This window comes from Podarcis filfolensis (genome assembly GCF_964270895.1).
Source record: "Podarcis filfolensis genome assembly, chromosome: 1".
Classification (NCBI taxonomy): Eukaryota; Metazoa; Chordata; class Lepidosauria; order Squamata; family Lacertidae; genus Podarcis; species Podarcis filfolensis.
Window position 1 is genome coordinate 34,973,045 of NC_139604.1, and position 288,358 is coordinate 35,261,402.

The 288,358-nt window shown below is 41.3% G+C and overlaps 4 protein-coding genes across 16 annotated transcripts in view; all 4 read right to left on the reverse strand.

The window, feature by feature from the left end:
* Positions 1-31,106: 31,106 nt before the first annotated feature.
* LYPD6B (LY6/PLAUR domain containing 6B) lies at positions 31,107-92,450 on the reverse strand. 8 transcript variants are annotated; one of them, XM_083579857.1, is made up of 7 exons: positions 91,786-92,170; positions 42,413-42,490; positions 38,926-39,022; positions 38,157-38,308; positions 36,815-36,913; positions 35,759-35,889; positions 31,107-33,374 (listed from the first exon to the last, which is right to left on the reverse strand). In XM_083579857.1, the coding sequence occupies exons 4-7, from the start codon at positions 38,269-38,271 to the stop codon at positions 33,210-33,212; spliced, it is 510 nt and encodes a 169-aa protein (XP_083435983.1). In that variant the 5' UTR covers positions 38,272-38,308; positions 38,926-39,022; positions 42,413-42,490; positions 91,786-92,170; the 3' UTR covers positions 31,107-33,209. The 8 variants fall into 8 exon arrangements, with proteins under 8 accessions (XP_083435983.1, XP_083435978.1, XP_083435977.1 ...); XM_083579852.1 differs by having other exon boundaries at positions 38,922-39,022; positions 91,786-92,168; XM_083579851.1 differs by lacking the exon at positions 42,413-42,490 and adding an exon at positions 61,810-61,893 and having other exon boundaries at positions 38,922-39,022; positions 91,786-92,168.
* A 4,671-nt stretch (positions 92,451-97,121) lies between these two features.
* KIF5C (kinesin family member 5C) lies at positions 97,122-170,201 on the reverse strand. 2 transcript variants are annotated; one of them, XM_083578892.1, is made up of 26 exons: positions 169,492-170,201; positions 153,352-153,442; positions 147,417-147,490; positions 139,274-139,378; positions 135,021-135,069; positions 132,741-132,796; positions 130,692-130,779; positions 128,220-128,344; positions 127,619-127,723; positions 127,098-127,246; positions 125,657-125,805; positions 121,068-121,243; positions 120,070-120,138; positions 117,689-117,895; positions 115,591-115,737; positions 114,039-114,227; positions 113,797-113,914; positions 111,715-111,791; positions 110,169-110,278; positions 107,768-107,869; positions 106,699-106,759; positions 104,968-105,039; positions 103,836-103,940; positions 102,708-102,924; positions 102,129-102,230; positions 97,122-98,879 (listed from the first exon to the last, which is right to left on the reverse strand). In XM_083578892.1, the coding sequence occupies exons 1-25, from the start codon at positions 169,615-169,617 to the stop codon at positions 102,136-102,138; spliced, it is 2,862 nt and encodes a 953-aa protein (XP_083435018.1). In that variant the 5' UTR covers positions 169,618-170,201; the 3' UTR covers positions 97,122-98,879; positions 102,129-102,135. The 2 variants fall into 2 exon arrangements, with proteins under 2 accessions (XP_083435018.1, XP_083435019.1); XM_083578893.1 differs by having other exon boundaries at positions 102,118-102,230.
* Positions 170,202-176,954: 6,753 nt separating this feature from the next.
* On the reverse strand, positions 176,955-229,213 carry EPC2 (enhancer of polycomb homolog 2). 2 transcript variants are annotated; one of them, XM_083578925.1, is made up of 14 exons: positions 228,582-229,213; positions 197,385-197,544; positions 195,198-195,343; positions 190,187-190,393; positions 188,846-188,994; positions 188,409-188,541; positions 187,138-187,329; positions 186,565-186,654; positions 185,413-185,558; positions 184,957-185,300; positions 181,111-181,241; positions 179,828-179,984; positions 179,015-179,348; positions 176,955-178,210 (listed from the first exon to the last, which is right to left on the reverse strand). In XM_083578925.1, exons 1-14 carry the CDS (start codon positions 228,732-228,734, stop codon positions 178,138-178,140), a joined length of 2,415 nt encoding a protein of 804 aa, XP_083435051.1. In that variant the 5' UTR covers positions 228,735-229,213; the 3' UTR covers positions 176,955-178,137. The 2 variants fall into 2 exon arrangements, with proteins under 2 accessions (XP_083435051.1, XP_083435050.1); XM_083578924.1 differs by having other exon boundaries at positions 181,111-181,247.
* Positions 229,214-257,731: 28,518 nt separating this feature from the next.
* Positions 257,732-288,358, reverse strand: part of MBD5 (methyl-CpG binding domain protein 5) — a 106,456-nt gene continuing 75,829 nt past the window's right edge. For 2 of the 4 annotated variants that reach the window (XM_083578510.1, XM_083578511.1), the window contains 7 exons: positions 287,975-288,358; positions 276,713-277,039; positions 274,022-274,230; positions 269,908-271,116; positions 265,509-265,582; positions 262,206-262,281; positions 257,732-261,135 (listed from right to left, as the gene is read on the reverse strand). The exon at positions 287,975-288,358 is cut by the window's right edge and continues 1,761 nt beyond it. In XM_083578510.1, coding sequence (XP_083434636.1) covers positions 261,064-261,135; positions 262,206-262,281; positions 265,509-265,582; positions 269,908-271,116; positions 274,022-274,230; positions 276,713-277,039; positions 287,975-288,358 — 2,351 coding nt within the window. In that variant the 3' untranslated portion in view covers positions 257,732-261,063. Of the gene's footprint in view, positions 261,136-262,205; positions 262,282-265,508; positions 265,583-269,907; positions 271,117-274,021; positions 274,231-276,007; positions 277,040-287,974 lie in introns of all 4 variants that reach the window. The other 2 variants (XM_083578508.1, XM_083578509.1) reach the window with 1 other exon arrangement.

A 288,358-nucleotide genomic window follows, 5' to 3' on the forward strand; every position in this document is an offset into this window, starting at 1 on the left:
ACGAGCAAAATGAAACAACACTGTTGTTTTTAGAGCTAGTAAAACAGGGTAAAAATTCCTATTTTATGAGCTCTTAACCATTATATCATAATTATTATTAACATCATGCAGGACCTGTAACACAAGGTTGGAGTATATATTCAGGGATCCAATCAACGCAGAACAGCAGCTTTATAGTGCTATTTAAGGGAGAAGAAGAAGAGGAGTTTGGATTTGATATCCCGCTTTATCACTACCCTAAGGAGTCTCAAAGCGGCTAACCGTCTCCTTTCCCTTCCTCCCCCACAGCAAACACTCTGTGAGGTGAGTGGGGCTGAGAGACTTCAGAGAAGTTTGACTAGCCCAAGGTCACCCAGCAGCTGCATGTGGAGGAGCGGAGACACGAACCCGGTTCCCCAGATTACGAGTCTACCGCTCTTAACCACTACACCACACTGGCACACTGGAGAAGCGTAAGAAGGAGTGAAAATAATGAGGTTGCCGATAGGATGTAGTGGCTGGTGTTGAACTCGGGCCTGGATTCAAATCCCCACCCAGAAAGACACTCGCTTAGTAGCCTTGGGTTAGTCACTGTCACTTAACCAAATGCACTTCACAGGGTTGTTGCAAGGATAAAAATAATGTAGGCCACCTTGAGCTCTTTGGAGCCAAGATATAAACACAATAATAAAATTAAAAATAAACTACGCTTCCAACCACTACCGCTGAGACCTTCTCCTGATGTGCTATGTATTGTAAGAGGGCTGCTGACCCCAAACCTGATAATTTTATAGCTGCATAATGGCAGATGGAAGATGAAATTCTAAGCAACAAGCTACTCCCTCTTTTTGACAGACCTCCATTCTCCTTCTCCCACCTGACACTGTTCCCTGGTGTGAAAATTAACCGTTTCAATGTATGCGGTTTTGACTAATATATTCACTTTTATGCACCCTGTCCCCTAATATATGTCATGCTTCAATTTGCTTGATGTTTCAGAAAGTGTGCATCTGATAGATTTGCCTTTAAATGACAACAAAATCAAATTTCTCCCCCATCCCTATAGCCAATAGGCATGGATGAGAAGAGTTGTAGTCGAGCAATATCTGGACGGTTCTAGACCTTCCAGTCATTTTCTAGACCTTCCAGTCATTTTCATGACAGTTGACCATGGTTCCAGCTTGTCACTTGGGTTGAGGACAACTACATTAGTAAAGGAACAGTGGTTTGAATGCGCTATAAACATGCAACAACAGATGGCGCCAGAGAGCAGGAAATTTTAAAACACTATTTCCCATAGAGAATTTTTTTCTTTGGTTATAAAGATCTAATTTCTGACTTATTTGTAGCGGGGGTTTTTTCCTGTGTCTAGATCCACCCTGAGAGTGATTCTGCTATTTTGTAGAGGTTGGGTAGCTTGTTCATTTTGTTTAAATATTCCTTTCTGACCTAAATCCACCCTGGACAATTAATATACAGTTGTACCTTGGATCCCAAACGCCTTGGTATTCGGATGTTTTGGCTCCTGAATGCTGCAAACCTGGAAGTGAGTGTTCCAGTTTGTGAACGTTCTTTGGAACCCGAAAGTCCGATGGGGCTTCCACGGCTTCCGATTGGCTGAAGGAGCTTCCTGGTTTCTGAACGTTTTGGAAGTCAAATGGACTTCCGGAATAGATTCTGTTCGACTTCCAAGGTACAACTGTATAGCATAAAAATGCAATACAAATACAACACAATGTCATAAGGGAACTTGAACATTACGGGGGCGGGGGCGGGACATAATGAACCAATTTGATTCTATGTCAGGCTCTAGCAGATACCCTCAGGGGATAGGATCTCAGTCCCAGGAGTTCTAAGCCTCTGATCCAGATCACTTACGAAGGAAAGCAAGGGCAACCGGTCAGCTTACTTCAAGCAAGCCAAATTCAAACACTGGGAATCAGCCTAGGTCCAGAACATACAAGGCAAAGTGGCTATCACACAACAGCCAGATAAGGCTGTACAGTGGTACCTTGGGTTACAGACGCTTCAGGTTACAGACGTTTCAAGTTACAGACTCCACTAACCCAGAAATATTACCTCGGGTCAAGAACTTTGCTTCAGGATGAGAACAGAAATCGCATGGCGGCGGCGCAGTGGCAGCGGGAGGCTCCATTAACTAAAGTAGTACCTCAGGTTAACAACAGACCTCTGGAACAAATTAAGTTCTTAACCCGAGGTACCACTGTTTATTTACACCTATATATATCATTTATATATATCACCTACTGTAGATTCTGGCGTATTAGGCGACTGGGTGTATAAGACGACCTCCCAAATTGGCAGCTGCCAATTTGGGGGGGTCAACTTATATGCCCAGTCTTATACGCGGCAGCTTTGCTGGGCAGTGGCAGTGGGCAGCAGGCTCCGCGCCGGGAGGAAGCTGCCCAGCGATGCTAAGCCGGCTTCACTGGGCGGCTTCCTCCCAGCGCGGAGCAGAGCCCGCCGCCCACTGTCGCTGCCCAGCGAACCCATACCCGGTGTATAAGACGACCCCCGACTTTTTAGAGGATTTTCCGGGGTTAAAAAGTCATCTTATATGCCGGAATCTACGGTATATATTTTCCCACAAACTAAAAGACTCCCAAGGGAAGCCTTATATACTCTGCCCCCCTAGATCACAGCTACAGCTGCTGGTGATGAAGGTGTCTCAGGGATTGCTTGCTCTCAAGGAGACCACTTACTCTCAGGTTGGGTATGTAGAAGTCATTGCTCTTTGGTCTGGAGCCAGTCTTTCTGGCAGCAGCATTCTTGCGGGCTGGAGGGTGGCTTGGCCTCCTCCTCTGAAAGCACTAAGGGTTTTTCAGCGAGTCTCTTCATAGAAAGCCCCTCTGTGCCAGTTCCAGGGGGGCCTTACTGCTCTCCTAGGTGCTTAGCCTGCAGGGACTTGGGTTCGTCCTCTAAGGCCTCTGAATCCAGTACCAGGTCAGGACTAGGTATGACATTCAAGCAGAATGAACCAAAAGAAAAACCCAGTCCTTCTCACTTTCTCCCAAAGCAAGTATAGTACCAGAGCACTCAGAACAGGTTCCTTCACCAAACCAGGCCAGAAGCTGGATTCAGACTGCATACACACTATACCAGGCACAGGCAAACTCAGCCCTCTGTGTATTTTGAGACTACAATTCCCATCACCCCTGACCACTGGTCCTGTTAGCTAGGGATGATGGGAGTTGTAATCCCAAAGCATCTGGAGGGCCGAGTTTGCCTATGCCTGTACTATACCTTTAAAACACATCTGAGGTGCACACTCCCCTGAAAGAACTCTGGGTTTACACCTCACAGAATTATAATTCCCAGCAGCTCACAACAAACTACAGTGCCCATAGTGATTTGAGGGAAGAAATGTGCTTCGAATGTGCTTTGAAGTTCTGGCATGTATGCAGCCTGAGATGGATTCATAAAGTGCCATATTTTTCGCACCATAGGACGCACCGGACGATAGGACGCACCTTGTTTTAGAGCGGGGAGAACAAGAAAAAAAAAATCTCCCCCTCTCTGCCCAGCGCCCCTTCAGCGAAGCGGCAGGAGGCGCTGCGCAGAGAGGGGGAGAATTTTCCCCCTCTTGTTTTCCCGCTCTAAAAGAAAGGTGCCGTTTAAGGTGCGTTCAGGCAGCTACCTTGAAAGCCTGGAGAGCGAGAGGGGTCGGTGTGCACCGACCCCTCTCGCTCTCCAGGCTTCAGGTTCCTTTCGACCTGCTCTTTGGGGCTGGCGGGGGGAAGCCCACCACCAGCCCCAAAGAGCAGGTCAGGGAGCAGCAGAAAGGCGCAGCGGAGAGGCTGCTGCCATAGTCGCGCGTCACTTCTCCAGCTGGGAGAGGGTCGCGGGGGGCTGCTTTAGCCCTGCGTGCACTCTCCCGGCTGGAGAGGTGACGCGCGGCTATACAGTGGCGTAGTGTGGGGGTGCAGGGGGTGCCGGCCGCACCGGGCGCAACATCTGGGGGTTAGGGTTAGGGGGCGCAAATCCACGGGTTAGGGGGCGCAAATTACTTGTCTTGCCCCGGGTGCTGACAACCCACGCTACGCCACTGCGGCTATAGAGGCTCCTGCCATAGCCGCGCGTCACCTCTCCAGCCGGGAGAGGGTCTCGGGGGGCTGCTTTAGCCCCGCGCGTGCTCTCCCGGCTGGAGAGGTGACGCGCGGCTATAGAGGCTCCTGCCATAGCCGCGCGTCACCTCTCCAGCCGGGAGAGGGTCTCGGGGGGCTGCTTTAGCCCCGTGCGTGCTCTCCCGGCTGGAGAGGTGACGCGCGGCTATAGAGGCTCCTGCCATAGGCGCGCGTCACCTCTCCAGCCGGGAGAGGGTCGCGGGGGTCTGCTTTAGCCCCCCGCGCGCTCTCCCGGCTGGAGAGGTGACGTGCGGCTATAGAGGCTCCTGCCATAGCCGCGCATCACCTCTCCAGCCGGGAGAGGGTCGCGGGGCTATGGCGTCTTCGCTCCATAGGACGCACACACATTTCCCCTTCATTTTTGAAGGGGGAAAAGTGCGTCCTATAGAGTGAAAAATACAGTACATCACACTTCCAGAGGAGCAATAGTCAAATTTCTGCTAAAGAAGGGATCAGTTAAAATGGATGAGGAGGAAGGGAAGTTTACAAACGTGTTAAAAGTATGTCACACTTTATAAACGGTATTTCAGTTTTGAATGCAAAGGACGAGGCGTAGCAATTCAAGGAATGTTTAAGGTCATGGTAATATTTATCAACTCCAGAGAGCTTCGGAAGAAAGCGCGCCGTAACAGTAAATCACATTATGACTCCAGTATCCATGAGTGACAGCTCAACATCCTATGCTACCTATCAGACCCAAATCACTATTTATTCCCATCTTGGAAGAGTGCATGTATGTGCAAACAAACTCAGGAAATAGCACAGGGAGCCAAGGCTGCTAGATATTGCTAAGCACATTCTATTAATTAATTTCCTAATTATTGTTCGTGATATGCTTCCGCAAAACCTGGGATGAATGGTTTTATAATTATGGGTGCAAAACATTAATTGTGATTAATAGGTTTTGGCTCTAAGAACTACAGGAAGAAATAATAAAGCAACATATTATCTCATCAAAAAAATGGAAAGATTTATTACTGTTGAGCAGAAAAAGAACAACTCAAGTTTCTTTTCAGTCATCGTTCTAGTGTTTTTTCTAGCCTTTACATCAGGTATCACAAGAAGTAAATAGTTTCTTTGTTGGCACAGAATCAAAGAGTTGGAACGGGCCCTGAGAGTCATTTCATCCAACCTTATGCAGTTGGCCCATATGGGATCAAACCCACAACCTTGGCATTATCAGCACCACGCTCTAACCAACTGAGCTAACTAGTATTCATAATGCAGTTGACAGCAGACAGTCATTTCTTTTAACTTTGGCTCACTTGCCACCTGAAAATGCCAAGCAGTTATTCCCTTTCAGCACAACATAATGAAGGATCTGGTTATACTAATGGGGGGGGGGTGTTGGTCTGACTGATTCCTCAAGGATTCGACTGTAAAAGATCCAGGTTTAGCAAGGTGTAGCCAATATGGTGCCCTCCAGATGTTGGGCTCCAACTTCCATCGCCCTCAGCCACCATGGCCAATAGCCAGGGAAATAGTAGTTTAGCAACATCTGGATGGAATCACATTTACTGCCCCTGAGCAAAGTTATCTGCTCAGATGATACCTTTGTTTAATGGGTAAAAAAAAAAAAGAAGGAGGAGGGGAATGGTTTGTCCTTTTCTCCTTTGAGGACACAGTAAGCTAAGCTGGCATCCAGGTTGCCTCCAGACTGCCAGTATTTCACGTGAAAGATTCAAGTGCATATGGGAACTTTAGATCTGCACAATTAAATTTGATTAACACTCTCTCTCAAGCTACCACAACAAACACAGTTTTTAAAAGAATTGGACTTTTGGCTGTTCGGAAAGTGACCTGGAAATGCATGGGAAAATGTGGGATGAATAAATGATCAATGGGAAAGATGACAACGTATAAACACTGTGCAAGCAAATCTGGAAGGAGGCTTCTAACTGCCCCACAAATAAATCAGAACAAACGCCCAATAAGAATCTGACATCGTCTAACCTCCCTGTGAGCTTTGTGCAAGCATGAATGCTCCATAAACAGGTCATCTAGAGGAGCCCTCAGAATACCAGTGAAGAAGTGGTGCTGATATTGGCCCAAATTGGCAGCGGTGGCAGGGCGGGTGGAGAAGCAGTGGCAGCAGCAGCAGATATGGCAGTGGCGGTAGCAAGGGCAGGGCAGGGCAAGGCGGCACTTTCTCCTCAAGCAGCGAAACAGGACATGCTGTCTCTGCCCCCTGAAAATCTAATAGGATATATTGGAGTGTTAATGCTCTGAACCTTTCACTTAGTCATATCCTTTAGGGACCCCTGACCATTAGGTCCAGTCGTGGCCGACTCTGGGGTTGCGGCACTCATCTCGCTTTATTGGCTGAGGGAGCCAGTGTACAGCTTCTGGGTCATTTGGCCAGCATGACTAAGCCGCTTCTGGCGAACCAGAGCAGAGCACGGAAACGCCATTTACCTTCCCGCCGGAGCGATACCTATTTATCTACTTGCACTTTGAGGTGCTTTCGAACTGCTAGGTTGGCATGAGCAGGGACCGAGCAACAGGAGCTCACCCTATCACAGGGAATCGAACCACCGACCTTCTGATCGGCAAGTCCTAGACTCTGTGGTTTAACCCACAGCGCCTCCCGCGTCCCGTCATATCATTTACTTGCATGTAAATAGACCATAAACCGCCAACATAACGCAAGCCTCCAAAGGAACCTGGCTACACACTGGGTCTCTGGAGTTCTCACCACACACTGAATTGGCATCAGCATAACAATACATCTAAGGGATATTGATAGTAAGGCAAACTAATGGAACCTAAGGTTTTTCTGCAAACGCCCTGCTAGGGATGGGGAATAATGTACATTAAATTAGGACAGGGGCTAGCAAACTTGTGTCTCTCTTCAACCAGATATTGCACATTTAGCCATGCACAATAACAAAAACTGCATCTCAATTTCTGCATGGAATCCCTGGTTTACTCATATGCTTAAATGTATTCACATGCGTACCTGGACTGGGACCCAGATTGCTTGTCTGGCAGAATATGTGGCCTCATTAACTGCTTTTGTGCAGTACTAGCAACTAGAAGGACACAGAAATTGCAGTGGGATAATGTGCTTACACAGGGAATGCTGGATGGAGGCCACGCAAGTTAGAGATGTGTCACTGCAAGGTCAGAAGGTATGGAATATTCACAGCATCAAGAAAGCATTGTGTAAACTCTGTTTACTGTTAAAGTGGGGAATTGGCAGTGTGTGCGAATCTCATTTAATATACTGGGGGTTGTTGTTGTTGTTGTTGTTGTTGTTAAAAAAGGAAAGCCATAGTTTTTCTCCATAAAACCGTGAGCACAGCAGGGTTTGTAGATTCCCTGTCATCTTCCTGAACAGATTATGGAAAGAAGAATGCAACATTTGTGCGAGACTGTTCTCCTTCCTCTGCAGCCTCCCATGTGTCCCCTAAATCTGCTCTGGAGGGTCCCCATACCCCGTGGAGCAGATTCTTAGGGTGCACAGGATGTGCAGGGACTACAGGGGTGTACTAAGATGACGTCCCATTACAGAAGCTGAAGTCACACATAGACCCACAGAAATCATAAGAAGCCAGGGTAGAGAAGACCAGGATTCTGCATCAGGAATGGAAAACTTCTGACACTTCAGATGTAGTTAGAACGTAAGAGCTGTTCAACAGTGGAATAGCCTCCCTTGAGAGGGTATGGACTCTCCTTCCTTGGAGGTTTTTAAGCAGAGGTTAGATGGCCATCGGTCACGGATGCTGTAGCTGAGATTCCAGCACTGGAGAGGGTTGGACTAGATGACCCATGAGCCCCTTTCTACTCTAGGATTCTATGAAAAGTTACAGGATTTCAGCAGGAAGCTATGAAACTTGCTCTAATCTGAAACAAAGCAGTATGTCCTCCTCAAAACCTTTTCAGGTACAAACAGTATTTAAAGAGAAATCACACATAATGATACCTGATACCACATATACCTGATAGCACGTATAACCATGAATGCACGACAAAAATGGACCTCTGGGGAAGCCCTCATGCATTCCACAGAGGTTGGGAAGGCTACAGAAGCACTATTTTATTTTAATTTAGAATTGCCATGCAATCACACATCTCTGGGACAGAGGGTATAATTTTGGGAAGTAATCATTCCATTATTCATGACACAGGATTATATCTTTCATTTGTCATGGCCAGATGCAAAGTTGTATCATATCTCCATGGCTTTGGGTTTTGTTTTGTTTTTTTTTAAAAAAATGCCGTCTTCCATTTGTATTATCTCCCTGCATTTACCAGCAAAACCGTAACAATGGGAATATTGAAGACATGCAAAAGGCAGAACACAGAGCTATTGAGCTGTCTGGTGTATCACAGATGCTATCGACTGCAGTGTCTACTGCTACCTTCCTCTTCGCTTCCACTTCAAAGGCTATTGGCAGAGCCAAGCAAATGTAATGTAATTGCGATGCACTTAAAGGTTCCAGAAGAAGAAATGACATTTCAACGTCCTTATTGTACAAAACATGAAGCAAGCATGCAATGAACCTTCCATTAATCATCTAGCAAAGAGACCTCAGCTCATTAGTTATTTCTCTCTTTTTTTAAATGGTCAGTCAACAAAAGAAACTACAAAAAAAGGGAAGGTTAGGTGCAGTCATTTAATGCATCTAAGTTCATATGCATAACTTGTGGAACCTTCCTATCTATACCACAGATGAGAAAAAGATGTAAGAACTTCTGAGTGGTCCCTGCACTGTTTTTATATTTAGCTTTTGGTTTTAGTTAGTTCATTTCCTTTCGTTAAAAATATGTTTGCTTTCGGTACAGAAATAAACAGGAACCATGGAGTAACACTGAAATAACAGAACCCACATTTTTCTCCCCATCGCTTACGTAAATTAAAATCAGTGTTGACTATTGGATGCATGCAACCTCACCTGTATGAATTGAGGGCCCAAGGAAGTGTTTTAGCATATTGGAATCTCAGGTGGCAAGAAATGTTCAGGTGTTGTTTGCATCCCACTTGGCAGTCGTTAGCTGCTGGTAGGTTATTCTGGTCTCTGGTTTTGGATGGTGTTGCTGATTGTGTGTGATTTATTACTCTGTTTTAATGTGAATTTGTACTTTGTACTTGGAACCCATGCCCTGGGATCAGGGAGATGCAGGCTATCCATATTCTTAATTAATTAATTAATTAATAGGGGTATTCATTCATTCATTCATTCATTCACTCACTCATATTAATGAATATGAGTATTTACCTACTCCCTAGGGATGGGCAAATTTGTCAATTTTTGTTTTCTTCTCAATTTCTCATTTCTGCAATCTTAAGGTCAGTTCTCCACATTTCCACATCAGCTTGCAAATTACTACTTTTTACAGTAGAAGTCCTTGTGAAAATGTGTGTTTTGTGCAATTTTCTCATAATAGCATGCAAGCTATGCATTTCCAGTACACTCCCCTCACACAGGAGAAACCAATCCCATAGAAGACTGGCTTTAGAGTTATTATTGTAAACCAGGGTTTCCCAAACTTGGGTCCCAGCTGTTTTTGGACTACAATTCCCATCATCCCTGACCACTGATCCTGCCAGTTAGGGATGATGGGAGTTGTAGTCCTAAAACAGCTGAAGACCCAAGTTTGGGAAACCTTGGTTTAAACATTTGGGGAATACACTCAGTGGCAGCAGCTGTCCAGAGTTTCAGGCAGAGTTCTCTCTCAATTTGATGATGCCGGCGATTGAACATGGGAACTTCTGCATGCAAGGCAGATGTTCTACCACAGAGCTATGACCCTTGGGTATCCACAAACAAACCTGATCCATCAACCTGTTTGCACTTCTGCAGCTAAAACAGAGCTCTGGGCCTGGCAGCTAATGCACATTCCTATTTGCCAGCACATGATTAGGCCAGTGCAGGATTTCATTGGGACCTTACAGCTCTGAAGGATCCATAAATCTGGAAAGGGATTGTGGATGAGGGTCCCTTGCTTTTTCATTGATAAAACTATTACCTCATCTCCATGATTAATGATGGTTTTTTTACGAGAGATCTCATGGCTTCCCTAACTTCAGACAATCTGTAATTTGACTATCTTTGGTCCTGGTGAAAATTATCCATGCGTGTTATATTCAAACAAAATGCACTTCCAATCGCAGAGCGGCAGACAAAGGTTAAAGGTCAATTAAGGGAGCTCAAAGATAGCCCGCCTAAGGCTAGAAAAATTCCAAAGATGCTTCACTAGAATACAGGCATAATGATGGGTTTGAATATACCGATGGCAGACAGAAACACACAGACAGTCATGTTGCTCTCTGTGGAAGTTACAGTTTTTCAATTGCAATAAAACAGATTTAATACAAATCATGCTTAAGGTTGGAATCCTAAGCACATTTACTTGAAACATGTCTCAATAAAATCTATGAAACTTATCTATGAATAAGCTAGGTGACAGATTATAATTCTCATCTGTGATCTGCCCAAATGTTGAGATCGTCTTCAGGGACCCTGTCCCAGGTAACTACACCTTTGGAGATAAGGCTGTTGGCAACTGGGGACAGAGCCTTCTTTGTGGTGGTACCTCAGTCCTGAATTACCTTCCCAGAGAGAATAAAAAAAATCTTTCCAGTAGCACCCTAGAGACCAACTAACTTTTTTATTTTGTTTCGACTACAGCAGACCAACATGGCTACCTACCTGTAACTTCCCAGAGAGGTTCACCAGGCACAAAATATTACTCCTTTTCAGTACCAGGTGAATTTTAAAATTATTATTATCTGTTTTACAATACGTTGAATGCTGCTGACCTTTTCAGACTATGCTGCTGCCTTAACCATTGCCAAAAGGTAATACGACAATAATAAAACAATCTATTCCATAGTCGCCTGGCAGTGTTGGCTTGTTTATAGTAAAAAGGAGGTGGCTAAAATATTATAAATAAATAAAAGTCCTTTGTAGGAGTTGCTGCACAATACTTTCTCGTTTCTGTCTGAATTTTATGGGCTGGGTTCAGAGATCTCCATTAGGGATGTGTGTGCATGTATGAAGTACTATAGATATGCATTTTGAGGACATCAGCCCATTTCATAAGTGGGAAGGAGATATAGCTCAGTGATAACATAAATACTTTGCACATGATGGTCTCAGGTTCAATCTCTAATTGAGAAAAACCAGTCAAAAGGTGATAGACTTCTGACTGAAATCTAGGCGAGCCACTGCCGTTCAGATAGGAGGATTCAGTGGATCTGCATTCTGAAGTGGATTAAAATGTGGACAGGAATATGATCCTATTTTGAATCTACACTCTAAAAAAAAATCTAGAGCTGCCTTTTAAGCATTTTCCTTTCTTTTCTTTTACAGGTAACAGCCATTTGGAACTGCTAGAAAGCACTACAGGTCCATTGGGGCAGCCATTTTTCTTCTGTAAAATGTCCCTGGATGGGATAACAAGTGATCCTGCCTCATTTCTCCCTGGGTAATTCTGGCCCTGGGGATGTGGGTGGCACTGTGGTCTAAACCACAGAGCCTAGAACTTGCCAATCAGAAGGTCAGCGGTTCAAATCCCTGTGATGGGGTGAGCTCCCATTGCTCAGTCCCTGCTCCTGCCAACCTAGCAGTTCGAAAGCACATCAAAGTGCAAGTAGATAAACAGGTACCGCTCCAGCGGGAAGGTAAACAGCATTTCCATGCACTGCTCTAGTTCGCCAGAAGCGGCTTAGTCATGCTGGCCACAGGACCCAGAAGCTGTCTGCAGACAAACGCCGGCTTCCTCAGCCAATAAAGCGAGATGAGCGCCGCAACCCCAGAGTCTTCCGCGGCTGGACTTAATGGTCAGGGATCCCTTTACCTTAATCGTGGCCCTATTTTCAGCCCAAGCAGAAGTAGCCATGCTTGTTAGCCCTCCAAGCTTCTATTATCTGCTTTTTAAAAAAATAAAAATTCAAAGGTAGTCCACGCATCACATCGTAAGCATATTTTTAAGAGTTTTGGGCACATTTTTTTAAAAAAGAAGGATCATAGAATAATGTAGAAACAGGATGGAATGGACTTAAAAAGGAAGTAAAATTGGCACATACTGAATTTAGAGTTATCAGCTTATTCCTACAATCAGATTGGTCAATACTGATCATCTGACCTGGTGTAAGGTAGCTTCCTCTGTTTTTAAAAAGCGAATGTGCCTGGAGAAGGGTGCAGATCAAGGAAGGCAAATCCCAGAGTTCCTTCATAGGCATGGCACTAATTGACGGCTTCTTGTGTATCCTGCATGGATATCCAATATCTCTTCCTACTTTTATGCATCCCATTAGACATCAGAACTGCCCTGGAGTTCAAATATCTTACCATGAAGTGTCTCTCCTTATTGTACACTGTCTGTCAAGTTTCGTTTCAAATTGGCTTTTAACCCTGCTGAAATGTAAAACCTTCCTAGACTGGATCCTGTGCTGCTTGAACAGTCTGAGCCATTACTTCATACCGCCCGATACTATAATTATCTTGTCATCGTCTTCAGTTGGGCATTGGCCTCCCAAAAGTTATTTCCTTCATAATATATATTTCTTGAATGTGCATCTCCTATGTCCTTCCCCCCCCCCCAAAAAAAAACTACCTATCTTGTCTTTCTCACTGTGGTCCACCAGTTAGAAAGAATGGCACGTGTAGGAAGAATAATTGTTTTAAGCAACAGAAACGTCTTTCATATTCCATAGGGGCAACAAAACCCAGAATACTGCGAGATCATCAGCCACCATCCATTTGCTCATTTGTTTAACTTTGTCCTTACCTATAGGGCTGTAGGACAGCATCTTAAAAAGCAGAGACATCACCTTGCCGGCAAAGGTCCCTACAGTTAAAGCTATGGTTTTCCCAGTAGTGATGTATGGAAGTGAGAGCTGGACCATAAAGAAGACTGATCGCCGAAGAATTGATGCTTTTGAATTATGGTGCTGGAGGAGACTCTTGAGAGTCCCATGGACTGCAAGAAGATCAAACCTATCCATTCTTAAGGACAGATCGTGAAGCTGAGGCTCCAATACTTTGGCCACCTCATGAGAAGAGAAGACTCCCTGGAAAAGACCCTGATGTTGGGAAAGATGGAGGGCACAAGGAGAAGGGGACGACAGAGGACGAGATGGTTGGATTGGATAGTGTTCTCGAAGCTACCAGCATGAGTTTGACCAAACTGCGGGAGGCAGTGGAAGACAGGAGTGCCTGGCGTGCTCTGGTCCATGGGGTTACGAAGAGTCGGACACGACTAAATGACTAAACAACAACAACAGCTGCCTGAAGTCTCTCGGTGGTGGAACACCACCTCTGGAATTCTCTCCCAAGTGAAGCTTGCCAGGTGACTACTCAATGCTTTTCTTCTAGAAAAAGAAGTGCCAGAACTCACCACGAATGCCTCCCTTTTTCTCTTATAATGGCAATGGTGCCCCTCTGAGAGGTGCCAGTTCCAGTGAGTTCTGGCTGGGGAAAAAGCCCTACTGACATTGTTATATTGTTGGTTGAATACCACCCATAATCTCACATATTATTCTGCAGGTGCTCTTGTAGAGCAGAGTGAGAGGAGAGCAGTATTGAACACTGGGAGAAAAATGACTTAAGTGTATTTTGATGAAGTAATGACAGTGGCAGCCAGAGAAGGTAGGAAAGACTTGGAACAGTATCATGAGCTGCAAGATTGTCCTTAGAAATGAAGAAGATGTAATATTTGTACATAGAAGCATAATAAAGTGGGACGGAGTCTCTAGTAAACTAAGGTTTGGTTGCCCTGCTGGAACAGAGATGGTAAAACAGCTTGCGGTACATAATGACATGTATTTGTATATGCAACAGTTAGAAGTCTGAGTTCTCTGTATGAATAAACATTGGAAAAGTAAAACCAGTCCATAGAAAGCTTCGGAGGTTTATAACATAAATGGAAAAGTCATTTACAAGTTAAATTTGTTCTATCTGTCCAGCATATACTGGAAATATATACCGTATTTTTCGCTCTATAAGACTCACTTTTCCCCTCCTAAAAAGTAAGGCGAAATGTGTGTGCGTCTTATGGAGCGAATGCAGGCTGCGCAGCTATCCCAGAAGCCAGAACAGCAAAAGGGATTGCTGCTTTCACTGCGCAGCGATCCCTCTTGCTGTTCTGGCTTCTGAGATTCAGAATATTTTTTTTCTTGTTTTCCTCCTCCAAAAACTAGGTGCATCTTGTGGTCTGGTGTGTCTTATAGAGCGAAAAATACGGTATATATATATATATATTTAAATGCCCAGTAAGGGATGGGCAATTTGAGCAATTACTACAGGAACACTGTGTGAGCCAGATGGCTGGAAATCATTTGCATTTTTTCTGAAGCACAGACAGTGTGAGGCACATAATATCTGCAAGGAAAGTGGTGGATAAGTGACCAGGGGCTAAGTAGAAGCACTGTACTTTTGCAAATGCATGATTTCTTTATTTTTTGATTTATTTATTTTTTGCCATTTCCAGGAGGCAACCCAAGTCTCTTTCACAAAAGGCACAAACTTAATTTCTTTGCCACATGCGCTCCATGACATCACACTGATTTTTCATAACACTACTTTAAATATTCATGCTTAAATGAGCGTGCTTTGAAATGCCAGGCCCTCTGTTTTATTGCAGGAGATGATGTCCCTCCTGCAGGCAAGTTCAAACTGGCGAGGAAAACGACTGACTGACGGATAGAAAGATAGAAGAATGGAAGAGAATGCTCCCAGGGAAGGCAATACATCTGTTGACGGGTGGAGGATAATGCATGGACACCAGCTCACTTCAAATTAAGCACCCACTATACTGGTGGGGAATCTCCTTCAAATGAGAAATGGTGTTTCTGCTCCTGCATGGTCCTTTGGAAAGAAATGCAGCTCATTGGTGGAGCATCTGCCTTTGAATGCAGAAGGTCCCAAGTTCAACCCCTGACATCTCCAAGTAGGACCAGGAAAGACTTCCTGCCCGGAACCCATCAATGTAGACCATGGGTAGGCAAACTAAGGCCCAGGGGCTGGATCCGGCCCAATCACCTTCTAAATCCGGCCCACGGAAGTCCGGCAATCTGCGTGTTTTTACATGAGTAGAATGTGTCCTTTTATTTAAAATGCATCTCTGGGTTATTTGTGGGGCATAGGAATTCGTTCATTTTTTTTTCAAAATCTAGTCCAGCCCCCCACAAGGTCTGAGGAACAGTGGACCAGCCCCCTGCTGAAAAAGTTTGCTGATCCCTGGTGTAGACAGTACTGAGTGAGACTTAACAAAGGTCCCGCTCAATATAGGACAGCTTCCCATGTTAATTGATTTTCCTATCTATTTTCTAAAAAGGAGTGCCACAGCCAAAATGTCACTAGCTGCAAGAGATATCTCAGAGCCAAACTAGATGCAATGTTAACCCCATAAATGCAATTAATGTGTGTGTTTATTTAAAAAGTTAATAGCAGCTGCAAGGGGGGGGGAGTAGTGGCACCACAGAAGAAGGAGAAGGAGAGTTTAACTCTCTCTCCACCCCTACCCCACTGTGATCCTGATGAAAGTCATCTCCCTGAAGCTGGCTTCTACACTGGCATCAATGGAGGGCTTCCCTTCCTGTGCAAATACCAGCTTCACTGAGATTATTTTCATCAGAACCACAGTAGGGAAGGAAAGGTTAAATTTTTACTCCTTTACTACTGCGATTGCTCCAGCCCTGCTGCAAATGCAATAAAATAAAAAAAGAGCAAATTAATTGCATTCATTCTGGAGTGAGCCCAAGGACTGATGGGTCAAAGTTACCACAAAGGAGGCACTTCTCTATAGAAAAATATCATATGTCCCACATGTAGATTATCACTTGGCAATTGCATATGCTGACATACATCTTTACATATGCACTGTCTAGCTAGGGTCACTACACAAAGTTGATGTCTGTGTGGCAGAACCACACACATTCAATGCCCCTTTTTAATGAGTTCAAAGAATTCCACCTATTGGCTGTCACATGCCAAACCACTGATAGGTGGGATTTTAGCTTTTATTGAAGAGTTGTGTGTGTGCACAGTTCCAGGGGGTCTGTAAGAACCCAAATGGATCAGGACAAGGAGGTACATGGCACTGGGAAGCTACGGGCAATCAAGACTTCACAGCATCTACAATATCATCATTGCAGGGTAACCTTTTTACAGATGGTTACTCAGGAAACTTTAATGAAGGTTATTGTGCGGCTTCTGTTGATTTCCATAAAAACCTCTTGGTGATTTTCATTGTTCACAGCAGTATTTTTAAAGAAATAAAAAACAAGCAATGAACAAACAAAAATAGGATGGCAAGTCATGTCTAAATTTGTTCAATCCCTACACAGAAGTGCTTTTGTGCTGAAATGTTGTCAAGTCTGAAGTGGCTCTCAGAATAGAGCATTTTATGATGGGCACCATGGAAAGTTTGCTTTCAACTCAGCAATTAAAAATGTTTATTCGCAACCCCATTGCCAAAAGGCCCACGTTAGTTTTATCTCAAGCTCAGTCAAGATAATCTATTTCATCTGGCCCATCACTCCATGGGGCTGCATAAGCCAGAAGAGCCAGGGGACAAGATGCTGGCTTGAAATCAGTGAGTCGTGAGCCACATGGAAGTCTCTAACCATCTGCTGCTGACAATTTTATTTTTAAAGACTTTCACATGACTTAGAATTATTTATTTTATTCAGTCACATTTCTCTGGCCCAGAAGAATCATGCTGGATGCCTATTTTTCAGGTACTTACTTTTCCATCAGCCAAACAGTATCTTTTTCAGTTTTATAGCTAATCCGCTTTTCAGCATAAGTGAGGCTGTGAAATGCTAGCAAAGCAATGAACAGCAAAGCATGTCTTGCAATAGGAGGATGGGGACAAGAGCCCACTCCAGAGACCCTTTTTATTGTGGATTTGTGACCATTTGTGCTCCCCATGGCACTGCGGGGTTTATAGGCAATTCCACTTTCAATGCATACTTGTTTGCACCTGCAAAAGTTTCGGCGCAGACATACTGCTTCATTCCTGTGTCTCTCCCAGTAACTTCCTGCTGAAATCATGTCTTTTTCCATACCACAAATATTCCAGATGTTTCGCCTTGGTTCTGTTGCTCCATGGTGCAAAGAGCACCCCTGTAGATGACAATAAGGCCATGACAACGGAGAAGCATCTCAGAACCACTAATAAATTGGAATGATGTGTAAATGGTCCACCACTAACATTGCAAGGCAGCAAAAGAAGACACACCAGTCCGGAGGGACCCACTGTGTTTTGGGAACCTATGAGGCAACAACATGAGGAAAGAGTAATACTGAACACTCCTGTAATATTGGCACTCCTGGCTAGTTGGCTGATTGCCACCCAAAAAGGAATGCTCCCGTTAGGATGTGAAGATCCACAGCAAGAAAAATGTCTCCTGTGTAATGCACATGCTTTCAACCTGAACGCTTTGCTTTTATTGATGAGTGGCATTGAAACGCTTGTTCTGGTAGAGTTGCTTTAATTTGGATAAAGCATTAGGATTTTTTACTCTCCTAGGCTGTCTGGAGAACAAAATTCATTACCAATGCATTCCTGAAGAAGAGCTTCATTCAATTCAGAGCATAAATCGCCTGCTGAAGATTTGGCATGCCTTTCATTATTTCCATGGCAGTATTTTTGCACTTTGCCTTCACTACTTGGCCATCTTTAGCCCTAATATGAAGAAATCTGTAGATGTGTCAGATAGCAAAGACAGAAAACTGGCTCCTACTCTGTGCCTGATGAAATCATTTGTCCTGTAAAAGACAAAAATGGATGACCTTACTGAAATCCAGACCTGGGCCTCCTACAGCTAGGCAGTGCTGAAAGATGGTTTGTGTCTTTTCCAGATAGTGGGGACATGGTCAAGCAGAGGAAGAAAAGAAAGGTTATAAATACTGGTGTACAATGAAGTGTGGAAAATATATTACCAATTAAGGGGTATGTTTATAGACGTTGGTACTTCTCTCTTTAACAATCTATGTAAGACCATACCCCCATTAATAAATGCTACTATCCCACAAACAAAGCAGCCCTATTGGCTGAAGTCACCTGGGAAAAGTATCATATTGGCTGCAGTCATGTGGGACTGCATACGGGCCAATAGGACAATGCAACAACTAGCCATGAACACAGCGGGTGTCGCAATTTATTACCGGGTTTTGATTGTGTCAATTATAGCCAGGATGCACTGTGGTGGCCCCATAAATGTATCTATCAAAGCCAAATCAAGTTATGTGTATTACATTTTTTCTTTCTAGCCAAGTCGTAAACAGAGCCTCCATGTCCCTTCCTCTTTAAGATCCAGAAAGCAATGGACTGGCACCATAGGAACATTTTCTTTCAACAGCCAGAGGCAAAATCTAACACAATCCTCCACTTCAGGTAAAGTTTCATCTTAGAATTAAAAACGCCGTCCTGTTTTTAAAATTACTATTGCAGAAGCAGCAACTTTTTGATATATCATTCTTAAGGCCTTGTGGAATACAGTGGTTTTCCTGTGGTGTTAAAATAATTAGAGGGTAAAATATCTCAAAATAGCTATGGGTGTGTACAATCTACATACCTGCAGAATTCTGCTTTCTTCCATCTTTTTTCTCTAATGACACATGTGCCAGGCTCTGAATCTAATGTGTGTGTTTGCTTTTCTTGCTGGACTTGTTGATCCAGCTATGTTTTCACCTCAGAACTTTTTGTTTTAAAGGCAATCTTTCTTTCTCTTACAATTTTGCAAGGATATTGTGTGTGTGTGTGTGTGTGTGTGTGTGTGTGTGATTGCCACAAGCGCCAATCAATCAGCACTCTCCATTGGCAGCTTATGCGGGAAACAGGAAGAACTTGAGTTCGATTCTGACTTGCAAGAAACGGCCAAGTAGAGAAGGCAAAGTGCAGAAAGACTGCCACGGAAATAATGAAAGACGAACAAAATCTGCAGCATGCAATTTATGTTCTAAACTTAGTGAGGCTCTTCTTCAGGAATGCACTGATCATTAATTTTGTTCTCTAGACAGCTTTGGAGAATAAAAATCCAAATGTTTTATCCCAATTAAAGTAACTCCTGCAGAACAAGTATTTCAAAGCCGCTCATCAAGAAAAGCAAAGCTTTCAGGTTGAAGCTCTGCATATTACACATGGGACATTTTTCTTGCAGTGTATCATCACATCCTAAAGGAGTGCTCCTTTCCCACCAGCTAGCTAAATTCTAATCCAGAATACAGTACTACATTCCATTCCCCTTTACCAGTTGTCCATTCTTTCTTTTCCACCTGACATTTAACACTATATAGCTATATCTTCAGTCTTCACTGAATGTTGCCCCCATGGCATGGTAACCAATGCATTCAATGAAAATGACCATCACTCTGAATTATTGAAGGTCAAGGACTGTTGAGAATCTGAGTGCTAACTTTGTTTCAAAACTTAGTTCCTTTTTAAGTTCACAGACAAAGTGGGTTACTCATGCTTTATTACCGCCACAAGGAGAGGTTCAGTTGATGCTGGCTGCTGACAGAGTTTCATGGACCATTTTTTCCACACAATAGAAACCATCCCAGGAGACAAATGCTCATTAGTAGAATACATTTTGGATGAGAAATATTTTTATGAACTTGAGCTTCTGCCAATGTGAACTCATTAACCAAGTGCAAAAATATTCCTTCTTTTGCCAAATTACAGTAGCTGTGTATGGCATAGCCAAAACTAATTATGATAAACTTTCTGCTTTCAAGAGTCTAGGAATGACCTCTTGTTCTGCTTCATAGACATCTTTGGAAATTATCACCACTTCCATTACTGGTTTATGATCGAGCTAGACAGGGCAAGCTTCCTATTTATGAGACGTCAGCAGGCATTCTGGAACTTTAAAGCCACACAGAGTTATAAAACAATATTCCACAATGCCGAGCTTGGCAGTGTTTATTTAAAATAAATACACTGCAAATGCATGTGCATTGTTTATCTGTATCAAAATTACTACCAGTAGGGATGTTTTTTTAAAAAAACCAAACTCTTAAAACATTTTCATTACCATCACTAAAGACCAGAAGGCAAAATTACAAGCTCAACATTCACAAGACAAAAATAGGAAACCATATTACAATGACTTAGACCATTGGCCCATCCAGCTCAGTACTGCCAACACTGACTGGCCCCATCCCTCCAGGATATCCGATCCTACCTAGAGATGCCAGGGATGGAAGCAAGGACCTTCTGCATACCAAGAAGTTGCTCTATGGCTGGATAATGACCCTTCCCCTTACTTTACTTCCTGAAACAAAAGGCAAGATTGTGGTTCTCCTCGCATTCCTTATTCAGGAGGAGCCATCTAGCTGGTAATCAATTCCAGTTCAACACTGCTAATGGAATAGCATGCTCACTCACAGGCTACTTCAGGGGACATGGACAGACCCAGCTCTGTCCTCTAACTGAGGGGAATGGCCAGTGGGGGCCAAGACAAAAGGCTGGAGGCTGCCATCACTGCCTCCACACCATCAATGATCTGCTGCCTCAGGTGACTGCTTCACTCTGCCTGCAGGGCCCTGAACATTGTGAAATCAGAGGCCAGGCTTCATACAACATGCTTGTACATGCACTGGGACTTTTAAAGGCCTCCATTCTTCCTGCAGTCTTTTCTACTAAACACACACAAACATAAATGTCAGGGGACCTTTGTGAGAAGCATTCTGCATGGAGGCCAGTAGCTGGAAAGGAAAGTTGCTCTTGGCTTCCAGGTGGAAAAATCGAAATTGGAAACAGAACTGTTAGATCCCAAAACTAAGACTCTGTCAAAGATGTATAACTTGCTGTTGAAATGGAATACTCAGGATAAAACGGTGAAATCTGCTATGATTTTATGGGCACAAGATGTTGGACATAACATTATGATGGCTGACTGGGAACAGTTATGGACCACAGGTATGAAGTTCACGGCATGTAATGCCTTAAGAGAGAATATTATGAAAATGATATACAGGTGGTACATGACACCAGTCAAGCTTGCAAAAATCTATCATTTGCCCGATAATAAATGTTGGAAATGTAAAGAAACTGAAGGTACATTCTTTCACCTTTGGTGGACGTGCCCAAGGATTAAGGCTTTCTGGGAGATGATCTATAATGAAATGAAAAAGGTATTTAAATATACCTTCCTGAAGAAACCAGAGGCCTTTCTCCTGGGCATGGTTGGCCAATTGGTGCCAAAGAAGGATAGAACTTTCTTTATGTATGCTACAACAGCAGCAAGAATACTTATTGCAAAGTATTGGAAGACACAAGATCTACCCACCCTGGAAGAATGGCAGATGAAGGTGATGGACTATATGGAACTGGCGGAAATGACTGGCAGAATCCGAGACCAGGGAGAAGAGTCGGTGGAAGAAGATTGGAAGAAATTTAAAGACTATTTACAGAAATATTGCAAAATTAATGAATGTTAGAATGATGTCGGAATGAAGTCAAGTGGTTTTAGCAGCAATGTTACAAAGGAGTATGTAAAAATGGATTGTTAACAGGTGAGAATGTAAAATTATAATATATTAAGATAAAGGATTAAGATAAAAACAAAGAGGGAAAGGATTTGCTGAATTAACTAACTGAACTGGAATACAAAAAAGGGAGGTGTGAGGTGGTCAGGGAAACAAGTAAATGAAAGACAAGACATGGAAAGATTGATTTGTTTTTATTTGTTTTTAATTGTTTTTATTTTTCTGTATTTTGTATTTTTTCTCTTTTTTTCTTTCTTTTTCTTATTTTTGTAACCTTTTCTGAAACTTTAATAAATATCATTTTTTTTTAAAAAAAGGAAAGTTGTTCTTCCCCATCCTGTGTTTATGCACACATCTTTAAGTCATGCAGGGGGCTCACTTGCATATGTCATGATCATGCTACATGAATAAAACACACTGATCATGATTCATGCTACATGAATAAAACACACTGATCATGCTACATGAATAAAACAACCTAAAAATTAAAACCATGAAATCAAGGGGTTGGATCCAATGGCTGGCTCCAACAAACATCAGGTGCTTGCTTCTCTTTTTGAAAAAGGAGTTCAGATCATGGAGATCTCTCCATGGAAGCCTCTTGCTCCTGAAACAGAAGCTGAATCTGTACATGGAATGGACTCCTTTGGATTTAGCCTCTGGTGTCTGTTTTTGTAAGCTAAGGTTACTTGTCAATAGCTCCCCCCCCCCATTTTTTAAAATGTATTTCTTTCTAATTAATTTTGGAAATGGAAACATTTTGGACTGCTTCCAAAGTTTTACACCTCCTTTTCACACTGTCCTTTTCTTACAAGGCAGAAGGGCACAAGCATATTTTGTCTGGGAATAAGGGAGAGATGATATGGCAATGCACTGCAGCAACATTTCAAATTGATGAATGCTTTTTTCATTGATTATATCCATAAACAGTGCTAATAATATTTGCCCTCTGTAGAGGATGGATGTCAGGCTTCATCTGGCATTAGGAGGCACTGTTCGTAAGGAATATATATATATATCTCAGTGGTAAAGTGCATTGCCTTTTCGTCGTCGTTAATAGTGCCATAGCTTCTCTCTTTTCCTCCGCACACATTAATTGGAAGATTTCCTGTGGCTTTATAGCTAGACTTCCTTCTGAATTTAAAATGCCTCCGAAATGCACAAAGGGATCTCTAATTATCTATATCGCAGTGTCCAATCTGAGAATCAAAGGGCATGGGGCAAGCTTTTGAGAAAAGGCTATTATATTTTCTGGCACTTAATTTAATATAGTGTAAAAATAGTCTGAATAAAACATTTTAGTGGGAGAGACTAAAGCGATTGATGAGGATAATGATGAACTCATTGAAACTACAGTGACACTTAGCCTGATGCCACTAATGCAGCCTCATGCATAATTCTTTTTGGAAATTTTATAGTACGGGAAATGGCATCTCACATGCCGACATTGAAATAATTTCCATTGAGGCCAATAGAAATAAAGCCTACAGATGCCTGGAGGGAGGAAGCAGGCTGATAAAGAATTAATACACCCTTTATGTAAAGCAGTATTGGTTTTGTCCTCTGTTTTCACATGCATGGATGGTTTCCATTGCAGTGATAACCCAACAAATCCAACTGGAGTACTTCCGAAGTCTCATATTACTATACATTCAAACAATAAGGGCTTTTTCAAATCTGATGCAAAGAAAAAAATACCAATGTAGAGGTGCTCCTGGAATTAAAATCAGTACAGTGGTACCTCGGGTTACATACACTTCAGGTTACAGACTCCGCTAACCCAGAAATATTACCTCGGGTTAAGAACTTTGCTTCAGGATGAGAACAGAAATCGCGCGGCAGCGGGAGGTCCCATTAGCTAAAGTGGTGCTTCAGGTTAAGAACAGTTTCAGGTTAAGAACAGACCTCCAGAACGAATTAAGTACTTAACCTGAGGTACCATTGTATGTGTATATGAATGCATTTATGGACACAAATGCTGATCCCAGAAATCGGTAGAACAAGCAGATTCATTAACAAGCCTGATTTAAAGGGTACATGATACTAGCATTAATGCTTTAATACTTATTAGTACAAAGAGCAATGTACTATAATGCATGGGGTGCTTTTGCCGCACACAGGTGGATGGGAATTATTTCTAACTTGCTCCTTCTCCTCCAGGGCTCCTGGTACACACATTTTCTCTCCGTTACCTGGGACACTGAAATCCTCTCCTTGACCTCCCCAGTCCTCTGCCTTTTCTACACAGCTCTCTTGGCTGACCATTCCCTTGCTTCCTAGTGAGTAGGCCCCAATTCATACGCAGGTCATTGAGGCCTCCTGGTGTCATGATGGAAGAAGCTGACTACCCAGTCTTTCCACGGCAGGGATGCTACTCAGTGTTACAGCACATGCTTTGCAAGATACCTTGGCCTCTCAAGATAGGGCTGAGAAACCTCCCATCTGAAACCCTGGTGTTGTAGTCTCCTTGCTGAGCAACAGCGTGCAGAGCTCAGTGGAGTGGGAGGCCAGCTAACCAGAAGAGTCTCTGAGGTGTACTTGCCTGGAGGCAGAGTCAGCTTCCAAAGTCAGGACCAATCCTAGGGTTGGGCAAACAGTCATCCGCAGGGTCAGATGGTCCAGAAATCCAATGATCAGGAGTTCAAGGGTCAAGCTGAGCAGGAAGCAGCAAGGTAAAGCCAGGAACTACAAGCATTACTACCTGATTGCTGCTGGAAGCCCTGCTTAAAAAGGCTGAAGCCAGCTGGTTCTCATCAGTGCCTTCTCCTCTGTCTCCTTGAAAGCTGATCAGCTGCAGGTGGAGTCAGTCCAGCTTCTCCCCCTTCAGGCTGCTGTTCAGCAGGTGCAGCTGACACCTAGAAAACCACCACCTGTCAGTGTAGCGAGAGCACTGAGCCAGGTGGACTAATGGCATGTGTTCCTTTGCTCCTTCTGTGCTTAACTTTTCCAGCTTTTTCCATCCCTCTTCTCCCTCATTTCTGTATCTGGGGGCACTGGCAAAGAGGGGATTGCCCTTCAGGTCTTTGTATACATTCATTCTCTCTCTCCGGGATCTTCAGAACTTTGAGGGAGTAGCTACAAATCTCGTAAGACAGGGTTGAGGAACTTGTAGCCTTCCAGGTATTTTTTGGACTCAACTCCCATCAGACCCAGCCAATGTTCAGGAATGATGGGAATCAAGGAGCCAGTGGTTAGTAACTCCTGATTTAGTGCACTACAATCTGCTCATGCCAAGGTACCTTACTTGAGTGACAACTATACTGTTTCAGTGACTGGACATCAATAGCAGGTATGTATTACTGAGTGTAAGATGACAGTGGAGCACAGCTGGGCACCCCGTCCCTGTTCGTTCTTTAAACAAATAAAAGTGTGATCATGCAATGGCCTTGCCTTAAGGCTGCTGGGTGGCAGCTTCAAATCTAGTGTATGAGAGCTGATGTTGTTTTTTTACCTCTTAAGTAGATCAGAAAATAGAACAGGTTTTTCTTAAGTCACTTTTTATAAAAGATGAAATAACTTCACACTCTCAAATTCTGTGATTCTTCCATATGATTTTTAAAAACCTCACATCCCTTTTAAGCCCTGTCCCTGTTATATCTTCCTCGCCGTCAAATTCAGATGTCGAAAAGAGCCGGGAATGTGTTTCACATTCCGTAAATCATGTCCATGTTCAGTCTCAGATGTGCATTAACACTTTATGCCAAGCCCATAAATTTCCATTCCGAGAACTCCCACACCGCATGAAGTCATCTCCAATGACCTTTGAAGCAGCCTCCAGCTGATAGCAAACCTCAAGATCAAACCTTCAGTGAAAACATTTGCAAAGCCCGAGCACTTGTAAAAGCTAATAGCTTACTCCTTGTCGTGGAGATACTGCCTTTCGATGTCTTTCAACTGTCCAGGTTTGTTTACATTGCGCCATCCTATCTCCTTAACCTTTGCTATAGACAGTCTTCAGCTTCTGGGCATGTTCCACAGCTGCAGATGTGCTATGAATGAATCACAAAGCAAAACATGTGATTGTTCTCTCTGGCTTTTACATAGCACAGTGGCTAAGAGATGGAAGTCTCATCCTCACCATGCAGTCCAGTCATGGCTTTCCCCAAAGAATCTTGGGAAATGTTGTTTACACCTCACAGAACTACGGTTCCCAGTACCCTCAACAAACTACAATTCCCAGGATTCTTAAGGGAAAGCTAAGTATGGATGTTACCTGAGCTATGATTCAACAAATCCTATTAATCTTGCCTCTGCTATTAATAGGCAAGATGTTCCATCTATGCAGAGGTAGTATGAGGAGGAAAATTGAATGCTCCAGACTGAGTCTTAGACCAGAAGTTGTACTCCCTTGAAGGACTATGTCCATGGTTTGGAAATTCTCAGGGATTTGACCCTGAGTCTCCCAGTCCTAGCCTGACACTGTTTACTGCTACCCCCACTAGTTGGGAATTCAATGCTACATATAATTCAATACTGCTTCTTTTCACTCACACTGAAGGTTTGCTATCCTTCGGTTGTGTTGTCACTTTAGAACTGCATTACCATCTTCTCTCTTCTGTTTATGGTGGAACAAAACTACAGGGTGGTGATCTGAAATACCAGCGATAAGAACAAAAAAGAGCTGTGCAATGAAAAACAAAGGAACACTGCGCTGCGACCTTTTAAACCACATCCTGAAATGACACCGGTTATATCCTTTGCACAAATATATCCCAACCCTCACAGCACTGAGGAGCTTCCAAAAAAACTTTCACTTGCTGGTTTAAACGGGGAGTTTTTCACACACAAAAAATCACTTCCTGCTGATACTTAAGTTTGAAGCAAACAAGCTAGTTCAATGTGGGAAATAGAGCATACCTTAATATAAGGGTTAGCAGACAGCATACCATAGTCCATCAGGGGCAAATTGACTAACTTATAGTCAAACCATCATCTTATTATTACCATCTTTGCTGGGTCATAAACGGAAGAGAGAAACCCTTTTTCTTCTTCCTTTTTGGGGAAATAATTGGGGGGGTGTTTTTAAAAACTGTGTTAAAAAAATTGTTGTCAGGTTTTTTTAAAGGTTTTGTCAAATAACAACTTTTATGGCTAAAAAATAAATACAGTGGTACCTCGGGTTACAGACGCTTCAGGTTACAGACTCTGCTAACCCAGAAATAGTACCTCGGGTTATAAACTTTGCTTCAGGATGAGAACAGAAAATCGTGCGGCGGCAGCAGGAAGTCCCATTAGCTAAAGTGGTACCTCAGGTTAAGAACAGTTTCAGGTTAAGAATGGACCTCCAGAATGAATTAAGTTCTTAACCCGAGGTACCACTGTATTGTCATTGAAGAAAAATTACCACTGTTGGAGAAAAACATACAATTTCAGACAAACCAAAACCCAAAACCTGTGCAAAGCACTATGCAAGCCCTGCATAACAGACTTACGTAGAAGGCTTTGGGATAGCTCAGTTGGTAGTGCAACAGACTCTTAATCTCAGGGCTATGGGTTCAAGCCCCACGTTGGGCAAAGGATTCCTAAATTGCAGAGGGTTCAACTAATGACCCTTGTGTTCCCTTCCAACTCTACAATTCTATGATTCTAAGGTGGCTTTGGCTCAACTGTCCACCAGCTGATGGCCAGTAGAGTCAAAGGCATCATTTTGCAGGCACTGGCTGTGTGAGTTCCCCAGATCTCTTGCAGCCAATCCAGCAGGCAGGTTTCTGCTCTTCCAGCTGATGGAAGTAAAGCCCAAGTCTGTTTTCCCTTGCCAATACACCAGTGGGAATGCACTTTCAAGGCTCCCAATGGTACATTGGTGGCTGTGTCTGTACCTGCCTCTCACCTGAAGTCACGTAAGATGTCAGACATTGGGCTTATGGGCGTGGTTTGTGGAAATCAGCTTTACAGGCCAAATTTGAAACCCAAGTTTGGTCCCCAGGCTAGGGATATCCCTTCTGTGCTCTAGAACAAATTATCAAAGTAGCCCCCCACAGCTTGGGATAAAAGGTTCCCTCTCCATACATATCTGCACTATTTTTGTATGTGCATGTTTTACTTCAAATCTTGAAAACTCTTACCTGCCACCACTGGTAGATTTACAGTTATGCACAAAGGCTTATGGAAGCAACTTCTTTTTTTAAAAAAAAAAAAACACATTCCCCCACCTCCCAAAAAGTTCAGATCTTTGGTGCACTCTTCTTTTTAAATTGCTGGAAATACTTGTGGCTTACATTTTTGGCAAATGTCTCTCCTGTATTTAATTATATCCCCCAAATCTTTCCCCTTCATTAAGCTCCCTTTTCACCTTTAAGTGCTGCATTTAGCCACAAAAAAGGGGGTGGCGTCCTACACAATGCCTTTACTAATCTGTTATATCAATCTCATCACACTTATCTGGCTTCAGGGTATTAAAGCTCACTCCCCGACCCCAATGAATATCATCCAAATCTTTGTCTTCTTAATCTCCTTAAGGGTTCAATTATGCTGCTCCTCGCAACATGGGGCAATGAGGAGGAGTGGCACAGGTGGGGATGGAAGCTGCACGTCTTAAAAAAAAAACCCTAATCCTTGCAAAGGTGCTGGAGAAGCATAAAGAGAGGCACAGTGAGTGTGTGCTTTCTCAAAGAGCATGCATATAAAATACATGAGTGCCCTCGTGTTTCTTGCGCTTCTTTCTTGGCCAACGATGTTGTTGTTGTTTAGTCGTTTAGTCGTGTCCGACTCTTTGTGACCCCATGGACCAGAGCACGCCAGGCACTCCTGTCTTCCACTGCCTCCTGCAGTTTGGTCAAACTCATGTTGGTAGCTTTGAGAACACTGTCCAACCATCTCGTCTTCTGTCATCCCCTTCTCCTTGTGCCCTCAATCTTTCCCAACTTCAGGGTCTTCCAGGGAGTCTTCTCTTCTCATAAGGAGCCTCAGCTTCAGGATCTGTCCTTCCAGTGAGCACTCAGGGCTGATTTCCTTCAGAATGGATAGGTTTGATCTTCTTGCAGTCCATGGGACTCTCAAGAGTCTCCTCCAGCACCATAATTCAAAAGCATCAATTCTTTGGCGATCAGCCTTCTTGATGGTCCAGCTCTCACTTCCATACATCACTACTGGGAAAACCATAGCTTTAACTATATGTACCTTTGTTGGCAAGGTGGCCAACGATACAGAAAGTCAAATACCAGGGCAATATGGAGTGCTTGTGTATGCGTGGCTGTGCAATTATTTATGGAACACTTTGTTTTGGATGTTTGTATGTGATGCCAATAAAAGGTTTGATGATGATGATTTATGGAACACCAATGGACAAGAATTAATGATGCCAAAACAGATGTGCTACACACAGAGACTTTTCCTAGATGCAGTCCGTTTTTCCTTCCTTGAGTTCCACACACCCCTCCCCAATGAAGACTATTTGCATGAGGAAACGGCTCCACCAGTGCAGTTTCCCCACTCAAAACTAGCTTTCTGGAGTCTTAATTTAACTGAAGCTGCATTTACATGCACATGCAAATCAGGACATATTCCTCTACCTCCCATAAATTGGTCTTAAAACTTGTATGTGAATGTGCCTGGCGCAAAGAAAGAACAAAGGCTGCCTCAAGTTGTAGCCAACATTTCTCACAAACACCTTTGTCATCTCTTCTCGCTAGGCAACAGTCTTCAATTTCAGCCACTATATGAATTGAGAACCTGTGCAAAACATGTCCAGCAGTGGAGTCACAATTTATAGAGCTATGATACCCAAAATAAAATACGATGAGTTAGTACAGGAATCTGTATTTGCTGCATTCCAGTCTCTCACTTTGCTGCGCCTCTCATATAAGAACCTGCCTTCCCAATCATTCATTCTGCCCAGCAATTTCTGCTCACGATGCAGTGGTATCAAAGCAACATTGCAATCTGAGATCCTGGGTGGGAAACCTTTGGCTTCCCAGATGTTGTTGGGCTGCAAGTCCCATCAGATCCAACCAGCACTGCCAATGGTAAAGGATGATGGGAGCTGGAGTCCAACAAAATCTAGAGAGCCACCGTTTCCCATCGCAGCTCTAAATGCTGAGGATTGAACTAGAACCTTTTACATGCAGAGTGCATGCTTGGCCACTGAGCTTTGTGCTCATGGTTTGTTTCTAGCTGTGGTGTGCATTTGATCTGAATATCTGCTCCTACTAAACATAGGGTATTTCTTGTTTGAATGGAAGCTCAGTATAAGGTTTATCCTCATTTGTGTCGCAAACTCTAGACAGTTCACACTCTAGAATTTGTGAATTTTCACTCATTAACCGAAGTATCCTAAATGAAATTTTACCCATTATTTCTTCCAAAGTGATATAGTAAAGGTAAAGGTAAAGGGACTCCTGACCATTAGGTCCAGTCGTGACCGACTCTGGGCTTGCGGTGCTCATCTCGCTTTATTGGCTGAGGGAGCCGGCATACGGGTTCCGGGTCATGTGGCCAGCATGACTAAACCGCTTCTGGTGAACCAGAGCAGCTCACGGAAACGCTGTTTACCCTCCCGCCGGAGCGGTACCTATTTATCTACTTGCACTTTGAGGTGCTTTTGAACTGCTAGGTTGGCAGGAGCAGGGACCGAGCAACGGGAGCTCACCCCGTCGCAGGGGTTCAAACCGCCGACCTTCTGATCGGCAAGTCCTAGGCTCTGTGGTTTAACCCACAGCACCACCCACGTCCCCCCCCAAAAAAAGTGATATAGTACAATGCTCTTAATTAAAGCACCAATTAAATGTCATCTAGCTATTGCTTTGTGAGGCCATTTACAACTTGCAAAATTTCAAATTTCAGCCTTTTGTGTGCCTCACACACGCATGCATAGTAACCAAAAAGGCTTTTAATAAAATAGCACCACACGTTAATCCTGTTCCCAGATGATCTTGGCTTCTCTCCAAAAGACTAGCCATCACCCATATTGGGCAGCGACCTTTTCTTTACAGCGTAAACAAAATCAAACCATTACCTTGTCTACAAGTAACAACAAGAAACAATTTTTAAAAACAAAGGACTTTTTTTTGCAAACAAATGTCACAAAAATCAGGACCCCCCCCCAAAAAAAACCCCAACAACTAATGAGCAATGCTCATGGAAGAATTCAGGTTTGAGTGACGCATAATTCAGAAGAGGCTGATCTTCTTACTTTCATGCAATTCAAATTTAGTTAAATAAAATTAGAGCCAGAGCGTGCAAAACCTTAGTTCAAAAGCAGAATGATTTAAGACACCCATGAGCATGGTAAAACAGAGCGATAATTAAGGAGAGTTCTGCAGTTTAAACTGCAGATGTTACTCTGTAAAAAGACTATAATAGTAAAAAAAATAATATTACGTTTCCTAGGCAACTGTTTTATCTAGACATGATCGTTCCAAGTTGCAGTATTTTGTCATCATATGTACAATACATTTAATACCCGGGGGTGCCCCTCCCAGAGAACAGCAAGGTATATATGCAGACCTGCACATCTGTGCAGTTTTTGGTACATGGGAGGGAAGAATCCCCTTGTACATGCAAAGATCTCCACGTGCAAAAGAATTCATTCTGAGAAGGACCAAATCATGTCTTTATTTTTCTCATCCTCACAACAACCCTGTGAGGTAGGATGTATTTGTTATGTAGGGAAAGGATGTTCCCACAAACTGACCTGCCTGCAAGTCAGTAGCTGAGCAGGGATTTGAAGGTTGGATTCCTAACTGCAACATTTCATCTGCCTATAGATATTGGATGGCCGCTAAGAACACATTCAAAATCCACAGGGTGACTGGATAAAGCTGCCCCCTCCAAAAGGAGGAGGGGGAGGAACCATGAAGGCAAATTTTACAAGAGGAAAGTATTGTGCACTGATGAGGAATGACCTACAGGACCTCGGGGTTTTGTTTGGTTTCCACTGTATAATATTGCTAATTATTTTCTGTAAGGTCATGATGAACAAGATCCAGACAAGTTACACACATTGAAAACAATTGGGGGTGGGGGGAAGAGCACAATAGGTTTTGCTAAGCTACCAAATTTCAGGTGTATGAAACGCTTTCTCACTAGCTGTATAGGTTTCCAAGTAATTCATATGCTGTTTGTAATGCTAATGGATACTGGTGGCCTCCATCCAGTGTGGGTTCATTGGCCACATGCAAACTGTTTCTGTGCATACACTAGAGTTTCCCCTTTGTCTTCTTCTTGACTATTATGCTGAACTAGTGGCAGGATCTAAACTAAAGGCTTTAGGTGCTTTTTTCTGGGCTGTGAAGTGGTCCAGAATTTCCACACACTGCCTTAGACTCAGGCACCGGTCCCCACCCAAAAAACACCCCACTTTATACTTGGAATTAATGCAGGCATCATGGTGAAAGACACTGATCCATGACAGAAAAGTAGAGATGCCATGGGTTGTAATTAGTTAGCAAACTATAATTAGAAATAGGCTTGCAAAACCAAGGTTTGTGCTGACTATAATATCTGAATTTCCAAACCATAGTTGCAAGAAGAAACCTAGTAAACTAAGTCAGACCTTGGTCCATCTAGCTCAGTAACTGTCTACACTGATCAGCAACTGCTCTCTGAGATTTTGGACAACAGTCTTTTCCAGCCTCACGTAGAGACATTTGTATTGAGCACTGATAAAGGTAAAGGGACCCCTGACCACTAGGTCCAGTCATGGCCGACTCTGGGGTTGCGGCGCTCATCTCGCTTTATTGACCAAGGGAGCCGGCGTACAGCTTCCAGGTCATGTGGCCAGCATGACTAAGCCACTTCTGGCGAACCAGAGCAGCGCACGGAAACGCCGTTTACCTTCCCGCAGGAGCGGTACCTATTTATCTACTTGCACTTTGAGGTGCTTTGAAACTGCTAGGTTGGCAGGAGTTGGGACCGAGCAATGGGAGCTCACCCCATCGCGGGGATTCGAACCGCCAACCTTCTGATCAGCAAGCTCTAGGCTCTGTGGTTTAACCCACAGCGCCACCCCATCTGTAATTACATAGATTCCTCCATGAATTTTCCATAGTTTATTATTGAAGAACTGATGTAGCAAGAGAAAAACCATGTAATTCACATTTTATTGCTGTGGTATGGCTTGATGTCCCAATAAATAGGATGTTTTAGCTGATGCCACACTGTTTCATCCGTTTTAAAGACTCATCTTCATCAACTTGACTATTTATTCTTAAAAACGATATTAGGGGGGGAAATAGACATGAGGGTTCAATGCTTAACCTCCATATCAGAGGAAAAAAAGAACAATTCCTTATTAAGATAATATGCAAAATGTACAAATTCTCCTATCAACCAGAAACTCTTCCACTGACTAGAATTCCAGTAACTAGCCAATACAACATTTGCTCATCATGTTTGGTCTTTTTAATACTTTGAACAAGCATCTGCTGGTGTCTTCACCGTAAAAGCAGCACTCTTCAAAAACAACAGAACACAGCACCATCCTATATCTTTTCTTTGTTTAGTAGATGTCAGAGGACTCTTCTTCTGTGTTACCATCTCATGTGGGTGCCATTGCCCTTCTAAGAGGACGAGGGAGGCATTCAAGGTGAGTTCTGGCACCCCTTTTTCTAGAAAAGTAGCACTGGTCACCATCTGAGAGACGATCTTCATATACCTCCAAGTGACAAATTAAGTCTGCTTGACAGAAAGAGTCATGTCACAAAACAAAAATGGCGGTGACTGAAACCAGCAACAGGATACTAGCAGCCTGTCTGCTGCTGCCCGACGTCCTCCGAGCATGGACAACTGCAAATACCGCATTAGTATGATTTGTTGGTATGTCTACATTGCAGATCATCCCTTCACAGCAAGAGATGCATTCCTGTAAGTTTTAAAAGACAACATATGATTTTTTAATTTAATTAATCAATGAATTAAATCGGCAAAAAGTTGCAAGGGAAGAAAAATAAACATTCTGAAGGAGGATTTTTTGTTTTGCTATAGTAGGCTCAACTTAAGAAAAGGCATTCCATCAATACACCATGGCAGAGGGATGCCTCTTTTATGGTGGTACCTGGCATCTGTGGGTTGGTGTTTTGTTTCACAAGTACCTGCATTATAAATAAGCAAGCGATCTGTTTCCTGATTTATTGGAAGGATTTATTTAAAATTAAAAGTTTTTTAAATCATTCATTTGATAACAATTAAAGTTGCTTCCACACCAAGTTCCTTACACTTAACTGGAAAGGCAGTTCCACAGAGCAGTAATATGGCACTATGTTACCCAAATGTACTGTCTCTGCCTCTGTGTCAAGGAGGCAGAAAGGAACCCACTGCTCTTGAACAGAACAGGAGCTAAATGGCAGTTCATTATTATCCATCAACTGAACTGAAAGCGGAGAAACAGCAGCCGCAATGTTTCTACAGAAGTAAAAGTTGCCATCCCCAGCAATGCTTTGCCTGTCTACATTGCATTTGTGTCGTGCAGCAAGAAATAGAAAACATATGCCACAAATCGAGCCCGGCGGGGAGGGACGGGGACTCCTGGGATATAACAATTTGGCAATGGCACTGTCTGGATCCTCTGTAAGAAATGAGTGAACAAACGACAGTAATTCCTGAGAAAAGAGCTAATTACAGTGGAAGCAACCTAAATGTCACAGCCTCATATGGCAGCAGTTTCTTTACCATAATTAATTAACGGAAACTTGACATTTTAATGTAACTGTTAAATGCATAATAAAGGGCTGAATCCCTGCTAAACGTGTGCTTTTAAACGGAAGGTTAATAATTTATGTAATGCTCTTGACATGCGATGTGCAACCTAGAAGAATGTACACTTGCAGATTCCCATTGCCAGCAACAGAATGGTAAACCATGTGAGTGCAAAGGAAACATCCTTCATCTGTGGCCAGCATTGTGGAATGTTCTGGCTTCCCCCTGTTTCATAATTATCATGGTTTTTCTCCTCTACATCAGCTCTGTGAGAATAATGCCCATTGTCCCCATTTTATGGTTGTGAGACCAGTGGCGTAGCGTGGGGGGTGCAGGGGGGGCCGGCCGCACCGGGCGCAACATCTGGGGGTTAGGGTTAAGGGGCGCAAATCCACGGGTTAGGGGGCGCAAATCCATGGGTTAGGGGTGCAAATTACTTGCCTTGCCCCGGGTTCTGACAACCCACGCTACGCCACTGTGTGAGACTGAGATTCAGCCTGAATGAGATGCCAAAAGCACCCAGTGAGTTCTGTAACTGAGCTGATACTTCGGCCAATGTCCTTGCATGGCACTTCTGTCAATAGGCCACACAAATTCCCAACAGTGAAGACCTCAGTCAGTGATTCAGCTACATATAAACACCCATCATTTTGTCTACTACATACTTGCAATATCTAGGTCAAAATGTATTAACCCACATACAAGATATTCCCTTAGCAGCCTGATCACAGATGTCTGACAGTCTGGGACCTCAGCTGTCAGCAAGAACACAAGGGCCAAGGAAAGCTTGCTTTTTCCAGCCTCTAGGACAGGATTGTGTCCTTTAAAAATAAATTAAAAAATCAAAATTCTAGGTAAAGTTGACTGATGTTTTGCAACCTACATAAACAAATGCGAACCAAGCAAAAATTATTTGTATGTTCTATGCAATGTAATCAGCTTCTTCTGGAACGCTAATATGTGCATAATAAGCTGCTCCTGGTGAGTGACTAAAATAAATTTAATGATTAATAATATACACTATGGCCTTTTAAACTGGGGGGGTGTACTCTTTTTGTTTGTTACTATGTTGTGTGTTTTTGTGTTGTAAACTGCCCTATGATCCTTGGACGAAGGGCGGTATAGAAACTTAATACAGTCATACCTCGGGTTGCAGTCGCTTCAGCTTAAGCCTTTTGGGTTGTGCTCCGCAGTGACACGGAAGTAACGGAGCGTGTTACTTCCGGGTTTTGCTGCTCGCACATGCGCAGACGCTCAAAATGACATCACGCGCATGCGTGGAAGCGGCGAATCGTGACCCACGCATGTGCAGACGCGGGTTGCGTTCACTTCAGGATGCAAATGGGGCTCCAGAACGGATCCCATTTGCATCCAGAGGTACCACTGTACATCATCACCATCATCACCAATGCAGGCAACAACTATACTTGGGATGGGGATTACTGTTGTCTTCTGAGTGTAATGATTGCCTAATTTATGCCTTGGGTATGGAGGACAGAGAGGGCACCATGTTCTAAAGTACTTTCCTGTACACAAAAAGGCAATGCTCACAGTGTGACTAGTTTCCCTGTGGTGGCGACATCCAACAAAACGGCACTCTTCTCTGGTAGCACATTTTTTAGTGACAGAGGTGCTCCTTCCATGACTGGTGAAGTGATGGACCGTCAAGCAGTACTCTGTGTCTAAGCAACCAAAAGGAAGAAGAGAAAATCAGTAATAGAGTTGATGCAGTGAGATTCAAATCAGAGACTGGACTTTCTGACCAGAACTCAAGATGTCTGGAGTTTTTCATAAATAAGGCATTCTTTTTCTGCCCCCACTACCCTCCATCACCTGGTTTGACCACAGACACATCTCTCCTTGCTTCAGAATATTTTAAAAGTCTGTTCTATTGGCTCTGAAATTGGGGCATACACTTTCTGGTCCTGTTCTTCCTTAGATGGGAAATCCCTACATATTAACATACGCTCCTGCATTCCACTGGGTGCAGGTTTTCCCAAGGTACTGGAGGAGGTGGCCAGGGTACTAGCACAACCCACCCTGCACCCATTCCTTTGACCAGCACATTTTCCCACACAAAAGGCAAGACAGCACTGCTTGCATCTAAATGCAATCTGCAGCACACATAGAGATTGGGGGTGTGGGTGTTACCTAGACAAAAACTAAAGGAGTGACCACCACCTTTCCACTACCAAGTCACCATTTTGTTTTCCAATTACATGTTCCAAAGGTGCCCTTCATATATTACAGAGGAACTGCTGATTTGTGACATGTTAAAGTCTTGGCATCCTATTGGTGGGTTCGGCCTTGTGGGTGATTTCTGTGCAGTGGATGACAGGCTGGGAATGGAAACAGTCCTCTGGGAAAGAGCCTTACAGCAACAACATAAAATGAAGTTACTGATAAGCTGTATGAAGGACACCAAAGTCAGATATACATGTGATTGGCTCTGTGACAAATAAGGAGCATGGCAAGGAAGGCAGTGTACTCTAAAGCCAATAGTGTTAAATACCTTCTTAGCCACTTTGATATCTAAAATATGGTGTGGTCAGACGCAAAAGCCAGAACAAAAAGCATTAAATATCTTACTGTTCCCCATGTACTTACTCTGAGGACACCATTTGTCTTCAGCCCATCTGTTACAGTTGTAATTGTCAACCACATTGTCACATGTAAAACACTTGAAGCTGCTTGGAAATGGAGTAGCTTTGAAATTAAAAAAATAAAAATAAAGAAATGAAAAGAAGTAAATCGTCTCAGAATCCCAAATGTCCAAATGTCATAACCCCAAATTCAGTTCTTCCCCAGTTAGGTACCGGAGAGAGGGGAACCAAACAGCAACGAGCCTTGTTGAATTGCATCACAATCCTAGGTATACTCACTATGGGCCTACTGATTTAAGAGTGGGTTTCAGGTGTGTGCAGGGGGCTGCCATGAGGGGAGGAGCTAGGAAAGCCCCATTGCATCAGTGGAGTTTTGCTCAGTTTTCTCTGTATGCAACCGCTAATCATTTATATCTTGTCTCTCACACCCAACCAAGATACACAAAATGGATTTTGTCTTTTGGATGCTTTCTTGATTTTATTCTTCATCTCAAGAGCCCTCGGTGGCAGCATAGCCCATTGTGGGGTACCCACTGTAACAGGTTAAATAAAACAGATCAGCACTAACTACAATACAGTGGCGCAGACAGACTTTAAACGAGGAGCCCACCCAGCCCCTGGTTTCTTGTGATACAACATGCAAAGAGCAAGGCAACACATGGAAAACCACTATGTTCAATTACAGATGCAAAATCTCAGCAGGATGTGTCCTAAACAACAGTATGAGAAAGATGTAGCAAAAGTAAAAAAAAGAGGAACATGCAGGTGTGCTTTAATCAAGGGTTCAACCAAAAAATTAACAACTACCAGAGACAATGGGACGTGGGTGGCGCTGTGGGTAAAACCTCAGCGCCTAGGATTTGCCGATCGCATGGTCGGCGGTTCGAATCCCCGCGGCGGGGTGCGCTCCCGTCGTTCGGTCCCAGCGCCTGCCGACCTAGCAGTTCGAAAGCACGTCAAAGTGCAAGTAGATAAATAGGTACCGCTCTGGCGGGAAGGTAAACGGCGTTCCGTGTTCTGCGCTGGCTCGCCAGATGCAGCTTGTCACGCTGGCCACGTGACCCGGAAGTGTCTGCGGACAGCGCTGGCTCCCGGCCTATAGAGTGAGATGAGCGCACAACCCTAGAGTCTGGCAAGACTGGCCCGTACGGGCAGGGGTACCTTTACCTTTACCAGAGACAATCAAGTTGATGTTTAGCTTTTAGATCTATTAGAAATGCATTGTGAATTCATGATGATGATGATGATACTACAAGGCATTTCAAACAGAAAATGCCCAAAGAGTTGAAAACATATGTACTGGCATAGCCAATAAAACTGTAACAGAACTGTAACTGGCTACTTACGGTCTACTGGAAGTCTCACATTATGGAAGTTGATGTTCTTGGCTAGAATCCAACTATTGGAGACTATGAAGAGCTGAACAAAAGCTGCAGCCAACATTTGACAGAGGAACGGCATGCTGTTTGTTGCACATCAAAGCATAAGGTTCTTATAACTGAGAGGAAGAAGGGGAGAAAGAATGTATCATTACCAAAAAAAGCCTGAGAACTGATTTTATGTCTGGCACACTCTGTACAATATGTTACTCACATCCACCTCTGCCAGCACTGTTAGTCCCAGCAATGGCCTAGGGGGCATACATGAATTAAAGGTGACATCAGCTCCACAAAGCTAAGCTGGCACTGCCTTCTGCTGGCCTGGTTGTAATGTACATCACAGCACTGCTACATATTACAGCAAAAGGCCATTCATAAGTGCAGCGGTTGTGATAGAGCAGAGGAGGTTAGGGGGGGAAATCCATTAACAAGCTTGAATGGATAAAATTAAGCTTTTTTAGAAAGAAAGATGAGTGCAGGTTGCAGTGGCCACTGGGAATCTGAACTGCAGAAGCATACAGGCCTCGGGTTTATTTTTTAAAGAGGGCTTTCAAGACTCTGGTCAGAATCTACAACACTATGATTTCTAGGCTGTCCTTTTTCTGCTGAATGCAAAACAAGTTCACACATCGTCATTACTGCATGCATTTTAAATTTCTTAATTAATGCCTATCTATCTTTAACAGGTAGCATGCATATTCAAAAAGTAGTTGCTCCAATAGAATTACCCACTTGCCTATTTTGCATCTCTCATCTTGCACAATGCCATCAAATCAGCAAGTATCAATGCTCAGTTTGAAGGTATCAGAATTCCACACGCAGATCTGCGGATGCTAATGAGAAATAAAAAGGCATTCAGTGTGACCCTCTAAAGGTCACATTTAAAGAAAATGTCTTCATGGATAAACATTAAAGAATTTTTCCAAGTCACAAAGACTCATTTACCAAAATGGGAGGGGGGATTTGATACTGGTTACATAAAGGACAAAAGAACTTAATAAGTGCAGTCATCCACTCAAATCGAGGATGGATTTAATCCAAAGGTTTGGTGAAAAGATGAATATGGGACATAGAAGAAGAAGAAGAAGAAGAGTTTGGATTTGATATCCCGCTTTATCACTACCCGAGGGAGTCTCAAAGCGGCTAACATTCTCCTTTCCCTTCCTCCCCCACAACAAACACTCTGTGAGGTGAGTGGGGCTGAGAGACTTCAGAGAAGTGTGACTAGTCCAAGGTCACCCAGCAGCTGCATGTGGAGGAGCAGAGACGCGAACCCGGTTCCCCAGATTACGAGTCTATTGCTCTTAACCACTACACCACACTGGCTGTGGGTCAGGCCACTGGTGTATTGAACTCAGTAACACTGCCTGACAGAGGCTGTCCTGAATTTCAGACAGGACTCTTGTCCATCTCTCCCTGGAAATGCTGGAAGTTGAACTACAGTCCTTCCACAAAATGTATCATCAATATCACAAAGTATTTTGCCATGAATGACACGATTTACAACAGAATGCACATGTGTCAAAGCTTACAAGCATGCACACGGTTAATGTTGTCATGCAGGAACATTGTTGGCACTTCTGAATATTGCCCAAACACAACATGGACGTGTCAGATATTAGTGGACTGTATACGACTGCTATTCAGAATCACCACTAGATGGCATAAGATAAGATGAGATCTGCAGAGTTTCCAAACCCCTTTTTGGACACTGGGATCTGAACTGCAGCCAGTTAAAGTGCTGGGAACCAGCCTGTGCTTCTTCTCTCACTCAACGTGCACAAGTTAAGTCAAGTTTCATTGGCTAAAAACCAATGGCCATTGCAAACATGTGAAGGTGACTGGGTATTACAGTTTATCATAGATTATTTCCAGAAGAATGTTCCATGTTTAGCAGGCCAAATTAATCCCCAATTCTTCCTAGGACACACACATTCTTGTGTATGATATGTTTATCTCCATCTGGTCACCAAATGAATGAAACAATACCCATACAAACATCCCAACACACCAGGCCATGTCCATACTTCAGGGTTTCTAACTTACCGTGGTTTATTGGAAACTAGCTGTGTGCTGATTAATTGCTCCTGCTGAGCTCCTCCTTCCCTGGTGCACATGAGAGAAACAAATCAGGAAATTGATACTAAACTTGGCTTTTTTCAGATGTGCTGGATTGTGCACTGTTGCTCCCTGGCAAACCAGAATTACTAGCCATAAAAGCATGGTTTGTTGACTAAAGATTCCTGGCTACTTAAGAGGAAGCAAACAATGAACTTGGGTCTGAACATCTTGCTTTGGATTTCCCTGTGCATGACAAGAGCACAGTAGAATATATCAGCTTATTCCTGATAAATCATGAGAGGAATTCAATGTTGCACTAATCATTCTATCAGTGCAAGCATTTTGGCTTGCCACACAGAATGATGCCTCCTCTTCTCCCCACCACGTGCTTTTCCATGGGTTCTTCTGATCTACCCCCAAGCCAATGTCGGTGGGCACAGGGGGAGGAGATGGGGGAAAGCCCCATTGCACAAGAAAAAGTCATTGCACAGGGCTTCTGCTGACAGGACGTATTAGTTGAATCCTGCCCCATGGAAGCAATGCTGACTTACTGTGACGTGCAAACATGCCCAGAGAATATACTGTCACACAAAAACAAGTCCAATTTGTTAGCAAAGTTATTATGTTATAGCTCTAGAATAATTCCAGCCACCAATACCAAGTAGAAAGTGCTCCCCCCCCCAAAGGACGCTGATTTTCCTTGCTGCCAGGGGTGCCAACTTGAATAAAATATTGTGGGGGCCCAAGGTAAGCCCTGCCACACATAGTCGATCACATGATGCAGTGCGCACACACCACTTTAAGAGGACTGCCCATCAACTTTGTGGGGGCCCAGCCCCCTCAAATATTTTATTGTGGGGGCCGAAGACCCCATGGCCCCTAGGAGTTGGTTCCTATGTTTGCTGCGGACCAGTATAAGGAGGCACACACCGTTCTTTAAAAATATTATCTTTGATCTTGTCTGCTTAGAACCATGCATTATTTTTGCTTTATTTCCATTCAAGTTGACAACTATTTATCCCTGATGCACAACTGAAGAGTGGTAACAGGAGTAGACTCACCCTTGAAATACAGTGGTACCCCCATTTACGAACTTAATTCGTTCCAGAAGTCCATTCTTACACTGAAAGCGTTCTTAAACTGAGGTGCGCTTTCCCCAATGAGGCTTCCCATTGCCAGTGCTGGTTTGTCTTCCGTTCATCTTCCAGGGCAAAGCTCACTAACCGGGACACCTACTTCCAGTTTTGCAGAGTGCGTTGCCAGAATCATTCGTTAACAGGACTGTTCTTAGACCGAGGTATGATTGTACAGTGGACCCTCCGGATATGAATTAAATTCATTCCGGGGGTCCGTCTGCAATCCGAAAAGTTCGTAGGCAGAGGCACGCAGCAAAATTCAGAACTATACACTTCCGGGTTTGCTGCGTTCGTAATCCAAAAGTTACGTATCCAGAGCGGTACGTAACTAGAGGGTCCACTGTATTCTAAAGCTTTGCATAGCTTTGGCCGTACATAGTGTTGCAACACAGAGAACTTTGTTTCTCCCAGTCCTTGAAACTATTGTTTCTGTTCTCTCTTTAAGTATCTCGTTTTGTACTCTTCAAACACCAAACTAGCCAAAGAATCTTGGGCCATAATATAGGGTATGTACACATTAGCAGCTTGGAGCCCAGCAAAGTCGTTTTCCTCTGCTGCATTTTAAGTCACATCACCAATGCCATTACCTTATTTGTTTCAGTGCACCAAACTCCAGTTCACTGAAGCTGTAATCTGCACATGCGCTGTAATCTCCACATGCACAATGACTGCCTGAACTGATTTCCTATGGATTGTGGCTAGTGTCATGTGCACTCAGCTTCCACCACCAGTGGTGCAAGTGTGCTGGAGCTGAATTAAGTGGTAATATAGACAAAGCTTTATTTCTGAATAGCTCACTTAATGTTTGCTCTGTGAGGGTGGGGCACTGATACCCTTCAATGCAGGGCTTATCTGTCGCAGAAAAGCAACCAGCTTTTATGGGAGCAAGGCATGACATAGAGCTTCTGACAGCCAACACTCACCTTAAAACACAAAACTGCACCTGCACCACCAAACAAACATTTCCCTCTAGACCTTCAGTATGAGGAAAGCAAACAATGCAAGCTAAAACCAGCCTTCGCCTACCTGCTGCCCACAAGGTGTTTTGAATAGTAATTCTCAACAGCCCCAGCCAGCATAGATTTTCTCCACTTTGAAACATCCCTGTACATTTTTTAAACAAAACAAAACAAAACAAAACAACTCATGGCATGTTTTTCTGCAATCCCAATCCCTCATCTAGGATGCTTACTATAAGGTGTCACTGGCCTGAACAAGCCCATTCTCTCTTCTCTGCCTCCATCCTGTTATCTCCTTCCCTCCTTCTCAGACTAATGTCTTAACATTTTGTATATCCTGGAATCCCATGGGTCCTTGCTTGGTTGCTTAGAGTTTCTTAATATATATTTTTTCTGTTGATTTACAAACTTGCATACAACAACACACTTGGGGTGTCCCCTGAGTATGTGGAAACCACTGACATATTTTTGAGTGAGCCCATTTAGTTTCCAGACTGACTACTGCTTGACTGTCTGGGTTTACTATCAGAGAAGTGATTCTCAAAACTCTCCTCAACCCCTCATATGGACCACTTGAAAAATGCTGGGAGCCTTGGTGGGACCACTAAATGATTTTTCTGCCTGTTGCAGCCACAGTTTGAGAACCCCTCTGAAAGGGAATTGCCTAAATTTGACCATACTTTGGATGTAATATTCTTTCCCTTCTTCATTTTTAAAAATAAAACAAAAATTAGGCACAGAAATCTGGAGAGCTCAATGATTTAAACCCCACCCCCCCGGGTGTGTACACTCAGGTGATGTTGTGATTACTCAGTTTTGGAATTGTTTATTTTTACCAGAAATTTTCTGCCCTCCAACCTAAATACTCTAATGTGGAATGTATAGCTATTTTTCCTCTATACACAGAGTTCTTAATTTAAATCTGCCCACCCCAGGTTACATATTAAAAGCCAGCCGAGTTAATAAATCCTTCGGTCAATAAAGTCTCTGTATCTCAAACATTTACACTGCCACTACCCCAAAAGGAACCAGCCTGGATATTTCCAGAGATTTCTGCCCACCATCCACGACTTCATTAATCAAATTGTTTTTGCACGGCAAATGGTGTGCAGCAGCCTGTGAAAGTATCTGCTACTACAATGCAAACTGAACAAATGCACTGTTTAGGGTTTGTTTTTTACCAGTTGTTCCTGGAAGCTATCAGGTTTTTTTTTGCAACTGAAAATTGTAACAATCCAAGCCATTTCAGCTGCTACTTGTAATTAAAAACCTAAATGGAGTCACCAACTGTGAAAAACTACAGTCTTGTTTAAGTCTTGTAAAAGACTGATAAGACCATAAAGCAGAAGCAACTGGTGTTAATGTGTTGGAATGTAGTACCGTATTTCAACATGTGCTTTTTGTTTTTAATGAAGTGCAATCTCTTTATCATTACCTAATGCAATATATATCCCACCTTTTTTTCTTTAAAGGGGAAGATAAATAGTAGTGTGGTACCTTAGAGATTAATTTATTTATTCTGGCACGAAACTTTACGAGTGACGTCCTGCTCCATTAAATATAAATAATATAAACTGAACAGAAGTGGAACCCATGTACAGTTTCATTACACTGAGATTACCCAAAATCAAGCCATTCTATTGCTGTATGTTTTGTTTCTATGTACTGTTTCAGCAAGGACGTGGGTGGCACTGTGGGTTAAACCACAGAGCCTAGGACTTGCCGATCACAAGGTCAGTGGTTCGAATCCCCGCGATGGGGTGAACTCCCGTTGCTCGGTCCCTGCTCCTGCCAACCTAGCAGTTCGAAAGCACGTCAAAGTACAAGTAGATAAATAGGTACCGCTCCAGCGGGAAGGTAAATGGCATTTCCGTGCGCTGCTCTGGTTCGCCAGAAACAGCTTAGTCATGCTGGCCACACGACCCGGAAGCTGTATGCTGGCTCCCTCGGCCAATAAAGCGAGATGAGCGCTGCAACCCCAGAGTTGGTCACGACTGGACCTAATGGTCAGGGGTCCCTTTACCTTTACCTTACTGTTTCAGCACCAGAACATTTATGTCATGGGTGGAGAACTTGGGTTCCTCTAGATGTTGCCTGAACAATGGTCAAGGATGATGGGAGTTGGGGATCCAACAATATCTGGAGGGCCACAAATTTTCCATCCTTCCTACATCCTTATCTCCCACACCCCAGTTGTGTAAGCCCCACCAATCAGCTGATTGTTGGCACTGGCAAAGTGCTGGACACAGGGCTTTGCAATTGCTGCCAACCAGCTGGTTGACAGTGTCTACAAAGCCCCTTTGTCGCAGCCACATCTTTCATTCCCCATACCTGACGTCAGATGTAGGGTGTGGTGGGTGTGGTCAAATGAGGGTGCTGTCCCTATGAGCTGGACATTTCTCATCCCTGGTATATGCCAAATTAGATCCCATACATTACACACCTTATGTATGACTGAGAGAGCAAGGGGGAATGCAAGTACTTGAACCAAGATTTTGAAATTTTGGTTCATATTAAACCAGATTAAAATTTAAATGAAGGGTTGAATGATTGACAGGGGATTTTGTTTTCCTAAGTACGATAAAACCACCTTATGTGTGGATAACAAGCGGATGCAAGTCTTCTCCCCTGCTTTCTTTACCATTTTAGGTGGCACACCTGTGCTTCAGAAAGGCGTCTTTGTTCTCTCTCATTCCACTGCTGTCCTCTCTCCCTTGCTTTTCTTTCTTCAAGCTTGTTCCCTTTTTTACTGCCTCTGGTTTCTCCTTTTGCAACGAAACAATCCTTCAGGGTTGTGGGGGAGGTGTCTAATATGTGACAACCGTGGTTATGTCCAATAAAATATGGCAATCTTCCTCTCTATAACCAACATGCCATGCATCTCTGAATTGAACTGAACCCTGACGTTTCATTAACAGCTCATTCTTCAGACATTGGTGACTCAAAGGGGGAGGGGGGAAATGTGTGTAAACAGCTGCAGTTCAAGTTCACTTCTTTTTAAAGTATCACTCCCTTGTCTGCACTACAGCAGAGCCTCGTTTGGGTTAGGCATGTTTGTACTTACACTTAACTGAAAGTCCAGTCTGATCCCCAGCTTCAAAGGAACACAAACTGCTGGTAAAGGACTGCAGGGCAGCATTTGCAATAAGCTCACTATACCTCCCAGGACTTCAGAACTGCAACCCACAGAGGCAGCATTCCCCTGCATGTGTCTGAATGTTCCCTTTCTGGCTGCACACTTTCCCACTGGGAGAGCCACTGAACATGTCCTTACCAGAACACTCTCCTGCTCTCTGCTATCAGAAGACCAGTTCAACACCGATGGTAAAGAAAGAGTAAATCTTAACATGGTGTTGTAAAGCATGATTACAATTGTAAAGCAACCTGTGGTCTCTTGATGAAGGGCAGTATGTAAATTTAATAAATGACGACGACGATGCTTTGTGAAATAACAGGGACCAAGGGCTAAGAAGGGTTCCCAAAATGAGGGGTTCAGCATCCTGCATCTCTTGACTAGCAACAGGATTATGTAAAAAAGGCAGTGACCTGCTTAAAAAAGCAGGTAATGACAGAGAAGTCCCTCCCTTCTCCCTTGCTAAGTGCAATGTCTTCTCCCCTACCTGCACCTTCCAAGGAGCAGATCAATGGAAGAAGAGGCTCTGGCCTGGCACTGAAGACAGAAGGCTGAGATGCAACCTCCTTCTCTCTCTCTCTCTCTCTCTCTCTCTCTCTCTCTCTCTCCCTATATTGGTAAGGAGATTTAAGTGGGGGAGCATTGGTATTGCCCCAACTGCAGTTTGAAGCGATATAGGCCATTCTGCCACCTCAGGACTTTACACCTCCCTCATCTCATATACTGTGGTGGACAGGCAGAGGGAAAAAGATACAGATGGTTTGGGTTCAGGGAAAGAGAGTCAGAGGTGGCGACAGAAAATGTGCTGAAGGAGGGGGGAGGCAAAGTACGTTTCTGGGGCGGGCAAGCACTATCCACCACGTTAAGTTTTCTGAAAAAGAAACAACAGTGTATTTCACATTGGCACTCCCATCCATTCAGGTCCCGTTAACTTTGATGGAATTACCTAGTAGGTATGCTTAAGACTTCAGGCTTGTTTAATTTTATTATTAAACTGCAACTTGTATGGGAAGAGTGCCTTTCCTTCAAGCAATCACATACGTTGAGTGATTGGGAGATGGGAAGGGGCAAGACACTTGTCTACTGGGGGATGCTTGGGTTTAGCTCCAAGAACAGTGTGGCAGATTGTGTACTTCCTCTGAAGCTGATCCAATCCAACTACAAATAAAGCAACTCACACCCAGGCATCAACCCATGTGTATCAACGCTTCCTGCAGACCAACCTTTCCCCAACCTTGGGTCTCCATATGCTGGGTCCCCGTCATTCCAAGCCACCACAGCTAATGATCATGGATGATGCAGGTTGTAGTCCATCAATATTTGACGACCTTGAGTTAGAGGAGGCTGCTAGAGAATGTGGGATTTTGTAGAAAGTTTTATGGGATGTGTATGAAGGGCAGGTCATCTGAACATCACACTATTTTCTGCAAGGGTTGTCTGCACAATCCTGTCCTTGGTAGTTCACATGCAGTGTTGCACCCCCTAGTACCCCTACAAGCACTCATTTTTCTTGCTCTGTCACAATTCCACTGTATGGCCTCATTCAGCCCTGCTGTCTCCAGAGGCTTCATTAAGATTGATCTGATTAAAGGGAAACTAAACTAAACCAACAGATCAACTGAAGTAGGTTAATAAGAACTTCCTAAAAAGAGGGCAACATGCTTCACTTACTTCATGCCTGAAAACAAGGTAATAAAGTAGAGATGCCTCAAGGTAATATGTGTGTGTGTGTGTGTGTGTGTGTGTGTGTGTGTGTAGGTGGGTGTTCCCTCCAGTGTGGTATGCTGCACACTCATGTTAATAAAATGTACCTGGAGTTTTTACCCGCAACCTGCATACCTTTCACTCAGATATAAATCAGGAGCATGAAAAGGAAAGGAAGAGAAAAGCAGGTGGGGACACTATAGTGTCTCAAAATGATTAAAATTCCAGCTCTGTGTGGTTCTGCACACAGTAATTCAGCACTGGTATTTGAAAAACTGATCCCTGATTTCAGCAAAAGCAACCTTAAATTAGGACGGTTTCAACAAGGTAATGCTTAGTGACGAAAAGGTAAGATAGATGAATAACCAGGAACAATCTTGATTAACCTACCTCTTGTCCACCCTGATAGCATATGAGTAGGAATGGGCAAATCTTGCAATTTCAGTTTCTCATTTTTCCAATCTCAAGTTCAGTTCCCCACATTTTCACGAGAGTCTGAATTTTTTTTTTTTAATCCTCACAAGAATTTATCAGGATTTTAGGTCACATTTCTCATATGCATATTTTTGCAAGCACTTTCCTGTAATATATATGTTTTGGTATGCTATTTCCAGCAATATAGGCATGGGTTTCTTCTTATTATTCTTTTAAGAAAACCCTTTTTATTTACCTTTCATATGCTGTATATAGGTAACTAATATCCAGTGCAGATAAGTAATGCAATGAATATACAGAGTTATATGACGCAACAAGGATAAACTAACATCTATAAGCAGAAAATAACAACAGCAACAAACATTCCCTCCCCCACTGCGTTTCTATACACGTGCTCCCCTAATATACACACACTGAACACGTTATTTGGTTGGAGAGCCACACTGCAAAATTCAGAGTAGTGCACATTTTGAAGAATAGCTATGTTTCAGGGTTGCACATTGTTTTGGGACATGCAAATTTGCATTAAAACGGAACCCCATCCCTTTATATAAGATATGAGTTTTGCAGTCATCATTAGGTTTTTGTATTTCTGTTATGTCCTGTGGCCAATATGAAAATAAAGCTAGGCAGGCAATATATCATGGTGGTGTCAAGACCTGCTAATCTTAAACTTGAGGAGATATTGAGTGTCTTTGCTGAGTAAAGGTTTCCTTAGTGTTCTATACCAGGCTTCCTCAACATCGGCCCTCCAGATGTTTTTGGCCAACAACTCCCATGATTCCTAGCTAGCAGGCCTAGTGGTCAGGGATGATGGGAATTGTAGTCTCAAAACATCTGGAGGGCTGAGGTTGAGGAAGCCTGTTCTATACAGTAAAATGGACTAAATTCCTTGGGCCTTTGAGGCATCCCATGAAACTACTCCAGCACTATGATGTTGATTTGAGACAATACTTCAATAGCCTTAGTTGCCAATTACCCAGATGTTTATATTACACTTCAACAAGTCCAGATTTGCTTCAGAGTACAAAATTGTGCCGTGTCAGATAAGAAGACTGTGCAGGTTTATTTTATTTTTTGCAGATATTATACATCACATCTGACATGGCATGGCACTTGTGTTGAACGCAAAATGTAAAGTAAGAATTATCTCATTGAAATGAGTCAGCTCCTCTCATAAGTGAGAAGTGGCCTTTTTAAAGCACACTTTTTAAAAACAGGGGCACTGAAGCTAAGGTTAGCATTCCACCATTGCAAAAATTTCTTTTTGCAAAACAGACTGTTCTTCCTCCCCTCCCTCCATCCCCCCTCTCCAGATGTGGGGATGGTGCAAAGCCACACAAGGGGGGGGATCCGCTTCCACTGGCACAAGAAGTTAGCTGAATACCACCTAAGAATGCTTAACATGTTTTTAAGGCTGCAAATTTATGCACATTTAATCCCACTGAACAGCAGGACAGAAGTATAACATACATGGATTTGTGCTAAGATAATTAGACTCTACAAATAGTGTTTTGTCTCTAGTTTTGCTAGTTTGTTCTAAAGTCTATGCCAGGGCTGGCCCACCCATGAGGCAAGGTCAGGCAAATGCCACAGGTGGCAGGATCTACAGAAGTAGCAGATCCCAATGCAGCTCTTTATTTTCCCACCCCCTTGTTCCTAATGCAGATCCTCACTCCTTCTTCCCCGGAGGGAAAGAGAGGTGCCATTTTGTAGTTAGCCTCAGGTGCCCAAATGTCTTGGTCCAGCCCCAGGGTCTATCCTTTTACTAATTTAAACCCCAGTCTGCAACCATGAGTAAAGACTCCCAAAGCTGCACATCTGGTGAAATTGGGGTGTGCTTTATACAAAAGATGACACAACAGAGCTGCACAGCAGCTGTGTTGAAAGAGTGTATATAATCCATTCACAAAATTCTCCTGTGCTCCTAAAATCTTTTCTGCCAACTGTCAGCCTGAGGCAAATTTTTACAGGTGAGTTATAGCTTTCACTCTTGAAAACTGGGAGGGGTATATAATGGAGCTACTGACAAACCATCTTAATTACTACTGCTTTGAAAAATATGTTAGAAAGAAAGTCATAAAAAGCCCCACATCCAAACCCCCAAAAGAGATTAAATCAGTAAGAATTCCTTTGCTATGAAACTACCATATGGGTATACAAAGGGAAATCTACATTATGCCCATAAATCAATAGATCCCTTTGATCTCTGTGTAACCTGATGAATTCTGTGCCCCTGATTTACACACCAGGTGGTAGCAGGCAATTGTCAATTGGCAACTAAAAAGCAAAAAGAGAGAAAAAGAAAAGAAAACAGCAGCCAGCAAGTTTATTGGAGACCAAATTGTTCACAATAGCCTTTGGAAATCAGGACGTCATTCTTCTTTTCTTGATGTGCACATATTGATCATGAACTGAATCATGGCGTTCAAATGCCACCGATAAAAAGCAACATTCTAATCTAGTTCAGGGCTTATATGGAGTCACATATACTGTGGCAAGAGTGAAAATTCAAGATTCATAAGCGTTTGTCAAGGACAGAATACAGGCATAGAGCAAGTTTTGTTTGTTTTTTATGTCCATGTAAACCCCAGTCACAATTTGGCACCCCTTTTATTGAAGTGAGAGAAATTTATGTGCATGCTTTATCCTTCCAGTAAAATCAAGGAGACAGGAAAGTGTCAGACTCTGGGAGGCGTGTGATCCTATTGTTTCAACCCCCCCCCCCCAACATGGGCAACTGTTAGAAGACTAAAACGATTGTACAAGCCCCTGTCATATACTAAACCCCTGCTGGCTTGCACAAAAAGAGCAGAGTAAAATTTTTAGCACTTAAAGCAGGCTGAACATTTAATTCTTGGTTATTAGGCACGTATAATTTCCTGCAATTTAGACACTGCTGCTGGATGCTTCTTTGATGTTCCATGGTTTTAAGGTTGAGGAAAGACCACCACTAGCAGTACCATCTCAGAAAACGTGGCTCCTTGTTCTTTCATTTGTACTTGTTTGCTCATAGCACTGTGGGTGGAGGGGGAGAGGAAATCTCTTTTCTTTACATATTAAAATTGCTCTCAAGTATGCAGTTAGCAAAGCTTGTCCTAACAAATCAGTGGCCACACACATAAAGCAATCTCCTGGCTCCCAGGTACTCTGCACTCTGCAGCGTTAATGCTACCAACATATATTCCGTTGTGCTAAGGAAGAATATCCAGCTGATGTTGTTCTGCATAATGACTGTGCCCTTATGGTCTATTTACACTGTGATGCTGTCAGACAAGTCTTATTGGCTTCAGTCTGGCCAAGGTTAGTCCCACTGAGAACCATAGGACTTGAGTTAGTTGCAACTAGATTATTTATTTAATTTGCATACCACACTTCATCCAAAGAGCACAAGGCAGTTCACAACGTGCAAAAATACAAAATGAGAACACAAAATACATAACACAAAAACAAACTAATAACTCCCCTCCCACAAAAACATTTTAAAGGCCATAGAATGTTAATCAGCCAAAGGTCTGATTATGGAGAAATGTTCTGTTTGTATCATTGGTCAAGACGCAATGGGGCCACTGAATTTAACCACTTAGCTACCCAAGAGTATGTCATTTTGGGAATAACAGAAACCAGGGTGGAAATTGAACCTGGAAGCTTTCCAGAGGGTTAGCTATGCTAATCTCTGGCAGCAAAAGCAACGAAGAGTCTGGTGCCACCTTAAATAATAACAAATTTAGTGTGGCATATGCTTTTATGGACTAGACTCCACTTCCTCTGGTAAAGTACAGTGGTACCTTGATTCTCGAACTTAACTCATTCCGGAAGTCCGTTCCAAAACCAAAGCATTCCAAAACCAAGGCGCGCTTTCCCACAGAAAGTAATGCAAAATGAATTAATCCGTTCCAGACTTTTAAAAACAACCTCTAAAACAGCAATTTAACATGAATTTTACTACCTAAGGAGACCAGTGATCCATAAAATGAAAGCAATAAACAATGTACTGCAGTCACACAACTGAACTGCGTTCCACAGTCACAAAAGCAAAACAAAAAGAGCCACAAAAACGCAAAATAAATAGCAAAATCAGACAGTTCAGAATGGAGCATGTTCAGCTTCCGAAAAAAGTTCGCAAACCGGAACACTTACTTCCGGATTTGCAGTGTTTGGGTTCCAAGTTGTTTTGAGTGCCAAGGCATTTGAGAACCAAGGTACCACTGTATTTATTTTCATTGTTACTTATTCAAAGATATACAAAGTTTATACCCAGTACAATGTTATCTTTTGATAATACTCCACTTCATCCAAGGTAGTAAAAACAAAACAAAGAAAACCTATGCCACATTCAATTTGTTAAATCCTTAAGGTGCACCCATGAACTCTTAGTTGAGATTTCCAGTTTTAGCTTGTAAATGTAAAGCAAAAGCAAAAGCATTTCAGGCCTCATGCTTGCTGTGTCATCTCCCTGCCTGAAACCCTGGAGAACCACTGCCAGCCAATGGAGACAATTCTTCTTCTTCTCCTTCTCCTTCTTCTTTGGCGATCACTCGTAGCCAAGTAAGATTGTCTTCCATAAACACGGTTTTAACAATGAGTCCATAAGTGACTGTGGAGGCCAATTCTGGATCCACATGTCCTTCCACAGTGGGGACATTGTTTTCCAGGCAGGAGTTGATCATGGTGTGGATTTACCAAGTGTGCCTTCCTCTTAGCACACTTCTCCCTTGTGTCCTGAGTTTGAGTGTCTTCAAAGTTCATGACACCTTTGGTAAAGGCTGTTCTCCAACTGGAGCACTCGCAGGCCAGTGTTTCCCAGTTGTCAGTGTTTATACTACATTTTTTTATATTTGTCTTGAGACAGTCTTTAAGCCTCTTTTGTTGACCACTGGCATTACGCTCTCCATTTTTAAGTTCGGAATAGAGTAGTTGCTTTGGAAGACGATCATCAGGCATCCGCACAACATGACCAGTCCAACGAATCATTGCTTCAACACTGGTGATCTTTGCTTCTTCCAGTACACTGATATTATGGAGACAATACTGGCTACACTTATTCTGCATCTGCGCCAATCCTGTATGTTCATCTAGGGTTACCCGGGCAGGTATTATTTATGCCTAAAGCACATTCCAAGTGAGTTCCGTAACTCACTTTTCTCTACAGGCAACCATAAAAGGATAGGTTGCTCACTCCCCCAGAGTATGGTTATCACAGTATCAGGTCAGAGGTTAAATGCCCTAAATCATGTCGGTTCAGGTGAAGAACACAGCACTGCTTTGTAATGATTTTGCAAGAAGGGCTTGCAATTTTGCTTCTTAAGAGCAGAGGTGTTTGCTTGCTTTAGCCACTGCACGAAAGATAACAAGAGATAAGCATAAAGCTAGGAGCATAATAAAGCCGTGCAGATAACAGTCCATACTCTCAAAACAAACTCAACAATTAATAACCAGTGGCAGGAACACTAATGTGATGGTGACAATGTAAATGCTAAGCTTGCTTTACTGCTGTTCTACTGCTTTTGTAACATGTACTTGAAAACCGAGACCTGACAGGATAGGCAATGAAGTCAGATAGTAGCTGGGTATGCAAGTTTTTCTGACCCAAACTGTGCAGGTCTACAAGACATTTTTGGTAATAAAAGCAGCTTGGAAGATTGGGAGGAGTGTCAAGCATTGGTTTCAATGTAACCAACTACCCAAAGTTGTTAAAGAAATATATTTCATCTGTTGAGTAGTTGTAACCTCTTGGAAAACTTTGACTTTGACTAAAATGGAAAATTTATTGAAATTTGCTGCTATTGTTTAATGAATTAGTTAGCTGCCCTTCACCATAAGGTCCAAGAGTGGATTAAAAAATTGAAAAGTGCACTGTTTTAAAAAGTTTAACACAAATTACAGTTGCAAGACTGGAGGTGGATCATAAAAATATAGATCTTAAGTGTCGAGGTAAGAAGACTGATAGAATTTCAGGGATTCACCTCATTATACCTGTCACACAGAATTCATGAGATGTCTTCTACTGAAAAAAAATAAGCTTTAGTATACGTATTTATTTATTTATATGTGTGTGTGTGTGTGTGTGTGTGTGTGTGTGTGTCAGCATTCTACCTCCCTTTGCTGTCAGAGGCAATTGTTTAGAATCTAAGATCCCTCCCCCACCTCAGTTCAAACTCTTATCCACACCTGGACCCCCTTTTTTCTTACTACCAAATGTCTAGATTCCAGAGACTTCCATATGTGTTCATGTATTATGTATAAGCACTTCTTGTAATGGAGGAGAGGGGAATAGTCTTTGCAGTTCCTCTTGGCATGACTGACCCAAGTTTTTGCAATCAGTTCTAGCTTCTGGTAACTTCCGGTCAAGATAGCAGCAGGCCAGGCAGTCAGCTCCAGAGCTCCACAGATTTTAATTGAGTTTTAACTCTAGCCCTAATATGCCCGATATGTATTTTACAGACAGGCATAAAACTGTTTGCAGCATATACTCCTTCTAATGCCTTCTTTCACCATTCAAGGCTAAGCAGAAGCTACTTGGGAAGCCAACCGAATGCCACAGTGGAAGCATGTCAGCACAAAGTAGCTGAGAAAGGCATGCCACGGGACTGACCCCACGAGGTCTTTCTGGGAAAGAAAAGTGATAAAATGTATTCCCACCTTATTCACAAGTAGCTCTCCCATTAGTAAGCAAAGATTCAAGCCCTTGGCTTGCAACATACAGCTCCAGGGCAGCAAAGATGCCAAAAGTGGAACATTCTGGAAGACCACAGTAGCAAGATTTATTTCAAATTGTTAAATCACGATGAGCAAAAGGGTGATTTTCCAAACCAGGAAATGAGATAACAACTAGTTTGATAATAAGTTAAGTTCATTAAGTTCAACATAGAATATTCATCCATATTTTCTTTTCTTTGTTGCCTCAGGTTAGCTAATATCACAATGCTTCCTGGATGTTTAATTCACCCTGTCAGCCCTCCCTGTCAATACTCAAAGGTCTGCAATATGGCCATTTCAGTTTCAACCAATGTTTCTTGTTTAACTTTGCACATAGTACAGAAGATTTACCACCTGCCAAATTATATCTACTGAAAACAAAGCAAAGGTAAATTTGTCAAGCTGAGTTAGATAGACATTGTTTGAATTTCCATTTATTACTCCTCTTAGCTCATGGTAGAAATTACCGTATTTTTCGCACCATAGGACGCACTTTTCCCCTCCTAAAAAGCAAGGGAAAATGTGTGTGCGTCCTATGGAGCGAATGCAGGGGGGGAGGCAGGCAGGAAAAGCCCCCAAGAGCTGCACACAAGCTCCGTGCGCTCTTGCGGGCTTTTCCACAGGAGGGAGAAGGGACTGACTGGCCGCATCAGTCCCTTCTCCTACCTCCCAGAAAAGCCAGGAGAAGCCGCGATCTCTTTAAAGGAGTTGCGCGGCTTCTGGCAGTTTTGCGGGAGGTGGGTGAATCCCCCCACCTCACAGTAAAGCCAGGAAAGCCCTGCGCAGCGTCTCCCCGCAAGGAGAGGCTGCACGGGGCTATGGAGTCTTTAGCCCCACGCAGCCTTTCCTGGCAAGGAGAGGCTGCGCGGGGCTAAAGGGGAAGGCAAAACAGCGAGCGGGATCCATCCCGCTTGCTGCTTTAGCTTGCTCCATAGCTGTGCGCAACCCCTCCAGCAAGGAGAGGCTGCACGGGGCTATGGAGTCTTTAGCCCCACGCAGCCTCTCCCGGGAGGGAGAGGCTGCGCGGGGCTAAAGGGGAAGCCAAAACAGCGAGCGGGATCCATCCCGCTTGCTGCTTTGGCTTGCTCCATAGCTGCGCGCAACCCCTCCGGCAAGGAGAGGCTGCACGGGGCTATGGAGTCTTTAGCCCCACGCAGCCTTTCCTGGCAAGGAGAGGCTGCGCGGGGCTAAAGGGGAAGGCAAAACAGCGAGCGGGATCCATCCCGCTTGCTGCTTTGGCTTGCTCCATAGCTGCGCGCAACCCCTCCGGCAAGGAGAGGCTGCACGGGGCTATGGAGTCTTTAGCCCCACGCAGCCTTTCCTGGCAAGGAGAGGCTGCGCGGGGCTAAAGGGGAAGCCAAAACAGCCAGCGGGATCCATCCCGCTTGCTGCTTTGGCTTGCTCCATAGCTGCGCGCAACCCCTCCGGCAAGGAGAGGCTGCACGGGGCTATGGAGTCTTTAGCCCCACGCAGCCTCTCCCGGGAGGGAGAGGCTGCGCGGGGCTAAAGGGGAAGCCAAAACAGCGAGTGGGATCCATCCCGCTTGCTGCTTTGGCTTGCTCCATAGCTGCGCGCAACCCCTCTGGCAAGGAGAGGCTGCACGGGGCTATGGAGTCTTTAGCCCCACGCAGCCTTTCCTGGCAAGGAGAGGCTGCACGGGGCTAAAGGGGAAGCCAAAACAGCGAGCGGGATCCATCCTGCTGGCTGCCTTGGCTTGTGCCATAGCCGTGCGCAACCGCTCCGGCAGGGAGAGGTTGTGCGCAGCCTGTACGCTGCTCTTTGGGGCTGGGGGGGAAATTTTTTTTCTTGATTTCCCCCCCTAAAAACTGCGTGTGCCCTATGGTGCGAAAAATACGGTAGTTCAAATATCCCTCATAGGATTAGCAACAGTGGGTACCATAGGGAGCACAGAATTAACATGAGGAGTCCAAATGTGTGCACTAGGTTGGCTGCACACAGCTCAAGGTTTAGAATTTTATGGAAATACTTGATCATGAGACTTCAAAGAATAATGTAGAAAATACCTGATGGGTTGGTCACAAAATGTGGATTTGCACACTGCCTGTCAGGCCCTCAGGCTACTCAAGCCACTACCTTCTCCATAAGCTACAGCCCTCAATAGCCCTGCTTTGTACTCCTCAAGTATTTTTGGTTGGTTGGAATGTGTCACTGAACTCTGATAATGCCTCTTATTTGTCCAGATGTAAGTGTATGTAGAAACTAGCTGACTATACAAAGGCACATCTTCACATGATTTTCAGTTTCACTGCTGGAAAAGCTGCCATCCTGGCTTGCACAATGCTCTGTTGTGTTCAGTGCAAATTCTCTCTAGGAGCTGCATCTAATAGTGTCTTTGCCTTAGTGGAAATTGCTTCCACTTGTCAAAGAAAGTTTTATAAGAGTAGAAAACTGAATTCGCTGTAGTTTTACTGAAGACAGGAAGGGGTAAAAATAATCCATGTAGATTAACAGCCTTGGTTTAGTGAGAAGCGTATTAAGATAGCCAAGTAACAGATAACCTTTGACACATAGCCACATAGCCAAAATAATTATAAGGACAAGAATTTTGGGAACTGTTTGCTATACTTCCACACTATCCCTCCCACACTCCGAAGCACCTTAATCACCCTGCAGTCTTCATCCCATATCTCCCTTTGATAAGAGAGAGGGAGAAGAATGTCTAGGAGGCATACCTTCTGTACCAGTGATGGGCCACTTGGAAGAGACAAGAGAATGCTACAGCAGCAACTTTCCTCGTGTTATTAGAAAGCACCACAGGAGAAACCGCTGCTGCACAAGAGACTGCTGCTGAACAACCGCCATTCATTCCATTGAGACAAGGAGTTTGTAAACTATCTTCATAACCATGCCAAAGAAAACTTAGAGAAGAGACATGGGGGGCTTCAACTCCCCCCCTTAAACCAGGCATAGGCAAACTCCGGCCCTCCAGATGTTTGGGACTACAATTCCCATCATCCCTGACCACTGGTCCTGTTAGCTAGGGATGATGGGAATTGTAGTCCCAAACATCTGGAGGGCCAGAGTTTGCCTATGCCTGCAACTGTCATATAGCATTACAAGGCATAAAGACTGATACATACTTGGCTCCTGTGCACATTATGCCTCTCCTCATGTGTACTGCAGCATCTCTTTGGCTTTGTGTTTTCTACTCAGACGTTCCACTGCACTGGGTGTGTTTAGGATTGCAAACTTCCTTGCTCTTTGAACACCTCTTAAACATGAGGTGTTTAAATGCCTAGATGAGTAGGTCCCATTTGTGTGATCCATCTATTATAGAAAAGGGGTGCAGATCACACAGAAATTGCTTGCTTAGGCACTTAACATGTGTAGTCCCTGGGTTCACATTACAAGGGTCCATGCACAATAGTGTAATGCTCCCACGCCTGCTCTGTGTATACAAAACAAGGCCTTACGTGACCCATACATCAGTCTGGTTCCACCATGAAAACTATTGTTGACATTTATCAATATCATTAATTGGGAGCCCCTTTTGGACTTTGTGAAAAGGAAGATGAACACACAATATTTGGGTTTAAAGATTGGGAAAACACTGGATTATGAAAAGTGGAACAAGTTGGATGTTACTGTGGAATGAATGTTTGAATAATTATTTTTATGTAACTGACAGATGAAGAATCATAAGTCCTTTCTTTCTTTCTTTGGACTTTGTATCATAGAAAAGCTTCAATAAAAAAATTATGGGAAAAATCTGGTTCTACTGTGGAGTGTATGTGGGAGAGGTGCCTTTTAAAAAATGTTAATGACTTCATTTAGATCACCTGGAGCTACTCTGATTTATGTACAAGAGACTGCTCAGTAGATTGGTTAACCAAACTAATCAATATACCTAAGCAAAGTAAAAATTAATTATGTTGCCCTTTGCTCATTTCCACACACAATTATCTCCCAGGATGAAAAATGAGTCCTTATCTGGCTTAGCATTACATGTGAACCAGTGCTCACGGTTTGCTTCTCCCAAACTAACAAGCGGCAAGCCAAGAACAAACCTTGGCTTCCATTTATTGGAATATTAGAGAGAAACATATACAGTGGTGCCTCGCAAGACGAATGCCTCGCAAGACAAAAAACGCGCAAGACGAAAGGGTTTTTCGGTTTTTGCGTTGCTTCGCAAGACGATTTCCCCTATGGGCTTGCTTCGCAAGACGAAAACGTCTTGCGAGTTTGTTTGCTTTTTTCTTAAAGCCGCTTGAAGAGGCGCAGTTGCGACGGACCGTGCTTCGCAAGACGAAAAACATCGCAAGACGAAAAGACTCGCGGAACGAATTAATTTCGTCTTGCGAGGCACCACTGTACTGAGCCCTGGTTCTCACACTCAATGCTAAGCCAAGGCTTGTGGCTTACTGCTCCTAGCAGAGCAGAGCAGCACTAGCACACTGCTTTTTTTTTTACAGGAAGCTATAAATCACGGCACACCATGATGTGCAAACCAGCCCCGTATACAGGGAAGTGAAAGGATGCATTGAATATATATCAGGCTTTTAAGAAAAGTCTTGTAGACCTTTGAGTAAATGATCCTTAGGAGTGACCAAACAGGTACCATTCCTTGTTATTAGTTTAATTTGAGGGACTGCTGCTATAACCCAGTTTCTAGCTTACCCTTGTCTTTAGTTTCCTGAACACAGATGGTGATGATGTCCACTGAATCAGAACATGAACATAATAGCTATACTCTTCCTATACACCCCCCAAAAAAGATCAGCATCTCAAGTAATAAATAATCAGTTGGAAGTTTGCCCAGTGCCTTAATTTTTTTAATATGCAAGAGTGATCCTTTTTATTTTAATTAACTGCCTCATATTTCCATGTGCTCCTTCTGAAACATCCTCTTGAAACACTGTTCTGAAAGGTTTGCCTAACAGGGAGCATTTAATAAAAAAAAAGGTCCACGTGGTGTTTCAGGGTTTGCTAGATAATAGAAAACTCAACTGTGTGTGTTTTTAGTCCTATCTTTATTGACAAAGGCATGCCTGCTGGCAGGATGGTCCACTTAAGAGTGTAGTACTTTGCTCTGAAAAATGCTGAACACAAGTTTCAAGGGCTTTGCTATCTTGACAAATTCCACCCCTGCTAGGAAACAGCCAAGCAGCAATGGCCATGTTGTACGACTGGGGCACAATTCCTCATTATTCTACAATTCCCCAAGAGGCCCAACCCTTTCTTTCTCCACATGACAGCACTCCGGCACAATTATCCTTTCTTGTACCTTTCCCATTCATCATAAAGTGAACTTGCTATGTGCCAGACCAGTGATACACTTTAATACAGCCTTTAAAGAATCCCAGGGTCAATAAAGTATATACCCTGCCACTCTCACACATTGGCCACTGCTTTATTTTCAACTGGGGACTAATGGCTGCTTAGGTCCCATTACTCTTCGATTTCCCATTAATTCCCAGGTTTCTTATGTTGTATTTCCAGACTTCCAGAACACCTTAATAGCTGCTTTCCTTGGGTCTGTGTTCCCCACAGCAGACTCTCGGTCAAATGTTCAGCAGTCAGCAAGTTGGCTTGCATCATTAGAGGTGAATTCAGTATTGGGCTATTACCTGCAGAATTTCTATCTCTGTCATGGCTGATGTTCAGCAAAGAGAGAAATGCACTCTGGGACTGAGCATCCCAGACCCTCCAAGTGTCCCTATTTTCCAGGGACAGTCTCAGATTTACAGAAGCTGTCCCGGTTTCTGATTTGATCCCAGAATGCCCCGCTTTTCCTTAGGACGTCCCTATTTCATCGGGGAAATGCTGGAGGGTATGGTGGGATGTTCCTATTTTCAACGGAGATGTTGGCATTATGTGAGCTGTTTAACCTTTAATGTTTTATTATGTTTCTATATATGTTAGAAGCTGCCCAGAGGAGCCGGGACAGCCAGTCAGATGGGTGAGGTATAAATAATAAAATTTGTTGTTGTTGTTATTATTATTATTGAATAGGATGTCTCTGTTTTCATTGGAGAAATGTTGGAGGCTATGGGATCTGGTCACCAACATCAGGGTTCACCCAGATCAGCTGTTCTACATGTCTCTGGCAGCACATGTCACGTTCATTTGGTTCCCTGGAGCAGGACAGAAACCTGGAAAGTCAATAGAATCTCTCCCCTCTCCCTCTCTCTCATATATATATAAACAGTTTATTTGAAAATGCTGCATTAATGGGCTCATGCTGAATAAGGGAATGGAAGGGTGGAAGGGAGAAGGGGACATGCTAGCACACCCATACATGCAATAGCACCTGTCACCACTTAACCCAGAGTTCTCTTGACAGCGCTTTAAGAGTATGTTTGCATAAAATCTCTAAACACTACTGTAACATTATTACAAGGAAAGGTAGGAACTGGGTCAACCGTAATGAGATGGCAGATTTCTTCTTCTGGTCCCTGGAAGTTAGCAAAGCCGGGCCAAGTTTCTAGCTCAGCCCCTCCAACAACAAACGGTCTTTGTGCACACCTGACAGAAAATGAGACGCCTGCATTCTAGTGTTAATAGGTCCAACAGAAATGATAAAGGTATCAGTGCCTGCATTCCCTGAGAAATCCTGGGCTTTGTTCACTCATGGTGGCAGCCATCCAGAGGCACAGTGACTGTAGCACTGTTCTCCAGTCATTTCTAAGTCTCTCTGCTAGCATTAGGAAAACTGTTGAGGGCAGGAGCAGGAAGAGAGAAAGTTTCCAAGTTAGAAAAGAAATTGTCTGGGGGGGGAGATAATAATAATAATAATAATAATAATAATGATGATGATGATGATGATGCAATATTTATAATACCAGGGACACTGAACTAATTAAGCTGAGGCTGGCTTAATTATGTCAAATTATAGACATCGCAGAGGGTTGCAGCTGTGCTGGTTTCCCAAAATGACACACCACCCAGCACTATTTGTTGACATAATTGTGCCTCTAAACACTAAGGCAGGATAAACACTGATTTATATTTAAATTATATCCAGGTTTGCTGCTTTCTGTCATCCCTCTTTCACCTCAAATGTGGCACAAACTTGCCACGCACACAGTGCTTAACCCCCATTCTTCTACACTCCCCCCAGAAACAATGACAGCAGAAGCAGAGAGAACTGCAAACCAGTCATCTGCTGCAAGTTTATGAAAATTCCAAGAACTCAAAACCATATTTGTCTAGCGGCGCCTGTTGAATGCTACCAGTGCCACCTAGCCTAAGAGAACCATGCATTACAAACAGCAAACTCACACTGCAACCCCATGCAATGCGCTCAGAGGTCTGAACTGGTTGTCGATTTGCAACTGGGCTGAGTTCAAGGTGTTGCTATTAGTAGATAAAGCCCATTAACAACTTGGGGCCAATATTGCCTATGAGATCGCCTTACCCCATTATATGTGTCCACTTGACCACTTCGATAGGCAGAAGTGGAACTTTTACAGGTGCCACTTAATACCCACACCCAGCTCTATTTTTCTAGAAAAAGAGGTGCCGGAACTCACCATGAACGCCTCCTTTGTTCTCTTATAATGGCAATGGTGCACACCTGAGAGGTGCCAAACAGGATTGCAGTCAAAATGAGACCACTGAGAAAGAAAACCAGGGTGTCAGCATGCTTAGGGTAACCCAAGGGTTTGCAGAATCTCACATTAAAACTTTGGGAACAAAATCCTATGCCACAATCCCCTAAAAATAGCTCAATGAGGCTGAGCTTTCTCATTGGCAATGTAGTGGTGAAGGTGGGGGGTAGAAAACTATAAATGGAATGGAGTGAAATTGTATCATAATTGACATTAGTTTCTTCTTCAAATGAGCCCTTTTATTGTCTGGCTGATACATATTTATCAATTCCTAAATGTTCTCAGTTCTACCAAATAGTTAACCAATGCATGCAAAAAGTATATGGTATTAAAACAGCTGTTTTCAGCAAATGCTAAAAGTCATCAGAATGAAAAGGCAGTTACTAGATGGATTTATAATAAAAGAGATGAAGAGATAAAGATAAAGAGATAAAGAGGACAGGTCATCAAACCAGGCTCAGCAGCCTTTATCCGGGGCTGTCATGCAGCTCAAAATTCTGCAAAGCATATATGAAGAGCTGGTAGACAGTGAGAGGCAAAGAATGTTAACGTTTTGAGTAAAACCCTGTAGCTAGTTTCGAGACAAACCTGCCTTTGAAACTCCAAACAGTTCTACAATTCAAGCTCAGAACATCTGCAAAGGAGCTGAATGTTGCATTTCAAATATGTATGAATTATTCATCAAGTAAAAGATGCACTTCCAAAAGGTGAGAGAGATCATTTGCAAACATAGGCACAGGTTTATATGGCAGGTGGCCAGCACTGAAGTCGTTTTCACACAGAGCACACTGATGCATGACCTAGTGATGGAGCAGAGCATGAAGAAGCCGAGTTAAGGAGGGTGATGGAATTTTAGAAATGGAAAGCTTGTGCTGAGAGGTTCACGTTAGAAGCACTTAAACAGAAAGCAACTCCCTCCAAGGATCTTACCTGCCCAATGTCACCTGTTAACAATCAAGAGGTAGCAGAGGACCCTCTCTGATTCACTCAGGATGAGTACTCCATGCTTGTTTATCTCCTCATCGCATTAAAAAGGCAAGGCAAGAGGGTAGGCTAATCTGATTTCATTATACTGCCTCTGACATGAATTCTCAGAGTCGGCTTTGAAAATATGAAAACATTCCTCTTCTGTGCACCCCAGTCTAACTTGGTGGCTTATAATCATCTATCCAAACTTCTTGGACTGAGAAGCTTCTTTCCCCCTGTATCTTCTTTCGACAGCGGTGCCAACCTTTGCTGCCACAAAGCATTTTTTTTAAATATGTTCTCAACATTACTGCTACTTACATATATGCTTTTCATCTCAAATCCAATAGGTTTCTGTTCCCTGCTGTTGCTGGACTCTATACCTGGTCCCTCTTTTGCTCAGCTACCTGCATCTCTCTGCTGTCTGTTAGCACGAGAGTATTTGGTAACTTTCCATGGATGTAGAGAAATGTTGCAGCAGCAGAAGGCAGAACCAGTGTAACATCTTTAACAGCCTGCCTTCCAAAATAAAGTTGGGAGGCCGATATATATAGATGTTCACATCTCAGTGAAGGTTTTGGGGAATTTGGTAACTAGAAGCCTCTCCCATCAAAGGAGCAGTTTAGCAGCAGGCATAATAGAGACTACAGAGAGCAAGATCTAGTTACAGAAATCAAGCTACAAAAGGCAACAAAAACAGTATTCATGTTTCTTTGTGGGGGGAGGGAGAAGCACAGAGGATTGGTATTCACAGGCAGAAGAAAATCAACACAAAGACACGCAAGGCATGGCTTCTGCTTGTTTGTTAAGGGTGGAAGTAGCATGCTAAAAGAACTGTAGGGTCCAGATCCATGGTAAAAACTCTGGAGCACCAAGGGCATTGCCCTGACAGCACACACAATTTACTATTCAGTATAAAAAAAAAATGCAATGATGTGATTCATAGCTTTCCATACAGGAATGAATGTGAAACTCAACTCATATGAAAGAGCAGGGCCGGTCCAAGACATTTAGGCACCTGAGGCAAACCACAAAATGGCACCCCATTCTCCGCCAGGGGAGAAGGGGTGAGGGAAGATATTCATCAGGTGAATAAAGATGTACATTGGGGTCTTCTGCCCCTGTGGATCCCGCTGCCTCAACTTGCCTCCTGGGTGGGCCAGTTCTGTGAAAGACACGGAGTGCAATGATCTTTTATGAAGATATCCTGCTGTGTGCACACAGCAACGGATGTGTTTGCAGCAATCCAATAATCAATTGTTACTATTGACAAGAGATTGCTAAAAAGCCTTACAGAGACCCAATGACACATTTTAGCTAACTAGGGTATTTGTTAACAGTTGAAACATTTTTGTACTTTCAACTTTTTTTACTGTAATTTTAACTCCTAACGTGTTTTCTGTATTTTGTGAACTTTTTTTGGAAGCTAATTTGACTTTATTGTAGAAATAACATCGGGTTGAATTCAACACTGTGCTCTTCCAGTTGTTCCATCTGTGCAAACGTTTCAGGTTGCCAGGTAGAATGACTCCCCACCACTCTACCTACTGCACACTGTTCTGGGAGCCCTCCCAACCTCCATAGGGCCAATTTTGGGGGCATGCCTCTCTAATAATACTCAACATGACTCTTTCCTCACAACAGGTTCTCCCTCCCTAGACCTACCATTGCCTTCCCCACCATGTTGTTCACCTCAAGTGGGGACTCCTATTTGCCTTCCTCCTCTGGTCAGATCCTTGCTATTTTCCCCTTCAGTTATGACCTCTAATGCAGCAGGACACAAACTCACGAGAAACATCTCTCATACAATTCTAGGTCCCTTCACTTTTCTTAAACATCCAAGTTCTATCACAGGCCGCAGTTTGGCCTTGCTCATCTACCCAATTGCTTGAGTACCATAAGTAAGATAACCTGGTGGCCTTGAGATTTTTCATCTTTGCCAGCAACTACCTTCCCCGGCCTGGTGCCTTCCAGATGCTACCAGATTGCAACTCCCATGGTCAAGAATGATCAGAATTGTAATCTGGAGGTGGCCAGTCTGAGGAACACGGGCCTCCAGGATGTCATGCATGTATGAGTCGTACCAGGGTAAAGCACACATCCAACACCACTTAACTTGGATGACCTTCAAATCACCACAAGCCCTGCAATTTTATAATTCCAGTTTTTGAGCTTCTGTGATTAGGGTGGCAGTGATGAAAGAAGAATGAGAAGGTAATGACTATCCATCTAACTTTTATTTAATTGAAGTGAAGGTTATTGTGCCTAGCCTTGACTGGTGGCAGAGAGCCAAAACCTTGGTAACAAAGCTAGTGGTTCATCTTTCATTCTGAAGCTTAGTCAATGTGTTAACCACACACAAAGGGGTATAGGGGTGGGGAACCACAGGAGATTAGCTCAAGATAGTGCTCCAAGGTTCGTACACATTCATGCCAAAAAAGATAGCTGTGATGGACTCTCAAAATGTCCTGGAGTTTCTGCCTTGCAGGTTCTTGACTTTGTCTCTTGCTGTGTGTCTTCAGCTATGGAGTAATATTGTAAATATGTCCATTATTTAATATCACCCTTTTGAACCTGCCTTCACTGGTAGGTAATGTGCTGAGCAATAGGGACCTTCCCTAGAGCAGTGCCAAGGGATGGACAGACTAGTCCATGTTACTTTCACATGTGTTCATTCATAATTTTGTTCAATCTCAATTCCACATTAAAATTACAAATTAAAAAAAATCCCCCCAAAATTGCATTTAAATAATATTTGTTTTACTGTATTTTATCCCTAAATATGCATTTCTAAATGCATTTTGGCACTTTTACAAGCTGAGAACAGCATACCAAAATCCGGAGAAGAGCAAAATCTGATAAGGATAATGGACTGCACATTACTGTGGGAACTGCAAATCAGGTAAGTTAAAATCAGAAACCACCAAGATCAAATTACTCAAAAAAAACCATAGTGATGCCTTGATTAGGACATTCCTTTCCAGACATATATACATATATATATTTCTGCATCACCTTTATTTTGTAGAAGCCAGGTTATAATATACGTTCCCAGTCCCCACCCTGGCCCAGGCTTTTAGTGGATGGTGGGTTTTGTTCTCTCCGATGCTCTTCTTTACACTGGCTTTTCAGTGGTTTTTCTCGTTTTTTTATGCAGCTTTTTGTGACTTTCCTAAACCAAAGTTCCTCCCAAAGCAGTAGACACCCCCCTCCCACTGTACCAGTTCAGCTAGCAGCTTGGGCCTCATATTTTGGGAACGGACTAATCCTGATTTATTTATTTTTAAGTCCTGCAAGTAGAAAGCTGAGCTGCACCACCTTATTCTGCTGCATGTGCACACCAGTCCTTAGGACTTACTATCTACACTATGAATCTGAAATGGTCATTCTCCCAGGAACCCTGCAGAGCTGGGAGGCAGGGGAAGGAGCACCTACTGTAGAATATGCCCTGTGATTGTAAGCAAAAAGGTTAGTGTCTTATCAAGGTACACAAAGATGTGTTTATGGAGGTTAGGTTGCTATGGATGGCTGGACTGGAAGAAATAAAACAGAAAGCAGGGAAATAAGCATGAAATAGTACGAAACATGATCAGATGATTTGCTTTTGTCTGAGCTGTTGCATGCTGAGGAGATCAAAACGCAGGAAACCCACATTAATAGATGGCATGCCACATACATCTCAGGCAAAGAGAAAGATTTATTTGCTCAGCGAGACTGTTTAGAATGCCATTATAACTGCGGCCTCAAGGAACTGCCCTTGCATGTCAGATACATAGTTGGTCTTTGTGCTGCAGGAAATGAACACCCGCAGGAAATGAATACGCTGCCAAAGCCACTTCAGTTAAAACCTATTTGGGAAATCCAGGAGGTTCTCTAAGCCACTGATCACAGTACCATGACAGGTTAACCGGTGCAGCACAAGAGACCAGGATGAGTCACAGTGCAACAAATGTGTTAGAGCTTTAATAAAAATCAGAATACTTCACCGAACGTATGCATTTGCAGAATTTATTGACACTCCCAGAACCCCACAACTCCAATATAAGCCCTTGCTTAGATACGAAATACAGTGATGCCCCGCAAGACGAATGCCTCGCAAGACGGAAAACTCGCTAGACGAAAGGGTTTTCCGTTTGTTGAGCTGCTTCGCATGACGAATTTCCCTATGGGCTTGCTTCGCAAGACGAAAACGTCTTGCAAGTTTGTTTCCTTTCTCTTAACACCGTTAATACAGTTGCGACTTGACTTCGAAGAGCAACTCATAGAACGCAGTGTACATAGTAGCCTTTTTTGAGGTTTTTAAAGACTTTGGTGATTTTTGAAGCTTTTCCAAAACTTCTTTTGCAGCCATTTGGTAAGTTAAGCTTTTAAAACTTTTGGGGGGGGTTGGATTTTGGGTTGGGGTGTTTGGAATTCAAGGACTTGGTGTTGGGGAGGGGTTTGCAAGAATCTGGAAGCTTGTGTGTTTTTTTCTGCATTTTTATGATTTTTTGTGACCATTGGGGCACTCTGCTGTTTTTTAAAAAAAAATCTGGATTTGAATTTCTGTGTGCTGGGTGGCTGGGGGAACAGTTGGGGAGGGGTTTGCAAGAATCTGGAAGCTTGTGGTTTTTTTCTGCATTTTTATGATTTTCTGTGACCATTGGAGACTCTGCTGTTTTTTTAAAAAAATTCTGGATTTGAATTTCTGTGTGCTGGGTGGCTGGGGGAACAGTTGGGGAGGGGTTTGCAAGAATCTGGAAGCTTGTGTTTTTTTTCTGCATTTTTATGATTTTTTGTGACCATTGGGGCACTCTGCTGTTTTAAAAAAAAAATTCTGGGTTTGAATTTTGAAATGCTCTTTACAGTATGTGTGACTTTAAAGAGCACTTAATAAACTCTTGTTGTACCAAATTTGGCTTTGTTTGGACTTTTTTTGACCATAGGAACGCATTAATTGATTTTCAATGCATTCCTATGGGATTTCGTGCTTCGCAAGACGAAAAATTCGCTAGACGGAAAAATTTGCAGAACGAATTAATTTCGTCTTGCGAGGCACCACTGTATTGATCATGACGGAATTGCAGAATATTTGTTGCATTACGAAACATTGATCATGATGGAATGACATAACATTTGTTGTGGCAGGATAAGCTGTCGCCTTCCACGCAGCATTGGCTGCATCCACCTGAGCCTCATACCTTTCCATAACAACTCTCTTATAAAAAGACCTACTGTAGATGATGATTTCCACATTTGAGATTAAGGAATCATTGGCTACTGGAACAGGAAACTTGACATTTACCCCTGTCAAAATAATCAAGCAGGTTCACCACCTGGGACACAGAATGTTCAGGTTCAGGTAGCGCCAGCAACTCCCGTCTCACATCTTCAGAAACATGTGAATGGAGTATGAGATTGCACCTTCTAGTTATAGCCACCAGTCTGTTAGCTGTGGCTTTTGCATCGGTCTGAATGAGATGTATGTGCGTAAGGCTCTTCCATGCAAAGGAGAATCCTGATTGTCCCAGGATCCCACACCTGTGTTGATTTCCTTTCAATCTGACACCATTGTTTGGTCAGCAGATGACAAAGCCAGGGCCAGTGTGGGGTGTTTTTTTTAACCAAAATAATAATAACAATGAGGTGTTTATAGTCATATATTGATAGAAGTGTCATAGGTGCCAGCACAAAATAGGCAGCAAAAAAGGGGGGTACTGGTACTCTTTACTGCCACACATACAAAAAGTCCTGGCCCAAGAAACAGGTCAACTTACAAAATATATGGCCAGCAGTCACCATCTCTCACTTTTCCCCCCACCCATTATAACATGAATCCCTCAATGTAAAAAAAAAAGCACCTTAATCTAAAGCTTAGAGCTGAGGGCTCCCCAACATGAACCAAAGGCTTCAGAAATGCTATCAAATCCAAACCATATGTAATTAAGCTGCACAAGAACTTCCATATCTGTCTACTGGAGGTCTTTTCTGCATCTTACACAGTCACACTTAGATTTACATATAAATATTTATCCTGGTACATAAATTTAGTTGTGTGTTCTTTGAGCTATTTTTGCTGTAGGCATATTCACACAAATTACAGATATTACAAACATTTCTGAAAGGATTTCCTCAAAACCACTTTGAAGATGCGGCTGTCTCTACACCCAATAAATACATATTACACTGAGAACATATGACCTGGCTTTTTCTTGAGTGATAAATTAACTCAGGTAGACATTATGGTTTTACAGGCACTGCAGTGCTTGTTTGGTAGGGGTTTTCCCGCCTCTTTGTGTGTCAGATCCTAGCTCTTTGACTAGCTGCCATTTTGAGAGGCAATCCTTGCTTTCATCCTCTTGTTGCTACTGTTGTTACTCTCTGCCACACCCACCATCATGCTGAGTACTAAAATCTCTTCTGTTGTGATTTGGACAGACAAGGCCCATTCACGGTAATGCTGGTTACATGCCAAATTTCCCCTGTATGAAAATGAATGATTTTCCCCCTGGAGCATACTTGAGTTGGCACGAAGCCAAAGGATACGAACCCAAACACACAGAGAAACACACTAACAATGAGATTCACAAACAAAAAGTCAGCTTCCAAACGAGTAGTCACGCAAGTCTGTTTTAGCAAAAACAACAAAGTTCTGTACCACTTAAAAGACTAACAAATGCACTGAACGAATATTGCTGATAATGTTTTGTTAGGTGGCAGTTTGCCCATCTTCATTCTGTACTTTTGTTATACTTAATAAACATTTGTTATTTTCCTGTCAAAACAGAACAAGAGACTGGCATAATTATGACATAAACTACGTCTAAACACTGCAGTTGTTCAGTTCTATTCTCAGGACAGTTGACAAAAGGAAGAAAACCAGTGCTTTTTCTGGGGGGGACGCAGGGGTACATGTACCCCTAAACATTTTGTGAATCTAATGGAAGAGGATTTTAAAATTTTTAGTTTCTTCTCTAGCACGGTGAATTGTCAGTTTCGTTGCTACCCCCAATGGCGGCCTCATTTCCTGTCACAGTGTTTCCTGAGTCTCAGACAGAAGCGAGGGTTTAATGTGTGAAGTAGGAATTGGTGTATGTAAATTCATGGTTTTTGAAAGGACAACATCTGACGATGAACACCAACAGCAAGCAGAGGAATCGGGAAGATGCTAGTGCATACAACCTCATGCCAATGTGGAAGTTACTGTGATGGTCAGCTGTGTAATATGAGGTAATGCATGTTATTTGTACTTTTGTCCATTTACTGCATTTATTTTTCCTGATTTGAACTATAAAATGGTGATTTTCTTGAGCCAAAATGAGAGTACCCCTAAACATTTTTTTAGAAAAAAGCACTGAATAAAACAATTGAAATGGAAGCTGAAAGGATGAAAGATAAGATACGTGAAAAGGTAAACAGGCGGAAAATAAATCAAGATCCATACCCAGATCCCTAACACTGGTGGGCCAACTTAGTTAAACAGACATCTTATAACAGAAAGCCTCTTAAATTAAATCAACGAGTACTGAAGAGGTAGGAGAAGCTGACAAACGGGTGCCTTCTGGTGAAGCCAAAAAGGTGACTCCTTTTTGTGGACTTGAGTCCAGTTGATTAGATGCGTGAGGTGTTGCCATCAGCTGGCAGGAATATATACCGGTATATACCTGTGGGTGTAAAACTATTCACAAAATGCAATAGTAAAGATATACACAGCACAGTCAGCTAAACTGTGTCTTTATATACTAGCCACTTAATTTTTGTATACAAATTCCTGTCAACTTGGAATTTGGCCCATCAAAATCCTTACCAGCCCTAGGGCCACGCTGCCATAGCATATATTTTCACACTTTTTTTTTATTGTGGCAGCATGGCCTTTGCGTAATGTAGTGCCATCCAGCTCTCATTGACATCACGGAATCACAGGGGACAGCAGGAGCTGTATGTTGAAAACAGAGGCAGCAAATGACCACACAACAAGTACAGCAGCAGGAAGCAACCGTATAATACATACAGAGATAGCTATTTCAGGAATGTCGAAGGCCTTGTGCGTGCCTGGTAGCTTTTGAGTTCTGCTCTCTGAACATCAACGTGCACATGCATGCATGTACAGGCATGCATTTGAAGGAGCATTGCAAATTAGTTTTCAAAGAGCTCGTAATTTCAGAAGTAGTTAGCCATAACAGTACTCATGTGGGGAGTGCAGAATTATCAAAAGGTACATGTGACAGCAGTTGAGCCACGTCTGCAAACCCAGGTCACTGAAGAACAGCAGTGGGCTGGATAAGCAAGTTCTAGTGGAAAACCAGACAATAGGTCGAGGCTCCTGAACCCATCACTTCTCTTCTGAAAAACCATCCTTCCCCTGCTGTTAGGTACAACTGCAGGGTCAAAGACATAACTCTGCCCCAATTAATGTGAAATTCTTATTTGTGTATTAAATTTATATTCCACACTTCCTCCCAAAGGAGCCCAGGGCAGCAAACACACCAGTCATGAAATAATGCAATTAAAAACATACAAAAACAATTAAAAGGTTATAAAAAAACAAAAATTATCTCAGCAGCATGGTTTTTCAGAATGCGGCTAACCTATGCATGCATCTGGCACCACAAGAATACAACAGTACAAACAACAAAACATAATTATTGTGGCATAAGCTTTTGTGGACTAGACTGAAGTGTACTTCATCAGATGCAAGAGGTGTTATCCTTCAGCTGACCTGGTCTAAGGTGCTACAAGACATTTAGTAGTTTTTGCTCCAACAACCCTACGATGGAAAACAGATCATCACAGTGGGCCACAGCTGCCCACATGATTTATGACCAAATGGGAAGTCCTAAAAATGTGAGATTGGAATAGATGATCTTTCATGTAAATATACAAGCAACAACAGTGCTTCAATGCATTCTATTTTTAAAGCAGAATGGCAAAATATAGCAGGAGGAATTCAACATATCACACTGTGGCAATCTTTCAATCAGTGCAAGCTTTTCGGCTTGCCAGATGGAACAATCCCTCCTCCTCTTCATCTCTTGTGCCCTGTTCTGGGTTTTCCCTCAACCTCCACCCAATTCTGAGGGGCTTGGGTTAAGGAGAGGGAAGGAAGTCCCAATGCACTAGCAGAAATCCTCCCACAGGCTTATGCCAGCAGGACAAAGAGTTGAATCCCAACCAGTTCTTTATTTGGACAAGGAATTGTTATTTGGACAAGGAATTAAGAAAGATGTGTTACCATCACAATCTGTTTGTTTTGAACAGTAACTCTCAAGATACATTAAATATTTTGCAGGAATCCAGACATACCATTTACTTCAGCTCGTTCTATCCCTCCTGCAGTAATAGCAAGAGGGCTTCACATAGCTGAATGATAGTGAGCCAAGAGCCCATTTATATAAGACAAGATTACAGCATATCAGTTGCTGAATATATCTTGCTATCTGCTTTTCAGCCGCAACAAGCTGTAAATCCTAATAAAAAATTCACCACAGACATGTAAGAGAGGGAAGAAAAGGACAACACAAACAAAGCACAGAAATAGGATCTAATTAAAATGAGATTGGGATCTTATCTTTTAAAAGTGGTTAACCACATCAAGCGCTGGATATGAATGTGCTTAGAATTTAAAACTAAATTTTTGCAGATAAAGTCATTTCCAGAGATATTGAGGCAAATGCTGTTGTTAAAAGCAAAGTAATAGATATGCAAAGACTGGAAGTGTTGTGCACCCGTACTAATAGAAACCTATCTAAGAAAAAGAACCACATTACACCTGCTTTGAGTGACTGTTCCAATGGGTAAGCACCAAGACAAACTAAGCATCAGATAAAAATAATTCATCATGCAGCTGAATCATATTTATTTATCTGGAGCATTTTTATGCTGCTCTGTGGCCAAATAAGGCTCCCAGAGCTGTTTACAAATCTCAGTGGATAAGAGAGTTCCTTCCCTCAAGTTTACAATTTAAAATTACACGACATAAAAGGAAAAATGATTGGGAGGGAGGAGGGGAAAAATAAAACATGGCAACCCTGAAATTTGTCTAATCCTCTTTCAAAGACATCCAATTTGGTGGCCATCACTACAGTACTCACTGTTTGAAACATTCAAACGCATTCAGGTAGCTGAGCAATGCCTAAGCGCTTTTTCTTTTCTTTTCTTTTTTAGAAAGCAAACAAGCACAGTTCCCACTGGTCCCCAACAGACACATAGATTAAAAGGATACAGCCCAGTGCAAGGGTGGGGAACCTGCTAGATATAGTTGGATTAAAACTCCCATCAGCCCCCGCCAGCATTGCCAATGAGATTATGAGAGGTCTGTTCACCCTTGTGGGGTGGGCAGCTTTGAGGATGGGCCCCGAGCTGCTCTTGTGAACAGTGACAGGCCGGATCATCTCCCTATCGCCAAACTGACCAAATTGACCAATGGCGGCAAGGCCTTTGGGACGTTCCCTTGGGTGTGGCATCAAGTGCCCAATGGCGGCACTTGGCTCCAGGCCCAGGACAAGGATAAAAAGCAGCCTGCCAGGCCATTTGGCTGTCCATAGCATCTGGAGAGACAGAATTTCACCACTCCTGGTATAGTGTGTCACAGGTAAAGAGCAGGTATACCATCTAAACATTCCATGATGAGAATGAAAACCACTCCATTCTCCTCTCATCAGATGATCAATCTAAAAAAACACAGGGCAATGTGGCAATGTTTTATCTCTCTGTGTGCTGTATGCCCATGTGATGTGTGCATTTATCCTGGTGTTTTTGCAATATGTGTGGTATCTGCCTGCACCTGCCAGGGATGGGTTGGCCACATCCACTTTCTGAGCACACTGGCTTGCAGCCCACAAACCTGGTGGAGATGCAACCCTCAGGGCCATAAATATAGGCCACCCCTGTTAGAGCCAATTGCCAGACAGGGCAAGATACAAGCAAGTAGAAGGATGCTTTGATTTGATTGTTTTGTCTCATTCAACAGATTTAATTTTTGTGGAACATCTCGAAAGTTAGCAAGGAGACTATTTTCATGCTCCCTCTTATAAGTATCACAGGCAAGACTCATTCTGGTTTGCCTATGCAAGTTGAAGCAGGAATACATGCAATGTGACAATCAAAGGGCTCGCCTACCCTTCAAGTAGTTCTTAATGGTTTCATATGCCCAACTGTAGACAGCTTTTGTTTGAAGTGCTGCGAACCCTACTGCTCCTGCAAGGCAAGGCCAAAGCTAGGCATTATTTCACCCAGGTCAAAGATCTGGTTTGGCACACACACACACCACACACAGGCTGGGAGCCTCAATGGCACTGCTCTGGAGGCTTCACTAGTGGCAAAAAATCTGGTTAGCCCACCCCCAACCCTGTAGCTATGGCTCTGCTGCAAAGGACCTAACCAAAGTCAAATTACCAGGATGTTGCTAACATTGGTGTCAAATATGAGTCCTGGATGCAGCAGCACAACTGACATAAATATCCTCATTGCTTAGAGTTTAAAATTTAAGGAAATAAGAAATGCAGTTTGAGAAACACACACACTGCCACAGTTGCACAGAAAAAGACTCAACAAGCATTTGCTTAATAATTATAATAATACTAATAACAATAATAATTTTAGATTATGCCTTGTTTTCTTTGTGTGTCTCATTCTTTTTTTATTAATTTTATTATGGCAAGGGAGTCTCAAAAACTTGAACCAGTCCAGGGCTCTCTGGACCTCTGAGAGGGCCTGAACTAAGCAGTGGATCCTGCAACTGTTTTCATACACAGCTGAATGTCAGAGACGTACACAGTCTGCAAGGATGCAGTTGCTCCATGAGCCACATTTTCTTTTTGGAGTAGTAGGAGCAGGTGCCACCTTCTATGACAGAAGCACCACTCACAGTCCAGGAACGAGTCTTACTATGCTCCCCTCTGTGGCAAAATTGAGGCTTCTCTGTAGTAACCTCCTCACTCCGTTTACAGTCACACATCTCCCAGGGTCTTCCCTCGCCCCTTTAGCAGATTGGGGGCTGCATTTATTGCCTTTTGACTTCTGCACGACTGTTTTGACATTTGTAACTATGGTGACAGCAGGCTTTGCTTAAAATGGCTTACCAGGAGCTGCATGTTTCTTTTACCTCAGAGGAATTTATAATCAAACATGAAATTACCCGTTACAGGAGCTGGCGAGGTAAACTGGAAAGCATCCATTGTATGGCCCGATCAAATTTCTGCCCCAACCTTGCTCCCAGTTTTGGCCAACGAGTCACGTCTCTCACCTCGACATACCAGCTCATTCATTTTGTCAAACTAATGAAGTAGAAAACCTGGCTCACTTGACACTTCCCCCACCCCCCAGTATCCGGCTGCACAATAATTATTAGCCACCCAACCTGGTTCTTTCATAGAGGAACTGGAAGGTCATGTCACCTCCACCTCAAGGGTATGAGATGTCAAGCTCATGCCATTCTAAATTCCCCATGTTCTCAAGCGATGGGGGGGGGGAATCTATTTGTCTTTGCCAGTATTTAGAAAATCGTAAGGGTAGATAGTCATATTTGGAGTTTAGAAATTTCAGTCATCTTATTCAAGAAAGAACAGTGTTTACTATTTCTTTATTTATTATCAAAGATTTATAAGCCACCTTTTTCAGAGCAAAACCCTCATGGGGCAGCTTACATCAACACCAAAACAGACAATGGGTCACTGCAGTCCATAGGGAGCATCACACCTTATATCTTCTTTCCACATGAACTTAGCTTGACTAAAGCATTGCCCAGCCTTCTGTGTCTTGTGTTCCAGCAAGGGCCCAGGCAGACAAGAGACATTTCTGTCTTTAAAGCCAACATTCAGGCCAACTCAAACCATAACCTCAAGTTTTCTTGACCAGAACTTGTTTTCATACCATTTCACTGCTTCTGGGATTATCAGCTTCACCATGAAGATTAGATTTGCACCTCCTCTCCCCAAAAATGGACTGAGGGGGAAAAATGAAACCTACACCAGGAGCTTCAATGCAACATGATGTTTGGTCCTTAACGCCTACAGCAGGCTTCCTCAACCTCGGCCCTGCAGATGTTTTGAGACTACAGTTCCCAGCATCCCTGACTACTGGTCCTGCTAGCTAGGGATCATGGGAGTTGTAGGCCAAAAACATCTGAAAGGCTGAGGTTGAGGAAGCTTGGTCTACAGTAACATTTACAGGATCAGGCTTCTAATTTAGGATATTGTCTCTGCTAAAGCTGTTCTCCATACCAGCAAAATAATAATTAACCTAAATACATGCTCCATGGAATGCCACATGGATAAGTTTTCCTTAATTCAGTGGGTGGAGATGAAAAGGTGGTTTCATCAGTACCAGCAGATACTCCTCCCTCCAAGTTGTCCCTGCCCCAAGCAAGTTATTACAAATAGGAATGGTATTCTTCTGTAGGTAGACAGGGCAACTAATCCAAATGATGATTAGGATTTCCTGGGAACAGAAAACAAGTGGGACATATGAGTCATCTAGAAAGGGCAGTTTGGGAATCTTCACTGAAATATACAGAAGTTTTATTCTAGCCTACAAGATTAAAAACTATTGTGTTGGGCCTTGAATCACTGCATAGGACCACGCTCTCTACCCCAGATATATACTTCTAGGAATTATTGTGAGACTTCTCGCAAGCAGTTCTGAGACATCACAATGCCTTTGCATTTTCCTGCTTCTCCTTTGAAAATACTTCACCTCAACAGCACAGGAACAGCCATGGCAATTTCAGCAATTTAGAATAATCAATATGATACGATACGATAATCTTTATTGTCATTGTCCCATACAGAACAATGAAATTGAAAAAATCTACATCACAATACTGCATTCTTTATTATAAAGCTTTATATACATTTTGCCAAATAAATATAAAATGATTGAGATGGGGGTTGAGGCCAGCAATCAGCAAAATGTTACCGGATCCAGCATAAAATCAAAACCACGCAGTGCTCTGCCTGAAATTACTACATTTCCATGCACTGGTAAAAACCCTAAATCAGACGCAAAGAACAGCAAACCCAAAGGCCTGGATTAGCCTGCCAAATTTTACCAAGTGGCCTGCTATCTCCCAACCTAGCGGTGCCTTCACTGAAATAAAATGCATGCAGGCCCAAGTGAGGAAGGAGTGATTTCATCCCTATCATGGTGATGGGTTGGATGGAGAGGTTTAGTGGGCATGTAAGAATGTGGGTGGCCCCACTCACAGTGGGCCATGCCCATCATGGGCTTGTAGCCCCTAGAAAACTGTTCATGGGTGAATATGGTCCTCAGGGAAAAAATACAGATATTCCTCACCCTGTGCTAAATGAAAAAAATTTGCTGCTATTATCCCACTCTGATGAAAAGCAGGGTGAGCTTCAGGCTAGATGTAAAAACAAGAAAGAGTCTATGCAGGCTGCATTGTTCAGACTGGATGCAAGGTTCCAGCTTAGCTCTAAAACCACAGAACTCTTTGCAAAAAACAAACTTAAATGGAGCCCTATATAGTAGCAGCAGTTGATTTCCAATTGTTAGCCCCATCTGCACTGGAAGGCATTTATTTGATTAAAGGGTCCCAGCCCTCTCCAGCACTTCCACTAGATGAGCCTAATGAGACCTGCCCATTTATGTTGTGAACTGCCCTGAGATCTAAGGATATAGTGCGGTATACAAATTTTATTCATCATCCTACCATGAAGGAGTAGGACAGCCTCTAGTTTCACACTAGGTCTTCTACAATGAAGTCATATGGTAGAAGTGCTTCTGCAGCTAGCCTTGTGTGTGCTTCCTCTTCACCTGAAAAAGGGGCTCAGACTCCTGGTCCCTGGTCTCGGATACCAGAGCACACAGAACCCACTACCCATAATGAAGATTGCACATTGGCCCTCAATGGACAATCTATGCAGCAAACAAAGCTGCAGAGACTGGGTAGGCAGAAGTGGAGAGTCCACTTCCAACCAAAGCACTATCAGAAATTCTGATAAAAACAGGCTAATAGAACGGCTGGGAGGTCTCATGGGTCCAACTTAATTAGCAAGTTTCACATCATGCTTTCAGACCCACAGTTCAGAAGGACACACCCTCCTTCTGGAATTCCGGAATTCCAGAAAACATTACAGGTGGATGCAACATTGCAGACACACTCATGGAAGAAGAAAAAGAGGAGGTAATTACCCAAAATCAGAACAAATCTGCACCCAGTTGTCGCTTGAGAAACTTTCCCACATATCCACTGTTATACCAGTACAAACAACACTGGGGCATCTCTGCAAATCGGTACAGAGTTACATGGCTTGCACTTCATGATCTTCCAAAGAACATGGGGTACTAAACAGCAAGTGAGCTACGTCTTAAGCTATGTCTATAACTGAGCTGAGAAAAACTTTAGGCATGTTAGGAAATGTTAGCATCAGACAAACAACCAGACTCTTTTGAGCTTTAGAATAATGTACTCTCAGATCCTTTGTAAGGCTTTTCAGGCATGGCTGTAAATGGTTGCAAAGTCTTTCTTAGGGTTTACCATAATGGTAACTTTCACCATCACCTTTGAAGTTGGGAAGCAATTAAGGGAAAGGTTCAGTGGGAGAGCAGAGCATACACTTTGCATGAGGAAAGTTCAATCTTTGGCATCTCCAGGTATGCCTGGGAGAGTATCGTATCTGAAACCCTGCAGAGCAGCTTCTCTACAGTCAGTATGGACAACACTAAGCTATATGGACCAATGGCCTGACTCTTATATAGAGATATATGACAGTTTTCTATGTTCCCAACAGTAACTTTTGTCATCTGCTTGATTCCAGACTGCAATAAATCTGCAAAGGAGTAGAAAAGCATTCAAATTTCTGCACCTGTTCTAAGTAAGCCCTTCATTCTTTCCAGTGAAGCTCTGTGGCTCATGCTTTACCAACATTGCCTGGGGAAGTTATTGCTACAGATTTTTTTTTATTATCTTTTAGCACGAACCTTTTAGTCCCTGACAGCAGAATTTAGGCATCCTCCAGAAAGATTATACTTTGCATTCAGGCATACAGTTAACAAATACTTTAGTTGTGAACTTCCAGTAGCTTATTGCTAGGTTACCTTAAGAACTGCTTGTCAGTTGGCAGATGAATTCAGATAACACCCATTTGTCTAAAAGGGAGTAATTGTTCACTCAGGTGTTGGGTGGCTCTGTCCTCCTCATTTATCCTTTTCTCCTTCACAATAAGCATTCGCTTCTTGGTTCCCAATCTAGACTTCCTTTTAAAGGAAACTCTTTTAAGGTGCATTCAGATATGGAGAATATTACATTAGTTTTCTTGATTATAATTCAAGTGCTTCTGTGCTGTTTTCTAATGTTCTTTTTGCACTGCAGTACCTGTTACATTGGGCCGCAGGTGGCACTGTGGTTTAAACCACTGTGCCGCTTGGATTTGCCAATCGGAAGGTCAGCGGTTTGAGACCCCGCGATGGGGTGAACTGCCGTTGTTCGGTCCCAGCTCCTGCCAACCTAGCAGTTCGAAAGCACGCAGTGCAAGTAGATAAATAGGTAGCACTCCAATGGGAAGGTAAACAGCGTTTCCGTACGCTGCTCTGGTTTCGCCAGAAGCGGCTTAGTCATGCTGGCCACATGACCCAGAAAAACTGTCTGCAGAAGCGGATAAACACCAGCTCCCTCGGCCTGTAAAGCGAGATGAGCGCCGCAACCCCAGAGTCGTTCGCAACTGGAATTAATTGTCAGGGGTCCTTTAACCTTTACCTTTACTTGTTGCATTATGGTACTGTGACTTTTTTACTGATCAAGTCATGCAAAATTTCATTCACATTAATGGAATGTGTGCGTGTTTTACACAAAAATGAATGTCATTGGACATTCTCCAACCTTCCTGCACATGCATGCTTCCTGCACATGCATATTCCCCCATGAAAACTGCATGTCAGTATAATACCCCAAATTTTATCTCTTTACTCTAGTGGTTTTCTAGGTTAACAGCACTGAGAATGGGGTTCCCCATACCCCACCCCACCCCACCCCAGAAGCAATTAACATTGAAATGAGCACTAAATTTCCACTAGATTCCACATGACCTTATGTTATGTGAAAGCTCAAATATATAATGTGGAAACAAACAGGGAAACTGCCATGCAAATGCAGCCTTAGTTTATGCAAAGAAAGCATTAATCTCTATGTGTTGATGCTCTGTTTAAGAAGCTCTTAAAGCTTTTGGAATTACTAGTTTTTCTGTGTACATACTAAGATGAGCTTGGTGGACAAACCACAGGAGCATGCCCTGCAGGAATTGCTTTAGTAACTCCTGCATTAGTTGCCACTGCAGATGTATTTTTGTGTTTTTATATTGTAAAGTGAGTGCCCTGTGATCTTCGAGTGGTATAGAAATTTAATAAATGAATGCAACAAATTTTAAAATTGAAGCTGTCAAATCAAAAACTACAACAGCAGTTGCATTAAAAGAGCTAGGTATCTGGATAATTTGCCCTTCATAAAGTTTATATCTGATCATCGTACTCTTTACTACATTTCAGAACATACTTCTATGTCCATGAGACTGATAAAGGTATTCATATCCTTCATCTATACTGGTTGGTGTAGAATTAGCAGTCTGCTCTGAAACCTCAACTAGCTACTTCCCAAGGCAGGTTCAAGACCAAAGTCCTCTGTGTGGTCTGCTACAGGAAAAATGTCGCAACATTTCCAAAATGCCACACATTTTCAGAATAAACATTACAGTTCCTTGCCTCCAAAGTAAGCTTTCAGGGGACTTAAAGGTAAGACAAACACACAGAACTTCACTGATTACTCTTGGCATGACACTATTAACCGAATCCAGGCTCTCAACTAATGTCAATCACTGTTAATCCACCACAAAAGAACTGAACAACATTAATCCTAATTTACAGAGGCACTCTCTAGTATGTTTTTATGACAGGCTTACCAATTACAGCAATTGTAGGTAAACCATTATATTAAAACCCTGGATAAAAGGAAAGGTGTATTGCTCCTACAATGGGTTTCACTTTTCAGACTAATTTAGAAGCGAACCAAATATGTTATGTATATGTGTGCACACAGGGAGTACACGGAAGGCTTTAAAGAGAATTTTCTTGCATCCAATTATTTTCATGTTTATTTTTAAAATGAGGAACATTTCACATCTTACCCAGAGGCAAACCAGAGTTTGCCACCAAGCAAGCATCCAGTAAGAAATGACAGCCCATCACAACGCCTTGAGCCATATGGTAGACATTTGCAAACCTGGGTCTGTACTTTTCACACAGCATTTTAAGGTGTAAGACAAGACATGTACAATTTTAAAATATAATTTAAGTGTCAGGCCCTTAGAATCACCGAGGACTTAAAAAGAATGGTGCAGAGGGCTGCAGCCTTAGAATATCATTTGATTAAAAATATAAACTTTTTCATTCTTATTCCAAGTTGTACAGGCCAAAAACACTTTCAGGCAATAATATTTTTTTTCAGAGTAAGTTTCATGAAGAGGATAACTTTGGTTATAATGATTTCTTTAAAAAAAATGATGTGGCCACCTCTTTATATCACGGTTTCTTCTACACAACACAATGAAGCTGGAAGTATAACACAGAGAGCATGAGTATCGCAGTCATGACCATATGGCTCCACCATAGCCAAGCCTATTAAAATCCAAGTTACTTCACACAGTCACTATTTACCTTCTATATATTACTTGGCTATTTTATATGAATGATCAGACTTTAATAGTTTTGGCTAAGCCAAGCATCATCTTCATAGGCAATTTTGTCCAGAGATGCTGCCAAGCAGAAATCATGAGCCATCACTGCCTCTACACACCCAGAGGGGCTGCTTAAAATGGTGGCCGCTCGAATGCTGCTGCTGCTGGCACCAATAAAGCCCAGCCCCCTTCCTCCTCTAGGCAGGGCAGGGAGAAGCCAGGAGGAGGGAGGGAGGAGCTGCCTCCGCTGCCGTGGGAGGGAGAGAGAAAGAATGCGAACACTGGCGATCTATGTGGTGATTCCCGGACCATCCGTGGGCCAGATCCAAAAGGCAATTGGGGCTGATCTGGCCTTAGTTTGCCTACCCATGCTTTAAACATTGACAATATTTGAGTGTTTCAGTTGGCCTCTTGTAATTGTGGCATCGAATAACATGCACATGGCATCTTGCCTGATTTTTAAATGTACCTTGATAAACAGTAGTCATCAGAAATACACAGAAAGGAAGAAGCAGTCCCATGCACTGCCTGCACAGCAAGTATGGGGAACGTCTGTGCCTCCAGAACTACAACTCCCATCATCCCTCGCCATGCTTGCTAGGGCTGACAGGAGCTGTAGTTCGGCAACATCTGGAACACCAAAGGTTCCCCACTTCTGCTCTGGAGTGTAGACCTTCTGGGATGCTTACTTCAAAAACCACCAACAAGTCCCAGAGGAAAACCAGGACATGTGTCTTTCAGGACTGTGGAAGTCATGTGACTTACTCATCCAAAAGAACTAAGGCAGTGGCTATTTTCAAGCCTGCACAAGTCAATCATTCACATATTACTGAAGAATGGAAGCAGTAATGCTTTTGAACACCTGTTGCAGGAAACCACAGAAGGGGAGAGTGGTGGGCTAGATGAACGACTGGCCTAATCCAGCAGGCTTTTCAAATGTCCTTAATATTTTCTCCCAGTTCATAAAGTGCCTTGCACTCTTTTAACACAGCTTTCTTTTACAAATTCCTGAAAGCAACAATAGCAATAACCTTTATGGCATCTGGTCCCTTGGCGGAGGATTGAAATAATCAGAAGCGGTCCAAGGATCAGCACACTAGGCAGGGCTCATCTGACATAAGCTGATCACCAGATTTACTTCACTCTAGTTGTTAACATGACATGGATATAGCACAACACAGCCATTATTGGAGATACAGCTCTAGCAAAGCTGTGCTAATGAGTACCATCTGGGAAACCTCCATCATCCTGGCAACTCCAAGGGGAATGCCACCGAAACTAGGTGCAAAAGAAAAACCTGCATAGAGTTGGGATGCATGGAAATATCACCAGCATTATAATTCAAGAAGCAAAAGGATGGAAATAGAACACAAAAGGGGAAAGTGGTCCCTCTCATTCTCTCTAACGCAGAAGATAACAATGTCCCTAAATTGTAGAGGTGTCTGTGTGCAAGACACAGATCTGAATGATTCACAGTGCAATCCATGTGTAATGCCTCACTGTGTTAATAAGGCTACTTACAAGTAAATGGGTATAGGACTGTAGTCTCTTTAGGCTTCTCAACACAGACAAGGAACAAGACTCCTTTTAACAGGTATCTTGCAATTTCACCTCAACATCTTTCATTTTCCTAGCACAGTGGCCCGTTTCCTACTCTGTCCTAAGTACATACATGGTTGCAAGGTATACATTAGATTCAAAGAATCTCTCTTTCATCCTTTGTTATTTGTCATATGATTAAATATTTGCTTTTACACAGCATGCAAGGGCTTTTAAAAAAAGATCCTTACCAGTGAATAACACATTCTGATCAAGTCTTACATCTAGCTGACAGGGAAATACCTCCAATTGCACAAATATGTCTGCTTTTTTATACAATGTAAACAGGCAGGATCTTACAGGTCTGAACAGTATGAGGGGAACAAGGAGTAAGAGTTGGATGCAACCAGAGGGTAATTTTTAAAAAATAAAATGAAAGGGTGTGTAAATTCCCCCAGATTATGACTTTTTGGATATAAATGTCCAGAATAACTTATTTTGCATAGCATAGATATGGCAATTAAAGGAATTCCAGGATTTTTTTCAGTCTAGTAAAGCTTGCATCCCTATATTCACGTATAGGTAGTAAGATTTACCAAAGTCAACAGAAGTTAGTTTTGAGTAGATTTGTATAGAATTGCACCGCAAGTTACACAATTACAGTGGTACCTCTGGATATGGACGGGATCCATTCCAGAGCCCCGTTCGCATCCAGAAGCGAACGCAACCCGCGTCTGCGCGTGCGCAGGTCACGGTTCGCCGCTTCCGCGAAAGCGTGTGATGTCATTTTGCCCGTCTGCGCATGTGCGAGTGACGAAACCCAGAAGTAACGTGTTCCGTTACTTCTGGGTCACTGCGGAGCGCAACCCGAAAGCACTCAACCTGAAGCAACTTCAACCCAAGGTATGACTGTACTGGGATGTATCAGGGAACTGAAAGGGTTCATCAAAGATAGAGAGGAGTGATAAAGGAGCAACTGAAGTAGATGTACTGCTTGAAAGGGATATTTTATACACACACACACACACATCTGGATGTGATTGCATATGCAATTTGCAATGGATTATATGCAACACATTTATTTTCGATTGAACATTTCAATGCGTAAACAGAAGCTACTTATTAGATAATAATGGTAATATTCCCTCCCTCCCAATTATCTCTAAAGATACAGAAAACCTTGGGGAAACTGGTGCAAAATGCTTGATTTTACATAGAACCCATGTGGATAAGAATGAAATATCATGGGCTCAGTTACACCATTGATGGTATGCCCCTTTCTCCCCTCTCTCCTGCTTTGGTATGCACCCATGGGCATGTACACAGACACTAGAGGCTTCTTTCGTGAATGGGAGGTACACATAGGCCTCACTCCTAATTCCCGTAGGGGCCTGGCATTGTGAGTGCCTTGAGTATACATGCTGTGGAGAGAGGAAGAGGAGGAAACAGAGCCCTATGGAGATTCATTTGGGTGCTGCACTCGTAGAAGACTGGATAAAACTCAAGAGTCCTTGTCTATAACTAAGTCCCCAATGCACAAGTATTTTTACTACCAATGTGAAAATTCCTTTGACTTATTATCCTAGGGCATATGCAAATAAAATGTGCAAAAAAATGTTCAAATAGGAATCTGTTAGGGTAAGCTATAGGACACACTGACTTAAATCTGCAAGAAGTGAAGAGTTAACAGTAGTCAATCACCTATGCCTATTACTTACTCCCAGTGGCGTAGCGTGGGTTGTCAGAACCCGGGGCAAGGCAAGTAATTTGCACCCCTAACCCGTGGATTTGCGCCCCCTAACCCGTGGATTTGGCACCCTAACCCTAACCCCCAGATGTTGCGCCCGGTGCGGCCGGGCCCCCCTGCACCCCCCACGCTACGCCACTGCTTACTCCTACTCTTTTTTTGAACAATAGTGTGCTATTTTCTTGATGGACAGCATAATGTTCGAATAACCCCCTCACGCTGCAAACAATACTAGAGAAAGTGTGAGTTACTTGAATGCATGTGAAAATTTCAGCATATATCTGGCTTCATTTTTGAGCAAATTAGTCTCCATAAAAAAAATGTATAGGGCCAGACATACTATTCACCAAATGTCTAGGAACCATATCTCCATATCTATATATTTTTACTTTAAAAATTTCACGCCTGAATCTGATACCCAATTAAGAAACCCAACACAACGAGAAGCTCAAATTCAAAGTATAAAACTGTCCTGCAGCCCCAGAAAAATCTTCCAAAAACGTGTAGCTTGAATATGATAAAACAAAAAGTTGGGTTTTTTAACTACATATGTGTACGTTAATAATATTTTCATACTACCTTACATATTGCTGGTTTTATTATGCAGTTGCTTTATTTTAGTTTTAGTCTATCTTACTGTTGTACTATATTAAACTTGTGGATTATTTTTATTAATAAAAAATGGGGTATACATTTCTTAGAATTAAATAAATCAAACAAATAGAAGATACTCTTTACCTTGCTGTATCCTGAAAATCCCAGAAGAAAATAGTCCTTTTCCATCCATCACTTATCAAAATGGATGTGGAAGTATTCACCCTAAAGACCAACCCTGGAGATGGTTTAATAATATGGCAGGTGCCATAGGCAAGGGGTGGTCAGAAGGTAGATTGGGATCTACAGGTAGACAGATCTCTGGGTGATTTGCAAGTGTTTCTGGTTTCCAGTTGTTTTAGCAACAGAAACAACAAAACAACTTTTTAAATTAGGCTGCTGAAATGAGGAAAGCTAATCTGCAATAGATTTTTACCTGAAAAGAATAAGTTCATTTCATTTATTTATTTAACAAGATAGTTATATACCACTGCATCATAAAAATGTATAACAGCAGTTTACAACAATATAAAAACATAAAACCAGACAGTAAAATCCTAAAAAGTTTTTTTTAAGTTAAAAGCAAAACAAAAACAAACATCAGCAGACATGGTGTGTACTATTATTAGACTGGCAGAAGAGGAAAGTTTTCAGCAGGTGTTTAACAGCTGGCGCTGAAGTCACCCACTGAATCTCTATTGGCAGGGTGTTCCAGAGGACCAAGCCAATAACACTAAAGTCTCAGTTTCCTGTTGTTGTCAAATTAGCCTCATCAACTTGGGGAATGACCAGAGATGCTCTTGCAGATGATCTCAGTGACTGAGCTGGGATATAAGGATTCAAGCAATCCCTGAGGTGTCCTGGACCCAAGTTCTTCAGAGCTTTGGAGATCAATGCAAGGACCTTGAACATGGCTTGGTGGCAGATGGGCAGCCAGTGAAGCTGTTTTGATGTCACACGTTTTCAACCAGAAGCTTCCATCAGCAACCTAGTCGCAACATTCTGCACCAGCTGGATCTTCTAAACCAGACCCAGAGCGCATTACAGTAATCTAGTCTCAAGGTTACCAATGCAAGGGCTACAGTGGTCAAGCTAGGAACAGCCATAGCTGGCAAAGCAGACAAAGCTGGTAAAAGGCACTCCTAGCATAGAGGGCACTTGGGCTTCTATTGACAGAGATGTATCGCACCTGCTCCTTCAGACAGAGTGCAACCCCATCCAGAACAGGTAAATTGCTAATTTCCTGAACATGGGAACCACAGACTCAAAGAGCCTTGGTCTTCCCAGGATTCAAACACAGCTTATTGGCCCTCATCCAGTCTACAACTACATCCAGACACTGAACCAAAAAGCTTTTGAAGCTTCTCCTGATTCGGATGTTATGGAACAATAGTTCTGATACTGATAACAAATTCCTGGGCTGAGAATGTGCTCTGAGGCACATTGTTCTTAAATTCTAACCATATGCCTTTTGCACAGGGCTCTGGCTGATAGATCTTGGGGGGTTCTAGCAAAAACCAAACACCAACATTGTAGAGCTCCCAAGCCTGAAATCTCCCCGCCCCTTCCATAGGCCGCACCAGGATCTCATTAAAGAGTGTGATAAGCTCCCCCCAGGGTCTTTTTGTTTGACAGCCTTGTCAAAAACAGAGCTATACATTTATAAATAGTCCTATCTAAATTATCATTAATAATAATTACAAACCTCAGTAGCAGGGATACACCCGAATGTTAAATCATACTGTAAGCAAAGACTTGGGAGTCCAGACAGCTACTTCTGGCGCACCTAAAGGCTTGTGTGTGCCTTGGGGAAAATTTTAATCATTTTTTATTTGAACAGCTGACATCACACACACGCCATGCCATGTCACAATTTATTTCTGAAATCCCCCTCCATTTCAAAAGCAGATTTCCCTGTGTCACAGGCAGAAAGGTGGCTATTGTCTGAGCAACAGCTAAGGCATGTAGAAACATAGTACTTTGAACATCTACCCCAACCCCAAAATCTTTCTCTTAAAGAACACGCACACCAGTTTGGGTGATCCTGTTTTCTCATGCAAATAAGAAGGCTGTTCTCAGAATGAATGACATAGAGATAATATTTTTTCCTGTAAGCAGATGCTTGAAATGCTTCCCCAAAACCCAGATGCTACCTTGTCTTTTCATCATATCTGATGAACAGCATGCCCTGAGGTCTCTGTTTCAAAATACAGCGATCCTGTTAACGATCACAAGTCTCTATCAAATGCAGACAGTTGTTCCCTACTGCAAGCCTAAACTGACAAGGCTCAAGTTCAGATTTCATGAGTTCAATCCTGAACACGGATGAAGCCAGTCCCTTGCGGGTTTTCATTCTCCCTCTCCCAAAAGGAATGTTAACATTTCCTTTTCATCAAGCAGGAAGATTTACATCTAATCTGTCACTTTGAAGTAACTCCTGCCTTGATTTATGCACAGCAGATGCTACTGTGGAGCCTATTTATTTAAAATGCAGCACTGAAGTTGAGAGACTAATGGATCGACATCTGTAAAGGATTATACCACAAACACATATGCCTTAAAACATAATGAAGAAAAGGAGGTCAAAAGCCAAATAATTCCAGGAATTCTAGTAGTTAGGGCACACAACAAATCAGTACTGATCCTCAATGTTTTTACCTCTTGTTATGGTGTATGTTACAAGCTGATAAGGAAAGACATGAGCGATGAGCCAGGTCTTTGAAGGTTTGGTAGTATTGCCAAATTTTCCAGTGATTCAGCAGAATTCTGTTACAGGGGTAACTACAATGCAGTGCTTGTGCGAGGGCAATTTCTTTCTCCTCTTCCCCATTACAGCCCTGAAAAGCTGTAAGGTTTTCCTGATTGTCAGTGGAGGCTTTTAGGTGGGCCTCCAGTAGGGAAGAAATGGCAGAGATTGTCCCTTCTGCACTCTTGCAGAAGCACTGCATTAGCTATTCTTTATGCTGTTTTTCAGTAAGGCTCAAAGTGCTAACCAAACGGAGAATTGCCAAGGAAATAACAGGTGGATCAGCTCCAGGTGAACCAATACCTGACCAAGAGCCTGGAAATATTCGTGGAAAACATTACAGGGTCAGGCTATGACACGCTTCTTCAGCGAAAATGTTCCACAACTTTGTCATGACTACTCTGCTTCTGACTGTTACCAAAACCAGCTCACAATCAGATCTCTCAAGGTGGAGTGTTTGATGGGATAGAGGTATTCCCAAGGAATACCAAGCTTAGCAACTTTAGGACTTTGTAGGCAATGGCCATCACTCGGTAACTAAGCAGTGCTCTTGGGGGTAGCACAGGTAACCTATAAAGCCTACACTGCTGAATATCTCATGGTACCCCCACGCTGAACTCGCTGCAGTAGTCACTATGTGCAGTTACAAAGCCATGAGCTACAGCTGCCAAGATCCCTCGTTTGTTGGTAAGAGTGTGGCTGCCGATGAAGTGTCACAGACAGAAAGCACTGCAGATCAGAAATATCACCTACTGTCTCTGAACAGCCCTGTTGGCAAACCACTCCATCAGGAGGAGTGTGACCCCCATCAAGCCACCAACTCCCATATCACAAAATTTGGGGTCGTTATGACTTCAGATAAATTCGTAAAATAGATGCTGCAGCCCAACTCCAGCGTTTCCTTCCATGCAAGATCCGGTTCATGCCATGCTGTCAGCCTTCAAAAATTTAAAAACCAAGCTGTGTAATGTGGTTGGGAGCAGCATGTGCACAAGCACTGAATTCAGCCAAAGTTAGCCGTGGGCACAGCACCACAAATGTTGGAAAGCTGTGCATGCCTAAAGTCCATCTCAGCTGAGTTCAACAGATGGTAGGGGCAAGGATATAATTTCCTCACCAAGGGCTTTTGCAAGTGGAAGTTGGCCATGGTACCTTCCTCAAAACAACCCGTTTCTTTGTGCAAAACACACTACAAAGCAAAGGGGTAGACTTTGGAGTCTATTCCCTCATAAAACAAAGTCACCCAGTATTCTGTCCATATGAAAGAGAGTCCATACGAAATATAAATAAAAACTGCCGACTGAATAGCTCAGGTGTGCAATTATTGACATTTGCAGGTCTGCACTCTCAGAGAGAGTCACCACAATTGTTGGTCCAGCAAAGCTTTATGGAAACAAATATAGTATAACCTACCAATTATAAGAGAAAAATGCGGCTCCATAGTTGGAGAGCAGAGGAAAATGACAAGAAAAGAAAACAAAGTTAATAGCAAGCTGGAACCAAACAGGACTCATGTTTGTGAATCACAGTCTAGCTTGTTTGTTCAAGTAAAACTGAGATTTGAATTTACAGCCCCAATTGTAATTATAGCTGCTTGACTCAAATACAAGCCAGTGTGTAATGTGCATTCGTTTGTATTCAATTTATTTTTAGACCACACACCCAAACACAGCTGATCTAAGTATTTTTTATTTCTCGGTTTACTTGATGAATGGTACTGATAAGGAAGACTAGTCATGTTTAACGTAACTTAAGGCATACAAAATTTGGCCAAATAAAAAGCAAATAACTCCCTTGTAGTTCAAATTATATATTTGGTGCAGGTCCCTATATCTATGCATTTAGGTGAACACCAGAAGGCCCCAGAATACATGGACAAACTGAAACACAGCTATATTTGTCTTTAAAAGCCCATAGGAAATATACTAGTGTGAATAAAACAAATAAAACAAATAAGATTTTTTTCCCCTATAAAAAGAAGTTGTTGCAACCCAGCTGGAAAAAAAGAAATAGATGAGTTCTGAACTTGAACCCAACCTGTTCAAAGGGGACACTCTTTGAACAAGGGTTGCCAGGTCCCCTCCTCCTCTTCTTCACAAGGTTCCTCTATTTCTAACACTTGCATGACGGGCATACTTCAACAGCTTAGCCTTTCAGCCCCAACGAAGCCACAGTCATGGGAACCGTTCTCCCTACTGAATTCCTGCCCACTCTGCAAAGTGTTAAATGCACAGGCAAACCTTGCTCTGAATAGTCATAGTAAGGGCTATTCGCCATGAGCAAGAAACAGCACTCCTGGGGAACAAACAGAGCAACCTTCCCCAACCCAGTGTCCTCAAGAGGTTGTCAGACTACACCTCCCATCATCCCTGACTGTGCTGGCTTGGGCTCATGGGAATTGTAATCCACATTATCTGAGGTGGTCCCCAGGTTGTCAAATGGCCTTCCAAGTGTGTCCTGTGCCATCATTGTATGCTTCTTGGTGATTGGCTAATACACACCTCTTTACCTGAGCCTTTGGTTGTTCTGTGCTGTGGTTTTGTTATTCTGATATTGGCCCTTTATTTTTATTTTAAAGACCTGTATATTGCATTTCTTTGAACTGTGATGGTTTTGTAACGGCCCAGGACCATTTGGTGAGGGGATGACCTATAAACAAAAATAAAATAAAACTAAAATTGGGGGGGTGCTTTTGCTTGTGAACTTCTGGAGGTGTCTGGCTGGCAGCGCAATGCTGGACTAGGTGGACATCGATCAGAATCTGCACGGCAATACTTGCAGCCTTCTAGAGATGGACTTCACCTATCTCTAGTGGCTGCGGGCTAGATCTAACCTAGCACAGAGCAGGAGTCAGAGAGACCAAGGGGTGAGGACACACAGGCTAGCAGAGTGCAACACAAACTGTTCTGACACATTCTTCAGCCTGAAAAAATACAAATCCCTCAGAATCCAAGGAGTGTGTGTTCAAAGCCACTTCTTTATCGCACGCCTCGACACGTGTGCAGAAGCCACACTTTGCATGCAAAAGTTTCCATGTTTGATCTTTGGCACCTCCCTGCAGGGCCTCCTGTCTGAAACCCTGGAGTGCCATGGCCAGTCCCCAAAGACCACCTTCCCTGCCCCCTCGCATCCCAGGGTAGCCAAACAGTAGCTGTGGACAAACTTTTCAGCTTAACGCCTGGCCACTAGTCATGCTGGGAGTCATGGGTGTAGCCAGGATTTATTTTAGGAGGGGCAGTCCTTATGTGGTGGTGGTGGGAACAACCAAATTATCTGTGACGCATTTGGTCAGTTAAATATACTTATTTCCTTGCCCCCTCTGGCTACGCCCATGGTGGGAGTTGTTGCCCATCATTTCTGGCTTCCTGCTTACACCCCACTGGCTTGCCCCTGCCCTCTAACCGATCCCCTCTAGGTGGGGCTGAACACACCCAAACACCCCCCAACTCCCACCAGGCCTAGCAGAGAGGGCGGGAGCTGGCAGGCCCAAACATCTGGAGGGCATCAGCTGGAGGCTAGGCTGGGGCAGACCATCCCGGATGGACCAGTCGCCTGACTCGCTATATGAGGCAGTTCCCGAGGAGGAGGAGGAGGCGCCGCTTCGCCCAGAGCCCGCGCACCCGCTGCCACCCTCACCCACTCACCCCGCGCTCGAGTGGCCGTCTCTCTCTTCCTCCCCCGAAGAAGGTGCGCGGAGCCGAGGCGAGACTTGGTTCAGGGCAGAGCGAGCGCCGGGAGCCCGAGGAAGAAGAAGAAGAGGAGCGCCGTCGCCACTTGCCTGCCGTCGCCTCACACACCCGAGGGGCGGGGCTTTACCTGCTGCCGGGGTGGGGCTGCCAGGTGGGCGCCCGCCCGCTCGCCAGGGGGTCGGCTCGCGCCCCTCATTCTGAGAGGCGGGGGGCGAGAGGAGGAAAGGCTGAGGCTTGGAAAAGGGCTGGAGGAGGCGCTCCAGAAGACACCTCACACTCACTCAATAACTCTCTCTCTCTCTCTCTCTCTCTCTCTCTCTCTCTCTCACACACACACACACACACACACACACAGTCTCTCTCTCTCTCTCTCTCTCTCTCTCACACACACACAGTCTCTCTCTCTCTCTCTCTCTCTCTCTCTCACACACACACACACACACACACACCTCCCTCCCGCGCGACGGGCAAGAGCCACGCCTCGCGCTCCGGGACTCCCAGTTTGCTCAGGGAACGAGGAGCTCCTCGGAAAGTTGTTCCCTCGGCGCCACTCTCTCCCGCCGCCTCAAAGAAGTTGCTTTCGGGAGGCGGGACGTGGAGGATGCGGAGTTGTGCAACACCTGCAAGCTCGGCGGGGGCCGAGGGAAAGTGTGGCCCCACGACGGCCGGTAGGCGGCGCTGTGGAGACGCGCAGGTGGGATGAGCGACCGAAGCGCCGGCGCGGATTGGGAAGCGGCTCTTCTTCCCCAGCAACTGCTGGGGTGCCTGGCAGGCTCCTCCTCCGTTTGGACCTGTTGCCTCTTGGGGAACGTCGGACTTCGCAGGAGGAGGCTTTTGGGTGGCCACTTGTCAGGGATTCTTTAGCGGCGCTCGCAGGGGGTTGGACTAGATGCCCCTTGGGGGTCCCTTCCAACCCTAGAATTCTAGGAGTCCAGCGTTGGCAGCTCTCGCACGCTTCCCACCTGCGCGCGTGCGCACGGGGAGCAGCCAAGCGACTTAATGACCCCAGTCATTAACCCCTTGTCACCCGAGGCAGCAATGAACTCGGGCACAGCCCCTGCTCCTTCAAACTGATTGCCGATATAGAGGGGGGGAAACAATAACCTATATCCTGCAATGTTACATATTTATATGCAATTGCATAAAAGGAAAATGAATGCAGGAAAGCAATAAAAGATGGGCCAATTTCATTTTAGTTCCCATTTAACATAGCTAGGAAGATGGTTGTATATACAAATGGAAGCCGGATGTATGCATGTTGTAAAACGTTCTCGCATTTCTCTCTTCCCCCAGCCCACTCCCTCAAGCTCTTAACAATAATTTTCAGGTCATCACTGCAAATACCTCTTTAAAAATGACAGTGACAAGACACCAATTTATAATCAGCAACCTCATTAGAGCCACAGTGATTTATATTGACTTCTTTCTCCCACTCTCTTTTTACCCAAGTTGATCTTTTGCCTATCAGAAAGTTAAATACAGTACTGTACAAGATTGTCTGCAAACACTGCCACCTAGTGGAACTTAAGTGGCCTTGCGTAAGTAGCGAAGTACTATGCCAATAGTAATAACAATTCATAAATCAATAAATCAATAGGAGGGCTCCTCTGCAAGGGAGAAGCACGGAAGTTTTCCAGAGGAAACACAGGCTATCTGAGTTTGTATAGAAAAGGCCTCCCTCCACCTGAAAGCTTAGAGGCTTGCTTCCAGTCATGGTAGAAAGAACTGGGCTGGGTGGACCAATGGTTGACTCCTTATAAAGGGGAGCTTCATAAAGGGGAAGGGGATTGTGGTTGAGTCTGCAACTTGTCGAACACAGGTCTCTAACATCTTTATAAACCCCAACCCTTTGTGCAAACACAGTTTAGTACTCTGTTCTGATCAAAAGAGAAGGACTGGAAGGGAACTGTGTGTGCCTTGCTGACTGAGAAGTCACCATGCTACGAGCGACGACAAATAATTATAATAATAAATACCAAACGTATTTGCTCAAACCAAATGGGCTGCATTCAATTATCTCCTCTTGGGGAGACAGATCTCATCTGGTTAGTTCCCCCCCCCCACAACACGAAGGGCTTTTGCTGAAAATAGGGGCTCTGTGAGGGGCCAAACTCTCTCTCTCTCTCCAGCGGGTTGTCTTCAGAGTTGAAGTGTGGTTGGTCCTAACAAGCATGAAATCTGCAATGCACACCCAAAACCTTCAAGTTACATGCTGGGCTGGGCTTATCAACCAGTAGGCTTGCAGCTTGGACTGGTGAACAGGTTTGCTCCCACAGCAAGCAACAAGAACCCTGCGTTTGATATGTTTATTAATTTAATTATATTATAATTATATCTTTATATAATAAATATAATTATAATTATAAAATTGATTAATATACATTAATTAATTAATGTAGCAAAAAGATCTAACCTCGGAAAAACCGTCTGTAAACACAGAACAGGGTGAAATCGCAACCACAGATAAATATAGGCCACAAATGCTACTTGCAAGATAAAGTTTACTTCGATTTTATTTCCACTTTTAAACAGTTTTTGGATGATACATCATGCAGTCTGCCAGTGTATCCATACATTTTAATAGATAGTATTTTTAGAACCAAGATCAAAAGACTTATCTATGGGAATGGTTGAGGAGATTCAGGTCTGCTGTTACAGAGCTTGAGTCATTACAGCATATTTTATAATAGTGGCAATCCCCCCCCCCCGGATTGTAATCAGAAAAGTATCCACATTTCACTTTTTCCCCCTAAAACAAGCTACTGTACAGATACATAGATCCCAGAGAATACACATCTGGAGTACACATTACACACTTTACAAACTAGACATGTATGCTTCTACAGAATGCCTGGATCCCTATTGTTCTTTCACATCTTCCACTATTTAAAGTGTTTCAGAAATGAGAGAGACAGAAGTATTTAGGAGTAAGACACGAACTTGGAAGCTGACAATCCTTTTGTATGGGTGTTTAAAACAGACATTTGTCCAATGTGTTTTGAACTTCATAAAGGCATTAAATAAAGCTCTAATTGCCAACACAACGGAGCAAATTAATCATCCTTCTAAGTGTAGATGCACAATTCTGATGAGAATGGTTTACTGAATAAAAAAAAAACATTTTTGTATTCTGCTTGCCTCCAAAGTGTACAATGACATAGTGTTCAATCTATCGGCAACAGATCGCACACAGTTGCTGTATAATCTCTTATTCAACATGGTTTGCATGGGCAACACACACAGATAGAACCTTCAGAAATGGGAACAGTCATGGGTGATACATTCCCAAGACCAAGGCCTGGGGAAACCCAGCCAGATGGCCAGGGTATAAATAAATTTTAGTAGTAGTATGGTCCATTTCATATACAACATTCTATGGTTGAGTTTTCACGTGTGTGTTTCTTTTTTTTTTTTTAAGTGTGTGTTTCTAGAGATCAAGTTGTTGTTTTACATTTTAAAGTAGTTTTTCCACTCACTGAGGTATGTATACAGAAATGTTTCCAAAAACTCAGCTGCATTTAAGATAGTAGTATAGCTTAAATGCTTCTGATTTCTACTATATTCAGAATAATCCACTCTCACCTTTGCTTGGCAAAATACACACTTAGCAAATATCATCACGAGCTTTCTTATTTGTCTCAGCGAGGTTAAAAAGGTTAGAACTAAATAAAATACAAAGTGCATCTGAAAATAACTGCTCAGGAAAATGAGAAATTTGACAGTAGAAAAAGGTACAATTGAAATCAGTAACAAAGAAATTCCATATAAGCTGAAAGAAATGATTTTGAATCTGAAAACAAAAAAGCAAACACAAATGACCATCAGTTATGAAATGTTGGTGTTGCTGCCCAAAAATATGGTAAAAATTATTCTATATCACCTACTAATAGGTACCAAAACTAGATCTATTAACTCTTCAGCAAAAAAGTAACTCTAGCAGCAAAATAAAATTGCAGTGCCACAGAAACAAGATGAAAATTTGTGGACACTTTAAGAAGTCAACTCTAAGATGTGCCTTTTTAGCATTTCAGAGGGTAATCTGCCATCTCTGAATCAGAATGGAATAGTTAGTTCTGATGCCTCCATTAAGGGGTTTATGCTAGATGAACTGACTGGCTGATCAGCAACTAGCTGTTCCTAAAATATATCAGGAACACTGTCCTTACAAAGGCATCAAAAGTTACTTTTCCATGGTGCTCAAGATAGACACACACTTGTGCAGAACAGCTAAAGCCCTCTGTTATGAAAGTGCTTGGGTACACACTGCACACAATTCTCATTAATTCTAATGGTGATTGCACAGGTATAATGCTCAATGGATTACATTCATGATAAGCACAAACTTTTACTTACACAAAACTATATGTTAACAATCAAAGGGGGGGACAGTTCAGCTACACATAAGCTACACATTAAAAAAAAAAACTTCGTAAATGATGTACATGTAGAACTGATCTATATGATATGATAGCCCACACACTGCTTGAGAAAGTATCTGAATGGCAGATGCTACTCGTGTTATTTTGAGCCATTTCCCATGTGGATCATTCCCATTGCATACAGCAGGGATGGGGACCCTATGGCTAGAAGAAGAAGAAGAAGAAGAGTTTGGATTTGATATCCCGCCTTTCACTCCCCTTCAGGAGTCTCAAAGCGGCTAACATTCTCCTTTCCCTTCCTCCCCCACAACAAACACTCTGTGAGGTGAGTGGGGCTGAGAGACTTCAAAGAAGTGTGACTGGCCCAAGGTCACCCAGCAGCTGCATGTGGAGGAGCGGAGACACAAACCCGGTTCACCAGATTACGAGACTACCGCTCTTAACCACTACACCACACTGGCTCTCTAGAGTATCTCTCTAGACTATCATCCAGAGGGCCACAAATAAACCTGATTCCCCAGGTAAAACCTTAGTAAATATTATGACCACCTTCTGGAGTAGTTGCCATTCAGAAACTGCTTCAAGCATCCTTGTTGGAGTTATGGCATATGGACTGGCAGTAAGTTTAAACAACAGAAATAGCAGTAGACTTCTTGGTACCTTTATTTGGAATACAGAGTTCAACTATATATAAACATCTTGGCCACATTACTCCCAGAAATAGGGTTCGGATATGGCAACTTGTACCTTTCAGTTTGTTGGCAGTGCTTAATGCGTGTGTATTTGGAAATAAAAAGGGTTTTTTATATTTTTAAAAAATGTAACGAAATAAATTAAACAAATGCAAAAGATTCAATATTTCATTAAATATGTTACAAAAAGTCTCTCCCACACAAATAGTGCAACCCTTAATAAATTAAGCAAAACCTGAATATATTTGCTAAGTTTGAGAGCTTCTAAAGCAACATCAGGACAAAACGTCTTTCCAAAGGCTTTAGGGTTTTAATGAGTTAGCTTTTTAAAATATGTCTATAAGCCAAAAACATTCAGAAGCCCCCAAACTTACCCTTAATTAAAAAAATAAATAAATAATGCCACAGCAGCAGACAGGACTGAATGAATGTAAACTCCTAATTCAGTCATTTTGAAATAGTCTTTCAGGACAATACATTTTAATGTGCATGGTTGTAGATGTATTTTTGTGTGTGTGTATATACACACATACTACATGAAGGAAACACAACAGACATATTAAGCTACAGATTTAACACCTGTCTGCCTATCTAACATTTCCTATGGCTATGTTTGATTTCCACTAGAAATAAAATCTGACGTCCTACATATGTCATTAAGAAAGAATTGAAAAAAGAAGTCTATCTCACTAATGGTGAGTAAGCTATAAAACTATACTATCCCTAGGCAGACTTGCATATTGTTCATTTCCAGCATATACTGTTATCTCATTTCATCTTATTTCATTTTAAACAAAAAGATCATCTTCCATCATTTTTCTTTTTTGCTGCACTGCACACTAAGCATGCAAACCTATTCTCCCTCAACACCCTGAAGAGAACCTTCCTTTCAGTACAGCAGATAATTTATCTCTTATTTCTGCCTTCTCAAAATCATGAAGAAATTGAGTTAGGAGGAGGATGGCAATGGTTTCAGCTGCTTTTGTAAATGCATCTTTCAATTTCATTATAACCAGAACCATGCTTTCACATGGCTGTCAGAAAATCTGATCTATGTGTTATTACAAGGCAGATCTAATGCGACATTTTGAGGGTATGATGTGCCCATGTGACCACTGAATTTCAAGAGATTCTAGAGCTACACTAACACATATCTCTACATCAGGCATAGGCAAACTCCGGCCCTCCAGATATTTGGGGCTACAATTCTCATCATCCCTAGCTAACAGGACCAGTGGTCAGGGATGACGGGAATTGTAGTCCCAAACATCTGGAGGGCCGGAGTTTGCCTATGTCTACTCTACATCCTCAGAGTTTGATCTCTACCAAATAAGTGTACTAATGATTCTGTGTTCTCTCCCATTTTAAATACAAGTTTAAAGATTTCACCAGGATATTAAAAATGCTAAATTGCAGAGCTGTACTTTTTGAAAGCATGTTAGGTTAGAAAGAAAAAAACCAAACCATATAACTGCACACTGTCATCTTCTAAAAATATAAAATAATATGCATATTTTACAGGAAATCAGAAAGATGGAGCACAATCACCTGCTTTTGATGGCACTTGGTTGTTGAATTGTTAATTCTTTGATGCCAGGTACCAGCATTTTAGTGATGCACCAAAGTACTTGAAACAGAACAAAAAAAGCATCAGTGCCAGCATGAAAGCCCCAAAGTAACTGGCACAACAGGGTCAGAAATGCAGTCAGTCAGTGAAAGAGATTGAGCAGCAAACTCCTACCGTTAGCTTAAGTGCGTGTGTTAGATACACTGTACATGGTTTCAGAAGAAAAGCCAGGTTGGTCACACTTCTGTACACATGGAGATTCTACAAAGCAGAAAAATATTTGAAACCGGTGCGCTGCAGAAGGCTATAGAATGTGTACAATGAACAGAAGTACAGATCCAGTCCAAAAGGGAAAGGAACTAGTGAACTGCTGATGATTTTTCACGTGCGAAGTGGAGCCTGCAATTTTATCTGCAAGAGAAACATGCCGACATTTGTTAGTCCTATATCCTAACAAAAGCAACATCACATGATGAACTTTCATTAGGAACACTTAAAATAATATACAGGATACACATCTCAATGGTGCAATGCTGCATAACATAAACAGTGCTTAGGTTAATCTGAAATCAGAAACACCAGATAGAGTCAAAAGTGAGGTAGTGAATGAATTGCCTTTTCATAGTTCTCTACTATTATTTTTTATTAAAAAACACACACCCAAAAACCTCCTCTTCTTCCATGCACTATTCCAGGGGTTCTCCCAACCCCCCTCTGTCAATTTCAGAGTTGTTGAGGGGCATGCAAGGGGAGGAGAATGGGGAAAACTTGTTTGCACAGGACTCCACTGATGGGACTCTTTAGCTGAACCCTGCTCTATGGATAGAACCCAACTGGTTCCTTTGTGGTCACGGAAGGGCTTTTGATCCAATGGACACTTCCACTAATGGAAGAGAGGGAAATCAGCAAATATCATATATCCAGTTCTGCTATTTGCAGAGACATCACCCTTCCATGAACATCAAATGGATGCCTTATCCTTATCATCATCATCATCATCATCATCATCATCATCTTATACCCCACCCATCTGAGTGGGTTGCCCCAGCCACTCTGGGTGCCTTCCAACATAATAAAAACACAGCAAAACACCACACACACACACACACACACACACACACAACTTCCTGATACAAGACTGCCTTCAGATGCCTTCGGAAAGTTATGTAGTTGTCTATCTGTTTTGACATCTGATGAGAGGGCATTCCACAGGGCAGGCGCCACACTATCAGACAAAGGCTGGGCAGAACAAGTGCACTTTTATTACTTTTAGGAGAAATTCCATAGACTACATCTGGCTGAACTTTTTGAAGAGAGGATTTCACAAAAGTTATGGCACCATGGTGAAGACAACGCGTGGAGCAAGGTTTACTTAAGGCTTTATGGGAGAAAGCAACAGCTTAAGCATCTACTGGATCCTAAACTACTTCACACTGTGAAGGTACGGTATTTGGGATTGTGCTCAGAAACCGACAGGCACACTAGTGTGGTCAAGAGTCTATTAGACTCTTGGAACTGGTACAAGTTTAGGTACAAATCCACTACTCAGTAAAGATGCTCATTGGTAGCCTTGGAGAAATAATTGTCTTTGCCTTGCTACCTGGAAGGTGAGAATACAGATGTAAAAGATCACTACCAGTCCCTCCTCCTACCAGTGCTATTTGAACAAGGCTCTTTTGTGGCTTTTTGGGTGTTCCAAGAAGCAGAGCACCAATTGTTCACATCAGCTTGTTTGTTTGGATCATCTTTCTCTTCCATATTATGGAATATCCTTCAGCATGCATACTTCATGTGCATTGATTTCAAAGAGGATTTAGAAGCAAGCCTTTATTATTAATCAAAGAGTGCTAAAGGCTACTGTCCAAGTATCTTTGTAGCTTGTCACACGTAAAACATCTGCATTTGTTTTGTGTCTTTTACTATTATTGTTGGCTACTGTGTGGTTTTCTTCTATGTCTTTCAGCTTTAATTCAATGCAGTCAGGACTATCATTATTATTATTTGCTTTGAGGATTCTGTTCTTGCTCTGAAGATATGCCTTTGAGTTCTTACTTCCAAACACAATGTCTCTTTAAAGGTGTACAAAACACACATACGTTCATTTTCTTTCACCTTGAAAGGCTCTAGCAGTGATTCTTCTTGGACTGCTTGCAAAGCTTTTATTGCAGATTCTATTGTATATGCTTCTTTTTGTTTCTTAGAGTGCAGAACAAGTTCAGGTTAAATTATTGGTGAGACAAAAAAAACAACCCCACAATCCTATCCTTAGACCACATAAAAAACCGCTGCATTATTTGTCCATGGAAGGGAAAAGACCTCCACTTCTATCAAAGGAAACACCAGCACAAAAAAAGGGGGGGCCATGGGGAATAAAGCCAAAATTTGATATAGCAGATGGTTTGCAAACAGGTATGACATACAATGTGCTCAACAAAAGTGGCACTTTATCCATGAATATTTGATGCCAAAAGAAACAAAGCCATTAAATATACCCACATACAGCTGGTCTTCAGCCAGAGTCCCTTTCAGACTATGTGATAGAACCATGCAGCTGTTCACAAGGAAGCTTCAGAAAATAAACACATGGGGGGGGGGAAATGGTTGGAAAAAGCTGGCAAGTTGCCATTACTTTCCAGAATCCTTTTATATTTAGCTGTTTACCTAAGGAAATGTTAAAAACATCAAGGAATGAAATGTGATATAACTGATATTTAGGAACTTCATCCTGTGTTTTTTTTTTAAAAATCATAGCATGCAGGGAGAGGGGTTAAACTGTTTAGAAAAAATATGACCATGCTATCAAGGAGAATATATAGATGTTAGAAGGAAAATCCTGTTGCTTCAAGTATGTTTACTTTAATAATAATAATAATAATAATAATAATAATAATAATAATAATTATTATTATTATTATTATTATTATTATTATTATTATTTATTTATACCCCGTCCATCTGGCTGGGTTTCCCCAGCCACTCTGGGCGGCTTCCAACCGAATATGAAAATACAATAATCTATTAAACATTAAAAGCTTCCCTAAACTTGAATTGCTAGATTCCTGTTACTACGGGTAGGGGGCTGAATCTAATAGTAAAATTATTAGAGAACAGCAGCCAAAAAGAAAAATGGTCAGGCATGATGCACTACATCCATTATCAGTTATAATACCAGCTAACGTGAAACAGCACCCATATATGTTTTCCTATAGGCATTATCACAGAAACACTACATGCAAATTAAACCAAAGGAAAGCTTCTGAGTTAGGAGAAGAATCAGCCCTGACCATTGATCATCATCGTCATCATCATTATTACTACTATTATTTATTATTAGAGATATATTGTCCTTCATCATAAGATCTCAGGGCAGACCACAAATCATGAGATTTGTAGTGCAATATCTGGAAGGTTAAAGGTTTCCCCTTCCTGCATCTCAGGACTTACACTGTTGATTTACTGATCTTTCTTCATACAACAGAAACCACCATGCTTTTAAAATCCAAGCATTTTCAATATGGTGACATCAGATACCAACCTACACAAAAGACCCAACCTGGCCCACCTCAATTTTCTGCAGGTGAGAATTTGGAAACCGGTAAAGTGAGCACCTCACAAATAATCACATGTTGAAAACTTACAAGCCGATCACCATGAGCTCACCTGGTGTTTATTTCATGTTCTGGTAATACCCTCCTCCTCCTCGGATGGCGTGGATGGCTGTTGGAGAAGATGCTGGATAATGGCCAGGGCGTATAGGCTTGGCTGCAAAGAGGCAAATCAAAGCCAGGGGGGTGAAAAACAGTCTTTATACAAGCTTTGTATGTTTTTGTGTTCTGTGGAAAGCCCAAATGGCTAACACAGAGAGAGCAATATCTAAAACAGCAATACAGTGGTACCTGGGTTTAAGAACAGCCCTGTTTACGAACGATTCGGTTTACGAACTCCGCTAAACCAGAAGTAGTGTCCCGGTTTGCGAACTTTACCTCAGTCTAAGAACGGAATCCGAACGGTGGAAGGGCACTGGTGGTGGGAGGCCTCATCAGGGAAAGCGCGCCTCAGTTTAAGAACAGTTTTGGTTTAAGAACGGACTTCTGGAATGGATTAAGTTCGTAAACCGAGGTACCACTGTACACACAGTTCTAAAAATGGGGGAGAAGACAAGAAATCCAGAACCTCCACTAGAGGCACTGCAATATTCAAATAACCCTTTATCTCTAATTATTGAGCCAGAATACATACCAATCTGAGCAGAGTGTGCTCTCCTCGCCATGTTCTTGGCTCTTACAGCCTCTTTAATGCGGTCTACTTCCTGCTGGTATCGTTTCCGGTCTCGCATGGCATTCTCCTTTGCTTCCTTCAGAGCACTCTCCAAGGCCTTAACTCTCTCTGCCGTAGCTCGGAGTCGTTTTTCCAGCTTAGGAAGCTCGCAACGAAGATCTGCATTATCCCGTACCAGCTGTGAAAGATTAACACAGAGATCTGATTATGGATAGTATGCAGTAGAAAATAGTCACTGATATTTTTAAATTAAAAGAAATAGAGAAAGTCACAGAGCCTGTACAGATGGTACTTTCTGGGGAGAAATCTTTGCCATATACCACCTTCTGCCACAGCTTCTCATCCGCATGAGAAAGGTAAGGGTGTGAACTGCTGCATACTATGTTTAACTAAAGGCAAAATCTCCCTGCCCCCCCCCCATTAAAGCCCTTTTTGAACTGAGATGTTGAGGGTTAGGAAGTTCCCATGTTCAAGTAAACTCAGTACAACACAGTTTAGTGGTTATTTTTTCCATGCAAAAGAGTGCAATAGTCCAACCCCCATGCTTATTTACATGATAGCAAGTCCTTGTGCATTCAGTAGGGCTTACTCCTAGTAAGTCTACATGGTACTCCAAAAGCCAAGGTCTCTTACCAAGTTGGGATTTTTTCCAGGAAAAAAAACATGGCTCCAAACAAACCATGACCTGCAGCTAAGGTCTGTTCTTGGCTTACTGATCACAATTTGGAGTTTGGATGTAACACTAAGCCATGGGTTGTGGTTTCTCCCCACCACTACCATGCTAGCAGGGAGGGAGGAAGTGGGAACAGCTGGTGCATTTTCAGTAAACGATTAACTGTGGTTTACCATGATGCATGGATATTGTCAGTCACTATGTGATCTTTCATAAATTAGGTTTCAAAGTTCACTTTTTAATACATAATCATCATATGGTTTTTTGTTTTATCAGTCAGAGGAGCTGTATTCTGTGGTCAAACAAGACCACAGGAAGCCCGCAAAGTTGACTGGGTTATGTTTTCCTCTCCCCCCCGCACCCAGGCTTGGAGGTTGGGGTAAGAATGGTAATGAACAACACCACAATTATCTCACCTGCTTGTGAACCTTTGTAAGTTGTTCCAGGTTGTTTTCCAGAAAGGAGATTTTCTGCTTCTGAGCAGCACTTCCACCTCCATCATCACTGTCTAGTTCAACACTCTGTGAAGACAAAAAGCCAAATTAGAACCAAGCCTCTGAATAAAATGAATAAATAGTGACTGAAAAGCTATGGAACTGTGCAGAAGTCCTTTCTAGAAAGCATTAGAGACCAATATGAACTTCAACAGTGTGCCTGGTATTGAAGCTAAAGCTGAAACAATGCATTTCAGTTGACTGGCTTATTAATAGAGATTTCGAAAGACAAAAAAACTAAACATTGTTAAGTTATAAACAACCACGGTTTAAGGTGACACAGCAACAAACCACAGTCCCCAAATATTAAAATGAAAGTGACGAGATAATTGTGCTTGGGTCATGCCTCTGTGAGCCCTTGCAGGAGGCCTCTCCAGCAACAAACAAGGGGACCCCCTCCTTTATGTCACAATCCTTCGCCTTTACCCCTCAAAAGGAGAGAAACTTCAATGTTCATCACAGTTTACCCTAGAAATGCCTTTTCTTATTTTCATCATAACATCAAAAATTACTCAAAAGCATGATATGGGCCTCTGATAGTCTTTGGAAGGCAGATTAGGCATAACAGATTTATATCATCATAACAGGCTATAACGCTGCTATGAATATCATGGTTTCTACTGCTGATCTTCCCAGTGAGGCTTCCCGGTGCAGCCTTTGGAATGGATTGTTAATGGCGATATCCAATACTTCCCTAACTCCACCCCCCACCCCCCGAGAAAATTGTCAAGGGCCTTGGCAGACCACTTCTGCTTGTTGTGGCAAATGTAATGCACTGTGCTAGATGCTATATGATTTGTAATTGTATGTTTACACATATGCCATGGACCCCTTAAATGAAGGCTACTTGTGGTCGTTAGAACTGTAGTTTGGAAACCCCTGGCATAGCCCATTAATATAGCTGCATGTCTGTTTGCAAGTATTTAAACACAGCCAAGGTACAGAGGCACTGCACTGCAAGGTGCATATATTACTGCTAGAGTGCTAAGCGTGTGTAAGCCTAAGAAAAGAAGGTTTTTGCACAATTATTCCCACCCACAATATCTCAACTTACTTTTTTCACTCTGGTGGTGAGGTCTTGAACAAAGAGTCTGCGCAAGTTATGGAGGGTCTGAAGCTCTCTAGCCTGTAAACAAGTTTAAGAAAGTGTTAGCTTAACAATGACCTATTTGAAATAAGAAACACAAAGCAAACATTTATGCCAGGTCTTACGGGTGGGAATATTTCAAATTATTGGGACACTGCAGTGGCCAAGAAGAAGAAAAAAAAATTGACATTAATGCTCCATTTAGTAGTTGGTATTCCTCAGCATGTGCTAAATTAAATCTCTTAGTTCCTTATACATTAAATGTACGTTAATGCAGGCTGTATGTAATAATAAATAAGCACAATAAAAACTAGGGCTGTCATGTGTTTTTGCTTCAGAACTGTATTTTTTTCTTTTTGTGAACATATGCAAATTTAACTGTGAATGAATTTTGTATGGCGAACTATGATTTCTTTAATCAGTTAAATTTGCATATGTTCACAAAAAAATACAGTTCTGAAGCAAAAACGCACACGCTTTTTAAGATGATGTGCACAGGCCTTAAATCAGGCATCATGTTAGATGAGATATCCCTCTTCCTCACATGAGGTTTAGTTGGGTTTGTGTGCAAGTCTCTATGGACCAGGGCCAGAACCTTCAAAAAATGCACACCATCTTAAATGCATAACTCACAACCATAAATGTACATCTGTTTGATGTTTTAGTCAAATTATATTATGTGAAAAGTTTTGTTTAAAGGGGGCAGAATTTGAAAATTCCACACATTTCACTCACTTCAGGGAGAACACAACCAAGAAAATAATATATAACATATTTGTGACTAACCTCTAACTTCACTTATATCTCTACGAACCGTATGCCACAAATCAATAATCTGGTGGAAGATGACTAAAACAGGGATTTGTTTAGGTGCCATTGCTGTACAGAATGGAGTTACCCTTGTAAATATTAAGTTGTTTTATTCATTTATAGATTGCCCTGCATACAATTATGATGCAGTAATACTAAAAATGTTAATATAAAATCATTAGTCATGAAATATTAGATTAACATTAGTGGTTTGTAGCTACTTGTGTCAATACAGATGACAGAAGCAACACAGATCATCCAACCGAAACATCAGACGTGTGTCTTGAGTGAAGAAGACTCAGTGATGGGGCTGCTTGATACACCTCCAAAGGAAGGCAGTTCCACAAGCAGGATGTCACCAGTGAGAAGGTCCTAGCCTGAGTCACCACATGACACACCATATCCCCTAATGGGACCATGAGAAGGGCCTCCTCAGCTGATCACAAGGTCCAGGCTGGCAGATATAGGGGCAGGCAGTCTTTCAAGTATTTGGGCCCCAAGTTGTTCAGGGCTTTACAAATTCAGCATCTAGACCTTGAATTGAGCCCAGCAACATACAGGCAGCCAGTACAGAGCTGGGAGAATGGGTGTTATATGACTCTGGTTTGATGCACTAGCCAAATAAGTCCCTTGCTTTCTTCCTCCATGACATGCAAAACAGGAGGGAAGTTCACCATTATGACACATGACCCACATGAACAGGCCATCTACATGAGCCCCTGTTTTTCATTTTAAGAAACCAAGGTATGCAGACTGAACCACACGTTTTCAAAAGGCACAAAACAAACTAAAGGGAGAATACAAGATTCAAGTGTGAAATAAGTAGCGTCATCCCTAGTGACCTCTTTTTTCTTTTTTAAAGAGAGACACTGTAGATTTAGTACATACCACAGTTTCTTCCAGTCCCTTAAGATCTTCTCTTGCTTGTTCCCTTTTATCGTTAAGCAATCTAGGCAGAGAAAAGACACTGCTCAACTCAAAAAATTAATTGGAATAATGTAAAGTTTCCAAGCGAACGAAACAAACATGCTCACCTCAGCCTACTTACGCTTTCCTCAACCTAGAAACCAACACCTGTGCCTATCTCCTACCAAGCACTCCAGAACTCCTGCATTTTAAAAAGCTGCATCACAGAAGAAACTTGAGAAGATGCTGCTTCCCTATATGTTGCAGTGTATGCAAGGTGGGCAAACAAAGAACTGGAAGCACCAAGGACAAACAGCAGCACTCCTCCATCTGGAGTACCAAGGGAGCGCAGTGTCTTTCCTGCCCAGAGGGAGGCAGGACAGGCAGTTGTGGATACTACAACAAAAACAGCTACTGAAGCATAACCATCTATGATGGCAGCCATATATTATATGCAGCCACAGAACTCAGCCCATTTCATTAATAAATAGAGAAGTATTTTCCATGCATTTTTACATGGGGTGGTGGTGGGAGGTCTGGTGCAAACAGAACACCCAGCAGAATTAGCACTGTTGCAGGTGCTGGATAATACTCATTCTGCACTTGTTAGAAATTTCTCTTTTTAGTTTAGCAGCACCTATGTACACTTTGGAACTTCCTGGCTGTTGACATCTGGCTGCAGTCTTTTCACGGCCAGTTTAAAACATTTTTGTTTTGGCAAGACTATCCAGACATGTAGAAGTAGACATGTGTTTCTTTAGCTTACTGTTTGTTTCAATCAAGTTATGAATGTTTTAAGTACTTGTGTGTGTGTGTGTGTTTAACTGCTCTTTATTGGTAATTTTAATGTTTTGTTTTTGTAAAACTGATCGGAGGTTCTATTACCATCAAGCAGTACATAAATTTTGTTACGTAAAATAAAGATCAATTTTCCTTATGTTTCTGTCCTGGAGTACTGTGTTATCACAGGGAGCTGTGTTTGGTTGGATACAGCATTATTGGAAAGCAAGATATTAAAGAATAATAAGAATAGATTGCCATGCAAACTTACATTAGCTTCTCCAGCTTCTTTTCCCGTTCTTGATCTTCTGCTTTCAATCTTTCATAGTCCAAACTCAGTTTTTCTTGTTCCAGCTGCAGCTTCTGATTCATACTGAGACAAAAGAAAAGAAAAAGGTCACCACAAGGAATGAAAATAAACCCTCCGTTCAAGAAGCCTTAAAGTTAGTCAACGCTTATACATTTAATCATCACAGAAAGACTCTACACAATAACTCTCTGGGAAATTTTATTGATAAGACATCTTGCTTCTTTAGAGAATTTCCCTTTATACACATCAGACAACACAACACAATTACTTACCTTGTTACTGATTCTCTCTCAGCTTATTCACATGCATCCAAAACAGAAAATGGCAATTCCTCTCCACAAGTGTGGACTTAATGCTAACTATTTCAAAAGTCAAAAAGCCTAGTTCGGGGATGAAAAGCCTGCAGCCCTCCAAATATTGTTGGACTCCCAACTTTTGTCATCCGCAACTAGTACGGCTAAAGGTCAGGGATGCTGGGGGGTGCTGTGGATAGACCCTTGCGGCTGTTTTTCAAATTGCAGCTAGTACAGAATGCTGCAGCCCAGCTTTTAGCTGGAGCCACTCCGTATCAACATATTATGCTGAAGCTGAAAAGCTCTGCACAAGCAGCCAATACATTACTAAGCTAAATTCAAGATATTGTTGTTATAAAGTCCTAAGCTGCCTAAGACCTAGGTTACCCGGAAGACCACTTTATACATCTGCCAGATTACTGGGATCACCTGGAGAATCCCTTCTGGCCATCCCATATTTGTTTGTGAACTAAGGCTTCTAGCATAGTGGCACTAGTAATTTGGAACGCTGCTCCTATTGAAATCAGGCAAGCACCTACAAACTTGGTGCTTCATCACCTGCCAAAACATTTGTTTCACCAAGCTTTGCAGAATTAATTTGATTCCGTCTTGGCCATTGTGATTCAGTCTTGGTATTCCGTCATTTCATGATGTTAGAATGCTTTTATTTCAAACCACCATGACTTCTATTATTTCTGTTACTTACTAATCGCCTTCCACATGTATTTCTCATAGTGATGTACACAATATAAGAAAAAAACAGCTAAGATGCAGTTTAAAAGAACACAGAAAATATAAGCAAATGAACTGGAAAATGATCAAAGGAGGCACCCACAGCAAAGTCTTGTTCATCCAGATGGGAAAGCTTCTTGTGACAAAAATGTCTCCAGTTTGTTTCTGGAAAGCTGAGAAACTGGGCACCTGTTGCATTTCAACGGGAAAGCTGTTCCACAGAACATGGTCAACCACACTAAAAGCCCTTCTCCAAGTTACTCTGGAGAGGGCTTCTGATTGCCTTGGAACCTTCAGGAGAAAATCTTCCACAGACCCCAGTGACCTACTTGGCATTTAAAAGATAAGGCAGGTAAGTTGGTCCTGAGATGTATAGGGCCTTGTAGGCTAGTACCAACACCTTGGCCCAGTGCAGATTGGCAGCCAGTAAGGTGATATATGCTGGCACTAGTTTGCCTCCGTAAGAAACCTAGCTGCTGAATTCTGCCCTAGCTACAGCTTCCAGACCAACCTCAAGGGCAGCACAAAGAGGCAGGAAGTGCACTTACCTTGAAAATGTTCCTTTCCCATACATTGTTTTACATAATCTTCTTGCTAAAAAATTGTAATGGGGGATGGGGTGGGGAAGCAAATCTATGACTGGATGCTGGTTTTAGTAATATTATATTCATTTTTCTATTTAACATGGCTTGCATGTAAACAGCTGATTGGTCATGATCAGATATTCATCACCCTCTCCTCCAAATTTACCACTGCTTTTTTTCCTGCATCACTGAATTCAGTAAGGGTTTCTTCCACTTTTTCACTTCCTAGTTATAAGCCTTGTGTCTTTCTTGGTCTCTGCTTCCCTACAGAGTTGTATAGAACAGCCCTGCCCCTTTCCTATTAAGCATCCACCGCCTATATCCATTTCAAGCTTTTCCTCCCACTCTTCTTCATTTCCACCATCTAGCTTTGCCAAAGTCAAAGCTGTATCATCCCCAATCATTTTGATATATTTTCTCAGTAGCAGCTTCTGAAGCAGTCTTAAGTCTGCTCAAACATTTATTACACCATGTGATTTATAAAGCAAAATAACTGAAAATATTTCTAGCTTTCAAGTCTTTGAAATTCATTAAATGGAGTTTTCTGCACTTTCTTTACTCAATATCATTAGCAAGAGGAGGAGAAGAACAGATACATCCACAGCAATAGGCCTCTCGGGTCCTAATGAGATGTTTGCCAATAAAACTAGATAAGAATAAATCATCAGCAGTTTGTCGTTGTGTGTGCACAGAGAGAAAGAGAGAGAGAGAGATGGAAGGGAAAGCCAACAGGAAAGGAAAGCATGATCTTACTCTCTGATCTCGTCAATGGTCTTCTGCTTCTCCTCAATCTCATCTCGCAGCCTGGACAGCTGCTTCTGGTGAGCTTCCCTGTGACTCTCCATCTGTTGCTCTAGTGTCTTCTGTTCATAAAAGAGAGAGGTGAATAAAATTACACAACTTTGCCTTTTTGACTGTGGTTTTGTCCAGTATTTCTGAAGTAGCTCAGAACTGCATATATTCCCATGGATTCCTCTTTGCTTTTTTAAAAGCAGCTGTGAATAATAACTTGCTTGATACAAATTGATTCTGCCTTCTTTAGTAAAAACTCCCACATGCATACACCACCAGCTATAGCTGGCATGTATTTGTACCAACCATGGTCACACCTATGGATCAAAACTCCACTTAGAATACACAGGGGTGCAACTAATTCCAGCACTAATGCTGTACCAACATGTTGTCCTTTGTGTTTGCCTGGGTGGCCAATCTGTTGCCCTCCATTTGTTGTTGGACTCCAACTCCCATCAGCTCCAGACAGCATGACCAAAAGTGAAAGATGATTTGAGTTGTAGTCCAGCAACTTCTAGAGAACAATCTGTTTCCCACCCCTTAGGCCCTTAAGGTAAATAGATGACCTGTTTGCTTACACCAGCACTGGGCATTAACAGTAGTGTGAACATGAAGTGCCAGGGAATACAATAGTTTATAGAAGCATGCTGCAAAAAGGATAATTAGCAACTTAAGTCAGGGATAGCTAACCTGTGGCCCTACAGATGTTGTTGGAATCCATCAGCCCGGACAGCATAGTTAGGGCCAACAGGAACTCTAGTTGATCATCACCTGGAAGGACCACAGGTTCCCCATCCCTGACTTAAGGCCTGGGAATGTTCAGCTAGTATAATTTGCTGGATGGGATCCATATGCTTTTCATTTCATTACAGGGGTATCGCCCTATTCAAATACTCAAGCTGCATGTTACAGATATAATGAGCACTTATTGGACAGTTCCTGTGACTTCACAGCTCTACAAGTCCCATTCCACCCAACCCCTACATACAAAAATGCAATATAGTTTGGTTTTTTAAGTTGTTGTTGGCTGTGCTCCATCAGCATCAAACAACTCACTCAGCTTCTTCGCTACCATTTCAAGAACATCCATGGGATTTAAACACAGACACATTTGCTTGCTGGTTGTATGCTCCCCTGTTAGCAATGTCTGGACAACATCTAGTAGATAAAGTAAACCTCAGCATACCTACCCTCTGCACTTATGCAGCAAACCTACCCTTCCTTTTAATTATGTGAGCATGGAATAATCTGCAACTGGTAAGGTTAGTACAAATAACTACCAAGAATATAATACAATGGTTTTTTAAAAAAACACAACCCAACAACACACATTTAGGTAGGGAAGCTCTTCCACCGCACGGCAAACAGAACAGATTTCTTAATGCACACGTGTGCCTTTGACATGTTGTTCAAAAGTACAAAGCAACATTACAAGTGCACCTTGTCATGACTTTGAGAAGTATTATTGGTGAGAAACTGATCTCACAATTGTACTGTACAATGTTACCTTCATTTCCTCTGCATCCTGCAGCAAGGTTAAATGTTCCTTCTCTTTATCTTTGAAGCTGACTTCATGCATTTTTTCTGTTAAAACAAAAATTAAAGCTGAGCAACTCCTGTTTAATTTTATGCGGTTTAAACAAGATAGCATTCAGGGCCCTAAACAATCTACCTCTTCAAGCAGAAGACACCACTTCACATACTTCTATCTCCTGGCATTTGGACTTGTTTACAATGGCAACAAAACCTAAGGGAATCCATTTCCCGCATTAACAGCTGCTTCATTGGAACAAGCTACATTTAGCCTATGATTTCCAAGAGGTGCTTTTGGGGTGGGGGGAATGGGCACCATACCCAGTCCCATCTGTCTACTAAAATAGCATATTGTATGTGCTAAGACATTTTTCTTTTTTTCTTTTGCTACAGCCTGCTCATCCCAGCCACTGCTAATTCAGAGCATAGCAGTCCTTCCTTATGGCCAATTTCCAAGACTAATTCAGAACGCCAGGAATATTATTTAGTTGCAGATCCATGGAGATTTCAGCACATGAATGCAAATCAGTATTGGAGGCTAGGATATAAATCAGGGGTGGGAAGCCTGTGACTTTCCAAATGTTGCTGGCCTACAACTTCACCCCTGAACATTGGCCATAAATCTTAGAAGTCTACTCAGCCTCTGGCAGCCCCACAAAGCTGCCAGGAGAAGGTTGAGTTTTGAATCATGCTGCACTACACAAACCACATAAGATTCTCACATGTTGAATCAGATGATAAAGGATGCTTATGCAGCACATTTATTCTGCGCTGCAAAAAAAAAAAAATCAGATCAAATAAGACATTGCAAATGAAGAAGAGGAGTTTGGATTTGATATCCCGCTTTATCACTACCCGAAGGAGTCTCAAAGCAGCTAACTTTCTCCTTTCCCTTCCTCCCCCCACAACAAACACTGTGTGAGGTGAGTGGGGCTGAGAGACTTCAAAGAAGTGTGACTAGCCCAAGGTCACCCAGCAGCTGCATGTGGAGGAGCGGAGACACGAACCCGGTTCACCAGATTACGAGTCTATCGCTCTTAACCACTACACCACACTGGCTCCGAAGAAGCATTGCTCCACCCAGATCAGACATGTCATTAGCCTTAATCAGTCTGAAATGCTATTTGAGTCCTCAGCAATGAGGAGGGAAGTTGTCCTGATTCCTGCCCGAAACATGATAATAGAGACTCTTCCCTTGAGAGTCATATAGATATCTTTATTCAGGGAAATTAACTGTACAGGCTCTGAAGCAGGTGCAGTGTAGGACTCAAGAGTTCAGGAGCTAGGCAGGAAGTTTAGGAATAGATGGAAGCAACAGAGATGTCTCCACATCACTCCAGGCAGGTTTTTAAAGATGAGGCATGGTGATCTTACGCAGGAGACCCTCTTGCCTCACAGATGTGTCTACTTCGTAAGGACACATCCCATCTGGACGGATGAATCTATTCCCATCTATGGAGGCAATGCCTGGTCCTCAGAGGGAATGCCGCATCTCGCCTTCTGACTCCTTCGTTCATCTCCCTCTCAGCCATCCTCAGCAGCCGGTTGATGTCCTCTACTCCACAGGATAGGCGGAAAGGGGAGAACCTACATCCCACATTCCCTTCCTCCTGCTTCTTCCTCATCCAACTGAGCCTGCCAATCCATGTCCAATCCCAGTGGAGCTGTAGGGCTCGTTACAGTGGTAGGAAAGAAGGTAACTGCAATAGAAAAAGCCTCACCAAAATTCAGCATCTCCTGAGAAAAGCAGAAGAAAGCCCAAGGTCACAGACATTTAAAGCACTGTTGTACCACATTAACTGTTATGGCTTCCTCAAACAATCCTAGGAACTGCAGTTTATTAAGGGTGCTTAGAGTTGCTAAGAGACCCCTCACAGAGCTACAATTCGCAGTTCCATTAACAAGCTGCATCTCCTAGGACTGGGGAGGGGGAAGCCATGACAGTTTAAGTGATGGAAGAAAACTTTAAATGTACGGTGCAGATGTGACCCAAGAGGGCTGTTTTCAGCTCAGAAGAGGCAAAACATAAAACTGGGAATGCTTGAAAATATTGTACCTTGAGCACGCAATTTGGCCAACTCCTCATTAAGTGAATCCTGTGACTCTTCTAGCTGCCTTCGTTTATGCTCCATGTTCTGCATGTAGTCCGTGAGAGACTTTATCTTTGCTTCATGCTTTGAAAGATGTAAGCAAGGAGAAAATATATATTTAATATACACAGAAAACATGAGGCAAATTAATTGGACTGGTTAGCGGGTGGAGGAAGGGGGGGATAAAAAGAGAAAGCACTCTAATAACCTGAGAGATAAGGAGTTGACAAGCGGCAAGTTCCCTCTCGCTGGCATTCATCTTCCTGTTGGAGTCTATCTGGGCACTCTCCAGCTGCTTGCTACGGTTCACCAGAGATTTCACCTCGGACTTCATCTTACTGATGTAGAGCCTTGCCATGGTGAACTCCTCCTCAATCACTCCATTCACATCTGCTAACTGAACACCCAAAACAGTTGCATGGTGAACATGTACCAGTAAATTCAATTTGTTACTACCGAGTTGCTCAACTCTGTTTGCATTAGGCAATGGAAATCAGCCCGGTTTGTACTGGTCTTCCCTTACTGCCAGTGATGCTGAGGTTCTGGAATGCCTTCCCAATAGAGGCTCACCTTGCTCAGTTCTAGATGCCAAATTTAAGGTATTAAAATCTATTATGTATTTTAAATGGCAACCAGCAGAGTTGTTGTTGCTGTTTTGAAGCATTATATATATTCTAAAGTTTTAAAGTTGGAAAGAAAGACGCTTGGGGAATTGTCACCATCCAGCTCCCATAGAGGCCCTTCTGTCTCCTAACTGCCATCACAGGGACATCTGAAGGACCATTTTGCCCTCAGGGGACTGAGAACCAGTAACAGCTTGTCCTAAAGACACAAGTTGCCTTTTCCATTACATTGTAGCTTCTCTCCCGCCCCCCAAAAATCAATACTTTTTGTTTAATAATCTTATGTAAACTGTTTTGTGAGGTTTGACTGAAAAGTGGTATATAGATAGTGTTGATAAATAAATACTTCATTTACCAGAAGACACAATAGGTATTATGGTAAAGGTAATGGTAAAAGACCTCTGGACAGTTAGGTCAAGTCAAAGGCAACTATGAGGTGCAGCGTTCATCTCGCTTCAGGCCGAGGGAGTTGGCATTTGTCCATAGACAGCTTTCCGGGTCATGTGGCCAGCATGACTAAACCACTTCTGGTGCAATGGGACACCGTGACGAGTGCCAGAGCGCACAGAAATGCCGTTTACCTTCCTGCCACAGTGGTACCTATTTATCTACTTGCACTGGCATGCTTTCAAACTGCTAGGTTGGCAGAAGCTAGGATAGAGCAACGGGAGCTCACCCCGTTGCACGGATTTGAACCGCAACCTTCCAATCAGCAAGCCCAAGAGGCTCAATGGTTTAGACCACAGCACCACCAACTCCCCTTAATAATAGGCATTATTATAGATTGCTGGATACCCCGCTTTTTATTTAAATCAATGTAGACAATATTCAAAATCTAGAAATGCCATCCAGAAATGCTTGGACTTGCCATGCAGACATTTCCCAGCTCACAGTAGTTTCCCCATGAACCTCAATGTATTTCATATGTTTATGGGTTCAACTTTTAAATGAAAGGACCTATCAGCAAGTCCAGCCCTTTGGATACACTAGCTGGCTGGCAAAATGAATTGGGAAAAGCTCACTTGTTCATGAGTTTCATGTGCATCCAAGATCATACTAAGAGAAACAAGCTTTGCAGTCCAGCTTGCCAATGAAGTTAGACAATCCCATTTAATATTTATTTTAAAATCAACTTACCGTTTTAACGTCATTAGTACCAATGATTCCTCCAATCTCGCCAAGGTCCTTAAGCAATAAATTCAAGATCTCAGTAGCTCTCTTCTTCTGATGGTTACTGAGTTCTTGCAACTGTCCCAACTCTCTCTGTGTAGTTGTCAGGGCAGACTGCAAAATAATGAACAGCAGTGAAGACGTCACACTTGTTGCAGCAATTGTACATTTCTGAGGTTAAGCTGGTGTTTGCTGCATTAAAAGTTTGTGTTCCTGAACACCCAAGGATACAAACGAAGGAATCACAGCCAATCTATGTAGCTGTGCCACCCTCAATAATGAATTAAACACAGACACTAAAATACTTTATACTGGTACCACCAGAAATTCCTGTGTGGTTCTGCATGTAGTCTGTTCCTAATGCCATTAAGTACCAATCCAGAGATTCAGATAGGGAATTGTACACTAGAATTTGAACATGTGGACTCTACACAAGAATATGTCTTAGTACACAAAATGTCTGTTTACACACAGCCTCAGCATTTCCCACAGTTCAAATATCCCAGGTTTCCCTTAAAGTATGAAAGTTTCCCTTTGAGTATGAAAACTACTCAAATCAGAGCATGCCCCTGCTGGCTTCTAAGTAGTAGCTAGAGGTAAAATCACTAGAGATAAATCAGAATGGACCAAGTTGGAGGTGGGTGAGGGTACCTCATTGCTTATGTTTAGTCTAAGTTAAGGGTTGGTGGCAAAATCCTTACAGAAAACAACAACAACAACAACAACAACAACATTTATTACAGTCCAGAGACCCAACAAAACATTACAAATCAATACACAGTTCATACAGCCTACCTCCAGGTTAATTAATACTCTGGTTTCTCTTCAGATCGTATAAATCTTTTGCCTTTTACAGAAAACAAGAAGCAGCAACCAAGAGAGCTTTTTAGAATGTCATGAGCACAAATAAACTGGAAGAACTGCAATGTGTATTATAGCAATAAGATTGCTCGTTCCATCTCAGACGCCACCCTACATCTTCACTGCTGAGGGACATGCCATTGGTCTCCCTTTCACAGCTACATCATGAAGACCAGGAATTGAACTTTCTTTCTTTTTAATAACAGCGTAAGCAAGCTACTCTTAATTTCTCTTGAGATTGTATTCTTTCAGCAAAAACCATTCAATGGTAACAGGAAAATTTCCCTCTTCCATTTGCCTATCCACCCTGTTTCAGCTAATGTTCTTCCAATTAAAATATGCACAAAGTAACTGCTCCCCGGTGTCCATATGCAGAGGAATGGTACTCTGCCTTCTCATATATCTGTCATGGCAGAACATACATAAATGAACAAAATATAAAAATGGATGCACCAATGTTTTTATTATTATTATTATTTCCCTACTCTTAATTCTGCAACTGCATACAATACGTGTTTCTGTGGCATTCTCCGATATGTTGTCCACTACCTTGAACACCATCAATAGTAGAAGTTTGCAAAAGATGTAATTAAAAAATATGGTTTTACCCCTAGCACCTGAAACAGGTCACTACTTTGGAGTATAGCTAATCCTCATAATCTCATTCATACTTATTATAACCCTTTTTCCTCATTTCCTAAATGGGGAACAAAGATTTGAGACTCACTGGCTTAATTGCTCATTGAGTCTCTGGCCAAGCTGGAATATGAGCCCAGCAATTTATAGGACTACTACGCTGGCTCTTGATGTGGGTGTGAAAAATATATATAAATCAAGACTTGAAGGTATTTTAGTGAATTTTGTGGTGGCAATAGCACTCTACCTCAGTCTACCTCAGAATATAACAGCATGAAGTGCAGACAAATGTGAACATGAACTGGGTGAAAGCTTACACATACTTACCTAACAATAGTGGCCACTGGACTCAGTAGTATGCACTGCTGAGTAAACGTTAATAAAATCAAGCTGCACATCTTATGTTTGAATAGCTAGTTTTAGAAATCCACAGCTTCTCTTGAAATTAGGAAGAGATCATTGTTGATTCTAGAATGCATTTCCAGATTTCCAGAATGATGTACATGTAGGCATGCATGCACATGCACACGCACACACATGCACACACACAGAGGAGGATTGTTCTTACTGTTTTCTGTGCAAGTTCGTCAGTTAGCTGTTCATTAGCTCTCAGCTTGTCCTCCACTTCCTGTGACTTCTGGTCATAATTAACAGCCAGTTCCTCCAGAGCCTGAAGAACTTCTTTCACTTCCTCTTTCGCAGCTTCATTTTCAATCTGAAGACGAGTGAGTTCCTCTTGGATCTTCTCATAATCTCTCCTAGTGGAAGCCAAAAGCTACAAAGAGATGGAAACATTAAGATTGTGTAACTCTTGGGTTAAAAGGAGGACCGTTATGACATAAGCAATGTGAGTGAAAACGGCATAAACCAGACATTGGAAATAGAATTGGAAACAGGAGATGTTTGTGGGGGTGGGAAGGAATTGCTGAAACATCTCAGTGAGAGCAGAAGAGAAGCAGGGCTTGTTAACTGCCCCAACTCTTCTGAATCTTCCATTATCTGGCCATTATTAATAGAATAAATTATAACATGCTTAAGAGTAACAAACTGTAATTCTGGCTTTGTAAGAATTCTAGTATACTGCATGATACTCCGCAACAACAGAAGCAAGAATGTTGCTTGCTCACACATAACAGTACAAGAGTGGGCTGAAAAATTCTTTTTATTTGCGAATTATATTTCTCTGCAGCCCTGTAACTCAGGTTCTCTGGGCAGCATACATAAAAACCAATAAGAATAGATAAGTGGTCCACCAACTCAATGTGATACCCTCCAGACATTGTTCATCAACACTCCCATCAGCCCCACTAAGCCAAATCCAGCTTTCCCCACTTCCCAACTGATCACACCCTTCTGATTCATCCCTACACTAAGAGCAATCTTCAGCACTTTAGAAGCACCCAATGAGAAGCTTTTAGCCTGCCCATCCCTGTGGAAAGCCAACACTTCCTCCATAATTCAAAAGGTTATGGTCCAATAAAAAAGATGGGAGAAGTTTGTAAAAGGTCTTTTGGACATAAATAGTTCATTATGTGTCAAACCATGTATTTTTGTGAATGTGCATCTAACCTGTGAACACAATACCCCCTATTTTTTTACCTACTCGCCAACACATGAGACACTTGTTATAGAAAGCCATGGAGTCTATGAGCATTTAGACCACTGGCTATGCCAGAAGGAGGTAAAGATAAGACTACAAATTTGGATTAATCCTATCTGAACTTACAGAAAGTGGCATTTCTGGGATAGTAGGCCATGTATTCCAGTTACAAAGCTTTAAAATGTTTCAATAAGCTATCCTTGCAAAACGGGAAGATATCAAAAGAATTAATCAGCACAATGTTAAATATCTGTCCAAAATAAGGGTTAGAACTGTGATCACGTCAAGTGAACATAAAAGACTAAAAAGCAGACCACATCAACATATCCATTATATCTAGCTTCTACATATACACAAAACTTTAGCCCACATGGTTTAGCAATTTAAAAAATGAAGGCATTCACATTCAACATACGGTCTATTTAGTCCCAGCAAATGATTTTGTGATGCACAAAAAAGTTAATCAGTGGGACTAGAATGTGAAAGATATTAGAACAGCATGTTCCCCTTTTTGTAACACTTATGCTAGCAATGAATCTGCTAGCTTAATCAGCCAGAAATAAGTGTGCTGGCTAATTAAGGAAAGCCATCATTAAGGCAGACACCCTGAAGCCCATCTATCACTGAGCTCATCACAAAGAATGGCAGAAAGCACTAGAGAATACAGTAAACAGGGAACAAAATTAAGCAAAAGCACGCTCCATTCCTAAGCAGAGAACAGAGTGCCACCTTATAAAAATTAATGGCAAAAGTTTTATGCTTTTGGTCAACAGCTAGTTTTCCTAGCAGACTGTTTGAGGAGTCTAGTACAATGATGGAGAACTTGTGGCCCACCTGATGTGGTTGGACTACAAGTCCCACCATCCCTGACCACTGGTCATGCTGGCTGGGGCTGGTGGGAGTACATATCAAAGGACACAGGGTCTCTAACCCTGGTCTAGTGCATTAATTTCCACCCACTGAAGCAATGATGTCTCTAGGTTAGCAACCAGAAGGCTACATTTGGAATTTCTCAGTGGGGTCTGGATTTGACCAAGGGGTCTCCAGTGTTACTGCCTCCTATTTTTAAAGCTAGTAGAACTTTATTAGTATGGGCATCATTTTCTTTTTTTAAAAAAAAACACAAGAAAACAAGGGAAATCTTCCAAGTCGCAGAGCAAGATGAACTGAGGAAAGGGTGAGCTTCTGCCTAATAGCAAACAAAACCATGAATAGCAAATGAAACATCAGTTGAATTAGGTCTAAAGTGAGGGTTAGGATGGTGGGGCAGGGAGAAGATATAGGTAAATGCCCATTTTAAAAGGTCATAATAATTATATCACAATAATATGCTTTGGGCTAATATTTACCTCATCTTGATCCAACATCTGCTGCTTTAGTTTCTCTGCCAATTGACTCTGTTGATTGATTTCATCATCCTGCAATAGGTGAAAAAAAAAGTATCAGGAGCTTCTTCCCCTTTTTCTACATTTGTTAAAGCTTGAAACCAACACAAAATGGATGCAGTATTAGAGTGAAATAAATATTCTACAGAAGAAAGAAATATCCTTCAAAGCAGACGCAAAACTGTAACTGGCTTCATCCTGCTTTCTTTAAATCACCTGTATAATGTGGTTGTAAACATTGCTTGAAATTGGAATCTGCTTCTAGTAACAGTGCCATTTTATATAAATACACTACAGATTTATAACAAAAAATTCCCTTACTTTATTAAGTGAGAATTCATGCAATAAAACTGCTGACAGTGTAAAGCACCCAAGTTGTTTCATATAAGGTATGACATATATTATTTTCCTTTGTTGTTTGCTGTTTAAAACAAATTATTTCCCCCTCCTTAGCAGAAGCTCTTGCTTTTGCAGAGATAAAGAGAAGCATGTGCTTCCTGTAGATTCCTGAACATTTATCCAAAATCAAGAAAGAACTTCAGAGTGTTCAGTGCAATATATAATTATACCTGTGCCACGTGCCAACAAAATCACCCCCTCTCCTTTGCTCTCTTAATGGCCCATCACTTAGGTGATTAACCCAACATAGGAAGTTAGCCTGGCTTACATTTTTAACAACTGATGGACCCAGGTATTCAAGAGGGGTCTGGCACCTCCAAATCGCATAACTGTACATATGGCTGGGACAATACATTATTAGTTGTTCAAAAGTGACAGGAATGGAGTTCGGTTAACATTTTTCAACTGTAATGACCACAAAACTTGTGAGATTTTACACCATCAGTTTTCTATTTTGCACACTTCAAAGCATGTGGTGGTTCTGATGAATAAAAAACACTCTTTAAACAAAATCTACAGTAGTTGTCAAGACATAATAAGTTGAAAGGAAATAATTTCTAAACCTTATCATCCAATTGTCTGTAGAGACTAGTAATCTCTTCATCGTATTTCCTCTTCTCCTCAGTTGTGATACTGGCAACAACAGGTGCAATATTATCGATGATGGGTGTATTGTCACATGGCTCCAAATTCTTTTGGTCCTTAGCACTAATCTGCTCATCCTCAGGAACAGCCTCTCCTGCAAACACATCTCAATACAATCAGTGATAATACAAAAAGTCCAAAAAAGCAAGGAATCAATATTTAATCTTCAATGTCCTTTGGTGACTTAAATCTGCAGTCCTTATAATTCCAGGCCTCCAGGCCTAGTGGTCTCTCAGAACCAGCTGAATTAAAAAACAAATCAGTTTGCCTTAAGGATCATAAATACGTTGTCAGAAGTAGCAATCAGAACTATGGTAGAGTAGATATACAGAAACAGCAGAACAACATGAGGCAGTCATCCTGCCAGCCCCATGTTTCAGACCACATTTCATTATTCCTCCAAAGAATCTATACATCTGGTTACTATGAGCTATATCAAGGTAGTGAGAAAAGCTCTTAAAAACAGTCATCTACTCTGAAATGTTAACATTGAGTATATTCAAAAAGTCTCATGTGAAACCTGTTCTCCGTACTAAAGTCTCTGCCCCACCCTCATACAAACAGGGGCAGCACAAAAAAATAACTGCAGTAGCAAACATGCCCAGTTATGATGAATGGCAACTCACTTGGAAAGAGAGCATACTTGTGTTCAAAAATCCAATATTTTAAGTCAAGTGCTAAATCACAAGTGCATATTACGACTAAGAATTTTGTGTTTGCTTCAGTAATGAATATAATTAACCTTTAGAGGACTGACTCACTAAAAGATCTAGAAACAGAACTGAATGTGGTTTTTAAGGGGCCTATAATTATGAAACAAAATTTTCAATACTTTTCATAGGTATTTAAATAATTTTTTTTTTAAAAAAATCCTCTACAGCCCTCTCTGCATTTCATAATTAAAACTGAAATTCTTTGCAGCCGTCTGGAATAAGGGGGGGGCAGGGGGTGAATCCATAAGCATTAGTTCACTGAAGTCTGACGTGATCACCACCCCCAAAATTATCTTATTTTCCTCTTATCCAGAGTGCACAGCAATAATTGCTCTTTATGTTACTATTAGCAACAGAATTGCTGTTCCCTATGTATTGAAGTTCTGTCTGGGGGGGGGGGGGGCATTGTGAGTTGGAAATATTGTGGGCTGCAGCCTGTAGTGAAGGATTGAAGAAGAAGAAGAAGAAGAAGAAGAAGAAGAAGAAGAAGAAGAGTTTGGATTTGATATCCCGCCTTTCACTCCCTTTAAGGAGTCTCAAAGTGGCTAACATTCTCCTTTCCCTTCCTCCCCCACAACAAACACTCTGTGAGGTGAGTGGGGCTGAGAGACTTCAAAGAAGTGTGACTGGCCCAAGGTCACCCAGCAGCTGCATGTGGAGGAGCGGAGACACGAACCCGGTTCCCCAGATTATGAGACTACCGCTCTTAACCATTATACCACACTGGCTCTCATTTAAACATTCTCATTTAAACCTAAATGTTAAAATCCTACCTAAGAAATAGCCACTACTTCACAGTCCACACCCCAGGAAAATGTAAAACAGAATGCTTGTTTTCATTCTGAAAATGCTGAAGTCTTGGCAATGTTCTCCCGCTCTGATGCTCCAACTACCCAAGATCAAGGGCTGATTCACACAGAGAAAATGAGTGTGCGGTGAGGAAGATTCTCACACATTCCCACTGGCCATGCCTGTTCAGCCTGATGTTCACAGGTTGAATGGAATGTTGGAATGGGAAGAAAAAACGTTCATGGCCAATCCATTTAGCACATACCAACAATTTTGAGAAGACTGAGTAGGGAGGCACAATGCCATGCCCTCACGACTATGGGAACATAAGAAGACTGCTGGATCAGGCCAATGGCCCATCTAGCCCAGCATCCTGTTCTCACAATGGCAGGCCAGATGCCTGTGGGAAACCTCAAGTAACACAGTTGAAGCCTTGCATGAACCAACCCACAGATACAAAAAGTGCAGGCTGCAAGCAGAAAAAGGCCAAGGTGGTGGGGAAAGCACAGCCCTTCTGCCAATTCTAACCTTAAATGCAATTAGAAAGGTGATAGTACTTTACACTCCACATTATTTATTTAAGATCCTTTATTGCCTGCTGTCTCTTTTCCTATATGTTTTTTTTTTCTTTTTTCTTACACATTGGGAGGAAAACCCTACCACAATCCTGCGAACCACTTTCTGCTAGGCCAACTGAAATAAGTTGGTCTATTTCCAAGGTTTCTTCTGCAATATTTCACTTACAGGCAGTTCTGGTGACACACTAGAGAAGAATGCCTGTCTCTTTACAGTTGAGCAGCAATTCTGGAGGCTATGTTGCTATTTTTGAAAGCACCAGAAAAGTTAGAGTGGCATGTCTGCATCACTGCAAGTGTCTTGGATACAAATGCTTTCAAAGGAAAGAGAAGAATCAGGTTTAATTAAGCACAAACAATCTCAGAATTTGTTCTAGTGTGTGCTTTCTGCTACTAAAGAAAATAAGCTGCTTATCATTTTCACAAGTGTATACAGTGGCAATCGGTAGAATGCCTTTGGCGGGGGGGAATGGCTGCTCCCAATGTTAGTTTTTTAAATGGCAGAAGTGTAAAGCAAAGCTGTGTCCCTGTGGTGGAATAATAATAATAATAATAATAATAATAATAATAATAATAATAATAATAATATTGATGTCAGGGGCTGTAGCTCCCATTAGTCCCAGCCACCATGGCCAGGGCTGTTGGGAATAATAGCAAAACAAAATTTGGAGAGCCATACATTCCCCATCTCTGGTATATATTTGCAAATGTCATTATCTTTTGCCCTTTAAGCTTTCCCTGCCTATCCAAGATGTGTGCAGGTGGTGGTGGCTACTCAGCAGTGAGGGGGAAAGCTCCCTGTTCATGCTTGAAAATAATTTACTGCTACATTGTCCTGGCAAAATTAACCTTAGCTCCTGGTATATGTAATTTCATTTTTGTTATATTTATTTTTTAAACTAACAATATACGAGGAACCCACCCCATATGTGTCTCTTGCCTGTCATATGGCAGCACAGTGGCTGGGAAAACCCAGCCAGATGGGCGGGTATAATAAAACAAAAAGAATATTCTTTATCCCCCTTCACAACTGAGTAACATACAACCAATATTCACATATCTGGGTTATAGCGGGGGAAAGAACTCTTTTGCAATTGAAGCCCTTCTCCCTCAACAACACATTGTATGCTACTATGGAGGCTAACAACATCAGACAAAATAAAAATAATAATGTATCTATAATATTTACAACATACAAACAATGCTTTTAGGGGGAAAGTTGTGATTTCAGACTTATTGTTGCTCAGACTGGTATTGCTCTTTTAAGTAGTGAAGCATTTACTTCTTCTATATTATCAATCTGTAGGTCCAATAGTTTTCTGTCCGACAGAGAAAAACATATAAGCAGAATGACGACATGGTGGTGAATAAAATAAAACTCATCAAGGGCAGTATCCAAGTAAAAAAAGTGCAAGGACTTTAAGCTACACAATAGAGTTTCCCTGCCCTCAGATTTGGGGTTGTCTTGTGAGGAGATGAAGTTCCAATGCAAAGCTTAAAGTTCTTGAGCTAGTGGGACCATTCAGTTGGATACCACCCCAAGTTTTTAAATTCCTACAAATGGAGTTCATTCATTAAAACCTGAACCATGTGTTATCATACCTGCATGGAATTGTGGCATTATTTAACCATTTTGTGGACTCTCATTTCATTTCTCGGTTAGATTGCTATCCTAACTCCACTTACCAGGGGTAAGTCCCACTCATTTCAATAGAATTAATGAGCAGACAAGCATGTTAAGGTTACTCAAATTCAACTGTTTTCAATGGGACTTACTTCTCAATTAATAGTTTCAGTGTTTTAAGTAAAGAATGCAACAGCACAATGTTCCATTTGCAATTTTCCTTCCTCTCAATTGCAAGTCTATTGATGAGCAATCTCTGTGAATAATCCCATCCCTGCAACACGTACACATTATCATTTTAAAGTTGGGTGTGACAGCTAGTGGCCTAAGGAAACAGGGCGTAAATTGAAAATATTTCCTGCTTACATCCCATACCCTCCAACATTCTGCCTGAAAATAGAGACATTCTGTTAATATTCTAGTCGGTTAAACCAGAGCTTCCTTTTTCAGACAACAAGAGAACTCTGATGTAAAGCAAGCCAGGATTCTCCACACCAAAGCTATACAAGAGGAGGAGGAGAGGGCAGACCACAGGGGAGGACTGTGTGGGCCTAATGTTGGTCCCCAGCTTTATAAACCATGGTTTAGGAAGCCAGCATTGTGACGTCCTGAACCAGGACTGTGTTTAGGGATGAACTGAAGTTGAATAGGTCTGTGCAGACAAACAGAAGAACATGATTCATCATTGTAACAGAGCCTTAACGGACAGTAAAGTGTATCATAATTTATTTTATTGCAACTATTTGGCTTCTTTAATTTAATACCTTAACAGCTGCCTAATAATTGACAACAGAGTTATTTCTCACCATTTCTCCACCTGTTCAGTTCCATCTCCAGATGCTGGATAACATTCTTCAATGTCTTGTTTTTTTCCTTCTCCTTCTCATATTTTTTCTTCCATTCTTCAGCAGTCAGCTCAAGATTCACAGAGACTGTATTCTTAATGGTCTTTGCTCTGTACAGAAATACAACAACACACCAAACAAGCACTGACATTAATCTTATTAACTTCTCTGTGGTCTGAAAGTTGTAATACTATACACACTTAGCTGGAAGTAAATTCCACTGAACTCAATGGAACGTACTTCTGGGTAGATATGTACAGGCTTGCACTGCAAAAGAATAAATACAAACAGCAGCAAATGTAGAATATTTCTCCTGGAAAACGAAATATTAATATTTCTTTTGCATCCTTTACAGCAGGGTGAGCCACATAAGTCTTTATGTCTGGATAACTGGCTTGTACTTCCTTCTTGAAGTTTTCCTCAGAGTCTTTCTTTTCCTACCAGTCTCGGCTGGCATTTCTGTTTTTAATAAGAGAAACGACAGACTCTGTTCCGCTGATACCAAATTGCACTGTTTTTCTTTTTTCTCCCCCCGCCCCCTTAAACAACCCCAGCATAGCAAGACTTAAATGTACTCATTTGATTCCAGTTTTATGGCTGACACACACATCCCTGAATTCATTATTTATGTAGCATCTATCATAGCTCTCATTAGCCAAGGCTATACCACACTATGTTGGCTCAGTCTGCTGCAAAATGGATATGACTTCCAAATGAAAATCCCATCCTTTTTATTAAAAAATAAATAAATGCTAATGCAGAAAAGGACCCAGTCAACAAACAAGAAAAGACAAGTGTGATGGAGACTAGGCCGCCTGAATTATTGCATCTGAGCAATAATCTGTCACATCCAAGCTCTTTACAACAATCTTTCCCCTCTGCCCTATACCAAAACCTTTGGATACAAATACTACTAAGCTTCCAGTAGCACTACTGGGGTTTAAAGATCAGAAGTGAAGCCTTCTGAAAGGCTTTTTTAATATGTCCAGTTCACTTCACTTATCTGATCTGCACATTTACTGTGAGGAAAGCTATGCACATTATCCACATCAACGCAGTCACTGGAAGATCAATAGAGCCACATCAGGCTATGAGCCAGCAAAGCACCGATGCAGAAAATTAAGCACAAAGCAAGTTCTTTTGCTGCATATGCAATTTTATTCTTGAGTGCCTTATCATGGAACTACTGCAATATCATTGTTGTCTGCTGACAGAAGATGCCAAGTCCAACCCCAGCAATGTTTTCTTATCCAGCCATAATTGGCTGGCCTCACTTCTGCCCATAACTCAGCTCCCATTCTTCTAATGAACACATTTGCTAGATTAAAGAGCCTGTGTCGGAGGAGGGACACAACTGGATCCAACCCATAATCTCTCCCAAGAGACAGGTGTACCTGCTCACCTCTGCCCAAACATTAGAGTAGACTTGGTTTCTGCTTCATTGAAGATGGATGGGGAGCAACAGATGACAATGGTGGTTCTACAGTTTCCACCTAAGGAGTCCTGAAGAATCCTGGTCATCTTGCTGTCTCGATAGGGGACATGTGTTTTCTAATTAAGAAGGATGATACAGGATCAGAATACACACAATTGCTTAAAAGGGATGACAATAAGTAAAAAGTAAGTCAACCTAGAATATGTAAAACTGTTTTCATATTGCTAAGGCAGGTTCATATAATTTCTAACAGATTGCCATCTGATCTGTCACTAGTTAAATATGGAACTAAAATCTCCTGCAGTAAAAAAAAACAAAAAACTTCTTGCCAGCTGGCAAAGTGGGGGTGGGTGGGAAGGGGATAGATACCTTTTCTCCTCTGAGTTTAAGGTGAAGATCTATTATTAATTTGCACTAAGAGGTAGAGAACTGGGAAAGTAACCAAGCCATCAAACGGTCACTATTTTTAAAAAGTATGAATTACTTACAGTTCCTTCTGCTAGTGCTGAGATCACGTTGCCCAAAGCAGACAAAGACTTGTTAATATTTTTGGCTTCATCAAGAACAGAGCCCTCTGCACCCGTTTTGCTGACCTGCCAGAGAGCAGATATTGCTCAGTGAGCTCAAATTCTGATCATTGCAAAATAAGAAAAAGGTTAAACACTTGAAAGTAGCTTTACCCTATCCTGCCTGACCCAGAGAAGTTATCAGTTTGCAAAGCTACAAAATTTTCGTAACACTTGTAACAGTTATTTTCTTTGCTAATCATATATAAACACAACACACAAGTGGGGTTTTTTAATTAAAAAAAAACTTTATTTCACTTATATTCAAATTTCCCTTGTAGACCTTAAAGCAGCTTTCATATGAAATCTCAGTGACCATTCTGGCCCTTTATAGAGGCAGATTTGCTTAGCTGCAACAGAATGGTGTCCTCTACTTCCAGATCATTCTCTGGCCCCTCTTGTATACAAGACAATCATGCAGTGACTTCAAAAGGACTAGTTAGGAGTTGAAATAAAGCTACCACCATCATGCACCACTAACAAATCAATAACGTTATGTAGAGTAATAAGGTACTTCTGTTACCTTTTCACTCCCAGCCAAGTCTACCAAATAAAGCTTCCCACTGAGTTTTTTTTCAGTTTCAACATTCTCTTGTTTGATATTAATTAGGAAGATGCTATGACTTCTAGAACTGTGTTCATTCATGTCTACAAAAAAGAAAATTCAGTGAGGTGTTATATAAAATATTATGCATCTCTTCAAAAACCTGTTTTGTCGTGAGGGTTGTTATTAATAACTAACGGGCTAAGACAAGCCAACAAGAAGCCCTCCAAGTTAAAACAATTTGTGACCACAAGAGAAAATAAACAAAAGTCTGCTCCCACCAGCCACACTGTGCTACATATGGGAACGTTGTTGTGGCCAGTCCATGATGTGGGCGGGGGAACCTAACTGCTTGGAGATACCCACACACAGCACCAGTATCTGAGGAGCATAGTCACCCACGGTTATAAGCCTTGGCCATGCCCTTGACAGACTCTTTGGCCATCTTCTGGCCCACCCCTCTATTCCAGTATAGGCTCACCAGGCACTTCAGACCTGAGTACAGTGGATGCTCGGGTTGCGAATGGGATGCACGTTCACAACCCGCAGTGTTCACAACCCACAGCGGTGCGTCTGCGTATGCACAGGTTGCGATTCGGCGCATCTGCGCATGCACGACCACCGAAACCCAGAAGTAACCCGTTCTAGTACTTCCGGGTTTCGGCGGGTCCGTAACCCAAAATAATGCAACCTGAAGCGTCTGTTACTCAAGGTATGACTGTAGTAATTTTTTGCCTGCCTGCAACTTAGTCAAGCAGGTCCCTTCACCTACTCTGTATTGGATTTCGGGGAGTTTAGGGGTCAGTGCTGTTAAATAGAATGACTTGGTTTTGTGGTTAACTTGGCACTGTCAACAGGGAGCTGCTGGAAAGGTTAAGGTCAGATAAGGTAGTAACTGAGCACCCTTAGGCACCTTTGAAGGTGAAGAGCATTTCCAGAGCTCAACCGCTCTGAGTTGTGGGGCCCTCAGCCTGGATATGGAATATTCTTGAAGTTCACCTGCCCAGAGTTGTGGGGTCCAGCAGGGGATGGGGCAGCAAGGCCTTGGAATTGGCAGGGTTGGGTTTGCCCAAGGATGAACCTAAGCTAGCTTCCAATTCTTCTAATTCCCCCTGCAAATATTATACGGAAAATGTGACCCTAGTTCAAGTCATCACTTGCGTCTTGCCTTTTTATTCCTGGGTCCGGTCACAACAACCAAGTGTGAGATATTGTAAGACCATTCTGAGTAAACTAAAGGCTTTTCTGCAGTGGGAAGTACAGTGGTACCTCGGGTTAAGAACTTAATTCGTTCCAGAGGTCCATTCTTAACCTGAAACTGTTCTTAACCTGAAGCACTACTTTAGCTAATGGGGCCTCCTGCTGCCGCTGCACCGCCGCTGCACGATTTCTGTTCTCATCCTGAAGCAAAGTCCTTAACCCGAGGTACTATTTCTGGGTTAGCGGAGTCTGTAACCTGAAGCGAATGTAACCTGAAGCGTATGTAACCCGAGGTACCACTGTATGTCCATGAGACATCTAAAGCAGATCACAGCTTATTCACCCTTTTTGGAGGACAAACTAAAAACAATTTAGACCATGGGTGACAAGATATCAAAATAGATTGCAACCAGAAAGAAAAACATAATGCAAATCAAACAAAGTAACAAGTGGAGGCTTAAAGTCCTGAAAGCTAACTTTAGAAAAAATAATAACGTGGAAACCTTGTGAATTTAAGTCTTCTCTGTTCTACTGATAGTGAACCACAAATGGTTCTACAAACACTTATGTATCAAAAAAACCCATTCTCCACTAATTAAGGCACAAAGCTGTGCAGTCATCAGAATGATGAGGCTATCTCCCATTACACTGAGCACATTTAAAGAAAAAAAAAACCCACAAAGTTTAATGGTGGCTAAATTTCACTTATTGTACTAGAGGCTTTATGACTATGCTAGGCAACATAATTGTTGCTCTTTGCATTAAATCTGAGCAACATTGTTTGCCTTATAATTCACAAAAACAGCTGCCACATATTTGTAAACACTTGAGTTTGGCTACATTTTACACAAGTTATAAATGTGAATACTCATGGTTGCTAAATAACACAAAAAGTTACAGGATTTTTAATTTTTTAAAAAAAAACAACTATCATTTATCAACAACAAGGTAGGAATTCATTCCGTATATTGTAAATTTAAAGACCTAAAATATTATCTCTTGTGAAAATGTTAATCATAATTTTCAAAATGCCTTTCAAGTTGCAAAAATAGTAATATATTTTACCATTATGCATTAGGAACTCCAGCATAAGAAAGCTGAGTAAAATCAAAGAGACTAATCACATATTAATTGTACCTTTTTTGCATTATAGCAGGCAGTGATGCAACAACATTGACTGGAACTTTAGCATGGTGTTGGTTGCAGTTAGTTAAAACCTAATTACAGGGTTAGCAGTACATAAATGCTTACTTGTAACAGCTACATGGCGGTTTGTTTTCCCCTCATCAATTACATCCATAACTTCTTCAGGACTAGAGACAAACCTTTCTGTGCAGCCCTAGAAATTCAAATTCAGCACTTGTCAGATAAAGAGAATTCGGGAGAGGTAAGGAACTTGTACCAATCAATATACTTGGCCCAAATCAAGGCCAAAATTCTGTCCTCAAATTTATGTTGGACACAACCATAGAAAACATACCAGATAACAACAGAAGAGCAGTTTCTACAGTGCAATTTAATATGCAGTTCCAGAAGGCTAACAGACCGAGTTCTGAATAATAAAGATTGAAAAAGACCTTTACTTCCCTGACACCTGGAACATGAACCTAAAAACACCATTCCCTTCTATGAATATTGAGAATAAAATACTTCCTTCTAGTGTCTTCCATATTTGTTAAATATTAATATTAAATGCAAATGTTTCATTTCAATAGGATGACTAACAAAACGAAACCATTTAAAAAGGAGGAAAATGAAGCAAAAATTGCAAAAGTCCATTAATATTTCAGAAAAGCATTGCTTGAATTTTTACGGTTAGAATTCTCGGTTGATGAGAAATTATTCCCTTCCATTCTCTAGTGTAAGAGAGGCTTACTGAAGTACTGTTAAAGATAACATTCAGAGCAGCACAAGGGGAAAAAAAAGTTTCTAAGTAATTGAATCTGAATATCCACTGTACCACAAAAAAACAGCAAATTATTTTGTGACAATTGCTTGGGGGATGTGTGTGTGTTTGTATGTGTATGAGAAAAGTTGTCAAAATTTACCTACACAAGGTCTTTTCTCAGGAAATAAAAAAAATCCACTGGGAACATAAATGATTGCAGTCTTTTTTATTTTACCATATTTTGAAGGGTTCATTTAGGTGGCTGGTATTTGAATGAGTCACATTCTGAATAGACCAACAAACTAATTAAGTAAGTCATGACTTAGCTGGATACCACCTAGAATTTCTTACCCATCGATTTTCTTTTTGGTAATATGTATGTTTTGTTGGCTCCAGTAGTTAAATAATGGTATGACTGCTTTTATGGCCTTGATTCTATACATGGGGTTGTGCCCCAAGTTGCTGCTCCTCTCACATAGCAGACTTTCACTTGCATGACAGAACTCATCTCCTAAGCTCACCCCATGCACCCTCAGAATCTGCTCCAAAGGGTTGGGGAATTCTCTGGAGCAGATCTGGCGAGAGAGGGGTCCAGGAAGAGGAGAGAAAGCTGCTTGCACTGTATTGGAATCATCTACAGATGAAACTCGGAAAATTAGAATATCGTGGAAAAGTTCATTTATTTCAGTAATTCAACTTAAAAGGTGAAACTAATATATGAGATAGACTCATGACATGCAAAGCGAGATATGTCAAGCCTTTATTTATAATTGTGATGATCATGGCGTACAGCTGATGAAAACCCCAAATTAGCAATCTCAGAAAATTAGAATACGAAATGAAATCAGCAAAACAAAGACTGCATATAGAGCAATATTGGACCTCTGAGAAGTAGAAGCATGCATATGTACTCAGTACTTGGTTTGGGCCTCTTTTTCATCAATTATTGCCTCAATGCGGTGTGGCATGGATGCTATCAGCCTGTGGCACTGCTGAGGTGTTATGGAAGACCAGGAAGCTTCAATAGCAGCCTTCAGTTCTTCTGCATTGCTCGGCCTCATGTCTCTCATCTTTCTCTTGGCAATGACCCATAGATTCTCTATGGGGTTCAGGTCAGGCAAGTTTGCCGGCCAATCAAGCACAGTAATCCCATGGGCATTGAACCAGGTTACTGAAATAAATGAACTTTTCCACAATATTCTAATTTTCCAAGTTTCACCTGTATGTATTCTGTAATTTTTTTATTTAGTGCTATCCACAGTTTTTGTCAAGCTATCTTGATGGTGTCTGAAAAAAGGTGGCATGCAAATTTTAAAAATAAAGCACATTCATGTGATCACACAAACCATTTTCAATCATTAGACCAGAACAATTTCTAAAGGTTTTTCTGTATCTAAAGGAATGTTTTTTACCTTGACATATGGAACTCTGTTCTTGTCTTCATGAACTGCAAGGTTTGTCTTTGAAACTAAAAGGAGGAAAAGTCATCAAGAATCACTGATGAAGAAAGTGCACAAATTTGATGAGCCACAAGAATAATCTGAATAACACAAGCAGATCCATCCATGGAGGAAAGCCGCAATTTAATCTACACAAGAGTTAGCCACATGATGTACTTAGAGTATACAATGCCATTGCTTAGTTCTACATTAAACGACAAGACAGGAGTCTCAACTAAACTCCCAAAAAAAGCAATGCTGACACACATATTTTACTCTGACTTGCTCATGAAAAACATAGATCACAAAAAAGTTGGAAGCTTTGATGTATGTCTGCAGTGCAATTTCTCCCAAATGGTTTTATCAAGATAAAAACTACTTGGTCAATGCACAAAATTAACTTAAAAATTAGAAGTGACCAGATTCAGAACCAAAGTGATAATGGTGCCACTTCAGCCCAGTTCACAGGTCACATTTTCATTCCAGCAAACCATGTTCCCATCATCATATGCTTTGTAGAAGACTTCTCGTTTATTCTATGGCCTTTTACATGTGTTTTGTGGAAGCGGGGTTGCTGGTTTGTTTTTGTTTTATTCTGCATTTTGTGTTTCCATTCTGTATTTTTATGTTGGGGACCACCCACCCTGTAATCTTTGGAGGAAGGGTGGTATACAAATTTTAATTAATAAATAAATTCTTAAACCAAAGCTCACCATGACTCTGAAACCAGGCAACAGTATATAGTCATGGTTTGCAATCCTGGTTTGTAGCAAATGGTCAACTTGTATGTTCCCAGTTCAGGTGTTTCCATTGTTGTTGTTGTTTTGTATTGCATTGTATTGTACTGTAGGTTTTCAGTTTTGTTTGTTACATATACATACTGTATTTGCTATTTTGTTAATTGCTTGGAGAATGTGAAATAAATAAAAGTGTAATGGCAAAGAAAGCTCATGACAGCATGAGCTTGTTGTTTGCTCCCAGTCCAACAAACTATAATTTTTTGGACCACATGCACTAGGCCTTACTGTACAAAGTACTTCAAACCAAAATATTAAGGATGCTTCAACTGTTTCAGCTCTTTTATTTTTCAAAGCTCTCTGGCTTGTTAAATATACACAGGTATAACATGATTCTCAATTCATAAGATACCTTTTTTAAAAATGAAAACAAAATATTAAGAGCATTCCCAGCAATTTTATTTTTTAAAAAAGTATGAAAAATAGTGGGAGATTATTGCTTCAACCACTATTAAGACCAGGAAAAAGGAACCCAACAACCCTTGAAAGCCCAGGAAGTCTGGTGGGAAGGGGACATGGATGCAAACATGACACTCTGCTCTCCGAAATTGTAAGACAGTTTTCCAACTGTTATAGGTTATCTGCCCCCGTTCTCTTCCTGTAAGTAGTGCTTTGTTTACAGAAGTCTAAATATCGGGCAATTGACTACAGTCTCTGGGCATTCCAAAAACTGGATATGGACAACCCAACCAGCCTTTGCTTCTGGATGTACTTCTAGGAGGTACTTCTATAGTACACTTTATCTTTTAATCAGGGATGCATTAATGAACTACATAAAGATGGCTAGCCTGTGGCCCTCCAGATGATGGCCAACTGCAAGTCCTATCATTTCTGACCACTGCACCATGTTGGCTTAAGCTTGTCCAACATTGCATCTGAAGAACTACAACTCCTATCAGTTCCAGCCAGAATGTCCAATGGCCAGGGCTAATATAGTGTAGTGGTTAAAAGCGGTGGACTCGTAATATGGTGAACCGGGTTCGATTCCCCGCTCCTCCACATGCAGCTGCTGGGTGACCTTGAGCTAGTCACACTTCTCTGAAGTCTCTCAGCCTCACTCACCTCACAGAGTGTTTGTTGTGGGGGAGGAAGGGAAAGGAGATTGTTAGCCGCTTTGAGACTCCTTAGGGTAGTGATAAAGCGGGATATCAAATCCAAACTCTTCTTCTCTTACAGAACTTGTAGCCAGCAATCTTTGGAGCACCAAAGGTTTAGTTCCACACCCTCCACTTTAAATGGGTGATATAGTCTATTAACCCAAATTTTATGAGAAAACAGTCTTATCAGGCCTTAATGTCTGCACTGTATGAATATTACTCCAGGAAATGCACACATCCAAATGTCCAGGGTTCAGTCCTTGACCTGAAAACCATTTTATTTTTTAAAGATAAAATATACTCATTTTGGTAATTACAACTACAGTAAAAAGGAGAGAGAGAGATGCTGCTTTACTTACCATCCAGCAAATCCCTTATTTTGTCCAAGTAAATCTCAAAGTAGGAAACCTAAAGAAATGAAAAACACTAATTTAACAAGTTTTCAAGTTTTCAATTTGGGTTCTTGCAAAAAGGTCAAATCTGTTGCAAACAACCATTTTATGCTGTCTATGCATATTACTTTTGTTGTGTATTCTCTGCCAGGGTTGGATTTACTTATTACATTTGTATTGTGTAAAGGCTGAAACAAGGAATATTTGCACAATCCACAGGCTAGCTAAATGTGTGTGGGGGGGGGGTAAGTGGATTACTTGAAGAACTACTGAAATCACTTCTAATTATTTGAGGCGGGGCAAGGAATTAAGAAAGTAAAATCCAAGGATACTGAGAGGATATATCAAAGAGTAACAGACTCAGGAGATAAAAAAATCCCAGTAATTTCAATGGAAATGAAAGGTATTTAGGATCACTAGCGGTAGGGCGGAAGCACAGGTTAATTAAAACAGACTCCATGAGTGGCACATTATTAGAACAAAGTGTTTATACCTTAAAAGTGGACTGATGGGGTTAAAAAATAATCTTTGTAGGGCTGAAATTTGACTTGATTCAGTTCTAAAAGAATTTCCTTCAGGCAATGCATGAAAAGGTGCCTTCCCTACTAGCATACTTATATAGTCCAGAAGAGCTATTGAACTTACTTGTAAAAATTCATCACGCAGGACTCTAATTTCAGTGCCACAAAACTTGTAAACTAATACTTTCGCAGCTTGCTAAGGAACAAATATGTACAACTTCCCATTTGTTTCCCAAGCAACCATAACATGAATCAGTCACTTATGCTTATTAAACTAAATACAAACATGCTCCATCTTAATGTTTGACTGGGGATTAAGCTACAGTCCATCTGAGAGCTTTTGTTTGCTTGTTTCCATCATTAAATATTAAATATTTGATGCTGGACTCTCAGAACATGAGCTACTCAGGCAGAACACTTTTGCTATTGATGTAATGATGGCTTTAATTGACTACTTCTCACTGCTCACTGAAGCCAGACTAGAAAGTAGCCTTATTGCATTAAAAGAAAAAAGAAAAAAACCATGCTTACCAATACTGACAAGCACCATAGTGACTAACTTCTAAGCTAACCCAGTTTTAATTGAGGAGAGGGGCTGAGGACTGGGTACATTTGAAGTGTTGACAAATTTTTTAATCACCCCTGGTGCAGCATGACCATTTTGCTTGCACTTCATTCATTTCTTCTTCTTTTTTCTGCCACCAGGAGTATACCAGGAGTACAAAGGTGATAAATTACTGAAATCAAAGGTTCTCTCTCTCTCTCTCTCTCTCTCTCTCTCTCTCACACACACACACACACACACACCACTATCGATATGAAAGCTGAGCATTTCTATATGAGGATGCTCCACTATCCTTTTGAATTTTACAACTGTATTATAGATTTACATTGATTCAGATGCTTGTTGGTATAAAACATAGCTTATTTCCCCTTCTTGGCAGCCCTGATAGCTTGACTTAGAGGGAACTCACTCTGCAGAATCTGAAATCAACAGGGATTTTTATTCAAGTAATTACAGAAGGAAGGGTACCACCTGACCTAAATCATCGTCACATAACTCTGAATAACACTCCATTTACATTCATGCCAGAGCTACAAATCAAACTTTTCCCTTCAAAAAAGATCACTATCCTTACAAAAATAATAATAAGTAAAATAAGATACCGTATTTTTCGCTCTATAACACGCACCCAACCATAACACGCACATAGTTTTTAGAGTAGGAAAATCCGTAGGCATGCCACCCGTAGGCATTCCCTCCATAACACGCACAGACATTTCCCCTTACTTTTTAGGAGGAAAAAAGTGAGTGTTATGGTGCAAAAAATACGGTACTTTGCTTATTTCTGAGAGGGTACTCAGGACATACTTCCACAAGGAAACAGTAGGAGAAAAGACACCCAAATATGGGGCATACTGAATGGTAGAGCTAAGCCTATAATCGTCATTCTATCTACCTCCAATGTTCAACATGCGCTGAATTAAATTTTTCCCCCCCTGTTGTGTATGTGGAGTGCATTTCGCCCATGTCTTAGTTAAAAATAAGCATGTCTCTGCAAGACTCAACATTTTAATAGAAACATTCTAATGCTTGAGCAAGCTTTGACAGTAGCAATATTTTATCAGAAAGCCATGTAGCTGTTTGATGGAATTCCCCTCTCCATGTCCAGAATGCCTGCCATTTCCAAATGGCACCTCTCTTGCGTAATCAGCTTCCACAATTTGTTCAATGCCATTCAAATACATTTGCTGTCACAGCAGTACAAAACAGTAGTTGAGTAGGCTAATTTTAAGTATTCATCTTCTCCTTTTTTTGTGCACTCATGAAGGGAAGGAAAACTACTTCCTTACATGTCTAACGTTAGACAATGACTGAAGAGATCTTATATTCAAATTTTGCAGGGTTTTTTTAAATTCCAAAAGAGATCTAAACTCGTCAATCCAAGAAGGACTATCCACATAAACAAGTAAAGCTCTGTGTCATTATAGATAGAGAAGACTATGACCAATGTGGTGATTTAAAACCACAACACAACACTATATGCAGCACCTGGGGAGTGATGGTGCCAGCTATTGAGTGGCAGGTGCATACAAGATCTTTGCAAGCAGCAGTGATGCGCAGCACCTGCGTCTGCAAGAATCTATAGCCTGGAACAGATGGAGTCTGGTATGCTAGCAAGCTGGATGTTGTTAGCATTAATCAGGGTTTGCAAACCAAATATTTGGATTTGGTATCCCACTTTATCACTACCCTAAGGAGTCTCAAAGCGGCTAACAATCTCCTTTCCCTTCCTCCCCCACAACAAACACTCCGTGAGGTGAGTGAGGCTGAGAAACTTCAGAGAAGTGTGACTAGCCCAAGGTCACCCAGCAGCTGCATGTGGAGGAGCGGGGACATGAACCCGGTTCACCAGATTACGAGTCCACCTCTCTTAACCACTACACCACACTGGCTCTCAAACCAACTTCTAGCTGTGGTTGAAAAGCGAACTTTGCTTAGCATTAACTATAGTAAACATGAACATAATGTTGCAGTTAATGAGGAAAGGGCGAGGGCAGGGAGCACACACCAAATCCCCTAACCACATCCTTAAAAGAAGATTGACAATGCCACCTTTGTCAAATGGAATGGGAGAGGAAAAATACTCCCCTGGATATGTGAGTTTAACCAACACCCAAATTGTGTGCACCAAGACTGATGTATCAGGCAAATCACCCATTGGGGGTGCGATAATTAAATCAAGGTATCCAGTCCCCACCACCACCACCCCCAAAAAACAAAGATTGACAGCACCTACATTGGGTGCAAATATATAGATCTTTTCAAATGCAGAACCATACACAGTCACTACGGCATGCAAGGATCTGTGAATCATTTCTAATCTGTCATTCAGTAACAAGAACACTTAATTTTCCAGCAAAGCAACAAAAATAGTGGGAGCTTCTTAAGAAATGCTAGTCTACAAGTAGCATTTTTAATCCCTTTAAATGCTTACAACTATATAATATTTCAGTTGGGTGCCACATCTGATTAACTCAAAACTTTGCCAATCGAAGAAAAAGCTATCAGCCTGGTACACAACTAATCCTGCCATAAGTGCAATATTTGGCTCAATAGCTCATTCCTGGATTATCCAGGAGCCACTTAAAGCTTTTAAATACAGCCGGTGTTAAGATGTGCTAAGCTCTTAAATCTTGATCATATCATTAAGAGTGACATATAACAACTTTCTTTCCACAGCAAAATGCAGACTGAATCCAGCACAAAATAGGATTGTGTCTGGTCACTGTGCCTCAAAGGGATGTGTTTTATAGGATTTTACAACCTTTTTTTTTCTTTTTTCAAATCATGCAACCCTATATGTACTTTTAGCTCACTACTTGGTTCACATTTCTCCAAATCACATTTGATTCAGTTATTTGCTCCCACTCTCAATTCACAAGAAAAAAATAAATGCAGGCACATAAGAGCTCATAAAGACCTGTATGTAGAAATAGAAGTTATTTCAAATAAAAAAAGAAAGGATAATTTTATCTGAGATACTGAAATCTTGACAAGCAACATTTGTGAAAGTGAAATATTGCAGACCCAAATTTATTCTGAGGTTTTCATTTAAGGGAAAAGTGCAACCTTTGAGGTTTGGCACCTCGCTCAGCTTCTTTTTATCTGACCATGACATGTCATTTTGCATTTACCTTTATGTGAAATTCTAGGTTTTCATCCATGGAATAGATGTGATCGAAGATGTCATGTGCAATTCTTGGAATTATACCCATTAGCTGTGGGTCATGTAGCTTCCCCTGAAGACACAAAAGGTAAGAAGTAAATTGCAGAAGACTGTTCACCATGTGCATACATGTGGCGAATCTTCACAAAATGCATGTTCACGTAACAAACATAAGCTGACTGCTTTCCAGTAATTTTCTAGATACGTACACAATTGCAAGTATTAATAAGTCATATAGTGCTCCTTTTCAATTTGTCAGGTTCACAAACTTTACTATGTTTTTCTCTCCGCAACAGTCCTGCAAGATGGTATACCAATGTATGTACCTGCTATGTGGCAAATGCTGTAAATAAGTAATAGTATGTTTTTTTAATTGCCTATTTTGCACACTATGGTTATAGCCCCACCATATGTCTTATTCCCTGTAGTTGATGGTAGAGGGTGGGACATGGACTCAGATCTGACTCCAACTCTCAGCTTACTTCTGCCCCCACAATGTACTGTTTGCCAATAGTGCAGCAGGGTAGTTAAGAGACTGAGATATAAATCGGGCAGATCACCTTTGCCATGAACTTACTAGGTGGCCTTAGCCAAGCCACAACCTTTCTGTCTCAGGGACACACCCCTGGAATATACAGTGGACCCTGTAAGGTAGGCAAGAGCAGGATAGTCCATGTGAAATGCTTTCAACACTCAAAAGCAATATACAAATGCTTGTTGTGTATTATTACTACAACCATGATTTATCATACTGTTAATTATTATTAGCTTCCCCCCGCTTTATCCTAGAACTTGCCCAAACCACAACCATTTTTAGAGAAGTTGCTGAATGTACATCTCTTTACCCAGTTCCCTGCTGACCCCTTTTCTCGTCCTCACCTCTTCTTCTACTGTGCAGGCCTGCAGAAAAGACTATTTATACTTATATCCTTGCAAAGTGCTTAGCCAGCAGGGATATAAACACTTGTCATCATGTGACTATGCAGCATAGCCCCAACTCTACACCTCAACATCCTCTGTAATACTGAACTAAATTAGGTACGTAAGAAGCTGCCTTTTGCCAAATCAAGCTGTATGTCCATCTAGCTCAGTATTATCTCCTTGACTGGCAATGGCTCTCTAGAGTCTCATGAAGTGGACTTCCACATCACCTCCTACCTGATCATTTTTACTTTTCTATTTTTTTTGATCGGGAGATGCCTGAGACTTGACTCTGAGATGGTCACCTTCCACGTTCAAAGCATACACTTTACCACTAAGGTATGATCATTCCTCAATTTATTTGTCCTTCTTGGGACTCTCTATAGAAAGAAATGGCTCTTTATGGCCATTTAACATCAAAACAAATCTCTTTTGGGGAATGCAGAGCAAATGTCTCCAGAACACAGTTTCTAATACTTGGAAGGCAGTTTCCAGCTTATGCACCAGCGACTGAGCTACCACATAGATAGAAATTATTGCAAGATGGAAGAGGGGAAGATGAGCCTGTAATAAGTCTGCAGATTGTTCTGCTGGGCCTAATGCCAACAAATGCTGCTTTGCCAGCACTGCTGGTAGCTTGCACAGTCAGCTTCCTTTGCTTTATTCGGGAGCTCTGAAGATGAAAGAGAAGAACATTTTTCCTGACGGCATGTCATTTTTCACTTTTCCTCTGGAAACAAAAATTAGTCAGCGCCACAATAATGAACCAGCATCCCCCTTCACTTTCCTTTTTGTTAGGTGCAACATAATGCAAGTGGACTTGTGGTCCTTCTGTTTAATTACGAATATGAAACATTCAACCTGCCCTTTCAACCAATACTTTGTGATTCAGGAGGGCCGCATTGTGGTCAACCTGCCTGAAATGTAAAGCTATTGCTCTGAAAACATTACCCAGGGATGTTGATGTGAAGGGTTGCAATGGTTCTGAAGAACAGCAAAGGGTTTCATAACAAAGGTCTTGCGGTGCATGTGCTCTTAAAGAAGGCAAGGTTTTATGAACCTCAGGACACTCCTGAAAGGATCATAGAACCATAGAATTATATGAACTGAAAAGCCAGAATACATGAAGCCTGCTTCTGCGTTACCAGGGACATATCAGTCTATTGTGTGTACTCCTGCACACACGTGTGAACGAAGGCAAGTCAGACCAAAACATACCACACAAGCGTGCTTCACATAAACAGAACACGAGAGGAGAGGAGCAAACCAGACTTCTCTTGTTTCATGCATGCATCAGGAGTCTATCAGCTGAAACAATTTTGATCCTGCTTGTAATAAGTAAGGGCTAAGCATGAAATTGAATACTTTCAGTCAAGGATGAGACATGTGAAGCAGGAAAGCATAGCAGTCCTGTTTCTGATATTGACAACGTGGATATCAAGAGGGCAAGCAGGGAGTCTATCTGTCAGATGCTGTGTGGTGGTTGCTCGTGAGTAACCAGGCAGGACTCCAACCTGTCTTTTACAGGTTTTATTGGTGCAAACTATTTACAGTGCAGAACCCCAAAGTTCATGTCCATCTTAGTCACTTGCAGAATCCGGGAGTGGCCCCTTCCAGCTTTCCCCCCAACATTAGACACCCCAAGCCTCCGCCTCCCCTCCTTGCGTTTCACCCCTCTGAGCAAGCTGGGTGAGGGAAGTGGTATGTGTGCCTCCTGGCCAGCCCAGTTAGGTGAGGCGCTGGGGCTCTCAGCAGCATCCTCGAGCCCTATCCCACCTTGGCTGGCCCCTTCCCTCTCTTCTTCATTGGAGGCGTGGCTTTTCCCCTCGCTGGAAGAGGAACTGCTCCTCAGAAGCATCGGAGGCTCTGCCTCCCTCCCCTATTCCGATGGCAGTCCCCTGACACAATCCAAGACACTGCCTTGGATGGATTCGTAGGCCTTATGCCATTATTTTCTGACCATACAGCACCATACTGGTGAGGATCAAAAGTACTGGGAAAGTAGAATTAAGAGGAAAATGAGGGAGGATACCACTTCTCTACCCACTGGAAGCCCAGCATTCAATCTAGAATGACCTGCTGCTACATTTGGATTTTTGCAAAGCTGGGGAACCTTTGGCCCATCCCTCATCCCTCATAATTATTCCATGATGGATGGGACTGTTGGAAGTTGCAGTCCAAAGTCTCCCCAGGCCTATATTACAGTGAAAGGCCCTTTAATCTTTTTTTTTTTAATGAAGGGTGGTCTATAAATAATTTTAATCAGTGTAAATAATAATAATATGTTTACAGCCCATCTATTTTTTGCCTCACTGTGCCACTTCACAAACAAGGAAACTGGCAAATCCAGCCAGTTTTCATCACAATTCTCAGCTGCATCTCCCTTTGGGCATAATGTGCTGTACTACGCCACAACAGAACTGGTGAAATGGCAGCCAGTTTAAACATTTAAGCCAGTCAGAAGGAAATTAAAAATGAAAAGCCAGCAGACTATATATAGCTGCCTGACTCAAGGGTTCTCTTCAAAGTTTTCCATCCTCCAATTACCAGTGCTATTCAGGAGGCAGAAATGAGAAAGAAAGCTGTGAGAAGGATGATATTCAGAAGGCATCCCTAACAAAGAACCACTTGGCTATACTTGGATCACATATTATGCCACAATAATGGCAAAAATTAATTGATCTTTGCAAATATCTGACAGATGACTGGCTATTGACTATATACATTCAGGAATACTTTGAAGGTCCAAGATTTAGAAGATGACGTATCCTTCATTGAAACATGTTTCATTGACATTTCAAAGTCTTCATGTTTGACCCATGTCACATTTATATATATAATGCAATAAAATTATGTATTCATCTTTAACCAAATCCTGAACTTCTGCAGAGCACATTCTGTCTACAGTCCTGCTCCCAACTTCAGCACCTGAATACTTAGAATATATTGAGTGGGTGAAGAACTGTGCCCACTAAAACTTCCCAACTTCATACATTCAAGCAGGAGATGAGAAAGATGCATCAAGAGGAACACTGTGATTAAATGGACAAGTCTATCTCATCCTTCTCAATCCTGTATTTTGGACTGCACCTCCCATCATCCCCAGTGAGTATGGCCAATGGTAAAAAATAATAGGAGTTGTAGCCAAAAATATCTGGAGGCCACTAAATTGTGGAAGGGTTGTCTATACATATACAACTTGCAATCCCCAAGGGCCATGAGAAATGGGATGTGGGGACAAAAGGAAGAAGTTTACTGCGGATCATGAAAAGAGTGGCAAACTGTAAAAAGATTCTTGTCTTTTAGCATTCAAAGTATTTTCAAATCTGAAGCATTTAAGATGTTTACTTCCAGGAATTAATGACCCCTCCTCTCTACATCAACTCCCCTCCCCCAATAAAGACGTATTCTTAATAGTATTATAAGAGGGCTTAAAAGGAGGATTAAGATAAAACTTAGTAAAGGCCTGGAGCTGCATTTAAAGCATCATAAAAAGCATGATTTAACAATGGGTAGCAAACATTCCCGTCTTTTCCTACAATAATCTGAGCCTGTAACTCTGAATGCAAATTGGCTTTCAAATATATTTTTTCCATCTACCAGCTCAAGCACCACAGACATTTTGATTTAATTAAATTCTAAGCTGGTGGATTACTCTGTCATTCCACCATCTGCACACAACAAGTGAGTGATTCCCCTTGCCTGCTCCACCCCCGAACCTGTTCTCTAAAAAGGCGGTAAAGACTTAGCTAAAGCAGAGGTGGCATTTTATTCCATCATTAAACTTAAAAGGGGGAAGAGGTGGGAGCTGCGGAGGGAACTGGTTACTTTATAAGAAGCAAAAAGCTAATTCTCACTTCCCTTCTTATGACAGACTACACAGTCACTTGGATTCTCACCACATCCAACCTCCAGTGGCTCAAGGAATTCCACACAATTATTTCTATTTCATCTAAAAATTAAAACACCAAATACAGTCAGCCATATCACATCTAAAAAGAGGAGCCTTGAAGCACTTGTAGAAAGTGTTCCATTTCTGATGAAATGGAAAGAATTCCATATTGGCAGAGCAGCGACCAAGATGGCCTCTCTACACATCCATAGACCAAGATGTTCTTGGCGAATCAGACAATGTGATAGCCTCAAATTAAGTGGCATTCTAGGTAAGTAAACACACATTAATATTCAAACTTGTAAAAATACCATGTGTGCCTGTGGCCTCCACCTTACATGCTACAACATGTAAGAAGGCCAATCACAGGTTTTGGAAGGTATTAATTTAACACTGACCTACAAGAGATTTACATAGAGCAGGGAACCAGCAATTTGATTAGAGCTTGCTGCTATTTTTCTGCATTTTTCAAACCACATGAATGTTTCACATAATGTGTGGAGCAGTCCTTTAACCCCCTGGGAATGGAGAACATGTGGCCTTTAGCCTTATTTAATGCAGCTGGGGAGAGAGAGGCTCCTCAGGGGGAAAAAACACCAATGGAACAATGGAAGGAAGCAGGAATATGTTTTTTTGGAACACTACACTACTTTACTGCATAAGAAATGGTCATCGTGTCCTTGGCTAACAAGAATCAGCAGCTCGGAGCTTTCTATAGGACTCATGAGGGTTATAAACCACCTAGAAAATCAGCACAGCAGGAAGCCAGTCAGTCGTTTTTGACAGATGTGCATTTGGAAGGAAAATAGGCAACTGTGTGACAGATAAGGCTGCTTCTAGACCAGGCAAATGTGCCACCACGACCACATTCAAGTATGTTAAATAATGCACATTTAATACACACTAAAAGCTGAACTGTGCATTATTAAATACTGGTAGAGTTATTTTGCAGTCTACCGCTAGCATGTCCTCCCTGCAGCATGTTATTCTCTTCTTTAGTTTGAGCTACACATTCATTTACAAAGAGAGCAGGGGGGCTTATCTGCCACTGCCAGGGGCTCACATCCATGGTGACTAGAATGGAGGATAAGCTTGCAGTACCTCTACTACAAGTGCAACAAAATATTCATTTTGTTAAAGCCAATAAGCAAACTAAAGACACAAAATGTGTGGCATCAGGCTGATTGCAATGCTCTATCTCAGAAGTGTTGTGGACTGGAGAGGAGTTTAGGCACTGGGTTTGGGGGGCAGCAGATGGGCTGTAGAGAAGGAGGGGAGACGTTCAGTTGGAAGCCTGCAATTTTCTGGGTACAAGTCAGAAAAATATGTCTGTAATTGCTGCCTAAGCTTCTGCCAGTTGTTTGTTTCCCACCCTTCCCAGGGAGGGTTATAACAATAAAAACAACATTTTGGGGGCGGGGACAACCCACAACCATAAAACAAGGGGGGAGGTCCCAAATACATACACCTCAGGTGTCAAAAGCTGGGATAAAGAGGCTCATCCTCATCATTCTCTAAAAGCTGTACACTGAAGGGGCCAGGTGCACCTCAGTGGCAAGGAAGTTTCATAGCTTAGCGGCCACAACACAGAATGCCTTTTCCTGGGCTATCACCCCACAAGCCTCTGAGGAACTACCAAAAGGGCCTTCTCTGTCAATCTCAGCACCTGATAGGGTCTGTATGGAAGGAAGCAGTCTTTCAGGTATCTGGGACCTGAGTCATTCAAGGCTTTAAACATGAATACAAGCACCTTGAATTGGGCCCAGAAATGAACTGGCAAAGTGTAAATTGTATCTGGCTACCAATGGTATAGGGACGCAGGTGGCGCTGTGGGTTAAACCACAGAGCCTAGGACTTGCTGATCCGAAGGTCGGCGGTTTGAATGGGGTGAGCTCCCATTGCTCGGTCCCTGCTCCTGCCAACCTAGCAGTTCGAAAGCACGTCAAAGTGCAAGTAGATAAAAAGGTAACACTCTGGCGGGAAGGTAAACGGCGTTTCCGTGTGCTGCTCTGGTTCGCCAGAAGCAGCTTAGTCATGCTGGCCACATGACCTGGAAGCTGTACGCCGGCTCCCTCGGCCAATAAAGCGAGATGAGCACCGCAACCCCAGAGTTGGCCAAGACTGGACCTAATGGTCAGGGGTCCCTTTACCCTTTACCTTTGCCAATGGTATGGCTCAGTATAAGGAAGCTTCCTATGTTCCTGTATGTCACTAGAGGTTGCTACATACTACTCCTTTCCTATAAAGGTATAAAAAGGATTCACTCTGTTCTACAGAGGCAATCTAAGAAACTGGCTGCCAGTAGAAACTATTGTTGGCTAACAAGCCCAGTTACAGCTTGCGGATCCTTGGCTGTTATCAATTTTCTAACTGAGGAAACCCTAATAAGAATATAAGGAAACCCAGAATACAGTTACAAAACTCTGATTATGTTATCAGATTTGACTGAAGAATGTGCTATTGTGTAGGAGAAGAGTAAAGTTACCTTCTGATAAGCCAACCTTGCAATGCCCTTGCCATGCATGATCAAATTCTACCCAGTATATATGTAGCATGGCCAAAGGACCTCAGCTGGAGAAGAAGCCCCATTTATTTAGTGTAGGATGCTTTTAACCTACAGAACACTTTCCTATTCTGTGTAGGCTTAAGACAGAGAGAGAGATTCTAGCTTTCTAGATGTAACTGGTTGACTAAAAGCAGAGAGTCAAATATATGCTAAGAAACAACCACACATATTTATGTCCAGACTAGAACATTTGAGTTGGGTAAATTTCAAAATGGAAGTGTGCATACATACACATGCACATGCACTATATTATACATACAACACAGTTGTTTGCTTGTGTGTTTTTTTTTAAAAAAACACCTTACCATGAAAGTTTACCCTTCTAAAAATGCAGTTTAATTTTAGTGGGGTCTACCAGTTGTATCCTTCAAATTGTGGAAAGCTTAAACTCTAGCAAAGCGTTACACGCACAAAAGGTGGGAGGGGGAGGTTTTTGCAAAATGCCCCTTTTCCCCTGCAGCCCTCTGCAGTACCACCTGCATGTTCCTGGGAGTTCACCAACTCTCTGAAGCAGATTAGAGGAAGGTGTTAGAGAGTAACAGAGAGAAAATCCACAGATACCCCTTCTCCCCTTCCATTCATGGGAGCCTCTGCAGGATCAAAGACGGACATAATTTGACACAACCCACTCTTTCTCTATTAGTAGCAAAATCCACTTCAGCGATTCCAAGCCGTTTTTCCTGTCTAATAAGCATATTGTCAATAAATCTATATTTGAAAAATCACTCTTACCTCCATGGTATGTGTTTTTCCTGAAGATGTTTGACCATAAGCAAAAATTGTACCATTGTATCCCTCAAGAACATCTGAAAGTAGAAAGAATAAATTTGGTTTTTTTTTATATAGGATACTATAATTCATCAAGGAAGATGCCATTAGCCAACATTTAGTCAGAAGATGGGGGGGAGGTAGGGGGGCAGGAACTAGGAAATTAGAAGGAGGTATCTGGCAGGAAAATGTACAGATGTACTGTGCAGGGTAACATAAAGAAACCAGATTTCTTCCCAGCGAGATCAAATTTAGAAAATAGCATCTGTTGTGACTTCCTACTGCTTCCCCGAATAAATATCATTTGGATACTGGTTACTGTGTCCAGTTTACTAATTGAGGAAGATAAGGAAAGAAGATAATTATATGAATCATGAGCTATGCCGGTTCCAAAGTAAAAGGAACAATGGCCGTTTTAAGATTTGCCTTCTGCTTCTTCTCAACATAGGATTGTTTTATATTCATTTTTTCTTGTTATTTAATGGGAAAGGAGTAAGAAAGTTGATTCCAATGCCTACTCTCTTGAAAAGATATGGAGCCTAGAATACTTCCCAGTGTAAATTTGGCACAATGAGTTCCTCCTTCCCACATTATGGGGGACATCCAGTGGTGTCCGTCTGCCAGCAGAATGGTCTTCCACTCAAGCAAAGAGACTTTCCCTTCCTCTCTTTCCAACCTGCACCCCAATAAAATCTGCTCTGGAGGATTGAGGGATTCACTGGAGCATATGGGGAAGCTGTAGGGGAAAGAAGAGGAAGGAGAAACCCTGTTACATGGGTGGAAGTAACCTAGTGAAGACTGAGGACAGAATATCTTAGAGCTCATATGGCGAAAGAAATTAGACTGGAACAGAAAGTTACTTTCAGCGCATACTTATTTTAGGAAGGAAATGACTCTCAAGATCAGAAGGAATAAAAGTTATAATAAAGAACACAAAATATTATGTTTCCCTCCCCCTGCCAAATTCTTGAAAGTTACTTTGGCTTGTAAAATATAAGCAGTTGGATTCACCTAACGAGTTCTCTCAGTGCAAGCCCTGCACAAGGGCTTCTGCATGCACATCAGGGCTTTCCCTCTAGCTTTTCCCACAGTGCTCCCCAAAATTGGCTCACGGAGTCAGGAGAACACCCAGAGCAGCATGCAGGGGGAGGAGGGGACAGAATCACTCCATAAAGAAAGCTGTAATGCTTGCACTGCCAGGATGTCTACCACAGCACAACACTGAATACCACCCAAAAATTCACCAAACAAGGAAGTTAGGAATACAGGGGGGGAAATTGTAATTAAGAGCCAGTAAGACCACATTGTTCCCACACAACATGTTGTGAGGTTGACACACACTCTTCTTCACCTGACACAACTTCTGCTGTTAAGAGTCTGCCCTGTAGCACAAATAGCTTCAAGGATTTGTGACAAGAGAAACCATGTCCCACCCCACCCACCCCAAAATCCCTACAACTGTTGCAGAAATTCCAGGTACCTACTCTCAGTTCCACAAAGGGAGCGGTCCATTCAAGAAACAGAATGACTGGACTTGCATGCATTTTGGAATTGCCAGGTGGAAAAGAGAGAAGGGCTCCTGAACCTTTTAATAGTTGTGTGAAAACCTAAGAGCAAACTGCTGGGTCAGGACAAAGGTTCATCTAGTCCAACATCCTGTTCAACAGTGACCAACCAGATGCCCATGGGCAAGACCTGAGCAGAAGAACATACTCCTGCATCTGTGTTTCTCAGCAACTGGAGACATACTGGCTAAAAGTAGCAGTGTATTGTCATACAAGCTATGTCTGATAAAATTCCCTCCTCTGCACAACTGTTAAAAGTGCAGGAACCATGCCCTCCTTTTTTCATCAGGCTACTATCGCATAGCTTTTGGCTCACTAGGGTTTGTTGAACTGGGCTACCTAAGCTGCTGGTATAGTCAAGTGACAGTCAGTAGGGTAGTGAGAATAAATAAATACCCCTCTTAAAGAAGATGGTGTTACAACAACTTTTACTGATGGAGGTTGAGGTGGACTATAAAAGCCTCAAAGCAACTTGTAAAAAAACAAACCATCATGTTTTTAATAGCAAACAAGGGTGCTTATCAGGTTGGAAGTAAAACTGGGTCACCCCAAAACATATTTCTATATGCTCAGAGGATTTCCTGGGTATGCAGAAGTATATAAATTTGAAAGAGAAAACAGGAAAGGTATTTTTTATGTGAGCTTCAAATCCTACAGAATGCTAAAGGCAGAGAGAGAAAATACTAGAATAACTAATCATTGTCTGGAGAAGAACCTTATATGTATCTGAAAAGCGTGGGGAGAGACACTGCTGTCTAATCACAGTGACTGTAAAATTATTAATTCATCTACAGTTTTCTATAAGCAGTTACCATCCCAGGGGAAGAAATCATACAAATCCAGTGACTCTTTCCTTCTTAACCCCATTTCAAAGCTTCAGTTTTCTCTTTAGCTTACTAGGAACCTTAAATCACCATGCTACTATGCAAAAACACTGAAGAGCAACAAAGAAATACTGGCATAGATAAACAATGAATACTAGGACATAGAAAATTTTCCCTGTCCTTCTGCATCACAAACATAAAAGCAGAACCACATTACTGATAATAATAAACCTTGTTCCTTTCCCACTGCAAGACTGACAGCACTAATCTCACAAAATGGAAAAAAAAACTGAACTAAAGGTTTAGCCTTTAAACACAATAATTTATGTTTCTGGCCAGCCTCTTGCTCTTAGCAAAGGGGTCCCTAAACAGCTGGAGGAATTACAAGCTTGTGGAATTGCAAAGTCTCATTCTGAATGCCTTCCTAAAAGCAACATCATATTGATTTTCAGTTCAATGAAACAAGACTTGCATATTATTGAGACAGCAGCTTTCCTTGGTAGAGCAATCAGTTGTGGTTTCAAATAGATAATTATGAACCAGATTTTTAACCATCCATGCACTGTATTTCACTCAAAAGAAACCACTTAGGCTGAAAATTAACATTTAATTTAGCTCTGTTTTTTTTAAAAAAAACAAAAGCTTAGGGCAAATAAACAAGGTAAATGAAAGGCACTTTTTTAGAAATTAAAAAAAACACACACATTTAGAGCACGCTAATTTTAAAACACTTAGATCCAATAGATAGTCAATATTTTTACTTACTAAAAATAATTACTAAAATCTGGATCTTGCAGTATCTTCCTAGACATTTACAAAGATATTAAGAATCAGTTTTTCCAAAAATTAGACAATGCCCTGACTTGTATGTTTTAATGCAGATTTGCTAATCAACTAGGTCAATGTGCTTTGAGGTAATCAGTAAAATTGTTGCTCTTTTCTGAAATGAAACTTAAGATGTTTGTGCAGAATTTGGAATGGCTGATGGTTAGGTTCACAATCAAAGCTGGCAGTTCAGGAAGAAACCATCAAAAACCTCCTGAGTTCTATCACACCCACGGAGCTGTCCAAAGGAATAGTGCTGATGGCTGTGTACTAAAAAGGCACTGTCGAAACCTACATCAAGATCCTGGAGTGTTGTCTTCTTCCAAAATGAAGAATTTCTTTATATATAGACCAGGGCTACCTAAACTGTGGTCCATAAGCTTCATTCAGGTGGTCTATGACATGTCTGCAGATATGTGGCTTATAAATACAATATAAGAAATATAAGAAACAATGAAAATGCAATTACAAATCAATATGAATATTTATTGTGATGGATGTGCTGCACATCCATCACAATAAATATTCATATTGATTTGTAATTGCATTTTCATTGTTTCTTATATTTCTTATATTGTATTTATTGTATTACAATTTGGAATTTTAATTGTCAAACCATAAACTATCACATATAAGAAAAACAAAAGATAATAAAAAATACAATTAAACATCATACAGCATTTAGCACGGTGTATGACAATTAATACAACATTCAGAAAAACCATAAAGCCCAGACTCTCAGCAGTTTTCAAATGGTCTGCTGCAAAGAAAGTTTGGAAATCCCTGATACAGACTAGGGCAGATTCTTATGCCATGTTTCCATTTCATGCTAATCATAACACTGGAATGCAGAATTCACACAGGAGAAACAAAATCAGGGACAGACTCCACATGTTCCTGCTCTCTTCTGTTCATGAATTTCTACACTGATAAAATAGCAACCATATTACTCCTGTAACACAAGTTCAGTTCAAAATTACACACACACACCTCCCTCTACATTTTACAAAATAGATATACCTGCAGTTTATTATTCAATGGTCATGCAATAATATAACCCACAGGAGTCGGTCAATAGTTTATTCACTGTGGACTGAGGATGTCTCAGTAAGCAATTATTTGAAGAAAATCATTAAAATATCATTTTGCCTTTATCCAAGGCTCCAGATGTCCCTTGTGAACAGCCACAGTAAAAAAGACAAATGCCCACCAGTTTGCGTATATTGGCCATTTCTTATTCCTACGCACTCCAGTAACATCTTCTAGTAACCATGGTGCTTAATTCCTCCCAGTCAGCAGGATTCAGCTGATAGAACAGTCATTTTCCTGCACAGAAAATGGACTGAAGCCTTTCTATTCTCCTAACAACAAATAGCTAGAGCAGGACATGAGAGAAAGCAGGGGGAACAATTTACAGGAAATTGTGGTTGAAGCTTGGGGGAGAAATATCAGTGTTAACATATTGCAATGAAGCCAGCTTTAAAATATACTAAGATCCTCCCCATCCCCCTTTGGAATAACTCTGAGTATCAGGAGGAGTTAGAGAAAGATTATATGTGATATTTAAGACAGGAGAAAGAGAAGCCATCGCTTTGCCTTTCAACTATGAATCCCCAGATTCAAAACTGCATGTCAACATAACACTATTGGTATCCATACCAACTGACAAAATGATTACGGAATGAAGTGGCAAGCTCCACAATTAACATATCTTTTTAAAATAGCGTTTCCAGCTCCAAGTCACTAAATGGGAACAGTCCCTAAGGACCAGGTTGCCACTGAGAATAAATGAGGACATGATTAATTTATTCATTGGGAGGGATAGGTATAACCCTATCAGTTAGTCTAATAAGGTTAATAGCACTCCGGAAAAACCAGCAGATGGATAAAGGCACTGCAGACACCAATCTGCATCCAAAATAAAGACCACACCTGAGCCAGATTAACAAGGTCAAAGGTGGGGAATGCTGGATGAATAGTTGAAACTATAGGCCCAGAGAACTGAAGGCCACCCCATCAATGGTTTAGGTTTACAAATGCCTCATCTTAGACAACATTATCATTATTTGTCACACATCACAGTCATAGCAGTTACAGAAATAGATGCCAATGCTATGGAGATTTTAGGATCATGTCTCTGCCAAAAAAAGAGCGTTTTCAAGAATGGTTCCAGAAACTTGGTAAGTTCATAGTTCTAGCTTCAGAGAGGCTCATCAAGTACAGCTATGTCTTTAAAAGTTAAAACTGAAAGGAATTTCAGAAGGTGTCTTACACCAAGTCAGATTGTTCATCCACCTTGTTGAGTCCAGTTTGACTGGCCATAGCATGGGGAGGGTCCCAAGTAGAGAGCTTTTCCACTCACCTTTTACCTGCTCCTTTTAACTAGAGGTTCAAGGGATTGGACCTATGAGTTTCTGCATACAAAGCAGGTACTTTACTAATGAGCTATGCTATTCAGAAGTAGGGCAATGCAAGATGCATGTATTTCTCTACCTGAGCTACAGGCTGAGATCCTTGAGCTCCCAGTTTATTTCAGAGGTTTTCACATCTCACCTGTAGCTCCATAAATATCAACAGAAACAAAGAAAAATTACCCCGTTCCACCTTTGTTTACCACCCACTCTCTATTTCAGTTTGCCACGAGCCCTTTCAGGCATGACTAGAAATTATTTGAGAATCTCTTACCTTTAACAATCTGCTTGGCACAAGCATTATAGACTTGTTCTTGGGATGTATTCGAAGGGAACACTCTATCGAAGACATAGGGTTTCCCTTGCTGAAATAAAAACAAAAGGTATTTTTACGAAAGACCACAAATGACAAAAGGGTTATCATAAAAGCCTACAGAGAACCATATAAAACAGCACACCTGCTCAATTTGGATTGTTGATTACTACAAAAGATGTTCCTATGGCATATCTGGCATTTGTGAGATAGCCTATTCAGAGCACTTAGCAAACAGAAACTAGAATTCTAATTTCCTAGAAGCTTATCAGATTCATCATCGTATGAAGGAAACAGAATAGGCTCAAACATTAACATTGCAGTTGGAAAGGTCTAACCTCCTTCTTTAGCAATTAAAAATATACAATGAATAATCTGAACAGAAACTGGCATTTGTAATATCAAAACATTACAATCTCTCTCATATAATATCTTATTCCCACTGAATCCTACATTAACAGCACATTAAGGTACAGATATACCTTGTTTCAATTAAGGAAAGGGAAATGTTTAAAGGGACATGGGTCTATGGTTGAGATTATATTACCAAGAAATGGGAAACTCATCATAATACCTTCCTCCTTCCAATTGTGTGAAGTGGGTGGCAGAAACATCAGCGTTATATTATTAGGATAGAAAATAATATAATATATTGTACTCGCATACAAAAGCCTCATTTTTTTATAAGAAGCAGGAGGAAGATTTTGACATGGTCACAGTCTTTCAAGTGTCACGCAAAAGTGATTTCAAATGCAATACAAAGAATTAAGTAAAAAAAAGGTAAAGGTAAAGGACTCCTGGATGGTTAAGTCCAGTCAAAGGTGACTATGGACGCTCATCTCGCTTTCAGTCCGAGGGAGCCAGCGTTTGTCCACAGACAGCTTTCCAGGTCATGTGGCTAGCAGGACTAAACCACTTCTGGCACAATGGAACATTGTGACGGAAACCAGAGCCGCAGGGGTACCTATTTATCTACCTTATTTTTCACTCTATAAGACGCACCAGACCACAAGACGCACATAGTTTTTGGAGGAGGAAAACAAGAAAAAAAAATTCTGAATCTCAGAAGCCAGAACAGCAAGAGGGATCGCTGCGCAGTGAAAGCAGCAATCCCTCTTGCTGTTCTGGCTTCTGGGATAGCTGTGCAGCCTGCATTCGCTCCATAAGACGCACACACATTTCCCCTTACTTTTTAGGAGGGAAAAAGTGAGTCTTATAGAGCAAAAAATACGGTACTTTGCACTGGCATGCTTTCAAACTGCTAGATTGGCAGAAGCTGGGACAGAGCAACGGGAGCTCACCCTGTCATGTGGATTCGAACTGCCAACCTTTCGGTCAGCAAGCCCAAAAGGCTCAGTGGTTTAGACCACAGCACCACCAGCGTCCCTCTAAAGAATTAAGTATTGGGTAGATGGTACTTGAGGATTAAGAACCTAAGAAAAGCCCAGCTGGATCAGGCCAAGGGATGATCTAGTCCATCCTTTTCACACAGTGGCCAGCCAAGATGCCCATGCTAAGTCCACAAGCAGGACACTGAATGGCATCCTGCTATAGTGCTTCATAGAAGCCAGTAAATACATAAAAAGAGGTATGGGCAAAAGGTGATGAGAATGCATTCTAGAATATCCAAGCACACATACACAATTATTTCCCAGATCAGCCAAAAGGGGGAGAACACATTATCCAGCTCAGCCAAGAAGCGTAAGTGGCAGCCCCTATTCCCAGGGCTCCTCTTCCAGCTATCCTTGGGTACAGTTGTCAATCTGAAGGGCTCACAGAGGAGCAGAGCACATATTATATCCATTACACTCATGCTGAAACAGCCTCCTCTTTAGATTCTGATGCACAGAACTCACAGTGCAATGAGGTCATCACATTGCAAGTTTTCCTTTTGATACCTATAAATGCCAGGAACACAGATACTCGCCTAACAGCACAATCCACATTGCGAGCACACACGCTGTACCCTGTCCGTGGAGCCTACCCCCCCAAAGAAAGAGACAAGAGACCAAAGTATGGGTTCAGATTGGCCACAACTTTATTTAACTTCAGAATGTGGGGAACTTGGCATAGGCCTTAGCATGTAACCATGTTAGCTTGTCCAGGTCTGAGGATGTGCAGGGCAATGAGGTGCAATGGGAGGGGACTGTAAAGCACAAACTTACTCAGCGTACCCTCCCACCTTATCTCCGCCGGGAGTTTGACCTACATGCTGCCGCTCTAGGGCCAGGGACTCCCACAATCAACCCTTTAAGGGGCCCTGCAAACGCTGCTACATGGGGGTGCATGAAATGCCTCCCCCCCAACTTGAAGATGTGACTAAAGGATACCTTGCCAAAGACTAGATCCGCCACCCGAGGCCCTAAGGAATCCACATTGCAAGTACAATTACCGTATGTTACAGCCAGAACAAGGAAAACATGGCTTAAGGATTCTGCCAAAAATGGCCTCCTCTAGAGGCTATGTAAGGGGGAGGGGGCAGAGTCCTCATGACAACTATAAACAGCATCTTGTCTGGCCACGAATCACAGGCACTTTAAACCCTCTCAACACTGGTTCAGGGGTGGAATGAAAAGCCCTTTGCTCAATTAAAAAACCCACACAACTTCTTTTTTAAAAAAGAAGAAGAAAAAACACAACTGTTACCAACCCGAACTTGTCATTTAAGACTGCAAGCTACCTTCTATACAGGTAGGTTCTACTGTGTTGTAAAATTTAGTTTTAGCTGCGACTGCCATCTGCAACCAGATGTTCTGACACACATAATTCACAAGTTTCACTTTTATTTATCCATAAAGGCAGCTATAAACCTGTCACCTGCTTAAGTTCTGAGTTCTGAAGACCGGTGGCAAAAAATGTGCTTAAGTTCTGAGTTCTGAAGACCGGTGGCAAAAAATGTGCAAAAGCCACATTCAAAAGCAATATATTATCCATGAAATGAGATCTCACCTGCAATATTTTGTGTTTCAATGTCAGTGTGTGCTACTGACTATAAATCCATCCTTTTATCATAATGGTTCAAAATCTACAGTGTAGTAACATATTGTAATAAAAGAATGCAATGTGTTTAAGACACACGTTAAGTCCAGCAGCCACCATAATTTGACATTTTACCCCTTTTAACATGCCTAAGGTGATAGCTTAAGGCAGAAGGGATACTCAAAGCCTGAACTGTTCAATTTCCAGAGAAGACCAAGGTTGATGCATGTTGCCCAAGCAGGGAAACACTTACTGTAAGGCCCTATAAAACCAGGTAACTTGTAGGACTCACCAGAATTCAGCTAAGCAATCAATCATATTTTTATTGTACCAAGATGAAAGTACAAGTTCCTCTATCAGACATGTATGAGTAAGCAGCTAAAAAAGCACTTTTACCAGTTCTTTCAGGACAAAGAACAAGTTTATTTATTTCAGAATTTCTACAAGAGTCACCACATTAAATACACACACACACACATATTAATTTTTTTACTTTATGAAGACAAATGCGCATTATGGTTTTTGCATATATTGCTATTTGTAGTGTGACAAATATAACCATGATAGAGCGCCACACTCAGAAACACTTTGAGCAAACAAGCAAGAAAGAAAGATTGTCTGAGAAACAGCAAAGTATTGCAATCTTGTTCAAGTGTTCAGATATAGAAAGTTATATTGGATTTATTTTTCTTTCTTTTTTAAAGGTTGTATTCCACCCAGGAATGTTACAGTGAATGGTGGATAAGAAATCTAGCAAATAAAATAAAAAATAGGGAGTATGTTTTCTATAAACGAGAGAGAGAGAGAGAGAGAGAGAAGGAAAGAACGAGAAATTATGCTGGAAGTATGTGCACCTAGTGCAATGTGTATCATGTCTTGGATCAGCCAAGTGATAGCATTTCAAGATTCTTGGTGAAAAGGTAAGGCAACAAATGTACTGAATTTTAAAAGAGAGGGACAATAAGCTCTGGAATAGAGTAAGAATTGCTTCCTGACTCAAGCAGGGCAGTTGCTGTGAAGAAAACTGCACCTAAACATTCATTACCATCTAGATCATTCATGCTGTAAATATAAAACTAAGCAAAAATCCTCAGGCAGTTGCACCAAGTTAACAGAAATCACCATTAAGCTACAACCAACACTCCCTTCAGGCATACACATATTAGGTTGCCATTAAAACTGTGTCATCTCTTAAGACACAGTTCCCTACCTGGGGGCTGCGATGAGCTGCAAGAACTCAATTACTGAATGCTTGCACACCGCTTTGCAAATGTGAATCATTGCAAAAAAAAATGCTATCTACCACCAACTCCTCATTATGCTCAAGGCCAGCATAAAACAACAACAGCAACAAAAAGTAAATAAAAAACCAGCACAACCAGCTTCCTGCAACCTTCTTCTATCAAACTTCCCTACTGTGCAAAACTGCATACTAAGAACCAAGCATATTTTTGACAGTAAGCACAGAAGTGCATTTGTATGATTTTATCCATTACTAAGAACTCTAGAAGTATGTCTATAGGAGAAGATGTGCATTAAAGAGAGAGAGGGAAGGCTATCACATTATTATATGTATTATTATATGCAGTGCTTTTTTTCTTTAAAAGTGTTTAGGGGTACTCTCATTTTGACTCAAGAAAATCACCATTTTATAGTTCAAATTGGGAAAAATAAATACAGTAAATGGACAAAAGTACAAAGATTCACAAAATGTTTAGGGGTATGCATACCTCAGCGCCCCCTAGGGAAAAAAGCACTCATTATATGTATTTATCCCCCGCCCAGACAGGGACTCAAGGCAGCTTACAGATAAAATAGGGGCAACATAGAAAAACAAAAACAAATATACCATTAAAAATTACTATATAAAAAAATATAAATCTGGTCTGCTTTCAAACAGCTAGGTTGGCAGGAGCTGGGACCGAGCAACGGGAGCTCACCCTATCGCGGGGATTCTAACTGCCAATCTTCTGATCAACAAGCCCAAGAGGTTCAGTGGTTTAGACCACAGTGCCACCCACATCCCTTTAACCAAAATATAGACAACAGCAATCGTGAGTCACTAATAATTTCTGTGATCATCTTTCTCTCACCACCCCTTTTGTGAACAAACTCAAGCTACCTTCCATTTGAAATCACACAAGCCTCAAATATGTATTCCTTTGGTGAACAATGCTCTTCAGTCTTTCAAACTGTATCACATTGAGCCTCCATACATCAGAAAGATGGACTGAGTAATACTGACAGAAAGGAAGTGAGTGAACCTTCTCTCTCCCTCCCTGTCTGCGAAAGAGAACTGTCTTCATACATATATAATGGGTCTGACAGAAATACTACATTGAACTTTACAGAAAAATAATAATAATGAAACTGTTTTTTTCTGAATTTTTTAAACACACACTTGCACTGCCAGAATGCAGGGTTTTCAGTGTTAATCTCTATTCTGTTCATAATATCACGATCAGAACTGCACGCACCTCCCCTATGTCTGGACACCATTGCATAAAAACATTCATTCTACACCTTTAGGTGCCAGGCAAAAATGTTCCTTTTTAACCAGGCCTCTGGTTGATTTGATTGACATCCTATGTACACCCTATTAAAATGTGGCTTGGGGGGTATTATCGAGTTGTTGTTTTTATTTTGATTATGTATTATGTGGTTTTATATTTTGATTTTATTCTGTGAACTGCCCTGAGACCTCCAGGTATAGGGCAGTATAAAAATTCAATAAGCAATAAAATAAAAGTAAGTAATCAACTCAAATATACTATTGCCACACTATTTGTCATGAAATAGGGTAAAATTCATTTCTTACGTTTCTTCATGCTGCAATAGTGTAATTGCACAATTTCACACATTAAGCCTTTTGTTGCACTGTACAGGACTATGATCAAACAAGAAATAATGCAGGTGCACATTTTGCTTAGATGTGTATTTCTCATCTACTTCCCGACTTTTGTGCTTTACATGCTGTCAGACATGATGTTCTTTTTTCAAGACCCCATAATCAATTATTGTTTCAACAATTCCTCATTGATTCCTTTTGTCATTTCTTCCAATTTTGTTCTAATCTCACCCACTGTGTTTCACTTTCCCCCCTCCTGCCATGCCATCTTCAGTCTGCAGCCAGTTTTCTCACTTAGAGAGAGGGGGAGGTGGAAATCAATATTCTAAATCAAGAGAAAGCAGAAGCAACCCAGCTGAGAAGCACAAAGCACAGTCAGCGCCAGCTAAATAACCGAGCCAGGTCACCGGTGGCTTGAATTCTAAACCCAAAGAATACTAGTCAGCAGGATACCAGCTTCTAAAGAGAGCAAACAGGGTGGGGAGGGAAAGCATTTCCATTAATGAAGTGGTAGCTAGTGATATTCCACAATTTACTGCACACTACAAAGCCTTAATCTGTGTTCATATCAATCATATCATATCATAATGTATCATATCTTTCTTTAAAAGCATTGTGGAATAAGTGATGGGGACACTGACTTCTTTGAAGGCCACGGCCAGAATGCTGGTCTGTAAAAACATGGAAAGCCCCAACACTATCATTCATTTACAATGGGACCTCCTTTGTCACCCTGACTTGGCTGTCCAACAAAGGCGAGCAATGAATTAAGATTCTAATATTGCAGCTGACCCCATATGATCAAGAAGCATGCGCTGCCTCAGACACTCACAATGGCACATGCAGTTGTGCATGTTGACACACACAAAACATCTGTATTCTTCTGGCCTGTTGAACCCAACAAATGAAAATCTCATCTGCCTGCGTTCCAATTCAAGCGAATTTATCAAGGTCTAAACATTAAATGGAACTTGCTTTATTTATTTATTTGATGAGCATGGTCGTTAATGAGCCAGATTCCAGCATTCTTAATCAACATCCCATCATCCCTGATCATTTGTCATGCTAGCTGGGGCTGGTGGGAGTTGCAGTTCAGGAACTTCAGCCATAAAGCATATTAAATATATTCTAGGCAACTTCAGCAGTAACAGTAGCCTTTTTGGTGGAGTTAGCCAGGGCCCTGCCTTCCCAGACGTGCAAGACATCAGCCAAAGAGCAAGAATCAGGACTTGCGGGTTTTACAGCTATGTGGTCAAGGTCATAGGCTTCCCCATAGCTCTACCAAGTGCTCGCTGATGCGTCTTGGAAGGGCCTCAAATTCTTCTGAATGTGAACCTGAATCAAATGCAGCAAACCTCAGAAATGTATATCATTAATTGTACTTTGTTCACATAGGCTGTCTAAAATGACTAATTATCCTCCCACTTATAGCCAAGATCCAGATTTTGCCTCTAGTGTTCCAAGTAAAGATGTTGGCTAGTGTTTCTGGACCACAAGAGATCTAGTTGCTTCTAATGAACGTCGTATAATCAGAATGACTTGACAAATAATCCTGACACAAAGCCAGTCTGATGAAGGTGGGACCTCTGGTGATGCCAAAAGGATGCAGCAAACTAGAAAGAATGAAAAGGGGAAAGGAAAAACTTCAGTCTTGCAGACAAATAAATCCCTACCTGAAAAATGATACGATTAAGCTGCAGAGTACTTTCCATGTTATATCTTACCTAGCTGGGTCTTTGCACAGGCAAAGCAACACTCAACAAAACTGATAAAGCAAAAATACGATTTTATGTAAATAAAATTTGCTTCATTTTAAAACATCATATCCAGGATGGGAATTTTTGTTCATTTTCCGACATTAAGAGACCAATAATTTATACTAGATGTAGTTGCCAGTTACAGAGGTCAAATGTAATTTGGGGAATTGTTTATATCTTTGATAAAAGCACACAAAACAAATGTCACACTTCTCAATAATCAACCATCTCAGCAGATTCTTCTGAAATATTGTTCTCATGCTCCATTATGGTCTTCTTCTTTTTGCTTCTGCTCCATATTCTTGTACCAATGGAAATAAAATGTATATCTGTCCAATTACAGAGGGATTGGAGCAGGGGATTACCCTTTTATGCCTTTTTTGCAAGACCAAGCTCATTTTTCCTTAGTGCTGCTCTTCCCTCCACTTGCATGCATCGAAGCAGCATTTAACAATGTAGGATAACTTGACACAGAGCAAAAGGACAAAATTTAACCCAAAGCATTTGTGGTACTGGGTAAATGTAGGTGCATCATATATATCAAGCTTCTATCATGGCAACAAAATGTCATGGTACAAAGTTTAGGCATTTCATTATTTTATAAAACTGAATAATTCAGGGGTTTACTGGGCTACCAGTGTTGTTTTCATGATGGTTTCACAACCATTTGTCTTTTCATAGACTGTTATTTTACACAGTAATGGATAAATCTGTTGGCATCCGTCTGTCTCAAGAGACAATGGAGTGCGCCTCCAAGTCACTGGGGGAGAAGACAAACTGCTGCAATAGCAGCACCGAGGTGACCTCTCTGGGGCACAAGCCTGTTGTTGCTGTTGTTTAGTCACGCCAGGCACTCCTGTCTTCCACTGCCTCCTGCAGTTTGGTCAAACTCATGCTGGTAGCTTCGAGAACACTGTCCAACCATCTCGTCCTCTTTCGTCCGCTTCTCCTTGTGCCCTCCATCTTTCCCAACATCAGGGTCTTTTCCAGGAAGTCTTCTCTTCTCATGAGGTGGCCAAAGTATTGGAGCCTCAGCTTCACGATCTGTCCTTCCAGTGAGCACTCAGGGCTGATTTCCTTCAGAATGGATAGGTTTGATCTTCTTGCAGTCCACGGGACTCTCAAGAGTCTCCTCCAGCACCATAATTCAAAAGCATCAATTCTTCGGCGATCAGCCTTCTTTATGGTCCAGCTCTCACTTCCATACATCACTACTGGGAAAACCATAGCTTTAACTATACGGACCTTTGTCGGCAAGGTGATGTCTCTACTTTTTAAGATGCTGTCTAGGTTTGTCATTGCTTTTCTCCCAAGAAGCAGGTGTCTTTTAATTTCTTGGCTGCTGTCACCATCTGCAGTGATCATGGAGCCCAAGAAAGTAAAATCTCTCTCTGCCTCCATTTCTTCCCCTTCTATTTGCCAGGAGGTGATGGGACCAGTGGCCATGATCTTTGGTTTTTTTTTTATTATTTTGAGCTTCAGACCATATTTTGCGCTCTCCTCTTTCACCTTCATTAAAAGGTTCTTTAATTCCTCCTCACTTTCTGCCATCAATGTTGTGTCATCTGCATATCTGAGGTTGTTGATATTTCTTCCAGCAATCTTAATTCTGATTTGGGATTCATCCAGTCCAGCCTTTCGCATGATGACTTCTGCATATAATTAAATAAGTAGGGAGACCATATACAGCCTTGTCGTACTCCTTTCCCAATTTTGAACCAATCAGTTGTTCCATATCCAGTTCTAACTGTAGCTTCTTGTCCCAGGAGACAGATGAGGTGATCAGGCACTCCCATTTCTTTAAGAACTTGCCATAGTTTGCTGTGGACCTTCCATTTTGGATAGCATTTCAGTTGGTCCCAATAAAGGTACTGACTAACTTGATTTTGGAGTTTATTATATTTTAGTTGTTCTACAGGATTTTATATAATTTTAATGCTATGATTTAAGGGTGACACCAACATCATCCATATGTGAGTGGGACTGACTTATTGTACAAAAGGGCTTCCCCTTCTTCTCACCCTCCCCCATGCTGCCAGAATTTTTGGTGGGGAGGGGCACAAGGAAGTCCACTTGAATTTTACCCTAAATCTATGGTTATCTGCTTTGAATATCCAGGATGAAACATATGCTTACTCATTCAAAGACATTTCAATAATTTTTTTTTTAAAAAAACACTGTTAAAAGCACCATTCAAACTATTTTCAAGCTAAACAGTGCAAGAAATCAAGCAGAATAAACAATAAAGTTCTGCTAATGAGCAGAACAGCTTTACAACTTACTGTATTAAGAGTTGGGTTTATTTGACTAATTAAATTGTTGTGTTTAAGTTGCTAAGCATAGATTTAATACCAAAACAAACTTCTGAAATTTATTCCTGACACTCGGACATGAATTGTTGTGACAACTGTTTTCTCTAGGAAGCATACAATGGCTGGCTGTCACAAAGTTATCCCTCTTTATTTGAGAATGTTCTTCTCAATCCCTGAGCAAAATGCCTTTATCTAGATTCTTTTATAATGATGCTAGATTTAAGGCACAAGTAAAATAAAAGTACTTCTAAATCACATTGATTTCAGCAGGACTATCCAATAGATACTTAAATCTCTCCCACTGAGATAAATAGGACTGGAAAAGTGCTTTACTTTGGCCAAAACATGCTTCTGTTTGCTCATGCAAACAAAAGCCCTGTCGTGGTGATCCAAGATCCCTGGGGTGCATTCTTTTTTATTGACTTTAAACCAACAGGATGCAACAGGCAGCAGATCTGGATTGAAAAGAACTGATTGAAAAGCATGCACTTCATAGCCCACCAGAGGAGTCTATTGAACAGCTAAGGTTTGTACTGCTTTCCAAACCTCAACACTGCCAGCACTGCAGAGGCACAAATGGTTTGCTGAGGTTTGTTTGTTTGTTTTTTAAAAATGCACAAATGTTGCTGTTTCCTTTCAGTTTTAAAGTCCATGTGCAAATGGGTGTGATGGGTTCTATCCCACCCAGTGTCAGGACACAGAACCAGCACAGCACTGGACTAAAGCATGCTTACTGCTGTGGAATGACAAGAAATACTGGAAAAAGTAGAAACTATCAGCTGTTGTGCTAACAACAGAGCAATTAGTCCAACTAATCACTGCAGTATTCAGCAGAGAGAGAAAGGAGACCTCAGCAATTACAGGAAAGCCATCGTACAACCTACATTTGTGCAGAATATTCATTTGCAAGCCAGAGTAAAACATGCCTTTGATTGCAAGTTAACAATTGGCTGCAATCACTGTTACAATTTTTTTTAAGACAGCAATTTGGTGAAGTGGTGGAACAGTTTTCCTAGCTGTAAAACGAGGCAGGCAGGACATAGAGTCAAAGAGTTAGGCAACAAGTTCCTCCTGAAAAACACCAGCACCTATTAAATCTTGCAGATTTACGTGAGATGCAATAAATCCACTTAGCATGGTGAACGTGGCCTGCCCATAAGAGAGTGTGATAAGTGGCCTGGCCAACCTTTCCGCTTTGAAGGTAGTCATGTGGCAATCCTCTCCAGCTTCAGAGCTGGGAGAAAGGCTGGGAACTGCATGCCCAAGGAGAGGAGAACAAGCAAGGTAGGTGGAGAAACATTCGTTGCCTCAGTCTAAAGATGCCCACAGTAGCTTCAGACAGGCCGGCACAAAAATGTGTACACCCTCATCTCCCAGTCTTTCCTGAGGGAAAAACCAGCGTGGGAAGTTGCTGGCTATGATTTTGGGGTTTGTCAGCAAGACCACCCAAAAACTAACTGCTGACTACACACAATCCGAAACATCTCTAACCCTTCACATTTTGAACACAGGAATATGAAAAGGTTTTTGTAGTCAAGCTAATGCCATCACATTGGCATAAGTTGATAAGTTCATGAGTTATTCATGTAGCAAATGTAGTTGCCACTAAGTAATCTAAAGGTGCTAAAATTTGTAATCACTTACTGAGTTATTATAGATCATTTCTCTTATGAAGTAAGCTACCGTATTTTTTGCTCTATAAGACTCACTTTTTCCCTCCTGAAAAGTAAGGGGAAATGTGTGTGCGTCTTATGGAGCGAATGCAGGCTGCACAGCTATCCCAGAAGCCAGAACAGCAAGAGGGATCACTGCTTTCACTGCGTAGCAATCCCTCTCGCTGTTCTGGCTTCTGAGATTCAGAATATTTTTTTTCTTGTTTTCCTCCTCCAAAAACTAGGTGCGTCTTGTGGTCTGGTGCGTCTTATAGAGCGAAAAATACGGTAATTCCACACAGCCTGGAAAGAAGGAAGGAAGGAAAGATATTCAGCAAGCTAAATTTATGCTGAATCAGCTTTGCTTGATTCTGGTGCAAATATGAGGAGTTCAGTCTGCGGTGATGAAGAACACAGAAAATATTACTACCTGCAAATTTTGCAAAGGAAGAAGAATCAAATCACTGTTGGTTTCCTCTACTTGCCTCGAGACAGCTTCACTGGCAAACACATGAAGCAGGCTGTGGTTGGCAATGTCTCCCCCAACTACACATAGCCAGGGATCTGCACCCACACAAGCCCCCTAAAAGAGCCATAGAAGCCAGGAGAGCAAGAAAGTAGTGAAAGCTGTCCTGAAACAAATGGAAATTACACAACAAGAAAGGATTGGGAGGGTAGAGATTTCCAGTGGATTCCACCCAGCTTATTTATATTTGGTTTTAGGCAAGTAACAACAGCTAGCTTCAAAAGAGATGCTTCGATGTATTTTCTTTCAACAAGCTAAAAATAAGGGATATGTTCATTTGTATGGGCAGGGTTCAACTAAGTTGTTCTGTGTGAAGAACAAGGTCTGCTTGCGTGATAGGACTTTTCCCTCTTCTCCTCCCCCAAGAGTTATTCCTGCACTCCCTAAATCTGGCCTGGAAGTCTGGAGGAACCCCCAGAAGAGATTTGGGGGCACACAGAGAAAGACCCATTACACAAGCAGATCTTGTTCCCTGCACTCATATCCCACTTATCATGCTACATTGAATTCCACCCTATAAAAATATATTCTCAAATTCATCATTGTGCGCTTTAAAAGCGAAAGCAAAGCTGTACCAATGAGTTCTAGTTACAAACCATTTTTAAAAACAAACTAATTGAGCAAGGTTTTTTTTATTTTATATTTAGTGATTCTAAAGCTACTTAGTGATAGAACTTTTAAGTATCCAAGGGCAAAACCAAATGCAATTAATAGTATCACTGCTGCATCCAGAACCACCAAGCATAAATAGCAAAACATAATGACACCTACAAACACTGTAATTATTGTTTGGCTAATTGCTCACTAATTCAAGTAAAAATTATCTAGCAGAGTACTGAAGTAAGCCTATTAGAATAATCATTCGTTAGAACAAAGCCCTATAACCATTTCCCCGACAACATAAATATTACACCCACATACAAATATATATTGCCATTTTGTTGTGGTTGATAGACCAGAAGTAGAAATGAACAGAGTTGGCTAGTGCTTAATTCATTACTAAAGTTTCCTAGTCCAGCTCTGATGTAACTCTGAAAACTGGGTATGGGTGTACTGACAATTCAAAACAACCATTTCAGAGTGGGGGGCAAATTCTCATTGCAGAATAAAGAGAAGTAGATATCAACTAACCAGTAAAGATCAAATAACCAGACAGATTTGTTTTTGCTTTATCAACTGATAGTTGGTTTGGTTTTTTTTTAACTCTTCTTCTTAAAAAAATAAAAATTGTCCATTTATCAAATCTTATAGGAATGTTTATATTTTTAAAGACAAGAAAAACAAAGCACTTCTTTAGACAACATGCAATTACCAGTAATACTGCCACAGAATGTTCCAATGACAACAACCATACAATAAAAAACAAAAATGTTCAAATAAGAATTCAGCTAACAATTACGGATGCCAGGGGATTGTTCCTGGGACCTTGCCCTACATACTCACAAACCTGTTATGATAGAAGCACCAATCCCTTCTCACACCTCTGAACATAATCTGTCTTTGACAGTCACCTTCTCTCAGCCATCCCTACCTTCTCAAAGTTATTGTGAGACTCAAATGTCGCTTTGTGGTCCAGAGGTAAAGGAGGGAGGATACAAGGGTAACAAAAACAAATGTTGTTGAAGAAGCTGCCCACCAATGTTTTAGAAATGTAGCTTTCAATTCCTTTAATAAAATGCTTTCCACACTGACTTTGTCCACTGAAGAGTCCACCTATCTGTCGAGGACTCTCTGGTATATTCTCTGGTGCACACTCAGTTCACTGGGGTGCACAGCTGCATACCACCAGGAACTCCAGTAATGGGCAGACAAGCTGAAAGCTTTGTCTGCCATTGGGTAAAGGTAAAGGGACCCCTGACCATTAGGTCCAGTCATGACCGACTCTGGGGTTGCGGCACTCATCTCGCTTTATTGGCCGAGGGAGCCAGTGTACAGCTTCTGGGTCATGTGGCCAGCATGACTAAGCCGCTTCTGGCAAACCAGAGCAGCACACGGAAACGCCATTTACCTTCCCGCTGGAGCAGTACCTATTTATCTACTTGCACTTTGAGGTGCTTTTGAACTGCTAGGTTGGCAGGAGCTGGGACCAAGCAACGGGAGCTCACCCCGTTGAGGGGATTCGAACCGCCGACCTTCTGATCAGCAAGTCCTAGGCTCTGTGGTTTAACCCACAGCGCCACCTGCGTTGTCTGCCATTACTGATCTTCTAATTAAACCAGTTTCCTTGGAACACATTTTGAAAATGTTAGCATGGAGGCAGAAGGTTGCCATTATTCAGGGGAATTCAGGTGGAAGGTTGCCATAGATTCATATTACAAGACTATTAGGTAATTCATATTGCAAGGAGAAAATTACCACAAATTGCCCTGAAGGCCAGATACCTCTGGAGTTGAGGTCAGATATATAGGCATCCTCTCCCCCACCCACACCAGCACATCTAGGACAAAGGAAGAGCAAACGTCTCAGCCAAGGCCAATATGATCCTGTAAGTGATAAGGAAAGGAACTCTTGTTAAGCGAAGGTTCTCTCTCTCTCTCTCCCTCCCTCTCTCCCTCCCCATAATGCAGCAAGAAGAGCAGGAAATGAACACAGCAGGCAACGATTGAGCATCTCTGGATGGAATACATAAATTTTGCTCTTGTCTGCAGAGACTGCAGCTTGGCATGCTTTTAACTCAGGGCTGCAAAAATGCATGAAAACACAAGCTGGGTTGGCAGAGGGGGTGGGAATTCCTCCACCTCTGTAATTCGCTCAGCAATTTCTTGCCACCTGTCAATCAGTCAAAGGCATCAGGAGGGAGCATGTGAGCATGCCCAGTGATCCAGATGACATCAGCTTGATCAATGCTGGGGATTGGAAGGCTGCAGCAGCAAGGAGGGAAGGGAGGCAGCTGGAAGAGTCAATTGGGGTTGACTCTATTCAGTTCCCCACCATTGCCCTCTGCTGCGGCTACGAAAACAAGGAACTCAGCCAAGCAGTACCTTACATGGCAGGGTGTCCCCTACAGAAAGCATCCAGAAAGGGTTGAAGGGGGGTGTTTTGTTGCAGGGCACTAACGTTTGGCAGATGTAGGAATTAAATGTAGTATCTGGCCTTTAGGAGCAAAGGACAATAAGACAAGAAATGGGCACTTATACAAAGCTAAACAAGGGAGTGAAACATTAAATAAACAAATGCTTGCATTTCATGCCTTTTCTGCACCACCATTTGCAGTTACTTTCTCTAGACCTATTTATGCCTATCTGTCAACTGAAGGCAACTGTGCCATGCATCTGCCAACGTGGGCTCTTAGCCCACAAAAGGCTCACGACACAATAAATGTCAGGCTTTCGAAAAGGTTGCCGCAATACACTTGGCTGTCCCATTCCTCTTATGCTCACCCGCATGAGATGGCTTGAAATGTTGCATCCCCAAAGGAAGGGGGGGAATGCTACCACCAAACACCTATATTTCGTGGAACCCCCCCCCCCCAACAAAACCTACCCACACCCTTTCCCACAGCTTTTGGGTATCTATTCCAGCTAAAGAGAAGAGGCAGAGGCATTCTCCTTTGGGACCCCCAAGCTGATCTCCAAGTCTGAGGAGTAAGGGAGGAAGACACCCAGGCGGGGCGCGACCTTTCCTCCCACGGCAAGTGAGTGGAAGGGGTTTCCCAATCTCATCCCCGCACCAGGAGCTCAAGGTGAATGAAAAGAGCCTGGATGGGAAAGCCACCCAGCACACAGAAAGGCAAGCGCACCGTCGCTCCAGAACAGCAGCCAAGGTTGGGAACAATGGGCGGAGGAAGAAGGAGCACAACAATGCAGTGCGAAGGCACGCCAGGCAGGGGGCCCAGCAATGTTGCCGAGCGGGAGGAAATTGGCGGGTCTCTCTCTCTCTCTCTCTGCACGTTGCTGCAGGAGGCGAGGGAAGGTCCTGAGGCGAAGCGGGGAGGGGGGCAAAATGAAGGCAACTCCCTCGCCCGCCACCCTCACCAAAACAACAACAAAAAAGCCACCCCAAGCAAGGCAACGGCGAGGAAGCTTACCCCGACCACGACCGTCTCCTCGCCTTTGAATTTGGGGATGAATTTGTCCCCGCGGAGGATCTCGGCTTCGTTGAGGGGCCGGAACCGGCACATCACTTTGATGCTGCATTCGGCTGGGTCCGCCATCTCGGCGCGGGGAGGAGGTGGCGGCGCCTTGACCTACGGCGCGTGGCGAGGACGGCCCGCTCCTTTGCCCCGCTCCCCGGCTTCTCGTTTCTTTTTTTGGGGGGAGGCGGGGGAGTGGTGGTGTTCGAGCGGCAGGGGAAGGAGCCCAGCCCGGTCAGGAGAGGCGGCGGCGGCGGCAACGAGGCATGCCCGGTTGCCTCACACGACGGCGGGCGAGCGCCAGCAACTTAGGCAGGAGAATAAATAAAAGGGCGGGAATGGCCTGAGGTGAGGAGTGGGGTGGGGGGGCGCCAGCCTCAGCCCCTCGAGGGTTTCTTCAGAGGGGGGCAGCCGGTGCCGCGAAATAAAAACATCCAACTACAGGAATGCATATGGTCATTCGAAGCCTTTTTATAAAAAAAATAATGAAGCTGGGTCCTTTGCTCTCCACGCCGCCCCACTTCCTGTCCACTCAAACGCCGGAGCCGCTTGCTAGCTTTGCAAGCTCTGCTGCTGCTGCTGCTGCTGCCGCCGCCACCATCCTGCATCCCCGCCAGCAAACCACCTTCTCTCTCTCTCTCTCTCTCTCTCTCTCTCTCTCTCTCTCTCTCTCTCTCTCTCTCTCTCTCTCTCTCTCTCTCTCTCTCTCTCTCCCCCACCCTCAAGGGCTTTGTGACTTCACTGCATTACATCAACCCCTCCCAAAGCTCCCGGGCCGGAGGGGGAGACGTTCCTGGCGCATCCTGGGAGTTGTAGTTCTTGTAACGACAGGTGGGGAGAGCGGGGGACCGGAGAGACGAGGCGAGAAGGAATGGGAGGAGAGGTGGTTTTCACTCTCCCCACCACCAACTTTCCCCCCGCCCCCTTCTCCTAACGTTTTGCCATATTTTGGCACCTGAAGGACTTCTAACAAATACAAATAGAAAATATATTTCCAATTAACAAAGCAGAATGGCACAATGTTAGCATGTATAAAGCCTGAAATCACCCGTCAGACTGAAAATCAGACGCCTCCTGCCTAAAAGAGAAGGTTGCAGTTCTTCCTCAAATCTCGTACGCAATCCCATTCCACAGTTCCAATATCGGCATATAGTATCTTAAGCATGCTAGTTTTAGAGTGCCTTGCTTGAAACAACTTGTGAAAGTAATATTATCTGCCAAGGATGATACTATTATTATTATTATTATTATTTGCTTTTTTCTAAAAAAATGTTTAGCAGTATTCTCATTTTCCTACTCATACTGAAATACTGCCCCTCAATGAGGCCAAACTTAGATTCCACAAAAAGTTTAGGGGTATGCGTATACCTGCGTACCCCCAGAAAAAAGCACTGATGATGATTATTACCCCTTTCTGAGATCTTCCTAATGTTGCCTCTTCACATTTTAATTTACTTTTAATTTACTTAACTTAAAAATCCTGCTCTCCATCACTGGCTCATTGGGTGGCGTTGGGTATATTACTCTGGTAATCCTTTCAATCTTGCCAACAAAGGTCCGTATAGTTCAAGCCATGGTTTTCCCAGTAGTGATGTATGGAAGTGAGAGCTGGCCCATAAAGAAGGCTGATCGCCGAAGAATTGATGCTTTTGAATTATGGTGCTGGAGGAGACTCTTGGAGAGTCCCATGGACTGCAAGAAGATCAAACCTATCCATTCTGAAGGAAATCAGCCCTGAGTGCTCACTGGAAGGACAGATCGTGAGGGTGAGGCTCCAATACTTTGGCCACCTCATGAGAAGAGAAGACTCCCTGGAAAAGACCCTGATGTTGGGAAAGATGGAGGGCACAAGGAGAAGGGGACGACAGAGGACGAGATGGCTGGACAGTGTTCTCGAAGCTACAAATATGAGTCTGACCAAACTGCGGGAGGCAGTGGAAGACAGGAGTGCCTGGCGTGCTCTGGTCCATGGGGTCACGAAGAGTCGGACACGACTAAACGACTAAACAACAACAACAACAATCCTTTCAATCAGACAGGTACCCAACTATCCATGACTTCTCTGGAACCATCTGAATATTACAAAATTTAAAATATGTATATTAATAATTAAATATTTGACTTGCCTCCTCACAAGTCTTTCCAATAGGGTTGCTCCCCTTTTGCTTTTCTCGCAGCTTCATGGATTCTTGCTTTGTCAGCAAAGCACTACTTCACTGCTACTTAGAAAAAGTTAATGGAACATGTTTCCAAGATAAAGTTGGTTGCACCAGCTCAAGCGAATCATAATTTTATGGTGGCTCCAGGCTTCATTGAACATGTACTTAAAAAAAATAGTGTTTGCTCACTGTCCTTTGCCTTCTGTTTGTATTTCCTATTCATGTTACAGTGTTTAATGATCAGTGCACACCTATTATAGATCTGCTCCTCCTTTGTGAGGCCTATCTGAGCTTTAGTAGTAATTGATAGGCAATATTTATGCAAAGTATATTACTTGGTTCTGTTAGTGTAGACAAGGCTGCTACTTAGTGTTGCCTCTCCTCTGCTGTTCCCACTGCACTCAAGATTATTTCATTGTTATTCAGCCTTCCCACCAATGAGCTCAGAGAAGCATGCACCAAACTCATATTGTATACACTGTTCTTTATTATTGAATCAATGCAGTACATAAATTGTCATGTTGCCCCTGTGCAACAACTCATGCACCCAATCCTTTCGGATTTCACAGTGCACACCAGATTGATCTGACTAGCTGTTAACCCAAATACCTTCCAACAAATATTTGTTCCATTATGATCAATGAGACCCAAAAATGTTAGATTTGGGGTGTTTTGTAAGACCTTATATTAAGCTGGATGCTTATAAGTGCTCAGGATGCTAGCTTAATAAGGTATAGTAAGCTTCTTGAAAAAGTACCAAATGAATGGATGAATCGTCAGGCTATACATGCTTACATTGAACTTAGCAAGGTTTATTTCTGCGTATATCTGCATAAGTTCAAACTATAAATGTCTTACATCACTTTCAGCCATATATATATATATGAGCTGTTCAGATAGTTATTTCCATTATCTATGGAGGATTCATATTTATATATCTGATCCTTTATTCTTAGGTCACCTCCTTATATTGTCCTTTCTGCAGCCTTGTTTTCATGAAGACGAGACTTTATACCTTTTCACTAATAATTCAAACATTGTACTTCATAATAATTCCCAGTATTCATCAGAGATCCTGGGTTTTAAAGCATTGGTTTGAAAGAATTGTCCTTTGAGCCAGAAGTCCTACTTGCAAGTTCTAGATGAGCAGACTATCTGTAGCTGCTAATTGCTGGAGGAAAGGCACTCCATATTTTTAGATTGGCGTCCTAATTTCCATCACCCCAAACTGCACAGAAAAACAATCTAGCCAATGGGTAGATTGGGAAATCTATTACACAGGAAAGTGTAAAGCTGAGTGCTTAAAGCTGAGTGCTGCCTAAAATATTTTAACTGTGACGAAGTAACCCGCCATATAAGCCTAAAGAGTAGATGTTTTAGGACCCGCAGAATGGGATAGACAGATTTTGAAAGCTATACAGTATTACAAATTACTTCTAAAGGACTATTGATATCTGGAAAAATATACTCAAATAGAACTTAGCCGTATCTATTCATTTATAATCTGAATTCATACATTGTATTCTAGAGAAATCTGAGACTTGAAACTAGGTCCTAGGGCTTCATTCCGGCTCAAACCAGGAATATTTTCTTCATTTGTTTAGCATCTTTGTCCGATATCTGCTACATATTATTAATGCAGGAAGTTTATTGAGAAAACAACAAACAACCTGTGCACCAGGCAACCATTGTAATGTTTTATAAAAACTATGTATCAAATCCCTGGGAAGAAGTTAGCTGTGGCTTCTTGCCAGATAGTGTTGCAAAACCATCACATGGTGATAATGCAGTGCAACAGTGTCAACATGAAAGTGTCATGTCTTGCATAAAACGTTTTCTATGTAGACAAGTTTGTCATATGACAAGTGGTTGTTACTTCACAGATCACAGAGCTGTTTTGACCAGAATGAATAGTTTATAATATTAAATTACAGAATGTATTGTTGTTATTAGTATAGTTTGATTGCCACTAAAGGATGGCTATCAATATGAAAGGTGATTTGTAGATTGATTAATTTAGTAAGTACACATACACTGAGGCAGGCAAGTTGTCACAGTTCTTAACATAGTGGTAGTCAATGTTTTGTTTCTGCTCAAAGGCAAACAGTCAATCCATTACATTTTGACCTGGACCACACGTTCCTTAATAATTTATAAACATTAAAGAACAAAACACGGCATTCTGAGGGATTACTTTAAATAACCTCAATGTTTTCCGGTTCATTTGCTAATTGATCCCCAGAATATTGAATTGCATTCCTGACTTCACTCCCCCCTAGGTTTATTCTTCCCACTTCAGCTCACGGTTGGCCTTTTTACCTGCTGTATAAAATCAGTAGAAAGGTTTCAATGCGGCAATGACAGCATTCCACCTAATGGTGAATTTGGGTGATCAAGTGCCTAAAAGTTTGGAAGTAAAACAAAGGCTGCTCAAAAAGTGGCTATTACATATTCAGGGTCCTTCCTGAATATAAATTTGCAAATTAAAAGCCCTTTAGCGGTATGTAGCATGGTGGGACAAAGTTAGAGGTTTGGAACACATACCAACATTTTGTAATCCACTAGACTAGTACTAGTACATGAACCCAAGTCACTCAGCTGTTGGCTCCACATCTTAGGTACTGCTGTGCTAATTTGGTAATTCTAACTGGCACGTTTCCCTACTCAAACTCTGAGCAGCTTGGGATATTTCTTCTCTTACAGTGGCAGCAGTCTTCTTGGTACTAATAAAAGGTATGAGCAGAGCCCCTTCTCAAATGTTGCAGAGTCCCACCCTTGGTGTGCACATGTTTCCTGACTCTGTGGAAGAAGTGGCTGAATAAAATGAAAGCATATTAACAGGAGTCTCTCTGCTATAATTGGGGTCTTAATTTTCTAAAAAGCACAACCTGTCTGCATGGAAGTAAGTAAGAGCATGAAACTTCTGCATACAGTTGAGCGCTTGGCCAGGGAGAACCGAGGGGCCAAATTTGAATGTCCTTTGCTGCAACATGAAAGCCATAGGGGTTGTTCAACGGGGAATCCAAACCACCCTTACTTTTTATCTCATGTATTAACAACTGACTATATTGCAGGGCTGGGCTACTCACTCTCAGCACAGACCTTCAACCAGTAACAGGAATTGACTGAATTACACTGCAGGGTTGTTACGTATCAGTCCAATCTGCAGCATAGACTGCAGATTACTGAACTCACCCAGTTAACTCCAACCTCAACTTAAGCACATGCAACAGAGATCTAATACTTCTGCACAACACTGCCCGATTGTTGCAAACAATGACCAACAACATATCAATGAGAACCCTTCCCAACTCCCAAATGCATCTGCTTTGGAATTGGCATTAGTAGGATTATTATTTTTTAAAAGAAAAGTTTAATACATTTAAAATTTAGAAAAATAATCTTCCTTCATACCACCTTTCGTTGTTGTTTTTTTGGTGTGTGTGTGGTACAAACATATTGGTGCCCGGTCTAATTAAAATACTGGATTTCTCCATCAATTTATGCTCTTGCATCCCTGGGAGCATCTAAAAATAGCTTGGTCAGTTAGAACTAGGAAATGAACAACCCAGGCTAGGAGTTTTCTTTGTACTCTTTTATCACTATGTAGGTCTTTTTCCATTCTTCCTTTTCAACTTCATTCAATTTCCCTTCCACCTGGTTGCCAATTTTTTTCATTCAGTTGCTCAGCACTCCATACCACTGAGTTGATGAGGGCTCCCCCGCCCCTTAGTTTTTGCCTGTTTTTTTCTGTTTCTGCAAACCTCAATGTTCCCCTAATCTGCAGGTACCTGTGTACAGCTGCTGCCACGTTGTCTACATAACAGTTGGAATTCGCCCCTGAAGTTGCAAAATAGAGCGTATGATTTGAAAGTGATGCAAATCCTGCTCCTAAACAGGATGGTTACCAGAAAAGCACCTTGAAGCTGGACTTATGTGCCATCATTTCTCCCTTTGCCCACAGAGTATTAACCAAAATTCCATATATATTTGAATTATTGGTTCTTTCTTTAGCAGTGATTCTTCAGACTGATAAAATGAAGGAAAAGCAGACCTCAATATACCAGTTTTTCATGGCTTGAACTGTGGTTAGATGTTCAGTTTTATTTGGAAGATATGAGGAGCCAAGTTCAGTACTTCGGTAGGCTCTTCAGGACAATTTATATTTTGCTAACAAACAATATCCTATACCCAACATCCAATATTTAGACTGGCTCAATAGTATGTATGGAGCCGTCAAGCATGGGTCACCTATTCATTAACTTCTTACCTTTTTTCACAAGCAAATCTTCACAAAAGCATGAGGAAGGATAACATATATGCTGAAAATTCTTCTGAGAAAAAGCCATTCAAATCCTTTTCTTTCCTTCTCTGTAATGTTTTAAAAACTCCAGGAATTTATTAGTTGCCAAGAGGGGGAATGTCCTCTGGCTCTCTCCTACTTTTAGACAATCTGAAAACTCTGGCAGCAAAGAAGCAAAGAGGCTCAATGCATTTTACTTTAGAACAGATAACGATTCTTTATATAATAACTGATGGAAGTATATTAATAACATGGTATACACACATGATTTATACTTTTTTTTTAAAAAAAAAAGAGGCACAACATAAAACCATGTAATATAATATAATAAAACCTAAAGGCAGCCTAATTCAGATGTCACTTGTTACTTTAAATATGTTGTCTCACTTCAAAAATATAAATTCAGAAACAATTAAAATTAGAGAAGCATTTTGTCGTTTTCTTTGCCACATACATAATTCGAGTAGTAAATTTCTATTTAGATGATTCTGCAAAAGCAGGTGCAGCATAAGTTACAGCTATGAGGTAGGGGTTACTTGTGCAATATGCACTAATGTACATCGATACAAATGAAGGAAAACTTGCCCCTTTAAACAGATTCAAGCCCCAATGAAGAGATTGGCACATGCTGCCGTGTGTTGCCCACACAGTTCTGCACATGCCCAGTGTTTACCACAGTCTACCAAGTTGACTTTTACAGCACTATTTGTTCAATGATGTCTACACGGTACCAGTCCAATGTTGGGATTCACACGTGCAGCCTCAAGTGCTGGATACAGAGATCCAGCTCCATGCAGCAACCTTCTGCACATGCACTCCATGATCCAGCCAGTCATGCGCCTCGAGAAGCTTCTATGTGTTGCTGGATGGAGGTGCAAGTGTACATGCTCAACCTCGGAATATGATATGCAAACTGTTCTCCGCATTGTGAAATAAATACGTATGCAAGGTGCCCATGTTTTGATATGTATTTTTATTTCCCTGCAGTTTTCACTTATCAAGAACAAGTAACAGGGAAAGTTGTCTGAACTAGTGCATAAACAAACATTCTGAAACACCACTACACGTATCTAATTTACAAGAACCGTATAAAAAAAGTCACTAAAACACTACACTACGAAGGTGTCCAACGCTTACAGTCAGACTTTTTCCAACCCGTTACTTGCCTTGTAGCCACAGGAAAACTCTCCAAAACTGAAAGACAATCTGCCACAACCCTCCCCCCTCCCCCATCACCTGGGATGGCTCGATATCTAGACATCCAATAATTATTGCAATGATATATAATGCAATACATACCTGGTAAAATATCATTTATGTGGTGTGTTACAGTTAAAAGCCGGTTAAATTATGCAGACTTCAGATAAAATATAATCAGTTGAAAATTTTCTTCATATCTGCACAGTTTAATATGTGCTAGATGCATAATTTTTTACTAGTCAGGTTTTCTGTGTAATTATTTTTTATAAACTGGTATTATAAATAGAAATATACATTCAAAATATATGGAAAAGTGGGTTACTACATTAAATTTGCATGTATCGATCCATCCCTTTCCCCTGCACAGTAATAGAAAATACTATTTTGCCTTGAACTTCATATTTGACAGTGAAATGCCACTAAAGTATTTACCAAAAAGTCCATCTAAAATTGTGAAACAAAATGAACCAAGTGAAAACTTTACATTTTCTTTAGAAAAAAATTACAAGAATTTTTCCTAGCTATGAATCTTTTAACTTTTTTTTAGACACAAAGTTGGATTTATTTTTACAAGATACAAAATGTAAACATGGCAAAATAAATAGTTAAAACAAGTGATGCAGGATCCCATTTCATGCTCATGATCCCATTAAAGAATTATTTTTAAATCCATTCAGTTGCAAATTCAAGTGCAAAAGCATGATGATGAATATCTACTATTCAAGTAACAGAAATAATATTGATGATACAAATAAACTATTTTACAAGGTAGTGATTTTCCCAATTTTACAAAATGTACATTATATATCGACTTAATATACGATATGATAGTCCATTTAGGTCCATTTTAATTCCCTGTGATCCACAGGGTGTTGTTTTGCATTCAGCTGGAATATAAATGACTACACCATTAGCACAGGTTGAGCCACTGCTTTGAGGTTATGTCACCTCCATTGCTACTGTCGTCTCTGCTATTCCATTCAACCCCAATCGTTCTGGTTCATGGTTCTCTCTGAAAATGTGTTTATAAAAGGAAAATAGTTAATTTCTCAATAATTGGCAAATTAATTATCCTAAGTGTTTTTTCCACATTTATTGTATGGGTAAATAATAAACATAAACACAAATTAAATGAACTGAAAATCTTACTGTTTATTTTCCAGATTTTTAAAATAAAAAAACTTACCTACTGGATGTTATTTAAAGGTTCATCAAAGTTCTATTTAGTTGAAATGAATCTTATCACATGAAAACTCACAGTACAATTCTATCCAGGTTTACTCAGAAGTCACAGAAATAGGACTTATCAGAGATAAATGGACATAAGATCGCAGCCTCAATATTTTCACCAAGCAGTCTAAGTTTCTTCCACAGTAACATTTCAAAAAAAGTTTTCTTCTGATTACATGCGATTATTTAACTGAAAATCAGGATTGCGGGTACATTCATTTCCGGGAGCACACAATGTGAAACTGAAAACAGAATTCAGTTTACAGAAAACTACTGAAGGGGAAAATAAAAGGCACGGATGGTAATGTGTGGATTTTCAGATTTTTCCTGAAACTTCAGAAGGTGGAGTGTTGACTGAATAAACTTTACAGTCACTGGGGGTGGAGCTTCATAGCTCCCTGCACCTCCCCATGACCATCAAAACCAGAACAAATTAGCTCAGAATATAATTAAAATTATACTTTTGTAGGATGTGATCTGGGAGCAATTCAATTTTATGTTAAAAATAAAAAGCAGAGGTGGTCACATTAAAATCCTGATCTGAATCATTATCTGTCTGTCTCTTTCTCTGTTTATATATACTCACCTTGCTATGCTGCTGATGGCGCTACTAGGAGTCACCTTTGGCACTCTGTCCATACTGGCAGCAACTGTGGCAAGTTTTAAGGCAGTTGGCGATGGTGCTGAAGTCCTTGTATTGATATGTACATTGACTGGAGAAACAACACTGACATTGTTGAGGTGCACTGCGTTGGTGAGACAAGAATTGTTCATGGGAAGCGTTTGAGGGCTGTTTGTGCACAATGCTGGGATTAAGTGGTTTGTGGTGGTGTGGCCAACTGTCCTTACAAGTTGTACAGTTGAGATCCCTGGGCTAGATGACAGAGCCATGTTGGTGGAGTACAGAGTTTTTGACGTTGCTGTTCAAAACAAACACACAAACACACATATACAGTAAGACTTCCAGGAATAAACAATAACACGTTCAAGAAAATTGAGGTCATTGTGAAACTAATCTAGAACTAAACACCAGAACTCTTTTGCTTAACCCTCCAAAGCCTGTAAAAATTTAAAATGGTAAAGGAGGTTTAAGCTGAGGATAAGATCTGCCAAACTGCTTTGAAAGGGCTTGCACAGTTGAGTGCAGATAGTAAGAAGGATCAAAGCACTAGTGGGCACACAGAGGCAGCCACTCACTTCTTTAAAGTGTGGCTGAAACAAAACACACAGTGAAAGGATGACCTTGTCCATTTGATAAAACAAATTTACTCTCAAATGAACAAAATCTCATTTATTTCCTAGGTTTGTTTCCAAACCTTCATTTGATTTCACTAAAAAGAAGCATCAAACATTTTGTTGCAAATCTTACTTGATTTAAGAACAAAAAAGAAATCCATACCTGTGGGCTGAACAACACCATTTATATTGTGGCTGCCACTCTGTTCCTTTGTCACCTCACTGCGACTGGGAGCAGGTGCACTCACCACTGCAGATGCAGCAAAATGGGCGCTGGCCGAGTCAAGCGTTTTTGACATACAGTCGGAGGTGCTTGAGCCCTAGGGAATTTGTACAAAACAATTATTGTTAATTATGGACTAATAAGGAGATGCTGGTGCATTAGCTCAGTGTGCGTCTCATAACAGGCAGAGAAAGTCAAAATATGATTCCAACTCAGTGCTATTACCTTTCAATATCATACCCCAGAGTCAAGAGACCATATATGAGTATCTTTGCCTTTCATCCTATTAGCTCATAATTCTGTTGATCCGTTCTGAAACTATAAAGAGTTCCTTTGGAACACCTCCACACCCCAAACAGTAGCAGTTCCTGCTACATCAGATACTGCTTGCCAAGAGCTACAGAAGACATTTGGTGGTGTGGTGGTTGTGGGGATAAAGCTTCAATGATAAGGTGCAGTGTTCTGCATTAGATTATTCTTAAGAATTCACAATTCAAAATAATTTTCAGCAATAGTGTAATACTTTCCAAACAAAAAATATGGGTGGGCTTACTTATTTGGAGTGTATAATGTGAGTCACTTATTATTTAGATATAAAAATGTTATTAAAAACTCATTCACAGGAACAAAAAAATATGAGGGATGCAATCAACTAAGCATTTCTTAGTCCAATTTTTACTGATTTCAAATGATCCTGTTTGCTGAATCACATTTTAAAATAATCTGTTTCCTTTAAGTAGGTATTTCTGCTACCTAGACCTACAAGCAGAACAACAGTAAAGTTGACCCATACTTTTGATATAGACAGACATCATGACATTGGCAGAACTTTTTTTTGTTTTTGTCGTCTATGTATGTGACTGTCCAGTTCAAACAATACATTTGTCTGTGTGTATATGCGCATGTATACCTAGAGCAGGGATAACCAATTGGGTGCCCTCCAGAAGTTGTTGGACTCCAGTTCCCATCAGCCCCAGCCCCATGACAGATTCCAACAGCATCTGAAGGGCACTACTTTGGCTATCCCGGACCTAGAGGAAGGTCAGTTCAGGGATGACAATATGGACAAAAAGTGCAGCGTGAACCAGTTTTAAAGGAAACAGCTCAATTCCTTTTGGGGGTGGGTAGTTTCATTCTCTCTCTATCTCTCTCTGAGCAGGGATAACTGCTGTTAGAATCAGGTTTATAATAGAAGAAAAACATTTTCCAGAACAGAATATTACCTGTGCTTTTGGATGCGTCTGTTGGGAGGAATGCTGAGACTGCTGTTTCTGCTGAAGCTGAGCAAGTTGCTGTCTTTGCATTTGAACTAACTGCTGTTGATGTGTTTGAAATTGTTCTTCTGTAATACCCCCTGTTACTGCAGAAAAGGAGGAGATTATGCTTAAATTTCCTCAAAGAATCTGGCAGAACACAATTCTCATAGCAAACTTTAAAGAATATGAAAACACGACAAAAAGCAACAGATTTATACAAGTCAGTTAATTGATGTACAGAAGCTTCCGTAAATGCTTTTAATCTTGTGCTGTTTACTGGTTTCTGTTTTGTCTGATGACTACCTGCTGGATCACAGCATTGAACAGTGATTTATAGTATCTAAATATAGTTGCTATGGAAGAATTCCTTGTCTAATGAAAACCCTTTGAAAATGTGTTATGATTTGAGGTAAGTTACTTAATATTTAAAAATGCCACCAGAAAGGAACTCCTTTCACAGGTACTTCAAATAATTTCTCAAGTGGTCATCAATTAACAGGTTCTGTAATATTCCAAGGATCAATGAGTTTCCTGAGCAAATGTTGCCTTCTCCTTGGAATGTTGAGAATGACTTGTCTCTGTGTTTGGAAAACTCGAAGTATCTTGCTAGAAGTGACTTACTAATGAAGTGAGTCACTAGTATAGTTGCTCAACGAAGGCTAGCAAAATGATGGGTAGGGCTGTTTCGGGTCGACAGATTCCCATGACGAAAGGGAAAACTTTGTGCATCCCATCCCGTACATTAAAAGGCAGTTACTACACAGGCATTACTTCTTTGTAGATCAAAATAGCCATACTGTTTATCATCATTTAATATTTATAAAAGTGACTAAAATATACTACTGTTACGAAAGATGAATGCACATGCTTCCTAGTTTCAATTTATGATGATAACATGAAAAGCATGCCTTGCAATGTTTTATGGTGGCTTGTAGTCATCTCATTATTCAAATTCATTGCAACCTAGTGTGAGTAATTCATGGTTCAATTAGTGGCCAAGCTGAAGCTGAAGTAACAACAAAGTTTATAAAGCATTCATGAAATTTTATACTACACCCAAAGATATTTTGTGCTATGGGTGCAATCAAATGGGAAAAGCATCCATCGGTAGTATAGGAAAGGCAGCAATTTGGGAGGCTGCAGATTAATTGCTGAAAATTGCCTCCATCTCTATTCCGCTGATGCATGTCTTGCATTAGTGGGTATATACACATCCACTAGATCCCACCCTATGTATTATTTTAGATAAATATTATTCCAGAAGTCACCATAGTTGTACTAGCTTCCAACTCACAAATTAATGAAGAAAAGGAAAAGTCAATGAAGCAAAAACAAAATTTCCAAATTTTAAAACTTATTAATAAACTTGTCGGACAACTCAGCTTTTGCCTTTGCTGCATTCTGCTGCTGTGCAGCCCCTTTCTACTGCAGCAGGCCAAGACTAACATAAATCCCCAAGGAGTTGAGGAGAGGGGAAAACAGGCTTTCAAATACTAAATGCCTCCTATATACTCAAGTGGTTATGGCCTAGGTTAAATGATGCTAACAAATGGACGCTCAAAAAGCAGAAATTGTAGGGAGTTTTTCAATTATTTCAGCCCAATTATGGTTTTGACTTGTACTTGGGAATGGAATGCTACTTGAGCTCTTCAGTGTAAGCTTCAAGTGTTTGGCATTTAGCATCAGAACCTTAGTCTTACGGTTGAATAAAAGGTATCATGTGCCTAAGCACCAGAACCAAAACACTTTTCACCCCAGCTTCACTGAAATAGATTCTTCTGACCATATTTATTTTGGAAACATTCTATTAAGGAGAACAATAGATTACTGTTGCTTTTTTACTGAAGAGTAATGCAGCTGAACCACATTCGGCTTCCACGCATGTGCTCTCAACCTTTAAAAAGATGATTTTTGACTCAAACTCAAATCTGATATACAAAGAACTGGTGCAGCGCAGTTGTGATCATGAGCAGTTGTGATCATGATCATGAGCTTTGCCAATCCCACACCTGCAGGCTTTCAAATCCCACTGGCAGGAGCCCACTGGGGATACTTAAGTAAGCTATCACTCTTTTAGTCTCAGTACATAGCCTATAATATGGGGGTAGTAATTCTGGACTACAGTAAGGCCTGCAGGGATTATTGCAACGTTCTCTTTGAAGCATCCATCTAATTTATGAAAAGAGTTAGATAACTAATAATTATAGAAATCAATATTCTTATGCCAAGGGTACTTTCTCTTGCTGATATAAAACTTGTTTTTGAAAGTGCGAATCATTTTGTAGTGCAATCCTTGGCAATGACTGTTTTGCTCTCAAAGGGTACAGATATTATTTGTCTACTATGCACAATCACTTTAATTTGACAATTGACCTGTTAATGACAGTACTGCTACAGCTGGTTCCATTTTCAGCAAATATTAGTGGAGAGGTTAACAGGAATATGGGGTCGGAGTTCTACAAAAACCCCAAAAAGCCAAGATACTAAAGTGTGTGTCTTCATCACTCCGTTATACATACAGGAATCAGTTCTGAGATCAGTTGCTGCTGGCATGTTAAACAAGCACACAATTTTTGCTTATACCACTTACAGAAGGTATTGAGAAGAGATAGGAAGTAACTGTTAAGAATCAAGATCCTTAAGATATTACCCAGTTACTGGGATAAAGTGCCTATTGCTGCTGCCTCAGGGTAAGCCAGGGCAATATGTATAACATGAGTTCCTGGAAAAGCTTTTAGGAATCCCCCTTCTTCACTTTAACTAAAGCTACTTAAGACCTACGAGAAGCAGGCCATCAGGAAGTTCATTATATCAGTTTCTGAAGAGACTGCCCAAGACAACTTAGGTTTTACTTCAATTTCTCTCTCTTTCCTTCCTTCCTTCCTTCCTTCCTTCCTTCCTTCCTTCCTATTTTGATTTGTTGTATGAACATTTGCAATGCCATGGTAAAATCACACAATCCATGTGGTAAGCCACTGCACACTAACAGCTTTGTAGTCAGTAATTATGGCCACAGACTGATTTAATAATGGCCTCGACCACCATTAAAAAGCTAATGTTGCTCAAAGGAGGTGTGCATAAATTGTACAGCATTGTGCACATACTGTTATCAATACTAATAAGCAAGGGCAACTCCTAAGTCCCACACGAAGAATAAAGAATGCGAAGTTTGGTCCATGGGAAATGTATGAAGGTCAATTCACTTATTATCATTAGGTGTGTGTGTGTGTGTGTGTGTGTGTTGCAAGGTGGCTTTCGTGTTGCATTAAGGATCAATGTGCTACTTGTGCTGTAACTGCTGTAAATAGTGAATCAGTTTTCACGATGCAAAAATAAAAATAATGGACTTTATAAATTTATTGTAATTTCTTCTGTTGTGTAGCCTGTCCTTTTTTATACATGTCACCAAAGCTTACTCACGACTAAGTGTGCAGCCTTAGTGCTAGCAGTATAATCAAGTCATATGTTAGTCCTCTGTTTAAATCCATTACACCAAATATTAGTAAATGATATATGTGGGTGGGGAGTGTAATCTCAGGGACAAGATGGCTGAACTACGCAAGACTTGCAGTGTCCAGGACAGCATTCATTGCCCTGCATGGCTCTCTAAACATCCACTGTATGAAGGAATAAAATATCTGCACAAAAGTATGTAACACACACACACACTGTGATTCTATTTTATTGCAGTGACATCTCTCTCTTCCCACCCCCAATACACATACTATTTTCTCTTCTAGAATCCTCAGCCAGGTCCCAGGTGCAAGGTGATAAATATGCATTTAAAGTTCAACATTGCAAATCTCTGCCTACCTGATATGCCATTCTTGCTGGTGTTCAATAAAGCTACAGATGGCGCAGAAACTCTTTTATTATTCACAGCCTGCCCTGGTTTCCTTGAGGTACATTCTTCACTATCACTGTCCTGTATGTTTAGTAGCCGTGGTTGGAAACACTGCAGTCGACACGATCTTATATTGCTTAGTATTTCAGAAAGAGAAAGTCTATTTTCACAATGTTTATTGGAAGCATTGGTCCGTGAAAAATTAGAAGAAAAGTCTACATTTTGGGAAGAGCTTGAGCAACTGTTTAGCATATCTGGGTCAATCTGTTTCAGGACAGGATCATGTTCTGTGGATATCCGGTCCATCAACACCCTGTTTTAAAAGAAGAAGAAAAGAAAATATGAATATATATTTGAGTTTTGCTTCCATGAAAAGGGAAGAAAATAGTATGTTATTTTACCAACAAAATTAGCAATTCTCTTACCTTCCACCCCTGCCAACTCGTCTTCTTGCAAATCCTATACATCTTCTTGGAACTGTAAGTGTTGTAAGGCAATGCCTATACCTTAGCTTATCCAATTCTGCCAGTTCTGAATTCTCATGAGAATAATTAGTTTGGTCCAAATGAGCCTGCAGAAGACAAGACAAGAATAATTTTGCTTTCATTTTTGGGAAAGGGAAAATGAAACTTGAATAGAACTATTTACATAAAGGTCCTGACATTATTTTGGCTGCAAAAAGCGGAACACTTTCATAAAACAATTTTCTCATTTTAATTATTGCTCTCTATTGCTTTTAATGCTTTTATACTGCTATACACTACCCTGATGAGGGGGTGGTATATAAATACTTTTACAAATATGAATAGAATAAACAAACATCATATAATGTATGTGAAAGGGTGAGAGAATTGCTAAGAGGACACAAACATTAGGTGTACAAGTAACAGGATTAGATTTGCAGGGTTTAAGCTACTGTGTAAGATATTTTGATGGAATGTAGTCCCATATACTTAAACTAGTGCATTCCTGACACTATTAGTTTTTTTTAATCCCTTCAAATTCCCTTCACTGTAATTTCATATGCATCAACCTCCTTCCCCTGCAGTTTAAGTGTTTGTGTATGTATGTGTGCTCTCTCTCATGTCCTATTTCTATTTCTCTCTCTCTCTCTTTCTCCACACACACACACACACACACACACAGAGAGAGAGAGAGAGAGAGAGAGAGAGAGAGAGAGAGAGAAAGAGAAATAGGACATGAAATCCCAAAATTGAAAAATCAAAACAGAAAAAGCATAAAAGAGTAAAACCAACAAGAGAATAACAGTACAGTGGTACCTCGGGTTAAGTACTTAATTCGTTCCGGAGGTCCGTACCTAACCTGAAACTGTTCTTAACCTGAAGCACCACTTTAGCTAATGGGGCCTCCTGTACATTTGACAGCCTTGACTGGATACACTGTAGCTGGCATAATCTGATATTGCTTAGTATTTTAGGAAGATCAAGTCTGTTTTTAAACACCCAAGGTAAACGAGAAAGGAAAAAGAGGAAGGCTGAAGTATGTTCCTTTTGACCAAACATCTGTCTTCTGCATTAATCAATTAGATAGGTCTTAACAGCAGCAAGAATCCTTACAGCATAATACTGGCATCCTGCCCTCCTTCTGAATGCACTTGCTCCATCAGGATCATTTTCTTCTTCTGGCTCAGACACTGGTGAGGGTACCTAGGGGGGCCAAAGCAGTTTGATTTAAAAACACGCTATTATGCCAACTTATTATAACTGACAAGTACTCCGCTTGCTCAGTTTTAGCAGTTCATTTATTGGAAACTTAATAAAATAAATTCTCATCAGCCAGCATCTAAGGAACGGTGAAGCAAGTTTTGTGAACTTGAGGGTCTGTATAATTGTTTTTCTCCATTAGTCCCCTATATCCCACAAAGACTATGTTTAAGAACTGTTCTTGAGAGCCTGGGAGATGCGAGCTGCCCAAACACAAAAAGGGCACCAGGCTCATCTAAGCCCTTTGTAGAAGCCTAAACAGCCCTTTGGATCCCAGTCCCTGTGGCATGACATTCCAACAGAAACCTATGGTGAAAGGGCAACATTTAAAAAATAAAAATAAAAAAATTAAAGTGACAATTATTTCTATTTTACACAACTTTTTCCTTTTCTCTCTGTCACTATAACTTAGTTGACATGTATTACCTGTGGAAATTCATCTTCATCTGAACTGTGGAAGTCATACTGTTTGATATCACTTTTACTGATCACAGGCAAAGGCTCAGTAGTGGGTTGCTGAGGATTTATTACACTCTCAGTTTTAGGCTTCTTTGGATACTTCTTCTTTTGACGGACAACATCAGACACTTCCTCTTTTAGAGATGAGTGGTGAGCATGCTGTTGTATACAATAAATTTTGGACAACCCCCCGTTTGTTAATAATTATTCTTATTTCATTAAACAGTCTATATCCACCACCACCCTTCTAATCTCATTATGGTTCAGCTTTGCTCATGAACAGGTTGCCTAAAGAATAAAGTTTATATAACTCTGAACAAGTATTTCTTTTACAAAATTTAATATTCAACAACTTGCACATATAATATTCAGTATCCTTTACTGTGTTCTGCATTAACTTTTAAAAGTACTCAGTAATTTTCTAAAAAGCTAATGTCTTGCACACTTTTTCCTGCTCAAAGTTTGTTACTTTGTGGCAGCAGAGAACAAGGCAAGTATGAACCAAAGTGAACAGTGATAGGTGCCTACAATGTAATAACCACTAGATGTCATCAAAGTTAAATACAAGAGAGAAATGTTTTAATGAAATATGTTCTTTTTGATTTAAAATATTTGAAAATGTTTAGTTCTTTTCTAAAAAGTACCATCTAAATATATGTACTGCAAATAAGCCAATTCTAAAATATCAGTGAGCATGAGTCTCTATGAAATAACTGCAACTGTTACCATTACAATGATTTGAATACAGTGCTGGAAGATTATTTCTCTAATATGAAGCAAATTTTTAAAAAATGTGTCTGGATAAATTAGCTAAAGTTAACTGCCAAAAAACTTTAATCTGCAGTTATCTCTTGTAAGAGGACCAAGGGAAGAAGCAATTTTTATGTTCTTGACCTCTGTAACCTGAAAGCATTCTAAAATGCAGCAATGCCTCCACCAAATGGCTTCATATACAACTAGAAATATAGCCCTTTCTAATTAGTTGCATAAACCAAGAAGCACAGCAAACCTTCTCAGCTCCTGTGCTATTGATTTTTGAACTGCTAAAATGAAAAAAGATATACAGCTAGCTGTGTACATCAGGTATTGCTATCTGTACATACAGCTTAAGATAGATTTTTATTTCTGCTTTTTTCTGACATTATAGAAAATAATTATTACTACATATACATCACACTTTCCACATTACAAAGAGGACAATGTATCCAGTGAAATTAATGGTGACGCAAGTCATTTACCTTAGCTTTACATTCTTGAACCTTGTGATGATTTCCATTATGAAGAGCTGCTGGAGTGGTGTTCATCTCTTTTTCAGTTGTATTAAGTTTGACTTCGTTAAGTATTTCACCTCCATAATCACCCAAATGGTACCTTAACAAAAAAGAAAAATAATTATTGCTAATCATTAATGAACTACTTTAAATATGTGAAGTGCTTTAAAATATTTTGTCTTTATTTATTGTCACAGGAACCCTGCAAGGCATGTCATCATTGCTTCCTATTTACAAACTCAGAACGGAGGATATGTTTGATATATAGGACAGAACACCCCATGTGCCAAGTGAAACATTCCACCAAACATACTATATTCGCTAACCACAGCACTTCTACTAAAACATGTTATTTTATGGAATTCAAGCGGAACCTGTTTAACAAGAATGGATGAAAAAATTACCTTTTCTCCACAACCTCCAATGTCAAATGTAACAACTCTCGTTTTGTTTTCTCTCGTCTCTTAATCATCTCTAAAATTGTTATGGCTCTACTAAACTCCCTTCTTAATTTCAGCATTTTCTCATAAGAGGCTTCATCATTCTTTCGGTTCTGTTGGGGGGGAAATATTAATAGTAAAAAGCATGTATGGAAAATGTAGTCATACTGAGTTTAAATAATTGCACTTTATATTGAATCACTGACATTTAAGGTTGGGTCCAAATTATGTTCAGGTAGCATTCTGCTTCCACAACAGTCATCCAGAACAAGGTAAACTTCACCTCCCCAGTCAGAAACATCCACAGAACCTATGCCTTGCCTGAATTGAGTCCATGACTTTAGGCACTTGGTTCAAGACTTCTACTGCCTTGCCCAAGTTAGATGAAAAGGAATTAAGCCGAATGTCAGCAATGGTGACATCTCAGCCCAAATTTCCAAATGGTTTTCCTTAGCAATATCATATAGAAGTTAAATAGCACAGGGAATGATACAGACAGTGATAGTCCATAATATAATTGCCATGGCACAGAGCAGTTCCCCAGCATCACCTTCTGGAAGGAATCTGCCAAGCAGGAACAGAAACACCTGACCACAGTGGTTCTCAATATCTAGTTCAGCCAGTAAATCTCAAAGGACACTAGTCCATGTCCCTGAAAGGTCCAAGAAAATTAGCATGGTCACACTTCTCCATCCTTCTTCCAGCAAATGTCATCCCATAGGGTAATTAAGGCAGTTTCAGTTCCAAGCTGGAACTGGCCTGAAGCCAAATTGGGATGACTCTTAAACAGTGTCATCTAAAACTGAAAAGCCACTATTTGCTCAAGCTACTTCCTTAAAAAGGAAACATTTACAACTGGCCTATAGGATATTTATTTATTTGCAAAATGCAAAAACAAACAACAGAAATAAGATACAGAGACCCAGGCATCTGAAATCCAAGAAAATGAGACTGAATCATACTAAATAATGGACTGCAGAAAGTGACAAGAGAAGGCAAGCTAAAGTCTTGAACCAAAAAATTGGAAATTAGGATCCACTTTGAAGGCACACTGAATTCATGGCAGCTACAGTACTCCAAAAATTAGAATGAGAATGTGGTTAGTCCCATGAGCTTTATTTTATTAATATTCCAGCTAATATTACTTAAAAACTTCCTTACTACCATCTTGATTATGAGTTAGGTAAACAGATTTTAGCAGACAATGCAACATTTTCACCTTTTGTCCTTAATAAGATGAAGAATTTGTGACATTTAACCTTTGGAAAATAGCAGTTTGGAAAACTGCAGAACTGAGAGAGTTACCTTTCTTGTCTGCATTTTCTCTGTTCTCCTCCGGAAAGCCACGTATGGATCATTGTTGGTGGAGCCATCTCTTTTTTCTTGCTTGATTTGGGGGATGAGGGAAGGCCCTCTGCAGTTCTTACGTTTTCTTACCCAGTAGTCATAGACAGCCTTAATAAGGTAATCATCCTCATTTAGCAGCAACTTAGCTTCCTGAAGTGTTACAAGCTGGAAAAGATATAAAAACATTGTTGTGTAATGCAAGGAATTATTTTAAAAGTTGTTCTTAACAATAATCCAGGATGAAAATTTTAAAGAGGAAATGTAACACACAATCCTCTACAATGTATTAGCTATCAGGACTTTGGTTTCTTCATACAATTAGTACTGCAAGGTGTGAAGAGAGCAATGTGGTATGACTTTACAGCTTCAAAAAAAAAAGACCTGTTGCACAAAAATTAGACATCAGACATTTTATGACAAAATACTTCTTTAATACTACTAATTATTCATTGGTGTCTGAAATGCAGCGTCTGTATCACTCACTTCCTCTGTAGCAGCAGACAGTTATTTTGGCTGCAGATGCACATCATATTTCCATACTGTCAATACAGCAATAGAAACTAGGAGGTTCCTTCAGGTGATTTGGGTTGATCGAAGTCAGAATATTTCGTACCTCAACAAGCATTTCTTGCTAAACAGTTAAGGGCTGAAATGATGCCTACACTTGTGTCAAAATAAATCTATAATTTCTCTTCTTCTCATTTCCATAATCTGGACCCTGGCAAACCTATCAATTTCTCTGAAGAACGGAGTTGTTCCAGGGAATACAGATCCGGACCACCCCTGAGCTACACTGGAATTGTATGAGTTCTGCCTACACTCCTTGAGTGAATGGTCTCTCCATTCCAAGCAACAAAACAAATAAGCTAATGAGTTCTATTAGGTATTTAAAAAGATCTACATATTTTAATCACTCAGCCCTTAGGAATACCCAATGAAAACAAGTTTTTATTCAACTAAAGGAGGAAAAGCAAACTGGAAAATGTCAGGTCATCTTTACACAGATAAAATTATTGAACTTTAGTGCTGTGGAATCTAGGCTGCTAAGCCTTTTTCCTTGCCACATAATGACTATAAGGATAGGAATAATTAGATTTTGGTGGGATTGAGGTATAAAACTAAAGAACTAGGGTAAAAGGGATATTTGATCATAAAGAAGAATGAGAACAGCTCACAGCCGCAGGAAACAAGAGTTTTCAGAAAGCCTTCTCTCGTAGTCAAAATGAGGATATCAACACCCAGCGGCCCTATTCTAACTAAAAGTAGTCACACTTATCTCCCATTAAAATTAATGGGGCTTAAGTTAGCTGTAACTACTTTGCCTCACAGACTTTAATGGGACTTGAGTGCAACTAACTTTTGCTGGATTGAGACAAGTACTTTAGAGAAACAGGATGATGCTTCAGACCACATTACCCTGCAATTCTGAGTCTTTACAAAAGCTACCCTATAGGTCCCAAAATACTGATTTCCGATGCACTGTGATGTACTATAGACATTCCTAAGCGCTCCTAAGAGCTGCACATTGTAATCCCAGGTGTTTCCAGAAATACATATGCTTGGTAAAGTAAAAGAGTTTGACATTCTGGGACTACTTTTGTTAAGTTTCCTCCTCTGATAACACTCTTAAGACAGTGATTCCCAATTGGGGGTCCATGGACCCTTGGCGGTTCGCGTAACTCACTCAGGGGGTCCTTAGCACCATTCACATAACAAAAATTACCAAATAATTCCCCCCCAAAAAAGGTAGAGGATCCATGGCTTGGCTTTTGAAAAACATGGGGTCCATAAGGTAAAGGTAAAGGGACCCCTGAGCATTAGGTCCAGTCGCGACCGACTCTGGGGTTGCGGCGCTCATCTCACTTTATTGGCCGAGGGAGCCGGGGTACAGCTTCTGGGTCATGTGGCCAGCATGACTAAGCCACTTCTGGCGAACCAGAGCAGCACACAGAAACGCCATTTACCTTCCCGCCGGAGTGGTACCTATTTATCTACTTGCACTTTGACGTGCTTTCAAACTGCTAGGTTGGCAGGAGCAGGGACCGAGCAATGGGAGCTCACCCCGTCGCGGGGATTCAAACCGCCGACCTTCTGATCGGCAAGTCCTAGGCTCTGTGGTTTAACCCACAGCGCCACCCATGTCCCCATGGGGTCCATAGTACTTAGCTAATTGGGAACCACTGCTTTTTAAGATATTGGCTGTGTTCACAAATAATGCTAAAGCATGGCTTGCCCACTCCACCCTTCCCTCTATTATTTCTGTTTAGTGGAACGAGGACTTCTGTGGAGATTAGTTTCATTTTCAATGAATGTTGGCTTATTGTGTCATATGAACCAGGAATTAAGTCTCATGGTTTGCAGTTACCTTACATTAAAAATTGCTCGAGTTTACTGTAAGTTTGTCTGTAAAGCTGTTGCATACGCAGGCACATACACAGATACGCAGCTGCAACACTTTACAAGTAAATTTTCATGGGGTGGCAGGATGAACTGGTTCTTAAATTCTGTCAAGGTTCATTGGCTTCAGGCACATCTGATAACAACGCTAATTATAACCATATCAAGGATTTTATAAAAATCTTTTATTTCACTTTTTGAGATTTTGAGAATAGTAACTGGATATCCAGACATCAACTAAACAGAACAACCTCTCCATTATGCTTATATGCCTGAAAATGTAAAGCTACTTTTGACACAAGTTACACATTTGTTCTATATATTTGAGCTCAAGACATTTGAGCTCTATTGTTCTTTGTTTGCACAAACAACTATTTCTTTGCAATGAAAACTGATCACTTAATGAAGTTAACTACTTCGTTGGAAGACCTTGCTTTTCAGCCAATAATGATTTAATAGCACCTACACAGAAACTATTACTATCAGCTACTTTTCCTATATGAAACGTACCATATTTTTCTGTGTATAAGAAGCCCCTATTTTGGGGGACTCCAAATTAAGAAAACACCCCTCAGCACTACCCATGTATAAGACAAGCCCCAATTTTAAACCTATTTTTTTGGTTAAAAAGCCTAGTCTTATACATGGAAAAATACGGTATTTCATGGGCAACTTTCCAGTTCCACATGTTCAAATGCTTATTCTGGGATCCTGCACATGCTCTGCTGGATTAGGTTTAATGCCTTCCAGTGCCTGAGAATGGAAGACTGAACTTTTGGCAGTTTGAAAGAATACACAGTGTCAATATGAACCAATATTCAGCACAAATCTATAAGTTATTCCATGCTCTTTCACAGCCTTATTTTCTTCACACAAAAAACCAATGATCAATTAACTATCATTATTTGGACAGTACCTGAAGTTTAAACTAGTTGCTATCTTATTTACACTTTAGAAGATGACAGTATATGATTTCTATGATCAAGCCCCCCTTCCAGAAGAAATGTGATCCTAGCATCAATTATGACAGAGTCTGCTCTATAATGAGAGGCCCTATGAAGTACTATTTAGCCAGCCAATTGAAGTACAGTGGAACCTTGGTTCATTCCGGAAGTCTGTTCGACTTCCAAAACGTTAGAAAACCAAGGTGTGGCTTCCCATTGCCTGCAGGCGCCCTGGAAACAATAGCCAAAAGCCGCATTGGACGTCCAGCTTCTAAAAAACGTTCGAAAACCGGAACACTTACTTCCGGGTTTACGGCATTTGGGAGCCGAAATGTTCGAGTACCAAGGCGTTAGAGAACCAAGGTTCCACTTCACATGACACAACAAAGAAAATTTCCCAGTTCCAGGTTATGAATAGAATGGCTTCAAAAATCTCTGGTTTTTGATGGCTCTAACCACACCATTTGTCTAAACTGTTAAGGTTCATATGACAGAATAGCAGTTAGTGCTTCAAGAAGATGTAAAATCTTTTTATTACACTCATTCACTAGGCATTTCTAAAACTATTGTTGGAACCACAGAAGAATACGCAAATATAGAATGATTCCTCAAAGTATAGACTTTAATTCAACTTTGAATATGGTTTTGTGAGGTTCAGGTGACCCTCATGCCACCTATATTATAGCTCTGCCGTGCTTCTTGAATTTGTTGGAACAGAGCACTGAGCAAAATTTTGCATCAGCACTGTAGAACATATTGCCCTGTGAAGAATAACAGTCCCCTCTCTTTTCTTTCATCAGTTGGTAAAGACATTTTCATTTCAGCAGGCCTTTGCCTTGCTTTGTACTTGATGTTTTGTTTAAAAGTTATGTTTTAACCTTGCACAATACCTGCCTCTATTGTATTTTTAAAATATTTTAACTGAATGATTGTTTATGATACTATGATTTAGATTTTTGTAAATCACAAGGTGGAAGTAAAATTTCTAAATAAAGAAATATCAGTAAGAAAAAATTGGAAAGCTTAAAATGAATACTTTTTTGACAATATAATGAAACTAAAGATTTATAGTCTATTGTGTAAATTGATGTGTCATGTTTTTCTTTAAATTGGAGAAAAGCTTTTAGCTTGACAAAAGGCATGCTGTGGTCCTTTCTACAGCAGCATTAGTAAAACCTAGCTAAAGTAATTTTCTGCTCACCTCCTGGATTTTGCACCTAGGTATGACTCAAGCAACGCATAAACCATGTAACTACTGTCCATAAGGACCCTTCATGCAACATTAAATGAGAGGCACAGACGGCCTTATCCCCCCACAGCTGAGATGGGCATTCAATACAACCTCCCAACAAGGAAGAGGAACTGGTAACAGATAAAGGAAAACTCCACAGACTAGTAAAGCTTAAGGCTTTCATAATGATTGAGATATATATATATATATATATATATATATATATATATATATATATATATATAATTTTATTTCTATGCCACCCATCTGACTGGGTTGCCCCAGCCACAAAAAAAATAGTAAAAATAAATAAAGACATTCACATTAAGGAAATCTTATCAAAATTCAACTTTATTAGTGAAATCTTAGATGAATAGTGCTTTGGAAACCGTAATACCTGATTAGAACTAGCTTTCTCAAGCCTGTCTATCATAATTTCAAACTGCAGTGGTTTGATTTCCATCTTCCGATTGAGCCTATTTAATAATGTCTCATCTTCTGAGTCCATATCATAATCAGGTTGCTCATTGTCCAGATTGAAAGCTGAAATAAAAAGGGGACAGAAACATACTTTAAAATACCATGTGAAATGGACATATGCATACTAACAACAATCAGCTGGAAATGAATAAAATGTCAACTAGTTCAACAGCTGCTCTCAAAAGGCAGGACTTGTTTATTGGAAAACTTTCTCTTCCACCATAGACAATACAGAAGATCAGGATCAGTACACCATAAGAACAGAGCATCTGTGCTGCTGAAAGATACCCACAGAAAATATGGCTCCAGCTGACTCAAAGAAGTGACCTACTATGCACAATACAAAGAAAGGCAAAATAATTTGGGGGCTACTAAACTAACAAGACTTAAAGAATAACATAGACCAGAGCACAACTTGGAAAAACTTTCCCCTAATGTAAGATGATAGCTTTCCTATCCTACCACATAATATGTGTTAAGACACCCTATCTTAATGACATTAATACCCTTTAATGTCTTAAAGGATAGCTGGAGACTTTTTCCAAATATCAGTTCTCAAACTACAATGACAAAAAAGGAGGGAGCCCTTATGAAATCTACAATCCCTATCCTTGGATGCCTTCAATTTTAATCAAATTAGGATCCCCAAAAACCTTCTAAAGCAGTAATGAAGGGGCTTTCACAATCAGCCACCCTTATCATTCAAACAGTGGCATTTACTCATTTGGAAGGTTTTCATAACCTCAACAACAGCTGGATGATATAAATAAATCTCACTTTCTTATTCCATGATTATTTTTTAAAGGAGGTTAGATTATCACCTACTGACTTCATCCTTCTACTGCAGAAGACTGAATAAGGTAATAATCAAGATTATTCCAATTCTATGAAGTTAAACTTCATATTTATTTTTCTTTCTCTAGTAGTAACTGTTTTCATCTACAGTTCGCATTATGCTAACCTCACACTAAGCATAAACTTAACTTGTCCATAAGAGTTCAAGATCATGAAACAAACAAGAAACTCATCCACAATCTAAGACAGAAATAAAAATCCAGAATTGCACAAAACAATAGTTATAAATGGGGATGGGGCACCTTTTCCCTTCCAGATATTCTTGAAGTACAACTCCCATCAGCCCCAGCAAGCATGGTCAATGACCAAAGCTTCCCCACATCTGTTATAAAGGGATCCTGGTGCACATTTCAAGCACCAGCTCTTCCTTGGTGAAATAATTTTTAATTCTGGGCACCAATATTTTTAAAGCGCCATATTTAATAAAAAGTGTTCTGTGGGGAAGAAGTGAGATTTGAAACATGCACTGAAATCTTTAAAAAAACATACTTTGTCTAGAAAAGCTTGATATAATAAATAGATGCCTACGAACCTAATTACCTTCCATAATCAGCACTAAACAACAGCACCACTCCCCCAAGAAACTCACAGAAAGGGCATAATGAAAACTGTCATTCTGTTCATCCCCTGCATCTGTCAGTAAGAGATGGCATGGTAAAGCCTATACTGAATGGATTGTTCTAATCCCGAACACAATACCTGGCAAATGACTGGATCCATACAACCCTTTGTTCCCACTAAGGGTGAAATACTGGATTCAAGGCTCCCAAATGCGTGGCCACAAGCTGAAGCTAAAAGATCTGGAGAAATGCCAGAGCCAAGGTGCCACCATTAAAAATGCCCTATTCTTGGTCCACACCTGCCTCACATCACTGAAGACCCCAAAGCAGGATCTCTATGAATGACTTGGACACATGCTATTGTGTATTTGTTTCGATAAAGCCATAATTCTGAACTACAGAAAATGCTTTTGCACCTTCCAGTATATTTTACTATTTCTGTCCTCATCAATAATAAGAAGCCAAATTGTTTCTGTCAATGTGAATTATATGCAAGATAATCTAGAATCTCATCCACAAAACTAATATAGAAGAATGGCTAGTTTGCAAGAGGCCTTCCTACTTTTCTCACAGATTGAGGAAATTACATTACTTCTTCAACTTGAAAGTACTAGTGGACATCTTTTGTCAGCAGCCACTCTAGCTTTGACATTTAAAGCAAAAGGGGGAAAAAGTAACAGTGAACTTACGTTGGATATGAATGAACTGTTTTGGCTGTTTAAACTCTCCTTTGTATAGACGATTGTAATAGTTGACATTACTTTCTGCTTCGGGAACTGGAATAACCATGTTCTCTTTCTTTTCTCTGAAGACTTGCTGTGCTGAGATAGCTCGTTGCAAATGGTGTTCCTAAAAAGAAAGTAGTAGTTTAGATGTCACTACTGCACTATAGAAAAACAACTAGCACAATATCCTGCCTTGTCATACTGAGAATAATAAAATTTGGAAAAAGCTTGATTTCATAATATTTCAATAGGTCAGATAGACAATAATGCTTCTCCTTAAAATGAGAAAAATATTTTTACTAAACTATTATATATATTCAAGGGAATGTCTCATTCATCCTTCTTCAATGAACCCACAGGTTACAATTAAAAACAAAACAAAACAAAACTTTAGAGAAAGATTGCTTTCATTGCCTTGCCAAGTAAGAATACCCTGCAGGCAAGCAGGCAGGGAATCTTTATAGAAACTATTTTTCTTTTTCTTCTGTTAAACCACACATAAATACTATAAATATGTGTGGGCATGAGTACTAGTAAACATATTAGTGGGTTAATTACTTTTGTGCATTTTTTTTTAACAAGGCAGCTGTAATGAGAAGATATCTGGCAAAGGGAAGAGATTTTATGAAGTACTTTCCAGATGGGTGAAAGATGTAAAGGGCAAAAGCTCACTTTCCACAACACAACTGAAAACGATGAATGCAGACATAGATTGCAAGTTGATTAAATTAAAAAGCTTGTACCATGCAATGCCTCAAAAACAGGGTCAGCAAAGGAACTGCTGGATCCTAAACCAACCCATTTGTTAGAGAGGGGCCCTGGGATAGTGGCTCCACCCCATGAGAGATCCTGGGGCAGAATTAGGATTACCCTGCCCATGAAGACTCCTAAGCATAAAGATGAAGTTTTTAAAATCCACAATGAGGATCAGATCTTTCTCTTTTTTCAGTAGACAAATATTTTAAAGCAAAAATGTACTAAATACATTAATAATGAATCCTCCCCAACAGAATATGTGTTGCCTGCTTCATCACTTAAATTCTTATACTTCAAATAATAAACACCTTTGCAAAAAGACAATCCCAAATTTGCCATAATTTCTTTTAAATCTTCATTAATCACCATGTACCACACACAGCACTTGTACTTCAGATAAGAAATTTCGAAGACAGGAATCAGTTTCTTATAGGAATGTTTAAGTGGACTCTTAGGTTAGTGTGAAACATAGTTACCTTATACTGAATGAGACTACAGTGGTACCTCTGGATACAAACGGATCAGTTCCAGATCCCTGTTCACATCCTGAAGCGAACGCAACCCGTATCCACACGGGTCGCGATTCGCCGTTTTCGCGCATGACGTCATTTTGACTGTCTGCGCATCCACGAGTGGTGAAACCCGGAAGTAACACGTTCTGTTACTTCCAGGTCACTGCGGAGCGCAACCCGAAAGCGCTCAACCTGAAGCATATTTAACCTGAGGTATGACTATAGTGGTTGGAGGAAAAATGTAACTCACACTGCTTGCAGAGTTGATCAATAATTAAAGCCATTCTATAAAAATGAGAATATTAAATAAATTCAAGGAAGAAAAAGCTTGTGTCGTCCTTCTACTGGCCATGTTCAGACCGTGGTAAGTGTGATGTGAAGGCTCATAACCTCTGTCTGAATACATGTGCTCACCTCCCACTCAGCTAAGGAGGAATTCAAAAACTTTTGCTTTTAGTCAACCCTCACTTCCCAAACTGTTAAAACAAGGAATTGTTAATACAGTACTATGTTTAGTTTCAAGGGGCAAATTTCTGAAACTGAAAGTTTAATGTTTGCATTTTAAGTTTAAAATGGCAGAATGAAATACAGCCACTATACGAAAGTGTAAGAAAGAAATGCTTTCCAGTTCTGAAAACCATTACTCCCCAATTAACCTGCATTTATTTATTGTATCGACATAGTAGATTTAGAGGCTGCCCTTCAGCTCCAGGCCCCCAGGGTGGTGATATCTGAAGCTCACACATTAATTACATGTCCTATCTATTCCTGAAAATAACATTCAATTTCAAATCAGTTTGTTCTATTATGCTCTGAATAAAACTCTTATGAATGATATCTCATCATACAAAAGCAACCTTTGCAAAACATGGATACTCAGAGGCTAACTGCATAATAGAACAAGCAGAACTTTCAACAAAATGTTTCAGAGTGGAGTGCTCCTCTTCACTTCTGTGGTCAGCTGTGCCCTCCTATGGGTACTCCATTCTATATACTGCACACTGTTAACTCTCTTATCAGTCAAATTTGTCATGAGAAACTCAAAACACAATTCAATGGGAAAGAGAGAAGCAAGACTCTCCTGAACTCGTTTCAGATTATTATTATTATTATTATTCAGCTTATTAGTATTATAATGCTTTACAATTGGTGGCTAAGTTTACTTTCTTCTTCCTACCATGGCCCGTTTTTCTTGTGTGTCATGTTTTGCAACTGCAGGCTTACAGGCAGGGACTATCTTGTTTTAACTGATTTTACATAAGCCACTCTAGGAGACTTTTTGGCTGAAGGGTGGGATATAAATACTATAAATAATTAAATAAGAAAGGAAGAAAGATGCACATGAATAAGAAATTACACACCATTTACAATGACACAAATTTACATGCAACTTATCTTATGCCTATTAAGAGACTAATTTATAAAGTGTAATAAGGTTAGAAATTGATGAGCATATACTGCCCTTCTTAGATTCCACCTCAGAGGCAATCATAGAACCTGAGCCTGTGCCTCCCTCAAACCACCAGTCAGTAGCTCCTAAAGCAGGTTTGACACCTTTAAGGCAAAAGGCTCTACTAATCAGGGGTTGGCCTAGATGTACAGTATTACTTAAGGCTCAGCCAGGGTTTGCCGGTTGTCTGAATAACATTCAAGTTTGCCTTCCAGCGTTGGCTCAACTTGGAGCTATCCAGGGTGCTACCCATTTTGCTTCTTCACCTTTTGGCCTTGACTGCAGCTTGCCTGACTTTTTTAATAATCATGACCTATCCGCTGCTATGTCTCACCTTTCCTTAATGAAACCTGACCTCTTCTTTTCTTTACTTACTGAACCTTAATGTGGAAGTGGTGGTACAGGACCTTGCCACAAGTGCCTAGAACACGCCTCCCCTTCAGGCTAGAACTCTATCTCCCAGCTGGGACCACTGGGAATATATAGGAGGGAATAAAAAACCCAGAATAGGTCTACTCTGTTTAAGTGTTAAACCACAAACATGGAATTTGTTATAAGCAAAATGCTAAATTATTTCCCCTGCCATGGGGAAAGGATCCTAATTTGCCTTTCCCATTCAAGTTAAGACTTGACCCTTGACCGTTAAAAGAGAGTGTGTGTACACATCTATACCACTTAAAATAACGAATATCTCTAACTAATTTACAATAAAATACAGTAACAATAAAAATGCAAATATCCTTCCATAGATTTATTAAAAATAAGATAAAAGCACAACTGTATATTACAAATAAAACTGAGCAGAGTACAAACAAGACAAAAAATGTAAGAGTCAGAATCTAGGAGAGCTTGAGTAAAAGACGTAACCTAAACCGAATGTAACAAGAGGTATGACTGTACTGGTTTAGGGTATACACACCATCTCCAGATTCAGAGAAACAGAGTTGAGTATCACCAGCATACTGGCAACATGTTGCCTTATCTCTTCTAACAACCACTCCCCATGACTTCATACAGAAATTACCATATTTTTCACTCTATAGGATGCACCCGACCATAGGACACACCTTGTTTTAGAGGGGGAGAACAAGAAAAAAAAAATCTCCCCCTCTCTGCTCAGCGCCCCTTCAGCGAAGCGGCAGGAGAAAAGGAGCCCCTTCCATTTCTCCTCCTGCTTCGCTGAAGGGGTGCTGCGCAGCTCTCCCTCTCTGCTGAAGCCAGGAGAGTCTTGCTCTCCCAGCTTCAGCAAAAGGAGCCCGAAGCCTCTGGAGCACAGCAGGAGCTCCCGCTGCGCTCCGGAAGCTTCAGGCGGCTATCCCTGAAGCCTGGAGAGGGAGAGGGGTCGGTGCACACCGACCCCTCTCCCTCTCCAGGCTTCAGCAAAAGCAACGCAAAGCCTCCGGAGTGCGGAGGGAGCGCTCCCTCTGCGCTTTGGAGGCTTCGCATTGCTATCGCTGAAGCCAAGGAACCTGCATTCACTCCATAGGACACACACACATTTCCCCTTAATTTTTGGAGGGGAAAAAGTGCGTCCTATAGAGCAAAAAATACGGTAAATACAACCGGGGACAAGATTGTGTGCTGTGGCACCCCACAGCACAACTGCCAGGGGGCTGAGGTGCAGTCATCCAAACCCATAAGCAGGAGTGAAACGGTCCCACCCCCAACCTACAGATGCAGTCCAGGAGGATACTGTGGTTAAGCTATCAAAAGCTGCTGAGAGTTCCAGGAGAATCAACAGTCACACTCTTCCTGTTCTTCTCTTGAAGGTCATCAGAGTGACCAAACCAAATTCTGTCCCCCAAAGCAAGGGCTTAAGTCATACTGGAATGGGTTGATACAATCATTTCATCCAAGAACGTATGCAGCAGAACTGCCACCGTCCAGTGGAATACATGGATCAGGAAGTAATTCTGGTTTGCGGGGTCCAGAGAATATCCCCTGGCTCAGGAAGGTTAAACATTTTCAACATACTGGTTTAAGATATAACATAGTAGTTAAGAACAAACATTCTTAACAGCAGTGTTCATGTAACTTGACCAGTTTTCATATAACTTGGATGGAGATAGGTGGCTGAATCAAATGGTGTCCCTTCCCACTTCACTGACAGATGAGATTCCCCTTCCCCAGCCCTCTAAATATGCTCAGGAATGGGAGAGAGACCGTTTGGAACAATGGAAACAGGAAATTGGTGAAAGTAGCTTTCCACCCTGTTCTGGTGACAACAGCCTCTGCTGGATCAAAAAACTTTCCAGCAGCATGAAGAAAACCTGTTAGACATGCTTAGAAAATTGAGGTAATTTAAATCTGTTTTAGTATTTTAACTTTTGCGTGTTTTAAAGTAGGGATGCACTATTATATCTTTTGTAAACAGGTTTAAACGTGTATGTTTTTAATGAATGAGTGAATGAGCCCAGTGTGATGCCCTTCTTGAGTACTTTTGCCTCATTGGAATGAACTGTGATAACACTTCTTGAGTGTTTTGAGCTGTGTATGTGTAAAAATACCTGACTTTTGTATGAAGAAATTTTGGAATGTAACCAACTGCTCCATCCACCACTGGAATGTGGTGTCTGGAAGATTCCCCCAAATTCAGTCTGTCACCTCACCACTGTGGCCCAGTTTACACATCACTCTAAAACATTCTTCTGACAGCAAAGCATACTTCAGAATGCAATTATATATCCTCCTCGCTAGTGATCCCTGGTTTAGTGCTACTTCTGAATTGGACATCACGGGCTTTTTTTCACTCATGCCATACTCAGTAACCCAATATCAAATTTTAGCTGCCATTATGTTTTTCTGGAAGTGAAAATAAACACAACCCCCAGATTAATGCAAAAAGCAAGGGAGTATGGTTTGTTTCATTCACAAACCAGGTGGGGAGGAGAGACAGCCTAGATCAGCACATTCATTGTGAACCATTAACTTGATAATGCAAGAAACCGTAAGGGCCATAATCCTGGAATCTGCACCAGTACCCCCTCAGGTTGCAGAGATTACTACAAGCAGGGCTGGCCAAAACGTTTTTGCACCCAAGGTAAGTGACGTTAAATTCTCGAGAACAATCTTTTGGAGAATATTCTCGATTAATGAGAATATTAGAGAATTTTCATTTAAAGTAGGAGATTATTAATTTTAATGCATTGAAAATTATATAATTAGTTAGTATACATGTTTATTCATAGGCAAACTTGTTCATATGGCAACCAATAGAAACATCAACTGTTTAAATAAAAGGCCACCTCATATGCTGTTACACATAATTGTACAGGTCTAGGTACTTTAAGTGTATAAAGCATTAAAGCTACTTTCTGTAATAAAAAAAATCACCACACTGTATGGCCAAGGGTATGGAATTGCTAAGCATAAGGTCACACCAAAATAGAAAAAAGGGCTATTACATATAGTTGAAATACATTTGGATTCAAATGTTCATCAAATTAAATGAATAGCATTTTTAAAACTAAAAAACCCCACAAATGTTTTCTGTAGCTCACATTTCAGAACTGCCAATGGTGAATGACACAATGCCCAGTAATGTAACTGGATTAAAAAAAAAATTATTCATTACTTAACACAGCTTGACTTATTATTTACTAGATTTTTAAAATGTGGGTTGTAAAACTGGTTCTTACATTAGAATTTACAGTTGGTGGAAAATATTCTCTGGAGAATTTTCTAGCAGAGAATATTCTCACCTCACATCACTACTAGAGGCAAACCACAAAAAGGGCACCCCCCCACCCCCCCAAGGGAAGGAGTAAGATCTATAGTGGGAACAAGGTTGGAGGGCAGGGGAGACAAGCAGTAACTGTTCATCAAGAGGCTGCTGTAGAGGCAACATGGGGGGTGGGGGGCTGCCAAGGTAGCAGCAGATCCAGCCCGAAGGGAGCATGCCAAAGCTGTCACCGCCACCATGGCAGCAGCAGTGGGCGATGCATTCCTTGGAGGCTGGATCTGTTGCCCCTGTGGATCCTGCCACCTTAGGTGGTGGCCTCATCTTACCTCATGGGTGGGTCAGCCCTGAGTACAAGCCTTGGGTTCTAGGCACGTGCATCAATTCTAAGAAGTAACACAGGGCTGCCTGAAGCAGGATGTACAAAGGGAACAAATTAAGAAATAAGGCAAGCGTAGAATGAAGAGGAGTATGTAACTATGAGTAGGGAGGTACTTAGCTAGTTTGGAAACAACTACTTTTAAAAATGTAAACAATGAAAAGGCAACTCCATCCAGGCTAGATCAGAATACAAAGAGAGAGCATATAATTAGAATCTGAACTTAGATCTCCCAGTTGCTAGTGCAGCACGACACTACAGGAAACTAGGCAAGAACATTTTTACAGTCTCTGTCAACAAAAATAGCTCCACATGCATACACATACTTATGCCACATGCTCTCTCAAAGCCCTCGATTAAGTATTCACGGTCAAAAGATTTCAAATATTTAGATATGCTGCAAAACAGCAAAACAGACTGAAAGATTCTTAACTGTGCCATTCAATATATGTCTACTCAGAAAATAGCCTATTGGATGTACTCTCAGGTTTAAGATAGCAATTTAAATCACTATTCAGTTCTTGAATAAAGTATGCATAGCATGCCTGTTTTTGTTAAAGTAACTGCAGAGCTTATTTATTTTTAAAGAACGTAACCTTGGAATCCACAACTGTGTGTGTGTGTGTGTGTGTGTGTGTGTGTGTGTGTAATTTTCTAAGCATATATAAATGACAGAGACAAAGAAAGAAATGAATGAAGCACACTCTACTCTTAATTGTTATAAGGTATTAAGTAAGCAATCAGAGCTCAAAATTTGCAGTAGACATACTACAATAAGACATAATCTAATTATCTGTGTGACCTAAGAAAGAGGAAGAGAAAAATTAACTTGAATGACCAGCAGCAAACCAAAAACCCAGGGGCAACACTGCCTTCTGGACAATCTGCCAAGGGACACATACCAGTGGTGAGCAGGGCCAAAGGCAAAAATTAGTGGAGCAACAAATGCACATTCTACTTTTGTACAGTAGGCCACACACTCACATACCCCTCTCTACCCTCCATCCAGGCAGGTAAGAAGTATTATCCATGTTCAAGGACACATTCTAGCCAAACAAAAGCACTCAAAAAGGGTGTGAAGAAGGGCTAGTGAGGAGCATGACCTAGAGGGCCCACTTGGGGGTGTTCTAGTGACCACTAGAAAAACAAGTTCATAAGAGGCACATAACCCTAAAACAGGTGTGCCCCTATTTCAATAAAGGAATATAATAATGATAATTATATTATTATCATCTATCTATCTATCCATCTCTCATCTGACTAGGTTGCCCTAGCCACTCTGGGCAGCTTCCAAGAAATTAAAACACAATACAACATCAAACAGTAAAAACTGAACAGGGCTGACTTCAGATGTCTTCTAAAAAGTCAGATATGGTGCTTGCTCTCCCTTCTGACATTTGGGGTCCCTGCTTCAACTCATGCCAACTGTACCTAAATTGCTTCACCTCTGAAAGGCTCCAAATTTCTCTAAGACACCCCACTTTCGGCTTGGGATTAATCTGATGCAGAGTTCAGTTCAGTTCAGTTCAGATATGAAACTTGACTGGGAACAGAACTTCTCCTAAGAAACATGCTTGCACAACCATCTTAAGAGAACCTTCTTTTTATCTGAGGTGACAGGAAGATGATTGGGAAAAGCTCCCTTGTGGTTGTGGCATCCCATTTTTATGGAATTCACTTCCCAAAGAGGCTTGCCTGTTACCTTCTTTACTATATTTTTAGCACAATGCAAAAACACTTTTATTCTCCTGGGTTTTTAAGATCAATGTATTTTATTAACAACCTGTTTTATTACCCCATTTTTACCCTGCTGCTTTATTTGCTGCTGATGTGTTTGTATTTTTATAAAATAAATATTGAAGCGAAAAGGGAAGCAAAGCAGGAGAGAGTGAGGTAATAGGTATGACAATATACTGAACTGAAATCCTATTTTTAAATAAAAACAAATTTGCTTTCTACTCCCCATCATTTCATCAACAGTCATGCAATCTATGGTATCTTTCTTTCCACAAACACCTAGCACCTCCTTTAATGAGCAAAAGCCAGAAACAAATTAGATACAGTCAACTCACAACGTATGCATGTTTAGCTTGTGTGAATTCTGCTTTATGCACTTGGCCAAAAAACAAAAAATTAAAAAGGGAGCATCAGGAACGTTTTGACTATACACGATTTTGACTTTATGTGCTATCCCCAGAACATACCCCCATGTAAGTTGAGTCGACAGTACAGTGGTACCTCGGTTTTCGAGAGTCTTGGAAGCCAAACGTTTCGGTTTTTGAACGCTTCCATTTTCGAATGTGCCTCACAAGTCAAATGGCTTCCACTGCGTGTTTGTTTGTTTTTTCAATTTTCTCGATTGACTTTGCAATGAGCTCTTTCCGTCTTGGTTGTTGAACATTTCGGAAGTCGAAAGGTCTTCCACAATGGATAACATCTGACAACCGAGGTACCAATGTATAGCTAATTACAGTAAGGGTTTTTGCAGTTTACCTCGTTATAAAAAAGGCAGGTGTTATTTATCTTGCTGGAAAAAGACAAATTGTCAAATTCTGTATGTACATACAACATGAATTCCCAGTTCATCTCCACTGCAAAACCTGTGCTGAAGAACACACACATGCAAAACAGATGCAGAATTGTGTTCAAGGCACTTGATCCTGAGCCTCTGTGGTCCTTAGGATACCTCTAACAAGGCTTAGGCTTTAAACTGAAAAACATCAACAAAACCTAAGATGCTTGAATCCCAATATGTGCTCACAGAAGGAGGTTTATATAAGGAGAACTTGACTGTGCCCAGTTTGGGGCAATTCCACTCTCCATCATAGCCCAGAATCCAAACATTTAGGAAATGGTTTTTTAAGGAGGCTTGGAGGTTTGCAAGTAGGGCTGTTCAATAAATCGCCATATCGTTGGAATACCAGTATTGAAATAACATCATGGTAAGTGTTTCAACAAGCCAATATACCGGTGAACAAAAGGGGGTAGCTCAGCTGAATGATACTTTGCAAATAATTTGCATGCAAGTGTCTACTGCTTTTTTTGCTCTCTCCCTCCTCACAGATAAGAAATGAAGATAAGCCCTCACACAAACCAGCAAACTCTTTCAGCTTTACTGGTATCTATCCACTTAGCTCAGCTAATTATGCAGAGCTTGCTAACAATCCAGGAGGAACACCCCCCCCCCCACTAGACAATCAAAATGGCAAAGTAAACAAAGAACAGGAAAGCACTTCTTTCTTCTCTCACCAGTGGAAAAAAGGGGGGTATTTTTATTTTCTGTTGTTGATATTGTTGGTTCCCACTAAACAGCTTTCTTCCATATTAAAAATGATGTTTTTTTAATTTAAAGGAGACAAACCTAGACATCACCTTGCCAACTAAGGTCCATATAGTTAAAGCTATGGTTTTCCCAGTAGTGATGTATGGAAGTGAGAGCTGGACCATAAAGAAGGCTGATTGCTGAAGAATGAATGCTTTTGAATTATGGTGCTAGAGGAGACTCTTGAGAGTCCCATGGACTGCAAGAAGATCAAACCTATCCATTCTGAAGGAAATCAGCCCTGAGTGCTCATAGGAAGGACAGATCCTGAAGCTGAGGCTCCAATACTTTGGCCACCTCATGAGAAGAGAAGATTCCCTGGAAAAGACCCTGATGTTGGGAAAGATTGAGGGCACAAGGAGAAGGGGATGACAGAGGACGAGATGGTTGGACGGTGTTCTCGAAGCTACAAACATGCGTTTGACCAAGCTGTGGGAGACAGTGAAAGACAGGAGTTCCTGGCGTGCTCTGGTCCATGGCGTCACTGAAGGGAGAGGTGTAGGGATTGCACTTTGTGCCTAAGGAAGGGGATTGCTATCAGTAATCCCTGCACCTTGTACTTGAAATAAATTCAGTAAATCCTCTCTTAATCTTGCTTTGCAGTTGCTAGCAAACAGCAGCAAGACCATTTCCTGTGCTTGCCAGCTAAGCAGAAACCGCATCTATTTACCGTATGTGGTCAGACAGGACAAGGGGGCCGCTTCCTGCACACGCTTCCTATTGCAGCTTCCTATTGCAGTAACGCAAGAGAGGAGCACACGAACAAGGGAAGGAGGGGGGCTTAGCTAGTCAGATAGCCATATGCCATATAAGGAAATAAGCTTAACCTTGCCAGCTGATTGGAGGGAATTGGGGAGATGGACATGCTCTCAGGTATAAAAATGCTTGTTTACTTGTATCGTTGTAGCCAGTCTTTGGAGAGGACTCCACTGGCTGCCTCTGCGCAGATCTCAATAAATCTCTTTTCTCTGACCAAGAAGTCTCTGGAATTGTTTTTCCCCTCTGGCCACGGGGTTGGCGGACCGCTGGACCTCCGGGTACTGCTAATCTAAGGCTTCATTTTGGGGGCTCGTGTCCGGGATGGGTCCCCACCCCACGAAAGGTGGACCGAGGGGCCAGACTCGACCGGGTGAGCAACCAGGACCATCGCTCGCAATCTCCAGCGCGCACCCTGCCAGTTCGTAGGGGGAGATCGCCACGCTGTGCCTGAGCCGAGACACCCAGTCGGGAGAGAAAAGAGGACGGCCGAAGGAGGGGTCCGCAGCGGAGCAGGTAAGCCCTAAGGGAAGGGCAAGGGACGAAGCCTAATCAGCTTCACCTGGCTGTGAGCAGTAAAGTGCCGCCAGGAAAGGGTCTGGCTGTGAGCAGTAGAGTGCCGCCAGAAAAGGAACAAAGGAACTGGCCGTGGCAATAAGGTGCCGCCCCGCCAGACAGGGAAAAGGGAAAAGGGGAAACAGAGGTGGCAGTAGAGTGCCGCCAGTAAGGTTGGGGAAAGGGGAAACAGAGGGAAAATTATTTTGGTGTGTTTTGTGTGTTGCATGTTGGAATTATATTGGGGTGTGTTTTGTATGTTGCATGTCAGATACTCCAGTGGTTGAATTGTCAAGTGTGGGCCGGGGCTTAGCGTCCCCTTGGCCGAGCGATTGCAGGGCTGTGCATTTCTTAGCAACGCGAGTTCGCTAAGTCACAGCCTGTAGTGGTTGGTGTGTGAAAGGATCGTAAGCCCGGTTAGGAGCGGAGTATCTGAAAAATGGGGTCTGGGGCAAGCCAACGTAGTCCTCTGAAATGCATTTTAACCAACTGGAAAGCAGCTACGAAGCATGATGATGGGGTTCAAATTGAGAAGAGAGAGGATGAGGACATTATGTGAGGTTGATTGGCCCACCCAAGGAACTAATTGGCCCTTGGAGGGCAGTTTTAATTTGCAACTAATCAACCCACTATATCAAAATAACTTGAACGTCCACCCAGACCAGATCCCTTATATTTCTACCTGGAAAATCAATGTAGAAAATAATCCACCGTGGCTGAAAGCCTGCCGAGGCGACGCCCCACAAAATACAATTTGTGCAGTCCGACCGGCAGGGAAGTCAGAAAAGCCCCCGGTGATACCAGAGCCAGAAGGAGAAGAGGGGGAAGTCATTAAACCGCCGCCACCCTATGCTCCACCAACTGCCCCTCTAGCGAATCCCCCAGGACCAGGGAGGAGCCGGCCCTCAGCCTGAACCCTCCAAGGTTGATGAATTAGAGAGCGAAGAGGAAGAGGATGATGAGGAGTTTATGAAGGGACTAATTGAGTTAGCAAAGAAAGGAAAAATGTGGACACAGTATCAGACAATTGAGATTGCAACAGTATGTACAACCCTATGCGAAAGAAATGAATAGAAGCAGCAACCAGGGCGTCCCTCCATAAGTCCCATAAGGCACAGAAAAAGGGTGGGACTGCAATGATGCCTCTACGCAGAGTGTATGACCCACCAGCCCCCCAGGACAGGGTGGGGAAGCACCACCACGCACTTATACAGTCCAACATGTGCCTTTTTCAAGTGCTGATGTGTGCAATTGGAGAAATTAGAACCCTACCTTTGAGGAGAACCCAGATGATATTGCCAACGCCCCATTATAAAGGCTGCCTTTGTAGCTCAGGCAGCGTCCGATATTCGCCAAAAGAAAAAATCCAAAAGCATGAGGGGTGCATCGATCATGGGCTGGAATAGATGTTGGAAATAGCTCAAACCACTTACAATCAGAGAGATGAGGAGGCCCAGAGAAAAAAGGAGAAGTATCAAACAGAGAAGTTGATGGCATTACAGGCTACCACACCCACCCCTCAGGAAAGAGGAAGTGCCCGGGGAGGAGGGCGAAGCCGTCTCGGACGGAGTCAGTGCGCCATCTGCCGACAGGAAGGGCACTGGAAGAGAGAATGCCCTATTCTATTATTAGGAAGAGATTTGTTGGTAAAGTTGCAAGCCCAAATTACCTTTAAGCCATCGGGAGAAGCCACATTGTCCACTATGTCACTTGGGGAACTGGTTGTGGAGGCACCCCTGAGGGAGTACTGGCGCCTCATGATGGTAAAAGAAGAGGAGGGACCCATCCCCGCCAGTATTCTGGAACAAGTGAACCCCCCCCAGGAATGGCAAAGAATATCCCACCAATAATCGTGAAGCCCAAGCCATTTGTCAATCCTGTTGCAGTAAATAAGTATCCCATCCCACGAAGGGCGGCTGAAGGAGTGTAGGTGCATCTAGAGCGACTGCTCCAACATAGGATCTTGAGGCAATGCCAATCACAGTGGAACACCCCTTTTGTTACCAGTGAAGAAAGGAAGCAGGCTATTATCCTGATACCAGAGCCAAAGAACTGCAGGGAACTCCGTGGCTTTCTGGGGTCTGCAGGATTTTGTAGGATATGGATACCTGATTACAGCATCATTGCCAAGCCTCTACATGAGTCAACCAGAGGAACTGAGAGAGACCCCTTTGTTTGGGGCACAGAACAACAGCAAGCCTTCGTGGATTTGAAGAAGACACTACAGCAAGCCCCAGCGCTTGGCATCCCAAGTCCTAAGAAACCCTTTACTCTATTCGTGCATGAGGACCAAGGGACGGCGAAAGGGGTTTTGTGCCAAAAATTGGGAAGCTGGCAACAGCCAGTGGCATACCTATCTGAGCGCCTGACGCCTACAGAACAAGGCTTACCGCCGTGCATGAGAGCAGTTGTGGCAGTAGCCACCCTACTGAACAAAGCAGACAAATTTACTTTTGGCCAAGACACTGTTTGTGTGACCCCGCATGCAGTCCCAACTCTGCTTGACATGAAGGGTACCTATTTTCTCTCCCAAGCGAAGATGAGAAAGTGCCAGATGTTACTGCTGCATCCGCGTTTGAAGTTTCAGGTCACCACCGCCCTCAACCCAGCTACCCTGTCCCCGGTAGGAGAAGGTGAGGAGCAGATGCACGAATAATATTTCAGCAGGCCTGTTAGTTCCCATTTGTTGAAGCAAACCCCCACTGGCCTTCGTGGTTTGTGGATGGAAGCAGCTTTGTTAAGGCTGGACAGCGAAAAGCAGGCTATGCAGTGGTAGCCTTGGAAGACCAAGTGATCGAAGTGCAGCCACTCCCGCCTGGAACGTCGGCCCGGCTGGCATAAATAACAGCGTTCACCAGAGCCCTGACCCTAGCAAAGGGACAGAAGATAAACATTTATACTGATTCTAAGTATGCCTTTCTGACTTTACATGCCCATGGAGCCTTATGGAAGGAAAGAGGTTTGCTCACCTCCAGAGGAAACCAGGTGGCCCACCCACAAGCCTTATTGAACCTTCTGGATGCTGTATGGGAGCCCGAGGCAGTGGAAGTTATCCATTGTTATGGACACAAAACTGGACCAGGAGAAGTGGCCAGAGGAAACCGACTAGCAGACAGAGTGGCCAAGGAAGCAGCCCGGGAACCAGCCCCCAGCGTCAGTTATTGGAGCACTGGTCCCTGGAAGGATCTTGAACACCGCTGATAAGCCAATATACACCAAAAAGGAAAGGGACACTGTAGATGCTCAGGAGCTGACATTGTCCGAAGAAGGATGGTACCTTATTCATGATGACAGAATATGGATCCCAGAGTCCCTTTCTCGGCAGATAACTCAGAGATACCATGAGTCCACCCACATGGGACCAGATGCCACAACGAGACAGCTGAAGCAGTGCTTCTACATAGCCCACCTTTATCAACTGGCAGCCCAGATTTCCAGGAAGTGCCCGCTATGTCAAAAGAATAATCCCAGAACCGGACCCTTGGCTCCCCCGGGGATCCAGCATATTGGAACTGCACCCATGGAAGACCTTGTTGCAGATTTCACTGAATTGCCCCGCTGTGGACTATACCGCTACCTGCTTGTGGTGGTCTGCACGTATACAGGATGGGTTGAAGCCTGGCCTACCAGAACTGAAAAGGCATTTGAAGTAACCAGGTGCCTGCTTAGGGAGATCATTCCCCGCTATGGACTACCTAGGTCAATAGGATCTGACAATGGACCAGCCTTTGTCCACTCAGTTTTGCAATAACCCCCCCATGCTAGTCAAAATGTGCAGTTTAATAATTATGTGCAGTAATTCTCCCGAGATTTTCTCTCTGTCTTAACAGGTGGACCCAGGCCCACTGCTGTTAAAGTTGCTGACCTCACCCCTTGGGTCCACCACACTTAAGTGAAGAAGGCTATTTTAGATTGGACAGTTACACCAAATCCTGATGATCCTCTGAAGCTAACCATCTCCAGAAGAGCGCTAGACGACCGCCCTGCTAGGGTCACTCCGGACGCTGACCCTTCTACGCACGGCTGAAGAAGGTGGATGGGAGGGGCGCCCGCAGGCAGCGCTCCCACCGTAGTTACCCGACAACCAGACAATCCAGGCGCAGCTCCCCCTGGACTGATTTTATTAAGCCCAGACAACTTTACCCCTCTTGACGTGCTGACCCCTTCTGAACGTCCCTTGAACGCTTGGGTTTATTCTTGTGGTTGCCATTATATCTACGATTCTTATAGGCGACCGTGGGGTTACGCAATTTGCGTTCATGACGGTTGGGTAGCAGGAAAGTTGCTTCAAGTAATAGGGGAGGAGGAGATACTTTGGCGACCCACCCCTACGGGTGAGGCGTTTATAGAAGCACAGTTTCAGTTGGCCTTGCAGGGTTAAGAGATGGAGTGGTGGGAGGAGCCATGGACAGATTGGGGTTGGTGGGTAGGAATAATCTTACTGCTTTTCTGCTTCTGTATGCCCTGCTTGATGCAATGTATGCAAAATATGATGGGGAAGATGATGTCCCGCAGGATGGGGCCCCGTGTCATGACCCTCATTGCTCTCCTCCAGGGATACTATGAACCCGAGCGACCAGAACGAACCTAAGTATTAGGTTGTTCATAAGAAGAGGAGGGAGTGAAGGGAGAGGTGTAGGGATTGCACTTTGTGCCTAAGGAAGGGGATTGCTATCAGTAATCCCTGCACCTTGTACTTGAAATAAATTCAGTAAATCCTCTCTTAATCTTGCTTTGCAGTTGCTAGCAAACAGCAGCAAGACCATTTCCTGTGCTTGCCAGCTAAGCAGAAACCGCATCTATTTACCGTATGTGGTCAGACAGGACAAGGGGGCCGCTTCCTGCACACGCTTCCTATTGCAGCTTCCTATTGCAGTAACGCAAGAGAGGAGCACACGAACAAGGGAAGGAGGGGGGCTTAGCTAGTCAGATAGCCATATGCCATATAAGGAAATAAGCTTAACCTTGCCAGCTGATTGGAGGGAATTGGGGAGATGGACATGCTCTCAGGTATAAAAATGCTTGTTTACTTGTATCGTTGTAGCCAGTCTTTGGAGAGGACTCCACTGGCTGCCTCTGCGCAGATCTCAATAAATCTCTTTTCTCTGACCAAGAAGTCTCTGGAATTGTTTTTCCCCTCTGGCCACGGGGTTGGCGGACCGCTGGACCTCCGGGTACTGCTAATCTAAGGCTTCATCACGACTAAACAAATAAACAACAGCAACAATGTTTTTGCTTGCTTGTCCTCCCTCCCTTCTATAAAAAGGGAAATATTGGTGGGATGAGGGTTGGGGGGGGCTTTCAGGGTGGGAATGGAAGAAGATTGAGCTGGCTGCCTTATGCTGAAATGGGAGATTGGGTACTATGTAAGAATGATGGGGAGGGTGTTTTTCAGAAAGCAGTGAAAGCAAATGTGTGTCTATTCACAAGCAAGCCCTACTGAATTCAATAGGGCTCATTCCCAGGAAAGTAGAAGCTTAGTTGAACTCAGTGGGGCTTATGCATGCAGATTTCATTTAGACCTCTGAGTGGGGAAGCAGATGCAACATGACTAGTAAATCACTTAAACTACTCATAAGTTAGTTGAAAATATATTAAATATAATACATGGAAGTTTCGTTAATATTTTTATTAAATCTACTACTTCCTTACATTTTAAGGCCCTCCACCGCCAAAGGGAGCCTCGTCAAGGCCCTCTGCTGCTGTGGGGTGCTGTGCTGTGTGGCACAGCAAACCCTCCACCGCTGTGGGGTGGTACGGTGGGACCCTCTGCCAACCCAAGGAGGCGCAGAAAGATCCTCTGCTACTGCAGGGAAACATGGCGCACCCTCCCACACCACTGGGAGGCATGGCAAGACCCTCTGCCCCTCGCGGAGGCCCAGCAAGGCCCTCCGCCACTGCAGATATATATTGTGATATATCAAGATATCATGACATTTAGATGGTGATATATCATGATGTTGAAAACTAGACGTCATCCAGCCCTATTTGCAGGGGGCATGAAATTGCTTTTCCACCAACTCCCTTCTTCTTGAGCACTTCTTAATAGCAAACCATACAGTACATGCAGCCAAACCCCACCTTAAGCATCCACTAATCAGGTCAAACAGTGAGCAGTTACCTTACCCAGAAAATTCTGAAGGCATGGGCTGAAGGAAGCAAACCAATTCTAACGCTCAGTACAGCAGCAAAACACCCAAGACCTAAGATTTTATATGGAGCCCTCCAAGCCATAGTGATGGGCTTGCAACCAAACTAGGGCCAGATAGACAATTCAAGGAGAAGGTACAGAACTGATTCTTAGGCCCTAGGTAAGTAGTGGAAACTATGTCTGCACACAAAGCAATGAGGGTCCTCATCTCTCAGGTACAAACAACCTAATAGGAAAGCTCTGTCAATGTTAAGAATAGCCAGGGAATTAGAATTTACATGTAAATACTTCAATTTCATATTATTAATCCTGCCTGAATGTGTAGGATATAAATATTTTAATAAATAAGCTAAAGGACACAGTTGCTAGTTGTGTGCAGCAAGGAGCTTCTGGTCCTTTTCAACAGGAGTTAGAGCAGGGATCAGCAACCTTTTTCAGCCGTGGGCTGGTCCACCGCCCCTCAGACCATGTGGTGGGCCAGACTATATTTTGAAAAAAAGAGAACAAATTCCTGTGCCCCACAAATAACCCAGAGATGCATTTGAAATAAAAGCACACATTCTACTCATGTAAAAACATGCTGATTCCCAGACTGTCCGTGGGCCGGATTGAGAAGGCGATTGGGCCGCATCCGGACCACAGACCTTAGGTTGCCTACCCCTGAGTTAGAGGTTCACTACAGAAAGCAGGCAGTGGCTGAGGCGGTAGAATAGGGCACAGGAACTCTGGGGCAGGAGGCACCATTCTTTCCATGGGAATGGTGTCTTCCTACATGACAGAGGCTGTAACTGCTACATTCCATTTGACACTCTCCACCCCTGAATCCTTCCCCTGTGGCAAACTGCAACCTGCTTTTTCAATTTTCAATAAAAGACAATTTAGTAAAAATAATAATACAGTAATAAAATTTCAAACAACGTACATGGCAACTTCTTGTAGGTGATTAAGTAAGGTAAAAAATAGTGCTTTGTTACAAGCACAATTGTGAAGTTAGTTGCAATAAAGATGTTTTTTCTCACAAACATTCCACAAATTAAATCCACAGGAGTAGTCGGTTTCCCCCAGAATTTAAATGTGTTACAAAAGAACTATCAGCTTGGTAACTCCATGTTTCACCTAACCACCCTTCAATGTATGCTTAGTTTCCAGGTAGCAGGTAGTATTCAAATAATAAAAGAAAATTGCTTACTGAACTCACTAGGACAGGGACTCTTAAACTGTCAAAGCAAACCTTCCTAAATTAAGATGGAAAACTATGTTTTGGTTTGTATGAGGCCCCTTATCATTTTTGTAGCTTGTGGTCTGAGAAGACAATTGAATCCAACTAATAATTTAAATACTAGCATGCAATGATCTCACAAAAGTTGTTTTTGTTTTGTTTTTAACTTGCAGAGAAATAGCTGCTCTGCTGATCCCCAAAATTGGTAATTCAACACAGGAACACATGCCACCAAGAAACACAATGGAATGAGTTAAGTGTCTCAAGCTGTTTTGAAGAACCATTGCTCTAAATTTTCAAGTGTTTTTTTTTCTTTTTTAAGGAAATTCTATCATACTGAATAGAAAAGAAACCTGTTCATGTATATAATGGCAGGCAGTAACTGTACTGGACAAGTGCAGAATCTGAAACCCAGTTGTGTTGTAGAAATGGCATAAGTGAGGTAGTTTCTAACGGAAACAGTAATCTAAATCCAAATAACTGTGCAACCTGTTCCACATACCAATGGGCTTGAACAGTGGCCCTCTTTACTTCCTGGCAAACCTCTCTTGAATATAAAGAAATTTTGAAGGGAGTGTGTGATATGTATAGGGGGCAGAAGTTCAAAGGGCAGAAAGCATACTTAAACCAGGGTAGATAAAAAATTAATGATTTTTTAAAATCAGATTTTTTAAAAAAAATGCTTTTGGAGGGGAAATCTTTCTAAATATAGTTTTCTATTTAAGTTACATTATAGTTCAAAGGCTATTCATCATGAAATAAGGATTTGTTTTAAGTTTTTCATGTGTGCCAAAACTCAGTCTAAGGTGTGTGTGTTTTTTTAAAAAAATATTGTTTAACCACATCAGTTAACAAACATGGATACATATGCTATAATGTTATTGTTTTAGTTAAATAAATTGTTTAAATTGTTATTAAGGAAATGATTATTTTTCTCCTTCCAATAAAGTACAGCAGAAAAGTTGTCCAAATATAAACAGTTAACTTATTAAACCTCACAATAATTTCATAATTACCTGTCAATGTATTTCTAATAGTATAACCAAATCAGTAATTTTTGATATAACTATAAAAACTACTCTGAAAATTTATTATTCCAAAAATGAAACCTTCATCTGGTTGTAAATATTAAGATTATACCAGCAAAAATGAGTCTGTAAAAAAATGATTTAAATCAAGTCATACTGACTAGTTATTTAAATTGATTTGATTTAAATCAAATCCACCCTCACCTAAACTACCGTAGTTCTTTGGATCATAACCATTGTCATTTGGTCTGTCAAAACTTAAGAAATGAGAGGAGCTATTCTGTAGCTAGCCAGATCTATACAGTCATACCTCTTGTTACGTCCGCTTCAGGTTGCGCGTTTTCAGGTTACGTACCGTGGTGACCCGGAAGTACCGGAAAGGGTTACTTCCAGGTTTCGCTGCTCGCACATGCGCAGATACACAAAATGATGTCATGCGCAGAAGCAGCGAATCGCAACCCGCACGTGCGCAGACGTGGGTTGCGTTCCGTTCAGATTACGAACGGGGCTCCGGAACAGATCCCGTTCACAACCTGAGGTACCACTGTACAAGCAAGAGTCTGGTCCTGGAAGTGTGACAGTAAAAAACAAAGCAAGCCTTTAGCAATACAACTGGCAGTGCAGGGGAGGGGGTTTTGAAACAGAAAAGTAGGGGAAAGGCAGACTGAATTATTTAACAATACAACCTCCTCACTCAGAATAATATACTGGGCATAAATTGACTGTCTCCTGCTGCAAAAACTACAATTTGCTTATTCCATGCTTATTTAAAGAGAGAGAGAAAAGTTTCCAGCAATATTTTTCAAACTGGATCTTCCTCTATACCAGAGGTGCTGTGTGAAAAAAGTGAATATAATATAGCCTTTAATTTGCCATTTGCCCACTCACCAGCAGCAAGAAGAAACTCTACACAGAAGAACAAACTGTATGTGACCCATGTGGAGGACTCTTGGTCTCCCACTTTGCAAGCAATTACAAATTTAGGGGGTATGCAGGAGGGAGAGAGGGCAGCAAAGTCCCACTGATAAGGCATAAGGTCTGAATTTATTTAAGGATAACTATGAAAAATGTTGGATGGAAGTGAAAAAGGATTTAGAAATATGGTCAAATCTGAAGTTATCATTGCTAGGCCGAATTGCTGCGATAAAAATGAATGTATTGCCAAGGATGCGGTTTTTGTTTCAAACATTGCAAATTTTGGATAAAATGGATTGTTTCAAGAAGTGGCAGAGAGATATTTCTAGATTTGTCTGGCAGGGCAAGAAGCCTCGAATAAAATTTAAGATATTAACCGATGCTAAAGAAAGAGGTGGATTTTCCCTGCCAGACTTTAAACTTTATTATGAATCAGCCGCGTTTTGCTGGCTGAGAGAATGGCTGCTTCTTGAAAACACGGACGTGCTCTTTTGGCTTCAGCAATAGCTGCGCAGCCTGCATTCGCTCCATAAGACGCACACACATTTCCCCTTACTTTTTAGGAGAAAAGTGTGTCTTATAGAGTGAAAAATACGGTAGCTTCGGGATAAGTATTTTCGGGTTATGCGCTGCGGCGACCCAGAAGTAACAGAGCGTGTTACTTCTGGGTTTCGCTGCTCGCGCATGTGCAGGTGCAGAAGTGACGAATTGCGACCCGCGCACGCACAGATGCGGATTGCGTTCACTTCTGGATGTGAACAGGGCCCCAGAACGGATCCCGTTCGCATCCAGAAGTACCACTGTAACCTTTTAGCACCGACCTCCCCACCCTTTTCATTGCCAAAGCTTGGAAACTTCTTTTTTAACACCTCTGTTCCCTTTTCTTTTTATGTAATAAAAAGAAAAGGTGTAGAGAAGGGAAAGGGCAGGACACGGGAGGGGGGTGTAAAGAGAGGGAGGATATAGGTCAGATTGAAATGCCTATATCAGGGGTCAGCAAACTTTTTCAGCAGGGGGCCAGTCCACTGTCCCTCAGACCTTGTAGTGGGCTGGACTATATTTTGAAGAAAAAAATGAACGAATTCCTATGCCCCACAAATAACCCAGAGATGCATTTTAAATAAAAGCACACATTCTACTCATGTAAAAACACGCTGATTCCCAGACCGTCCATGGGCCGGATTTAGAAGGCGATTGGGCCGCATTCGGTCCCCGGGCCTTAGTTTGCCTACCCATTGCTTATATTCTTGGAAACACTTCCTAGCTCAGGAAGTTGTTCTAGGAACAAAGATCTAGTTACTACCAACAGTACAACCAGCCCCAAAGCAGAAATGACACTTTGGGCAAAGAATTCAATATAAGAGGCCCATCTGGAATAAGAGAAATTTGGAAATTGCAGTCTACAGAAGGATGCATGTTCAAATACAGAAAGCATACTAAGCTCCTCAGTCCTTTGTACCACCACTGGCAAAGATTTGGCATTTTCAGTAAGCTTTCTACTGTGACTCCAAGATCTCTTTCCTCAACAGTTACAGCCACTTTTGACATCCTCAGTTTATGAGACATTATTTTGGTTTATTTATTTGTTCAATGTGCTCAAGGTTACATTGAATCTAATGTACTAGTTGGTTCCTAGTCAACCAATTTGAAAAGGTCGTTTGGGAGTTCTCCACAGCCTGCACATCCTGAATAATTCTGTGCAATCAATAAATTATATTTATTTCACCCTACTCCAGTTCATTGATTAATAACCAGAATTATTCCAAATTTAGATTCTTGGGGAACTCCATTGTTAACTTCCCTCTAATGCAAACCACCTGTTGATTTATTCAACTCCCTTTTTAAGCAGTTACTGATAAAAATTGCTTAGAAAATCTGTAATTTTTCAAAATATATTTAAATCCAAATTTAGCCTTTATCTACCAAATCATTCTAATTTCACGTCTACTGACACTATTTAAAAATTATCTAAAATCTAGTGAAGCAATATTTTCTGTTGCAGAAAAAAAAGAATAATTCTGTGTCATCTAACATAGCATAACATAACATAGCATAACATAACAACATTACATTACATTACATTTCTGTCCTTTGCAGTACTATCAGTTTACACGGGCAAGCATGATAGGAAATGTGGTTCATGTAGGGCCAAAGGTTCCCAACTCTTTTTGTCTCAAAATCTTGTGTCGCTCCACTTGAGTCTTCAAAATCATTTCCTCAAAACCATCAACTCTTCTACAATGAAAATTGGTGTAAATAGTTCATTTAGCTTCTATAGAGTCTCCCTGTCATCTTTCAATACTCCTTTCCCCCCATAGCTATCTAATAGTCCCATTGGCTGTGTGACTGATTTCCTGTTTCAGACTATTAAAAAAATATTTTTATTTATTTCATATTAATATCAAGATTTGGTTCATACCATAAGATAACAGTAAGAATACTAGCATCAAAGAGTTTGGCTGCAGTCATAAGCAACTAGTAACATGTAATAACTGGTGGCTATGACTTTGTATCCTCATTCACAACACACTTCGTATCAAGACAGTTAAACAGAGCTTGGATGAGCATGTACATCCAGGTGCATTTCCACATGTGTGCAAGCTAGCTTATATGTGTATATTTCTTTTTACAAAATCAAGGCATTTGACTTGCTCAATAATGGTTTACTTTACCATCAATTACCCTTCATATGCCCGAGTTTGTGCTTCCCACCCCCACCTTTATTTTAAGAAAATTTACCCTTTAAGATTAAAAGGACTGACTGCATTAGGTCTTCTGGAAAATTCTCAATTTGCAATGAAGTTAAATATGATACTACTATGGCCACAGTATCCAAATGGTTTGGCAATGCTTAGATCTCACAGCAGATCCTCATCAACATTAACAATGCAATCCTATGCTCACTCACCTTCCACTGAACTCAGTGGGGATTACTTCTGAGCAGACATATCTAGAATTGCATTGTTAGTAAATCAAAAGTCGTCTTTCTTCTTGATAGCTCCATGGTCACTGCTGCAATCATCTGCAAATCTATTGGACAATATATCCCATTAAACACACTGGGACTTAATTATGAGGAAACATGCACAGGACTGGGCTGAAACTATCACAGTTACAAAGCCAAGCAAGGTCCGGTATGGTTTCAAACTGGGTGGGGACGGAGTGTTCAGATTCCTGCATTGCAGGGGGTTGGACTAGATTACCCTTGGGGGTCCCCTCCAAGTTTCAACACTACAATTCTATGATACTCCAAGATGCACTTACTTTTGCTTTAAGTGCATCTGTGTCAAGTGTTGTCTCTTTTCTTTGCTCAAACTAAAGAGGAAAATCTTTTACGTAATCCACTGAACTGATTAAATTCAGTCACTGTTGTTGAATTCCCATTAGGCTAAATCAAAAGACCAAGTTCTAGAAAGCTGAAGTCACTTGGGCTGTTTCACACACTCTAAAACCCTCCAAGTGGTGTAAATGGGCATTGTTGTCTTGGAAGATGTTTAGTAGGGCCAATTCTGGGGTGACGTCTAATACTTGTTTAGTTATTTTACATATTTCTTGTATGGCTGTTGTCCAGAATAGTTGGATTTTGGGACACTCCCACCACATGTGGAGGTATGTGCCTGTGGAGGTGCACCCTCTCCAGCATTTTGGTGAGGTTCCTGGGTGTATTAGCGCTAGTTTCCTTGGTGTTAGGTACCACCTGTAGGTGAGCTTCAGTGTGAGTTCTTTTCTCATAACCCACCTACTTTCAGCAGCCAGAAACACCATAACCAGACACTGGAGAGACCTGTCAGGAGTAAGCATGGACCAATGGTACCAAATAGTATGGGAAACAGCCCTACTAGAAAAATTAACTAATAAACTGAAACTGACACGGGGACAAACAGAAGAAGACACCTTCACCCCGGTATGGCTCCCCTTTATCACATACACAGCCCAACAGGACAACGACAATAATCCACCAACAGCATACAAATCAATATGGCTAACCTGATCCAAAACACCCACCCACCTCACTCACACGAAAACAAAGATCACCACAGCCAATCACAAACAAACAATCACACCCTAGGCCAACCCCAACCTCTCTCACCACCAAAGGAACACAAGTGAACAACACAAGCATGCTGACACCAAACTCTACATACATTAAGCATAACAGAAACACCGCTACCCGACCCCACCCCCATCCATCTCCCCTCCCTCCACCCCCTTTCTTTTTTTTCTTTTTTTTCTTCTCTCCCTAATGCCTCATCAAATGAAACATATTTGTAAAAATGTTACATGGAAGAAAAAAAAATACGAGGCATTACACTTACACTGTAAAACAAGAAAACCCTTAATAAAATATTTAAAAAAAACAAAAACCCTCCAAGTGGAATGCAAACCCTGGGGAGGAAATGACATCTGAATATGGCCACAGTAAGAGGCACCATCTCCCATCAACAATTGTCCCAACAAGGGAGGCAAACAAATGGATGGAAACATTCATGTGGCTCTCTACTGGAAAGCAGTGCATTTATGACAGGTGTGTTGATACTTCCTGTCTTTGGGCTGTGTTCACACTCCGAAAACCTTTTCAGAATATCTGAACATAGCATTTTGTGTAGCTCAAACTGAACTAAAACTTGACTTCAAAGTGTGTAAACTCCATTATTTATTAGCTTAAGAAACTTACACAGCTATCTTCAGTTTGCGTTAGCAAAGACAGTAGAATTCAGTGGTACCTCGGGTTACATACGCTTCAGATTACATATGCTTCAGGTTACAGACTCCGCTAACCCAGAAATAGTACCTCAGGTTCAGAACTTTGCTTCAGGATGAGAACAGAAATCGTGTTCCAGCGGCGCGGCAGCAGCGCGAGGCCCCATTAGCTAAAGTGGTGCTTCAGGTTAAGAACAGTTTTAGGTTAAGAACGGACCTCCGGAACGAATTAAATACTTAACCCTAGGTACCACTGTATAGGTTTAGGCCATGGGTAGGCAAACTAAGGCCCGGGGGCTGGATCCAGCCCAATTGCCTTCTAAATCTGGCCCGCGGAAAGTCTGGGGATCAGTGTGTTTTTACATGAGTAAAACATGTCCTTTTATTTAAAATGCATCTCTGGGTTATTTGTGGGGCATAGGAATTCGTTCATTATTCCCCCCCCAATATAATCTGCCCCCCCACAAGGCCTGAGGGACAGTGGACCAGCCTCCTCCTGAAAAAGTTTGCTGACCCCTGGTTTCGGCTGTGACTTCTTGTTGAGTTCACAGCAAAACTACCAAGCTGCAAGTACATTTCTGTAAATTTCCATTGTATGTTAATGATTTAGGATTCTGCCATGCTGCTGGTAAATACCATGAAAAGGCTTGTGTTCTGAGGCTTTAGGCAGGGTTGGGGAACCTTAGACCCTCCAGATGTTGCTGAACTACAACTCTCATCAACTCAGCCTGCATGGCCAATGAGCGAGATGACGGGATTGTTAGTCCAGCAGCAGCTGGAGGGCCCCAGGGTCCCAAACAGCTTTAGGCTGCAAACGTATCTGGGAGCAGCCCATCAAATTCAACATCACTTACTTCTGAGTGTACATGGCTAGAACTGCACTGTTACTAAGTACAAAATACCACCTCCTAACATTTTTAAAGAAGTTTTTCATTCTGATAGCTGCAGAACTGAAAAGAATGGTGATGATCATATGTGTACGTTAAATGTGCTAGTAGTTTTTTTTTAAAAAAAAGAAACAAAGCTTAGTAAAATATTTTTTAACCTACTATTTAATGCACAACAGTCTCTCGTGCTTTATGCATAAATTAGATTTTAAAACATGTATGCATTAGTATCATCAAAATTAATGCTGCCTTTATAACCACAGTGGTGCAGCTAAAAGCTGGACCATAGGGCTAAATTCTAGGGCCTCACAGTCCAGCCCTCCACCATTGACCACCTAGAGCAGAGAAGATGGTGTACTAATTTTATTTGAGTGGAACTCCATCTAATTATTGTAGCTACTCAAGTGGCACTATTGTCACGTTCCACTTATACCTTACAATCACAAGCAACACTACAAAGTTATATCTATTCCACTTCATGTTTCTGTGATTCTGTACCAGCAGAACTGATCTCTAAAAAAGCTATGCAAATACTAACTAAAAAATAAAATAGTTATTTACACCAGGCAGGGGGAGAAGAGAGATACAGCACCTCTTTATTAGGGGTCAACCATTTAATAAGATTAATCAGTACCCTGATCCAGCCAAGCCAGTTGTAGAATTGGTTCAAACAATGTAATTTGGGTTACCTTGCTGCAGAAGTCATCCCCCACTTTAAAGAACAAGAGTATACCCAGTCTAGTCATAAACTCTGTCAACCCACTCCCACACTATTTTAAGACCTCTGGCCCATTTATAGAAGCACTGTACTCATCATCAATGGCAATTATAAGCAAAACTGACTGAAATGTGACTGAAATGTTTTCCACGTACAACTGCATGAAAGAAATAAAACTGAGGTTACTTTATAATACCTCACTGCATGTATATATCCACCCTATTACATCAGAGAGACCCACTTGTAATCTGCCATAGTAGCCTTTATGCTTTTCTCAAACAGAAATAGAGAGCAACCAAGAGGATGTGAATGAAGTGAAATTCAGTTTATTTAAAGTTAGAACAGCCTTCTTAAGTCTCCAGATCCTGTTGGACTACAAATCCCACCCTCCTTGACCATTGGCTACGCAGGCTACGGGTGTTCCGAATTGGAGTCAAACAACATCTGGGAAGACAAGGTTGAATAAGGCTTAGTTAGAAGTCCTATTCTAACATGCAGAGCAGATAGGCAAACACACATAATCATCACCCCAGCATCAACATCAAGCAAGACAGTTTGGAAGTAAAAATCTAAGCATGTTCATTTGAACATGGCTAGAAGCTTCCCCAAAATTGGAAATCCTGCCTTATTCAACCAAACACACATAGAACTTCCTTCAGATGTTTATGCTGAATATATGATCATCTGAAGAGCCTGCCATGCAGGAGCACTGCAGCAGGACTTGCACATGCACTCCAGTCCCTCTCCACTTTTACCTCTTGCATGTTCAATAGGGCTATAGAAATGGCAAGGATACCATTTTAAGGATGGATACTGTATCCTCAAACCCCTTTTGTCAAAGAGGAAGAGACAGCACCTTGAGCCAAAATATCTGTGATCCAAAAAAAGAGAAGTCCAGTGTCAGACTTTTTTGGTGGCCACTCCATAGGAGGGAGTATGTACACTGGACCTGGTGCATCTTTAATAACTAAGCTTGGTCTGGGCCAGGCATAGGCAAACTCGGCCCTCCAGATGTTTTGGGACTACAACTCCCACCATCCCTAGCTAACAGGACCAGTGGTCAGGGATGATGGGAGTTGTAGCCCCAAAACATCTGGAGGGCTGAGTTTGCCTATGCCTGGTCTAGGCTAAGAATGACTGGTTCCCATCTTGTCCAAGCAGCCCTTTCTTTTGTTTGAGCCACTTCCTCTCTATGCAGACAGAACCCAGCACCAGACTTGCATCTGCAGCCCGGCACAGAAGCTCAATGGGAGACGTCCCAATGAAAAACAGTCAACCAGTGCCAGGTTTTCCTGACAACAATTTCATGGGGAAGTATTGAGAATGGTATAGGATACCAGATCAGAAACGGCAGCCATATATAGAGGAACCCTCACAAAAGAGTAGGTATCAAGATATACTGAGGGTTTAATTAGGTCAGTGGTTTCCAAACTTTTTTCCTTCATGGATCATTTGAAAACTGAAGGGTCTTAGTGGACTATTTAATGATTTTTAATGATGCACTGTCCAAGATGCTTTATGATTTTTATTTTTATATTTATTGCTTCTTATATTTCTTATATATTTTATAATAATAACTACAATGCTAAATAAAAGACAATTAAAAATCAGCATGACTATTTAATGCAATGAATATGCCATCTCTTGTCTTTAGCCACAAATCCAGGGAAGCTGTGGACCACATGAATGAAGCTCACAAGTGACTGGGTGGTCCGTAGGACAGTTTGGGAATTCCTGATGTATGTAAACCTCTTTGTGGAGTTCATCAGAAGAATATGTAAATGTATAAATTAAATTAAATATTTGTTTCAACGTTAATCCCACTGATATCAATGTGATTTCTTAGTAAGCATGGCTAGGATTGGGCTTGAAGCTTACTAACTATGCAATCCTATAAATGTCTACTCAAATAAGGCCCATTGCTTTCAATGTTAAATCCAAGTAAGTGTGCATAGGATTGCTTTAGAACATTAGTATTATTCATATTTATTAGTTGCCTTCCTCACAAATGTGGCTGAAAGGAGATATATATATTTTAAGTGGCAGTCTAAGTGGGCCAGATATCTGCACAAAAGACACTGTGGGTCATAGAGCCGTACTAGGAAGTAAGACTCACTGGACATGGTGGGACTTAGTTCTGGCTAAACATGCACATGATTGTACAGCAAGGCTTCAACCTAACCTATCTGTGAGAATGTCCGAAAGAGACTAGCGAATTTTGTTTTCAAGAGACATATTTCATATTTAACTGTAAATTATGACTGCTTTTCAAAACAACCATTAATAAAGGTTGTATATGTTGGAATCATTTAAAATGTTTTTATTAAAATTATACGCAAAATTTAATATCCAGATTTTAAAAAGAATATAAATTCCACTTTCTATAAAGTGTAAGTTGCCTGAAACGATATAAATCTGATCTCTTTTAAATTAAATAGCTACTGGAAAAAGCAGTTAAATTAGTAAATATAAACTACATTATAGTTTGCTTTAAAAATACACATTTGCATTAATTCACTTCCTAAAAGGGTTAAGACAGTTGAAGTATTAATAACACTCAATATATTATAAGTTATAAAGCAAAAAAATACAATGAGGTCATAATCATGAGTTACCAATGATTACAAAGATGCCTCTCTGTTTTAACAGTCAAACAAGGAAGCCAATCACAAAGTGTGCGACCTTCTTCTAACAGTCACAACCAATCCAACACACAGTGGGCTGGCAATGAGGCGGAGAAATCGTTTCATTGAAGAAATTTCTGAGGATACATTTACTATCAGCTCTGCATGCAAGCACAGCCACTTTAGAGGGGCAGCTTGTACACAGAACAATATGCAACTCCAGCTTTTAAGAAAACTAATTCAGCAGGTTTGCTAAAGAAGCACAAATAATACAGACAGCAGGTGTCTTATCTATAACATACAGCAAAGAATACCTATACTATAAAATCAACCTTAACATTTAATTGAAATCATAACAATGAATTAAATCAAACTATCACAACCTAATAGAGATGTGAACTAACAGAAAGCTGGTATTTCACACCTGCAGCCCATTACATACATTCAACCACCACAAACAACTGTCATCATTTCCAACATTAGTGGTCACTTGCAGACACTTCTGTTATGAATCATTAAGTCTCAATTACAATTCTATACACATTTATTTAGCAGTAAGCCCCATTGAACTCAGTGGTAGTTGCTTCTGAGTATATGCATGTACTGGATTGTGCTGTCAGTGTTGTTTTGGCAACAGAAACAAATCAAAATATAACGGAACAGTGCTGGATCACACAGATTAACGTAAACCATAAAAATCCCGTATTTTTGTTCTGCACGGCTCACAGGTTAGCCAAAGCAAACTGGCAGCGTTAAGCCCCACTTGGATGCAGAAGTGCGGGCTGTCAAAATAATATGACAGCTTCCGAGTCTTGGGATATGGTCCATTCCCTGCGAGCTAAGCACATCACTATTTCATTAAACTCAAACGGAAGCAGGACCCTGCTTCCTTTCCCCTAACGTACATCTCTGCTATTTACTCAGCCAGATACAGCGCTGCCATCCCTCGCTGTGCTGCTACGAGAGCAGCCAGCTGCGAATGTGTACGAAACAGTATCTGCTATAAGGAAGGTCTGATGCCCTGGAATAAAGACACTCCGTCAAAAGCAAAGAAGCATATGGGAAACTCTAGGAGCGACTGCCGTTTTAAGCCCAAGCCCGCCTAATGCACAGAAACTGAAGACCAAACAGCAGCAGCAGAAGACAAGCTCCGACAAAAACGGCCGGCGCGCACACTCTCCCATTCAAGGACGCCTTTTGCGCTTCCCTTCCCTTCCGCCAGCGTAAGAGCCTTCCCCTCTCACTCTCCCCGCCCCTCCTTAATCAAAACACTTCGCGAGTCCTGGGGACGCAAAGAAGATGGCGGAGCAAGGCCCCGCTTACGGCGCCGGAGGAGAGTTTACGCTGCGCTGTTTACGCAGGGCCCCATAGGGAGCGTGCGCCGCTGCGGCGGCGAGCGTGCGTAGCGGCGCTTGGTGAATGCCAATGGCCTATTTCCCGTGAGGGGAGGGGGGGTGGAGATGTCTGATAAACAATGGTGCCCCCCCCCCACTTGCGCGACTCCCTTACCGATTCCTCCTCCTTCTCCATGCCAGTCGGCATCTGCGGCACGGCGCGGTTGATGGAGACGCAGTCATTGAGGTCGGGCATATCCTTGCCGCGGTAGATGGGCAGCGGTTTGGCGGCGTCTAGCGCCCGAGCTCGGAAGGAGAGTTTGCTCATTGTCTCCCCCTCACAATAACACCCCGGGGCCGGGCTGGGGGGGGAGTGTGTGTGAGGGGGGACCCCCTCACTACGGCCTCGCCGCCGCCGCCTCCCAGCCGCTCCCGGACCCGGCTCGACACACCATGGAGAGCCCTGCCGCCCCGGAACAGCTCCGCCGAAGAGCCGCCCGCAGCCCTAGGTCCGCGCCGGGCTCGCTCGATCCGCTCCCTGCGCCATGGCAAACATGGCGGACATTAACCAAAGCGGCCAGCGATCCCGGCAGCCAACGCGAGAGCGCGGGGAGAGGGAGGGGTGGGGAGAGAGGAGAAGTGCGAGCGCGCGAGCGGAGCGAGGAGGGGTGGGAGGGGGAAAGAGAAAGAGAAGCGGGGAGAGCGGGGGGGGGGGGGAAGGCTGCGCGCGCAGCCCCAGCCGGGTAACCCGCAGAGCGGGCTGAGGGATACGAGACCCTGCCGCCGCCGCCTCGCTCTGCTTCCCGCCCCCACCCGCTCGCCGTTCGTTCGCCTCAGCGAACGCCGCTGCCGAAGGCGATAAAGCGGCCGAGGCGCTGCTGAGGGGAGAGCGCCAAGAGCGCCGTCGGGACCTTTCCTTCCACCAGCAAACTTCCACCCCCCCCCCAAAAAAATGCATAAAACACACATGCCTTCTCCAGTTAAACCCTCTATTTATAAAGGAATTGGCGGCTTCACACATGCCTTTCACACGGGTTCGAGAGCCCAATACGAACGGGGACCGGCACGTGGATGAGGAGGACGGGGGGTGGGGAGTAATGGGCGCTCGGAAGGTCCCTGTTTAACGCTGAACCCGGGGCAAACCTGGGTCTGGATTTCTTCTGCGTAATGTGTGAAGCTGGCCGGGTGACTGGAATAAGAGGTGAAGAACAGAGCTCCCATGCTTTTTTTCTTTTGTTTTCTGTATCGTTGGTAGTAGCAGAGTAGAAAACGGCATTTCTGCCCCTCGGCCAAGATTGAAAACCCCGCTTTCGATTCTATTCGCCTTCCAAACAACCCGAGACTTAGTTTAGCATCAGGGATAAGAGACTAGATAACGAGAATTATCTATGGTCTTTTATTCACCAAGTAAACTTAAGTAGGGTGCTGTCAGCACCCACACACACCAATCTTAATGCAGGTTATTTGCCTACCTCACTGGGTTGTTGTGTGGACTCCCAAGATAATGCATGTGAAGTAGCGTATATTTCCGTGTATGATGATCCCATGTATAAGACGTCCCCTATTTGGGGGGACTCCAAATTAAGAAAACACCCCTCAGCAATACCTGTGTATAAGACGAGACCCAATTTTAAACCTAATTTTTTGGTTTAAATACCCTAGTCTTATATATGGAAAAAATACGGTACTTTGAGCATTGTAAGATGCTTGTGGAATGTTCTTTTAAAAATTTTTTATAATAAAATATATAGTGTACGTAATATAATACAGCAACAGCTCATAGTCGAGAAGCGCTTACCGAAGAGATATGACAGTAAAAAGATGTATATATAACACATTTCAAGAGTTCACTTTTCAGTTAAACCTCTCTAAACTAGCTTGATTTCTCCATATTCAATAGCTCTTTGCTGGCAAAACAGTAGTAAGAATTTGAGGAGAGCTTGGATTTGGGACGTGCAGCTCATAGCTCAAAAACTTACCTACTCTCAAGAGGTCCTCACTGCATCCAGTAAACTTACAGTACTTGGTATTAAGAAAAGAAGGCTGTGTACACAAGACTGAAATGAGAACCACTGTAAGTCCATATGTAATGCAAAATAAAAGCCTACATTGGTCAAAGAATGTAACCACATTTTCCCCCAGCTTTTGTTCTTTATTAACAAGCAGGCATTTGCACCAACACCATGAATGTTAAAGTGAATTTATTGCGCATGCATAGTTGGTGAACATCATCCTTGCATATGTGCAATAAGACTTTTAAAGATAATTGGCATTTAAATTAAAGACACCACACAAAGCTATGATGTATACAAATTCTGGCAGTAATTCAATACTAGTACCGGTATGTTGATGTGCATATGTACAGGCAAATACACATTTTACCTAATACACTGAGAGTGATCCCCAGATGAAACTTAGCTCATGCATTTCCCTATGTAAAATAGACATGAACAGAAAAATTTCTTATTTACTGCTGTGCCTGTGCAAACCTGATAACCTGTCTGTTTTTATCATTATTTTGCACATGGGCTTCAAAGTGAAGATCGGTTCAGTTTAATGTCATTCAAAATAGAAGCTAGAATGGCACTGAATATTTTTGTGGGATGTTCTTTTTTGTACCAAAATACATTCTTTGTATCCAATATTGTGTCTGCATTCTACTTTCTTTGCCACAGCTATGAATGGAGCTGAACGATAGAAACAGTTTCCTCTGCTCTAGTGAATGTGAACATATGTCTAAAAGTAGAACTGTATAAAACATTGTCCAGTGTGATCATACTGTGAATAGAATCGACTGTTGACATACATTCTCAGATCACAGTAAAGGAACAGACTACCTAGACCTCTAAAAAAACAACAGCCTAGGAAGAGAAGATGAAACTGTTGTCCAGCATCCAGAGAAGGAAGTGTTGAAATAATGTGTGACTTGAATTACCTTTTCATGATCATCCTGGGCTATTAATCTAGGGGCCTGGTATTGCTGCCCATAGTGATTTTGTTAAATTACATAATATTAATGTGCATATACAAACTGACTTTATTTTTATTCCAACCACTACCAGTTAGAAGCACTTGTCTGTGTCACACAGAATCATATTCCCTTCACACAGATCCCTAAATTATACTTACTGTATTATTATATGTATATGCACATGTATGAATAAAGATATTAAATTGGTTGTCTATAAAAGTGTGTCTATAACTGCATAGACACACTCACAATACCTGGACAACGTTTAGCACAAAATTTTACAGTCAGTTCATACCACTTGCCTAACTTTTGTCATGGCTGCTGCTTGTGAAGCACAAAAGTCTAGTCAGTGGACAAAATGCTAATCTAGATGCTTAACATGTGGTTTATGTTTTTTTTATCTTGGGCAAAACAATAAGACTACAGTCCTAAACGGAAGGTATGATCTTATGGATAAAATGTTGATTGGCATGTACAGTGGTACCTCAGGTTAAGAACTTAGTTCGTTCTGGAGGTCTGTTCTTAACCTGAAACTGTCCTTAACATGAAGCACCACTTTAGCTAATGGGGCCTCCTGCTGCCACTGCGCCGCCGCTGCACGATTTATGTTCTCATCCTGAAGCAAAGTTCTTAACCCAAGGTAATATTTTTGGGTTAGCGGAGTCTGTAAACTGAAGCGTATGTAACCCGAGGTACCACTGTACTGCCTGCTGCACTCAGCTCTTCCCATAGGCATCTGGTTGGCCATTGTGCTGGACTATGATGGGCCTTTGCCTGGATCCAGCAGGGCTCTTATTATGTTCTTATGCTTAACCAAGTTACAGCTTGCTCTGTCTAACTATGTGTTTCACAGTAACATTAAAACATTAGACATTGCTAGCTAGCAGATTTATTAGTGCTGTTGCCAATGCCATGTGGACATGGAGCTTTGCTAAAAGCAATTTATAGAACTAAACTCGCCCTGGAAGAGTCATGAAAATAAGATCTAGTCCCCTGCCCCACTTCATGCCAATGCATTACTAATAGTTAAGCCCTCATAATGCCATACAGCCCGCTGTCACCAAGACTTAAGTGCCACAAGTAGCACCACTGAAAACAACCTGAATTAGCAACTAAAAGCAGCACCAATAAATCCCACCCTGAAGGATTGCTCACAGCACAACTAAATTAAAACAACAAGGCACTGAGCAGAAATGCCATTAAATGCTTTGGGAGATCATCAGTAGCATCTCCAGTTGCCCCCAGAAGCATAAATGGATAAAGCCCAAAGATCTGAGTGCAGACATTATATGAAGAAAGAAGACAGCTGTATTCTGCAGGGCATCTGAAACCTTTGGGTGGTTTTCCAAGGACAGCCTTTAGCATACTGCAGTGGATTTAGGGCACAGACACTTTCCATGTTATCCCCTCACCCAAGTAATAACTAATATATTCCCTAATCTTTTCTCCAGGTTGTACACATGTATTATCTGTTTTTAGCAACAGTATTTTAAAAACATGTTTAAAACCTGCCCTCATATACCATTACTTTTAGAACATTTGCCCATTCATATGCTTATAGTGGGCATCTGCACATGAAAAACATCTCTAACATGTTGGCTATTACTGATGGAATGGGGTGTGTGATTAACATATTCAGATGGGGGTGGACAAAAGGGCAAGATCATTGCCACTGAACTACCACAGGAGGGCCAGAAGGCTTTAAATAAATGGAACAATTGTCTTTAGCTAATGGCTCTGCCAGTTATTTCCAGCAGTCAGCTGTTTTGTGGCACTGCTGTCAGGCTGTCCTCTCAGATATGCTAATCAAGGACAGCCCCCTACTCTCATGCCAGCTGTTTATGGGGGGCAATATCCAGTGCTTCCATTCTACTAGAACAAGAGACTTATGATAGAACTTTCCCCTCCTCTCCCCTGGGGCCCCTTCCCCATGTCCTCAAAATCAGCTCTGGCGGTTTGGGGGACCTTCCAGAGAAGATTGTGGCAGCTCAGGAGGGAAATACAGGAAGCAGAAGTGCTGCTGCATCAGCAGAACTCCACTGATGCTGCTTTAGATATAACCCATAGTTTTAAAGGACACATGCAACATCAAACAACACATTTAATATCACATGTAGTTTGCTTTTTAATTATGGTGCTGGAGGAGACTCTTGAGAGTCCCATGGACTGCAAGAAGATCAAACCTATCCATTCTGAAGGAAATCAGCTCTGAGTGCTCACTGGAAGGACAGATCGTGAAGTTGAGGCTCCAATACTTTGGCCACCTCATGAGAAGAGAAGACTCCCTGGGAAAGACCCTGATGTTGGGAAAGATGGAGGGCACAAGGAGAAGGGGACGACAGAGGACGAGATGGTTGGATAGTGTTCTTGAAGCTACCAGCATGAGTTTGACCAAACTGCGGGAGGCAGTGGAAGACAGGAGTGCCTGGAGTGTTCTGGTCCATGGGGTCACAAAGAATCGGACACGACTAAACAACAACAATAACAACCCTTTTTACCATCCATCCTAATGGCAAGAATACACCACAAGTATCACACATCTAGATCTTAGCTTCATCCATTAAAAGGCTATGCATTGATGGAAATCTTTTTTCATAGATAAACTTTAGATTATTATTTGTTGTTTCCTTAAGCAGATGGCTTAGAGCTCCTGCACCAGCCATGCTTCAAATTAATAGTGGCTTGAATTTTCCAATTTAAATTAGGTCTTTGAGTATTTAAATATAAATACATATCTCACTGTCATGCATTTAGAGAGTTGGAAAGTATTTAGCTGAGAAAAGTGCAGACTCCCTTCAATTCACTGTGTAAGATTTAAACACGCTATTTTTAGCTAAGGAGAAGTCATTTATTCACTGGCTAATAATTCTGCTCAGCTATTTGTTGTAAATCTGTGCTATGACATGCTATCTACACCATAAGTTTAATTCTTTTAATACTATCCCCTTTTGCCTTCAAAGCATCATTATCATCAGAGCTTGTAGAGGTGGATCCCATTCTACGCATTTGTTTGCATGCACATCAAAACTATATTGAATTCTGTTTGTGGTGATGAAGCTTTGGAGGTTGGGTGGAGTGATGGCATGGTACACTTAAGAACATCTCAGCTGCTCAGGAAAAAAAGCTGAAAGCAGCACAATATTCATAGTTCAGCTTTTGCGAGCAAAGATTGAAACCTCATAGGTCCTAAAAACAGAAAAAAACTTTTGTGGTGAACACTTAACACTCTGAGGAGGATTCAGAGGTAATGCAGAGAAATAACTAAAGTACAGATGCAAAGTAGGCAATCGACTGAAGAACAGTAACATTTGAAAAGAGAAGGAAGCAAAAAGTAAGAGGTTTAAATAAAAGGGTATAGAAGATATGGAACTGAGGTAAGAATGTGAGAGGAGGGAGTTGAAACAGCCAAACAGCACTTAAGAGAAGAGGCATCTGAGTTATCTGAGTGAAACAGGGTGACAGACAGGAGTGCTGGGAAAGCTTGGCCAAGTCCCTGAAGAATATGTAACAAAGGAGGCAGTGAACTAAGAAATTGAAACCCGATGAGAAAATGGGTGGTAGGGAGACATGGAATTGAAGAAAGAAACATTCAAGGAGGACTGGGATAAAACCTCCCATTGGGCTCAGAGTCAGGAAGGGCTGCAATATTGGCAAGAAGGAAGTGAAGAGGCAGGACAGGTTTTGTGAATGAGGGAAGTAAATGGGTATTGGGTTGCCAGGTCTAGAGCAAGAGTGGGAGAGAGGATCTGGCTGGCAGGTGAGGATGCCCACCTGTCAATTACCTCATCTCTCCATGGTGCCAAGTGACCCTGCTTCAAAGTAAAGAACAGGGAGTGCCCTCTTATCTCAGTTCTCTCTTCCTTTGCATCCCAGCCTTAGTTCAAGCTGTTACTCAAGGGGGAAATGTCAAACCCTTGAAAGTGAACAGGCTTCCCGGTAAGTGAGATGCAGTTTTTGTAAATGATGGCAGCATTCTGCCCCACCAGCTCCCCAAACATCTGCTGGTGCTGTACTGAATACCTAAGAGAGCATAGCTGGGAGAAGGTCAGTCTCACCCAGGTTTCTGTAATGTATGCCAGGTCATGTGGCTGATAGACCTTTAATCACCAGCAGCACCTTACGGTGAGATGGCTCATTAGTCAAAGTGTTGAGGGCAGTGTTGTAAATATTTCTTGGCAACTCATGACTTTTAGGCAATTGCTCCATTCCAGCAAAGGAGATCAAAGCATGGAAAAGGTGTTGGGGTGAACATTGCGCCCATGCTTCTTAGGGGCTTCATGTGAAAATGGCAAATTACTCCCATGCAAGTAGGAGGTTTGCTTTGCTATTCTGAAATCTGTCCAGTCCTGCCAGGTTTATCATTTCTGGGCATAGAGCTGAACTGGTGATTACCTTTCATTTCATCCAGCCCAGTGGTATTTTTATAGAAAAAGAGGTGGTGGAACTCATTATGAACTTACCCTTGTTCTTTTATAATGGCAATGGTGCCCATCTGAGATGTGCTGGAACTCAGTTCCTCCGAGTTCTGGCTGAAAAAAAGTTCTGAACCAGACCCAACACATTAACAGGTTTTGTAGCAATGTGGCAAAAAAAAAAAAGGGTGGGGTGTAAAAGCAATTTCCCAGTTTGCTACACATTTAAAGCTTTCATAATTTTTGGAAAAGTATGCCGCACCTTTTACAAAACTTAAGATGTTGAAGTGCAAGTTTGGATAGCAGACAACATTTGAATAGCCAGAAAGCATATCTTCTGCACAAGGGGGAAGTGCAGAGCATTCTGATGGATAGATAGATAGATGAATGGATTTGGAGTCCCACTAAAGACTATGAAGTCCTTCTTTCTCCCTTTTGCGGAAAACTCCCAAATGAAATGAAAGGCTCCTCTGTCCTATCAATGTCAATGGGTTTTTGTCATTTATGAAAAGCTTAATCAAAGTAGCTACTAAGCATGCCGAGTGGCTCCTGCTCAGAGCGTTAAACATCTCAGCTGTTCCAAACTATTTTCATCTGAAGTTACTATAAGAGTTTACAGGGCTAGCCATCTGAATCCTTTCCTCCCTCCTTCTCCCGGTTAAAGAACTTACTGTTTAGAAATGATATGTACGATGCCAGAAAGCTACTAGGTTAGAAGCTTTCCTAAAGATGAACCCAGTAATGTCTTAACATTTTATGGTAAATTTTTAAATATACAGTTCACTCCAGAAATATCCAGTCCTGAAATTTGAGTGGGGGGAAATAGCTGGTTATAAAGCAACATTTAGAAGGAAAAAACAGCAAGGCATTTATTTAACTTTCTGTGTCTGTGTCTGTGTGTGTGCGTGCGCGCGCAATGAGTATAGCAGCTTACCTTCTAAGATCTTAATTCTACTGTTATTCAGTTCTTCTTAAAAAAACACACAAGCAAAATAACACTAGTTTCTAACCCACACTCCTACTGAATAACTCCATCATTGCTGTAATTTCATGGTTAAAGCAAAGCTGGAATAACTGTGGCATGATTACAGCACTATCTTTATTTGCTTTTTTGGTTGTAACACCATAAAAAAGGGTGAGCCAGCATAAACTACCTTGCTACATTACTACATAATGCACTCTCGGACAGCATTTTGTACTGAACGTGCAGCTGGCTCCCACGTTCCTCCTCCCTTAGCAGGAGAAACAAACCATGCTCCCTGGCTTAGCACTGCTTCAGAACTAGGGATCATGGTTTGTTTTGCTCCCAAAAGACTATGATGTGAAACCAACATTTGTCCAACTGCAGTTTGCAAGGGCAAAATAAACCATGACTCCTAGTTCAGATCATCACAATTTATTTATTTTTCATTTTCTGTTGCATGAGATTTTTCAACTGTTCTTATATGTTCTTTCAATGCGGATTTCAAATCTGAAATCGGTTTTCGTGTACATGCTATAGTTATCTTACAATTTCCGACTTTTGCCGTAAAAATAAAGAAAAATTAAGTTTGCAAAGCAATAATTACCATGTGGTTAGGGTAGATCAACTTGGCAAAAGTCAGAAATTGCAAGAGAACTATAGCATGTACACGAAAATCGATTTCAGATTTGAAATCAGCATTGAAATAACATTTAAGAACAGTTGAAAAAATAAATAAATTCATTTATCCTATTTTTTAAATTATTGATTTAAATTCTATTTTAGATGGCTGTAAAATGCCTTAACATTATATGAATATAAGGAGGTATATAAATTATTCTAAATGCATACGTACTGTAGAGAAGTCATCATGTTTGTAGTATGTTGATTCTGTTGAACCCTGGGATATCAGGATGTCAGCTGGTGCACTTGTTCAGGGCAAAGTTATACTGTACATAAGTTTTGAAAATTTCTGCTTGCTTTTTACCTTAATAGAGTTAAGACCAATGGGCTAGAATCAGACTAAAAGTTTGCTGAACTTGGGTCCCATGGAATTTAGTGTGAAAAGCTCCTTGTGACATTGTCAAATCCCAGTTATTTCAATGGGAACCAACCCAATGCAACTTTGGAATTATGGAACTGGTTTTTAATGGCTTTATATATGGAACATTTTTATTAATACTAGACCTTTAAGATGAGATACATAGCATTATTTTCATACTATATTTCATATATTTTCCTCTGATCTGTTCTTTCTTTGGTATGTATTTTGGTCTACTGATTAACAGATCCTGATTAATAGACAATGTTTAGAATATCATTTCACCCCACTCCTCACTCCTACTGCAACCTGTTTTCAAAATGGTAACACACAAAATACACTGTAATGAAATCTCTGCTTTAGAGGCTGGGGTACCAGAATGCTATCTGCATAATGATTCATTTGCTCAAAAGCCACAGAGGGAAAATTGTATTTGCAGAAAAAACTGTTTTTGTTCTGAATTATTATAAAACCTATAGCTGTTTTCTAAACATTGAGAAACTTTAGCACTTATGGGCCCATTTCTATGCTTCAAGCCAGTTTTTTAAAACATAGGTGCATACCATCTTGTCAGCAAAATATGCCCTATTACTCTAGGAAAAAATACATTACAAGCAACTCCACTGCATGACCTGTAATGGTACACAGGGCTCCGGTTTTGATCTCTTGTGCATCCATAAGCCACCTAAAGCCACAAATCTTCCACGATACAGCACATATCTTCACAAAATGACCTGGGGAGAGCAAAGCATGTCTACTGTACATTTGCACAGGAGGAGGAGGGATGGAAATCCGCAGCAAAATATCTCTAAAACCTGGAGCTGCTGTTCCTGCACTCTGATTACACTGGTACAATGACAAGCCTCAAACAAATATTCACTAGAAAAGCTGCGTGGGGGCAGAGAGAACGGCTTGTTGAAAATCCACTCAAACATAGATACATATGCCAGCTAGACTTAAATTAATAGAGCCAATTGATTTCAAAAATAATTCACCAAGTTGCAGTCATCAATGCAGCTCATGGATTATCCAGGAATCTCATCATAATGACCCAGCAAAGAACAGCCTAGATCTGTTCGCAACTCTCTAAGCATCAGATGGGTCAACATGAACATATGTATAAGCTTTCTAAGCTTACACTTATACTTTGGTAGAAGTGACATTACAATCCCAGGTCTTTCTCCCAGTGATTGCAATTAATCAGTCATGCATGAAATAACAACACCAACCACCAACCTACCTACCTAAAAAGGTAAAGGGACCCCTGACCATTAGGTCCAGTCTTGGCCGACTCTGGGGTTGCGATGCTCATCTCGCTTTATTGGCCAAGGGAGCCGGCGTACAGCTTCCGGGTCATGTGGCCAGCATGACTAAGCCGCTTCTGGCGAACCAGAGCAGCGCACGGAAATGCCGCTTACCTTCCCGCCGGAGCGGTACCTATTTATCTACTTGCACTTTGACATGCTTTCGAACTGCTAGGTTGGCAGGAGCAGGGACCAAGCAACGGGAGCTCACCCCGTCACAGGGATTCAAACTGCCGACCTTCTGATCAGCAAGTCCTAGGTTCCCCGCATCCCTTACCAACCTCCCTCCCTCCCTCCCTCCCTCCCTCCTATTTGGGGTTTGTTCCAGGTAGGACAGGGATGGGAAACTTGTGGCTCTCCAGATGTTGTCTGACTCAAACTCCCATCAGCCCATCCAGCATGGCCAATGGTCTGGGATGATGGGAGTTGGAGTCCTAGTATCATATGGAGGGCCACAGGTTCTCCATCCCTGTGTATGTTATAGAACATTATGGAATTGTGAGATATAGCACATTTGGAACCTTGGTAGAGGAATCATTTCCTCATGTAAAAGGAAATTATTTCTTGTCATTTATCTCACAGGTCTCAGAAAGCTATGCACACCTTCTTCTGTGCTGCTGCATGTCTATGAAGGGATAAAATTGCAGTCTACCTCTTTATAAAATATTTCTCACTAAATAGAAATCTTTTGGTTGGATTGTTGTGAGACAAAAGAAAATAATCCTATGCAAAATTCTTGGGCGGGGGGAGTTCAGGATAAATCTTTTTCATAGTTATGTCCACATATTAGACTTTAAACAAAACATTTATCTGCCATTCTGTTAGTTAATGGAACTTGGCTCAATCATATATTTTATTTATCATATATTTTTCAAGGACTGCTGACCACTGCCCCATGTGGTGAGCTGCATAAATGCAGCCTCTCAGGGAAGAACCATCCAGATCTAGCCTTGCTTCATCCACCCAAGCTGGCTATTGGCTTCCCCTTGGCTGTATGAAGTATATAAGGACTTCCTTTTCCAGCTGCACCTTACTTTAGCAACAAGGTCTACCTGAGTTGTAGCATGTATTGCATTTCTTGCATTACATCTCTGCCTTGGCTTTTTTCCCTGACTCTACATCTTTGTTGCCCTTGTGTTCTGTTTCCTGATACTCTCCAGACTGATGCCCACGGCCCAGCCCTGTGTGATACATGTAAATATACAAAATTCCTTTATTATGTTCGCTTATCCTTAGAACCAAAATCACCTTACAGTGAATGGAGAAGAGAAACATTGTCATTTTACAGAGTATGTTGAAACAGAGAGTAAGGAGTGTTTTTTGGCTGTAGTCACATGGCTTCAATATAGGAGCTAATGTGCTCACAAGCATGAACAGTGGAGCACTATTTTAAAAATCTTCTGTCCCCATGCAAATAAGTGTTGGGAAGGTGTGACCCTATCAGCACAATACCATATATATAAAAAAGCTCACAGTAAAAAGAATCATGACATCTCTTGCTACTGCAGAAACAACCATTTGGATAATTCCCACCCAACCCTACTAGCTCTTTCAAAGGTCCAAGATGAGTGTCTATCACTGAAGTGTGTCAAACTCAAGTCAATGTCTTGATTCAACATATTATCCACCAAGCAACATTTAGTTTGGTTTTTCAGAAAGAGGCTTGCTTTACTCTGCCCTTCTTCCTTCTCTTAAACTGCCTTGGATGTTTACCCACAACATAAAGTTCCAATATTGAGATAAAAATGGTATTTGTGACCCATCCTTTCTCAGAGTGAAGAACCCATTTATTTTTTTTTTTTTAAATAATATTTATTGAAGTTTCCAAAATACAGAAAGAGAAGAAAAGAAATTATGAAGATACATTCAGAACCTTATTTTCAAACATCCACTTTCTGGGACTCCCCCCTTCCCCCACCCCTACCGTATTCCCCTTTCATATTGTTGTTTCCACAAGTTCTGTTTCTGATTTAAAGCACAATTTATATACCCCATTGTTCAAATTTAAATTTATACAAACCTTATGCAACACCCTTGATAAAAAAAAAGCAAAAGATCTCTCCCCATAGCCCGCCCCCTTTTCTTTCCACAATGTCCCCCTTTTTTCCCATTAAAGTAAAAGCACACAGAATAAAAGTATAAAAAAATAAGAAATATATTAGAAAAAAGAAAACCAATTCAGAAAATAGTTGCAAGCCTTTGGATTCTAATTCTCCCTCCCCTTCCCCGGTTTAATTTCCCTTATCCTCCAATCTATGTTTCCAGCCTGGAAGTCTTAAGTCCATCAATCCCATTTTTCCCCCAACTCCTTGCAGAATTATTTCCCATTTTTAGGATTACTTTTTAAAAATTAATTCCTAAATCTTTAAAAATGTCAAATTATAAAATTCCCCCCATTGTTCTTTCAAGGTTATAGTCCAGCTTCCTCTTGTTCCGCTGCTAAAACTTTCTTATTCAGAAGTTTAGTAACTCTACATGGGTTGTTGTTATTCAGGAACAAAAACTTGCGTTCAGTCCCTTCCTTCTTCAGTAAAGTATTCTGTTGTCTCCTTTTAGTCTAAACACCCTGTAGACGAGATTCAGTTTCAGTTTTGCAGCTTTCCCAGGAGATAACCAGTTCTGTGAAATTCCGAAGTGTTGTATTTTTCCCGGCTTACGCCCATCTTTGTAATGTCCCGAAGCTCCTCTAGGGGGGTTGTTGTAACTTTGTTTCCAAAAATCCGATTGTTCTCCGTATTTTCGCCATTTTGTATTCAAGTCTTAACAAATTATATCAAGTTGTAACAAATTTGACCAGCAAGGTCCTTGTAATAAAATCCTCTTTAAAATTCCGACTTTGACAGCTACTTTGACAGCTGTCAAAATCACCGGCTCTTTTCACCAGGCTCACTCCTCAATCGCCCCGGTTCCCAGGGAGGGGGGTGCATTTTCCTTCTCCTTCAATTCTTCCTCCAGCACAATTCTTGTACTTTCCCATCATGGAATTCTTGATTTTAGCAAAGATACCGTTCTTTTTGGGCCTTGGCTTCCCAATCCTTGTTTTAAAATGTCTACAATAGGGAGGGGGACTGACTTCCTTTTTAGATCCCCCCCGCTCGTCTCAAATCCAAAAAATTTTTCTTCTTTTAAACCCGATTTCCAATTTACTCACGGGTTGTTGTTAAAAGTCCAAATTCTCAATGGAAGAAGTCAGCGCTCTCCGCCGGATGGCATGCGGCTTCGCTCGGCAGGGATGGCAGAGGACTCAAAGCACCACGCTTCTCCCCGGCACCCGATCCGTAGCCTTTAAAAAGGCTCCTTCACGAGTCGGGAGGGCGCTAGCGGTGCTAGCCGAGTCTCCAAGTCCACGGCCCCCGTGGCCGTGGTTTCTAAGGGTCCCCGCATCGCCGGTGCGGTAAAACCCAGCCCCTGCCGAGCCGGCTCCCTCCGGAGCTCGGAGGGAGTCCGCCATTCGGCGATGGCGCCAACCCGGAAGTCCTGTGAAGAACCCATTTAACCCTCACACAATCCAGTGAAGTTAAGCTGAGTTTTAGTGACCGGCCGAAGGTCATGCAGAGAGATTTGTGACTTGGAGTGGGAATTTCTCTTATGTCACAAATACTCTAGCTGCTAAATGTACAGTGGTACCTCAGGTTAAGTACTTAATTTGTTCCAGAGGTCTGTTCTTAACCTGAAACAGTTCTTAACCTGAAGCACCACTTTAGCTAACGGGGCCTCCTGCTGCTGCAGCGCCGCCAGAGCCCATTTCTGTTCTTATCCTGAAGCAAAGTTCTTAACATGAAGCACTATTTCTGGGTTAGCGGAGTCTGTAACCTGAAGCGTATGTAACCTGAAGTTTATGTAACCCGAGGTACCACTGTACTGACTTTAAAACACCAAAATGAACCCAGTTAATTCTGTGGGATTTTTTTAAAGAGAAAAGATGACTTCAGGTTGAAATCTTCTGCTTCCATAGGTAAGAGCCAGCAAGTCCCATTAAGACATAGTGGGACTGACTTCTGAGTAAGCATGCATGAGATTGCGTTGTACATAAAAAGGTTCTCAATACAATTCCATCTCTTAATCACAAACAAATGCAACTCCCTTAAGGAAAAAAAACCCAGAACCCCAATCACACCCCCCACAACCGAGTCCTCAGTTGAAAGAAAGTATTCTAACAGGATGTGGTGATAGCAGGAACTAAGCTGGTGGCAGTAACTAGGCTGGTGGCAGGAAATAAAAATATTCTTAGAAGGCCACTCCTCACTGCTAGGGGACCGTTCTTGAATGACTGCAAAATGGAACTAATAAATGTACCTCTCTTTTAAAAAGCTGATTAGATTTAATATCTCTCTCACACACATGCAAAAGACTGAGGTGAAAACTAATGATGAAGAAAGCAGTCAGTTACTGCAGTTTTGCATGCAATCATTTGGCAAACTGGTCATCTGTAACTTCTCACTTAGTAGCAAAGGTAATTTTACATAATTCCTGTTTCTCTGTACTTCTGATCTGAGGTGATATCCAATAATGTTGCTTGCTTGTGCAGGGAAAATCAGCTTGTACAATAGGACTTCCTTTTCTTCCCTTGCACCCCACCCAATTTGCCCCAGATGATTCCCCAAACTTCTGGAGTAGATTCTGGGGGTGCACTGAGGTTGCAGGGTGCCATGACCCATGACAATGCACTGTATGATGGAAGACCAAGGAGGATGAGGCTTCAGCCAATCCATTGGGGGGCAGGGACTGACGGGACCTTCTTCAGGACCTGCGTGGTATGAACACACTGTCCTGCTGCCTTCTTCTGATTCAGAGAAGTCTCTCACAATACTTGTGTTGTCAAAGACTGCAAAATAAGGCAAGAGCCCTTTAACAGTCAACCAGCTCCTCTAGGAAGGTGGGGTTCACCACTACAGGGTCAGTTAACTGACATACAAGGCTTCTCATGGATCTAGGTGCTTGCAGAGACAGTAGTATATATTGCTGTCTCAGCAAGATCCTGGGAGCTCTCCAATGTCCTGCTGGTGCTCAGGACATTGGAGATGGCACACAGCCAGGCTTCTCATATGAGCCTCAAGCTCTCACAGAGCAGGACATGGAGAGGAGAGCGGAATGAGAAGCCTTGCTGCACAAGTGGAGACCACAAGTGGACTCTCTCATGCAATAACTTTATCAAACCGACAAAGCACACGCAACTTGACTTACAGCAGCCACCTCTCTCCCTTCTTGTCATCATCCTCTAACAAGGACAGATTATTTTCCTTTGCTAACTCCCCCCCCCCCCCCGCATTATCTGAGCACCAACATAGGCTGATTGGGGTTAATAATTTCCAGGGTTGGCTGTTTAATGGAAAAGCCTTCTATTGAAAGTTGATTTCTTGACGTTAAAGTTTTATAATGCAAAGCGGCATGATGGAATAGCCAAAAGTGACCATGCTCAGGCACCATATAGCATTGCCAATACAGAAAGTTTGAAGCTTCTGAAAGTTATATAGGCTGTCAAAATAAGGTACTTGGAAGCCCTTGGCACAGATGTGCATGTGAAGTGCCTTATTGCAATGACTTCTAGGGATGACGTGGGACCAACTCACATAACTATCATCTCATGATAGCTGCAACTATAATGATGTGAGCGCCTGGCTGAGTAAAACGGGCATCACAAATCAGTTCTGTGAAAGTTCCTTGTCGATGGAGGCTAGTGGGGCAGGCAATATGTTGACAGACAATCACTATTACTCCAAGAAGGGTGTTAACTGGCCCAGAGGGGGAAAAGCAACAACTTAGGAACTTCTGATAAATCCATAAAAAACATGTTACCCATTTTTAATCACTGGATGTCTCTATCCTTATTGCACGCATATCTATTTCCAGGTGTTATGTTTTTGCTTATCCATATACCGTATGTTATTAGACAATATATTGATGTATTGTATTACCCCCTGCATTTTTATTACCTTGTGATAGTTGTGTGTGTGTGTGCAATTGTAGCATTAAGTCATTTGGGGACCTTTGGGTGACAAGTGACTACTAAGTTAATACATAAAATAAAAATAAGGTGGCACTGGACTTCAGTTCCCATCAGCCCCAGCCAGGACTGTCAATGCTAAGGGATGATGTGAGTTGTAGTCCAACAACATGAGATGGACGCCATCTTGTCTACCCCTCAGTGTTCCTACTAGAGCAGCACAGACTAGGAATAGGCAGAAAGTAGATGGGAATTTGCTAGTCAATTTCTGTGTGATCTGCAGTAGATCAACAAGGGTTTCTGACTCCCATATTTATATAAAAAAAGGCTACTCCTTTCTCTTTTCTTAATTAGGCTGCTAGGATTCCAGAATTGTAGCAATGTATGCAGGTAATCCCAGCGGTGAAGTTAATAGCTGCAGAGCTATTAGGTGCAGAGCTATTAGGTGCAGACCCTCAACAAGTATTGTGGCCCTGACTCTGGTTAGCACGAGTTGGGGTTCTGGTCCAAAACCAGATTTCACAAACTTGAAGGCTATCCTCACCTGTTTAAAAACAAACACATTTCCATTTGCTTTCCATTGACCAGCCCTTCAGCAAGCCAGTTTCCTGAGACACCTAATAATTACCTGAGGGGAGAGCAGCTTGCCAAATATCCATTACTCCAGCTGTCCTGTGACTGACACATACACAAGCCAAGCTGCTGTTAATACACAAACATTTTAGTGCAGACACACAGGGAGTAAAGTGCAAGAAGTAACATCTCTGATTAGCTGGAATCTATTTTTCCTGATGGCAATGACCAGTAAAGGCTCCAGTTCAATAAGTTTCAAACAAAGAGGCTTATAACATGAACTGGGATGGGACATGAAAAGTCATATTCCCACAAAATCATTCCATTCCAAGATCTCTGTTTTGCTTGATAATGTCCTGCTGGGCATACTCCATAATTAATTGAAATCTACTTAATTAAAAACAGTCTGCAGGGGAGGAATGTGGCATGGTTATATTTGCACTGAAGTCAGGTAACAGTTGTTATCTTTTTTTTCAACCCTCAAGGTATTTGGATGCTATGCAAATAAATACTGCAAGAGATAGGATTCCTCATGCTCTTGGTACAATCTTTATAGATAAAATGCTGGACTACATAAATAATATTCTTTGCCAACTTCTTTGATTATGCTTTCGATCCTCCCACTTAAAACTGGTGTCTTATTATGCCTGTGTAACTATGTAAAAGCAATAAATTTCATTAACAGTAGCAAGACCGTCTCTTGCTAATGGTGGGAAAAGGCAACGGAGACAATAAAATAGATAAATAATATCTGAGAAGAGAATCTGAAAAGCAATCAAAGCTGTAATCCTGTAATTGCTTACCTGTGAGCAATCCCCTTTAAAAACATTTGCGCTGTAACAAACAAAAATGAACTCACCCAAAAAACTAGTGCTTTTCTGTATCCAGGGCTTTTTTCAGCCAGAACTTGCTAGAACTCAGTTCCGGCACCTCTCAAGTGGGCGCCATTGCCATTCTAAGAGAACGAGGGAGGTGTTCATGGCGAGTTCTGGCACCTCTTTTTTGAGAAAAGTAACGCTGTCTGTATCTGTACCTATATTATTATTTTTACATTTAACAATGGCTGTTTTTGAGATTCCTGATTTCTTTGTTGCAAGCCACTTTGAGCACGAAACTTTTTGTGGAAAAGTAGCATACAAATAAAATTATGAATGAATATGTATCTATCTCAGAAGGGGGTGGTGGTTGGAAAATCCAGAGTTTGGATGCTGGTTGTGACTTACAACAGTAATTCAACAGTAATTTGGGTAATTTAATATAAACCAGTAATTTAATATAAACCAGTGGATTTCTACAAAAAAACAGCTTCCCATAAGCAGTGACAATGCTCAATCCTTGTTCGGCTTCTTTCTCTGTTTGGCCTCCTCCCCTTTCCTCTGTGATTTTTTTGTGGGGATGAGAGCAATCCCAGGTACACTAAGCCCTTTAATTTCCTCTACTGATACCTAAGGGCAGCTTTGTCTTTCATCCAGAGCCATACCTAGGGTCCCTTGCACCCTTGGCAAGGAGCTGTATCAGTGCGCACCCCCCATCACTTTACCACAATAGCTACATTAGAAAATACTATTTTACACAACCAAGTGCTCAAAGTGTACAGAGTGAGGGCAAGACGAGGAGGGTGAAAAAAATATGCACTCCTTTGTGCACGTATACATTATATACTCCATAGTCTGACAGCTGATATTTGTGCCCCACTCTGGGCCTGCGCCCCCGGCACGGGCTGGTTTCACCAATCCCTAGGTCGCCTCTGCTTTCATCTCCAGGGACACTGAAAAAATAGCTTCTCAGTGTGAATCGCTCTGTGATCTTTGGGTGAAGGGCAGTATACAAATTTAACAAATAAAAAGGAGGAGATTGGCTCTTTCTGACCTTTAGTTGTGTGTATCTGCCCTCTTGCTCAAGCCATTCCATTCTTACCTTCTACCTGGTTCTCAGGGTTCTCCACTCTGCCCCCCATCCCTGCATGACAAGTCCTATTTGGCCTTTTCATTTCTCTCATAACAATGATATAAAGCGGTGCTGACAAGCCCTGCCCTCACTGATGCATCATGGTGCCTATTTTAACAGTCCTCCCTGAGCTGTAGGGCATCCTTCTGAACTGAGTCTCTTTTACTTGTGTGCCCAATGATTTAGAACCCTGGTAAAGTCAAGGAGGGCTGTAAAGAAGGGGAAATGATGCACTGGAAGGGGTGGGGTGGGGCTTGCCAGTGCAACCCTGTTCTCCAACACACGATTGAAAAATGAATGCCCAAAGTAGGGCTTCAGTTCTCAACATTATGTCCCACTGAGTTATTATAGGTCGATTTGGAGTTCTGCCCCTCCTGCTGCTTAGGGTACTAGTGCCCACCTCATGGCTTCTCCAAGTCTGCCAACACTCAACTGATTCATTGTGCCAGTGGTGTGGTTTTGGTTACATATGAAAATATCCAAATAAATATTAGTATACAGATTTAAACTCATAAGCATTGTATTTCAGACATATCCCCCCTCCCAAATGTTGGCAGACTGTTTTTCACAGTGATTTTAACTTACCTATTCTGTATTTTTTTTAAAAAATAAAGAGATTCTGTTTTCAGACTCGGCTAAACAGAGACAAGCTTAGGCCCATCTAGGTTAAAATCTTGCTTCACCAGACTCACTGCATAGCCACCAACATCTTCCAGAGTTTTTGTTTGTTTTGTTTTTGTTTTGCTAAGAGTAAAAAAGAAAGTTTGTCAAGCAATTTCATACAGTGCTATACAAATTGTAAAGCAATTTCATACAGCACTATACAAATGATATATAATGACTATATTCAGACAAAGTGTCTTTTAATTTATTCCCCATTACAGCATAATATCCCCCTATTGTTTACTCTGTTTATATGAAATAATACCCAACAGAGACACACACCAGAGATTATCACTTTTTATAGCAGAATTGTATTAACTATCTCCAAGGAGAGTTTCCTAAGGACATACAAGAGCTTAGGGAGAACTTTAATTTTAATTATGTTTACTTCGTGCTTGGAGAGTCGGGCTGGAAGGGCTTCTCCCTTGGCAAGTTCTCGCACAATTTGCCAATTCATTGTTCTGTTAGTAAAAGCAATAAATATTAATGAGGAGGACAAACAACATGGGATGTAAACTATGTTAACATTGAAAATATACTTTAGAATCCTCATCCTACAATTTGCACACCTATCTTGATAGGATGGGGGATGGATGGAAATGGTCCAAATTGCCAGTGCATTTTGCCTGGGGGGAAGCCAAGGTGTTCAAATTATAGACTGCTATCTGACTATATCTTAGTTGATTAATTGGATGAGTTTTAGCTGATACGCCGGTTATACAAAATTATATCTGCATATGGGTAAAAACAATAGTTCAAAATCAAGAGGCACGCCTTTCCTTTGTTTTTCAGATGATGTATCCATGTATCATATTCAAAGAGGCATCCCCCACAGTCTTAAGACTATGCTTGCCACCCATAGGTTTTATAAATTTCCGAATGAACACACACAACCATGAGTAATCAGGGTCACCATCTTTTTCTTTTTCTTTTTCAACTAGTCAATAAAAATAAAATAAAATTTGGGCTATACTGAATGACAGATCCATGCCACTGGGAGGCTGCCCTCTGAAAGACATCCTATCACCAACATGAAATTCTGGCGAAAGTCAGATTCAAATTGTGCTGTCCCCACGTCTGTCTACATTTGTCCATGAAAGCTTATGAAGATCTGTGCTTTGGATCGATTATCTTTTTGGGCACCACAGCAGGGCTGGCAGGCACCGGATCTGCTATTCTTACTGCGCTGTCCAAACAGCTTTGCTTCATACTTAGTTGTAGCATTGTCGCAATGGACCTTTGCTCCTGTAACTGAAAGGGCAGCCCTTGGCTCATGGTTCAAAGGGCAGAAACAAGGAATTCCCCTAAAGACCTGATTTTTAGTCCCAGCATTACAGCAGCTAGGAACACCTGAAGACAAGCAAAGCAACACTGCGACAGTAAGGAAAAGAGAAGGCAGGAACTCCTTCCCTTTGATTGAGCGGAAATGGAAAGCAGGAGCAAAACACTGAAAGAAAAATAAAGTTAGACTATATGAAATAGTGCTTCATCTAGTTTTCTGTTGTTGATTGGCAGCAGATCTCCCACGTTCTGAAGCAAATGTGTTGCTTCCTGGGACCTGCAGAAGGCAGGATCTGAATCTAGGACCTGCTGCATGCAAGCATCCTTTGGGAGGAAGGGTGGGATAAAAAAGAAAACACATACATACATACATACATACATACATGCAGCCTTTAAGCTATAGTCCCTAAGAAAGTGAGGCGAGTTTAAGAAGCTGAATCTAAAAGATGCAGCAAGTTCTCAAGCTGTTTCCCTCCACCCCTGTGTGCTCCTCAGAGCAAATGTAAAGAGCAAGGAAGCAGGCGTAGTAGCCTGATCTTTACGTGCTGGCTGCAGGCCACCATTTGTGTCTCCCAATCTGGCTGTCCTATTCTTTTCCTTTTCCTTGTTTCTCTCTCCCTTTAGCAATGCTTTCTCTTAACAGGCAAGGGAAGCAGTAAAAGCTAAAGAAAGTGGCAGACCACTGGAAAATGCTCCAAATTGATAGTATTGGTAGGGTTGCAATGCTAGCATTACACGCAGGGTTGCCATGGTGACTGTGCTTGTGGAACTCGAAGCGGCACTATTTTATTTGTACTTTCAAAAAAACAAGCATCACCAAGTGCAAATTCTGCCACCTCAAATCTCCCCGAAGAGACAACTTCTCTCTCTTTGCTTCACGATTGGGCTTGCCTTTGGGGCTCCACGTTACAACAAATATACCACGGAACTTGTAGTATCTGGGCTGCATTTTCCTAATTTGTGAGGAGCGCCTATCAAATCACAATCTAACAAGCTGCACACTCTAGTAATACAGGCACAATTTTCGGTGTTTATCAATTCACAGGGAATGAAGAAAAAAGCATTTGAAGCAATACTACTGCAATACTGAAAATATTATCTTCTGCCTTCTCACACTACAGAAGGGCATACAACTTACATATTGGGAAGGAGGAGAAGAAAAAAATATGACCTTGCATGTAGAAGGCCAATTGCAAGACAAAATCAACTACTTTCCCTTTTATTAAGTAAAATTTCCTTTCTGAGTTAAATGCTGGATGAACGTGGTCCCAGAGATTTCTCAACCTAACCTGGAGCTGAATTGATTGGCTCATGATTTGGCACAAGTGTCATCTTACACCAAGTTACACCAGGCCGGTTAAAAGCACTATCACTACTTTCAAGAATAAAAAGAAATTATGACATGGCAGCAACGGCTCCTTTGTCATCTAGGCCATTTCTTACAGCTTCAGATTGCAATTTCTAGCCATAAAAATAGCTCTCTTCTCATTGCCACACCCTTGTTCCTCTTTCAACTTGCCTTCTCATCTCCAGTGCCCTTTCAACAGCACAGCCTTGCCTTGTTATTCAATTGGGTAATTTCCTGCGACCTTGGATATTTATACTTGCAGCCACACAGCGTAAGCTCTAATAGTATCTGTTATACCGGCTTTGATATTGCTTAATGGCCATGGCTACCTGCAGAAAATACACAGATAAAAATGGCTGGTAACTTAACATTCAAATTTCATGAAGGCCTCCATCTTCATTTGTGGCATTTTCTCAAAGCAATGCAAAAAAAAAGTGTCAAATAAAATATTGCAAAGACACAAACACACAGTTCAACACATTACAAGATAAATTAAAAGTAATAACATGAGATTTTAAAGTAGGACACACTTTTTGATGAAGATCTTTAAGTTCTTTCAAGTTCTTGTACCTCCACTAAATGCTTTCTTGGGCAATCATCCCCAGGATTGTTTGTTGAATTGCTTTTATGAAAACTTGCTTAAAGAATCAGAGCCTTGGCTCCCACAACATAGTCACTTCCCCAAACAATTGTGTGGAGATACATTTGGAGAGCAAACCATCTCATGGATTTGCTTAGTTATCCATTGAAGAGTTTTGCATGCAAGTTTCAATTTTGCTAAAATTAAAAAACTTATAGTTGTTCCTTTTCCGAAAAAAAGTTGAATCATATAACCTCCATATTGATTTGAGCTGAATCTGGCTGATTAACGAAGTTCTGAGTCTTTTAATTGGTGCACCCTCCTAGTAAACAGCTTATAGAGAGCAGCCGATAAAAGAACTGCTCCTGAAAATGGAATAAATGGACAACAACATGTAATAAAAATGGGTTGTCTCTAGAGCTGCATTAGTGGAAGAAATTCTGGTGATGGTGCTATTCTGTAAACGATTGTCCAAGAGCTGGTGGAGACATTGTGTGACTTTATGCAAATGACCGTGTATTGCTTTGTGCAAACAAAACACAACTCTGGATATCAGTTCTCTTTTTTCATGCAAGGATTTTGTGCCAAAAGAGAAAAAGCCCTTCTTGACAAGGAATGCGATTCCTGTTCATGGAAGAGCACCTCTGGATCCAATCATAATAGCTCTGAATGCTTGTTGGCCACAAATACATAAAGTATAGCTTAGTAGTGATTTCCAGTTGTTAAAGGCCTTGAATTGATTCCATTCATATGCTTCCTTCCAAAATCTCTAATTTTGCCTAAACAATGCTCTTGCAAGGTTTAAATCCCCCAAACCTATTTTCATTCTGAAGGCAGCTTACATATTAAAAGGATAACTACAATTCAAAAAACATTTTTACTTCCTTCATACTACTTCCGTATCTAGAGGTTCTCCCATTTAGATATAGAATTTTAAAAAAATTATATCACTACTATTCTCCATCTCTCCCCATTAGTCGACAGTCTGCATCGGTGTCTCTGAGCCTTGTCATCTATCTCAATATATCAATACTATGAAGTCTAATTGCAACATATCCTTAACTACCTGGAAAATTCCTATTAATGCACTCTTTCCTTCAAATATGTTAGTGAGCTGTTTTATTTATATTTAATGTGTCATAAAATGCATCTTCCAGCGTACCGTCTCATATTCCATTTGAGTATCTGAAAGATAACACTGTGTGTTTCACTGACGGCAGACTGAATGTCCTCATTAGTCATTTAATGTATTTTATTTCTTAAAAGTTTCTTCGCAAACTAACAGAGCACAAAGCAGTAAAAGACCCATTGAAATAAATGGGAGAGTTAGCTTATGCTTAAATGTCTCCCGCTGAAACCAATGAGACTTCAAAATGATTACCTTTGGGCTAGATCAGGAGTACCCAGTAACTGTAGAGGATTCCTTCCATAGATGCTCTAGATGCATCTTTATAGGAAGCCATAGAGTGTAACACACTCTACACTGTTCCTGTAATTGCTTTGTTCTCTAAAACTTATTTATTACTATCTTGAGATGTAATTTATTAATATATAAAATAAAACCTTAGTAATATAAAGGTTAGGGATGCGGGTGGCGCTGTGGGTTAAACCACAGAGCCTCGGACTTGCCGATCAGAAGGTCGGCGGTTCGAAACCCCGCGATGGAGTGAGCTCCCATTGTTTGGTCCCTGCTCCTGCCAACCTAGCAGTTCAAAAGCACATCAAAGTGCAAGTAGATAAATAGGCACTGCTCCGGCGGGAAGGTAAATGGCGTTTCCGTGTGCTGCTCTGGTTCGCCAGAAGCGGCTTAGTCACGCTGGCCACATGACCCGGAAGCTGTACGTCAGCTCCCTCGGCCAATAAAGCGAGATGAGCGCCGCAACCCCAGAGTCGGCCATGACTGGACCTAATGGTCAGGGGTCCCTTTACCTTTAACATTAAGGTACTAAAACTGAACGTACCTTATTCTCCTTGTCTTAACCATTGCTAATAGCAACCATTTACTTTCCAGTCCAACATCATTCTAACTTTCATTAACTTTGTAATATTTCTTTAAATAGTCCTTAAATTTTTTCCATTCTTCTTGCGCTGCTTCTCTTCCCTGGTTTCGGATTCTGCTCGTCATTTCTGCTAAGCCCATGTAGTCTATCACCTTCATCTGCCATTCTTCCAGTGTGGGTAGTTCTTGCGTCTTCCAGTACTTCGCAATGAGTATTCTAGCTGCTGTTGTAGCATACATAAAGAAAGTTATATCCGTCTTTAACACCCCTTGGCCGACAATACCCAAGAGAAAGGCCTCTGGTTTCTTGGGGAAAGTATATTTAAATACCTTTTTAAGTTCATTATAGATCATTTCCCAGAATGCCTTAATCTTCGGGCAAGTCCACCAAAGATGAAAAAATGTACCTTCAATTTCTTTACATTTCCAACATTTGTTGTCAGGCACATGGTAAATCTTTGCAAGCTTGACTGGGGTTATGTACCACCTATATATCATTTTCATAATGTTTTCTCTTAAGGCATTACATGCCGTAAATTTTATCCCGGTGGTCCACAACTTTTCCCAGTCAGCAAACAAAATATTATGACCAATGTCCTGAGCCCATTTAATCATAACCAATTTAACCGTTTCATCTTGTGTATTCCATTTCAACAGCAAATTGTACATTTTGGACAAATTCTTAGTACTGGGTTCTAACAGTTCTATCTCCAATTTTGATTTTTCCACCTGGAAGCCAATTTTACTGTCCAGTTTAAACGCTTCATTTATTTGATGGTAATGGAACCAATCTCTCACCTTCCCTTTTAATTTCTCAAAACTCTGCAATCTCAATTTGTCCCCTTCCTTTTCCAAAATTTCCCAGTATCTTGGCCACTTGGACTCCATATTTAACTTTTTAACTGCCTTAGCTTCCATTGGCGACAGCCACCTTGGAGTTTTATTTTCCAGCAAGTCTTTATATCTGACCCAGACATTTAATAGTGCTTTTCTGACAATATGATTTTTGAAACTTTTGTGTGCTTTAACCTTGTCATACCACAAATATGCATGCCACCCAAAAATGTTATTAAAACCTTCCAAATCCAAAATGTCTGTGTTTTCAAGAAGTAGCCATTCTTTCAGCCAGCAGAAAGCTGGTCTAAATTTAAAATTAAAATAAGGGAAGATTTGCTGAACAATCAATAAGAATTTGGAATACAGAAAGGGGAGGCATGAGGAAGTCGGGGAAGATAGGATATGAAATTAGGATATGAAATGATACATGTTCTTTGTTCTGTTTTTGTCTTTGTTTGTTTGTTTGTTGTGTTGTGTTTATATGGAAAAAATAAAAATATTATTAAAAAAAAATAAAATAAAACTGAACGTACCATCAGAATAGCAACACAACCTGTAACCCACATGCACATCGACCAAGGGCACATAGTACATTGTATTTTGGCACTCACTAAAAGGCACAGCTGCTGTTAATATGCCACTGGGAGCTAGGCTGATGGGATACCGTAAGACTAATTTACGGCATTCCAGAGGGTCTGTGCTGAGTGCCTCTGATCAAAGTTGTCCCATGGAGCGGGTCTCAGGCCAAGTCAATCGATGCTTTTGTTAAGGGGTCAATCACCTTGCATTCCCTATTATTTTGGTCATTAGGACTGGAAGAGGAGTTCCAGCAGCAATAAGGGTCCATGTAGTTTATAATCCTGATGCTGGAGGTTGGAACCCTTGCAATTAGGAACAAAGAGGCACGTCAAGTAGGCAACTAACCAGCTAAGAAACTCTCTAGTCAAACAGAATTTTTGTTTATATAACCTTCAAATAACTTACCTGCAGTTATTTAGACACCATCCAGTAATGCCACGAAGCATCATGACAAGATTGAGTTGGAAGAGAATGAAGACATTTATCTTCTGCATTGCCAGTTCACTCTGGTTCTGGAATTCCAGAACACCTGGATAAAAAGGAATCTTATGTACACTAGTAGTTCAAAAAGATCTGCAACTCGTTGTTGGGATATGAAATTCATTCCAGGAGACATTCAGCCCAATTCAAATCTATTGAACTCTATGCTGAGTTCATTTGTGAGTACGGCTTTCTTCATTTACTTCATTATTGGGAAAGCACTGAATGTGAATTTCAAACATGTTCTCAACCTTAAAGTGAATGAGGAAGATTATGTCCATTTGTAGAGGGTGGAGGGATGAACTAGAACCAAAACATCTGGATAATGTGTATTGGCACAGCTTAATTTTTTCAGTCCTGTGGTGTCTATAATTGAGTGATATGAACTTGAGAATGAATCTTTGGCAAACTTGCACACTGCAGTTTTCCTTTTATCCATTTTGTATTTATGACCTCTTTCTTTATTGCTTTCTTATCTAATAAGTTACACCATAAATTCAAAACATAGCAGTAGATTACTGTGGCTTATAATAAAATCCACCTGATCTCTCCCCCCACCCCCAATTAATCAAGAGGGAAAAGGTAGCTAGATCTCACTTTCTTGTGTTTTTCATCTGTACAATTGGAAAGCAAATCCATTTTAATTAGTGACATCAAAAGCTTCATATGCTTTCCATGGATGCTTTAATGAGAAATAAATAACTTAGTTTTTTAGTTTTGCATTTAGAAGTCCTCCTTTTTCTCAGTGAGTAATGACAATCTTTGTAGCATGGCTGATGCCAGTGTTTTGGGTAAGGATATATCCAGATTATGGAGGCAATGGACATTGGGATAGGAGTTTCTGCTTATCGACCCCTTTTGATACAACATCAGGATTGGCAAAAACCTTTAAGGTTAGGTAGAATGGGGTTAGTCAACCATTTCAAAACTCAAGATATATTCAACTAGTACAATTCTTTCTAATTCTAGAATGTGTCTCCCTGCCCCTACAGCATCAAAATACTAGAACAGGGGGTCACTGAACAAAATGGATTAAGGACAAGCAAAAATAAGTATTTCTTCAAGTAACACATAATTCGTTGCCAAAAGATGTGGTGCTGGCTTATATGGCTTTTTAAAAAGAGTATTAGACCAATTCACGGAAGATTTATTTTTCAGTGGCTGTAATTCTCGCCCCCCCCCTAAAAAAGCTTAAAGATGGAACATCAGAAGGTGAAACATGCTAGATCAGGGACCAACAGGACTTTCCATCAAGTCCTGTGAGCTTCCTGTGGGTATCTGGTGGGTCACTGTTGGTGCTAAATTGAATGGACCTATTATCCAATCAAGTAAAATGTAACTACCATGCTTGCTGCACAGCTTCATTGATTAAGTATTAGCTGTCAAAGTAACAGGTTCTTAAAATGTGTAGGATGCACAGGTTCGTAAAATGCCTAAAATGTGTAGGATGCAATGGATCGCAGATACAAAATAATGCATTTTGGGTTTTTTGATCAGTTTCAAGACAACTGTGATCTTCACAAATATACACCCCGTCACAGGGGAATTAATTGAGAATTCTCTGTTTTAACTACAGATGACCAGTGCAGAATATACAGCCATCATGCAATCTTATTTCTAAATGGACCTGCTGGATACAGTATTTCATGAGTTGACATCTTTATTAACATCTGGACACAACAGGAGAACTGAGTGCTGTGTCCCAGATTTTCTATCATAAGCAAATTATCTGAGGATTTATATATTTAACTCAGTGTTAATTTTATGTGTTTTTTTTTAAATAGTACAACATACATCCCATTTTAAGTCAGGGACATGTACCCCCTCCCAGACTGGTGTTGTGCAGACATGGCCCCCTTCCGGAAGAGAACATAACAGTGAGGCTTTTTGTGTGATTTAATCATAATATTGACAATTTTATCAAATTTTTACAAAACTGATATTGTTTCTTTTTAAAAAAATCTAACTCTTAGTAAGACTAGAATGGGGTTCTTTTAAAATAGAAAAGCATTCTTATGCTACTGCTCTTCTGGAATATTCATATTAAAAACCCTATGTAGCAAAATACAAACTGTAGCTAATAAAAGGTAATTCAGTCCACCATGATACTTTATACCATTAATATTCAGGGAATCCACAGTAATATTGCGTTATTAGCAAGTTGTATGCACAATGGCATTGGTAAATTTAAATATAAAACTATAAATCAAAACTCCAAACTTAGGCTGTGGCCATAACTGATATGGGACATGTATTAACTTTCCCCTTTAGATATTATTTTCATAACTACTGTCAGCAATCACTTTCAGCCTAAATAATTGGTTTTAGGAACTAAACCCTTTTCATAAATAGAAATAATTATATGGTGTTCATAAAGCTCCATGATAGAAAGAAGAATAATTCCTTTGATTTTTATATAATTTTATCACATCCCACCAAGAATAAATAAATAAATAGACACATGAGGATAGTTACCACTTTATATCCTCAAAACACCACACAAACATCCACTAATCGATCTAATGAGAGGCTAATTAATCTTCTGGGGCCCAACTTTAATGTCCCACTTGTGATTTCTGTCATTGGGCCAAGTTGCAGAATTCAATTATTCCACTTTCCAAAATGAGGGTATTTTCTCACTCTCTAAATATAGGAGTATCTCATCATAAGTTAGAAAGTTGGCAAAAAAAAAATTAAATGTTAAAATCTTCTGTTAGAAAAATATAGATTTGTTAAACAAAAAAAATAAGCGTAGAAAGAAGGGTTGGGCCTCAATAAAAAAAGTAATTTATGCTTCAATGCAAAGAGAAAGAAATGGCTCTATGGGCAAAATTCAAGTACGAGTGACCAGCGTTTTAATTGTAAAGTAGGTGCAACATTTTTTAAAATGTTACAACACTGCATGACCTGTAATGCTCACAATATTTACATTAACTGCTTACATAAAACCATAAAAACTCTAAAGAGGAAGGAAAAAAATCTATATGGACTGAAACAAACTATTCCTAGCACCCACATCAATGCCAATATTAACCAATGAAATCAAGTGCACAAAAATACTTTACATAGTCTACTAATGTAAAGTATACATTGGTGAGAAAAGTACAAACCTAATTAGTTAAAAATGTCAAAAGAAGGGTTGGTCAATACAAATTCAGTTTTAGGGACAAAAAAAAAATAACTCGGGGAGGGGGGGAGAACTAAATATAAACATACACCCACTCACCCAAACATACACACACACATGAGTATTCATGAATAGAAACATCTGTTTAGACGAGAGCAGAAAGCAGGCTGGTACGAAAAATGGACATTAACTCTTTAAACATAACAAACACATCAACTCGTAACAAAACAAAAACAAAAAAAAGAGTGCTAACTAAACTACACAAAAGATCACTTCACATGAGATTTCATGTAGGATTATGGCAGGCTGCCCTGCCATTACACAAAAGACAAAATGAACCTACCCAGCAGAAGGAAGGGTTTCTGTCTCCAGGCCACTGTAGCTTAGTGTAGCTAATTGCATTCCCTCGGGTTGGGGTGTGGCAAAAAGGGAGAAGGGCTGGGTCCGCATGTGATAAGAGCAAGTCCTCTAGCCCAGGGGTAGTGCTGTGTGCGTTGGCACAGGAGAGCGGATCATGGGCATGTTGCTCCCTCAGATCCCTCTGGGGCTAATGGGGCTCATGTCACATAGGAAAATGGAGTAGGTGACGTGGGCAGGGAATGAATACTCCTTGTGTAAGCACTAGATTTTGGTTACCAGCCTTGGATGGTGCCAATTACCAGCAGTCTTTGCTAGGAGAGGTAACTAGGCCATTATAAGGAACGAAGTTCCAGAATAAAACACAATGGTGGCTTCCCAGATGAAGAGGTAGAAGGTGGTCCTAAGGACTCCATCTTGGGCCCAGGCATGGCAAACAGAGAATATGTTTTGGGCTGGCCGGGGAGAAGGGGCGGGCCACTGCTGCCACATGCAGCATCAACACTGAAAGTGACACTTTCTTTTAAAGATACTGGTATTTTGAGAATGCCTCGCGGCTTTAGGTTTGTGTAGTGTATGATCAGCTTTCTAACGCACGTTTCACATTTCTTTCAAACTTAACATAACATAAATAATCTGGTTAATAGATTCAACCTGCACATTTCTGCCACATTTATATGTATATATATAAATATATATATATAAATTCATATAAATTTATATATATATAAGAATCTGTTAATGGTATAAATAATTCTTATTAAATAAAATAAATCTGATATGTTACATAATACTGATAAAATCATTGGCTGGGATCCAAAGAGCTACCTTTAAGGTACATCCAAAGATCTGGGTGTGCCTAGCTGGATTCTTTTTGACACAAATATCCTCTTAACAAGAGACCCCATGCTGTATCACAAACTGTTTTTTTAAGTCCACTCAGGTTCAGAAGTGGTTTGCTACCCATATGGTTGGGAAGGAGATTTTCCGTTCAAGAAACACAGGCCCGTTGGGTGCACAGAACTAGTTCTGCAGTTCTTTGGATCCTGGCCAGTGCTGCTAGTAGTTTTGTAGGCCACCTTCCAGCTCTAGAATATTAATACTGGCCAGTGGGCATCAGTATCAGCAGTAGGGTGATTCAGTGACCACTTGTGCTGAGAGTCCCACTGAACTCCATAAAAACACCCAGGCACAACTGGCCACTGAAAGTTCTTCTTTAATTTTAGGAACACTTTTTTCTGAACTGTAAGGTCTGACAATTAACAAAATTAGCAATGAGCATGGTTCTTAAAACTGGGCTATTGCTCCCATACATTAAAATCAATCATGTCCCCCGTTTCAAAATATTGGGCTAGCCAATTTAGGCTATGAAGGAGGTTCAAAAGAAATGGTGGTATAAGATGAACTTGATTTTAAAAACAGGTGGCTATGAAACTCTGTTAAAGCAATAGGAGACTAAAAATATTCTATCTAAATATTCTTAATAAAAAATCTACAGCATTCTACTTTAAAACTCAGGCAAATAATAATAAAAATGCAACCAGCAGTTGCAGTGTTTGACTTCTTAATTTGACCTGCAATCCCACATCCCTTTAGGAATCTGCAAGGTTGCACTCTCCTACAGAGACCTTAAATGGAGTACAGCACACTTCCAGGCAAGGTTCATTCCAAACAGACACTATAAATGAACACTCAGTGGCGAGAAGTGTTATGTCATAATTAAGGTATTACATAATCATGCCTTTTCAACTGCTGTTAAATACAAAAACAGCATCTTTTACATTATTATATAAAAGCATTTAGGCTGTATTTTTATTTATCACTTTACACTGGTAGTCTCTTGTATGTGTACTCAATAGAAACCAAAGAATTTTGTACACTATTTTTTTGTACAATAAAAGATAAAGTGTGCATTAGGTACGCTTGTACATGACAATATTGTACATTATTTACATTTGAGATATCGTCATGAAATTCTGTTTTATCTATATACACAATGAAAATTTTGCAGAAACATTTGGACTATTTCTTATAATCACAATTTTAGTATTATAGAAAAAAGGGTTCTATACACACACTGTAATCTTTTGAAGATCTGGATTAACTTCTCCTTCTTTACCAATAAGAATACTGTACCACTGTTTTGTTTAGCACCCTGTGGTGATGAACTCTATCCATCCTGATATTATATATATATGTGCATGTTGTTGTTTTTTAAATAAGTACTGGACCAGTAACAAAGACATTCAATGTTATCTAGAGATCTTCCTCCTCTTGGGTTTTGGAGGCTTCAGCTGTCTGTCTCCCTGTGGAATTTGGTGCACCTGAAAAAAGCACAAAGGTAACAACAACAATGAAAATGCTGGAAGCCAGTTAAGAATAATGAAATACTTGTTATTTACAGAGTATTTTGTGTTCAAAGCAGCCCATATACGTCATCTCTGTAATCCTTATAAACAACTATGTAAGGCTTTATTATTGGGTTAGATCCTATAAACGACCTGCATTCATGAAATGGGGCTTTCTGGCTTCCCCCTGCCAAGAATAGTGTTTCAGATTTTGGTAGCAGGTGGACTAAAGCTACAGGTAGGAGGTCAGGAGAAATCAGCACCCACCCCAAATTGGGAAACAGAAGCATTTTCATGCTTGTGCCGAGCACCATTAGACCCAAGTAATTATTCCCATAGCAGAGGTGGGGATACAGAATGACAGTGAGCTGCCTACAGTGATGCAGCTAGGTAACGTTAAGAGTCTGCCCTGAATGGTGTTACCACCACGCCCCTTTCGACTGTAAATGTGTATCCCTTCCCAACTGTAGGAGTGATGAAGTCAAACAATTTGTATGCAAGCCAAGAGGAAGTGTGCTAGACTGAGGCCCATTGATCATTTATTACGTATATTGCAAGTTGCAATTCTTTACTTACTTACCTGCGATTAGGCCTTATTGAACTCAAAGGAACTTCCTTCTTGATAGACATGCACTCGATTGCACTATAAGGGACCTTGAGTATGAGGCCTGTGGTTCCATACTTAAGAGATGTCATTAAAAGGTCCCATTCTATTTATTCGCTTGCTTTCTTACAGTCATATATCCCACCTTTCTTTCATTTTGGAACTCAAGGTGGTGTATGTTAGGTTCCCATGAGGTTTCCCATCCAGGCACTGACAGATGCAGACCTGCTTGGCTTTAGAAAACTTTATCAAGTCTCATGTCTTCATATCATATGCTAGGAATAATCTATGGTAGCTTCTAGTTCTCCGGGCTTGCTGAAATTATAATGGCTCTCTAATTGTAGGATTTAGCTTCAATTGCAAAAATAGAACCATCATTTTGTTAGAATCATCCCCCCCCGGCTGCTTTAAATAAGTTATATATTCTGCAGTTGGTACTCACATTCCCAGACATTTTGTCAAGTTCACTCATGGCCTCATGTATAGCAGCTTCTAAATGATTATTTAGTTTCCCACTTCTAGGATTAAAAACAAAGGAAAAAAATTACAGGAATGCCCATGATTTTTTGTAGTAGAATATGCCATTTAAAAATATGTAATTTAAAGACATATACTGCAATCTGAAATAACATTCTACTCAGATTTTCAGCCATCCATTACATACAATATAGCAGTTTAGATTAAATGCAGCCTATGCCTTAAAAAAGCATAAAAACAAAAAAGCAAACTGTAACTTTTTAAAATTGCATACACTAAACACATAGGCATAAAATCAATCTTTTTTTCTACATGAATTGCAAATTAACTTTATGGGGCAATCAGTATTTTAGTTTGCCTCTTTTAAAGGTGTTTCCTTTAAAATGACAAACTGCACAACAAAGAACATGTTGCTCAAAAGCAGAGCATGGCATTATCACATTTTTACTAAAATGCTGAAGTGGATGTTTGAATAAAGCACTGGTTGTCATGGTGGGGGGGGGGGGAGGGAGAGAGACAAAGCAGCAGGTATCAAGAGGATAATGTATCTTTCTTTTTAACTTAGCTATGTGCAATCAGTATGTGCGCCAAAAAAAATTGCCTCTCACAAAGGCATGATTCAACTATTTAGGCTGCTTTAAAGAATCGCCAGGCTGCTGCAGAATTTAACAATGGCTTGCTTTACCTGAGTCCCAAACTGAACAACACTGCATTTATTCCATAGCTGGAGAGTTCAATATGAAGAAAGCTTCTACAGTGTGTCTTCTACCTTCAGTCTAATTACAGAATATTCCATGATATCTATGGCTTTTATGGATCTTAGGGTTCCATATATGCTTATGTACTTTAGGGCCATTTGCACAATATTAATTTCTTATGTGCATATAGCATCCATAGTGGAAACTCCATTTACACTGTCAGATGTGACAAACACATACAAGTTCATTTTGCAACAGAGATTAAACAGACACATTATGGCATATGCAAAGTCTATTCAATTTTCTACATATATGTTGTATCCAGGAAGCAAATCAATCTTGTCTGTCTTGGCCCTTGATTACTGAAAGAAACAGATAACTGGGTGGCTTTTGCAAGGCAGCATACAGTAATTAAGCTAACCAATGATTCTGGATGTTTTTCAGAATTTTTCAAATTGCTTAACATGCAACTTTGCATACTATACAAATGCCTTGTTTTAGTTTCATAGCTATCGTGCTATATGTGTAATTTTCTTCAGAATTCACCCATCAACCACACCGTGACCACACCGTGGCCAGAAGAAAACTGGCCCGCAAACATTTAATCTTGTCTGCATCATTTATATTGCACTTTTATCCAAGTGGTCTGTACACAAAAAGGACTGAAATGTTAAGGACTCTTCAGAGAAACGGAGGAAGTGATAATATGATTAGATATTACAGGTGCAGAATACACCTCTTTCTAGAATGGTCAAATTGAAGACTTACATGTTTGCATGAAATGACTGCATGTCTTTGTGGCAGAGAAAGTTTCAGATTCACTCAAACACAATTGGATTATGTGATGAAAATAAAGTAGCAAGGAATATGGGATGTTCCCCCGCCCACACTTTGTTTTAGGTTAGATGTGTTTGGCTGGCTGTGGACATGTAACCATGGTCTGCCTTTGCCCAGGAAATACATTGGTCCCTTTGGGCCATAATGCCTTTGTGGGTGCACTATCCTGAGAGAATCTTAAATAGAATCTCCTGAGCAGTTCAGGTGCCCCTACCAACCCCCGACTGATGATTGTAGAGGAACCTGCAATGAGATCGAAACTAAAAGCGAGGCATTGTTCATCTCTCCCTACAAGGAAAACATCACATCATGAGATAAGGTGCAGGCAAGAAGTGTGTGTGGCTGGCCTAAAAGCATGGCCCAGTCAGAAAGCTCCTTCTGATATAGCTCAACAACCCCTTCTGTTACCAGAATGAACAGTAAGCTTCCCTCTCCCTCCTTTGTGGGAGAGAACTATTTTCCTGTGGTGCAGCCCTACCTGGCAAAGGTTGCCTGTGAATGTGGGGAAGCGATTGCCTTGAATTTAATAGATATAAGAAAAGATTAGATGAAACAAAATTCAAATAGCGAATTTTATTTATAAAAGGCTTCCTAAGGTACCCCAGAGTTAACAAATATAAATCATTTTGCTATAACGTTACAGCAACAGGCAAACAGTAATATTGACAGAAGTTAGAACTGGTAGTAGTATCGTTTTTGTATTCATGCAGATATAGTACTTTCCTTTGTGTTCTATACAACGTACGCAGAATTGATGCTAAAAGTGCCAAAACTAAAATTTGTTTAACTTCAAATATTATCCTTATATAAACAACATATTTGTGTGGCCTACATTTTATTTTGGTGTACCTCTTGTCTAATTACTGCATGTGTTCAAATAAATGTCTCAGCTCTCTTCCCCCGCCCCCTGCCTAGCTGCTTGTGTGGTGCTACATTTGAAAGGGGGTGTTTGTGCTTAGCTAAACTAAAAAGGGTGTTAATTGCTTCTCCTCTGACTGATGTGCCCTCTCTGCAGGCTGCTCACTTAATTGCTCACCTGCTCATTGCTTTTTAATCTGTTAAGGTGTATCGTTTTTCCCTCTCTACAAGATGCATAGTGGCTTTAAAGCTGTGGTCTACTTTTCAGTGTGGTAATTACTAACGGGATACACTAATCAGCTTGTTAGCTCATCAGGGAGCATGTTAATTTCATGATCTCTGGCAAGCTCTATGGATGGGCTTGGCTAATTGCCATCTTTGGGATTAGGAAGGAACTTCCCCAGCTCAGATTGGCTAGTGACTGAGTGTGTGGGGGGGGGGGGGGAGAGAGAGAGAGAGAGGGGAGAAGAGAAGATGGGCAAAGAGGCAGTGGCTTGTGTTGTCTCATCTTCTTCCAAGCCCAACTGACTCCTAATTGGTGTGTGTGCATGCGTATGGAAGCTGTAAGCACACCACAAACTACAATTCTTCTTTCAAATTAACTTCAGTCTGCGTAAAGAGTGTCATTTATCTTTAGGATAAAGTGAACCCATCCTATTAGTGCAAGAATTTCTGCTTGTGCAATAAGACTTGCCTTCTTCCGTCTCTCCACGTGTGACCTACACCCTCTCCAAATCTGTTCTGGAGGTTGGGGAAAAACCTCTAGGACAGGATTAGTGGGTGTACCAGGTGGGAGAACATTTCATTGGGCACTGATGGAATGTAAGACTTAGTGCTATGCTGGAGTCCACTCTTCATATATATAGAATACTTACTTTCTATTCCTCTTTCTGACATGGTTGTAGGCTTCCAGACCTTCTGTTAGTGTCTTCAACTTATCAGGCTCCACCTGAGTAAAGACATGAACACCAAGTCAGTCATTTTCAGGGTTTTCAGAGTTTTCTTACAACTTTGTATCACGGTTCTTAACTATATTTACCACTTGCTGGTCAATTGTGTGAGAGCAGGTGAAGACAACTATTCTTCACTCAGGCATCCAATTATTAAATAATGATTTGCAGATAGACACACAGTCTTACATTCTATGATCCCATGGGTTTCTGTCTCCATAACATTCATCTGCTTTTTAAACTCAGTTATTCAAGGCAACAACAGAGACACCCTCAGATACATTATAGAAACAAAAATAATAAACTTCAACACTGACTAAAGCCCACCTGGCATGGACAGCAAGGAAGGCCTCAGCCAGTAGAACATGAGACTCTTAATCTCAGGGTTGTGGGTTTGGGCCCCATGCTGGGCAAAAAGACTCCTGCATTGCATGGGACTGGACTAGATGACCCTTGGGATACCTTCCAACTCTACAATTCTATACAATGCAATTCTATAATTCTTCTGGGCTTCTTGAAGGTGAACAATACAGTCACAGTAAAAGTGTCCTATAGAATGCAAACCAATTGGCACGCATGCAAAAAAGTGCATGAACATTACTCACAGGTATAGGTCACATATAAAACCCCTTGCATATCTATATTTACATATGAAAAATCTGTTCTGTATGTGGATGATTTTGCAATTGTAAAGTGCCAAATCTACACATGAACATTTAAAAATTCATATTAGTAACAACATTTCTTTCATCTAGGTCCCCCACTGCATAAGAGCCAAGGACTAGCTCAAACACAAGAGAACATCCTGGCTTACAACTCTCATGATATATGTTTTATCAGGGTAGTGGTGGCAGCAGGAATAGCAGCAACTACCTAATATTGTGCTGGTTTTTGGCAAAAAGTCCCAAAGTCACACAGGAAAATTATAAAAGGGCATTTTTCAGAGAAGGATGAAAGGAAAAGATTAACCATAGCACTAATTGCAACATCATCAGGGAGTTTAGGGTTAGCACAACTGAAGTCCCAACTTACTTGCTTCAGATTTAATGTTACTTTAACTTTAGTGGAAACAATCAAGGTTTGCACCATATCAGCTAAAGTCCTGGATAAGATTTACCTGTCTACACAATTTAAATGGCAAGTGAATGAGGTGGTTTGTAAAACACTTATGCTTAATCTTAGTATCATTGATTATTAAAGCAACACATTTTGTTTTGGTACCAATATTCCACTATACAATTTAGTCCACTGTAATTAACAACAAAAACTACAAATTGGGCAACACTAAAGAGAGTTCAGCTGTTGTGAAATAAGGAATAAAAATTATAGATTTCAGCACCAGATGGCTCAAGTCAATTCCATTTCTAATTGAACTTTGTAAAAGCATGATTTCTTTGTTTTGTGCAGCCGTATGTACAAATGACATTACAATTATTATGTGTAGATAACTTTGTTTTTCAGATGGTATTCAAGAACTTCACAGTTCATTTCACCAACCCAATCAATGAAATTAACATTTAAAATCTGAAATAAATTCTATTAGTTTATCTTCATTGTTGCATCTTTGGTGTTTTTTCTTTTAAACAACACACACACACACACACACACACACACACACAAACACACTTAAATAGACAATTATCTTTTTGTATCAATAATAGTGAATTTATACATTGCATGAATGCATAAAGTCAACTGAACCATTACAACAACAAAACTCCTGCTATGAGCTTCAATTGAGCAACAGGATTGAAACCTAAAGCCTTTATCCTGAACGTTTGCACGATGTAAGAACTTGGAGTGGCCAATTAACTTTACATCAGTATGTATCACAGCATTTGTGATATGGCAGTGGTAGAGCATTTGGTGTTCCATATCCTTTTTAACTGATCTGAGGACTCCAAAAGGGTAAATATAGGCATTTGCTGATCAACACCATAATGCTATCACTCTAGCAGTGTTCCCACTGTATGGAATCTATAACTGTGGATCCCATACTGATGTTAGTATTGACTATCTGAAGTTAATCAGAAAAGATATAATATCAGCTATATTAAAGCTCAGCAAAGAACGATCATGCTGAAGAGATTATCTGAAGATATGAATCTGGGATACTAATTCATTTTGCATTAGTAAATCTTATATTATGACAATTTTTAATCCCTGAAAAAAGGTTCTCCAGAGCATAGTACTTATATCTCATCTCATACAGAGTTAAATAGTCCTTTGATGAGAAGTACAGGGAAAGCAGCTTCTTGACTCAAGATCTAAAAGATTCCAAAGATGCTCACAGCTGACACAGAACCCCATTTTCTAGCTCTGGAAATAAACTTATGACAGCCAATTTATAATTCACAAGTGATGTCATCATTTAATACAGGTCATCATGATGAACACGCATGCAGTGAACTGTTCTAGAGTTCCTGGCCAATATTAAATTTATTTCATTTATTTATCTGAATTTGTATACTGCTTAATTGTAAATAAAAACTCAAGCAGTTTACAAAGAATATAAAATATGTGTTACAATTGTCAATGGAAATCAAAGTTATCAATGGTTGTTTTTTTTAAGAAATCACCTTAGCACTATCTCTAATAACATTTAGTTTTATTTTCCTTTGTTAAAAATATTTTTACTGCATATTTCTATTGGAAAGACCTCTGGGGATCTGAACTGCTATGATTCTCCTCCAAAAAAAATTTGAAAAAACAATAAATGCACAGAATGTCCTAAAATTATAATGAACTTCCTGGAATTACCTCTTGGTATAAAGGTTTTAAAATAAAAAATCCATTAAACTTCCATTAATTTAACAAGTCATAAATTAAGAGTAACACAATGTGGCTGCTGTTAAAGTAGTAACAATATCTACTAATAAATGTTTCTACATAAGCTAGCGGGCTGATATTTTTGTTTTGTTTGAGAAGCTGCATCTCCCATCTGTTGTAATATGAAGACAAGCACTTAACTTTGAAACACAGGCCTTAGGTTTTAACACTGGTATTGAAGAACTTGGTACAACCAATAGTAGAGTTTTGATTTGATCAACACACCTCATTCTGTTAGGACAGTTTCATTAGCTTTGGCTTGGATCCAAAGGACCACGTGTACAAGGAGACCCTCTGCCTCTATCCAGCCCCATAAAAAGTGCTCCAGATGGTCAGGGGACTTTTTGAAATACCGTATTGGCTTGAATATAAGCCTCACCTTTTCTCCAAATTCCGACCGTGAAAAGTTAAATTGCAGCTTATATTCGCAACCTTACGGTATGCAGCCAGGAGCGTGGGGCAAACAGTGCCTGGAGTGCAGCAAAGCAATGCCCACCCTGCAGAGTCCCCCGTCCTCTCCCCCAAGGCTGGGAAGGGAGAGCAAGGAAGGGGAAAGGCTGCCGGCAATGCAGCGTGGCTCCCCCCCCCCCAGTATGCAGCCAGGAGCAGCGAGGAATGGAGCAGCTTATATTCAGGTATTTTTTCTTTTCTCTCTCTCCCCTCCAATTTTAAAGATGTGGCTTATATTAGGGCCAATACAGTAGAACGGGGGGACGGGGGGAAGGGGATCAGCAACAATAATAAAGTTGATGATAACTACCTTTAAATTAAAAGGTAAAGGTACCCCTGACCGTTAAGTCCAGTCACGGATGACTCTGGGGTTGCAGCGCTCATCTCGCTTTATTGGCCGAGGGAGCCGGCATACGGGTTCCGGGTCATGTGGCCAGCATGACTAAGCCACTTCTGGTGAACCAAAGCAGCGCACGGAAATGCCGTTTACCTTCCCGCTGGAGCGGTACCTATTTATCTACTTACACTTTGACGTGCTTTCAAACTGCTAGGTGGGCAGGAGCAGGGACCAAACAATGGGAGCTCACCCCGTCACAGGGATTCGAACCGCCGACCTTCTGATTGGCAAGCCCTAGTCTCTGTGGTTTAGACCACAGTGCCACCCGTGTCCCTACCTTTAAATTACCATGCATTATAATAAATGTGAATGTTGTACAAATTTTTACGACTTCGGGGGATTAAATAAATCTATCATAAATTCATATTTAAAAGGCATCAACAGTGTAAGTTGTCAAAATGCATTTTGTGTATTTTTTAAAAAGTAAATTGGTCCTTTCCCTAAGCTATCTGTAAGGTTCACAAGTTGGAGAGAAAATCAACCCTGCTCCTTTACAATTGTAGTCATGAAATAGGAATGAAAACTCCATCAGCACATTAAAGGGTATAAGCAATAATATCTTTCCAAAAAGCAACAGAGAGATTAAAATACTGTGTAAGAGACACATTTGTTACTAATAAGATAAAATAAATGCATGTATAAATATACCTTCCCATCCTCAGTGCTTTGTTGACATGAGTTGTGAATATCATCTTCTCTTACTAGTTTACCAGGCCATGAAGTCAGTCCTTTTATTTGGCCCCAGACCAAGTCCCCAACGTTAAACGTCCTTGGCCTGTAATGTAGCAACTCATTTGAAGAAGGGGATTCAGGATTCCTTAGGTCATCTTCACTACTAATGCTTTTAGCATCTGAAGGACTAGGCACACACCCATTAATGCTTTTGGCATTAAAGTCCCCATTATAATGGATGTAGTCTTTAACTAGAGAACTTTCAAAGCTATTGGAGGAACTTGGAGACTGCTCCTCCACTGCCAGGTCTTGTTTAGAAGCATTCAGCAACTCTCCAAAACCTCTGCTTTGTTGAGGCCTGTTTCCATTCATGTGTGCACATCGTTCCACAGTGTTCTCTAGTCTTTCTTTAAAACTCATCATAGTCCTTTTGTAATTGCTATACCTGAAGTTCTCCTCCAACATCTTATCACTTTGACAATTTCGCTGGGGTAACAGTATTGGATGCTGCTTGCCTTGAACTAATGGCAGTGTGGAGACATTATTAGGTCTTTCATGGCAAGGACTGCTGTGGATATGGGATGAATGGTCTAAAAATTCCTCACACTTCCATCTGTTCATTTCCCCTCCAGGGCTTTGTTCCCCTTCCCATTGTTTTTTGGGTGTGTTGCAACCTGTTGTTTTATAGTATTCCAAGCCCTCCCCCTCACTGGAATTTTTAAGGTGTTCTGAATTCTTCAATATTCGTGCCCCCCTCGTGTTCCTTGCCCTACCTTCATGATCAGAAATGCCAACGTTTCTTCCGTGGATTACTGCACTGACCGCACTAGAAAGATTTAATGGGTCACCAATTGAGGCTGTGAAGGCACTCATGGCACTCAGGGCTGGAATGGGGCTCATTTGTGTCGTACTGTTCACTGCGGTGGTGATAACTACTTGCATCCCCTTGCTTGCAGCATCTACCACTGCTTTGTAGATAGCATCGACTGAACCATCTCCCGGGGTAGCTAGGCTGAGGCTGTCCTTTGCCTGGTGCCCTACAGACGGCTCTGTCCTTTGCTGCAAGTTGCACACTGTATCTTGAAATGGAGGAAGTGGGGTGTTGGAACTCTCGGGAACTGGTGGCATCCCCATTTGACTGATCATTCTTTTGTTCAGAAAAGCTGCCTCCTCTTGCATTCTCACCTTTAAAAATCAGAAGGAGGGGAAATAAGATCAGGTTTCGTTTGGTTTCTAATAGCAATTTCAGGTCAGAATTGTTTCATTCAAGACAAAAACTAAAAGCATGCATGAAGAACTACTATTCATATTGATTCAAATTCATTTTTCATGGTGTTAGAAGTGAATGATAACACACAGGGACAAAAATAAAATATAGTCTATGCCTTTCTCTAATCAAGACACTGCCCAATCTCCAAATCCACAAACAGGAGCAGGTGCACCACAATATGTTACTGCGGAGCAAATAATGCTAAACTGCTCACCTTAAAAAGTTCTGTATTTTTATACCCTTGTTAGCAGAATGCAACTACATGCCCTGGCAAGGCTTCCAATCCTACAAGCTCAACCTCAGTTTTTTTCTATTCTTGATTCCTTCCTTTGGCTTGAATTACCCCGAAACACATTGCATATGAGGAAGTCACCCTTGCAGTCCCTGGGAAATGCTACTAATAGGCCCTTACAGCACGTACACTCCTTGGAATTCTGCATGAACCTACCTATACTTTCAGATCTTCTTCAGAGGCCCTCTGCTGTCTGCGGTCCCTACTGGTTACCTAGGATAGGGCCTTTTTGGCAGCAGTGCCAGAAGGAACTCTCTTCTTGGGAAACTCCTTTCTCTTGGCAATTTTTCTAGAGAGCCTTTAGAAGATGCTGAGCTTGAGGCAATGCTCTGCTTGTGTTCTGCTGGGCACGTCTGCCTTTATACTTTACAAGTAAGTTATTGTTTTATGTTTCTGTTTTGCTCATGTAACTTCTGTTTTATTCCATGTTTTAATATGCTTTTGGATTTGTGAGTTTCCTAGGAGTTTTATTTATTTTTTTACTTTAAAAAGTGGGAGGACAATGGTGATACTACTTCTCCTTTTACTGCTCCCCCCGGGGAGGGGGGGGGTTGGCTTCTGCTATTTAAATTCAGTTTAAGTCTATAGGATCTAAAGTGCAAAATCTGCCCTCAAGATTGCAGCCTCAGTGAATACCTTGATAATGTTTTCCCAGTCCCCATGCATGGAGTTTCTTGCGTTTTCCACCGATTTGATCAATTTTCTCTTTATCTAACCATCACTGCAAACGTTTCCTTTGAAGATCCCTTTATCACACACTTGCCAAGTTCACAATCTACTATCCAGTTGAACTCAAGTACGTATATTCTATATGCATTATTGTAGGTCTCACTCTCATGCTACCAAACATTTGTTTGTTTATGTATTCATTTACATTATCTACCAGCTGTCTTTCAGAATAAGCCATCCCAAGGCAGCATAAAATAAAAAATATTAAAGTAACGCAATAGAATATGAATAGCTAAATGGCAGCAAAATTCAAACTGATAAAAGCAGCAACAGACCAATACAAAGATTAGAAAATCAAAGAGTCTTTAGGGTTTGTTTATAATTCTGAAGTGAGGGAGCCAAACAAAGTTAGCAGGAGAGGAAGTTCCAGACTAGCAAGAGGCTTTATCAAATTTCACCGACTCATTACAGTCAGGTAAAAGGATGTGCCATGAAAATCAGTAAAGGGCAAAGTCTGGGGAGAGGGGGCATTTCCTGGGACTAGATAGAGAGGTCTGTAGAACCTGGTGTTGGGAGCCCTTTAAAGTAAACTGTAAGAAGTTACAACCAGCACTTTGAATTGAGCTTGGAAGCTAAGGGATAACCAATGCAGCTGATGCAGGACTGCTATTACATGCACAAAGCATGAGACCCCACAAGTGCCCTTCTGTACCTACTGAAGATTTCAAACTCTGTTCAACAGCAGTCTTATTTACAAAGCATTGCAGTAGGCTGGAAATAACCAGTCCATGCATGACTGTGGCCAGGATTACTTTCACCAGATAGGGTTGTAACTGTCGATCCAGCTAAAGTTGGTTGATGCTGACACTACCCAAACCCGAGGAAGACCCAGGCAAACTTGGCTCTTGCAGCCCCAACCAGGACCAGTTGCAATCATTTATCTAGTACAATAGTCTTCTTAATTAATCTCACCCCTATCTTGTGTGGATTAAATTTCTCCTTTTTTGCCCTCACTAACCCTAAAGAATCTACAACATCTGCAGGCTGTACTATGATATTTTCACAATCTGCATCTAAGCTTTCCCCCCAGTATTATCTATCAAGGCCTGCATAGAAAAGGAGTCTAGCAATATTTGTCATGGCTACATTAAACAGTTACCAACATTAAATATATGCATGATTCATGTGTAACAAAGCAAAAAACCAGAAAGTCACATAGCACAATGTGAGGAAGATAAAAAGCACCCTGAAGGCCATGATTTTTGCAAACACAGGGAAATATTTAGTTGTCTAGAATAACAAAATGATGTATTTTGCTATTATTCTCAAAGAATAAAAGCTTTTCTTCTGCTACCCTCTGCATTAATTTTCATCCAGCTTTTGAGTTTGGAAGTACTATAATGATGTTACTGCACAAGGTAGCTCTCTTTTATGATCTAGTAGCCGCTGATATTTTCTGTCATTTTCTTAGCTTAACTTATGCACGCAGATAGCAATGACAGGGAAGATATTTTAAAAATGCATTTACAGGGATTTGTTTCAGAATACTTAAGTCAATGCAAGTCTTCTAAACTTAAACATTGATAAATAAATATAACACCAGGTCCAAGAATTGCAGAGAAATATTTTTCCATTGCCATTCTGAAGAGCAGTGCCACAGTTTTTGCTTGTAACTTATGAGAAGTGAAAAGTTCACAATGTCTACGAATAATCACCGGATGTTAAAGTACTGAGATAATAAAATGGGATGATTTAACTTCATACAGACATTGCTTTAAAATCTGCAATAAACTATTGAAGCAGGATAGGAATTTGTATTATTTTTCGTGGAAAACTTGAAAGAACAAACCAACTTCTACCTGGAAATTCTGGAACAGACAAGCCATAGGGTTTGAGTTGTTAGGTGGCCCAGGAATGGGGGGCTGTCCTTGAAAGCCTTGGAGATTCTGATAGCCTTGAAGAAGCTGCTGTTGCTGATTTGATGGAAACATTTGATTGTTGTTGAACAGTGACTGTAGATGCGTCAGCTGGTGATTATTAAGGGTAGTATTTATTGATGACATGTCACCTGCAATTCCAAACGTATAGATATTTAAGTCAACAATTTTCTGAAGGTGTAACACATGGGTCATATTTTACCACTTAGTGACAAGATGTGGAATAAAACTCCCTCCCAACCCACCCTTCAGTGAATCAATATTTCAGGGAACTAATATGCAAGGTATGGATTTCTTTCACAGCCAGCAGTCTTGCTTACAATGAAGACTAACTCTGGATTCGCCTTGCATATACTAAATGCAACTTCCATGGCGTTTCTTAAATAGCAACATATTCTACAGCTTATTAAACAATCATTTAAGTACTCTCTTGTTAACAGTATTTTTTTTTAAATCCTATTTAAATGTTTAACATTCCTACTAATACTGTAATAAAACCTTGTAAACCAATAACGGCACAAATTATATAGAGACTGTTTACATTTAAGTGACTTATTTTTTACAAGACCTTTGCAAATGAATGAAACTTTTACACTTCTTTTTTTAAAGCCGTAACCAGCTAAGGAAAACTAGAAGCTACAATCTCATAATACTTAGTTGATGCAAGCGAGGTTAATTTTTATGAATGGGATCCAAATGTAACTTTGCATGAGGCTTGCTCGATTTCCTTCTCTGACCACACTACTTTATGTTGCATCAAAAGCTACAATACAACAGAAATAGAGGACTACGTGGACGTGAGAAAACCTGGTAGGTGTGTGGAAGCTCTGCGCACAATCCTTTGCACACCAGCCTACTTTACAGGCACCTATGTAATGCTAAAGCATACACTTAGAAGACACAAGCAATTTGGCACAAAATGCACAAGAATTATGAATAAGCAACAAATCTGGCACAGAATTCAAATTTTATCACAAGTTCTTAGCAAGTTAGGTCTGTGTTTATCAGAAAAATGCTTGTGCATAATACTTCTATCTATGTTTTATTAGCAGCAATTCACTGAACACACACACACACACACACACACACACACAAACACACACACACACACACACACACAACCAGGTAGGCATATTCATAAAGGAAGCACAAGAATTTGGCAGACTCTCAGGCCCAATTCACACATTTATATCACTGTTGTACAGTCATGTTCCAATGAAGGACTTCCCAATAAATGTGAAAATCCTCATGTGAAAATCTAGGATATTACTCTCTTAGATTTAAACACGTGAACTGGAATTAAACTTTCTATTGATGTTTGTCAAGTTGTTTAGAAACCATTGGTTTCTTACCAAAAAATGAGAATCCAAGAAGCAAGGGAACTTAAGTGTAGAGTGCTAGAAGGGCAGCCTATTGCCTTGAACCTGTGGAAGACTGTACTCTGAGTGCTTTATATATACTGTGTCATCATAATCTAGGGATTGGACACATTGATTATTATTATTATTTAATTCAGATGGACATGGAAGCTTATCTATTGCACAGCTACTCATACTAACCCTGTGATGCCTTGAATATATATCTATATCTTTATCTATTAAAAAAATGCTGCATCCCAAAGATGCATCTACGAGATTTGAAAAAAGTAAAAGCCATTCCAATTGGTTGGTTGAATTTTGATGGCATCATACTTTCTAAATAATAGGGTTTTAAAAATGCTGTTTAAAAATGTCTGTCAATTATATTTGCAGTCTTTCACTGGAATGGTTAAGCAAGTTAACATAGCATAAACGTTTTTGGGAAAAAGTGCAATGAAATGGAGTTTTGAAAAAAAGGTTGAAAAAAGAAGTTCCCACCCACCACCATTTTTTTTTCCTTTTTTAAAATCTGTGAAAATATTTAACTTACCAAGTAGACCTGTCCCCAGTAGAGGGTTAAGTAGCTGTGGCACCACAGAGTTACTGTTGAGTTTAGCTGAACCAGATGTACTCCCAGCATTATTAGATATGCTCAGCAATGTTTCTGCCATTGACACCACTGCTGTCCCACCAAGTGTTGAGACAGACAGTGCTGCCACTGCTGATGATGTAGTGGCTGTGGTAGTGGTAGCCTGGGAGGAGGTTGCTATGGAAACCTCTGGATGATTAGCAGGGTTGCCCGATGTAGAGTTCAGAACACCACCCAGCAGCTGGGGATTCAAGGGCATTAATCCTGAGGCCCCAGTGACAGCTGGAAGGAGCAGGGGGTTTGAAGTAGTGTCTGTGCCTGAAAAGCTTGGGAAAGGGTTTCCCAGGGAACTGGTTAACAGGGTATCAGCTCTGTTGGTATCTGACTGACTGCTAAGCAAGTGATCTGGTGGTGGGGCTGTCATCTGTGTTACTGAGGGTACAGGATTGTGTTGCTGTTGCTGTAACAGATCTGAGATGGACAGATTGAAAGGTGCTAAGGGGAACATGGCAGCTGTTTGGGCTTGGTTCTGTAGAAGAGCTGCTAGCAGCTGGAAATGAACAGGTTGCAGCACCTGCCCATCCACATCACCGGAGAGCAAAGCTAAAGCAGCATTTACATTTGGGTTGAGAATACCTAAAGGATTGAGGGTGACCTCAGACTTGCCTTCTCCTGCTGAAGGCTGCAGTATATTTAATAGATTCTGGTTTAGGAGGTGCTGCTGATTCACTGGCAAAGAGATAGGTAGTGAACTAAAGAGGTTTGGATTCAAAGAGTGCGGAAGGTTGTTGTTTGAAGTGCTGTTCTGTGGAAAATGCAGAGCATGTTCATGACCAACAAAAGGAAAGTCATTCCCAAGGGGGAGCTGGCTATGTAGTGGGTTTCCAGCTGCAGTTGTGACGATGACACCATCTTGAAGAACGGATGTTGTCTTGGTGATGGCAGGTTGACTGGTGCCAGCTATAGCTGTGGATGATGGTGGTCCTGTCCTTCCTGCAAATGAGAAAGAAAGAAAAAAGTATCACACATTGAAAGATAAATGGCATAATGAATAACTGGTCATAAATATCAGGTGGAGTTTGCAACACTCAGACAAGGAAGAGTTATTAATATATCTCCTGCCTTATTTACAGTGACTCACAAAACAGATAATTAAAAAACCAGCAAAAGTACTAAATCATGTTACAAGTATTCAAAGCAGTATTAAACTACCTGAAAACAAGAAGTGTGTGGAAACAGAAAGCTGGCTTTTCTTCAGATTTTATTTGTTACATTGAATGAATGCTGCACAATGCAATTTAATACTTATGTTATTGTCAAACGCTTTCAGAACACTTTAGGTAGTATGTCAACTGAATACATAAATAAAAACAAGTGCTTCCATATTTTTTAAAAGTCACCAGGGTGATGCACTGTAGAACATATTCTGCAACTTCAAGTCTACTGCTGAGATAGCCTTGGGCCATCTCCTAGCATAAACAAGACTACCGCAGGGCTACTCTCTGTCCTTCAAAAGAGAAACCACTGCATAGGGCATCCTGGACCATTTTAAAGGAAGCTCATATTCAAGCCACCTGGGTATTTTAAATACAAAACAGAACTTGTAATTAATTATTTCAAGCACTATAATGGGAAATATATGAGAAAGATTATATAAGAAATATTTTGCATTAATACATTACTTAAAAACTCAGCCTCAACAAGACCATTTATTTATTTGTGGTTTTGTGGGGTTTTTTGTTGTTGTTTTTGTTCTTGGGCAAATACCAAGTGCAGTGTCAGAGTATGAGGTAGGCTTAAATTCTAATAATAAGATTGTAGAAAGTTACGGAAGACAGATTAGCAATCAGAACAAACAAATTCCATTCTCAAGACTGCCACCATGTGGCTTTACATATCAAAAACATAATGGGAAATATACAGATAAAATATGCATGTATGCAAAAGCACGGCTCTTGAGAATGTGAGAAGAAAAAGACTAGGCACAATAGAAGCTAAATCTAAAGCTCACTGACAGAGCATTCTGAAAGTCCGACTATTTACATATTGCTGTAAGTTCTGCACAGTACAGAAAATATTATAAACCTTTGTCACATTTATATCCTATCCTTCCTCCAATAAGATCAAGGCAGGGTAAATGGGCTTTTACCCGTTTTATTTCCACAGAAACTGAGGGTGGCGAGACTGAGAAGTAATCACTTGGTCAAGACTGTCAAGCAAGCCTCATAGCTACCACATTTAAACTCAGCTGTAAAGCTCTTCACACTTTATGCAAAAATTGCAAAAACGCCTTAGGTCTTATTCACAGAATGTTGTTTGCAGACACATATGCATTATATAGGCACTGCTTTCATTTCTGTGTGAAACATACTTCCATACTTTGTTTTTCAATACAAACATACTTCCATACTTTGTTTTTCAATATTTTTGTATTTTGATTAATAAAACCAGGATTCTGAAAAGAAAAGTTCTTCTAGTTCTCTCAATCCAATAAAGCAATGCAAGTGGCATGTAAAATATTATGAGACTATTCATGTTATTATTGGACTCCTGCAAAGCACATTTGTGGGCCTACTTTGGAAGAGAATCTGGAAAAGGGTTGGGTAGTTTGATCTCGGAAAGCAAACATGCACATACATCCATAGGATCTACAATACTTGTACGCATACCATGGTGGTAAGGCAGAAAATGTTTTGCCATCATGGAAGTTTAGTCTAGGCTCCATGGTGATTTAAGCCCTGCAGTTAAGCAGCCAGAAGAAGCTTGGCCAAGTCAGTCAATGAACAGTCAATGCCTCCAAAGAGGAAGGTGTAGTCTCATCCAGTCTTAAGGTGGCTCTGGCTGAAGAAACCCTCTCTGGATTTCACTGCACGTTTTAGACCAAACAGTCTAAAATGTTCAATCTCTGGGCAAAGTAGTTTTGTGTGCATGGTGGTGACTAATTTTCCTGGGTCCTTGGATGAAATGGATTATTCATACCCATTTAAATCTGCCCCAGGCTCCGTTCTGACACAGACATGGTGTTAGGCACCCTGGTAGGTAGGAGAAATACATATTGTTGGATTTCTGAATGTGTTTCAATCACATCAGTCATGGTATCTGTCAGGGAACTGACATCGGAGCCCAGAGTGGAGGTAGGGCTCTCCGATGATGCAGGAGAAGGAACCAGCAGGGATAGGGAGAACACTTCCATTGGGGAAGGAAATCGGCGTGACACCAGGAAAGAAGGGGAGGAGGGAAGGTCTTCGGAGAGAGGGCTCCAAGACCCTTCCACAGGGTCCAGCGGGGAGAGCCCAGGACCTCCGCTGGCCACGCCCACTCTGCACAGGAGACTTCCGCGCAGGGAGGCTAGGAGGAGACTTGGCGTCAAACAGCTTTTATGTTGGAAGAAGTTTAGGGAACGCCCACTGACGGATTCTGCCAGTGACTGAGACAGTCACCTTGTAAGGGCTGTCAATCAGAGAAAGGTTTAGCTACCCCAACAGCTGGGAGCAGTTTGGAATTTACGCACAAGCAACCCCAATTCCCATTACAGTATCCTTTTTGGTCATCCCTAAACCTGATAATGGAATTATGGTTCCTAACCTATCCTAACCCAGCTAGCCCATTATGCTTGCACAACAGGACTTCACCCTGTGCCCAGTCCAAATCTTTTCCATAGGATTGGGGAAGCCCCTAGAAAAGATGTGCGGGAGAAGCTGCTCTATTGTGGAAGCAGATATCCTTCCACTGAAGGAACATTAAGGCATAGGTGTTACTTTGCAGCAGTTGTTCTATTTTCACAGCCAAAAAACTCTTCAGTGATTAGCACTGCATTTTGGCGACTAGGAACTCTTCTTCCCAGTGAAACCAGGGAACTAAAGTTCCTTGAGAGGGCCTGGGGATTTCTGATACAATATTTAAGAAATCCTCAAAAAACTCAAGTCCACAAGAGACTTTTGGATAGACAGGCCTAAAGGTATAAAAGTATGAGTTTAATGCACATTTGTAGTGCAGTATTGATAGGAACCAAGTCTCCTGAGCAGAATATCTGACAACTGCTCTGACAAGATATACCAGAATTGCAAAAACAATTGCCTTTTGATGAAAGGGAACATGAAACGTTTTTTCTAGGGAACAAAATAGTGTATTCTGTTTCACTTAAGAAGTTTCTACTTGACTGCAATTTCAAGAGTCATTGACTGAACACGATACCAATGTGTAACCAAAAGTTAACTAAAACTACTACAGTTTAATTATATCATTACCCTTGTAAGAAAAGCCAGTATCCTGCACGTGGACATGCTAGATAACAGAACAAGGTCTCAGAGCCAATTGGAGTATGGTCCTGCATATTCAAGAAGTGATAGACTCCCACAATATGCTGTGAAACCTTTCTAAAAAAATTGATGGAGTACAGGGGTTGTGCATCCATGCTATTCGCAAGAGGGCTGACAGTAGAGAGCAATGCAGACACAACCCTCAGCTTGGGAGATATGCTGGGAAAAGAAAAGGGAAAAAGGAAGTTGCCTGGTACTTGCTACCCCTCATTCCAGGGCCTAAAACAAAGGAAGAATTAGCATTGCAAGACCTTGAAGCTGAATCCCTACCCCATCCAAATCCATTATATGGTGAGGTATAATACTCCTTAACAGCTTCAGTTTAGTTAACCCGTCCCAGGCTGTGTTAAGGGCCAACAGCTGGCCCATCACTAGAATGCAAACGTAAAATGCGCTGGGTGGTTTCTTGTGATACTTGCATGAGTCAACTCTGCCAAGAGTTCTTGGAGCGCTTCACTAGAGTGGGAGTTTGGTGGGATGGGATCAGAACAATACTCTGAGTTCTGTGTTGTTGTTTTTAAGTTTCAGTAGAGCAAAATTATTTCTCTGTCTTCTCTGGGGCAGCAAACAGATTTATGAGGAAGCCTTTCTGTATTGAGGAAGTTATCAAGTCGATCACTTGGCCCAAAGAGAATGACTTCTAAATATCCAGACTACTGTCCCTCTTCCCTTAGTGAGACTCCAATGCCAGGGGATTCCCCTCCCCCACAAAAAAATGCAGGAACTCATGGGGGGGGGGAGAAATAAACTCCTCCAGGAAGAGCTATATCTTTAAGATATGTTTGGCTGTGCAGGTTATTGCAAATTAGAGTCGTGCACCAGATTCAGTTCTGAACTGATCCGCACCCTGATCCAGATTGGGTCGAGGAAGTCTCCAATCACTACAGTTGGTTGTGTCTTCCTGGATTGATTTGTACTGATCTGTAGTGCTTTTACTCTGCCAAACCTTTATTAGGAATTACAAATATAGGCCATCATAAAACATCCATATGTAAAATTTTAAAATATATACAAAAACAGCCATGTAAAATATGTAATAACGAGGATTTTCATTGGAGTTTCTTCCTGCTAAATAGTGCCATTCATTATTTGTAGTGCAAAACAGTCCCTCAGAAATCCAGGCAGACCATCTCTAAACTGTTGCAATGATTACATCACCATATAACAAAAACGCCAGGATAGGGAGAGGAGAGCTGCAATCTTACCCCACCCAGCACTCCCCAATCAAAATTCTTGGGAGGAGGCAGAGTGAAGTCTTAGAATGACTTCTAAGATCTGTCTTCTGAGTTTTGTTTCCTTCACAGCACCCTATTCGGACTTACACTTTTTCCTATCCTTTCCCAATTAATCCTAGTCCCATCCTTTTTTAAAACAGAAAGTCTGTTGCCTTGTGTTTTAATATGCCTTCCCCTTCCCCCAAAACTGGTTCTAGCTCTTACATAAGTTATATTTATAGAATGCTAGGTTTTCTGTGTCTGTCTTTATCAATACATTGTATTGTGTATGTGTGTGTTGTGAGTACATTGTACACAGTCCAGTACGCTGCACACTACCTGTGTACAAGCAAGAGACAAACAATGCAATATTATATACATCAGTAAAATCTATTTTTAAAAAAACTTTCTTGAAAAAGCGAACTTAAAACGTGCCTAGCATTAAAACCCTTTTGAGCTGTTTGCCAGTAGTTTGGCAGGGTTAAGCCTCCTTGTAGTGGCTAGCATGTCTGCATATTTTATTGCTTTATGTGAAACTAGCAAACAAACAATAAAGTTATGGCCATTTTGGTTCCCAGTTCAAGTATATGGTATTTCTGAAGATTTGTTTCCTCCCCCTTGACTTCAGTCCAGAGCTTATTGGGTCCAAATCTGGTCTGCTCTGGATTTACAAGAAGAATTATTATTATTATTAAAGATTGTGAAATATTTGAAAAACTCATGTGTGCAAAGAAGCTCATTAGCAGGTTTAATGTAAAACAAGCAGCTAAATATATTATTAAGAAAAACTAAAGAATAACTTAAAGATGGAGTAATGTGGAAAATGCAGTATGAAAATTAAAAAGGAACCACAAAAAGGGGGGACGGAAGTCAAATATATGTGTATTAGAAATGTATGTGATTTGTGTTTTTGTAATTTGTATGTCTGTAAATTTTTGAAAGACTGAAAAAAATGTATATATATAAAATACAAATCAGCCGCACAATTTGGATAGAGCGGTCCATGCACAGCTCTATTGTGAATAATTGTTTGAAAATAAAGGATGGGTGAAATATTTGGCAAAAGGTTGTTTTTGACAGGCAATGTGAAAAGGATGTACTATATGGAATAAATTCATAATAAAAACCTCATTCAAGAAACTCAAGCTCCTTTCATATACAAATATTCTATATTCATGTGACAGACATTAACTATATGCTTGATTTCTCAAGTTTTCCTATTTTTAAAAAAGTTGAGAAGCTACGAGACATTAATAAATGCTACCTAAAGTTCTGAGGTGTTTAATTTTATTTCAACATATTAAAGAGCAAGATAAAAATAAGTAGCCTAGTTGTACTCAAATAAATATTTATGAGTTATTGCCAATTAAATACCCATCATATTTCTATATGCCACAATAAATTAAAAAGTGAATGCTGATGCAGGAATATAGGACTGGGTTCTTTGCAAAACTTAATGTCATTACAATATAAAAGCTAAAATTACATTTTAAAAGCATTTCTACAAAGTTGAAAATGTTTACCTTATGGTCTGTAAATATTGGCCAAGAGCAATTTCTAACAACACGTCAGAATCCTGCAATCATGTCTGTTTTGATTTATTTCACTGTGCTGGGTTGAGCTTCTTTTGGGGGGGAGGGGGCAAAGTTGTTGAGTCCCCCCCCTTTTTTCCAGCAAAATCGCCAAAAAAATAAACATTTCTGATATGGGCTGCCATACATCCAGGTTTTCACAGACATTCTGGCTGCTTTTCAAAAATACTGCCTGGACGTCATTTTCGATGGACGAATCCCAGCAATGTCCGGGAAATTCCAGGCGTATAGCAGCCCTAGAAAAGCTATCTTCTCTTGGTAGGCTGTCTCAACAAGGATGAGGTGCTAGGACATCTGCTTTACATGCAGAATGTCCCAGGTTCAGTTCCAAGCATGAGCACATAGGGCTGGGAATGTCCCTGGTCTGAAACTCTGGAGAACTGCTGCCATTCTGTGTAGACAATTCTATGCTAGATGGACCCAGAAAGATACAGTTCTGTGGAAGGCAGACTCTGTGTTCCTAACCACATCATCATCATCATCTCTCTCTCTCTCTCTCTCTCTCTCTCTCTCTCTCTCTCTCTCTCACACACACACACACACACACACACACACACTATAAAAGACCTTTCTTTTCGAGTCAGCATAGCTTAGATTACTATAAATTCCATGTAGTTAACATTTAAAAACATGTTTTATGTCACTGTTCAGTTTTCAAGTGTCACCTTCACACAAGGTACTGTGTGACACTACAGTCTCTTCTCCGCTACTGGTCAGCACCCTGTCCTTACCTTTCAGCAAAGGTTATCCCGCTCAAAATGCATCAAGAAGATGCTGCTTTTTTGCTTTTAAATTCTTGGTAAAGTACCAACTTACAATTTAACATTATGAGGGCTTTTGATTACTAATAGTTGTTGTTTTAAATTTTTTTTTGCTTTTCTCAACTCCCATATGACAAATTGCCACCTTATTTATGTGTCACCTGTCAAGAGTCAGATATGATGGTTCCCTGGCATCACCAGAATTCACCAATACTTTTTGCTAACTCTCCCTATCTCCAGCCAGAAATCCACAAAACATTTGCCTACAGGGCTTAGTCAAGAAGTGGTGCAGTAACGGTCTTCTCGCACCCGATTCTCCTCCTTTTTGTTTTAGGTTTAGTTTCCTCTTGCCATTAACCTTTTACGGCTTAAATGCTTGCATTTCCTAGTCAAAAAAAGGAAGAAGTTTGACACCGCTTTATTGCGCTCCCCCAAACTGAAGTGTTCTTCCTAATATGACAGCTAGGTAGCTTTCTTTAATTCTTTTTAAAGATTATGGATGTACCTCTGTACCTCTTCAAGGGCAACTATGGGCTGCTTCTCATTCTTTCTGCAATGGGCTCTCAGTGTGCATGGTGAGAAGAGTGCAAATATTTTAACTCTTCTCGTATGCTTACAATGTAAGTGGTGCTACAGCTATGCCCATCCATAAATTTGCAAAATTTTCTCTTCAAGGAGGCTGGTGTCTTCATTACATACCTTTAGGCGCCAGGCAAAAATGTTCCTTGTCAACTGGGCCTTTGGCTGATTAAAATCCTATACCCTTTGAGGGAGGCGAGTTTATAGGTTTATGGGTTTTTTGTTCTTGTTTTTATTATGTATTTTGTGTTTTTATCTTGCATTTTTATATTGTAAAGCGCCTCAAGATCTACAGAGGAAGGGCAGTATGCAAACTGAATTAATAGTAATTAACAAATTGTGCTCATATATTCCTTATCAGATGTTACACTGGTGAGGATGCAGAATCATTCAGGCATCACCCACGAGCAAGGAAGAACCTGTTGGGCAATTGTAAGGCAATCAGGTGATAGTTTAACTTTTCTATCTAATGATATGAACCAGATTATGTCAGTAGCATCACAATTATAGACAGTTCTTCCTGTCTGCATTTCACTGTAATAGAGTGTTTCACTCTGGTTTCTTCCAGTGCCAGACAGATATGACTGCTGCATCCTGTGCACTTATGTCATCTTTCACTTCTGTTGGTATTATAGGTTTTCATAGAATACCAGTTGTGTATCTCTGCTGATGGCTCTTTTGATCCAGTGGAAACTTCAGTTAGCAAAATGGGGTGAGGCAATTTTGCTGCACCACTTTCCTCCGCGGTCCCCCCCCCTCCATAAATCTGCTCACGTGGAATGGGGGCCTTGTGTGGTAGGTAGCTTGGGGGACTGCAGGAGCAAGGGGCAATTCACAAAATTCACCTGTTCTTTTCAGCTTAATGAAGCCTGCTGGATCAAAGAGCCTTCTATCAGTGGAGAGCATCACTGGATTTTTATTTTTTTAATAACTGTAGTTAGGCAATTTATACAAACCACTGCATACCCAACAATAAGGGGCCTCTAGAAGTAATAAGCCAGTGCCCAGAATCTGGCACAGAAGAGAACACATCTTTAGGTGATGATGATTTGAAGGTCTTTGACACAGAGCTGATTCATAAATTCCTTTGATGTGTGCAGCCAGCTGTACCTCTGGCAGAATGCTGTCTTCAGTTCTCCTTTATAGATCAGTTGTATTTATAATATAAACAATAGGGTTTTATAAGTCAGAAGCCCCGCCTCCCCATGAAATTAGCTTCATCTCATGATCAAAAACAAAAGGTATCGCAGAAGTGAATGAACATCATTTAGTACCACACTTTATTTTAGGTGATTCTAGTTCTTAGATGTGTGTATATAAGGTTTCTTCAGACTACAGTTTCTGGATCCTTCAGCAAAACCCTTCCAGACTCTGAAATTCATATGGCTGATATTAAAGCTTTTGTAGTTTTTCATAATCATGGAATTTTGTGAATCAATAGTAACAAGCCTATGGGTAACATGCCTCTAGAAACTAGTGCCTGCGGAGAGTACATAATTTAGGGTCCAATGCAACCCGCTCCTGATCTACAAACTAGCCAGCACAATGTTATCAAATTGCACTTCAATGCTTCAGTATTAAACACAACTACTATTTATATAACTTGGTTTTAGCTTTCCAGATTTGTCTCCTTAAGCAAGCATATGACAGGCCAAAAGCAAACAAAATGTGTGTAGAATATATTAGAAAAAGAACTTCCATTTCCTGGCCTGAGCTATTTTATTTTTCAACTACCGATCTGAAAGGGAAAAAATATAGATAAGTATCCTTCCAAAGATTAGTTTAGACACACTTGTCAGAAGCATCTTGCTCAAAAATCCTATTATGAAATCAAAAATAGTATGCAAAGAGGCTAACAAAAAGTGTGCTTATTTGTAGATAAGACACTGTGATGCAACCTGCTGGCTTCGTCAAAAAGAGAAAATACAGAATTTCTCATTATGGGTTGTTATAAATGTGATTTCTAGAGCTTTGTTTGGGCATTAGTTAAGTTTCCAGAATTTTTAAAGCCATAGACAAAAATAAAATAAAATGATTTACACTCCCCAAATAAATTATTCGAATAGGCTTATCAAACCTAAACTTTAATAACAATTTAAATTCATCACATTCATTGATCTGAACCAGTTCTACCAGTGCAGAAGTTCTAATAGGTCTAGATACAGGTGCCTAGATAATAGGTCTAGATACAGGTGCCTATTCCAATCCACAATAAAAGACTCAACTTAGCACACAAAACTGTTTGGTGTATTTAAGAAGCTTGCATTGAATAAAATCCGGCATTTAAAATAAGGCTGCTACATGCTAAACATAGCTGATATTTTTTGATGGTTGGCAAATGGGAAACAAGAAGTGTGGACCTGTAACCAAACACTGTGGTGTAACCCTAATGGCTATGTTCTACCTCCACTTTTAGAGGTAGTGTGACTCTGAATATCAGCAGCTGAGAATCATAGCTTGTGTGCTTCTCATTGCCATCTGGTTGGCCACTCTGAAAAGAGGATGCTGGGCTGGGCTAGATGATTCAGCACGTTCTTCTTAATCCCAACACTCATTACTTACTCTAGAACACACACTGCAGTGCGGTTTCGGGGTCTGGAGAAGGGTGGTGAGTGCGGAATGAAAAAAAGTACACTTTTTCATAATTTCCCTCCAAATTATCTCCATAATCCTTTTTTTAAGGGACACAGATCTCTTCCCCTCTCTGATCCTTCTCCCCTTCCTCAGGCTACTAAAACTGCTATGGATTGGATCAGGCAAATTCTATTCAAGTGATGTAGGAGGCCTCTGAGCATGTTCAGTCTATCAGGCATCGTCTCATCTCTCCTCTCCTTCTAACCAATATTTTTCTGCACACCTAGTTCCAAACCTGGACTCATGGTTCAGCTCTTCCAAATCATGAGCTGCAAACCACAGGACAAACCTTACATTATGGCTTATGGTTTGCCTCCTCTGTGGGAGCCCATCTATTTTGCTTTGGCTTAGAGTTAGATGCAAAGTGGGCCGTTGTGTTAGCCAATTATCTTAACATCCTTGACCCTTCTGAACCATCTATCTATCACTATAAAATACATAACTATACGAGAAAAACCAGCCGTATCTAGCAATGTCCAAAGACTTTTAAAAGAAAACAGTATCTATAACCAAGCTATAAGATGCTGTTCTTGCTTTCATTGTTTTTAATATTTAACACTGTGCTGTTTTTAACACTTGATTGGGAGCCGCCCAGAGTGGCTGGGGAAACTCAGCCAGATGGGCGGGGTATAAATAAGAAATTATTATTATATTATTATTATTGGGGAAAAGGTTGGTAGAAGCATGAATAAGTAAATAAATAAATTGCATCTCAAAATAGAAACTTTCCATTTCTTTCTCTTGAAGGCGCCCAATGAAATATATACGTAAAAAGGCACTGAAACGATCATTCAAATTTTTTAGATACCAGCTTTTAAAGGAAACATACCTGCTTCAGGACTTGTTCGACTGCAACTGCTCACAATGCTGTTTGGTATCACTTGATTGGAGGGTGCTTGGATTCGTGGCTGAGTTGGATTCAGATGTAGTGAGTTTCCTAAAGTCATTCCAGGTTGACTGAGCACCCCACAATTTCCACTAGCTTGCATCTGATTTATTAAGCCTGCAAGATGGTTGTTTGGGCCAGGACTAGTACCATGCCCAAAGTTAGTGTTTGAATTCTGGCAGTGCATACTTTCTCCTCTTAAAGGTAAATCTTGTGCCAGTGAATTATGAATAGTGCCAGAGTTCATATTAGTGTCTGTAAAATGCAGCTGGTTAGCAGAGCAAGGCAAAACAGTATTTGAGCTCCCACAACCAGAAGTACTATTGC

Bases quoted from the DNA above. Each gene is read 5' to 3' on its own strand.
- LYPD6B (XM_083579850.1), bottom strand. From the start codon at position 38,271: ATGCCGTTCCTCTGTCAAATGTTGGCTGCAGCTTTTGTTCAGCTCTTC. The intron at 35,890-36,814 runs GTAAGTACATGG...TTGGTTGCTTAG, and splicing joins AGACAAATGGTGTCCTCAGA to ACACAGAGTACTGCTTGACG. The intron at 33,375-35,758 runs GTGAGCATTGCC...TAAAACTTACAG, and splicing joins ACAGGGAAACTAGTCACACT to GAATGCATCTCTTGCTGTGA.
- KIF5C (XM_083578892.1), bottom strand. From the start codon at position 169,617: ATGGCGGACCCAGCCGAATGCAGCATCAAAGTGATGTGCCGGTTCCGG. The intron at 147,491-153,351 runs GTAAGAGATTCT...TTCTACTTTCAG, and splicing joins TGCCAAGCAGATTGTTAAAG to ATGTTCTTGAGGGATACAAT. The intron at 114,228-115,590 runs GTAAGTTGATTT...TTGGGTGTTCAG, and splicing joins GTACTAATGACGTTAAAACG to TTAGCAGATGTGAATGGAGT.
- EPC2 (XM_083578924.1), bottom strand. From the start codon at position 228,734: ATGAGCAAACTCTCCTTCCGAGCTCGGGCGCTAGACGCCGCCAAACCG. The intron at 187,330-188,408 runs GTAAATGACTTG...TGTATACAACAG, and splicing joins TTCAAGAATGTAAAGCTAAG to CATGCTCACCACTCATCTCT. The intron at 181,248-184,956 runs GTAGGCAGAGAT...CCTTTTCTGCAG, and splicing joins CAGCAAGAATGGCATATCAG to TAACAGGGGGTATTACAGAA.